This window comes from Clytia hemisphaerica, unplaced genomic scaffold (assembly GCF_902728285.1).
Source record: "Clytia hemisphaerica strain Z4C2 unplaced genomic scaffold, Clytia hemisphaerica genome assembly, whole genome shotgun sequence".
NCBI classification, from domain to species: Eukaryota; Metazoa; Cnidaria; class Hydrozoa; order Leptothecata; family Clytiidae; genus Clytia; species Clytia hemisphaerica.
In genome coordinates, this window is record NW_027103414.1 from 662,638 (window position 1) to 933,823 (window position 271,186).

At 36.2% G+C, this 271,186-nt stretch overlaps 10 protein-coding genes, 3 long non-coding RNA genes and 1 pseudogene across 20 annotated transcripts; 9 read left to right on the forward strand and 5 right to left on the reverse strand.

Moving 5' to 3' along the window:
* Positions 1–7,673: 7,673 nt before the first annotated feature.
* On the reverse strand, positions 7,674–10,545 carry LOC136797451 (uncharacterized). The gene is made up of 2 exons (XM_067054026.1): positions 10,264–10,545; positions 7,674–9,979 (listed from the first exon to the last, which is right to left on the reverse strand). Exons 1-2 carry the CDS (start codon positions 10,543–10,545, stop codon positions 7,970–7,972), a joined length of 2,292 nt encoding a protein of 763 aa, XP_066910127.1. The 3' UTR covers positions 7,674–7,969.
* Positions 10,546–15,780: 5,235 nt separating this feature from the next.
* Positions 15,781–25,995, forward strand: LOC136797501 (uncharacterized). Its single transcript, XM_067054078.1, has 7 exons — positions 15,781–15,947; positions 16,309–16,408; positions 17,329–18,091; positions 19,495–19,595; positions 20,430–20,582; positions 21,473–21,706; positions 23,270–25,995. The coding sequence occupies exons 1-7, from the start codon at positions 15,793–15,795 to the stop codon at positions 23,576–23,578; spliced, it is 1,815 nt and encodes a 604-aa protein (XP_066910179.1). The 5' UTR covers positions 15,781–15,792; the 3' UTR covers positions 23,579–25,995.
* Positions 25,996–31,088: 5,093 nt separating this feature from the next.
* Positions 31,089–36,462, reverse strand: LOC136797504 (uncharacterized). Its single transcript, XR_010845259.1, has 2 exons — positions 36,248–36,462; positions 31,089–31,549 (listed from the first exon to the last, which is right to left on the reverse strand). It is a non-coding gene; the product is annotated as an uncharacterized lncRNA (long non-coding RNA).
* Positions 36,463–51,268: 14,806 nt separating this feature from the next.
* Positions 51,269–72,809, forward strand: LOC136797506 (mitochondrial glycine transporter-like). 7 transcript variants are annotated; one of them, XM_067054086.1, is made up of 8 exons: positions 68,412–68,516; positions 68,913–69,107; positions 69,268–69,440; positions 69,854–69,932; positions 70,412–70,482; positions 71,684–71,786; positions 71,999–72,164; positions 72,402–72,809. In XM_067054086.1, exons 3-8 carry the CDS (start codon positions 69,280–69,282, stop codon positions 72,692–72,694), a joined length of 873 nt encoding a protein of 290 aa, XP_066910187.1. In that variant the 5' UTR covers positions 68,412–68,516; positions 68,913–69,107; positions 69,268–69,279; the 3' UTR covers positions 72,695–72,809. The 7 variants fall into 7 exon arrangements, with proteins under 7 accessions (XP_066910184.1, XP_066910185.1, XP_066910191.1 ...); XM_067054083.1 differs by lacking the exons at positions 68,412–68,516; positions 68,913–69,107 and adding an exon at positions 51,269–51,470; XM_067054084.1 differs by lacking the exons at positions 68,412–68,516; positions 68,913–69,107 and adding an exon at positions 52,735–52,773.
* Positions 72,810–74,772: 1,963 nt separating this feature from the next.
* On the forward strand, positions 74,773–108,227 carry LOC136797508 (ribonuclease Z, mitochondrial-like). Of its 2 annotated transcripts, none has more exons than XM_067054092.1 (17): positions 74,773–74,837; positions 96,505–96,723; positions 97,331–97,483; positions 97,672–97,725; positions 97,952–98,130; positions 98,595–98,824; positions 99,227–99,435; positions 100,051–100,189; positions 100,839–101,218; positions 101,534–101,672; positions 102,494–102,532; positions 102,901–102,992; positions 103,371–103,425; positions 103,758–103,875; positions 104,912–104,990; positions 105,738–105,885; positions 106,942–108,227. In XM_067054092.1, exons 2-17 carry the CDS (start codon positions 96,557–96,559, stop codon positions 107,575–107,577), a joined length of 2,817 nt encoding a protein of 938 aa, XP_066910193.1. In that variant the 5' UTR covers positions 74,773–74,837; positions 96,505–96,556; the 3' UTR covers positions 107,578–108,227. The 2 variants fall into 2 exon arrangements, with proteins under 2 accessions (XP_066910193.1, XP_066910192.1); XM_067054091.1 differs by lacking the exon at positions 74,773–74,837 and adding an exon at positions 95,941–96,056.
* Positions 108,228–112,604: 4,377 nt separating this feature from the next.
* LOC136797453 (myosin heavy chain, clone 203-like) lies at positions 112,605–158,163 on the forward strand. Its single transcript, XM_067054028.1, has 22 exons — positions 112,605–112,757; positions 120,105–120,459; positions 120,962–121,124; positions 121,458–121,532; positions 121,774–121,849; positions 122,071–122,114; positions 122,458–122,577; positions 122,778–122,832; positions 122,954–122,982; positions 123,186–123,638; positions 124,162–124,216; positions 127,850–127,926; positions 130,223–130,348; positions 150,671–150,748; positions 151,419–151,559; positions 152,169–152,262; positions 152,713–152,850; positions 153,724–153,862; positions 154,551–154,607; positions 155,496–155,567; positions 157,647–157,736; positions 158,100–158,163. Exons 2-22 carry the CDS (start codon positions 120,107–120,109, stop codon positions 158,161–158,163), a joined length of 2,499 nt encoding a protein of 832 aa, XP_066910129.1. The 5' UTR covers positions 112,605–112,757; positions 120,105–120,106.
* On the forward strand, positions 124,652–126,658 carry LOC136797509 (uncharacterized). The gene is made up of 3 exons (XR_010845260.1): positions 124,652–125,272; positions 125,892–126,006; positions 126,228–126,658. It is a non-coding gene; the product is annotated as an uncharacterized lncRNA (long non-coding RNA).
* Positions 158,164–161,836: 3,673 nt separating the features above from the next.
* LOC136797520 (osteocalcin 2-like) lies at positions 161,837–181,891 on the forward strand. The gene is made up of 5 exons (XM_067054102.1): positions 161,837–161,942; positions 179,121–179,503; positions 179,895–180,080; positions 180,617–180,823; positions 181,447–181,891. Exons 2-5 carry the CDS (start codon positions 179,185–179,187, stop codon positions 181,515–181,517), a joined length of 783 nt encoding a protein of 260 aa, XP_066910203.1. The 5' UTR covers positions 161,837–161,942; positions 179,121–179,184; the 3' UTR covers positions 181,518–181,891.
* LOC136797515 (uncharacterized) lies at positions 164,419–167,781 on the forward strand. Its single transcript, XR_010845263.1, has 3 exons — positions 164,419–164,793; positions 166,128–166,223; positions 166,942–167,781. It is a non-coding gene; the product is annotated as an uncharacterized lncRNA (long non-coding RNA).
* A 2,357-nt stretch (positions 181,892–184,248) lies between the features above and the next one.
* Positions 184,249–190,269, reverse strand: LOC136797516 (intraflagellar transport protein 20 homolog). Its single transcript, XM_067054098.1, has 2 exons — positions 190,096–190,269; positions 184,249–184,595 (listed from the first exon to the last, which is right to left on the reverse strand). The coding sequence occupies exons 1-2, from the start codon at positions 190,232–190,234 to the stop codon at positions 184,342–184,344; spliced, it is 393 nt and encodes a 130-aa protein (XP_066910199.1). The 5' UTR covers positions 190,235–190,269; the 3' UTR covers positions 184,249–184,341.
* A 12,477-nt stretch (positions 190,270–202,746) lies between these two features.
* Positions 202,747–213,635, forward strand: LOC136797517 (protein FAM199X-A-like). Its single transcript, XM_067054099.1, has 9 exons — positions 202,747–202,993; positions 207,321–207,377; positions 208,296–208,459; positions 208,813–208,909; positions 210,908–211,059; positions 211,538–211,612; positions 212,139–212,185; positions 212,421–212,540; positions 213,478–213,635. Exons 1-9 carry the CDS (start codon positions 202,851–202,853, stop codon positions 213,553–213,555), a joined length of 933 nt encoding a protein of 310 aa, XP_066910200.1. The 5' UTR covers positions 202,747–202,850; the 3' UTR covers positions 213,556–213,635.
* A 10,966-nt stretch (positions 213,636–224,601) lies between these two features.
* Positions 224,602–249,526, forward strand: LOC136797519 (leucine-rich repeat protein SHOC-2-like). The gene is made up of 21 exons (XM_067054101.1): positions 224,602–224,878; positions 225,210–225,325; positions 225,608–225,673; positions 225,868–225,897; positions 226,149–226,272; positions 227,050–227,111; positions 227,529–227,624; positions 228,448–228,505; positions 228,821–228,883; positions 229,541–229,649; positions 230,421–230,514; positions 231,195–231,299; positions 232,303–232,371; positions 232,766–232,811; positions 233,618–233,683; positions 234,705–234,763; positions 235,071–235,158; positions 235,555–235,624; positions 246,575–246,642; positions 247,479–247,648; positions 249,078–249,526. The coding sequence occupies exons 1-21, from the start codon at positions 224,731–224,733 to the stop codon at positions 249,120–249,122; spliced, it is 1,752 nt and encodes a 583-aa protein (XP_066910202.1). The 5' UTR covers positions 224,602–224,730; the 3' UTR covers positions 249,123–249,526.
* LOC136797518 (restin homolog) lies at positions 238,690–244,247 on the reverse strand. The gene is made up of 5 exons (XM_067054100.1): positions 242,431–244,247; positions 242,108–242,171; positions 241,427–241,525; positions 240,865–240,933; positions 238,690–240,541 (listed from the first exon to the last, which is right to left on the reverse strand). Exons 1-5 carry the CDS (start codon positions 244,137–244,139, stop codon positions 239,096–239,098), a joined length of 3,387 nt encoding a protein of 1,128 aa, XP_066910201.1. The 5' UTR covers positions 244,140–244,247; the 3' UTR covers positions 238,690–239,095.
* Positions 249,527–262,145: 12,619 nt separating the features above from the next.
* LOC136797454 (uncharacterized) lies at positions 262,146–264,519 on the reverse strand (annotated as a pseudogene).
* Between the last annotated feature and the right edge of the window lie 6,667 nt (positions 264,520–271,186).

The window sequence follows — 271,186 nt, forward strand, 5'->3', positions numbered from 1 at the left end:
GTTCGTTTTTTTTAGGTCGCTCGATTTTTTTAGTTTAAGCACTTGTTATACATTTTTGGAAAGCTAAGGGGTAGGTGAATCAAAATAACTAGGGTGCCAATTTTTTTTTGGACATTTTGGTGTAATTTTTGGACGGTATCAGGTTATGACGGTATCAGGCAAAAATCATAGGATGAAAATTTAATGAAAATTTTAGCTTAAGAAAACGGAGACCTTGGAAAGCTCTCAAAAAAATAAAATTAGATTAGAGATACTCTCGGGTACTTAATAGCCGTCCCCCCCCCCCGCTAATTAATTTTTCGAAAATTTTCCACCCAGGACATTCTTATTCCAACCCCCCCCGCTTATTAATTTTTGGGAAAATTTTTTTGAAAGTTCCCTTTTTTTGTCCTAATTCAGCTGTATTAGCCTCCTTTTCAAAAGTTTTCCACCCAGGACATTTTTATTCCAACCCCCCCGCTTATTAAGTTTTGAGATTTTTTCCAACCCCCCGCTTATTCCAACCCCCCCGGCTATTAGGTACCCGAGAGTATACTCAGATATTAACCCTTAAAACAGTGTTTTTTCAGCCAGAAACAGCTGTTTTGTCCAGTTTTTGCACTTTTGGAAGCTCAATATTTCTGTATATACTGAAAGTTTTGATCTACAGAAGTTGCGACTTTGATGTGACTTTGAAGAACTCTATTACGTGGTATAGGTCTTTTATTAATTTGAAGACCCCCCCCCCCCAAAAAAAAAAAAAAAAATTATGAATTTTCAGGCCTTGCAATTTTGCATGGAAAAGCAAAAAATAGAAAATTACTTTTTTAGACCCGGTTAAGGGTCCGAAGGTCGAAAGTCGGGCGGCACCCTCCGTCAGCTCGCAACCCTGGTACATACCCCCCTCGGGCAGAATTCATTCCTCCATTTCTTTTATTACAAAGAAAGATTAAATGGATTAATAAGGTGAAAACGCTGACTTTTTCATATATAAAGGTCAGTGGGGTAAAAAAACGACAAATCACGCTTGGCATGGGTGTTATACCCAGGGGGAGTACTACCCTTGCCAACTGACGACAGGGCTGCTCCACAGAATTTCGGAAATCGGGCAAAATCCCTTCGGTATTTCAGAATGCTGAAATTGTTTCGGTATCGGAAATCCATTAATTTCTAGTTCGGAATTTCGGTATTATAAATTTTTGATCCCCCTCTTTGAATTTGATGAAAAATTAGTCAAAAGGAGGAAAAATACCCAAAAGAATCGGTATCGGAATTGTAACTATTTTTTTACGGAATTTCGGAAATTTTAGCAAAATCCGTACGCCCCCCCCCCCACCCCCATAGCATAACCCATTTTGCACTAGTACCTAAAGTCTAATCTAAAGCTTTTTTCACATGTACGTAAAATTTTACTTAAAAGCCCGGGGGGGGGTACTAGGGTTGGCGAATGAGGGGTATGTGCGGACAGGACCTCCGAAAACTGACCCTTAGAGAGACTGATTTTTGCTGAAAAGGTGACCCTTAGTAGAGAGACTTTATTACGATTTTTTCTGTGGAAATCAAAAAATTTCCTAAAAATCTTGAATTTTCCGACTCTTAGATGGAGAGACTTAATTTAAAACTTTCTGATTTTTCCGACCCTTAAAGAGACTTTGAAAGGTGAAAAACCGACCCTTACCGTCCGCACATACCCATCATCCATTTTTGCCTTAGTACCCCCCCCCCCGGCTTAACCTTGAAGAGTGGGGAATTTCCCTAAGCTTACGTAGTGTTTTAAGGCCTTATGTAGAGTTTGTTTACGTTGAAAAAGTTTGAACAGCGAAGGAAAAGTCACGTAAGACCCTCTTAATCAACAAAAACTCTACATAATGTTGGGGAGATTCTCAAAAGACAGCCTTTACAAACGAATTTCCTTAAGCTTAAAGTTAAGGTCTAAAGTAAAATTTTACGTGCATGTGAAAAAAGCTTAAGGGGCGGCACATCCAACCTTGTCCCCATGACGATTTGCATTTTATATAGGATGTAGCAAATTCGATTCGAAACGACCATCAAAATTATAAAAAGTGAGAATCAGGCCCTGGGCTGGCACATGCCGTACCCTTCATTTGCCTAAGTACCCCCCCCCGGCCATCCAAGCAAGGGTGAAAAAGTTCGTAATATTTTTAACCGCCCTTGTTCGCCCCTTAATTGTTTATAGTTGTCTCGCCTACACAAAATCTTTCAAGACGACAAAAGAGCTATTCAATTAGTTATCGAGACAAACCTCTGAGTATTTTCACATTTTGAGCCAGAATTATTTTGAGTTGAGTTGTCATGATTTTTTTGTGGTGTTTTTTGTGTGTTTTGCCCACAAAACAAAGATCTTGGGTAACAGTATACCTTTCCTTTTTTTCTCTCTGTTTGTTATTTTGTTATTTCACACGCGTAAAGATATTTCCTTCAAGCTGTCAAGAACAAGACACCACCATGATGGCATGGTACATGATGGATGGCATATGACAATCTTCAGATCAGATCTTGGACAGGAATCACATGACTTTTTCAGCTTTTTTATACAACTTTGCTGATGAATGATGATGGATGGCCAGTCAGGGAATTCCCTTCTATACTTCAAAGTAATTGCGTTAGTTTTCATTTCTCTTTAAAGGGTATATATAGATGATCATGATAAAAAGTTTCCCTTTTACAGTAAAGGGAAACCATTCAGGATCCTGCCACTCTATAAGCCAGCAAAAACAGGACCCTGCCGACGCACCGGACTTAACAAACACCAGGACATGTTCATTAAAAAAGGCAAGTTTTTGAGGTTTCTGTGACATTTGATGTCTATGTTACAAGATTATCCATTTTAGTGGTTTACCATTTCTTATCAAAGGTCAGATTATTCTGATGGTTAAGGTGAAATGTTCTTCTTGGATAATTTGGTAACAGAATTTTTTCCCCTTTAAAAGAACAAAAGATATGTTAGTTTGAACTTTTTACAGTGCTGGATAATGATGTAACACCAACTTTTTCAGTTAAGCTGGATAATGATTTCTAGATCTACTAAGCAGCTTAACCTATAGATATCTTGAGTTATAGAACTTATTTAGGGTATAATAGATATCATTTTGACACGAAAAGTTTGTTGAAATACCCACTGGATAATGATGTAACACAGCTTAAAGGTCACAATATGCTGTTTCATAATATCCAGATATTGATATCAAAAAACATTTCACTTGAGTTAAAACCTGATGTTTTTATTGTACCTAATGTTTTTAAATTAATTAGCAGAGTAAGGAGACTGTTTGGTATGAATTGGATAATAATGTAACATTTTCAAAAGCTACCTTGAAAAAGCTTGCATAATTAACTGTCATTCATACCTCTTCACATGTCTCACCATATCTATAATACTTTTAAAAGCTCAAAGGTTTCCTTCAGAGAGAAGTTTTTAAAAGTAGAAACCTTAAGTTTCGCAAAAGAAAAGGTACAAAAAATTGATATAATAGGCACTTTTTGGATAATTTTGTAACGTGATGGGTGATGGGTGATTTTTGATTAGCAAGAGGAACGCGATATGATAAAACTTCGTTAAATTTTTACTTTTATCACTAGCTGCTTGTTACTTTGTTATCCAAATAGTACTAATTTAAGAATGGGCTTTCAGAATTTATAGTACAATTTATAATTCTCTAATGTTATTCATAATTTTATATTACTAGTATATATTTCGTAACGTTTTCTCACCGTAGTCTTTGAGTGGAAGTTCTGTTTTCTTTTATCTATGTTATCATGTTATCCAGACCATGTCCCATTAATAAAAATCAAAAATTTGAAAGCACTTATATCTGTTTAATATTTGTATATGCTTTAAATGATAGCAAACCTAAATTTCTAGTTTTTGCAACCAAAAGTGCTAGTAATGATAGGTGACAGTTTTGTTACAAATTATCCAAAAAGCCCTAATTAATGAAAATGTTAGCGTCATTTAGGGATTTCAATATCTTATATTCCTTGTTTATTATATAATGTTCAAGTTTTGACTTTCTATGTTCTATAATATTGAAGTTATTGAAAGATTATGATTTTCTGACTATGTTACTTCATTATCCCATATCTTTGTTACCATTCAACAAAACCTGTCCGAATAACAACAGGTGATAGTTAACATACTAAGCTTTGAAAATTTAAATCAATTTTCATGCATTCTTCAAAAAGTCATTTTCCAGGTCAAGGTGAATTAAAAAGTTACATTATTATCCATTCTTGGTAAACTAACAACAAAAAGTGAAATTTTGTCCTTTCAGGGGCTTTGTTACCATGTTACCTAATTATCCAGCAAATTTCATAGACTTTGAGACAATATTTATTGATTTATTAACAAAAAACGATTTTTCCAACTTTTTGACATGTCACAGGACTTGCCTTTTTTAATGAACATGTCCACCAGACACGCGAAAGTCTGGTGTAAAATAATGAGAATTTTTTTTACCACTGGACAATTTCTACACCGGATTTAAAGGAAGTCAGATGTCCGTTGTCGGAGAAGGATATTTTTTCCCACCGGCACCGGACAATCAAAATACCGGACATGACCAGTCCGGTGCGTCCTGTGTTTCTTAATTTTTTGTTTCATATATGTCGTCTGGCGTCCGAAAATTCCCTGTAATGTATACCGTAGGATCGTGTAATATCGACACGCGTCTTCAAATTTCGACATAGCTGTAGGTTGGTCTTCGAAATAAAAAATCAAACATAAACAAATACATAAGGTACCAAAGTTATTAATCAATCACTAAATTGTACTCTCCCTATCACGTCACAGATTGTTAATATAAGTCATGTAATATGAGAAATGTGAAGTGTTATTACTTATATTTGAAAAGAAAACTTTAACGATGTAGTAATCACTAAAAAGCTAATTAGCATGTTTTCAACGAAGATGCCCAAATCACAACAACATTTTGCACGCGAGGAATTTTTTAGTAGACCTTTTTACCGTTAGCCGAAGATAATTAAAAGAACCCGGTTTCCTTATGAATTTGAAAAGGGACCAGGTGTGCCAGGTCGGTGCCTAGAAGTTTAACGCAGCTTCTTAGCACCTAGAGCACGTGCTTACAATAAACAATAAGGACGGGGAAACCAGGTCGACTAAGCGCGCAAATTATTTTTATAGACCTTTTCTCAAAGAGGACGTCCTGTTGAATAATTATGTAGTCCAGCCATAAAAACAATGATAGAGCCATGCATAATAACTGTATCATGCATATTGTAATAATTATGCATGGTTTTATCATTGTTTTTCTGCTGGACTACATAATTATTCAACAGGGTGGCCTCTTTGAAAAAAGGTCTACAGTATTGTGTGACTTGAAGCGTAATAAAGTTGTAAAATTTTAATGATGGACACGAGAAAGTTACAACGAAGTTTGCATGCGTTTCATGTGTTGTGTGAAACTGCTTATAATTTGGCTGTTTTTTTTATCGAAAGGATTGCAATGTGTAGGTGTAGCGTAAGGATACTTTTTGCCACCCGACATTTAGTCTGGTGCGTCAAAAACTAAGTGACACTTGTAAACTTAAGTTTCTTACCATTTTCCATCGAAAACAACCAAAAACATTGCAACCGTGAGTGGTCCTAAATCCGACAGCCCTGCCTAAATCCGATGGGGTCTTTCAAAGATACAAACTAAAATAAAAACAAACCTTTCGTTGCAACGCAACAAAGATACCAAAGTGTCAACTAAACTGAAATTCAGTCAGGGCCTCTTTGGTCTTTTATAACATTAATTCGGATAGAATAAAAACATACCTGATCAACACAACAAAACCTTCTTTCTTGCGTTTACTCTTTCCTTCCCAACAACTTTTGTTTTTGGTTATGTAGGTTTTAAAATCCACAAGTAATCAGGGGGGTCGGTAGTAAAATCTCAGACATATATGAGTAGTAAAAGGATTTTTAAGAATCTTTTCATACCACAACCCAGACTCTTGGAAGAGGTATTTAACTACCCTGGTAGTAAAGTTTTTGGGACAATTTGTCATGGAGACCACCTTTTTTCTGGTTGCTTTTCAGACTGACTTTACAAAAAAAGCTAAAAAATGATTACTTCTGTGACACATTTTTCACTTAGTGCAAAAATTAATGTTTTGCCCTTAGAATTAAAGTCTTTTTTATATTGACAAAAAATTTCGAGAATTTATTGTTTGTAGCAAACAACTTTCCAACAGAAAACTGTTTTCAAAAATATAAAAATTTTCAGATTTTTTTAGAAAAGTCACCCAAAAAATTAAAAGAATTACAAAAATAGCTAAAATTTTACCAGTTTTAACTACCCAGGTAGTAAAATCTTTTCAACATTTAACACATAGATATCACCCATTTTAGTATTTAACTACCCTGGGGAGCAAAAATTTTTTCTCGATTTTTCTTCACACCACCACCGTGGTAAACGTCAATATGTCTGAGATTTTCCTACTGACCCCCCCTGAAGTAATGAACCTCTTATAGCTTTATCTGAATAAATCTGGTTGAAAACCTTCTGTCAGGTTTTATTCCGCACATTTTTTATCCACGTGGTGAACCGGTTTCCCCGATTTCCCAATAATAAAAAATTGGAACTTTCCTGTGGGAGCGATTGGGCGTACCGCTATCGCAAAATATTTTTCGTGAAAATTTATCGTATTCTAACGCTAATATAACCTAGATAGGAAACAAATATTAAATTTGATTCTTTTTTTGTTTCTATTTCTAAATTTCACGATAAAAAGAACTATTTACAGATTATTTTCTTTAACGGGCGTTGAATTGACATATTTAATGATGTCATAATCAATGCCGTGCATATTTTGTTAACATCCTTTTCATTGGATAAATACCACTGAAATATACAAGACAATTAAACATACATTTATTGCCCGCTAACACGGCTTAGCTAAGCGCACCTCTCTTGTTCACTATCTATTAGAATTGAAGCGGGTAAAGATTACCGCGCTGGCTGATAGCGGACAAAGGTTATTTGAAGATATTTTCAGTTATAATCCAAGGTAGGTAGAACAAACTAAACATAGTATAAAAAGGGGGTATTTTTTGGTGATCTATACAATGATTGGTATTTTTTTTAAATTCTATGTTTAGATTTTTCTACCCAGCCCCGTTGCTATATACGCGCGCCCTGTTGCTAAGACAATTGCTTGAAATCAAAAGTGAAACCAAAATGATTTAGCGCACACTGCTGTTTGCGTAATATCGATACAGTGAACAGTGAAAGGAGGTCCTGACTGGAGAGATTTGATACATTGAACCAATTGAACCAAATAACAATAGTTGCTTTTTATCTTTTTAACATAATTCTTTATTGCAATAATGTCATAAAACAAAAGTATAACAGCATATCATAAATAAGTAATTATTTATACAATTCACACTTTTTAAAATTACATTCATTGACATCTTGGCATTATATCATAGTGGGCAACACCCCTCCAACCCCCACCTGAAAAAGGTCACCCCCACCTACATAGGGTTACCCCCACCTGAAATCTCATATCAGCCCAACCCCCACCTTTTTCAGCAACCTCGCCGGTAGAAAGGGGGGCTATATACACCATACTCCAACTCATATGCGCAAAACGGCGCAATCGAATCACACCTTCGAATTTGGAGGTCTTGTTCCTTTTAGGAACATTAAAGGGGAACGGCACCGATTTTCAAAACTGATATCTTGGCTTCTAATGGCTATATAAGATTTATTTTCATCAATCTAGACAGTTAAAATCCTTTTCTGAGAAAAAAAATCAGTACTCAAATATCCTTGTTTAAAGCTCTTTTTTCTATAGCGCGTTCAAAAAGAGAGAAATGGAACTACTACGTCATAAACGGCAAAAGAGGAACTTCTTTGATAAACAATTAAGAAAGAGTGGTTTATGTTATTGAGTAATATTATACACCATACATATATATTAAAAATACTGAAGATACAACTATGAAAAAAATGTACAAAATTTAACAAAATCTAGACCTGCTTTTTCTGACAACTTCCTCCTTATCTGGTTTAGGTTCTGTAGCGATATTTTTTGGTGGCTTAGGCAGGTTTGGGAGAGGGTATTTCTCACGAGTTTCCCGTAGATAAAAAACCTCTTCGAGAATGTTGCTTATGTAGCTTTTGTCCTTCGCTTCTTTGATTGGTTTAGATACCCAACTTTGAGTGATACGAGTGAATGTGATCTTGTTACGTTTTTTGCCAGATTTGGTTTCAGCTTGCTGTAGACCAACAGATGAATTATGATCTAAAACTGCAAGTTGTGATCGAGCAACCATAACCTCGTATGAAAAGTGCAGACGTTTCGGACAATATTTATTATACAAGGAATGAAATACTTCTAAATTTCCTGTGTGGTTAAATTCGGTAAGATATGGAAAATCTTTTAAAAGTTTAGGATCAGCAACAATTTTCTTGAGTGCAACAAATGCTGACGAATCTTTTTTCAGCCATTTACGTCCAAGGCGTTTCCCATGCTCACATGATTTATAATGCTTGTTTCCTTTGAACGTATGTTTATTGGTGATGTGCTCCAGAATACTGAGCCACTTTTCCTTTAAGATTTCAACATTTCCACCGCACGTTTTACAACACCACCAAAAATGGTTGATAATCGATTTTACCCACAACAACAACTCGGCATTTTTCTTAGCTTTAGCTGCTTTCATCAGCCGTTTTTTTATGCTCTTACAAAAATGCCAAATGTCGAATTGGTGAGGAATGTCTTTACATTCTGTTCTCATGAACTTTCTTACTTGTGTATGGCGGTCAGTAGTGAGGCTTAGAATTTTGATTCCGTACTCTTTGAGGCGTCTCAGTAAATCTTTAAGTCCAAAAAGCTCCATTCGATTGGAATTTCCTGCTATACGGCAATGTGAAACGTTAAAGTCTACAATTTGACCATCAGCAGAGTTCATTATCGTGTAAGTACCGTACTTAGCGCTGTAGCCGGGAGAATCGCATCTTCCATCTCCGTTAACGTGAATCGGACCGTTCTCAATAATCTCAGCGATGATTATTTCTCTGAATGTAGTGTAGACGTGATGAATAGCAGGTAGGAGATAAGCTTTCTGCATTTTGTAAAACGATCTCTCACTAATAAAGGCTACCTTGGCGATTCCCATCATCTCACTTATTCGACGATAAGTAGCACCTGAACAGAGAACTGATGCTGCCATAAGAATGTTCCCTTCAGCCATTCCTCTCACATCTGGTTGTGACTCCCATTTGGTTTCGTGATTATTCACACAAAGCTTTGTAACGATTATCTTAGTTCCTCGAGTGACACATTTCGTTATCGAGGCAATTTGGTGGCATAGAGAACAAAATGAAAGAAGTTGTGCTAGACAAGACCAGTAAACGATGAACTTTGTGTCTTTGTTGGGCAAGCCGATCGACTCCTCACTCTCTACATCACTATCTGAATCAGTGTCTGTGGGATCGGGTTCGAATGTCAGATCTGATGGGTCGTCCTCTTCTTCATCAGAGCTACTATCGACTACGTCCATCGGTTCCTTGTCATCACTACTTTCAATTTTAAACGTGACCATCACATCAGGTGGAAATGTTATTTCTGTATTTGTCTCTTTTACCTTTGTGTCTGTCTTTTTCTTCTCAAATTTCACTTTCAATGGTCCTGGGAAATCAATGTTATGAGTTCTCTCTTTATCCTGTGAGTGATTGGGTTGGTCATGGTATTGTGTTCCCCGAGATGTCACTTTTTTGAAGGGTGTCCCAGCTGATATGGACTTGTCTACCATGACAGGTGCCTTTGAAACAGGTTCGATATTTTCGGTGCTGGTTGGCTCGACATTTCTCTCTTCGTAAACTTTTTCAATAAATTGTCGTTTATTTGCGCGCTCAGACCTTGCTTTTGACATTGGCCTTGACTTAGGTTCTTTCGAGAAGCAAAAAATGGTTGGCACTGCATCTTCCTTCAATTTTCGTTTCGATGGTATTCCCATAAGTTCAGCCTGTAAAAGTAAAAAAGCAAATTAAGCCAAAGTTGTTGTTAACACCCCTGTTTCATATGTGCTCAAAATCTTATAAGTCTAATCCAAACCATCCAAGTGACCTTATTGAGCCAGAATTTAGTGGATACTATCCCAAGTGAGTGAAAACACTACACCAAGGCACTGAGACAGGGGTGCTAAAGATATTTCAGCTGTGGGGGATTTCTCACAAATGCGGGCTAGCTACGGCTATTAAGAGAGAAGGATCCCATTGGGATAAGGAAAGAGAAAAAACAAGCATTTACCTGGAGGTCTCGTTCGAAACAGGAGCTCTCAAAATGTTCTGAACAAAGCACAAGACTCTTTGGTAATTTTCCTTCCCTTCGTATATTTCGTTCCCATTGCTCTCGAAGGCTTGCATTCTTAGGAAGAGAGTGAAAACTGAGGGTTTTCTTTATTTGTTTGGTTGCGTCGTTTTTTGGTTCACTTTGAGTCTTGTCGTCATTCTTTTCGTGTTGCTTCTTCTTTTCCTTTGCTTTCTCCTCACCACGGTTGGTACAACCATAAGCACCGCAACTTGAAACCATTTTACTTTTACTGCTTCTACAATTAAATTCTTCACAAAATGATTTTTCTTCTCTCTTAAAATCGTAAAATCCTTCTACTGTAAAACGAGAGATGAGAGAGCCGTTTTGCTTATCATCTCATTATAACATTTGTTTAATCTGCCTTTTGCCTTTTATGACGTAAAATTCTGCGCTCGACCTAGTTTCCTGAATGTACAAAAGTGGGTCTTTTCAAAGCTTAATAAACGCAGAGATTGTTATGACTTTTAGAAAAAAAGAGAAAGTTTTGTGAAGAGATTTTTTTGGGATGTGATTTTTTAATGTGAAGCTTCATGAATTTTAATTCTTTAAAATTAGTGCCGTTCCCCTTTAAAGATCCCAGTTAAAAGTCCTGAGGACTACAAACTGGAAAGGAAAAGACTGGAGAAAAACTGAACTCTTTTTAACCTTCAGAACTTATGACAGTCATTTGTTTATATTTTTATCTAGTATAACTATAGTATGTGGAAAGTTGAAAAAGACAAAAAAGTACAAAATCAAACGAAGTTAAATACAGAAAACTTGACAACCCCCACCTGAAAAATGTTACCCCCACCTACATAGGGTTACCCCCACCTGAAATTTCTCATCAACCCAACCCCCACCTATTTTTAAAAATCTGAAAATCCTCAACCCCCCCCCCTGAATCCAGGGGGGGTGCCCACTATGTATATATAGCAATCTTGTTAAGTAGATGTTTTGTTTTGAGAGTTCTTGCAATAGTTTATCGTTCAACTTGGAGAAGGATTTGGAAAGTTTGTAAACATAGAATTTTTTTCATAACAATTATTTGGGGGGGGGGTCGGAATTAGGCAGGGCTGTCAGATTTAGGACCACTCACGGCACTTCCCAAAACCAGAGACCAAAACAAATTATCTTCCAAGATTATGGCGCGCTTTTGGATCTATTGTTAAGGCCACGGTTTGTGTAAACCGCAGGTTACAGGTTACAGGTTAAAGGTCAGTGATGACAGGTTGACTCTAATCAATGTCATTGCAGAGGAAAATGTTTGGAAAACACAAAGAATTATCAAAAACATAATTCTCAAGCAATTTCATCCATATAAAACAATTTCAAACATCAAAATCTAACCATGTGCTTTTATCGATCTTTCGCAGTTTCCGCCGTGTATAACGCAGACCAGAAAATATTTGATACCATATTATACGTATAACAGGTATATTACATATTGTAAGGTTTATAATGTTATATGATGGTTACATATAATAAAACACATCACTCTAAAACTACCTTAACTCAGAGAACTCACAAGCTTCTGATTGGTGTAATTTTATATCCAGCCATATTGTTATCATCACATTCGGTATGCTAAATATTTTTCTCTTGTAAGACATATTTTGTGATTCTGTCAATATTGTTGTCAAAAATTGTCATTAAGTCATTAAAATAACAATTGAATGATTAACTAGTTTCATCCTTCTAAAACCACTCTCTTAGGGACCTCACAAGCTTCTGATTGGTGTCGTTTTATATCCATTCACACTATCAACATCACATTCTGTATTATAAATATTTTTCGTGTTTTTGTCTTTTCTTGTATCAGATTTTATGATTCTGTTAATATTTTTGTCAAAAATTGTAATTTAAAGACATTAAAATAACGAAAGCATCCACCGAAGGGGGACTTCAAAATATCTGTTCTGAAGGCACGTTCCAGCTGGATATGGCGGTCTGTTCTTAGCGAACTAAAGAAAAAAGTCTGCTGGAAAAAAGTGGTCTGTTCTACTGAAGATTGGGACCAGCTGGAAAAATATGGTCTGTTCTACTGAAGATTTGGACCAGATGGAAAAATATGATCTGCTCTACTGAATATTGGGACCAGCCGGAAAAATATGATCTGTTCTTATGAGAAAAATAGTTTGATATCTTATATTTATAAAAATAAGGTGTCTAAGAATTTCCTATCTGTTCTGAGGGAATTTCAAAAAAGTCCTGAATGTGGTTGCCTGGAGTGGCAGCTGAAAATTCTCCATCTGTTCTACAAAACATCTGGAAATAGTGGATCTGTTCGAACTGTTAGCTGGAAATTAAGTTTCTGTTCTTAAAAGTCCTTCAATGTCAAGCTGGAATTTAGCGATCTGTTCTTATTAGATTTTGTCAGCCCTGGTAGATAAGAACAGTTAACTCGCGTAAAATCAATCGCCTCGTAATTTCGTATCTGTTCTGAAAGTTTTTTTTACCTCCTAGCTGGAAAAATATAACTGTTCTGAAGTAAAAATTTCTCCCTTGGAAAACGAGGAACTGTTCTTAATTTTGTGGAAATCCTTCCAGCTGGCAAATCAGAACAGATATTTGCAAATTTTAGGTCGGTGGCTGCTTCTGAAATAATAACTGAATAATTAATTAGTTCCATCCTTCTAAAACCACTCTCTTAGACTCTCTTAGGGACCTTGCAAGCTTCTGTTTGGTGCCATTTTTTATCCATTCACACCATCCACATCACATTTTGCATGATAAATATTTTTCGTGCTTTTGTCTTGTTAGGCATCATATTTTATGATCTTGTCATTATTTTTGTAAGTAAGTGTCACTAGGTTGTTATTCTATTCAATTGTCATTTTATAATATCTAAATAACATGTATTACTTTTTTGTAATTTAATGCGTTATGTATCGATATTATGTTATGTATATGTTATGATCTTATTATCTTATTTCCGGTCTGTGTCCTGTGACCTGTAACCTGCGACCTGTAACATGCGGTTTACACCGCAGGCCATCGTTAAGGCCATCTAAAATGGGGGAAAGAGTTGCGGAAAGACAGAGGCACTCGCTGCTTCGAGGGTGGTAACGCCAAAACGCCCAATATGATCTTCCAACAGAAGGCAAGTTAGTTTTCGCACTCCACCGCAGCGCACAACGAAGTGTGTTTCAATGAATATCATCAGGGTTCGAATTATAAATTTTAGGCCCCCACCCCCACCTCTTTACGTCAAATCAAAGTGGAAAAATTATCAAAAAATCTATGAAACTCTAAATTTTCTCCTTCACTTTCATCGTTGTTTCGTCAGCCATCTTTAATCTCGCTACGGCTTGCTCAGTTTACATTTTAAAAATAATTGAGATAATTTCTAAACTTTTTTTGCAAAGTTGCGGGAATTGATTATCTCTGTAATCATAATCAACAGAATACCGGGACTGTCTAAACAAAAGGAACACAAGACATAAACATTGGGCTGTTTGTTTTTGTTAAATTGTTCTATAAAACAGCGAAGTAAAATATAAAAGGAGGACAAGAAATATGGAAAGTAACATTTGTCACAAACAAATGTCTCAAAAATCAATATTTCTTGTGAAACTTCTTAGCGTCACAGACTCTAACCCCCAACCCTTTCGTGTCAATTTGACGTTAGTCGTGGGAAGAATCTATATGTGAGTGACCCCTTATACGAATCCTTGTTTATCAGAATTTAAAAAGTTTACCCCGCATGCAGCCTGAGAAGTACTAGGAAAATCAGGAAAGGTGCATAGGCAAGTGTACCATCCCGTGTCCACGGTGTTTTTATATTTTGAAAAAGCTTTCCGAACTTTGCATTATCTTTTCGGTCAGCGAAGAAGAGTTTGGTACACTACAGGCTAACAGGCAAGAGAACTTCACCCATGAAGCAGATCGAACACAATCGAAGCTAAAATTCAATCGAAAAGAATCAACAATCAATCTAAAATCGAACATATTCAACAATCGATCGAATCAATTGAACATAATTGACGATCAATTGAATCATTCAAATGTATTTGACGTTCAATTGAATCCAGGGCTCGAATTATAGCTTCGCACTTCGCAAAATGCGAAGTGAATTTTAGATTTAGCGACCCAAAAAGATTTCCCAACTCAAAAATGCGAAGTTAAAAAATTATAAGAAAACGCCTATTTTGCTACACACATTTGTTTATCTATTGCTTTATAAACTTGCCACTTCGCTACTTTATTCATTCGTCTATCTATTGCTTTATCAACTTGTCAATTTGCTACTTCATTCACTCGTTTATCCATTGCTTTATCTAAAACTCGTTACTTCAAAACTTCACTATACTTTGCTTTGTATATAATCTCTTACTTCAAATCTAACTTCGCTTTTCTCGAGAAATGAATTGAAGATACTTTCGCATTTTCTTCCAAACAACATCGCAAAATACTAAAAATGTTTCGCAAACAGTGAAAAATTTAGCCTGCGGCGCTCCTCTGTTACCTCGCTTCGCTCGGAAAAATAGCGAAGCTCCTGAAATTTATAATTCGAACCCTGGAATCAATCAAATTTATTTGATTGTCAATTACACCAATCGAAATTTATTCAAACGCAATCGAATACAATCAAATATTACACAGGAATCGGCCGTTCGATTGAGATTTGATTGCGTTTGACAGTCAAATAGTAATTTTTTTTCGAAGTTGTTTGACTGACACTGCCTGGATAATGGTAGAAACATGAAATTTGACAAGTGGCTAGATGCGGCGCAGAACACTCAGCGTACGTAGCGCGTGGTGCGTGCGCCTCAGGTGTGGCTATAAAGGGGTGCAAAGGAAAACCCCCACACCCAGCAGGCAGTGGACCCACACACCTACTTTAATTCCTGTGGGTGGGTGGGTACCGTAGAATCGTCTAATATCGTTTTAGTTCAATTTGATAAACTGATAACAAGTTATGGGTACCATTATCCACAAATTTGGAAAAATTCAATGTTACTTCACTATATCCAACTTTTGGCAAGCATATCATCATTTAAAGCATGCTGTCGCTGTAACAAAGTTATCCAAGCCCTATGTCTTAGACTAACCAATGTTTGAATGGGTTTTATGTACAAACCTTATTTGATGGGTTATTGGATAACTAAAAAATGTCACAAAAACCTTGAAAATTGGACATTTTATTAATGAAAATGTCCTATCCTTTTATTTGCTTTGCTCATTTTTTTAAGGGTTTAAAAATTTATTTATTTCTCAATGGACATCGTGACCGACACAAAAATTTTCAGTCAGTCAAATGGTTTTTCTAGCTTATAAGGAGCCCTGAAGTTATTATTTATGTAATTCCAATTTTGGTCAGTCAGAAAGATTCGAATTACAGAGGGTATTTTATACTACTTTTCAGCTGAAGGGACCAATTATATTATTATCCGCCCTTATGAAAGCAAATTTAGAATCTTTTTGAATGAAAAGCTCTATACATAGACAGTAACTTTCCATTTTTCATTAAAAAAGGCTAATATTATGCAATCTTACGGACATGATTCCAAAGCGAATCTTTTGAAAAGTAATGCTTCAGCAACAGACGATGATGAAGAAGAAGTTTATTATAAAAAAGATGGATATCAATCAGCCTCTGCTCCAGATGAATTTCCAATACGTGGTCCAGTAAAGATAGAGTAAGGCTTTGTGTTTGTTTCTTTTATTTGGTCCATCTCTGCTGTATTAAATCTTAATTTAAAATTGAATTAAAAACTTTTTGACTCTGGTTGTGGTCTTTTTAAATGCAACCTGTTGTGGTCTTCAAAATAATATCTACTATATTATTTTAAGGAGTGATGACCAAGCTGTCTAAGGTGCCACAAAAAGGGGGTTCTTGTTTCGAGTATCTACTCTTTACGATGTTACATTAAATTTATAGATAGCCAAGTCAGATGGCTGTAGACCCTGTGACAATAATTGACTGCCTTTTACTAGGCTATCCATGTAAATTATCTATCTGTCTGTCTATACAATCAAATTCAAATACTTTTTTTACAGATGCCGTCAAAGCTTTACAGATTGCTCCAACGTCTTTAAAGCTTTCATTGGGTCAGCTGTTATTGGATTACCATTTGCTGTATCTCAAGCTGGCATTGGGGTAAAGCTTTTAATAACAAAGTGGATTTTCATGACACTGAAATTATATTTTCACCACTTCTCAGTATTCCACAGGCTTTAGAGGGAGTAGGATTTCCATATGACCAGATTCTGCAGCCCTTTGAGTCTTTTCTGTCTGCTACCCAAATGTCGAGAGAACCAGGTTTTTCCAACATATTAAATTTACAAAATTGTTAAAGGGATAATCAGATGGGTTGAATCATTTGGCCTATAGTAAACCTTCTATGGTCCTGAGTAAAACCTCTAAATATGTATCTTTGTCTAATTATAGCCATAGGTCAAATTATAGCCATCAACAATAAAAAAAGCTAGGATTTGGTGTAATTCCAAGGTTGTCAGTGCAAAGTTTACATTGCCATGTTTCTGGACTAAATGTACATAATATGTACATAATATGATTATATACCTGTATATACTGCTCTACCACCCAAATCTCCTGAGTGAATATAGTTGGACAGAAATTCTTATTTCTTCACATATATTTCTTGGGAACTATTGATTTCTACTGGAAAAGCATTTCTTGCAAGCTTGCTTCATATTTTTGTATTTTAAACAGTTGCCAAGTTTCAAAATTCTGAATGCATGACAAGATGCAAGCAAAGCGACCGCAGAATTGAACTTAGGATTTTAGGAGGCAGAGCCTCTTGAGAAAATTTTTCAACATTGATTGGATGGGAAATTGCAAACACACATCTAATACTTAACTTTTTTTTATCATCAGTCAATCATTTTCCTCACGTTATTTTTTGTAGTTTGTCGTTTTTGCATGACTTTGAGTGTAATTCCAAATGAATTTGTGAAAATGCAAGATGCAGGCGTACAGCGGGACAGAAGGCCGATCTGTGTATGTGTCTCACAGACACTTGGTAACTATGTTATTTATTTTATTTTATTTTATAGCTGACCATTATTGGTATTGCAATCATAGGAGTCATCACTGATCATTGCTGTAATAAAATCGTCAAATGTAAACAAATGGTCATCGCAAACATACAGCAAGAACGACAAACACAAGGTGTTGATGCACAATCTATTGACGAAGAAAGTAAAGCGCTTGGACGGACATTATCCTTTGGTCAAATTGGGAAAGCATGTTTAGGGAAACCTGGTGTGCTCATTGTCAATACTTCCATTATGGTAACTCAGTTTGGTTTCACCATTGGTTATTTTATCTTTATGGGAAACACACTTAGATCTATACTCAAATATTGGCTGGTCCCAGATGCTATACCTTTTCATAATACAACTCTGCCAACGAATTCAACTCCACAAACAACTTTTTCACCTAATTTAACTACCACCATGCTACCAATTGCCACTTCACTGAATGTATCCACACCAACAACTACACCAAGTAACTTGACCAACTTCTACCCAACCGTCGATTTAGGAGTCGTCAATTCGACAACCATTTTAGATTTCTTACATCACCACATCACCAATCTTCACCATGTCGTTACCACAGCTGTTAAAAATCCATGGAGTCCTTCAAACTTGATTAAGAATTCAACAGTGACTTTTGGTGTCTTGATTTTGTTCCCATTACCGCTTTTAATTGGAATTGCTTTTGTCAGAAACTTACGTAAACTTGGACCAATCAGCGTAATTGCAAATATCTCAGTTACTGGAGGTGCAGCGGCTACAGTCATCTATATGTTTGCAAGTAAGTTTTGTGGCTTTAGTAAAAGAATCTACAGTTGACCCACTCTAATTCGATCTTCAAGGAACAAAGAATTTTCTTCGAATTAAAGAAATATTCGTATTACAGAGAGTAATTTAAACCACTTTCAAGCTGAAAGAACCAATAATTTAGTTCGAATTATAGAAAGATTCGAATAATGGAGGTTCGAATTAGAGAGAGTTGACTGTATATTTGTTATTTTCTTCTATCGTCTGCTCAAAAATACTTCAAATAGTGATAACAGCATGAAATTTGGCACAGATGACCCTAAGAAGCTCTAAAACTTATTTTCAAACAGTAACACTATAAATTTTGCCACCTGGCCAACTGCCAGAAAGGTTTATGATGACACCATCAAAAAAACTTTCAACCTTCACAACGTTTGATAGGAACATTTTCAAGCGGGGGGTCGGTAGTAAAATCTCAGACATAATGACGTTTACTACGGCGGTGGTGTGACGAAAAATCGAAAAAAAATTGTACTATCCAGGGTAGTTTAATACCGAAATGGGTGGTATCTATGTGTTAAATGTTGAAAAAATTTTACTACCTGGGTAGTTAAAACTGGTAAAATTAGCAAATTTTAGCACTAAGTGAAAAATGTGTCACAGGGTAGTAAAATACCTCTTCGAAGAGTCTATGTGGTGGTATGTAAAAATTCGTAAAAATCCTTTTACTACTCATATATGTCTGAGATTTTACTACCGGCCCCCCTCCTGTTTCAAGGCATGTTTTTTACCTCAATTTTCATCAGAACTTCGTGATCTTTTCGCTGGGACTACCAGGTTTTAAATATTCTCAAAAAATATATTTTTGCTAAGCCACCTGATGACGTCTTCAGGAAGGTGGCAAGGTGATAAAATTTGGTGTTACTGTTTGAAATTAAGTTTTAGACCCTCTTAGGATCATCTGTGCCAAGTTTCATACTTTTATCACCATCTAAAGTATTCTTTACAGTTTTATGTGCTAACAGACCTCACTATATAGTTGTATACATGATTTGTAATTCATTCAAGATCTGTAAACAAAATTTTTGTTTCCTTCTGACCTACTTATGACTATTTAAAAAATGGTCCTTAAGGCCGGTCTCCACTTGCGCGCGCTTCGATCGCACTTTTTCGAGCAAAGCTTCCACGCTATTGGTCAAAAGAAGAATGAAGCAACTCCATTGGCGCGAACTGACGTAACGGTTAAAAAAAGTTGAAATGTGTTCAACTTTTTTTTCAAGCGCGCGCTACATTTTTATGACGTAATCTTTTTTCCAAGCAAAAAGGATTGAAGCCAAAAAGTGCGATTGCAGCGCGCGCAAGTGGAGACCGGCCTTTAGTCTCCAACAACTTTACTGAGAATTGTTGTCAAGTTTATTTTTGTTTCTTTCTGTACAGAAATGCCCGACCTTCGAGCTTCAGATCTGCATTGGTTCAAGTTTTCCACCTTTCCTGTATTCTTTGGCCAAGTGACCAGTGCTTTTGAAGGGATTGGCACGGTAAGCTTTTTTAACTCTGTGTCCGGAAAAATTTTGTTAGCTTTTGTCTATAAACAACTGATAGACCTTTTCATAAATTACGTCACGAACATCACTTGCCTCGTTTTGAAATTATTGCCATGGTGATCAACTAAATTAACTCTTATTAAACTACTTCCTATTCATAAAAGAATCTATTTAATGTCTCAAGAGACATAATCACCATGATAATCGTTTGAATACGAGGCAAGTGATGTTTGTGACGTAATTTATGAAAAGGTCTATTGTTTTTACATGTATAGAATTTTTCTTATACAAAATTGTATTTCGACCTTTTTTGGATAAAATAATTATCCAAAAACTTTATTTAGGAAGATAAAGGATATTGTGAATTTTTTACTATTTTCCCTAAAATCACCTGGAGATGGTATACCTTAGTACCCATCCGGAGGGGGGGGGGGCACTCGATTCAAAAACGACCGTGAGTGTGGTCCAAAATTAGGCCTTGGGAATCGAGAAAATTTAGCCAAATTTGAGTAAGTCTGGGTGAAAAACCGATCCTTACGGAGTATTTTCTTAAAAGTTTTTAAAGGCTTTATACGGTCAGAGTGCAATTTCTTTATCTTTGTTCATTTCAAGCCTTACAATGCACTTTTGAAAACTTGGAAAAAGGACCCTTAAGGGCCGCACGTACGGTAGGTAGTTTACCTTGAGTGCCCCCCCCCCCCGGGTACCCAGCACCCACCAGTCAAGATAAAAGCGAAGACCCAGAACCGATATTATCTTATAACGTAAGATTCAAGTGATCATCAGCCAATGTTGTTTTTCTCATGCAAGTTTTCTCTAATCTTTCAGGTGATTCCGATTGAAGGAAGTATGGCCGAGAATCGTTCCAAATATCCTGCTTTTCTGCACATATCACTTGTTTTCTTGTGTTTTATCCTCAGTGGTTTCGGTATTACTGGTTATCTGCGCTTCGGTGAAAAGACTTGCCAGATTGTCACACAGGTAATTTACGAATCATCAAGTTATAAGTTCTATGGTTCTAGATACTATAAGCTCTGTGATTCTATTTATGAAATCATAAGGTCTATGGTTCTAGATTGCGTATTTTTGTGCATTCGAAGATAGAGAGAAAATTAGTTTTCCTCGCTCTTGCCCTTCTTAACGGATTAGCGCTTTCGGTGGTCCTGCTTGCAAGGTCGAAACAGAACTAAAACACCAATCCATAACAAAAATAACTGTGCATTTTCTTTTCTGGGGGGGGGGCTGGGAAAGAGAGAAGTTACTTTTATGTCTTTGATTATTAGAATCTTGGTAGATTTCTCCATTCTTGGCCAAATGCAGCGATTCATTTTGTTTTGTTTTGTTTTGTTTTGGCCGTTAACGAAATATAGATCGACCTTAATTTCACTCCCCTAAATTCATAATATTCTTAACTGCCATGGAAAACTCCAACTCCAACACCTCCAACGCTATTTGAAAGTTATTGACGATATGCACTTTTCTTGAGATTTCTATTTCTATTTGGTTGAGTTGCAGGTGACTTTGAGACCTATTTTTGCAACTATATACGCTTTCAATGACCGCCTAGTCAGCACTTTGGACTGACTACCCAATTCCCCTCACATGGCATGGGTTGACCCGGGTGAAGGTTCATTCACTTGCCAAGTGAACCGCTGCGAGTGGGAATTGAACCTCAGTCTCCTGTGCAGCAACCAAGGTCAATGACCACTATACCACAACGAGACGTATGCCTTTTTTCTTCCCTTCACTTTTTTGGAATGATACAATTAAATTCATATTGATTTACTCTGTTTATGAACGAAACGCGTTTTTTTTTGCACCTTGATTGGAGTCAAATATACGAATATCGCATTTCATTATTTTCATCATAGAACTTACGTGGAGATATGGCAATCATCTTACAGATATTTCTTTTCATTGGCGTTTTGTTTACCTACCCTTTACAAATCTATCCCAACATTCAAATTGTTGAACATTTATTCGTCAAATTCCGTCGGTGGAGAATCGGTCGTCAGCGGAGGTACGAGGTTATGCGCCGCGCGGCCGAAAATGAATCACTTCTCGATAGTACAGAAGATAAACCAATCGAAGTCAAAAACGTAAAGGTATCAAGCTTTTCTTCTTTGTAGTACTGGAAGAATTCTAATTTCGGCAAACGCCCGTGCGTGTGAATTTACAATATACGGGTCCCACACTGGGGCCTTGGGGCATTTTGACCATCGCGAATTAACCATTGACAACTTTAGAGGTAAAGAAACCATCACGATTTTGGGAAAAACTTCAAATTAATTTTAGACTAGTAAACTAGTCGGTAATTACTTATAACCTTATAATAAAACTGTCAATCAAATAATGTAAACATTAATTAAATATTCAGCGCGCGTGAGAGAAAAGGAAAATAACCGACTAGAAGCTACGTCCAACGCCTTTTTTTCTTCACCTAAAATCGTAAGGAGAGACATACAGATTTCTGTATGTCTGACCCGTGCGGGATTGCATTTATTTTTCTTTCTGTTTATTGCGTTTTTAGAAATCAGATCAAATCAAATCAAATCATTAGAAATGCTCATTTATTTATATGTTCCCATGTTCAATGTTACTATGAAATATAATTTAGTCAAAAAAGTTGAATGGATTCTCAAAAACCTAAAAAAAGTTGTAAAATTTAAACAACGTTTTTTGAGGGAAGTAGCTTCTACTTTAATCGGATTAATTTTCGCGAGATTAAATTTCGCGATTTCGCGAATTTTTGCCATTTTCGCGAAATTAAAACTCGCGAAAATGCGTGAGATTCCTGACTCGCGAAATTTAATCCACCAAAAAACTTTTAAAATCGTATTTTCGGGGGAGAAACTAGTTCCAAGTCTCCATTTATGGCAAAAAAATGCTATTTTTCAGCTGTTTTCTGGCTTATTCGCGAAATTAAATCCATGCGAAAATTTTCAAAACTCTGTCTCGCGAAATTAAATCCAGAAAATTTCGCGATTTTTTTAGCTCGCGAAATTTAATCTCGCGAAATTTAATCCGGTTAAAGCACCCCTTCGATTCTTTTTATTTGAAGCTTGATTTTTTGTATATGGGTCTGTTTTCAACGACTAGTTTACTAGTCTAAATTAATTTCAGTCTCGATTAAAATTGCGTTAGAATAGAATTAGTACTAGTTTGGTTTTGTTTTGAGGCTTGTTGAGATAGATTACATCTATCAACCCTCAAAACGTGAGAAGAATGGTTTTACCAGAACGTCATGGCGTATTTATGTAACCTTTGTGGTCGATATATTCACTTGTCTCAACGATTGCTGTTGCACTTTCTTGATTTTGACTTACTTGACTTATCGGCGTAACTCTCTGATGATCCCTACGCTATTTGTTGTGTCAGTCCAGATGAGATGGAGTTTATATAAGATACTTTAGTAATTGATCATTTGAAGTAATAATAATGACGCGTTCTTTAGAAAAAGTAACAAAATTTTTTTATTACTGGTTAACGACCAACCAAATCAAATAAGAGCTTTTAAAAACTCCATCTCGTCCCTGTCAGTCAGCCTCTTTTACACATCCCTCCCTTCGCAACTATCTCAGCCTTTGGAATTGGAAGATCAAATTTGATCGCTTCTTTGTTTTATTTACAATGAATTAACAAATGTCAATATACTTTCATCTTTTTAGCTCAAGAAATGGGAAGGAAACATCATTCGTGCTGTTCTCGTCGCCTTCACGGCCGCCTGTGCGCTCGCGTTTCGCTCCCAGTTCGCTTACATCGCTGCTCTAACTGGATCCATTGGCTCGTCATTATTATCCTATATCCTACCATGTATGTTTGATTTGGCGCTTCGTAAACGTAAGATGTCAACTGGTGCCAAAATTGTTAATATTTTCTTGATTGTGTTTGGTGTGGTACTTGGTTTAATGGGTATGGTTGTAACGCTAATGGAGATCGCAGAATCCTTTGAGAAAGGACATCAAGTTCATTGTTAATCTCATTCCCTTTGTGATGGGAGGTGTACCTAACTGATACTTTAATGGGATAAAATTTCGCGGGGATTAAATTTCGCGGATTTCGTGAAAATCCGCGAAATTAAGTCCCAATGGAAATTTGGAAGGGCCTCATCCGCGAAATATTTATAAACAAAACTCAAAATATGTCAAATAAATACTATTTGAATGGTTACTTGCATCAAAGAGGTGCATATAATGTGTATTTCAATAACCAATATGCATGATTTGATAGTGAAAGTCACAAAATCGAGAAAATATTGTCTCCCAATAGTGCCACCCGCGAAATTAAGTCCCCGCGAAATTTTTGAATTTCGCGGATAGGCCCAACCGCGAAATTTAATCCCCGCGAAAGTTTATCCCATTAAAGTACACCAAGATATTATGAGCGCTAGATCGACATTATGTTCACGATCCTGTCATTTGAGGGTGTCATCGACGTTTCTAAGGCCATGTTCAAACGTTAACAGTTTCGCATCACTCCGGTATGGTGTTTGTTACGGTTAGGGAGTGTTCATACTCTTTTCGGAACGTTTCAGAGCAATGAAACGGAACAGTCCCGTTCCAATGAAAAAAATAGCGAGTTTATGTATTTGCTCTTTTGAGGACGGTGGAGATTGACTGAAGCGGTTTGGAATAACCCGCACTTCTGACCCGCAAAAATTGAGGACAGTAAAAGTGCTGATTTACCCTCGTTCTCAGTTAATCAGGATCTAATCAAATTAGAACCTTACCGTCTCCGTCACAGAAAAATACACATACATAAGAGTTTATGTACTGGAGCAAAACCGCCCTAGATCTGGCTTTGTAACGTCTTCTTTTTTTTTTAACGCTTCGAAATTTGACTTTCACACAGTGGGTGGGGACGTTTCGTTTCGGAACGATGTGGAATCACAACGTTTGATCATGGCCTAATGTAATAAAACATTTGAACCTGGCCAGACAAGCTTAATTGTAAACATCACTTAAAAAGAGTTTTACGAAGTCTATGGAAAGAGGTTTAACAAGAATATTTCAGTTATTCTTCCTGTTCGGGCTTTTCCAGGAAAGATTTTGATATAGGGAGTGGATGGCAGGGATTTTCAGATAAAAAAAGCACTCGGAAATCCAGTCAATTTTTTAAAGTGCTACGGAAATTCCACTCAATTTTTTATTCAAACCCTTTGAGATTCCATAGAATTTTTCAAAATGATCGGAAGTTCCAGATTTGTTTGTATTGGAAATCCAGTAGGGTCAATTGCTTTTGTATTGAATGAAAATCCAGGAAATCCGCCGTCCTCCAACCTCCTGTACAGACATAAACTGGAAGAGCCCATTTGGAAACCTTTGTGCTCCCGAAGCTTGAAAACGAAACAGATATCAGTTTAGACATATACATTGATATTCTTTGATTCTGGTCACTGCAATTTGAGCTAAAAAATTTCCCCTCTCGTAATATTATAGGCATTATATATCTATAGAATTAATTCATATCTTGAAAACTGAAAATTTTTGGTAGAGAGATTCATTTCGTTTAGATTTAACTTCGTAAAGTTTGCAATTTGTAATTTATTTCCTAATATATTTTAATGACATGTACCGATGTAAGTGCCTTGAATTTATCATTTTTATCTAACTATTAACAAGTATTTTTTACGGGACAGACTTTTCCTGCTTTAGAACCTTAGAAAGGTTGAAGATTTCTCTCAGGCCCCTAGCCCCCTTCGGGTTTTAAACTAAAAGGTTTGGAAGATGGTATTTCTGACGTAGGCATCTATATTAGCCAATAAAATTATGACAAAAAATGAAAGATAACGTTTTTTTAGATTCTTTATATGTGATATGTTTTTAGTCAATTCTTTTTATGTTAATTTTTTTATATCGAATTTTTATTTTTTTAGATTGGATGTGTATGTTTTAGTGCATTTTTGAATTTTCTTGATTTTGTATCTATATCCCAGCTGGCACACAACGTTGTTTCAACGTTTATTTAGCGTTCACAACGTCCATATATAACGTTAGATGAACGTTGAAACAACGTTCTGTGCCAGCTGGGATGAATTTTGTTATTGTTTTTGTTAAATTACTTGTTTTTTACGTATTCAAATATTTGGACCCTTTGTAATATACCTTATCGGCCAAAACTTAGTCGACCTTAAGTTTAGTCGACCCTAATTTTAGTCACCTCGTCAAAATTTAGTCACTAAGGGCCGACTAATAATAAAATTTTAGTCGGCCCAAATTTTAGTCACCAAGCCAAAAATTAGTCACTTAGGGCCGACTAAGTTTTGACCGATAAGGTAAGTAATACAGCGTGTCCCAAAAAAATTGGACAAGCTTTTGTATAATGTACAATCCTCAAAATTCATCATCTGAACTGGGCATTGAAGATTGAAATTCTATGTTCAATTAAAGGTTTTGTTTTTAAATACCGTAAACGGCCATAACTTGCAACACGGACTTAACTTGCAACAGCTTTGTTTATTTACGTTTTCTCCACGTTGATTGCTTCGTTTTCTTTCATTTTTTCAGGGAATGTTCAAAATGGTAAACTACACGTTAATCAAGAAAAACAAGCCCGATTGAATAATTTGTTGCGAAGATGAAGATGAAAAAGTGAAAATAATTAGGTCACTCCAATAAACCCCCACGCTTGGGCGATTGACGTTCTTTTACGATGCGATTTCTAGAAAGTTCGAAAGAAGAAAGACGAGGCCTTGCTGGGTCGAAATCCGCAGCTAGTACAGTTTTTTGTTCTTCCGTATTCTTCGATTGAAGTTGCTAGATTACATTTCACAACGAAGAGACGTTTCGATGCATAAATTGGATAATTACCAATGCTTACATGTTAAATCAATCAACCATTGTATCTGAAGGATCTCAGCTGAAGTTCTGCCTCCTAATGTCCCATACGAAAACTAATCATGTTAATAACAAGACTGGTGTCATAAAAGTGCCTCAAAAGAAATCAATAAAATCATTCGTCGTTAAACTGTAATCATCAATTGTACGATCAGGGGGTCAAGGATTGTTCAAGTGCCTTTCTTTTATAAGAACAATTTAATTGAAATAAGTTCCACAATTCGTTGGATTTACGGAAAAATAATGACTAAAAGATAGGACGGATAAAAAAAAGCAACCCTTCAGGAATGAGGAGTAAATATCAGAGCCAATTTTGTAAGAGTATAAGAAATGCAAGAATAGGATACGAGCTTCAGAAAAGAAAAACACACCCTGTGCGTGCTAATTTTGAATTTTTCTTAAGAACTTTTTTAATCAAAAGTGATTATTTTTCCGTCGAACCTGTTCCGTATTTAGTTAAGATACAGGGGTGTAAAAGAAAGTATATGTAACACTGTATATGGACGTTTCGTCGATCGATATAGATTGTGAGACAGGGGTGTGCAAAGTCAACGTCAAATGAGCGTTATGAGTATTCTGATGAATATTCCGGTATCTCGTCAATGGGAACCAGAGAAGGAGTAGCGTATTAGATAATCATTTCTCAGTCTAAGAGTTGTCACTCTATGCGAACGCAGAACTCCAGGCAGACAGTGACGGGATACATGGTAAAAAGTAAATATCTGTTTTCTTCTCGAATTTTTACAAATCTCCTATATATAAATACGGTAAATCATGTCATGCCGAAACACCTGCCTCAAAGCCCCGGTGGATTTTTTCCCACAACGGGGTCAATAATTTCTATCAAAATCTTTATGGGGATAGGAATGCTATTGTTCAAAGCTTTAAATAATACACAATGAAGATGGTTTTGGAGTGCAATTTTTTACATTGGATGGATTTCGAATGGGGATGAAATCAAAATCAATTTTTTCCAAGTGGGCATTTGGGTATTTCTTCCAACGGGGACGATTTTTTTTGTATCTATTCAACGATTCAATGCAATAGTTAGATTCTGTAATATACAATGCTGGACAAAAGGTTTATAGACTTCTGCAATATTTGCAAAATACTTCAATATCGATCAAAAACAAGTTCCCAAGAGGCTCTTTCAAGTCTTTCAAAGTCACCCACTGCAGTCGCAGTCTAACCGCAAGGGCAAACCACAAGGGCTTGATTAACTGGCTTACACCAGTATCAAAACGCTGATTTTTTGCTTGTGGTTCCCTCAAAAGCAATTCAAAAGCAATGCAACAACTTCAAAAGTGTTTTTCTTAACTTCCATCCCCTTTCAGACACATTGAAGAGTCATTTTGCTCTATTTCTCATCATTTTTCACTGAAATTTCATTTGTCTACAACCTTTTGTCCGGCATTGTATTATACGTAAGATCGAAATCACTCTCTCTCCTCTCGCACCCCGGAAGTAAAGTTCAATAGCAAAACGATGAATGAATTTGGCATACTATGACGTGGATCGGGGATTCCAACGGTAGAAGACGAAAGACTTGAAACAAATAATATATTACTTAAACCGTTATTTAAACGTATAAGCTTTCCCGAGCCTATAATCTTCCTTGATTGTCTTCATTTTGTGTTTTATCACGACCAAAAAAATGTGTCAAACTTTAACTTTGAAAGAGCAAGGTGGTTTTTTTTGTGGAAACACGCAAATAGTGATACCCAATAATATTCGCTAAAGATTCTTCCCGGGAAAGTTTTTACGTTTTTAGTGTTCTATCCCTATGAAAGTATATATTATATATGATTGAATCTCTCCAGTCAAAAACATCTAGTACTATATTTCGATAAAAACTTTCCATTTTGTTAAGGGAAGACTTTTTGCCTTACAAATTTGGCGAATTCGGCAACATTTTTCACTCAAAAATTTTCATGGAAATCCATCTATACGCTATTTCCAAATTTTGAGTCCAATAAGATGGTAAACCACAATAAGGTACGGATGATGGTCCTTGATTTGTTACCGTGCGTAACCTGCTGTCGTAATCCCAACTTTTAATTCAATATTTTATTTCGTTTTCATCTCAGCATACTTTAATTTGATTAATTTTCGCGAGCTGTAATTTTGCGAGGCAAAAGATTCGTTTTTTTTGAATTGTTATATTCACAAATCGGCGATTGCAAAACAAAAGTTCTGCGAGTATTGAATTTCGCAACTCGGTTTTCTCTCGAAATTTAGCAAGATTTTATTTTCGTGAATGAAAGGCAAACATTTGCAAAAAGCGAAAAAATAAATTCGCGAAAATTAATCCAATTAAAGTAGACTTTATTTTGGTTTAATTGAGATAGGGGTGTAGAAGAATCATTCAACTCGTCGAAGGTACGAAATCCCAGATCTTCGTTACACAAAGCCTCTCCGCTTAGTAATGCCCCCGTCTTTCTATCGCTGTTTTTGCAAATGTTCCCTTATCGTCATAAAAAAGCCAAACCAATTATGAATTTGCATGTGTGAGAAATAATCGTAATTCACAAACTGATACGTCTTTGTCTACAACAACGCACTCCCTCGTTGCGCCATTTTTAATTATGCTATTAAAATTTGTTGAAATCAAATTTTTTTCATGTGATAGAGTTGGCGCGTGTTCAGTATGTTGTTGTTATGAAATTAGCACCGTTGCAAGTTGTGGACTTTGAAGAAAATTTTTTGGTCATCTTTGGATTAACGACGTTTTCGATTGAAGTTTCTGTTTGGATCAATGTATTGTAATCTAAAAAGGAATAAGGTAGAAGCTTATTTTGTGAAAGTTTCATTGCTATAACTTTTCTAGGTTAAAAGATATAGCATCGTTTAGTCAAAAAACGCTGTTTTTCGTTGCAAGTTATGGCCGTTTACGGTAAGAGTGATATCAATTTTAATTCACAAGCTTTTTCACATTGGATTGACACGTATGTGGAGCAAGATTGGTCAGAAAGAGGAAAAGAAAAACATTTTTTTGCTTATATCAGTATAATATAACAAAAGGCACACACTGCCCTTATATGAAATATGTGTCTGGTATGAAACGGGAACAGTTATGTAAAATAAAACCTTTAATAAATATTCTATTCTCAAGTTTTTGAGATTAAATTATTAAGTATACTACAATTAATTAAATTTAGCATAAAATATAAGGATTTTACTTAAAAATGTGTCCGTTTTTTCGGGACACAATGTTTTTGGGATTTTTTTTCCTGATTTATTTCAGTCTACTCTCCATTTGAACGTTCAGGACCAAGTTTTATGACAAAGTTCTACAGTTTAGATTGTAAGTAAGTTGAGTCCCTTGTTTTAGGTTTATTTAGACTTTTGTTTAAGTTTCGCAATTTGTTTCATATGTTTTATTTCTATAATATTGATTCAGAAAATAAATTAATTTTACATTATTTAACTTTAGACTTTGTGTTTTCCTTCATGTGTGCCTTCAGTAACGGTATTTGTTATTTGTCACTGCATCACTGCATCAAGATTTGTCAATATTTCTTCATTCATCAAATAGGCTATTCCAGAACAAATTTGAATATGGGGTAGGGGTTGGAGGATATCACATATTTTGGAAATTTACCCCCGGATATGAATTTTGGCCCCCGGACAACGGATCTCACCCCCGGACAAGCATCATTGACCCCCCGGACATTCAAAATCACCCCTAATCAGAGCAAGTTTGCCCCTAAAACGCATTAAAACAAGGCAAATTTTGCAGATTACAAAATATCCAATATATCCTCCAACCCCTATCTACAAAAGTTTTGTGGAAGAGCCCAATAAATGTTTCCGATGAAAACGAAAAGGTTTTTGATTTCTGAAAAGAGTCCATTTCAATCTTGTTCTGTTACAGCATAACTCTCATCATCACTCTTTCTTAAATCTGTTCTATTTACGAAAAGTCTCGATCACTAAGGGTCGAAAAAATAGAACAATTACAACTTTTTCTCCTTAAAAATAGAAATTTGGTCAAATGAGTCCCAATGGTTTAGCCTTCTTGAAATATTCTTAAGTAGTAGTACAGTAGTGATTCTTGAATCTTAAAAGGAGAGCAATAAGTTTTAGAATTTACAGTCAAAGCATACTTGTAATTTAGAAAAGAACAAGAGCCACAAAGATGTGGTTAAATATTTCCTCCAATAGCTCAGAGCATAGATTGTAGTCGCAGTCGAACCCCACAGATTATCCTAAAGCCCCAACTTAGTAACTTAAATTTATTAAAGCCTTTATATTAAGCAATATCCGATGCAAAACAAAATTTAACCATATTCCTGCTAAAAATTGTCTTTATTTCATAGACATGTTCACAGATGATATAAGTCTAAAAACTTGTTAAAAAATTGCATGCATTTACACCATCTACGTATTCTTTAGAATTATGTGTGATAATGTGTTGGCAAATGATAACCATTTTGACACAAAGAAAAATGTATTTTATTCAACTAATATTGTTTTTTACCTTCATTAAGGAAATAAAATCTTAGACAAAATCTTTTGCAAGTTGATATTATTCTAAGACTCATCTGAGTAAGAAAGTGCCAAAATATCTTGAGACTGTCTACTAAGGGACTAATATGGAAATATGGCAATATGAATTTGGGAGATATCGATAGGAGATATGTTGTACACATTAGTTTCATATGAAAAACTTCCTTGTCATCAATATTTTAAACCACCATATTATACCATCCACAAGTAAAAAGTTACTTAAAAATGGATCTCCTTCTTTACAGATTTTAGATTTCCAGTGCATAACATCTGTTACATTAGTATTTATGTGATAATATACCAAATTGTCAACCTTGAAATTGTCACATTTAGTTACAGTATTGCTGAATATTTACAACACTTTCCAGCAAACTTTTTTGTGAAATTTGTGTCTTGATAAACTAAACTCCATGACATTTTATCATTGACCATTAAATCACATCTTGGAACAATAGAGTTCCTTGGTTTAATTATTGCAAGAATGTTTATCTTTGTTCATATTCTCATTGTGTGCAACATTATCATTACATCATTGCCAGCAAGTTACATTGTATTGTCAGCTTTAGAGGTCGTCAAACTTTGTTGAATTTGTAATCCTGGCACCTGAATGTGAAAGGAAAGAAAAATTCAAAATTTCATAATGGGAAATAATCTCTTTACAGTAATCAATGCCAAATGTGTGGTCATTCGCTGAAATCTCCCAAAAAAAAAGGCTTTAAAAGGGTGGGACTCTGCTTGATGGTTTGACTTTGAGCTATGTTTGCCATGCATATAAACTGAGCCATTAAAGAAGTTTACGGGAACGTACAAAAAGGACCACAGGGTACGTACAATAAGGTACACTGGGAACATACAATAAGGTTCACGGGGAACATACAATAAGGTTCACGGGGAACATACAATAAGGTTCACGGGGAACATACAATAAGGTTCACGGGGAACATACAATAAGGTTCACGGGGAACATACAATAAGGTTCACAGGGAACGTACAATAAGGTACAAGGGGAACGTACAATAAGGTACAAGGGGAACGTACAATAAGGTACAAGGGGAACGTACAATAAGGTACAAGGGGAACGTACAATAAGGTACAAGGGGAACGTACAATAAGGTACACGAGGAACGTACAACAAGGTACACGAGGAACGTACAATAAGGTACACTGGGAACGTACAATAAGTTCACGGGGAACATACAATAAGCTTACTACTTACTTACTGCACGGTTTAACGTCCGTTGTTCCCAGCAGCTGGGGTTGGACGCAATAAGGTTCACGGGAAACATACAATAAGGTATACTGGGAACGTACAATAAGGTACGCTGGTAACATACAATAAGGTAGACGGGAACATAAAATAAGGTTCACGGGGAACGCACAATAAGGTACACAGGGAACCTACAGGGAACCTACAATAAGGTATATACACAGGGAACATACAATAAGGTACTGGGGAACGTACAATAAGGTACATGGGGTACGTACAATAATGTATACGGGGAACGGCACAATAAGGTACCGTAAACGGCCATAACTTGCAACACGGACTTAACTTGCAACAGCTTTGTTTATTTACGTTTTCTCCACGTTGATTGCTTCGTTTTCTTTCATTTTTTCAGGGAATGTTCAAAATGGTAAACTACACGTTAATCAAGAAAAACAAGCCCGATTGAATAATTTGTTGCGAAGATGAAGATGAAAAAGTGAAAATAATTAGGTCACTCCAATAAACCCCCACGCTTGGGCGATTGACGTTCTTTTACGATGCGATTTCTAGAAAGTTCGAAAGAAGAAAGACGAGGCCTTGCTGGGTCGAAATCCGCAGCTAGTACAGTTTTTTTGTTCTTCCGTATTCTTCGATTGAAGTTGCTAGATTACATTTCACAACGAAGAGACGTTTCGATGCATAAATTGGATAATTACCAATGCTTACATGTTAAATCAATCAACCATTGTATCTGAAGGATCTCAGCTGAAGTTCTGCCTCCTAATGTCCCATACGAAAACTAATCATGTTAATAACAAGACTGGTGTCATAAAAGTGCCTCAAAAGAAATCAATAAAATCATTCGTCGTTAAACTGTAATCATCAATTGTACGATCAGGGGGTCAAGGATTGTTCAAGTGCCTTTCTTTTATAAGAACAATTTAATTGAAATAAGTTCCACAATTCGTTGGATTTACGGAAAAATAATGACTAAAAGATAGGACGGATAAAAAAAAGCAACCCTTCAGGAATGAGGAGTAAATATCAGAGCCAATTTTGTAAGAGTATAAGAAATGCAAGAATAGGATACGAGCTTCAGAAAAGAAAAACACACCCTGTGCGTGCTAATTTTGAATTTTTCTTAAGAACTTTTTTAATCAAAAGTGATTATTTTTCCGTCGAACCTGTTCCGTATTTAGTTAAGATACAGGGGTGTAAAAGAAAGTATATGTAACACTGTATATGGACGTTTCGTCGATCGATATAGATTGTGAGACAGGGGTGTGCAAAGTCAACGTCAAATGAGCGTTATGAGTATTCTGATGAATATTCCGGTATCTCGTCAATGGGAACCAGAGAAGGAGTAGCGTATTAGATAATCATTTCTCAGTCTAAGAGTTGTCACTCTATGCGAACGCAGAACTCCAGGCAGACAGTGACGGGATACATGGTAAAAAGTAAATATCTGTTTTCTTCTCGAATTTTTACAAATCTCCTATATATAAATACGGTAAATCATGTCATGCCGAAACACCTGCCTCAAAGCCCCGGTGGATTTTTTCCCACAACGGGGTCAATAATTTCTATCAAAATCTTTATGGGGATAGGAATGCTATTGTTCAAAGCTTTAAATAATACACAATGAAGATGGTTTTGGAGTGCAATTTTTTACATTGGATGGATTTCGAATGGGGATGAAATCAAAATCAATTTTTTCCAAGTGGGCATTTGGGTATTTCTTCCAACGGGGACGATTTTTTTTGTATCTATTCAACGATTCAATGCAATAGTTAGATTCTGTAATATACAATGCTGGACAAAAGGTTTATAGACTTCTGCAATATTTGCAAAATACTTCAATATCGATCAAAAACAAGTTCCCAAGAGGCTCTTTCAAGTCTTTCAAAGTCACCCACTGCAGTCGCAGTCTAACCGCAAGGGCAAACCACAAGGGCTTGATTAACTGGCTTACACCAGTATCAAAACGCTGATTTTTTGCTTGTGGTTCCCTCAAAAGCAATTCAAAAGCAATGCAACAACTTCAAAAGTGTTTTTCTTAACTTCCATCCCCTTTCAGACACATTGAAGAGTCATTTTGCTCTATTTCTCATCATTTTTCACTGAAATTTCATTTGTCTACAACCTTTTGTCCGGCATTGTATTATACGTAAGATCGAAATCACTCTCTCTCCTCTCGCACCCCGGAAGTAAAGTTCAATAGCAAAACGATGAATGAATTTGGCATACTATGACGTGGATCGGGGATTCCAACGGTAGAAGACGAAAGACTTGAAACAAATAATATATTACTTAAACCGTTATTTAAACGTATAAGCTTTCCCGAGCCTATAATCTTCCTTGATTGTCTTCATTTTGTGTTTTATCACGACCAAAAAAATGTGTCAAACTTTAACTTTGAAAGAGCAAGGTGGTTTTTTTTGTGGAAACACGCAAATAGTGATACCCAATAATATTCGCTAAAGATTCTTCCCGGGAAAGTTTTTACGTTTTTAGTGTTCTATCCCTATGAAAGTATATATTATATATGATTGAATCTCTCCAGTCAAAAACATCTAGTACTATATTTCGATAAAAACTTTCCATTTTGTTAAGGGAAGACTTTTTGCCTTACAAATTTGGCGAATTCGGCAACATTTTTCACTCAAAAATTTTCATGGAAATCCATCTATACGCTATTTCCAAATTTTGAGTCCAATAAGATGGTAAACCACAATAAGGTACGGATGATGGTCCTTGATTTGTTACCGTGCGTAACCTGCTGTCGTAATCCCAACTTTTAATTCAATATTTTATTTCGTTTTCATCTCAGCATACTTTAATTTGATTAATTTTCGCGAGCTGTAATTTTGCGAGGCAAAAGATTCGTTTTTTTTGAATTGTTATATTCACAAATCGGCGATTGCAAAACAAAAGTTCTGCGAGTATTGAATTTCGCAACTCGGTTTTCTCTCGAAATTTAGCAAGATTTTATTTTCGTGAATGAAAGGCAAACATTTGCAAAAAGCGAAAAAATAAATTCGCGAAAATTAATCCAATTAAAGTAGACTTTATTTTGGTTTAATTGAGATAGGGGTGTAGAAGAATCATTCAACTCGTCGAAGGTACGAAATCCCAGATCTTCGTTACACAAAGCCTCTCCGCTTAGTAATGCCCCCGTCTTTCTATCGCTGTTTTTGCAAATGTTCCCTTATCGTCATAAAAAAGCCAAACCAATTATGAATTTGCATGTGTGAGAAATAATCGTAATTCACAAACTGATACGTCTTTTGTCTACAACAACGCACTCCCTCGTTGCGCCATTTTTTAATTATGCTATTAAAATTTGTTGAAATCAAATTTTTTTCATGTGATAGAGTTGGCGCGTGTTCAGTATGTTGTTGTTATGAAATTAGCACCGTTGCAAGTTGTGGACTTTGAAGAAAATTTTTTGGTCATCTTTGGATTAACGACGTTTTCGATTGAAGTTTCTGTTTGGATCAATGTATTGTAATCTAAAAAGGAATAAGGTAGAAGCTTATTTTGTGAAAGTTTCATTGCTATAACTTTTCTAGGTTAAAAGATATAGCATCGTTTAGTCAAAAAACGCTGTTTTTCGTTGCAAGTTATGGCCGTTTACGGTACCCAGAAACACACAAAAAGGACAAACGGAGAGCGTACAAAAGGTACCTTGAAAGCATTCAAAAAGGACCATGGGAAGTGTACAAAAAGGACCACACAAAACGTACCAGGACCATGCCGACGCACCGGACTTAACGAACACCGGACTTATTTTGTCCGGTGTAGCGAAAGGATACTTTTTGCCACCGGACAAATACACCAGTCAGTACGGTGCGTCGGCAGGGTCCTAACGTACCAAAGGATCCCAGAGAGCGCACACAAAAGATACAAGGGAGGGGAGCATACAAAAAGGTAAACAGGGAGTAAAAGCATCTATTATGATGATCTAGTTTTCTTTTTAGCATCTGGCATCAAGGCTAAAAATGGGGCACTGAGAAGAGTGCAAGCTTTTCCAAGTTTTGACCATTAATATCTAGACAATATATACACAATATATACATGAAATTTATGCTCACCTTCTTCTCAAGTCAAGATAGGAATGGATTGGATTTCCATGTGTTTCAGCTTCTTTCTCCACCCTTCTTCTTCTCCTTATGGGAAAAATAAATTCAGCACACACGAGAGAAACTCAGGCAGTCCTCTGAGCTTTACACACAATCATTTGTTTTATGAAAAGCCCAAAAAGCTGGTAAAAACCCCTGCCATATTTTGATAGAAGGATACTATTTTCTTCCCCACTAAATCTTCGCGACTATTTTTAGTCACGTGACTGAAGAGCCTAGTCATAATGTGCAGCACGAATAAAGAAAACATTAACATCGAAAATGGGCTCTTCCAGAAAAAGTCCGTACATGGGGGGTGGAGGATATAATGTCCAGGGGGTTCATGACTCGCTTTGTCCATGGGGTAGAAAACAATTGTCCAAGGGGTAGATATCATTTGTCCAGGGGGTAAATACCATTTGTCCAAGGGTATATTTTTTGCTGTCCATGGGTTGAATTAGACTAATTTGTCCTAGGGGTGTTGGGTGATATGTCCATGGGGAGAACATGAGGACATGGTTGTCCATGGGGAGACCTCTGGAGACCTTAGACCCGAGGACATGTTGCAGAGGACATGTTGTCCATGGGGGAGAGAACATATGTGTTGTCCATGGGGGAGACCTGACTGTTGGAGAGAATGTCCATGGGTCGGTCGTGTCATTTGTCCAGGGGTTGGAGAAGGGTCCTTGTCCTTGTTTGTCCATGGGGGAGAAATCAGGATGTTTTGTCCATGGGTATTGATAATATTGATAACGTATTATTATTATTATTATTATTACCTTATTACCTTAATGTCAGAAATTTTAGCGACCAGAAAAGTTCGCAAGTTAGACCATTCACAAATTTTTTCGTATTTAGTGGGATCTTAATTTCGCGATTCAACAGTATTACTTAAATTAATAAACCTTTTTTCTTTGAAAATACAAAGAATAACTACCTCTTTTCCTTTGGAAATACAAAGAAAGTTTACTTTATTTACCTTGGAAAATACAAAGAATAACTACCTCTTTTCCTTTGGAAATACAAAGAATATTTACTCTATTTACCTTGGAAATACAAAGAATAACTACCTTTTTCCTTTGGAAATACAAAGAATGTTTACTCTATTTACCTTGGAAAATACAAAGAATAACTACCTCTTTTCCTTTGGAAATACAAAGAATGTTTACTCTATTTACCTTGGAAAATACAAAGAATAACTACCTCTTTTCCTTTGGAACTACAAAGAATGTTTACTCTATTTACCTTGGAAAATACAAAGAATAACTACCTCTTTTCCTTTGGAACTACAAAGAATGTTTACTCTATTTACCTTGGAAAATACAAAGAATAACTACCTCTTTTCCTTTGGAACTACAAAGAATGTTTACTTTATTTACCTTAGAAAATACAAAGAATAACCACCTTTTTCCTTTGGAAATACAAAGAATGTTCACTCTATTTACCTTGGAAAATACAAAGAATAACTACCTCTTTTCCTTTGGAAATACAAAGAATATTTACTTTATTTACCTTGGAAAATACAAATAATAACTACCTCTTTTCCTTCGGAAATACAAAGAATGTTTACTTTAGTTATCTTGGAAAATACAAAGAATAACTACCTCATTTCCTTTGGAAATACACAGAATGTTTACTTTATTTACCTTTTCCTTTGAAAATACAAAGAATGTTTACTTTATTTACCTTGGAAAAAAACAAAGAATAACTACCTCTTTTCCTTTAAAAATACAAAGAATGTTTACTTTATTTACCTTGGAAGATACAAAGAATAACTACATCATTTTCCTTTGAAAATACAAAGAACCCTACGTTATTTTCCTTTGAAAATACAAAGAATAACTACTCATTTTCCTTGGAAAATACAAAGAATTCTAACCCTTCTAACCCTCCGGGCTTTTTACTTCACTGCCAAGAATGAAAAAAGGGGGACCCGAAACCCCGGACAAATGCAAAATTTACCCCACGGACATGGCTTTTTTACCCCGCGGACATCAACTTTTTACCCCCCGGACACAGCAAAATGACCCCCCCGGACAACACGCTTTACTCTATGGACTTCGGTAAATTCGTATACCCCGGACAAAGGTGCTTACCCCCCGGACTAAATATCCTCCACCCCTATTATCCTCCTCTATCTTCAAATTCCAGGTTCAACCCCTGGAGAAACACTCCACTGGACATCATACTCTTTACCCCCCCTCCGGACATGTTTCTCTCTACCCCCCGGACATGTTACTCTTTACCCCCCGGACATGTTACTCCTTACCCTCCGGACATGTTACTTTTTACCTCCTGGATATTCTACTCTTCTCATCTTTGCTCTTAACCTCTGGATATTATTAACATGCTCAGTATAGGAAAAGGGGAGACGACTAGGAAACAAGTAAAACGATTAATTGAAGGTAAAGTCTTTATAAGTATTGGCCAAAAATGATGATGAATATGCAATGCCACTGGGCCGGGGGTTACCTTACCTCAAAAGAAGGGTACGGAGTGACGCCTTTAACGGGTGCCTTTTTGGATCTTTAAAACCCCGCTAAAAAAAACACAAAATCTAATTCCAGTCCCCTAAGGATTGTGAACAGCTGAAATTCCATATCGTGACCCTCAAAACCCTTCTAGTATAACAGTTCCAAAAAGGGTCACGAAGTTCACGAAAATTCGGGTCTTTCCTCGATTTCAGTCCCTTTAATGATCCGTTTTGGTCCCTTTAAGGACCCGACTACCAATAGTCGGGCAGCACATTTCCATTAGCCCGCAAAGCTAGTCCCCCGGATGCAATAGTCTCAATATTTTCTAAAACACCCATGTCTCATAACAACACGCTTTTTATTTAAAAATAGCTTCAATAAGAATATTAGGGTGAGAATCGGCCAAATCCAAGGGTAACCTATTATGAGATCAGATCGTGATTGCTTTCTGTCCACCATGCTCAAGCTATCTGTCCATTTCGTAAGGGCAACATGGCAACATTACACAGTAGAGACTCCAAGTACGCAGGTGCCGTATCAGAAAAATTTTAGTTTTAATGATTTTAGTTAATGATTCCTGTCATAGAATTTTTCGCGAGGGGGACTATTTTCCTCTAATGGTGAATTTTCAAGTACATATACAGACATTTTGAAGTAAAAATGACCGTATATTTTATTTCAATGAAATAAACGAATAAATCGTCTATAATTTTCAAATGTACCTGGTATATGTAAAAGGAGTGAACCCTTTAAGACTTTGTGTCCCCGACGAGTGTCCCCAGGGCAAAAATGCTAAAAATATCGATGTCCCCCAATTTTGATGAAATTGCTAACATATAACACCATTACATGGCATAGAATTGAATGGCAATACTGATTTTTGTGTATTTGGGACCAATGAGAGCTAAAATTAGGGGTTTTTTGGCCCAATTTAGGGCTTTTGGGGCAAAAAAAATGACTCAAAAATCAAGTTTCTCCAATTTTATTGAAACTTGCCATTTTTATTCAATTTTTCATGTAGAATACAAAAATCAAACTCAAAATTCTTCAAAAGCCCTGAAAATCCCTCAAAAAGGGCGTTTTAGGCCCAATTTAGGTATTTTGGGGCAAAAAAATGACCCAGGCCTGGCCATGAATGGCGTGAGAAGGCACGCGCACGCGCTGGCACACGCTTAAAATGATTTACGAGTGTGAAAATAATAGCACGCGCGTAGGAAGGAAGAGATAACAACAAAGTAGGTAAACTATAAATAGCTTATATTGGCTTCTCTCTTGTGATTCCCTTTTTCGTGTCCCATCCAGACTTTCCACAAATCTCTCTTCTCTTTCATTTGATAGTTTTTCTTTCACTTTTGACGTCATAGGTTTTTATCATACAGATTCGTGAAAGGCTTCTCTTTTCTCTTTTATTTGATGGTTTTTCTTTTACTTTTGTCGTCATAGTCTTTTATACAGATTATGTCTGATCTTTCTTTGTGTATGCAAGAAAGAAAAATATTTTACTTTGTGTTTACACAAGCATTGCATAATAAATTAGTTTAAGAGTGGTTGGAGACTAGAGTATTTTTACATGAACTCGTTATTATATTTATAACATCCCTGTCTCAGTGATTCGGCCCTAGCGTTGTTTTAACGTTCATCTAATGTTCTATGGACGTTATGAACGTTAGATGGACGTTGATACAACGTTGTGTGCCAGCTGGGGTGATTATATAAAGTACAAGTGTGAAAATTCAAGAACATTATGAATTAGTGTATCTTAGCTTTTTGTCATTTAAGGCCGTGATACACTTGTCAATATTAAATCAAGACACCGCTTTTCTTGTTTTTAAACTCTCTTTGAGTGAATCAAGATCCCAGGTTAGTATAGCCTGGGAATCCATGCTATGATTTCTTCTTGATATACTGATGGCGAAATGAATAGCAAGCAAGGCTTGGCCTGTTGATTTTAATTTCACTCTTCAAATTTTGTTTTGGTTTCTCTGTTCAAACTGACTCGGAAAAAAGCGTGATTTTTTATTGTTTATTTATTATTCTTTAGTGAGTGAGTCCTGTGCTTTTTCAACTGTAAAAATGTGAGTCACGCGTCGTATGTACAGTAGATTAAAAAACATACGACGGGTCTCCTGTCTAAGGTTAGTAGGACCCGCACCTTAATTTCCTAAATTCTATAATAATGTTCAGAATATTTTGTTTGAAAATGAATGTTTAGAACAAATGTTTCATTTTCAAGGATTAAAATTCACCAAGAAGAATTCTCTTGACCTCTTTACCACCCTGTTTACTTGAGTTCGGTTGGAGTAAAGTAACCCCAATTTTGGGTTCAGGGCTCAATATAGCGAGCCAGAACATAGGGAAAAGCGAGGGCGAGATTACACGCTATTTTTGTAAGAATGGTGTTTTTACATTTTATTATGAATATTCTTAACTTTTTTGAAAAATTATCTTAAAATAATCTTAAGGCATTCTTAGGGAATTTTCAAGTCAAATAATAAAATCCAACCTCAAATAATAAAATACGAAAGAGGGTTTATGGCAATTTCCGTAAATAATACTATTTCAGTGTGTTACAAAACCCAAAAACTCTTGAAATGTTAGTGTAAATTAGGAGCAGAGTTAGACTCGAAGAAAGTTTAAAATAGAGATTTTGGGCTAGCACAAAGAAATTCATGATGGCGCTATTCTTAGGATATTTTCAATCTTTCAGCCAATTTCATCATGAATACTTTTATAACATACAGTATATGCTTGTAAAAGAAAAAAAAGCGTGTAGACAGACAATATACGTCCTAAATCGGGGGTCATTTCTGGGAAATTTTGACAGATCGAATCGAATCAGATTATGAGAAGTAAAATAAAATGATATTCTTATTACCCCTATCTGTAGCGATTTCCTTCACAATATTGAAGAGGCCCAGATGTGATTTACATGTCTCCTCCCTCCTCTTATTCAAGAAGACGTTTTAAAACAAAAGAATATATTCAGTTTATTATGTAATAAAGAGATTACTGACATTTCTTTGGTGTTAATATGAACAGCTGCGTTTTCAGTGTGATGTACGCTTTCAATAGAAGCAAAAGAAATAGAGAAAAAAACAGATTAAAATTTTCCCACGGTTGTAAAGTTACGTATCCATTGTTTTAGAAAATAATTTTGACACTTTTTAAAATAGTTTTATAAATTATTTTATAGCAAGAGGGGGAATTCCCTGCATATAAAAGAGTGAAAGACAGAAAAGTTGAAATTTGAGATGAACTTCAAATAAATGAACTTTCTCAAAACATGCATGACTTAACCATTACCTAATGAGGGGCTCCTAGGTCAGTTCCCCAGAAATTTTAGACTGCCTGGTTGTCAAATCCCCCCTCTGAAAATGAAAAAATCCTTTCCTACCCCTTTTGCACTTTCCCTCCCCAGATAAGTTGAAATTTTTTCTCTCCCCCTTTTCACAATTCCGAGCAATTAATTTTTACACACCTTTGAACACCAAAATGTACTTCTTTAGAAAATAAATTTTTAATCTAAATAAAAATCCTAGTTTAAATGTTATAAAAGATCGAAAGAATGTCAAATGATAAAATAACGAGAGAAATATCAGCCATAATGCAAAAGTGAAACGACTTTAGCAATTTCACTTTTCTGCTAAAAGGTTGAAAAGTTCTTTCCCCCAGAAAAATTTTGTTACCCCTTTTTAAAATCCCCCATGGATTTCCATTTTTTCTTTTGCCCCCCCCCCCCTTTTTGGAAACTTTTTGAAAAACTCACAGTAAGCGAGGAGTAAATGACTACACATTTTTTTATAAGCATTACATAAATCAAGATGAGCCTCGTGATTCTTAATTTTTCACGAATTTGATCCCTAAAAAATTCTTAAGTTTCGAAGACTGGAAAATAAAAAAGTGTATTTAACTAGGTTTGCCTGGAGGTTTGCCATAGAATTCATCGAATTTCTCTCAAAACTAAGATTTTTCCTGCAGTATATAGTACTCCCGCACAGGAACGACAATTTGAAACTTTCTGAACAGAACCATATTTCGGTCAAAATTTGAGGCTGAGCATAATTCTACGGCTGTACTTATCACAAATTTTCACCTTCGCTGATTATGCTGATGCCACTCGCCAAAATGAGCTCTACATACATACACGCTTTTTTTTTTATAAGAATGGTGTTTTTTTCATTTCATCATGGATATTCTCAACTTTTTGGCGAAAATCATTCAAAAGTATTCTTACGGTATTCTTAGGTTAAGATCGAAATTGGCAATCTACAGGTTAAAATGCATGAAAAATGGCATTCTTAAGTTCAGTTGTTAAATTCCATGATGGTGATATTCTTAGCATATTCTTAATTTTTTGGCCATTTTCATCATGGACATTCTTATAAAGTGTATTCTTATAAAAAAAAAAGCGTGTAATAAAATACGATCGATAGGAAAAAAGAATGCATTCATTTCTGAAAGCAGAGCTACTCAGCTTTATGTGGTTAAAAATTTACTTCGGACAGTTTTTTCGATCAAGAGAGTAGTACACAAGGGTGTGATTTTTAGGACATCGTGGAAATTCTCCCAAAATAAAAACGGAAGAAAGGTTAGAGAAATTGGCGAACTTGAATACACGTTTTTTTTTTATAAGAACAAACTATATAAAAACATAAGGCTTCGAGGCCCAAAAATTTAAGAACATTCTAGGGACATTCTAAGGCTTTGGAGACTTAAAAACATGCATTTTCTTAAGAAATTACATCAAAATGCTCAAAAAATGCTGAAAATATGAACATTTTAAGAACATTTTTAGGCTTCAAATCCAAAAAACTAAGAACATCCGAAGGCTTCGAAAATATTTGACGTTCTTATAAAAAAAAAAAACGTGTACATTTCGTCGTTTTTGCATAGTCAACAGAAAAAGCTTATTTTCTCTATTTTCTCCCCTCCATCTCCTAAAAACTTATTTCTAAAAAGAAATGTAAAAACGGTTTCAAAAACATGAAAGATACCGCCGGGGAAATTTTCAAAGAAATTGGTGTATTGAAAAGAGAGAGATTAAAAGAGATTAAAACCTTGTAAACACACACAAAGAAATAGAGGAGTTTTGCAACACAATCGTATAAATAGTATTACTTAATAATGGAATTAAACAGCGTGAAGTTTTTTGTAAACAAAAAGAAGCTAAAGCTTGTTTAAAAAAAGTAAGAACATTTTTCAGTCAATGATAGCTTTTTGTGACGATAGAAAATGGTTAGTGTGAACACCTTATCCGTAATGATTTTCGAGACGATAGAAAACCTATCGAACGAATTTTTGTAGCAGATGTTGATTGAGGTGTTGAGACGTCACGTTCCAGCTGTTAGTGTGAACACCCTATCCGCTATGATTTTCGAGACGATAATTATTTTTTTAGGTGAAAACATTGCTATGAGTTCTTTTTCGTTATATCGTCATATAATGTGAGCACAGTAAACAAAGGGAGCTCGTAGCGTTCCATGCCGAAAGGTGTTCACATCATAGCGGATAGGTTTTTGTACTGTTTCGAAAAGCTATCTGGTATAGTGTGAACCATAGTCTCAGAAGGTGTCGCTGTAGCCCTGTAGCAAAAAGGCGAAAAAAAGCTGTTTAAACAAGAAAGTTCAATATCCCTCTTCTCTCTCTTTTTAAACTTTCTTGGTTTAAACTTCTCAGCCCGAAGATTTTTGTGACAAAAATCAAATTAAACCAAGATTAAACTATATTACACGTTTTTTTTTTATTAGAACACTTAAAATTTGGCTGAGCCTGGATGTGCTTATTTTTTTAGCAATTTTCAGCCTTAAATGTTCTTAAATGCGTTCTTAATTTTTCAGACTACTCTAAATCGACAAGATTGAATGCCCAAGGGGTGACTGTCCAGGGGTTGAAACTAAAGAGTATCCAGGGCATTTATTTGTGTGGGTAGTGTTAATCAAGTGATAGTTTGAAGGACTAAATTATTTGAAGGAAAAAATAATTTATGTCTCTTTAAAGGCCAAGAGGGGTTGAGGATGTCTTGTCCATGGGGGGAGATACCGTTGTCCAGGGGGCAAAAATTTAGTATTTTCCATAGGGTAAACAGCATTGTCCAGGGGGCTAAATATAACATGTCCATGGGTAAAAATGCAAATGTCCATGGGGTAAATTTGCACTTTGTCCATGGGGTGAGCAAAAAAAACAATATATCCTCCACCCCCCATGTACGGATTTTTTCTGGAAGAGCCCAATGGAAGAAAAGACGGAAAAAGGCCGTTTTAACAAATATTCCCCTATAGTAGGGAAATATTTAAAAATAATCAATCTCAAACCCCCGGGTCCCGGGGGGGGTACTATCCTTGTCGACCGACGGGGGTGCTCCGCTGAGGTTCGAAAAATGGACCCTACGTGGGACTCGAAATTTGCGAAAAAAATGACCCTGAATGGGACTGAAATTCCAAAAATTTCTCAAATTTTCTACTTTTTCCCCAAATTTTCCAAAAATAGGCACCCTACGAGGGACTGATTTTTCTATTTTGGTGTTTTTACGACCCTACCTGGGACTCGTGGAGGTTAAAAAAGGTACCCTGACCAGCGGAGCATCCCCGTAACCCATCTTGCCCTAGTACCCCCCCCCCCCGGGTCTCAAACAAAGGAAACAAAAACTGATGCTTTCAAATTTCAAAGACCTGCCTCAATAATGTCTAGTTTAGGGCGGTGAGGAGGTGGCGTCGATGATGGGCGTAACAAAAGAAAGGGCGGTATGTGGCAGTTTTTTGCTTCCATTTTTAAAATTTCTCAGAAATTTGGAGATAGCCAGTAAGGCTCTTTTGGATACGATCCTCCTTCGGCAAACGTCTATCAATCTAACAGCCTCCGTCTTTAAGTTGATTGAGCGTGGTACGTCCAATGATAATCCCACACTGAATTTTATAAGGCAACAAGTAAGAGACATGACAAAATCAAAACCACATGACAACACGTGGGTTTGTTTTGGTTTTGTCAAACTTGTCAAACATCTGCTGAGCTGTTTTATTTTGTTATCATTTCATTGACAGAGAGTTCCTATCAGGAAAGTATTTAGTATTTCATTTGATTAGCTAAAATTCTTTCTATATGAAGGAGCCTTTTTGTCTGTTTGTTGTTTTGAATTCTAACATTTTGTTATGAAAGTTTGACTGTTTGATGTTTGACTGGCGGTCTGACTGAAATTTATTTATTTGGTGGGCTGGCAGTTTGGTCAATAGGGTCTTTTCTTTGTTGCGTTTAATTTAAAATGATGTATTTTTTCATTCCACCGTAAAAGTAGTAAAATAACTTGCATCAGTTGAGGGAAACTTGCTTGCATATACCCATCAAATGCCTGACCAACCAAAGCAGAAAAATTTCAAAACAAATGAACTATACAGCTCCGCTCGCAGCTCTACTCTACGTGGGGGGCGTACGATCTGGCGGTACTCGGGATAAGGCCTAGTTTAGGGCCGGGAAGCGGTAAAAACGATAAAAAGTATTCGGGAAACGGTATTTTGAAAGAGCCATGGTGACGGTAAAACACCTGATTTTTCGTCCGGGATGAGGTAATTCTCATAAAAAACAACGGTATTTCGGTAAAGTCATAAAATTTAAAATTTACATAAAATTTTCGGACTATAAAAAAAGCTTGTCACAGGAGTCAGCAAAAAGGTAAAAAAAACGTGAAAAACTCCCCCTCCCCCCAAAAAAAGGCTTTTTGAGGCTTTTTAATATACAGGGAGGAGAACGTTGAGTTTGTAAAGTTGAGCTAGAATGTCTGTCTGTCACCTCAAAACTTTGGGGTAGGCTGGAGTCTTCAAAAATGAACGAATTCGGCTGATTGCAGTTTTAACCTTTATCCAGCAAAAAAAAAAATAGGTTTGGTAGAGCAATCAAGATAAACTCGAAACTCCTTTCATGAAACTGTGCAATTTTTGAACATTTTTGAACATTTTCAAAAGCGTGCTTTAACTTTAACTCAATGAATAATGATTCAAATTGAAAACAGGACCCACCAAGTTTTAGTACCACATTAACATAAAAAAGTCTTTCTATTCGAAACATTGCCACCTTGACATAACCAAACGTCCGGACTTTTTTCTGGGACACCCGGTACATTTTTTACTTTAGAAAGGTAGTTTATCTCTGTAAATTTTTGCAATCAAAAGAAAATATGAAAATAATGATCTATCTCATACACATTCTATTCCATTTTGCCGAATTTTTGACTTCTAGTCTTTAAAATTTTATGGGAAAAATAGCGGGACCGGTATTTTCGTAAATTTTGGACGGGATAACGGTAATTTTCAAAAAAATGGCCGGGATGGCGGTAATTCAAAACCTCGTACGCCCCCACCTCTACCATTATCGTTTTGATTTAACTTTTTATTTTAAATGACCAGCCAGGTCATTCATTTGGAGGGCTATGCATGTTAGCCACTGATGCAAGTTACCCGATCTCACAGTACAGTAGCTAGTGATACATATGCACTTTGGTGAAAAATTCAGAACACAGACAGGAGGCAGGACACAGGATACAGAAGGCAGGAGACAGGACACATGAGACACAAGACACAGGAGACAAGATGCAGGTCATACAAACTACAAATCAGAAAATTGTAACATAATTGTAACCTATAACCTATATTTCGTAAGTCTCACTCTACTGAGTATACACTCATTAATATTGTCGAACGTATCCGAAACTATCTTGACAATGGTGAATTTGCCTGTGGTGTATTTGTCAATGGTGAATTTGCCTGTGGTGTATTTGTCAATGCTACAAAAGCTTACAACACAGTTGATCACAAAATTTTACTTGTAAAACTCGATCACTACGGAGTCAGAGGCAGTGTCAATGACTGGTTCCGATCTTACCTCACAAACCGCTCCCAGTATGTTTCTCTTGCAGGCTCAAATTCCCTTTTAAAACCTATTAATCATGGAGTTCCTCAGGGTTCAATCTAGGGCAGTCAGGACCTCCTTTCACTTCATTAATATTACGCAAACGGCAGTGTGCGCTAAATTATTTTGCTTTCGCTTTTGATTTCAAGCAAATGTCTTAGCAACAGGGCGCGCGTACATAGCAACGGGGCTGGGTAGAAACATCTAAACATAGAATTCAAAAAAAATACAAATCATCGTATAGAGCATTAAAAAATACTCCCTTTCTATGTTTAGTTTGTTCTACCTTGGATTATAACTGAATATATCTTCAAATAACCTTTGTCCGCTATCAGCCCGCATGGTAATCTTTGCTCGCTTCAATTATTAGATAATGAATAAGAGAGGTGCGCTTAACTAAGCCTAGCCTGGGAATCCTAACCTGAGATCAGATTGTGAATGTTTTCTGCACACCACGCTGAAGCTCTAAAGGGATGTGTGAAAACAAACAATCTGACGAATATGCAATCTCGAAATCGTAAGGACCACGTTCGTCTAAAAGGACTGGGAATGACAACAAAGTTGCGCGATTGTGTTTATGAATAGCAGTTAGGAACATTTGGGGAGTTCCTGTACGCGGCCGCAATCAAAAAAATCATAACGTCACTCAATAAAAAATGGCGTTCGTGTCTTTTCACACTTTTTTTAGCCTAGACGATGTAGCAAACATAGTAAGTATAAGCACACTGTGCTTTTAATTGGCTGACAATTTCTTTTGCGTCGGAAAAACTTTTTCAAACTTTCAGCAATGATTGATCAAACTGTTACAATGAAAATTATCCAGCGCATTTTTTATCTTCTTACCTTCTTCATCTTTAATGAAGCACTTGAAGTTTACTGAAAGTAAGCACATAAGATATTCTTATAATTAATGATATTCATTTAAACACACTTCGTTATGCGCTGCGGTGGAGTGCATGACGTAACTGGCGCGGCAACTAACTCGTCTTCTGTTGGAAGATCATATTGGGCGTTTTGGCGTTACCACCCTCGACGCAGCGAGCGCCTTAGTCTTTCCGCAACTCTTTCCACCATTTTAGATGGCCTTAACAATAGATCCAAAAGGGCGCCATAATCTTGGAAGATAATTTGTTTTGGTCTCCGACTTTGGGAAGTAGCAATGTTTTTGGTTGTTTTCGATGGAAAATGGTAAGAAACTTAAGTTTAAAAGTGTCATTTAGTTTTTGCTGGCTTATAGAATGGCAGGATCCTGGATGGTTTCCCTAACTGAATAGGGCGCCGTATTAGTTTTTATTTTTCCGGCGCACAACAAGTGCCTTTAGAGGGATAAAATAAAATAATCAAATTTAATATTTGTTTCCTATGTACATTATATTAGCGTTAGAATACAGTAAATTTTCACCAAAAATATTTCCTAATGACGGTACGCCCAATCGCGCCCATGGGAAAGTTCCAATTTTTAATTATCAGGAAATCGGGGAAGCCGGTTCACCACAAGGATAAAAACCCTACGGATTAAAACCCGACAGAAGGTTTTCAACCAGATTTATTCAGATAAAGCTATAAAAGGTTCATTACTTGTGGATTTTAAAACCTACAGAAGCAAAAACGAAAGTTGTTGGGAAGGAAAGAGTAAACGCAAGACAAAAGGTTTGGTTGTGTTGATCAGGTATGTTTTTATTCTATCCAAACTAATGTTATAAAAGACCCTGACTGGTCTTGGGTCCTCTGCTGTTCTTGTTGTATATAAACGATCTTCACCGCTGTATAAGAACCTCTGAAACATATCATTATCCTCGATACTCATTTACTAAACTTTTCAAAAACTGTATGGAGTCTTTGTGGGAGGGTTAATGCTGATCTCAGAGTCTTAGTCAGTTGGCTTAATGCCAACAAAATTTCCTTGAATGCTAGCAAAACTGAGCTGTTATTTTTCGTTCCCCTTGGAGACAAATGGGCTGTATTCCAAGAAGTAAGCTTTGCGGGAAAATTCTATCACCAAGTAAGAGTGTGAATATTTGGTCGTTCACCTTGACTATCATCTAAACTGGAAGGTTTCATACTTCTTTCGTTCCTGTAAATTGAGAAGGGCAAATGGGGCAATATCCAAACTTTGTCACTATGTTCCAATTCACATCCTTCTAAACATTTATCATGCAATTTTTGCCTCCAACTTCTGCCACTCCCCTGTTTGCTGAGCTTGAATTACTCAAAATCTTTCATCAGGTTACTTTTAATGAATGTCTTATTTATTCAAAAATACTTCCAGGGTGATCTTCCGTCTGATGTCCTATCAACACTTAATTTGGATAAAATTGATCACAAAAATGGCACCAGGGGCAAAGCTATTAAAACTGCTAAAACTTTCAACGGTCAAAACCACAAACTTTGGACTTAACTCTTTCTCTCGTCTTTCGTCAAAACAATGGAATGAGTTACTATTACTAATAAATCATCCTGACACTGATTTTCACAACCTTGATACTGATGAACTAAAATCTTTAGCTACGAAATTCTATTTAGACAAATACAAAGCTGAAGAGGAATAATCTTGTGTTTTTTTGTTCGAATGTGTGTGTGTGAACTTAGTGTGTTTTCCCAGAGTGGGAGGGGGTGGGTGGTGTAACAGGAAGAACTTTTCAAATAAAGCTACTCAAAGAAATTGTCATAAAATAAAAGTAAAAATATTTCTTATATTCATTATTTTGTTGTTACTATTAATATTATGATAATCGTTTATTCATTTTTTATTATTATTATTTCTTTTTTCTTTAGTTCTGTAACAATCTTTCAGTTTCTTCTAGGTTCCCCATTGTATTAGAGAAATCTATTTTTTTTGTAAGGGGCTATCCTGCTGCGTTACAGCAAAAATATATTCAATTCAATTCAATAATTCACAATGTTTCTAAAAATATTATGGAAATGTTATACCGTCAACTGCGCTAACTTGGGACTATCTGACAAAACAACGAGAATTTTTGAATTTTTTCTCAGAAATAAAATCAGTTAAAATTCATAAAAAATACATCAAATGTGGGTTTTCGAGGTATATCCCAGCCCTTCATAGACTTTATCCAGTCTAGAACCCAAAATCTAAGGAAAATTCTGGTAAAAGCAAATTAAAATAATTTTGATGAAGATTTTAAACCCTGTCAACCCTTCAGTTTCAAAATTTATACGTCTTATTACTGAAAAATGCTCTTAATCATGAACGAATGCCAATTTTTAAATTTTTGATACAGTAGGTTGATTTTTGACGTTTTTGAGCTCGAAAAGTAAAAAATTCTAATTGAATAAAAAAGTTGCTTTCAGAAAGTGCTCGAAAAAGCATAACTTTTGGTCTAATGAATCCGGTAGATGTCTCAGGATGTTTTCTATGAAAACAAATGTTTTGATATAAATCATGTTGAAATGAATGAAAGTTTGATCATGTCTGAATTGGCACCTAACATGCATACAATTACAATACTATTTCTTTGCAGTTTTCCTTTGAGCCCCTTGCAAGATAATACCAATAAGGGTAAAAAGTCAAAATTTGAACTTGTGCTATAATAAGCTACAATTATTTTTAAGAGTCATAATATAACAAAATTTATTTCAACAACTATTTTCTCCATTTTTTGACAGCAAATAAAAAGATTAAGAATTAAATTAACAGTCATTATTGCTATTAGAAGATTTCTAAACATTTGATGGGCGAAGTAGTGGAGACTAAGGTCATTGACACCGTTAGACGAAGCACAATCATAGAATCTATTGTCAAAGAGGAGATCATCCACAATGCTGCTGGCAAAGAATCTGATGAAGACGAAAGCAGTGATGCCAGGGTGAGACATTTATTTACTTTTATTTAAAAGGTATTTTGTTAATCAACAAATGTGTCTTTTTTCTTTCGGTTATCACTACCAAAAGTTGTTTCTATTTAGAACATTACTTTTTGAAGTGGTTTCACTTCTTTGATTAAGGAAATTGCCAACTTTGCCTGCCCAGTGTTCAACAGACCTGCTTTGCTAGGGAAATGCTGGAACTATGAACTTAGCCATATGTGTAATCAGCACTTGATAAAATGCTGTGGTAAAAGTGTCAACGTAAATATCTAAAACTAGTAACCATACTTGGGAGGTTTTCATCTTCTCCTCGTAGAGTGCTCGAAGGTTAATAAATAGAGCTGTAGTATCATTATAAGAGTTGACTGAAATTAGTCAATTCTTACTTATTATAACACTAACACTAACCATTACTCTGATACAAGAGTGTGGGTGATATGCCGGACAATGTGGTGTGTGGTGGCACTCATATCCCGTTCTACGCTTGCGACGAGCACTGTGCTCTCCCGCGTAGTCCGAGTGTCATCACTATGCATCATGGTATCTGTGTGTCGCGTGCACAGAACCAGCAATGTCTGGATAGCGCTAAGAATTCCTACTTGAAAAAGGAGGAATTCCTACGTCGTAAGGCGTAGGACCCATTCCCCAATGGGGAGGGCTCATATCATCATAACACTAACCATAAACATCTCTTAAAATCTTCAAATTGTTAAATTTTTGGGAATCTAAACATTGAAAATAGATGGGCTTTCTTCTACATTTTTATGTTTAGAATTTTCGAGTCTTATAAGTTTTATGTTTTCTTTGAAAATAAAGATCCGAAGTTCCCCATTTATGAAAGTGGATCCTATTTCAAAGTTCGAAACCAGCATAATTCTTTAGATAAAAGTTATTTAGATGCAACTTCAGTTTGTAATATTATTATTCATGCTGACGTAATTTGGATTGAATTTTATTGGAAGCTACAGTTCATTTCAATTTTTCTGCTTCCCTTAAAGTCACAATCCCAAAATTTTACCTAACTTCAAAGCAGTGTGCTAACATTATAATTAGAGTCGGATCAGTTCTTATACCTTTCTTATAAAAAAAACAACAGTTTTTTTCACTACACTAAGATAAAAATCTTTTTGCGACGGTAAAGGTATTTCGCAATTTATAATGAATATAAGAGTTAATGTTATAGAGAAGGTTTTGTAGAAGCATCCAACGTTTGATATAGTTTGCAAAGATTGTTGATGATAACTTAGTTCGCTCTACAAACTATTGGTAGTTTTGTGTGATGCCCTGTTGCTCCTTAGAATGGGTATGTATTTCTTCAAGTTTATAAAGTTAATATAATTATATGGAATTCATTAAAATACTGCTCAGCTCAAATCAGCTTTTACATTAAACTTATAGTTTCCATATTCGATACATTCATCATCCATCCCACTGTTTCATGCGTTTTGGAGTTTACTTGACAAGTTTTTGTATCTTTTGAGTTCAATTCAAAATTCCATTGTAATTTTTATTTGAATCTTATTCCAGTTGTCTAATTGCAAACTTTTCAATCTTTCAAAATTTCAGTCTCTATCAATTTACTACTCATACCATCACGCTTGTTCAAGTTCATCAAGAAACAATACTTTTCATTTTTGTTTTTACCGAAAATAAAAACCAAAGAGTACACCCTAGACCATATAACACATCATTCTAACCACTTTTATTTCAAATGATAAATTACAACAATCAAATAAGTGTAAAAGAGCTTGCTTTCTTTTTCGTGCATATTGCTAATCCCTACCCTTTGCTTGTCCTTGAATTTGTTACATTCCAGAAATTCGCACATGTCTCCTTCACATGGAAGCTCAGTAGATCTGTTTACCTGCCTATTTCTTACAGAATGGTCATTCTGGAATTTCCCAACGTTTCGTATTCAAATAATAAATTGAATCTTGTTGCACACAAATGACGGATTTGTACCTAATTATACATTTTGTACGCTTTAATAGGTTATTTCCTTCACGTGTTGTGAAAGTCTGTTTATTGCTTGGGAATTCTGATACGTGTAAGTAACATGATTTTTTCACATGACAGAGATGACCTCCTTTATCAAACCCAATATCCACCTATTTTAGGTTTATTTCTAATTCAGTATTTTCTTTCTTAAAAGCTCTGCTTCCAGTTTGGAGCTATCATATTAATATGCTTGCTTCACATGATGTGTTGTTATATAGAGGCAACGTCATTTAGCGTGACCGCCCAAGACCGCCAATATCCGCCCCTAATTTGGTACTTCCTTCTCGTGTAACTTGACTAAGTTGATCTAAAGCGCGTCTTTGACACGGAATTCTAATATACAAACCACGTTGTTTCGCAAGAGAGAATTTCAATGTTTATCCAAAATAGCTCCTCTGTCTTACCCAGCATCCACCTTTCTATTATCATGATTCATTTTATCACATGGTTTATCGTTCTTTAGAGGCAACCTTTAGTGGGGGCATCTATCCTGCCTGTCATCCATATTTAATTTGGTATTTCCTTCATGTGAAACTTGGCTAAGTAAGTCTAACGCGCTTCTTTAACATGGAATTATCATATACATACAACGCTTGGTTCAATGTTTATCCAAAATAGCTCCTCTGTCATGCCAAATATCCACCTTTTTAATATCATGATTGATCGCTTCTTTAACCTACATGTCAATAAAATCAATCTTCAAGACGTTTCTAGCTTCATATCGTGATAACAACGTCATGCTTGCTACACATGGTATTATAGCTCTTTAAAGGCAACCCCCTTGTCATGCCTATCATCTACCTCTAATTGGGTATTTCCTTCACGTGTAACTTGACTAAGTCGATCTAAAGCGTGTCTTTAACACCGAATTCTAATATAAACACCATGCTTGTTTCACATGAGACAATTTCAACGGTTATCCAAAAAAGCTCATTTGACCCATTTTGCCCAATTTCCACCATTTTAATATCATGATTGATCGCTTCTTTAACCTGCATGTAAATTAAGTTAATCTTCAAGACGTTTCTAGCCTCGTATCGTGATAACAACGTCATGCTTGCTACATATGGCATTATAGCTCTTTAAAGGCAACCCCCTTGTCATGCCTATCATCCACCTCTAATTGGGTATTTCCTTCACGTGCAACTTGACTAAGTCGATCTAACGTGGAATTCTAATATACACCGCACGCTTTTTTCACATGAGAGAATTTCAAAAAATGCTTCTCTGTCTTGCCCACCATCAGTGTCCGACTTTAATTGGGTATTTCCCTCGCGTGCTTATTTATGAAGTCGTTTGCCGTCAGATCCATGCACATGTGCGTTAAGTGTAAACAGCCTGTTGAGTATAGAATATGCTAAAGGGAATAGGGTTAGAAAATCTCAATTCCCTTAGGCTGGGGAGGAGACTTCTTTCGTCCGCTTAAACTCAGGAATCTGCTAGATTTAATTTAAAGTTCACCTTTTTCATGCGTCTTATTCGACTAATCACAATGGGCCATTCCATTTTATGACCATACAGGGGGTGGACGAACATTCCAAGGGGTAATCCGAGAAGATTTTCCAGGGGGTCTAAAGAAGTGTTTTTCATTTTTCCAGGGGGTGAAAAGTTATTCTTGAATTTCCAGGGGGTGAACAACTGATTTTAGTTTGTCCACCCTCACTTTAAGACATGAAAATAATTTTTTCCAAGTGTTCTTTTGCAAATTTTGCCATTTTCCAGGGGGTATCTACACTTTTCCAAGAAATTTTTTTTCACTTGAAAAGATTCGTCCACCCCCCTGTATGGAAATTTTATGGAACAGCCCAATACCAAACTTAATCCCTTCAGTAACCATCTAATTATAGAATTCTTAAATTCAGTTACTTTTTAATCAAGTCTGTTTTGGTGTACGTTATATAATAATCGATGTTATATCCATAAGTCACCTTTTTTGCACGAAATTGAGGCATGATTGCTACATGTTTATCACGTGGTATGTTTGTTTACAAACAATATAGTAACAGCTGTAATCTGAAGAATTTGAATGAACTCCACCGTTAATTATCTTGCTCAATTATAAGGAGTTAAAAAAATACTTTTCTAAAATTCTCCCAATTAAGTACTCGTGGTTTAAAGAAAATATTTTTCATTTTTTTCAAAACCAATATGATATAGCATGCTATTTCTAGTTGTTAGGAATCGTTCGTTCGTTCGTTCGTTCGTTCGTTCGTTCGTTCGTTCGTTCGTTCGTTCGTTCGTTCGTTCGTTTCGTTCGTTCGTTCGTTCGTTCGTTCGTTCGTTCGTTCGTTCGTTCGTTCGTTCGTTCGTTCGTTCGTTCGTTCGTTCGTTCGTTCGTTCGTTCGTTCGTTCGTTCGTTCGTTCGTTCGTTCGTTCGTTCGTTCGTTCGTTCGTTCGTTCGTTCGTTCGTTCGTTCGTTCGTTCGTTCGTTCGTTCGTTCGTTCGTTCGTTCGTTCGTTCGTTCGTTCGTTCGTTCGTTCGTTCGTTCGTTCGTTCGTTCGTTCGTTCGTTCGTTCGTTCGTTCGTTCGTTCGTTCGTTCGTTCGTTCGTTCGTTCGTTCGTTCGTTCGTTCGTTCGTTCGTTCGTTCGTTCGTTCGTTCGTTCGTTCGTTCGTTCGTTCGTTCGTTCGTTCGTTCGTTCGTTCGTTTCGTTCGTTCGTTCGTTCGTTCGTTCGTTCGTTCGTTCGTTCGTTCGTTCGTTCGTTCGTTCGTTCGTTCGTTCGTTCGTTCGTTCGTTCGTTCGTTCGTTCGTCCGTCCGTCCGTCCGTCCGTCCGTCCGTCCGTCCGTCCGTCCGTCCGTCCGTCCGTCCGTCCGTCCGTCCGTCCGTCCGTCCGTCCGTCCGTCCGTCCGTCCGTCCGTCCGTCCGTCCGTCCGTCCGTCCGTCCGTCCGTCCGTCCGTCCGTCCGTCCGTTCGTTCGTTCGTTCGTTCGTTCGTTCCTAATTTTTTTGTTAGCCCACTCTTTTGAGTGTCTTAGTTCAAATTTCATCATTTTTTTCTTTTCGATTTGGCACCTTCCTACGTTGAAAAACATGTGAAAAATGATGTCGTAATAATTTTGTAAGAATTTTCAAGAGAAAATGAAAGATCGCTTAGTTATGATATCAGATGAACAGCTGTGAAAGTTTCATGAATCTAGACCCGTGTTGCTCAAACCTCCGGATACTTCGCGTTCAAGCATCAATTAATTTCTTCTTTATGCCCACGATTATATCACACGTTCGTACCGCAGTGCTTTTTCTTATGGCGTCACAATATTGCCCTGAGAATTTAGTACTTATATAGATAGATCTTGCTTACCAGAAATTTGAATAAAAGAGATCTCTATTTAGATACCTTTTTACCAGTCATATCTTCATTTTGAAAAAGAGCACAATGTAAGTTATTTGAATTATAAATTTCATAAATTTGTGATTTGAAACTTTCGAGCCTTTAGAATTATGGGTTAGAGTTATGGGTTTCTGTATATGGGCTAGAGTTAAGGGTCAGTTATGTGCCATATCGTTTGGAGAAAAAAGGTAAAAACAATTCGTTTTGCATCTCCTTATGTTTAGCAGAGTTTGTATAGGTCGGTCTCCACTTGCACTTTTTCGAGCAAAGCTACCACGAAAAATGAAGTAATTCATTCCATTGGCGCGATCTGACGTAACGGTTGAAAAAAGTTGAAATGTGTTAAATCGAGCGCGTGCTACATTTTAATGACGTAATCTTTTTTCCAAGCAAAAACGATTGAAGCCAAAAGGTGCGATCGCAGCGCGCGCAATTAGTGGAGACTGGCCTTATGTATGTTCCATTTTCCTTCTTCAAAGATTTTAAAAATGAGAAGGTGTGAATCATTTATTAAATAAAAACTACACTCCTTTGCTAGCGAGTCAGAGAGTTTTTGATATTAGGCCAATTTACGTTACTATGTTATGTAAACTTTGAAAAATTCAATAATCAACTTATGTACAATTCCCAAACATTAAATGACAAAGCACAGGTCGAAGAATAATATCCAGGCCGGCTGTCTGTCTGACGGTCTCCCTGAGTCCCTTTAAATGTTCCTACAAACAAGAAACTTATTCAAATGGTTGACAGTATCTACGAGTGAGCACTATGGTCTTTGTTTCTGTTCTCAAAGTTTTTATAAAAACACTCCATACCATTTATAGTTATGACTTAATACCATTCTTACATACTAAGTGTATACTGGTACTTTCCCCAGTGAATTTTTGATTAAGTTTGTATTTTGTTACTATGGGTTTTTCCCATTTGTACACACATATAAGATATTAGCTTCACTGATTAAAAAAACCGGTTTTGATTTTTCCTCAACATTTCAAAGTTCATTTACAATAAATGGCTGGTTCAATGCTACATATTCAGTTCATTCATATATTTATCTATTCACTATTATCATATAATTGTTACCGAGCTTTGACGTAACACTAGGAATTCCTCCTCTGATTATATAATTTTCTTCTGCTTTGAATTATGACCTAGGGCAAGTTTTTAACGAGCAAGAAGTGAGCCTTTTATTATTGACATCAGTCAGTGGAGATCAGCGTGATCACAAGCTCGCCCGCCCTCCCGCCCACCCGCCCACCCGCGCCACTAACGGAGCTGGCAGGGTCTTACGTTCTTCGCAAAGAAAAGTTTAATTTAATTTAGCCTTTAAAAGTCTAATCTCTTGATACACGTTTTTTTTTATAAGGAACACGTTTATAAGGAACTCGAGGCTGAAAATGGTTCACAAAATAAGGAATTGTTAAGGAACTGCTCAGGCTGAGAATAAGAAAACGAGTTCCAATTTTTGCGAATCCAAACTGAGCAGCTATGTAAATAAGGAACTCGATAAGGAACTTTGAGGCTGAAATTCTCTGTAAAAATAAGGAACTCCAGGCTCAGAGCAAAGTTAAGGTTCCTTATAAAAAAAAAAACGTGTAGAAACAGTCTAAAAGTAGGGCCATTGGTATATAATCGAAATTGGCTCCTGACGGGGTAAACCATGTTTGTGGCTTCTAATTTGCCACGGTTTGGTATTTTAACATTTTGAAATTGCTATGTTCACACTATTTAGAAGCGTGATTGGTTAATCATGCTGACGTATTACCGGTCTATTTCTCCCCTATAGAGTTGTGGCTCCTTAACCCGAACCCGCTTGGGGAACGCAAAATTGTTCGAGTTAAGGAAATTTCGTGCTATGTGAAGATTTATGAGGCATTGTTAACGGAAGGGACCTTAAAACTTGTTCGATTTTAAGTCATTCGAGTTTGTAGAGGTTCGAGCTCACTGTAGTAGCAGCAATCAAGCCATGACAAGTCGACACCATTTGTTTTGAAACACTTGAGCAAGTCTTTGTCAATCTTATACGGATTTTTAAGTTGAAAACTGTTTTCTTGCTGAGCGCTTTCTTTTTATCATATCACATGACGCTCAAAGTTTAACAACGAATGTCTAAAAGTGACATGTCTCGAAGAATTACGGAAATATCTGAAATTTTTGCTTTAGATCAAAGCTCTGTCAAACTATTTCTATACTCACTTAGATCAGCATTAGTACGTGTTAATTTTCTTTACAGTTTTCTAACACAATCTTTAAGAATCATTAAGCTGTCATAAACATATTGTCATTGTCTTTGATGTACGTGTTAGGTGTCACGAACACAACCTCAGCTACCTGAACATTGATCTAAATTTTGTTAAGACGGTATTTTGAAATTAAAAGAAATACGGTGGGGACTAGCCTGTATCAACCTAACTTTTTTCCTACCGTATGTCGCACTTCCCGTTCTTTTTCCGGCGAAGAAAAGTTTGGTACAGGCTAAGCGACAACGTGGCAACAAATTCCCGATTCTTGAAATAGTCTGGGCAATTTAGGGTTGAAATGAGTTCATTAGGTCCCTATGAGTGAAAAACTGTCGAGTGCCACTTTTCTCACATTGGGCACTTTCCATAATGGCGGAATTTCGCCGTGGGAAGAAAAGTTTGCTGAAATACTTTGAGCGTTCATTTAGTCAATCAGAAAAACCCCAATCAAACACACCAAAGTATAAACCAGCTAGATTTTCCGTGGTGTGTCTCCACTGGTTATATTTTCGTTCAATGTCGTCATTCAGAAAAGTCCCATTTACAATGTTTTTATATATAAAAGTCACGAGTTTAAAACAGAGAATGGTAAAAATTTATAATACTTCGCTGACTTAATATTTCTGGCTTAAGATTTTAATATGTACTCTACTCACTGATAAAATTGAAATAAAGTTGTGGTTTAGATAGTGCTATTGGAGTTATGGACAAACTGAATTGAAAATCTTTTTACGATAATTTGGATTCTATATATCGGTCAAATTTAGTCAAATCAACTTTTGAATAGAATCAATCACTGGCCTTCTCACTATCATACAGTTGACGCTCACTAATTCGATTTTCAAAGAGGAAACTGATTTTCATCGAATAATGGAACGTTTCGAAAATTAGAACATCGAACTAGAGAGCGTTAGCTGTATTTTGCAGAATAATCAAGAAATAAGAGAGAGAGAAAAACTTCAAAGAAACAACTGACTTGGCCTTCTATATGTAAAGGGCTTCACTTACATCCTAATGATTTGATTACCATATTGTGGAGTCTTGGGAATGTCAGTTTATGTTGTCGTCTTGAAAGGATCATCTCTACCAGTACCTCCAACAAGCACGTAAGTTAAAAACTCTAGTGGCGGATGTGAGGGGGTCTTAAAATTTTTATGAGGAGTATAAGAATTAGTTTAGACGACCGACATTCTCCCCTGTCTACCTTATTGGAACTAATTTTCGCGGGAATTAATTTTAGCGTTTTTTGCGGTTTTTCGTCAAAATCGCGAAAATTTGATCCCGCGAAAAATTTTGAGAGTTAAAAACCGCGAAAATTAATTCCCGCGAAATACAATTTTTTCCAATTTTATCGAAAAATTTGAAAAATCCCTAGGAAAATGAAAGAAATTTGTCCAAAAAAGGGCAAAACCGCAAAAATTAAAACCCGCGAAAATTCCCGAATGGAAAAAAACCCGAAAATTAAAACCCGCGAAATGCAATTTTTCGGATATTTTTTTTAGAACGCGAAAATTAGTTCCCGCAAAAATTAGTTCCAATAAGGTATTCTAATTGTTAGAGTAGGCAGAAAGAGGGCACAAAGTTGGTTGTTAAAACCTTTGCTCGGAAAGGTTTGAAAGAAGACATTGCATTGACATCAAAAGAGGGCTATGCATCGACTTTAGACAGCCCACTTTATCTATGCATCGACTTTAGACAGCCCACTTTATGCCCTCTTTAATTCACAATTAGAATAGGCAGGGCAAAAAGTGGGCCGTCTAAACTAGAGCTAAGATCATGTTCAGACGTTACAATTCCGTACCGCTCCGAAACGAAATGAAGCCATTCTATTGGTTACATTCAAGTTTTACGTCACGTCACTTCTAACCAATAGAATGGCTTCATTTCGTTTCGGAGCGAAACAGAACCGTCACGTGCGAACATGGTCTAAATAAAAGAAACACTCTCCACCAGAAATTTTTGACCCACCTCAGATACACCACTGACCTTTGAAAAAAGTAATTACCAAAATATCAAAACTGTTGACAACATTTTTTGAAATACTTTTTAGTCGTAATGTCACAGTTTGGGTCTCATGGTCCTCATCTCCTTCGAGCGAAAATGGCAATTTCAAAGTTATTGTGGATAGGGCCTTACAAGACTTTGCCGTCCTATTCAAACACCCCTGTCTCACAGCCCCGGTGGAACTTTTTTCCACGATGGGGGTAAAAGTTTCTATTGAAATCCCAATTGGGTTGGAAATTCTATTGTTCCAAGGTTAAAAAATTCAATGGGGCTGGTTTGAAATCCGAATGGGGATGAAATCAAAGTGAATTTTCCAGTGGGGATGAAATTTCAGGGTGTTTTTCCTACCGAGGAAAATTTTCCAGTTGGGCTGGGGTTCCCGGGGGTTCTGTAACACAGGGGTGTTATTCAAGGTCTTGATATTTGGAATTTGACAAAAAATGTGTCTCGAATAATTAACATTTCAAAATCCATCTTCACCTCTTTGCAATGAATTTACACACACAAAAAAAACAAAAAAAACATGCAATATTTTTTCTAGTGCCTCTTCATTCTATGCCGTCTTCTTTTCATATACCACACCAGTTCAAATTCACATGGAAATAATTGTATATCTTTTTTTGATTTTCTGTTTCCTCAAAATTCTTAAAACAGATGGTTGATTTCGCATCGAAATTCAATTCTCAATTTTTTCAGGAAAAGAGTTTCTCTGCGGAGAAGAGTTTTATATTCCTTATTTTCAAGCAATCTCGAAATTTAACGCCTCGCTCTCCCTCATTTGCCTCCTTGCTCTTCTCTAGAGCTATAAAAAAAACAGGTAGAATCCCATTTCTATGATAAAGCTTCTCTGACTTAAAGTAGCACTACTACTTTTAGTCTAGTTAGCTTTAGTGTTGAAGTTTTCAGGTAAGCACAAGATTATTTGATATACGTAGGATGGATAACAAAAATGAGGATACCTTTTGTTTTGTGTTTTCAGAATTGAGAATCCTTTCGTATAGATACAGTACCTTTTTTAAAGGACGTTATTTTCTAAAACTTATTGCTACAAAATTCATACACAGTTCGATTTTTTTTTACCGTAACTATCTTTTAGAGAAATTCTTAGTCGAAATAAGTTGAATTATTTTTAAATGTCGTAGCTGAGTAATTCCTGAGTTGAATCACACACCAATACAATTTAGAAATGTTTATCATCTCCAAGCAGACTTTTTTACTCTTTTTTATTTCCTGGCTCTACAGAGATATTAAAGATGAGATGCGTAAGCTGTTTTTGCCTGAAAATTAATCGCCTCCTATTATTTAGATTTCTCACTTTTGGTTTTATCCTTGAAAACTCATAAATAGAACATACAGTCACCTCTCTCTAATTCGAACCTCTACAATTCTGTAATCTCTGTAACTTGAACTAAAATACCGGGCTCTTTAGTTGCGAAAATAGACCTCAAAGCCTCCTGCAACTCAACCAAATAAAGATTGGAAGGTGGTATAAAATACTCTCTGTAGTTCGAATATCTCTCTAATTTGAAGCAAAATCAAAATCGAATTAGAGAGAGCCAATTATACGCCTATGCACGGAGATAAATTATCCAACCGGGATACCTTGTGTTTTTCTAATCGACTCCAACTCATTATCAAGCGCGCCACGTATTATCTCCATTCGTCAAGTATTGTATTTATTTAACCTAATTCAACTGCACTGATGACAAATTAATGCATGTACCTACTTGATTAATGTTGTCAATAGCACATAAGTTATTTTGATCTCATCCAAACGTGTTTTACTCTCCTTTGTATAACCGGTTTTACCGGCATTGACATTTGTAAACGTCTAAACATTTTTTAGCGAATCAATTTGTCCTCGTCCAGCCTCATCTGTTGGAAAATATTATATAAAATTGATCACTTCTCACCCGTTATTTTCATTATTATTAAAATCTAGGTCATATCATTTTATATTTATACAAGATTTATACAAGCCGGTGACTAAGAACTAATGATGATGCCTCAGAGTTCACCCCCTGTTTCCAAATTTATAGGCTGAACGAGTGTCTTTTAGCCTGAGTGTCGCAGCTGGGGGTCTGGCGATCTGTGGTCGTTGAATGTTGCCGTTGTCGCCATCTCCTCATTGTCCTTCGATTTAGGCCTGAGAAGACCTAAATCGGAATAGAAAAACAGCGAACCATCCCTATACAGCTCACGGTCGACTATCGGTGTCTCCGACTCTCCAAACTCATTAAGCCCTGTATTTCGTTTTAAGATATCTAAGAAGGTGTTTCTACTATGGACCAGGAGGGCACCAGAAAAGGCAGAGAGATACCTTAAGGGAAGAAATTTTCGCGGGAACAAAATTTAGCGGTTTTTGCAGATTTTGCCTAAAACTTTTACAAAATCGTCAATCCGCGAAATTAAATTCCCGCGAAATTTAATTTATTTCACGCATTCCCCCAAATTTGTACTATTTCAAGCCTTAAAACAGGTTTTTTGCTTAATTAATAACGCTTTTGGCCAAAAATATCATGCAACCGCGAAATTAAATTCCCGCGAATTTTTCGAAAATCGATGAACCGCGAAATTAAATTCCCGCGAAAAAAAAAATAATTTGACCAACTGCGAAATTAAATTCCGCGAAAATTTCTTCCCTTAAGGTAGTAGTCACAGATGAGACCTCCTCAAAGAAATTCCCCTTGTGGGAAATATTTTCATCTTATTCATATTATTCACGTACGTTTGCTAATGAACTGTCTTCCCCCCTCCTTTGAGGGAAGTAAATTTTAAGGTACTAATTTTTGCGGTGCGAGGGAATGAAATTCGCATTTTTGGGTATAGTTTTGATAAATTTAGCTTTTAACTTTCTCAAACAAAATTCTGATTACTCAAAGTGCTTTTTTGTTCAAACTAAATATGATTAGCAAATTGAACAAGGTGTTAATTAGTAGTTGTGGGCCCTAGTAGGGGCATCTATATACACATTTTTCTATATGTGAACAAGCTAAAATAACATTTTAATATTTAAAATTTAAAAACAGTTAAGCGATATATTTCGGAGGTTGCGGACTCTAAAACACCTAATTTCTTAGGAAAATGGACAAGAATAAACTAAAAAATAAAGAAAATGAGAAGATGTTAGGAATAATTTTAGGTTTAATACTCAAAAAGTTAAGAACATCCGAAAACTTTGAATGTTCTTATAAAAAACGTGTAGTCCTTCACTCTTCTACCAAAGCCATTTACCTTACCGAGCAGATTCTGATACTTCAATGAAGGCAATTGCACCATAAGAGAATCTGCCTAGAATAGCGGAAGAGGCTTCGATCTTTTTCAACCACATTTGAGAGATGAATATTTTAAATAAGATTTTGAGCGCGGTGACTGGCTAAAGCAAACCATTCTCACCGAAATAGTAGGGGCCACTATGTCGCGAAAAAGCTTCCCGTGTACAGCAGCAATGATTGAATATTGTTCCTTGAATGTAGAAGATCAAAATTTAAGAGGTGGGACCAGGCGTGACCACCCTTTGCTATGGAAACTGACGTCATTGGTTACTATGGCAACCAAAATAAAAAGTCGTTAAAATTGAAAAATTTTTGTTCCATTCGAAAGAGCATGAAAAACTTATAAAGAAAAAGGTCACAACCTATATCTGAAAACGAATATATCAGGAGATATTAAGGAAATAAGCCAAAATGACGTCCTGAAAAGATGACGTTATCGAAAAATAAAATTGCCAAAATTCAAAAAATTTAGTTTTTTTGGAAAGAATACCTTCCAGTAAACATAAAGTATTTTAACGAAAAAGTCTGAAAATCCTTTTTAAGAAGTCTATTAGCCAAAATTGATATTTTAAAATTTTGCCTGTAATGTGCTAGCTGCTGCGCGTAACCTTCGACAGGCAAAAATTGAAAATCTCAATTTTGGCCAAGAGACTTTTTGACAAATTTTCAAACGTTTTCGTAATAATGACTTTCGCAGAATGGATGATCTGTTGTTTTTTTTCGGGACTTTCTGCTTAAAAATGTAACAGGAATATCAATAGACCTTATCGGAGTTTTTGATTTTTCTAAAGAAGTGATGCAATGTGGGATTGTTTCGGGAGTATTACAATAGAAATCTGTTAGGAATTCCTCGAGGGAATTCTATTGTAATACTCTCGAAACAATCCCACAATGCATAGCTTTTTTAGAAAAATCAAAACCTCCGATAAGATCTATTATCTGTATCCGGGCAACTCTTTATAATGGACTTCACGGCCCTGACGGTTCACGGCGCTCTAAATCGCCACGTCACGGTTACACAGCAGGTTAAGTTTAGGTAGCAATTAACAATAGACGATATCGGCTTAAAACTTGAAAACTCAGATTTGACCCCCGAGAATTCCCCACAATGCTTTGTGCGGAAAAAAGTTCACGGTGAAATTTTTTCCGCACAAAGCATTGTGGGGAATCCTCGGGGGTCAAATCTAAGTTTTTATGTGACGCCGATATCGTTTATTATCAACACCCTGACCTCATCAACACCCTGATCATCATGACTCAATTAGCTATTATCTGATTTACGGTTCCGGCTAGCCACTTGTTAATCACTCTCATTATTATAAAGAGCACGTGATTCGCACGTGCTCCCCAAAAGGCTAATTAATAAATTACTGTTACATTTTCCTGCACTTTAACCCCTGACTGTTCATTCTTCTCACGTTGAAAGTGCTATAAATTCTGGTACTTTTCCTCTGAGAACTTCAGTCACTGATTTTCAATAGTTTCATCTCACTTGGAGAAGAATTTAGAACTTACACATTATATATTTAACAGTATCTTCATCTTTGTTTTGATTTCAAACTTCTACTCCATCTTAACTTCAAGCTGATCTTTATTTCTCGGTAAGAGTCACTGTTTATTAACTTTTCTTCGACCTCGTTTCCAGGGTGTTTTCACCGATGATACGCTGGGAACGAGGTCGACTTTTTTTTGTTTACCCCTGTCTCGGTTTCTTACAATGTCAAATTGTTAGATTGTTCTTTTTCAGGGGGGTTGTAGCGAGTGAGCTGGTTTTTTGTTTTGTCTTGGATTCAACCCTCGAAAGAAATGTCTTCCCACAAAACTGTTTCAACGTTCATCTAACGTTATATGGATGTCGTGGGCGTTAGATAAACGTCGAAACAACGTTGTGTGTCAGCTCGGATATTACGAGTGGTATCAAAAACGGAGATGTTGCGTAAACCTTTCGCACCTTTACACCTATATTCATACAATCTATAGATAGCATAACTGTAGACATTAGCTTTGTGAAGAATGAATTTTTCATTTTTTGACACTTTTCTTTGTATATTATTTGAATAAAAGCTGTCAATGTAACGGGAGCCTAGTGGAAATGATTCTAAATTTTTTATTGTGAGAAAGTGTAAATTTTGAAAACAAATGCGATGCTAACGGATTATTTTACTATGATTTTACTATTTCCATTGAAACTGAAAAATCAGCCAAACATCACATGCTTCGGTTATTCTTCAAAAATTTATCAATAAAAAACACTAAATTTTTAACTTTACTACTCTTTGTCCCCATTCTACTTATTCAGAAGATTTTTAGACGGAAATTAACGATTTGATACATTGCTTCGTCGCTTTTTTGCGATCAGCCAATCAAAATACAGCTTGTAGAAAAGGCCTAAAGCTTACTGGGTCATGAGAACGACATCAATTTTAATATTTTCCTATACCCTCATGTGATAAAATGAAGACATTTGTTTGTTTCTTATTTTGGAATTCGATTCTCCATTTTTTTTCGCTATATTATCCAATGAATATTTCACTTTAGCTTCAGTTTAAGAATTTGATTTATGAGTGCTGTAGTTGTATATCTAAACTTTATATTTGTTGGATTTCTAGAAGGTACTGATTTGATTTTCTTTTTTTGAAAATTTGGACCTCGAATTTCTGCAGATTTAGTACAACGTATGTATAGTGCATATGATAGTACCATAGTACATATGATAGTACTTTACTTTTTACTGCCCTCTTTTGCGTTGTAGAATTTCTCATTGGGAATTGCGACTTTAACTTTGATTTTGAATAAATCAATCCTTCCATACATCTTCAGTAAAAGATTAAAATAACAGAAGCTGCTTTTGGTTCATTTTTTCAATTTATTTTTCTAAACGTTTCGGTCTGAACAGAGTACCAACATCAGTAAAAATTTCAAAAATGAACCCAAAGTAACTTTGATTTTTAATATTGTAGATTATTTATTGTCTCAAATTTCTGAAATAGGCAAGAAAAACTGTTTGATTTACTTAAACTGCAACACGAGGCTCTGTCCTCATTCCCAATGTCTCTATAGTTACCATATGGATTGCCAAGAGGTCACAGAAAATCTCATTCCGTGGGTTAATAAAATGCAGAAGTTAGCTCGTCCAGGTCTTTTTTGAAAAAAAACAAGGAAATAAGTCAAACATTTTGAAATGATCATTTTTTTCCTCTTTTGGTTTTTGGATTCAACTTTATTTCCTTTTTAAGATTTTTTTTTCTACCTTGTGGTTTAATTTTTCTTAAAATAAACATTTTTACAAATTAGCAAGAATGTTGGGCACAGCTAGGGGTATATCAATATCATTAATTGCCTCCCATACGAAAATTTAATCAGGATTATCCTCTAACCGATTGAACTCTTTGAATAGACAGACTTTTTAATTAGTTCTTTTCTATTGACAACTGTTTTTTTCTTCAAACTTTTTTGATTAATATTTCATCATTTCAAATTTCAAATCGACAGTTCAAAGCTTAGCTTCCCAACCAATATATTTTTTCCTCGTACGAACATAGATAACTTTTTGTAAGAATTTTCATAAAATCTTTTTCCTATCTATGATTTGATTGATTTAAGCCTTCAGTCTCAGAGTCATTCATGTCAAATTCTACTACATAAATTTTTTCACTGAATTTCTCACAAAAAATCTTTAAGATGTCTTAAGAGGCTCAAGCAAAAATAGGACCCTTCCTTTTTTCCACAGTTTCTTATAAATTTCTAATTCTTATAAAAATCTTCACTTGTTAGCAACGAATATCTCAGAAAAAAAGAAAATTTTATTTTTTTCGTATTCAGGTTAATGGAAACTTGTTTGACAGGGCTATCATAGTTATCACATGAGTTTTAAAAACGTTCCTCTATAATGAAAAGAAAATCAATGTACCATGATAAATTATTCATTAACTGTCCATAGACCTCGTCAAACCGGTTTTTTAAACAAAATGCTTATCACTGATTGGTTCGTTTGTGTTAAGCTCATCTTTGATTGGTCGTCTCTATTGTTTTGTATTGACCGTTTTCAAGCACGTGGTTACTTTTCCGGGACGCTTTAAAAGGCAGTTGTCAACCCTCATTCCACAGTCAAACTCACAGTTTCTTATAGCTCCTTTGCTACTACTAAACTTTACTCTAAGAGAAATTCCTTAGAAACTCTTTATCTCGACATATCTAACAGGTAGAAATCTCTATTTTCTCATTATTTCGTTTTCATATCATTTTTTTGTTGAGGTTTTTTTGTGTGTGAAATAAGTTTCTTCTCGTTGTAGCGTCTTTTCTATTCTCAGTCTTCTTCTTATGCAAAGTGAAAGCGTCTTTTTCTACTGTTGCGTGACCATTTTATCTATTATATGTGTTCAATTTCAGTATGTACTTTTTTTGGCACAATAAAATGTCACCTTCAACAAAATCTTAACCAAAGAAAATCAAAAATTTGAACGTTTTCATCATTACCATAATCACACACAAACACACAATTTAGAAGTAGAAAGAAATTCAAAAAAAAAAATCACGATTTTAACAATTTTCACTAAAACTTTCTTTTTTTCTTTTCTCTTTTTTGATCCTTGTGTAGGGACTATAGGTTTGAATTTCGAGAATCAAGCTCGCTCGCCTGCTCGCTCACAACTTTAACACTCTAAGGACTCACTCACTCGGTTTTATCAGCACACTGTGTGGACACACTCACCCAAACAATGGATTCAATATGGCAGACGCCTGCATTCAAACCAACCAACAAAAACCAGAGTGTCCTTAAATTATCTGAAAGGTATACAGTAGAGTCCAGGACCCGGACTCGAACCCAGGTCCCTAAACCTGGGACCCAACTCCCAATTTTTAATTATTATTTCATTCTTCAGGGTGTCTCGTTTATAATGGCTTCCTCTTACTTAAATCTAACTAAATCCTCATATTTCTCATTTCTTCAGAGACCAAATCCAATGGAATCGTTCATCGCAGGATCCACAAGCGGAGCAATCTCATGCTTTTTGTTCCAACCTTTGGACTTGATCAAAACTAAGCTCCAAGCGCAAGTTTCAACTGCTACTTCACTTCAACAAGCTATTGTCGACGGTAGACTAGCTCCTAAACATAATTACAGGTACCTTTGCTATATTACTCTTTATAAGATTTTTAAAGGGATCAACAGGGCTCAAATGTTTAAAATTTATGTCATTTTTACCCCAAAATAACAGGAGGCAAAAACTCAAAGTTCACTGTTTTATCGGAAACAAACTTACTTGTTCCTTCAGAAAATATTTAATTTGATCAGGAAGAATTTGCCAAACTTTAAGTTTTTCTCTTCCTTTTCATTTTTACTATCATTCTACTATCGATTGTTCATTTTGATGATAGTAAGAAAAGTAGTAGCAAAAATAATACTGTTAAATTATTCAAAAATTTGAAATTTTGTCTATTCCCATTGGAAACACACGTTCTGTAGGTAGCTTGAAATTGTAAATTTGAAGAGTGGAAAATCTAATTTTTTTTATTTTCTTTTTCCCTTTTTTTTAGTCAAAGTTCTGTTGCCTCTTTGCTCACCCAAGTTGTTCGTGAAGACAAAGTGCTTGGACTATGGAAAGGTTTAACACCTGTAAGTATTGCTCCTTGTTATGATCAAGTGTAAGAAAATATAGAACTGTGTTGTGGAGCAAGCATTATTCAAAAAAGGTTTTCTATACCAGCCAAGACAGCTCGTTTTGCCGTGATGTTTGAAATATCTTTAGCGCTATTTTTTCACCAAATATTTTTTCCGCTAAAGCCTTTCAAAAACGTCAATTTCTCTTTATCATGCTCACGATGAAGTTTTTAATCTTCGAAAGGAGCTTCATTCTGATAAGCAAGATTCTTATCAATAGTTTATTGCGAACCTCTTTCTTACTAAGTAAATTCAATTTTCCTAGAAACCAAAAGTGATTCTTTTTCAGAACGTGACAAGAAATTGAAAACCCTAATAATACTGTTTTCTGTTAGCAGCAATACAAATTCCTTAAATTACTCTCAGATATTACTGTGGGATCGAATGACTCAACGAATGACTGGAATTCTAATTTTTCTTATTTTCTTTTTTAGTCGCTGTACAGAACTGTGCCAGGCGTAGGGATGTATTTCTGTACACTACACACAATGAAAAGTGTTTTAGAGTAAGTAATAGTAATAACTATGATCCCTTTACGTCCATTCATATTCATTACTGAGCTGTTAGGTTATGTAAATCACTTAAAGACGCATTTTATCTTTTATAAGAATTTTGAACCGCAGTCAAAATGTAATCTGTTGTGATCTGTTTTTACATAATAGTGACTTTGCAAGGGAAGGACTAGCGAGCACCTCTCTAAAAACCGGGATTTTTCATCTCGTTTCTTAGTGAGTTCCACTTTGACGATATTCGAAAAATAGAAGCCTTTTAAGTGCTTTGACGCAAATTCGATTTTTTCGCTACTGCAGGAGCTTCGAAAGTTAAAAGTGACGTCAAAAAATCGAATGTTTAGAGCCCGAAAACCCGGGCTCAAAACATTCGAAAAAGTCGCAAAGTGGAATAGACAAAAAAGTCGCAAAGTGGAATAGACGTTAATTGCGTAAAAAAACGCGAGTGACGTCTAGTATAGGCCAGGGAAGGACTGTTTCATTCAACACGCTTTGGTGATTTCAGCTTAATAATTTTTTTTGAATGCTTACTATAAAAATACTTGGTTACGCATACATTGTAATTAAAGAAACCTCGTTTATAGCGAGAAAAAAAAATTTAAATTCTCATGCTGAAAATGTCATTAAAAATTATTTAAAAAAGCATAACAACCCTCAGATAAGCCTCTCGCCAAACCGGTTTGACAACATTACAATGTCATCTTTACTATTTCAAAAAAAAAACGAAACGAAATTTCATAATGATGTTTTAATCGCCTTACTATTAAGCAACTAATTTTCTCAAGGGGTCTATGAGTAATTAACTTTTTTTGAATATCTAATGGTCTGACAGCCAGCCCTTCCGTTGCAAAGTCACCATTATGTAAAAACAAATCACAACAGATTAGATTGAATATTTCGAGGCCTTAGTTACCTATGAAAGGATAATACCTTTCCGTAAACAACCCTAGTGCAAAAGGAAATTGTAACTAAAAACTGATTAAGTTCGAAATGTTTTGTCAAACTCTCATGCAAGTTTTTGTGACTTATAAACATTCACATTGAAGCAAAACAAAAACTGTTAGGCTAAGAAACCTTCTCTTTCGAGTGTGTTGTACTAAGCATTGGTCTAAGATAAATACACTTGAGAGTTTGTCTTAGCCTAACCATGAAAGAATCTGTTTATTTAATCTCAACGTTTTTCTTCTTATTTTACAGTGAAGAACCAACCTTCTATCAGAACTTAATGCTTGGATTCACAGCTCGCGCATGCGTAGGAACAGCTGTTTTACCTATGACCGTCGTCAAAGCACGCTATGAGGTAATTATTGATTGATTGATTGATTGATTGATTGATTGATTGATTGATTGATTGATTGATTGATTGATTGATTGATTGATTGATTGATTGATTGATTGATGACGTAGCCTAAGATTTTGTCTAGTTTTTTTTCCAAGAGATAATTTGAAACATGTACATTCTCATGAAGCTTACAGTGTGTTCTTACAAAGTTTTCTCTCCTTCTTTTTCAGAGCGGAAAATACAAATACAAAACCGTATCTGACGGATTACGTACCATCTGGCGTGCAGAAGGACTCCGTGGTCTATTCAGCGGATGTACAGCAACTATTTTACGGGATGCACCGTATTCCGGAATCTACCTCATGTTTTATTCACAAGGAAAGAAAACTATGAAAGGTAAATGATTATTTTTTGACATGATTGGGAGGTTGGGGAGTTTGACGTACAGTATCTTATCTTCTGTTTAAATTCTATGCGTTAGGTGAAAGTGAAACGAGCAGCACTTATATAAACAATAATATCAGCTTCATACCCATTTCAACAATTTTTGAAACGCTAGCGGACACTATCCAAGAAAAAATTGTCTTCTTTTTTGTTGCTTTTACTCATCCTTCTTTTCTCTTTTATCCACAGATTTCGCGTCTATCGATGAAAAGGATACAAAAGTTCATTTCATCTGCGGTATAAACGCGGGATTGATGGCATCATTGGTCACACATCCTTTTGACGTCATCAAAACACAAATGCAACTCTACCCAGAAAAATACCGCGGTACTCAACACTGTATCAAAGTGATTTTCTCACAATATGGATTTGCTGGTTTTATGCGTGGACTCACGCCCCGCTGCGTGCGTAGGACACTGATCTCTGCTTTATCTTGGACCGTTTTTGAGGAGATTATGAAACGACTAAAATTAAGGATCTAAAAAAAAAGAAAAATATATATTTTCTTAAAAACCTTTTTTGATATGACAAAATGATGTAAATATATGTAAATAAATTTTAGTTATTTTTGCAAAAAGAGATATATTCAGAAATTTATGGCTTATATATTATTATTACTTCACAAAACAAAATACAATTACTATTATTTTTTTTACATTGTCGCTATGAATGTTATAAATAGAATTTATTATTGTTGTAGCCCTGTAAAATTAGGTCGTTTAAAAGTATCTTTAGCGTTTTGACTTAATTTTACTAGAGATAAGGATTTTTTGCTGTGGAAAAGCGTTTTCGTAGTAAAATGAAAATGTTTTCAAAAAGGAGATGATCTGGTCAGATATTTGGCTCTTGTTTTTTCCCTTGTGTATTATTGAACATGTAAAATTATGATATATATAAAATCAAGAAGAATTATTTTCACAAAATGTAAATAGGTTGATGTAAATAACAATAAAATGTATGATAGATAGAAATCGTTAGAGAAGAAATATGATTTGTATTTTAGATTGAAACAATTTGTTTATCTTATATTTATATTTTTCAAAACACTGCTCCAAATTTCTACACCTCAAGTAAAGCAGACACTGTTGTACAGACAATTGTACACTATTTTTCTCTTATAAGAACAACGAGGCTCAAAATTGTCAAAAAATAAGAACAATGCTGAGCCTAGAATTATCCAATTTCAAGCAATTAAAGGGTCAAAGTCGTAAAACTTGAGTATAAATTCTAAAATACTTCGATTTCACCCGAAAGTCACGAATGTATTCAAAGAAAAGTCGTTTACGTCTCAATTATGGAACCCTTACAGAGACACAATTGCTTCTTAATATACCCTTTAATGGTTTTTATACATTTTAAAAGGAACTCTCGACGATGTGAAAAAGGACCGTCCGGTTCTATAACTTTGCCACCCCTTCTGTTGAATCGATTTCACCGGGGGGGGAGTACTTGGGCAAAAAAGGATATGGGGATATGCTGCTGGTCAGTGTACCTTTTTTCACCTCCATGAGTCTCAAGAGCAGCCACCGGCTAGGATATATGAAATATCTGTTCTTGAGGTCCCTTTCTCCTGGAAAAAACTATCTGTTCTGTATCCTGGGCTCTCCTGGATTATATCATCTGCTCTGGAAAATAATGGGACTCCTGGAAAATATATATCTGTTCCCTAGAAATATTATGCTCCTGGAAAAATATAACAGCTATTCTCTAAGAAAGTTAAAATGCTCCTAGAAAATGAGACCTTTTAAGAAAATTATGAAGCTCTCTGGAAAAAAAATCTGGCATCTGGCTGTGTTTTTCACAATTTAGCTCATGGATTTTTTGAACAGATTGTCCGCTGGAAAATTGTATGTGTTTTTCCTTAAAAATGTGCTCCTGGATTTTAGGAACAGATGTTTTTAAGGCGACCCCTGGATTTTACCTGGGTGTTTTGAGGAAAGTCTCTCCTAGATTTATCCATAAAATTTACTTTCCTGGAAAAAAAGAACAGATATTTCAAAAAAATCTGCCGGCGGCTGCTCTTGGAGTCTGTTGAGTCCCAGGAAGGGTCGCAAAAACACCAAAATATATATAAAAATCAGTCCCTCGTAGGGTACCTTTCGACGGGCTTCTTTCGACCTTTTTTGCGTAATTCGGAAAAATTTTGTCCCATTTACTTTAGGATCACTTTTTTCAAAAAAACGAGTCCAAACGAGCGATTTCAAATTCATTGCATAAGCCATAAGCATAGCTAGCTCGAGCTTTTACAAATTTTCGTAAAAACGGTTGAATGAACAATGAAAGTGAAACCTGAAAGCCGAATTTTCTTGCACCACCATTGCACCGATGGAAGGGTTTTTATCTCCCTAATATCATATTTACCTCTCTAGTATTTCAAAAAGTATACCCCGAATTTAGACTATTATTAAGACTAGATACTTTACACACTTTATTATTAGTTCGACCTAAGATCTTTTGTTTGTTGATGCTATTATTTTTGGGAGAAATGATATTTTCTTTAAGTCTATATACAGTGAGCGAGCGCAAAAGTTTCAAACTTTTTGCATGTGCAACTAGATACATTCGACATTCTCAACTGTCAGCTGCCCATACGATTCCTTCTGCTGTGAAAACCAAGAATATATAGTAAGGTGATACTTTCTATACCCGTGGGTCCTCTGATCCCGCGAGGAAGCTTCCTTCCAAAAATTTCGTACCCTGAGATTTTTTTTAGGCTATATTATATCTAACTAAGTGATAAGTATTTGTGAAGATTTGTGAATGGACAGAATTCTGTCGTGTTTTGTTGGCGCAATCGGTTAGGGATTGGGTTTGTAAATGCAAGGTTGCTTGCATTTGGTAGTTCGAGCTGAGGTGGGAGACCCTGGGGGGCACTGACCTTGACAACCGACAGGGACGTGCCGCTGGAGTTTCAAAAGTCGATCCTGTCAGAAATGAAATTTGATGAAAAATAGACCCTGTCAGTCAGGGAAATCCCTCAATTGCGGTATACCGCAATTGCGGTAGTGGAATTTTCATCGGAGAATCATTTTACCGCAATTGCGGTATCTATTTTCCATTTCAAATAAGTACCGCAATTGCGGTATAACGAACTTTTCATATACCGCAATTGCGGTAAAATAAATACTTAAAACTTGTTATAATACATCAGAACACTTCATTTCCATCATAATAACATAACAATGAAGCGGAGAAGTTGTGCATCAGAAAGTGACTTTTCAAAAGAGTGTAAGTGTATTGTTCACGACAAAACGGTATCATCAGAAAAGGCATGGCATATTGAGACCTCGCGAGTGTTCCGGCCCGTCATTATAGACGAGTTGAAAAAACAAAACCTGCTACCAGAGAGGGCAAATTTCTTGTGCGCTACATGTTACGGGCGATACGGCAAACGACTTTGCCCTATATCCTCTGCGTTCACCCGAACAGACAAGTCCGTCGAACCACTTTCAAATTTCATCCCACCAATAAACCCACCCACTGAACAAGCGTTGAATTCGACTTCACCAACAGTCCAACCTATCGAAACCCCAGATGGTTCATACCCAATTAGTTCCTCAAATTTTCAATTCGTGATGCACTTTTGCAAATGATCAATGTTTTGATGAATCACTCGTCAGACAACCTCTTGGAAGGAAACGAATCTCTCTGGTCGTCGTTACTATATCTTTTGGGAAATAAGATTCTCAATAAAGCAATATACGAAGACGGTATGTTAATATCAAAACTCTACAAGAATTCTAAATTTTTAACAGAACAAAATGTCGAACAGTATATTTTAGATAGAAACAGATTTCTCGTGTTATTCTTGTGTGGTGCCACCGGACTGAACGTTCTCGACGCGTCAGCACGGCAAAAATTTGCATTTGTGAATACAATTGAATGTATTTATCATTTAAGAAATCTGACACTTGTACTGCCATTTTCTTTCATTGAAAACTTACTCCAGTCAGCCATTTCAGGCTCAAAAGTCGTTTCTGTTGTCAATGGAAAAACAACCCCTGGAGGAAGCTATCCCACTTATCGAAGTTGGATTAATGAGAAAGGTGCAATACCACTTCAAATCATGGGTCGACCAATTGATCTCTACTTTGATAACATTGGAAAATATAATAAAAAACTATCGTATTAGTATTCACAAAACTAAAACAGCTGACGTGATTACAACCGGCATTCAAATTTCTTTAAAAACCGATGACAATGACCTTCAAAGAAGACCTGACTTAAAACCGATTCGATTATTCGACGTGAAGAATTCCCACAAGGCAATGAATGCGGAAATCGAAAAAGCTTCTTCAAATTTTCAAAAGTTTCGGTATGAATTCGTGAAATCTATCTTCGACTTGATCGACGTTGGTGATAGATATGACAAAAGCATTGACGATAATATTAAGGTAACTAAGCTTTTCAATATAGGCCGAAATCTTTTTACATTGCGTTACTATTTTTGTCACCATTTTGTTACGATTCTCCTTTTGTTACGCTGTGAAATTTTTATTTCATTTTTTCCCAGAAAATGGACACGAAGCGTGAATGTCTTGATTGTGGAAAAACATACGTCAACCTTAAACGTAAATGTACATGCGGAAGTGAGAACATCGTAAAACCCTCAAACAGCAAATCTCCGAAAGTTAAATTGTCAGCCGACATAAACAGCTTTGTAACGTCGAAAAATAACGAAAACAATCCCGAAATCAAAATGGTCGATTCGATTATGTTGAACCCCAACAGCTACAAAAATATAGAATCGATACTTTCAGAATTGAAAATCATTGCTGGTATATATTTAAATTCTTTTAGTTCTAATTCATTTTGACGAAATAAAGGGGCTTCTTTGTATACATCAGATTCCGTGATTTTTGCTTCCCAATGGTTTTCCCGAATGTTTTTTTCTACCGGTTCATCTAAACGTGTTTAATATGTCCAGCCTAAAAGATAGCTATTATCGATTCACTTGTTATCTTTAATTTTTTTTCAGGAATCGGCAAACAACGAGAATGGGTTTTTTTGGGTTGTGATGGACCTCCGTATTGTCTCTCTGAGCGGATTATATCGAAGAACACAAAGTTTGATTTTGCTGCAATGACCCCTGGCCTAGGACATCTGCACATGAATCAACAAAAAACCATTTTAAAGATACTCGACGAAATAATCTTGGAGCCACTTGCCAAAGATGTCCTTAACTTCAATTCGCAGGCGGCTTATCAAGTTTTTGTTGATTCAAAAGATACGCATAAATCTTGGCAAGCTATTCAAGTACTCTTGGTCGGGACACCCTAGAGCTCGTTCGTCTATTCAAATCAACCAACCCTGCAGCTAAAACCCCGATTGGTTTCCTAAATTGGATAAGTTACAACGAAAACGTAACATTAAAGATGATCGGAAATCTCATCCTGACATATGTACTAGCCATCTATTTATTCAAGGCAGGCGTTCGCAGCAACGACGTTATATTGATCAACGCCGCGAGATACAAATTTGATGATCTATTTTATGCCTTCCCTCATCCTATCTACAGGGAAGTTGAATATTGTGACCTGAAAAACCGCGTCAATTATAAGCCAGAAGTACGAAAGGTTCGAGATGAAAATATGTCTTTCAGTGAGAGTAAAAACAAGCTCAAAAGTCAAGGCGGTGACTTTATATTGGAGGGAAAAGTTAAAAGACAGAAACTACTTGCCCCAAATGGTCCAGTAAAAGCAGACACGTGGAAAACTTTGGCTCGTTGTCTTGACGAGTTTGAAGAAATTTACTCAACTTCAAACAAATTTTTGAATATCAAATCGTCAGAGGAAAAATCTCTTGACCTTAAATCGGAAATCTCTATTTGGCAGTCTGTTCTGAGATCCTCAAAGTTTCTGGTCGCAGAAAATTTTTCGAACTCTCCTAAGAATATTTTTGGTGAAATCCTTTCTGAGGAGCTTGTGAATCTTCCTGACAATGCAATGAAAAAGAGGCTCGAAGTCTGGAAAATGATTGAGAAGTCCACAGACATGAACATTTGCAATGCTAAAGTCGATTTCATTAAAGTCAATCCTCACAAAGATTTGGTAAATTTGTTATATATTAATGATTAGTCTAGCCGTTACATTTTTCCCGAAGTTTTATTATTTTTGATCATCTTCTTTTTTTGTAATTGAAATAGTTTAACATTACACCCCTTTCTCACAGACCCACTGGGAACCCTCCCAATCGAAAAATTAGCCAAAATATTGTTCCCGGTGAAACAATATCAATTTTTGTCTTTAAAATAATGAAAATAATCAAATCAATTCCGGGTCTGTGAGAAGGGGGTGTAACATTTTAATGTCTTAAATATACTCAACCAATAGTGTTTTGAACATTTTTAAAATATATTAATACAATTTCATGTAGTCGCAAACGATAGTGGCTAACGATTCAAACTCAACTGAAATTCAAACATTGTATCAAAATTAAAGTAGCCATGTTAACATTAACAATAACAAGAAAGTTCAATTCTTGAACTACTTTTTCTTACTCGGCTTCGTTTTCTTCTTTTTCGTGGGGGACGCGGGTGGTGGTCTAGGTGTATGCATCGGGCATGTCCAAGTTACACTCTTAACTGCCCTTGGCATAGTAATACCGGAGCATTTCATGTGGTGCCACACTTCACATTTTGGATATTGGCATCCGATCCATTTTGAATCCCAATCTTGATCTCGTTTAGAGTTTTCAATGATACCACATAGCTGACAAACATTCATCTTTCGCTTTCTTGCTCGTGAAGGCGAAGAAGCTTCAAGCTCTTGGAGTGTAGGCTCGTCGTACATGTTCTTTGTTGTTTGATTATAGTCAGCGTTGAAAAGATGTTTGTTTGTTGCGTAGCGAATGATTTGGGGTGGTCTGTTCGGAAAATGTCTATGATGTTCGATCAAAGTATCATCGTCTGTTCTGAACTTTAAATCCCGCATCTTAGAAATAAGTCCATTAATATGGTTGCTTCGTGATTTAGCAGCCTCGAAACTATTCTCACATCTTTTTTGGTATCGTTTCCCTCTCACTTTATCTTTGGGCGTCGAAGCCTGGATTTCTTGTTGGTGTTGAGTTAGTTTGCGTTTTTTGGATGTCACGCATGTTCCGTCTTCTTTGTAAACATTGAAATCGTCGAGCGACGGAATTTGCTCTTTAGTTATCGAAGAAGTAGGTCGGTCTTTAGTTATCGAAGAAGTAGGTCGGTCTTTAGTTATCGAAGAAGTAGGTCGGTCTTTAGTTATCGAAGAAGTAGGTCGGTTAATGATTGAAGATATTGGTGATGCTGTCGATACCAAAATTTCTGAATCTTCATCATAAAAAGGAATTTGCGTGTCTGCATGAGTAGGTGTTAATAAAAAATTTTCTGAATAGTTTATCGATTTTAAAGGCGTTGAAGTATGTTCGTTTGTATCAAAAAGTGATGTTTGCGTGTTCGAGAATTGCTCTATTATATCTGTGATATCTTCAAATTGACTCATTTTATGTTCTATTCACGCTGAAACGAAATAAGTAATGAGTTTTAAGAATATTAATTTATCAAAATCAGACGCAAACGATTCTATCATTGATTGTATAAAAAGTTTTATCCTACTGACTAATAATTAATTGAGAAGCAATAATAACTAGGGTAAAAAGGCACAAAGTTAATTTTAGACAATATCGTGATATCAACCCAGATTTTTTTTCATTTAACAAAATTATGTTTAGATCGTAAAATATAACATTTTAGTAACAAATTCTTTCAATGTCTTGTTTAGGGATGTTGCACTCGAAAAGCTTTTTGATTTCCTCCAAGTCTTTGATTTTATAGGTAAATTCATATTTACAATCCAAAACAGCACCGCCACCATTTTTATCATACGGACGACCTTGCTCAAACTTACCAGTGTAGTTTTTTAGCCTGTGCACATTGTTCAAATAAATACACCTGAAGTCTTTGCCTAGACTGTGGAGCTTTAGCATACGAAAGGCGCGACAGAGATTCGCCGGGACTCTACCGACGGTTTTTCGTTCTTTTTTTGTCTTAACTAGGACAGCATAAGGGTCGTATTTGTTGTCGTTCTCCTTGTAAAGAAGCATTTCCTCATTATCATTAGGTCTAATTTTGAAAACGTGATAGCCACTTACAAACCAGTGTATTTCGGCCTTTTTTTCCATTTTTTAATCGAAAACTACAATAGAAAGAAAGACAATGTAAAGGACCCTGTCGCAATTAGTGACCTGACCTTATCAATCAACATAAAAGCTCCCTCTCAATGTAATTTAAATAGACCTTAACAAACATTCGAACACATTCGAAAAAAAACAACATTCGAACGAAAAGATTCCTTTCCTTGTCAAAATAAAAATAAAAACAGATAGAGCTAGAAGGGAAAACATGGAAAATGTGAAACAGTATTTTTAACTTTCAAAAGAACTTTTTTGAGATTATTTCAAAAAGAACCTGGCAGCGCTTTATCATTTGAAAGAGAGAGAGGTAACATCGTTTTAACCCATTATACCCAGAGAAAGAGTGGAAAGACTATGAATTTAATTTCTTGTTAACTTTCAACAAGATCTCCCAACCGTCATCCGTTCATTTTTAATTTACAACAGATTAGATAAAAACTTGATCAAACATGCCATAGTATTAATCATTTCCCATTTTTCATTGTAACCAGCCCACCAATCTTTTCCACTTTTCTGTGTTCTTTACTTCCCAAAAGTTTATTTAAAAATGGGTCGTATCGATAATTTTATAGTTATTTATACCACAGGGAAGATTCACTTTAAATAGGCATTGGAATCAGTTTGTTCCTTTAAATAGACGTTCGAATCAGTTTGTCCTTTTAAATAGACGTTCGCTTTAAATAGGCATTGGAATCAGTTTGTTCCTTTAAATAGACGTTCGAATCAGTTTGTCCCTTTAAATAGACGTTCGAATTAAATAGACGTTCGAATCAGTTTGTCCCTTTAAATAGACGTTCGAATCAGTTTGTCCCTTTAAATAGACGTTCGAATTAAATAGACATTCGAATCAGTTTATCCCTTTAAATAGACGTTCGAATCAGTTTGTCTCTTTTAAAAGACATTCACGAATCACGGTGTCCCGCCCTTTTGAAAAAACGTTCAAACGAGTCTGTCGTAATAAATAGTTATTTGAAATGTAAGTTCGAGTTGAAAAATGTTCGCTACCGCAATTGCGGTATAAGTAGATAATTGACGTCAAACCTACCGCAATTGCAGTAGATAAAAACCCAAAACTTTTTTTGGACTTCTTTTATGTTACATAGGGTCACAGATTGGCTTATAAAAAAAAAATGCATAGATAGATTTTTTTTTCCGTAGATGAAATTCTAGACGAATAAATTATCTTCCTTAAGTTGTAATTTTTGTTAGGCGATGACCGTTTGTTTTCGTCGACCAGCACTATACGTTTTTGTTACAACCTTTTTCAGGCTAAACAGAAAATTCCACTACCGCAATTGCGGTATACCGCAATTGAGGGATTTCCCTGACTGCCTGTGTCAGAAGAAAAATTTGATGAAAAACCTACCCTGTCAGATTCTACTGTGAAAAACCTATACCCTGTCAGATTCTACCCTGAAAAACCTACCCTGTCTGATTCTATGTTAAAAACCTACTCTTTATCCAGACGATCTCAATCGAACGGAATCGACGATCGAACCAGTCTAACCAAATCGAACGCAATCGACCGATTGAAATTCGATTGTCGAAGCCAATCGAATTTCCAATCGAATATTACCGCAATTTTCAGATTCGATTGATGTTCGATTGCGTTTGATTGATGTTCGATTGCGTACGATTGCGTTCGATCGTCGATTCATTGACCCCCGGATTGTTCATCGCATAATTTCTACGGGAAATCGAAAGTAATTTCATTCGGCTTGTGATGTTTGAGAGTTTGGATGTTGGGAAGCTGCAAGATTAAAGCCAGACGATCTCAATCGAACGGAATCGACGATCGAACCAGTCAAACAACAATCGAACCAATTGAATATTACCCAGAATTTTGACGTTCGATTGAGATTCGATTGCGTTCAACAATCGAATTTCAATCGGTCGATTGCGTTCGATTTCGTTCGATTGGTTCGATTGGTTCGATCGTGGATTCCGTTCGATTGAGATCGTCTGGCTTTATACACGTTTTTCGTTTTTCGTAAAGTATAACGTGAGATCAACATTTCCAGGCTAAAAACTACAGCATTGCATAAACATTAAACCTCAATACCTGGAAAACCGACCAAAAGAATCGACGACGAGAGTTATGAAATTACAAAGTATATAAACATATCTTTAAGGTTGTTGTTTAAGGTCAAAATCATCACTCTCTACTTCCACAAAATGTGTTTCAAAGCTAGAAAGGTCATACAATATTATAGATGTACAAGAACAAATAGAACGCTAAAGTTTCAAAAAACGTAATAATGAACGTAGATAAATTTCAGATATCCATTTCCAGGATTACTGTAGGATCACATATAGTCAGGGAGCAGAGCGCCAAAAAAAATAAATAACAATCCGGACAATTTGAAACTTTCAGGGATTGTTTATTAGGTCTAAGACGTTTCAAAAATGTTTACTTGCCTTTCTGAAATTACTTGAGGCGCCTTGTAGGACAAAATGTTGACAAAAAGATAATTCCCGGGGGGGGGGCCAAAAATGACCCCACCAATATCTCCGAATAGAACGTCGTTATGGATCTCAAATTTTGAATAACAGTTAATAGTTAACATAAAAATCAATTGGTTGATGTTTTAGAATGGCTAAGGAACTTTAGATGTGTATTTTACAGACCAGAATATCCTCAAAATATGTAAGTTTTTGAACAAATAAATTAATGATCATTTGATTACATTACATATGAGAATGGTGATCTTTCTTTGAACTCTTATCTTAGATCAAAAATTATCATAAATAGCAGCAATAACCCTAAATAAAAGTGTGTATTTTAAGGACAAGAATCGACTTAGAGAATAGAATCAATGGGATTGAAAAAACGTCGTCTCTAAAGAAAAAATATATTACCATAAAGTTGGTGAACAAAAAAATACTAACGTTTTAAGTGACCATATGTCTAAATATTGGAAATAGACTACAAAGATATCAAATATACTATTGTTCGTTCTCAAACTCGGAGGAGTCATCTTCACTCGTACTAGCATCGGTTTCACTGTAAATCATGTTTTCCATTTCAATCGCAAAATCTATTTCATAATCGTTATCATTTTCACTATCATTCTCTTCTTCATCACATTTGTTCTTGCATCAATTTTTACAGCCACAAAGGTCAGTGCATTTGAGGTTGTGCGAGCAGCAAATACAAACATTCGTCTCACACATATTCTTTTTGCAATTGCATGAAATCAGATCAACCAGCTCTTTTGGAATGGGATTTCTTAACATCCATTGAATTTCTAAAACACCATCTTCCAAAATCCATCCGTACACTTTGTCAGGCTGGGGGATCACAGGAAAGGTCTCCAATGATCTTCGGATGATTGCAGTTACGTAATTAACCCGCTTCAAATGACAAAGAAGGACGTCACGTGTGGGTGGCAATTTCTGGGGTTCGGGTGTTTTCTTTTTGTTGCAAAACTTCAAGTATCGAGCTTCATCAGTGTTTTTGCAGGTCTTCATGCCGTAGAGCTCACAAACAAATCGCTCTATAACAGTGAAATGCTTCGAATCCAAGACAAAACGATCACCAAGCGAAGCAAACGTTTCTTGAAATTCTTCTGATTTTGATGTGATGTTGTATATGCTTTCTTTTTACCAAGGCCATGAAATGCACTCGTGTAATCATTTCCAGTAAATGCGTGTAGTGCTGGAAGTGCCGAACATAACTTTTCACCAAGTTCCTGCTGCATCGAGTTGATTTGTAAGATCCTTCTTTTCTTGCAACAGGTCATCTCTACGTACAATTTGATATTTCTGATTTTCGATACAAAATAAAGGGCGTAAATGGCAATATCGCTGTCAACTGTTTTGATGCAGATAGATTCATTTTCCTTGACAGCATGATTTGCACATAAAAAGACTTTTGTGTCTGCTTCTTCTTGATTTGTGGCGAGATCAACGACTTCTTCTGAGCGAATCCTTCCTTCTGAAGCAGACAGTTTGTGAAAATGGTTTCCGTGATTGACAAAAAGTGTAGATGTTTTGAAGTACTTCGCATACTTGTTGTTTGACGACCACTCCTTGAAAAGAAAATTGATAAGGTTGGTCTTGTTAGCACCATCTCGTAAGAATTTGGACCACTGTTTTGGACGAGGTTGATCAGGTCTTTCGATACATACTTTGATACTTCCAGATTCTTTTCGTCGTTGGCGTTCATACAATTTGATTGAACCAGTCGTGTATTGATCGGTAACAAAGTATACAACTTTGTTTTGAAGGATACGTATAAGAATATATTCCGCAACGTCACCAAAAGTTGCCAAGGGTACTGACGTCATTTGTTGGAGAAGAACCATACCATCCCAAATCGCGCAGTCAAAGATAGGGTCTGACGTTGGTGGTGACACAGCATTCTCGATAGCATCTGAGAAAGAAAACAATAAATTTAATGCCAAAATTAAAAAGCTTATTAAATTCAAAATATCACGGCAAGAGCAATTTTTACTTCGAACCCAGGAATGAAGATAAGACTGTAGATTAGTAGACCTCATGAAATGGTTTTTCTATATTTACCTAATAGTTTATGTTTACACGTCTTCACGAGACCACCATCAGGGAGACCAATAGACCAAGGTACTGGACTGAGAGAGTGTGCCAAGACATATTCCAAGGGTACAGATTCTCTTGACTTTGCAAGGATCAGTAATCTTCCAAAAAGACTTCTTTCCGCAGCGATTGTTGCAAACTTTTCTTTTGATTTGACTAGTTTCTTCACAGCCATGTCTTTGAAGGTTTGAAGTTTATTACGTGTGATAGGAGAATAGAAGGAGCCGTCCTGTGAGTGGAAGCGTTCGTTCCAAAATGTCATCATGTTGACATATCCAATGTTGACTGCATCAAGTAACATCCACAAGACGTCTTCTGAAGCTTCAACACCAGATGAAATATTGATAAGGGTATCTCGTGATTCAAATACGTTACCCCATGACTGTAGTGTCTGAATTTCTGTCAGAATTAAAAAAAAAAACATTAAAACATTCGAATTGCTTTGGTATCTTTCATCAAACTATCATGCATCAGTGTTTTGATTCGAGGAATTGAATTAAGAATTAAAGTCGAAGGTTTTTTTATATGCTTAGTATTTTTATGTTGAATAGGATGACAATTAAACTCTTACATGAATTCTTCGTGTATCTTAGGATGTGTCTTTGGCAATTGTAACATCTCGGCCAAATAGAGGGACAGATACCGTGCGTAATTCTGATGGTCATATGCGAAAAACCAAGGAAGCATCTTTGTAATGGCTTCAAGATTGAGCTCCCAAAGGCCAAGTCTTGTTGAACGTATAAACGCAAATAGTATCTCAACCATTTCAAGAAATGAGCACCATAGCTCAGCTGTTGGTCCCATCTCATTTTGAAGCACATTCCTGTGTTCTGCCAAAACTTCTTCGAATTCTGGATGATTTGTCATTAGAGCTGAGAAATTCTCAAACGTCACCTGATAAACAGAATTTTTATCGTTCAGTCATCTTACGATACTAAATTTAAAGAGTTAAAACTGGTTAACAAAAGCAAATACGAGGGTATAAAATATGTATAAAATTATGAATCATCTCACCTCCTCGATCAAATTCTTGAATTCAACTGACTCTGTCAACTGTGAAAGGTTTGGACGATCGTCATTTTCAGAAAGCCAGTTTAGATGACGTGAAAACGAGTTGTAGAGGTATTTCAATGCTCGCATGGCATTGTTGTAATATTTTCCTGATAGGAGTCTGTCTGTGCGGCATTCCTCTATTTAAAAGAAGTAAAGTGAAAATTGATTTATATCACGAGTTTAGAAAACTTAATAGTTAAAGATGTAAGACATTAATGCATACTTAAGGACATTCAATTAAATTCATAAGCCCCTCTATGAGAGATAAGTTTTCTTACCAAAAAGACCAGTTTCGTTTTCCAATGACAGATATGAAGGTACATTCTATGTGAAATCCCCCCATTCTCAACACGATGAACTTCTTTAGATCTAAGTAAGCTGGGTTTTGAAGGATTTCAACAGCTTTGGCATAGATTGCTTGGTCGACCACGATGTCTGTTTCTTTCAATCCAAGATATTCAGCCTTCGCTTTCGATTGTAGGAGGAGCTCCAAAACTGTGTCTAACTTTGTTGGTGATTGGTCGATGGCTGGTAAGTATGTCACCGTCTGCAGTGGTTCTTGGCTTCCTTCTTCGTGTAAAAGATAATTGAAGCCTGTCCAGTTCGGTATTGTTGTGGGGTTCTTTTCGCTACACAACGTCCAAATAAAATCCAAGTATTCAGATCGGGATATGTCAGGACATTCGTTGATTTGAACATCTTTCAAGTCACCTGGACTAACTCTTTTAGAAGACGTATAGCGAGCAATTTGATTAGGCAAGGATGAAAATGACCTTTTTCTGCTAGGTTTTTCATTGCGTACAAACCCAACATTTGGAATGCCAGTACCAGTCGATTCTTGAACAGCGATACCATTGGTGCAATGCATTGACGTACCAGTAAGTGTTTCAGGATTGATATCGTTATTGTCCCAAATGAAGGTTAGAAACCTAAAAAGAAGATGTATTTTTTTTTGATTTTGTTGTTGTATAATGAAAAAAATAAACAGATCCTGTGCAAAGTGGGTTTTTTTAGGTAGAAACAATTCAATTTTGAAGAAAATAGAAATTTATAAGAAAGTGAAAGTTAAACCTTTGCATAAAAGTAAGCTTGTTCTAGAAAATACCTCATTGCTTCGAGAACAGATGGGCAGTAGCTTCTTGTTTCTTGGTTTTCAACCTCGTCCTTTGCAAGTGTTGTTTCAACAAACAAGGTTTCATCGTAGGAGATTCCATGACCAAACTTGTTGAGCCAGTTGATCAGCCTCTTTGAACCAGTCCGACGTTTAGTACAAAGGGAAAAGAGGACATGTTTTGATGTTTTGTGTTTGGCATTTGTTACGTTGTAAATTATGTCTTGGCCAATAGAATTAATGATAGCTTTCCGTCTTTTGGAGCATCGATCTTTTCTTGCACAAAGTAGAATGTTGTGGTAAGTTTTGGTAGTTTGGTTTTCCTACGTAAAAGGCTAGCAGCTTTTGGTGGCCAACCATGATACGTTTTTGGAGCATGCTTCACTTCCTTTCGCAAGATACGTGCAGCAGTTTTAACAGTTTCCTCCTTTTTTGACAATTCTTTCTTATTTTCAATCTCGCATTGCATTTTAGTTATTTGACGTCTGTAGTGATCTATCATCTCACCAACGCACCACGAGCTTCGATAAAAAAAGTGTTTTCCATATGCTGGTTCCCAAATCGCTACATCACCTTTGAAATGTTCCACAATTTTATCGGCAAGAGGTCGTGAGTCCTTTAAGTTTTTCCTACTTTCAATGTTGTACATATCCAATGCATCTGATTTCGTTACAATCTCCTTGGTATGTAATTTTTCATCAACCCATTCACAAAGATCGAGAAAAGACTCATTTTCCGCATCAATTAAAGTGTGATCATTCCTTGTGTAATCTCGATAGCAAGATTTGTGATATTGGATTTCAAATGTCACGATGTTGTTCCAGTCCTTCCCTGCCAGATCAGCCATGAGACGAGGCTTGTCTTGTTTTTGGTCCGACGTGTTTTTCAGTCTTTCTGCACTGTACTGCGTCACACATTTTTTCAATTTTTCATAGCCACTGTTTGATGGTGAAGTTTTATCCTTCCGACATATGGCGCATTCATTGGGTGCGATGGTTTTACGAGTCTTAGAATCTAAAAAAAATACATTGGTTTAACACCATACCCATAGAGCTATCCAGCAGATTTTGATTTAACTGACGGGTGTGATCTTGTGGACGTAATGTCAAGATCATGAAATAGCAAACGAATGCCCGGGAGATGATATTTCTAATGATTCGCGCCAGATATATTGACGGTATAAACTTTCCCTTATCCCCTAACCAAGATAGTTCTTAAGCCTATGAAAAGCTTATCAAGTTTTTTGTTTCAGATTATCAAGTTTTGTTTCAGACTGAAACAAAACATAATAATCTCATATTTTTTTCCAGTAATTTTAAATTCGGAACAATTTTTAGGTTACAACATACCCGAGTTTTCTTTTGGACGATGTGATTTTCTGGGTTCAATAGACAGTCGTGCTCGCTTTTCTTTAGCCTTTTCTTCCAGCTCTGCCTGCTCTTTATCTCTCACGATTTTATGGAGGGCCTTTTTATTGGTGTAGCGGTCAAGACATTTTTGATGAAACTTCACATTTTTCATTGCATCGCGATGCTCGAGAATTTCAATCACAAGCGTGTCATCTCGAGTTTTACTAAAGAAATGAAATTACAAGGGCTGTAAAACAAGGCTATGTATCTACTGGTTGTGCCTATAGAGTATCATAGGAACCTTAGTTTCATAACTTGTATAGATCATGCTTTACTTACAAGTGAGTAACGAGTAAAACACCAAGTTTTTTCTCAGTGTGGATAGGGTCTTAAATAATAAAATAATAGGGGTTTCTGCCTAAGACTAGTAAATCTTTTTTTAGAATAGATGGAGCTTTAAGTACAAAAATGATAGGGTTTCTTCAGAGAACTGGTAATTTTTTCTTAGTGTAGAAGGGGCCTTAAGTAAAAAAATGACAGGGTTTTTCCCAAGAAAGAGCCAGTAATTATTGTCATAGTGTAGATGGGGCCTTAATCAAAAAAATTGACAGACAGAATCAGAAATAGCAAATTCTTTTTAAATGTAGATAGAGCCTTATGTGAAAAAATGACAGGGTTTTCTCTAAGGGCGATAAGAGGGTAGTTTTTTTTCTCAGTGTAAATAGGACCTTATGGAAAAAAAGTGATAGCAATTCTCCCAGGAGCCATTTTAACCTCTCTTCATAGTAAAAAATGGTCTTAAAACTGGAAAAGCAGTCCTTAGATATTAAGGTCTGAGCCTCATTAAGCAGAAAACACTTACAAGGGTGACCTATCTACTCCAGAGTCTAGACGCAGAAGCAAAGATATGTGTGAAGACTGGACCCTGCCAATTCATAGGCTTTTACACAGGGCTCTTAAGACCAACATTAACCCAGAAAGGCTGGGGTGAAATGAAAATTGGAAATAAGCTGAGAGAAAAAATTTTTACCTTGCATTTAATGCTGTTGCAAATGATTTCTCTTTAAACTGTCTGTAAGGTTCTTTTTTGTATAAATTAGAATGAAATGGACAAAGTTCCTGAAGTTCATTGGTTTCTTCTGCTCCTTCTTCATCCATTTTGAAATTTAAACCGAGATTTAGACAGAAATAACACATACGCAACTCATGTTTCGAAAAAACACATGGCCTTTCGTCTCACCAAAAAAAAAATTCTTTCGCGGGTTTTTTTTCTTCGAATGTTTACATATCACGTATATAATTATGACGAAAGTAAAAAACGGGGGTCTAAATAGCTTAAGCTTTTAAAAAGAAAGTTAAAAAATTCTATTAATATTTGAAACTTAACAATAGAATTGTAAAACTTTAGAATTAAGTAGATAGATAATGAAATAAAATAGTTACTTTGTGTAGTAAAAATAAGTCTATTGTTTATTTTTTTATTGTGTTAAACCCCCTGACAAAATTTTCCCATATCGCGAGATAATTTTAAAACTTTCAACAACATGAAGAAAGATGGCGGATTGATAACAATGTTTTGATAACAAGAAAAAGAAGAATGTTTTGAAAGATTATAAGGTCTGCAAGTAAATTCGTGATGGCAAGTAAAGTGTTTTGGAATCTGTGAAGTGTAAGCTTTCTTTTCATGTAGGTTTCAAATTGTCCCAAGAAAATACAACTTTTTGTGTTTTTTTTTGGTGCTCTGCTCCCTGACTAATAAGATTCCGATTCGTGCCCGCTCTAGAATTACTGGCGCTTTTCTGGAATCATTCCGCTAGTTTTCCCGGGCATACCGGCAGATAAAAAGTGAATTAATCCAAGCTGGCAAATCATAAAACGCAAAACAGAAGTAATGTTTTGATTATTTTTATAATCGGCCAACTTGTTTCATTGTTTTCAACTAGTTGGAACTAACTATCATCTGTTTTCAAGTGGCAAGTGGAATGTTATAGCAGGAATCAGATCTTATGTGATCCTACGGTAAAATTCTCAAAATCAGAACTGATGAAGTCTAGGTTTGAAAGGACTATTTTGCAAGTATAAGCTTTAAAACGACGCTTTTACAAAGAGGACGAGAGGATGTCAATGAGACTAATACAGAAGAGTCAAGAGTATTGTTCTGTTCTACAGCTGTTCTAAGCCTACAGCGGAATGTCTCAACATAGGGAAGAAACAAAACATAACAGTTGAAATAAAAAGATGTTATGTCTATTTGTTATGTATGCGAACGGTATTATATTTAGTAGCGCATGCGTATAGGATTGTATATAGTATATTGAAGGAGCTAGAATATTCCAAGATGGCGTCATGAAAGCACATGCTTTTACTCTTTTTTCTGAACATAACGTGCTAGAGCAGGATTTTCGCTGCTATTCTTCTTCTACTGCCATACGATCCAGATTGGATGTTTTTATTTCTTCGAGATGGCAAAAGCAATTGATATCTCTGCACCAAAAGGCTTCAATATCCATGGTGACCCTACGAATCTGGGTGCCAACTGGAAAAAATGGAAACTAAGTTTTGAGGTTTACCTTATTGCTGCTGGTATCAATGATGACAATCAAAAGAAAGCTTTGTTATTACATTGCGCTGGTGAAGCCATGATAGAACTGCATAACACTTCAGAATAGAAAAAAAAAAAAAAAAAAGATAACCCAACGATACGTTACATCACAGTTGAAGATTCATCCTCTGATGATGAATTCGTATTAGCGATTGACAACCCATCGCATTCCGCAAATAAACGTCATCGTATCTTTCCAATCAAAATGAATAACATTACAGTTGAAATGTTGATTGATAGTGGAAGCGATTTAAACATTATCAGTCAAGAAACTCTAACCAAAATGGACTTTGAACCCAAACGTTTTCCATACAAGGGGCAAGCTAAATCGTTTAATGCTCCAATTCCATTTAAAGAATGTTGTTATGTAAAAATCAGGGCAGGGAACTCAGAAACAAATGCCCGATTTATCATCAATCCTCACCCATCCGTTACTATCCTTGGATATGACTCGTCAATTGAATTGAACCTACTTCGTGTCAGACCTGATCCAGTTGCAACAACTACCACTACAGAAAGAGTTAATAAAATTACTGCTAATTCTTCAAAGATGAATGACATTATTACCGAATATAGTGATCGATTTCAAGGCTTGGGTAAATTAAAAGGTGTTTCATTGAACATTAAGACTGACCCATCTATTCAACCAGTTGCACAGAAACCTCGACGGCTTCCAATATTAATGCGAAAGGAAGTGGACACAGAACTAGACCGTCTTCTCGAGTTAGGTGTAATTGAACCAGTATCAGATCCACCATCATGGGTCAATCCAATCGTACCTGTCCCAAAGCCGAACTCTAGCAATATACGTTTGTGTGTGGACATGAGAGCTGCTAACACTGCTATCATACGGGAACCGTATCAAATCCCAACTCTTGATGAATTATTGCACGAATTCAACGGCTGTAAACTGTTCACCAAACTTGATCTAAACAAAGGTTATCATCAAATCGAACTAGATAAAGCGAGCAGAGAACTTACAGCATTTGCTACTCATCGTGGTATATTTCGGTACACTCGGCTTCTTTTCGGAATGTCATCTGCAGCAGAGATCTACCAACGTGAAATTGAATTAGCACTCACTGGTCTCCCAGGAGTTAAAAACATTTCAGATGACATTATTATTGGCGGCAGAACTGAAGAAGAGCTAATTTCAAGAACAGAGGCAGTATTCGCAAGACTGCGCACCAAAAATCTTACAGTTAACCCAAAAAAGTGTAACTTTCTAAAAACAGAACTGCTTTACATGGGACACATATTATCCCAATTTGGTGTATCACCAGATAAAGAAAAAGTTCGATCCATCGTTAACCTCCTACCTCCAACAAACATAAAAAAACTTCGAAGCTTCTTGGGGATGATTACGTACTGTTCCAAATTTCTCCCAAATTTTGCTACCGTCACCGAGCCACTGAGAAATCTACTAAAAAAGGACGTTCTATGGGAATGGACCTCCGTTCATCAAAGAACATTCGACAGTTTGAAGGAACTTTTACTTGACAGTGAAACACTTGCTTACTTTGATGTGAATGCAGAGACAGAAATATCAACTGATGCTTCTTGTGTTGGTCTTGGTGCAGTCCTCATGCAGAAACAGAAGAATGGGACATGGAGACCAGTCAGCTATGCAAGTAGATCATTATCACCAGTGGAGAGAAGATATAGCCCACTAGAACGTGAATGTCTTGCAGTTATTTATGCCCTCAAACGTTTTCGATTATACCTCTACGGACTTTATTTTACTATTAAAACTGATCACAAACCACTGGTACCCATTTTCTCATCCCCAATGAAATCAATCACACCCCGCATTGAAAATCTTGTTATCAAAGCCATGCCATACAATTTCAAAAATGGTATATCAGCCGGGTAAATTCAATGGAGCTGATTATTTATCCCGATCTAATCATGATAAACATATAACTGTTAAACGTAATGTGACAGAGGATTTTGTTAATTATGTGTATGAACATACCTTACCACAATCTGTTTCAGCTGAAACCATTGCTCACGAGCAACACAGGGACCCAGACATCAAAAGTATCATAGATTTCATCACTAACGATAAAATGTCACCAAAATGCCAGTACTTCACTATGCGTCACAGTTTCTCCATTGTCAACAACGTTGTCATGTTCAATGACAGAATCTTCATTCCAAAAACCTTAAGGCAACACATCATTCAAATCGCTCACAAGGGCCACCAGGGTATCGTTTCTACCAAGCAAAGATAGCGTGTTAAGACATGGTGGCCAGGAATGGGTCCTGATGTTGAAGAATTTATCAAATCATGCCATGGATGCCAAGTAGTTTGACCGCTACCCAAACCAACTCAGCTGGCAACAACAAAAATTCCAGATGAATCGTGGTTACTGCTCAGATGTGATCTTGTTGGACCGTTCCCAACAGGTGAAGACCTTCTCGTTTGTGTAGATTATTATTCAAAATACCCAGAAGTGGAATTACTTCACAACGTTTCGTCAAAGTCCATTGCTACGAAATTAAGAAAATTGTTTTGTAGATATGGTGCACCGAATTGTGTTGTTACCGACAACGGTTCTCAATTTCGGAAACACATAATGTCGGCCGTGGCAATCAAACTTGATCTCAAAATATTCAACCCTTCTCTCATCGCTCGCTGTAAATATTTCATCATTGTTTTGTCAGCCATCTTTATTTTTGCTACGACTCGCATAGTTTACATTAAAAAAATGGAGATCATTTTTAAACTTTTTCACCAATAATCCCAGAATTTTGTATCTCCATAATATAAAGTAACAGAAAAAACCAGCTGTCTGCAAAAATTTGTGGGCCACGCTAGCCTTTACTAGACAACATGCTTTTTTCTACGCAATTAAAAGAAAACGAGATGAACAAGCTAGATGCTGAATGGACCTACCTGATAATGAAAGTTAGATAGCAATGCGAGGGGGAAAAATGATTCCGAAAAAAATCAGTCAGAAAATATATAGTGTTGAGGGAATATGCATAACACAATAAATTCATCATTGATTGTTGATGGGGGGACAGGGAAGGGTTGTAGGGAAAAATAAATGGAAAGTTCTGGTCGCAAAAATCAGTTTTATTGACAATTGAATCATGCTTGATGGTGAGCATTGTTATCAATAATGTTTTTGTGTAAAAAACATAGAAATGAATATAAGGAAAAAATCCAATGAAAATCTGCAAACACGGCGATTTCCGGCATTTTCAACCGGAAAAAATTTTTTCTCAAAAACCGAACTCAGCCATGTTTTGGGCATTGTTAATACGCATCTTTGAGCAAATAACCAATGATAAAACCTTGAGAAAATGCCAAAAAACCAGTTTTTCCAGCATATTTCCGGCATTTTCGGCCGAAAAAAAATGTTTTTTGAAAATCAGGCTTCGCCACATTTTAGGTATTGTCATTTTGCATCATTGTGCAAAAAATCAGAAAAAAGTAATGACAGGATTTTGTTTTTAGACAGTTTTTGGCCCAAATTTGCCCAAATATATTTTTTTTCGAAAATCAGGCCCCGTCACATTTTAGGCATTGCCATTTTGCATCATTGTGCAAAAAATCAAAAAAAAAATCAGTCAACATTGAGAAAATCAATGAAATTGGACCAGCAATTTTATTTTATTTTAAACAATATATTTCGAATACTTGTGATTCATCTTCAGGTTCTAAAATATAAAATAGTAAAACAGTTAAAACCATTTAGTAAAAATACATATTTTCCATTACACGCATACATACAACCTACTCTGATCAAAGAACTAATGTAACTAAAAAATCAAAATCAAAATTCACTAAATCAAAAGTGAATTCCACTACAAATTCCCCTAAGGCAATAAAATCTATTACATCTTTATTGTAAGAGTTCTACTTTTGTATTCATCTTTGGTATTCAGTTTTGGTTTTACTTTATTAATCCACAGTGCCTCAAGGGACATTAAGCATTGTTCAGATTTAATTGTGCGATCTAGAATCATTACATTTTCCATCAAAATTTCACAATTGCAATTTTGAAAATGGCTTCCCACTGGAGTGTTTACGTTGTGGTGCTCTTTGATCCTGGTAATTAAGTGCCTGGCAGTCTGCCTGACATAGCTCGATTCACATCGAGAACATTTAATTTGATACACTACCATGCTCTTGAGCTCCATTTCAACTTTTGCTTTTAAAGAAGGAGGAAACATTGAGGAAACATTGAGAAAAGCTATATTTTCTTATTTGGTTAAAGGGAATTTCCCCAAAATACAAAAATCCGTTTTTTAAGGCAAATAAGAATTTTCCGGGAAAAACCACTTCAGGCATTCTTTAGAGAATCTTGCCCTCCATCTTTGTACAAAAAATCAGAAAAAAGTAATGACAGGATTTTGCACGAAGTCCAAAAAACCCTATTTTTAGGCAGTTTTTGACCCAAATTTGCCCAAGCCAAATATTTATTTTTTTTGAAAATCGGGCTCCGTCACATTTTGGGCATTACCATTTTGCATCATTGTGCCAAAAATCAGGAAAAACTAATGAGCCAATCTCGAGAAAAGTTGGTAACGAACTAACGAACTAACGGACGATCAGAGGTTAATTTATAGGACCTCCAGGGGTAGGTCCATAAATCCTGGTTTCTAGTGAGGTGCTCGCTAGGGCCGCGCGAGCTGTGTCAAACAAAGAGAACCCGAGGCATAATCAATGGGCCGTTTGTTATGGTTTTCAAAGCAGTTGAAGGGATTAAAAACAAACATGGCAAAGTAACATTTGGCATGGAATGAACTTCTCTAAAATTGATTTTTTTTGTGAAAATTTCTTTGCAATGAAAGAACGTCAACAAATTATACCCCTACCCCCCAAACGTTCATTTGATGTTTTCCATGGCAAGTCTGAGTTTGGAAGGCTCCCTTTAAGTAAATGTGAAAATAATCTATAAATTTCAGATCAATATCGAGAATAAATACAAAAGAAACATTTATGTAATCTTCAAGATGTTTTATTGATTATAGTATGGTTTTTATGATATGTTAAGGTACACTTCATTTTTTAACTTTGCAGTTTGGGCTATATCATTGTCACAGCTTTTTCATGTTGTTCAATTAATAATTATGTTTACATCAATGTTTTATTTATAATTATGTGTTCTACTTGGAATAAAACCTTCAGTTTGTAATTTAAATAAAGGATTGAGAACATACCTCCTGAAGGAGTAGTATATAAGTATATTATTTGTTTCAGGAATCAAAACTTTCACAAAGAAAACACAATAAGAACTAACTTTTGCTTAGTTATGTTTTTCTTCAAGCTTTTCAAGACTTTTTTGAGGGCAGTCAGGTGAAAATCTTTCTACCTTTACAAGGATTCCAGAGACAAACAATATATTTTTGATCCCTGAGTGCAAATTTCTTAGCTTTGGGATCACTAATGGTTTGTAAGGGTGTGATTAGAATCTCTAACAGTCTCTAATGATCCATTTTCAGAAAGTTATTGGAAGTTCAGAGACAATTAATAGACAAGACACTCTCAACCACAATGGGAAAAGGCAAAAGATTTTTCAAACATAAAAACAAAAAGAAAGAAAGAGATTTCAATCAAAATGAGCGCATCCAACGACCAAGCAAGAATGTATACTTCCAGGTTATTTGGTCGGGAACAGATGGTCATCCTCCTTGTCTGTTCTTGTTTACAGATTCAAAAAGGTTAGTTTATATATTAACTGACTGGATGGTCTTTTTAGTATCATCTCCTTGTAAAATTTGTAACTTGGATCATTTTTGATTTATTTTCTTGATATAAGGTGAGACCAATTTGATTTTGTTTTACGGGCCCGACAATCCTGAAATTCAAAAAAATAAAATAAAAATAAAATTGATTTTGGTGCTGCATTTTTATTTTCATTGCTTTACAGACTGCCAAATTTTTAAAATTTTGGTAGTTTTTCCAAGGTTTTGAGAATTTCATGTTAAATTTTTCAATTCACCCATGCATTCGAGCTTTTTGTGTCTTTATTTTCTTTTTTGCCTTTTGTAAAGATGTAGTAGTTTTTGCTGCCTCTTTGAGAGTTTTTATAGGTAAAATTCTACTTTTATTTTTATTTTTTTGCCAACTGACCGACCCTCTTTTTTGGGTAGCAGACCCGTAAAACAACAAATTAAATTGGCCTTGCCCTAATTGTTTATTAATATTTTTATGTTCTAGGACATCTTTTACAATCTAGAAATAAATTAGCTCTCACTTCCGCATTATTTTGTCAAACAGTGAAAAATAATACGGCTATATTTAATTTTCCCTTAACGTTTTTAATAGATACATTTTCAATTGCACTGAGGGGACACAACGGCTTTTCACCCAAAATCGGGTCAAGATTGGAAAACTTGATACTTTTTTCTTCACACAACATCAATGGTCACATCTTGGTGGTTTTCCTGGCTTTGCAATGACATTGCGTGATTCTACAAAGTAATAGTCTTTGATAATTTATATGTGAATATGTACATTTTGGCAAGATTCAAAAAACCAAAACTGCTTTTACAGTTTCAAAATTAAAAATATCCCCATCTTTTCATGAAAATCGAACTTCTTTGTTGGTAATCTTACATATCAGAAGCAACCCAAATTTTTACTTTTTTTTCTTTTCTTTTTTACAGTGCTGCAAACTTAGGCCAACTACTAGCAACACAGAAACCTCAAGACGTCAAAAAGTAAGTTTGTAGTCATTGTAGTCTTTTATTGAGAAATATTATTATATTTAAACATTTTGTCTTAGTAATCTAAGGAACTTTTGTTTATTTATTATGTTGTTTTAATAACACAATTTCTTAAGTTTCTATGTGCCCTAAGGCACATTGGAGACTGCTGTGCGTTTAAGTATTTAAGAGCTGGGTGAAAGATATGTTGATCTTTGTTTCAAAATTAATCTAATTCCAGAAAGCTGACTGTTAATGTGTATGGTCCAGATGGGATTCAAAATGTACTTGCTGCTGCACATGGTTTCATGAAGTTTGACAAATCTGGAATGTGTCTGGAAACTCACGAATTCGGAAAGAATAAAGTTGGAAAGATTTATGAAGATATTGAGCTAGCAGTTCAACCAATCCCTATTTTTGGTCGGATATTTTTGCTTTTTTATTGAATTTGTCTCCAGAATGTATTTATGATAATAACAGTCCACCTTTAGGTGATTATTCCAGTTTTGCCAAGAACCTTTTGACTCCCAAGAAGTGAAAACACTAATAAATTCATATTTCCTGAGGATTTACTTATCAGCACTTATAGCGCTTATCTTCAGCATTTGCCCCTGGAAAATTCTATTATTGCAGAGGTTCACTCCTGCTTTTGGTGAATCAAGGTTGACAGCCATGACATTGTGACAATATTTGTTTTAGTGTTTGTCCACGTTTCTTCTACATTGTATTCTTGATGTGCACCACTGCAATGACTTTTTGTTTTGCCCAATACGTCACTTTTTCTATGGTTTAAAAAGTGACGTATTAGGTGGAAAATTTTAAAAGTTTTCAGAAGACTGCAGTGGTGCAAATCATAAATTTAACGATTAAATCTGTTTCAACAGGTAGTGCACCTGTGTCAGCATCTGGTATGTCATTCTCAAGACATCGTCTACTGGAACCGCTAATGCCATCTCTGACCCATGCTCCTCCAGCATTATGCTTTGGTATTCATCTCAAACCATTACCAGGAAAGTTTGATCCTGTCCGAGCTAATGAGCTTGGTGTTCCTTCTGGACCCTTGCGTGGTCAACTGCAAGCGGGAATAGAAGTAACCCTTGATAATGGTACAGTGGTAATGAATAACATAATTTCTTCCGTCTGCGTGCTTGACAAGTTTTATACAAATAGTTTAAGATAAATTTTATTCATTCAAATTCTCAAATACTACTGGTAGTTTTACACCTAATCATTGATGATTAGATAAGCCCATTCTGATTATGACTATACTAAATTTAAAACATAATTTCCAAAATAGTATATAAAAATGTATTAAAGCTCCACTCATTCTCTATCAAAATTGATAGAAATTTTAGTAGATCTGTGTCTTACTAAAAATTTGAATGGAAAAGTATACGCCTTGTTATTTTGTTAGTATTGGGAGTAAAAGTTGAGATCCAAAGTTATCTTACATGATCAATTTTACTTGCTGGCATAATATCAATTATTTCATTTTTTTGTGTTTTATTTTCCATAGGTTAAAAAATCAGATGTGTGTGATCCTGACATCCCTGGAACTCATATCTTGATTGTAGATTGTCCTTCCATATCATTCATTGATAGTCTGACCACTAATAACATACTTCAAAAATACACAGTCAAAGGGGAACAACAAGCTGGCCTGGTATTACATTTGTCTCCACAAACTGTTTGTGATAACCCAAAATATGTTAAATGGATAAAGAAGTAAGAGTTGGGAAGATTGTAATTCTTGATTAAGATGTTTGCTTGCTTGCGGTTAGCTTGACACAAGCTACTCTGTACCAGAGTGTATCTCAGTTTATCGCTTTGTAGTACACTCTGCGCATTGTCTGTTTGATAAAAAAAATCCTGTACGAAGACCTCTGCGATTAAGTATGATTTATAAATAGCAACACTTCTCTCGTCGTCTCCCCTCTCTCACCAACACTCAATCGCAGTGGTCGGTTTGTAAAATCCTAAATGAGAAAAGACAATGACAACAGGCCCTCTACGAAAATTAATTTTGAAATTAGTCATAGATACTAGGTCTGTTTACAGACAGCGTGTGTACAGACAAGACACGAGCTTGACAGAGTAAAAACATAATCTCGAAATTAACCAATCAGAACCTTTCTTTAAAACATTTTGTCATGGCTGTTGTATTATCATCTAAGGATCTCAGCCCTTGGAAAAGGCAAAAAAAATATTAAAAAAATACTAGAATTTTTCCTCCTTCAAAGAAAGCTTTGTGATCCCTTGCAATGCTACCTGCACCTATAAATTTGTTAGTATGGGACTTTTTAATTGACTTTTTTTGCTTCTTTTTCACCCATAATTTAGGTTTCAACTTGAAACGCGACACACGTTTGCCAACAATATTCCACACAACATACCAGTGTTCAGAGGACAGTATTCATTGCAAGCCATGTTGAATGTGGTGGATCAAAACATTTTCCCTTTGATCGAACAGAACGTCAAGGTAAAGAAAATGAATTGTCAGTTGTTACGTTAGCTTGTGTATGAAAGAAACTTAGATCTAAGAAAGTTTGCGACCACAGTCATGGGCGATCCAAAGGCTCCCTTTAACTCTCTTTAACTCTCTAACTGTCTACCCAAAAACAGGGAAGGGCGCCACTCCTTTACCTGGATTTCTTTAGTTGCTGGGCATCAAGCAGAGAGATATCAAGTACCATTTTTGAGATCTTTGGTATGACCCGGCTGAGGATCGAACTCACAACTTAACGCACCGTAGCTGGATGCTCTACCTTCATGCTACAGCCGACTTAGATCTAAAAAGAATAGATTTAACTAAAAATCAATAGAAGATTAAAATAAAAAACACCATTATTTCAATCCATACACATTTCAACTCAGATCATGTTCAACCTTTGGGTCAGGTCTTGCCTAAGACTCGTACTTCGTACTTCGTTGTTGCTTCTCTGCTTGATGCGCAGCAATTAAGAAGAGAATCAGTGGTAAGTGTCGAGTAGAGAGAAAGAGTGGTGTCCTCCTTTACCTTCGGCTTCGAAAAGATAGCTATCAAAAGAGGAGCCTTCAGATCACCTCCGAATGCAGTTGCAGACTTACTTACTTACATATAATATAGTTATTTTAATTATTTCTTTCAGCCAGAGATTGGTAAGACAGATATTTTATACAACTTGACCAAAATCCAACTGCGAGGAATTTCAAGTAACTCAACAGAATGTTTCGATCACTCTTCGTCATTCAAGGAGGATAAGATCGAAAAACTACAAGAAGTAGCTCAAACTGCACTTGACACATTTAAAAATCAATCAAAGGAGACTGAGTACGAACTTAAAAATGATGAAGGCAGGAAACGTCAAGTCAAAGAGAACGGTGCAGAGAGCAGTGTTACAGAGAACAAGAAATTGCATTTGGATGCCACCTCAAAGACGAAGTCATATCCACAAGTATTATTCTTGGGTACTGGAGCCGCCATTCCATCAAAATACAGGAATGTGTCTGCAACGTTGCTTTTCCTCAGGTTCGATCTACACTGACATAGTTTCAATGCTGAAGCTTTTTGAAATATTTCTTACTTATTAACGTTTGCTTGGAAACTCTATACACTAAAGTCAAATCATTTGTTCTGGAATAACTTTTGATTTCTTATTTTTAGGCAGGGGCTATTAGTAAATTTTAAATCAGATATTTTGGAAACAGCATAATTAAAAATAAAATATATTCCGTTGTTGAGGAAGATTTTAAGCTATAAATGCTGTAAAGACTGTCCTTTTATTCGTTGTAAAGAAATTACACTTTATGCCACTAACAATTTTCTCATATTTGTTTCCCTCAGTGAAAACAACGGAGTTCTTCTCGATTGCGGTGAGGACACATATGGACAACTCTTTCGTCACTATGGCAACAAGATCGAAAACGTATTGAAGAGGATCAAAATGATCTTGATCTCACACTTGCACGCTGATCACCATCTGGTATTCACAGTAATCTTTTATAACCTACAGTGACCGGTTAGCTCAGTCGGTAGAGCATTCGATTTACAATGCAAGGGTTGTGGGTTCGATCCCCGGTCATCCCTAACTCGGTGGAATAAGTAACTTAGATTGGGTAATCTAATCTAGGCGATAAGTAGTCACTAAGAGCTGAGAGTACGTGTGGCGCTCCACCTCAGCATTCGACCTCCCATTTCTAGCGCAAATATAAAAGAGGATAGACTCCCTCACTCTGCCGGCTCCGTCGACAGCCACTCAATGAATATACTTACTTTACAGTGGCATTTGATTGTTTATTTGTGATTTTTTATCAGTTTAACTCCCTATAAGACTCTGGTCATTATTCTTGATATGGCATGTGTCGCTTAGAATTTTAAGCAGGTATTTTTCGAGTGTTTCTGTATAATTGCAGGCATATTTCCAGGGGTTTTCTGCTATCGGATAACGGTAGCAGAAACTGAATCTTTAATTGAGTTTTGGATGTTAGAATTTGGATTTTCCATGAATACGAAAATTATAGAAATGCATGTCAGCATCCGTTGTGAGCTTAAAACTAGTGTTTTTAAACAAAGAAGGCTGTTTTCAACACCGTAACTTTAGTGGTGATTTCAAGGTGGGAAAAGTAAGATGAACCAGGCGCTAAAAAGTATGCTCTTTTTTAGTTTCAAAAAAAAGTGAAATGTCTTCCACCGTAGTGCATGATTATGGGTGCTTTTATTTCACTTCTCATTTTGAAAGTTAGAGAATTTGATTTAGATTTTACAATCCAATTATATTCTCTTCAATTCTCTGTTTTGTTGTAGGGCTTGTTCACATTACTGAGCAGAATCAGTGCTTTGAAGGTAAAACAGTTTTTTTATTGGCTTCACACTAAAGTCTTATCTCTCTCTTATCTGAAACTCTTTTATTCGAATCTTTCTGTAATTCGAAATGAAACATTTGGAAAGTGCTTTGAATTACTCTCTGTAGTTCTAGTTTCTCTCTAGTTCGAGAAAATCTTCGATCCCTTGAAGATCGAATTAGAGAGAGCCAACAGTATTTTTTGTTTGTCTTATCCAACACTAATGAGCTTAGCATAGCTTAACATTAGACTCGAACGGTTTCCAAATGCCCCTATATTTGGTAGACTTGACTGTAAACTTTATTTCAAGCAAAGAAGTCGAGGCTCGGCATTTTCAAACCATCCCATTTCAATTATTCCACTTTACAGTCAACAGATCAAAGCGTGGTTGTTGTAGCACCTTACTATTATCGCAACTGGTTCATGAGTTATGCTGAAACAAGTCAACCCTTGCATTGCCAGTAAGCTTCTTGCAATTATCAACAACGAACTTACTCTAATCTAATTAATTTTCGCGGTTCGCAGGATTTATTTTCGCGAATCAAATAGTCCGTTGGAAATGGCCTTGAAAACGCATTTTCGTCGAAAATTTCAAATTTACACTTTTTTAATAAAATGACTAGTAATATTCGTGTAATAAGGTATATCATACAGCTAAGCAAGGTGTTACCAATCGATCTGATACACATATATTTGTTATTTTTCCAAAAATGATGGTAGTGGGTGAAAATGAATAGCTCTAAAAATGTTAAGCTCCATTTTGTCTTCAATTATGCCTTCTTGGTATTTTTATAGGAATATATAATATAATATGGAACGTATTTATTATTATTTTTAAGGTTCGTCTCGTGTCGATCTACTCTAGATGGTTCATGGCTAACTAAAGAGATATTCGTAAGTTCAAGTATCTCAGTCTCAAGGACAGGCCTTATCACGGAGGGGTAGGAGGAAAACCTCCGCCAGTCACCTATTTTCTAATAAGATGACTTATTCAGTAATTGCACGTTTTCAAAATACCTATTTATTTATTCTAAACTTAACACATAATTTCTTTTTAAATTATTTTGAGCGCTATACTCTGTTTACCAAACAAACATGAAAGCTAACTTGTACCGAATTCTTCTTCGTGGAAAAATCGCCCATGAGTGTTCCGCCCATTTACTGATGTTTTTTAGGTCAGAGATGACAATAGTTTTAAATCTCATATCACTTATTTTACCTTCCAGGTGAAATCGATCAAGGTGGACCATCCAGCTTCGGCTCACGGATTTTTAGTAAAAGACAAGAAGCATTCGGTTGTTTATTCTGGGGATACCAAACCCTGTCAACGTTTAATCCAAGAAGGTTTCAAATTGTTCTCTTTTTCATTTGTATTCCTGTTCATAACGTCTAATTTTGTTGTTAACCTTTGAGCTGAAACTGTATTGACGGGGATAAGATTAGTAAACCCTGTCAACGGCTAATCCAAGAGGGTTCCCAATTTTTTTGCTTTATAACTTGGATTCCCGTTCATAATGCCTAACTTTGTTTTTTAGACCTTTGCACTGAAAACTGTATTGACTGGGATCAAATTCGAAGATACCATCAGGGTGTCTATGGGAGCTTGAAAACCTTTAAAACCTTGAAAGTGAATGTAATTTGAAAAAATTCCTTGAAAACCTTAAAAATGCATGATTGTGACAGTACAGTTGTCTTGTTTTGTTTCGGTCTATGCTAAAGCTCTAAAAATTTCCATTGTTTTCAGACCAAAAACTGGAGATAACATCTACTATTAAGTCAATTTTAGTTCTGAAAAACCTTAAAAATACCCAATAAATGGTCCAAAAAACCTTGAAAAAACACTAAAATTTTTCCAAAAAAAGCTTGAAAACCTTGCAAATGGTGACAAAAATTTCGTACACACCCGACCATAGAGCTAAGTGTTTGTCATTAGTTTGGTGCCCAGTATAACTGGGCCAATATTTAACTTAATTCGACTTTTGTTGACTGTAAATCAATTCCCTCGTGGTATTTAAAGTTTTTGTTCTTAAATAAGAGTGATATCGTTATATATACTCACCAGTTTTAATTCACATTCACAAGCTTTTTGATGTTGAATTAACACGGATGTGGAGCAAGATTGGCCTTTGCTATATCAGCACAATGTAACAATAGGAAGACACTGTTCTGAAACATGTATTTGAAATGAAATGGGAACACTTACGTATAAATAAAACCTTTAACCATGTTACACAGTCCTTTTAAAGAATCACAAGGGTCATCACGATTTACGTGATTCCTATAAAAACTGTGTAGATGATCTCTGAAACTGGTTACTTATAAAATACAAAGTTCTCTAAGGATTAAACTCCCGAAATTCCCTTCTTTTTTCTTGGTCCAGGTCAGAATTGCACAATGTTGATCCATGAAGCTACACTTGAAGATGAAATGTTTGAAGATGCTCTCACAAGAAAACACAGGTCTGTGAAGGGTCCATCCAAAAGGATCCATTATTTTCGGTATCAATACATGTTTTGATACAAGTTACGTGTTTTAAAGAATGTCAGGCTGAGATTTCGGGTTCAAAGCAAACTTGTTGTTTGATTCTCACCATTCTCAACCTGAGCCGAAGTATTCTGCTGTTATAAAGAATAGCTTGTATCGTAAATAAACCAGGATAGAGTCTACCGTCAATAATATGTCAACCATTTCGCTAAAAGCTGTCGAATTGACATCAAATGCCCAAAGTCAGTGTATTACATAATCTATTATATGCAAAGACTTGAACTCATTCAAGCCTGTTAAGCTAGAAGCATACCCTTGTGAATAGGTGTATTTTCATAAAACTTTCTGTTACAGTACAACAAGTCAAGCACTTGTTAAGCTAGAAGCCATTTCCCTTGTGGATAGGTGTATTTTCATAATCTTTCTGTTACAGTACAATAAGTCACATCGCTTGTTAGGCTAGAAGCCCTATAGGTATATTTTCATAATGAAGCTTTCTGTTACAGTACAATAAGTCAAGCACTTGTTAGGCTAGAAGCCCTATAGGTATATTTTCATAATGAAGCTTTCTGTTACAGTACAATAAGTCAAGCACTTGTTAGGCTAGAAGCCCTATAGGTATATTTTCATAATGAAGCTTTCTGTTACAGTACAATAAGTCAAGCACTTGTTAGGCTAGAAGCCCTATAGGTATATTTTCATAATGAAGCTTTCTGTTACAGTACAACAAGTCAAGCACTAGATGTTGCTCATCAAATGAAAGCCAAGAACTTGGTGATGACTCATTTCAGTCAACGTTATCCACGCATCCCAAAGCTAAAGAACACACCCATCACTAGCCATTGTGCTATTGCTTTCGACCACATGGAGGTTTGTTCAGATCAATAGGTTGTCTTACTTTGAATTTAATTTGGTGATTGCAGAATATTTTGACAAGAAATTTTTATTGAATTAAGTAATTCATGATATGCACAGTTGCAATGTCTTCCACGTACCGAACAGCTGATTGGTTGAAAGTGACGTATTGAATGATTTTACGTCACTATCAACCAATCAGCTATTGGATCCGTGATGTAATGTTAGTGGACATTGCAATAGTGCATATCATGAATAGTTATCGCATGATACCGAGTACAATATTGAATATATTTTTAGTCAAGCATTTAGATGAGGGAAATATAGAAAATTCTAAACATATATATATGTGAAGAAATAAGAATTTCTGTCCAACTATATTCACTCAGGAGATTTGGGTGGCAGAGCAGCATATGCATTTCGTCCTTATTAGGACTCGTCAGCACTGCATACTGCACCCTGGCTGGCAAGATCGATTTAGCCAGCATCTCTAAACCACAAAATCACTTGTGGTTCAAACTGAGAGAAATAGTGGACAGAAGGGAAATTCCCTGCGGAATTCTATATTGACTCCTTTGGAGCCAAGCTTTACCGTCTCAAGAGGGAGGAAAGCCTCAACACTGCATGAGAGGAGATAAAGAATATATATGTGAAGAAATAAGAATTTCTGTCCAACTATATTCACTCAGGAGATTTGGGTGGCAGAGCAGCATATGCATTTCGTCCTTATTATATATAGGTATTGCGCGAGTGAAAGTGTGATAACTGGTTTATCGTCAACTTGAAAAATATTAACAAACTTTTGTACATTTTCTCTCCAATCAGATTGCTCATTTTTTTCATGTTGACGATAAGCTTAAAAAATAATTTCAAGTCCTAAAATATCACAAGTTTGGAAATGCATAAAACGGATAATTTCTCCATTAAGGTAGACTTTTTTCTAGATACTTTTTCCAGTGTAAGAAAACAACCTAGTCGATTTCAGTACGTGGTCAACTTAAAGTGTACTTGGGATATCTGGTATTGTTTTCTTGTTATTATTCTTGACTATTTGGTTTTTTGTTGTTGTAGCTCTCTCTAGAGGACGTTCCAAAATTTCAACATTACATCCCGAAGATTGTTCAAATGTTCGATCTACGAGAGAAAGATGAGACAGAAGAAGACGAGAAAGAGAAGATGAATAACGAAGAAGAGAAGAAGAACAACGAAGAAGAGAAGAAGAATAACGAAGAAGAGAGAACGAAAAATACACAGAGTAACGAGCGACAGAACGGTCGAAGGGCGAATAATGATGATAGTGATCGCAAGAAAAACGAGTTTGATGGGCGGCGAGCGGGCGGTTCGGGTACTAAAAATGATCAAATGAATAATTGTACAGATGAGAAGACGAAAAGTGATTCTAATGAGAAAGATGATAGTATTATAAATGTTGGACTTGATAAAAAGGCTGTCAGTGTTGATCAAAATACGGACCCAGTGAAAACGACGGATGATAAAGAAGACGATAACTATGATGCTACAGATATGTGTAAAAATGATGACGAAAATGTTAATAAATCTTCAGATGATACTGATTGTAAAAGTGATAAAAATATTGAAACAGTTTCCATGGATGTCGAGGTGGACTGTAAAAAACAAGAAACGGAAAACGTTAATAAACACTTGGATGATGTTAAATCAGATTGCAAAGCCACGAAAGAAGAATGAACGAAAGAAGAGTAAAGAGTAACAGCAAGAACATGCAAACTTCGAATCAGAAAATCACCGTTGGGTAAAAATTTCGCCGGTAAAAATAAAACAACTCGATCCCATGTAAGCTCAAATTTTAATGCAACCAGCATAAATAATAGATGAAACGATTGTTCTGGTTTATCTTTCATGGCCCGATGCTGTTTGGTTGGTAACCTGTCATCATAATATTGTCAAAATGTAGATTTGATACAGTGTAGTCTCTTTAAACTTTTACAATTCGAATGTCTCCTCTACAAATTGGTTGGTCCCTTCAGGCAACAATGTCTCATAATAAACCTTACTCCATAACTCTAAATTTATATAACTCGAATAAATTTGTGTTCCCCGTGTGTGTTCAAGTTGTAGAGACTTCAATGTAGTTGTATTCGACATTTAATGCTTGTCTTTCTTCCCTCTGTTCTACTATATTTGTGTTTCTTAATCAATGCCGTTGAAGAATTTTCATACTTTTTCCCCTATGACATAAATACTCTTTTGAATTATTTTTAGCCCTGGTGTTTGTTGTTCTGTATGTTTTGTAATAGAAAATTTGATTTAGAAACGTTTTTCATATATTTTCTAGAATTTTTTAAAAAGTCAAAGAGGACAATATATTTTACCAATAGATTCCAACCCCCCCCCACCGCGCTTATTAAGTTTTGAGATCTTTTCCAACCCCCTGTTTATTCCAACCCCCCCGGCTATTAGGTACCCGAGAGTAATACGATTGATTAGCTCGGTTACTGAGGCAGTGGTGTTTTACCACTTTATCATGGTGGCCTAGAAGTGTTTAGAACTCACCTAACAATTTATTTCTCATTCTTTTTCTTTACAGATAAAACTAAAAACACAATAAATAAAATGCAAATGAAACAACAAAATTAATATACAAATCGACATTTGTGGTTGGACTGACCAAAGAAATTTGAATACGAAAGTATGGCGAACACAAAGACAGAGAAGAACACTGGAGATGGTGATGACAATAAAAATATGACGAGTCAGAAAAAACACCTGGAAAAAGTCAAATATCTTTATGAAAGTAAGTGACTTTGTGTTACGGACTATATACAGTTGAGTATGGTCAGAACTGCTTTCTTTCAGAAAACCCGTCGAAAATGTTCTTTCGATTCATGATAGTATGAGCATAGAAATGAGAAATAACAATTTGCATATTATCAACTTCTCAAAGCCTTTTAAAGTTCGTGAAACGTTCTTAGTCTTCAGAACCTTTGTATTTTGCCGTACTAAAGCTAGGGCTACACTGATAGTTTTTTCAGGCGGCTGCAATGCAATTAGCGTTGCGTTGCAAGCGCGCGAGAAATTGCAAAATGTAGCACGTAAATTTTTTCTGCAATTGCTCTGCAACGCAATAAAAATATTGCAGAACAAATTGCAAGTGTCTGCAACAAAATCAGTTTGAACTGATTTTGTTGCAGAAGAATCTGCAATCTTTTTGACGATGTATCTGACATTCCAATCTTATTACGTCATTCGAACGTCGGACATTCGAAAATCTAATGTTTTTGATAAAATCGAATGTTTTGTAATTCGAATGTATTGTAATTCGAATGTTTTGTATTTCGAATGTTTTGTAATTCGAATGTTTTTTTGACGTTTTTCCTGGGTCCTTTTTTTAGATGGCTAGACAGCAACAATTTTCAGGCGGCTGCAATGCAACAATTGCATTGCAGTCGCCTGAAAAAACTATTAGTGTAGCCTTAGCTTAATGGTTCTCTTTCTTTATTTTCAGAATGGCGTCAAAATCGTAAATTATACGAAGAACAGTTGAAGACAGGGAAAGATAGTAAGTTGAAACAGTTTCCTTTCTTTGCTTTGGATGAATCTGGCAAGGTCTTCTGACATTTTTTGTCTCTACATTTTTTGTTTCTACATTTTCTGGTGGGAAACGTTGATCAATTGGTCAATTTCCGCCATTTTATCTCTATCGTTCAAGCACACTTCTTCGAAATTTGAAAAAATGGGGAACGCCAATCAGATTTTCAAGGCAAGAAGATTTCCTTAAAATTATCTGTTTTTTCCCTCAGCAGATGAAAACAGACCGATATTTCTAGTGGATGACGTTATAAATAGTTAATAATCTATTTTCAAATAGATGATATTGCATATATTTACATTCCTTTTTTCAGATGGAATATATTTTTGCAAAACCAAACAACGCCACAAGAACTTTCTAGGTAAGCTGAAAACTCATTTTTACTCATACTGTACATATGGAGAGTTTTCCCACATATATTAGTTGAGATCAAAGGGCTAGATACGTTTCTTTGAAAGTATTCCCAGCAATAAACGGATAAAGCTATAAACAAAACTGAGTTTCATGCCGATTGATTAATCTATCATTTTTGTTGTTTTCAACAAAGTCATTGAATAAGGGATGGTACTTTATCGGAATTTCAACATAATTGCACTTTTTTTTTCATAGATTTCACACCGTTAAACGTTAAAGAGTACATAAGGGACTGGGAACTAGAAAATGACTGAGACTGGTTCGTGGTACAAAGGAATATTTTGGGATATTATACATAGGGTTGTTTATAACACACTGTATACTGCCATAGTCAACTTATAGATTACAACGTCTTGCTTGTACAATAAACCTCTATAAACCTATAAATTTACATAGAATTCTAAAATTTTGAAGTTTATTGTCTTTTTTTAACGATATTTCGAGTTCTCCTTTGAAATCATCTTCTGGTCATAGAAAGTTAACTTTGGTTAGAGATTGTTTTAACAATGTCTCTTACAGTACTAGATTTTTAAAATTTTATTTTTGTACACAAACATATTTCTTTTCATATTATTATGTATTATCATAGTATTACGCTCAAGGTGTTGTATATTATATTATTATAGTTAGACGATTTTTGCCATAGCCTAGAAACTAATACACTGCTCTATAGATTAGGTTGAGTCTCCCTCTCTCGATAAATTTAACAATATCTTGATGTATGGGAATTTGCCCCCTATTTACAATGAAATTCTAACCCGTTTTTCTTTTGGGTAGGTATTTATTCTCGTTGTTAAAAATGAAATCATCTTGACTTTAAATCACAAACGATAGACCTTTTCATAAATAACATTATTAACTCCCGGCGGATTTTATTATAACTGTTTTTCATAGAAAAAAATAATAATTTAATGTCTCAAGGGATATGATCACCATGGAAACTTTTTGAATACGAGGCGAGTGATTTTCGTGACATATTTCATGAAAAGGTCTATTGATTTTATATTTTGGTTTTTCGATTTTAGACAAAATGGTATTTCCCGAACAAATTAATAATGAAGGTCTTACCCTGCCCTGTGGATTTTGTCGTTGGATTAATAAATACCTATTTTAACATTAGTAGGAGCTCCTCTTATGCTGTGTGTATAGATATTACCGTAACAGGCTACAACATATATTATTGAGTAAGTTAAATTTCCCTAAGAGATGTGTTTTATTTATTTGTTTAAACAATTTTTTTGCAAAAACGAAATAAAGATAGATTTTTATGATGAAATAATTATGTTTTATTGAAATATTTTAACATCCAATATCCTCCTTAAGTTTTAAGATTTTAAGCCTTTAAATTCCTAAAGGATATGCGCTTTTACATATCCATGATTTAAAACCCTAGCTCCGATATATCTTTGCTGAGTCCTGTCCTTATTCTCACAGTGCGAATTCAAAATTTAATGTTAAACAGGAAAAACCATAGACACTTCAAGGAATTTTCTCGCCGTTCGATCAACTGACACCGCGACTTCTCATATCTATCGCTGCCGTAGGAGAGAGGGGGGTACTTGGGCAAAATTGGTCTCTGGTATGTGTGAGCCATAAGGGTCCCTTCGTCGAAATTCAGTTTCTCAAAGCACTAAAGGATCGATTTTCGAACTTTGGCTTGGACATACCCGTCACCTTCGCAAACCTAGTACCGTCGGGCTATCTCTTTATGTCCATCACGGGTCCATCAACTATTCCCTGAAAAATGAAAAAGCTCTACTTTCCCCTTTCTTAAACCAAAAGATGGTTTAGGTAGGTATTGTTCTTGAGAAAAAAAAACAAAGCTTTAGGGGCAGGGTTAGACTCTAGCAGGATTCGTCGTTTGAAAATTCTACCAATAATGTATGCAACGAAAATCGTAGAATCAAATAGGAGTGAATTCGTAAATTCTTTCTTTCATTTGTTATGAAGTTCAAAATTGTTTGTGACCCTAACGTCATAGGTGTAGCGAGATACCCTGCAAAATTTATGGATGAGAGAGCGGTTTTTACGACACTGTAATTATTGTCTTTGTTATATCAAAAGATATGTATGTCATAAACGTCTGCACTCCCTCATAAATTTTGCAGGGTATCTCGCTACGCCTATGAACGTTTTCCTGGGGCTCACACCCCGAGCCATAAGGGTACCTTTTCTCATTCCTCAAAAGTCTCTCAAAGGGGTACAAATTCAAAAGTTAGTCTCTGAAAGGGTCCCAAAATCACAAAAATCAAAAATTTCTCTCTCAAAGGGTCACGATTTCCAAGAATTTTGACCAAAATTTGGTGAAAATCAAACCAAAATTTGGAAAAAATGGACCAAAATTTAGGAAAAAGTCTATCAAAGGGTCCCAAAATCACCAAAATTTTGTCTCTCAAAGGGTCGATTTTCGATTTTCGGCTCGGACATACCCGTCACTTCGCAAACCTAGTACCCCCCCCCGGGGGGCTCACATGACACATGCGTAGGATGTTGGCTCTTTTTAGGCTTCTATAAACTCATCTAAAAAGTTTCTTATATCCCGGGGGTCCGGAGACGCACTCGCTCCTGAAAACTAAACCGGGAAGCACCGGCCTATAAGAGCCTGCAAGTCACATTTCCATGGTTGACAAAAAATAACAACATTTCTGTGTTGCTCTGATTTGTTTATATCTTGGTTACACATCCCGTAATAAATTATATATAGTTTTTCAATTTCACCAATCCAAAGTGTGACCACAAGATCATTCGATATAGCTAAGACGCCATGTGTTTTGAGAGCGATTGAGAGAAAATCAACAAAAATGAACAAGAATGCTCATTTTTATGTTTCATCAAGTCTCGAATCTATTATAATTGGTGTCCTTGGATTTATCTTGCTCCTGTAAGCTCTTGCTAACTAAAATCTGTAAGTATCATCTTTTCTAACACTTTCCATGTTTATAATAATTATATATATCGCAAAATAAACACTTACAAAAGATATTATATACTTACTATTTTTACCCCTGCTTTTTAAACAGCGTCTTCTGTGGTCGTTATATCAGGTGGAGACAAAACGCCCTCATCGTAAGATTCTTGGGTCTTATTGTGTGTTCCTTTCAGGCTAGCTCTAAAGCTCTAAAACAGCATTTAATAACATGAAAACCAGAATATGATTATTCAATGGGAATCAAAACTATAAAGTGCACTTACAAACATCAATATGTCAGATCTAACAAAATTAATAACGACACTGTCATCATTGACAATAAAACAAACGATTTTCTGTCAAGAGCATTGTAAACATTCCAACAACTTTTATCGAAATGATCTATCACAGCTACGTCTACCATTTTTAGCGCGGTCCGAGGATTGATGAGCCGACACAAGTGTTTCAACCGGTATTCCAACGAAGCCATATTTTGGTTTGTACAGAAATTTTGCCTGCTCAAATCCAAACAACAAAATGGTCAATCTCACTAAAGCAAAACATTGCGGCGACGGCATTTCCCTGGATAAAAATTCTGGTCATGTGACCATCCGTGATTTTAGACCAATGAAAACGCTTCATTTCCCCGGATTAAAGTTATGTCTACACTAACACGCGGGAACTAGCTAGAAAAAGAGAAAAAACCGGGGTCAAATTAAATTTTTTTCTCTTCTTGCGGCAAACATAAAAGACTTTAAGAGCCCATTTATTTAAGAAAGGGGTGTTATATCATAAATAAATTATGTAAGTAAGTGATATTTTAAGTAAGAAGTTCATTAACAATTTTATTTTGAAGTTTGTTTTTAAAAACAAAACCCCCGTGCTAGATGATAATCTCATTTTCTTAACTTATGAACCCATTTAGAAGTCTTTGTAATACAGATCATTTGGCAGTGTAGTTGCAGCCTATACAAGAATTGGAATCTAAAGTCTGAAGTCGTAACTCCTTGCCAGTGACCCCGCAGAGAAATTTTTAGTTGGCAGACACTGACTTAAGGTTGGTTTGGAAATCGTTTTATTTTGAAATGTAATCTTCACTTTAGATGAATACTTTTAATTATTGGTCAGCCCAAGCTGAGCTTTCAAATCGGCTTTTTCCATTCGCTGCGTCCGTGTTCAAAAAGGTGTTTCCCCGATTTTTCCGATTTATTCCCGATTTGACTTTGGGTTTCTTTTTGGAAAACCGGGATACTGCTCGCGTTAGCTACGCAAATAAAAGAAACACATAACTTCATCAAGAGGTTTGCGCATAATAATAAAAGAACACTATAATTAAAAAAAAGAAAGTGAAAAATGTTTTTTTTTTTATATATATTCAATAAATTGAAAGAAGCTATTGAATTGTAAATAAATAGAGAGTGTAAAAGAAAGTTTTTTAAGATTGGTTTTGAGGCGTAGTGTGGCGTAGCATAGACTTAGAATCGTCATAACTTTTGATTGAGTTATCGAAACTGGACGGAATTTCCTAAGCAGCTCCCTCAATATAAAATATGCCTTATTCATTTACATTATACTAGGTTCAACACGCCATTTAAATCAATTTGAATCAATTGACTATTCTTTTCAAGTGATTACTAGACAGCTAACCGTGCCCGGGGAGGCATTTAGGCAAAGTTCAGAAAGTTGGGCACGGGGACGTGCCGCTTGTCAGGGTTCCTAATTAATAGGCTCTGAAGATATCTGACAGGTTCCCAAATTTACTAATTTTCAAGATGTGTATCTGACATGGTCGATTTTTAGGGTGGAAAACAGAAAATCTTTCAAATTTTTGTCTACTTTTATTTTCAGGGCTAAAATGGGAAAAAATATCAATTTTTTGTTCTGACAGGGTCCTAATTTTGCCTAAAATTCATATCTGACAGGGTCCACTTTTCAAACTCCAGCGGCACGTCCCAGTCGGCCGTCACATTCAACTATAAACGAGGGGCGGCCTTGACTGGAGAAAAAATAAATAAATCAACATAAAAATACCAAAAATGAACAAAAGTGACGAAAGCCTCAGTGAACATATTATAAAGCGGCCGCCTCGGATACTTTCTAAGTGAATAAAGAACAGATTTAAGACATTCTAACGAAAAGATTTATGTGAAATTCCAAGGATGAAATAATCTATCACATTTGGACAAATTCAACTTTGTGTTAAACTTTTTTTTGTCTGAAGTTCAACCAAAATGAGCTTTTCAACCTCTTTGGTTTTAACATCCAATTAGGTCTCTTGATTGTACTTCCTTCTAATCGTTTTAACCCTTTTAAGCTTATTGGGCTGACCTTCCAGCGCAGCTGGTTTATTTGGATTCATGAAAGGTTCAAGGTTTGTTTACTTTTTATTTCAAATTATTTCATTGATTTATTGAGCTGCAATAGCTGATTGAAAAACGAAGATTTTTGATAGTTATCAGCGTGGGCTTGGCCGCCATTTAGAATTTTGATTTTTTTTCTCCTGTACTTGGCAATTTAGAGTTTGTTCGTAATACGCGATTTGGCTTACGCGTAACACTTGTGCCGAAATACTCGCAGAACACCCGCAATCTGTCAATCATTTTCTCAAGCGAAGAGTACTCAAAGCGATTCTACCTTTACGATAGTGCTGCGGATCATCAGTGGATAGTATTCAATTATCATTATCCCTTTTTTATTTTCCTTCCTAGAACTTTTGCAAGTTGTTTTTTTCGAGAAATCAGGGAAATCAGGGATTTTTCGTCCCAATTTTCCAAATTCAGGAAATTTTGCCATGTCGCTTTTACAAAATCTGAATTTTTTTTCAGGAAATCAGAAAATTTTTGGAAATGCAGGAGATGCGGGAGAAAATCCTGAAAATGCGGGAGATTATAGGCTGAATTTTTTTCCAGCGGGAGAAAACGTTGGCATGACAGCTATGCACATACTGAATTTGAAAGATCTTCTATGTGGCGTTTTTTTTGCAAACTTAAAAAAACTAATTTTTGTCCCGCTTTTGCAGGACTTTAGCCCAGGCGTACCCAATCGATGAAATCGATACGGGAAATCAATCGATATTAATCGATAGTGATCGATAACTAATCGATAAACAATCGATAGCCAATCGATACTAAGACTTTACGTTCTTATCGATTGGATTCGATTGTTATCGATTGCTATCGATTAATCGCTGATTGCTTTCGATTGTTATCGATTAATATCGATTTCTTTATATTCGCTAAAAACGCAACCCTACCCGTAGTAACTAAAAGGTGAAACGTCGGAGAAACGGGTGGAAACGATACAGAAACGGGTGGAAACGATACAGAAACGGGTGGAAACGATACGGAAACGGGTGGAAACGATACGGAAACGGGTGGAAACGACACGGAAACAGGTGGAAACGACACGGAAACGATATGGAAACGGGTGGAAACCAGTGGGAACGATACGGAAATTTATGTAACGCTAGCCCAGCTTTAAGATACATCTCCGTCTATCACAGGCTTCGCATAACCGTAAGAGTATACGGATACAGGTTATCTATGAAAAAGTCGTTGCAGTGCAAATCTTTCGCAAATTTAAAAACCCACATTCCCGTGGAAATAATTGATGTTTTTTGTTTTTTTGGGACCCTTGGGGCATGAGCTACCCGTTGACCACAAAAATTCCAAAATTCTTGAATTGACCGTTGACAACATTAGAACGGGACCCAATGACGTCACAAGTTTGGGAAAAACTTCAAAATGCGATATCTCGAGTTTGAAAAGGAGTTGGGAGGTCGTTGACCCCTCATTGGATCAAGAATTTTAATGGAAAATAAGTTAGGAGGGGTAAGAGTGGGTATATAGAGACTTTCGAAATTAAATATATTCAAATTGAGGCATCTTAGGTCCGATGACGTCATCAAAAACTCAGAAATCATCATGAGCATATAGTTGGTCAATGAAGAAATAGTTACAGTAGAGTGAAAAGTTTATTACACATTCAATGACATCATTTAGAGCCCAAATGACGTAACAAAACATAAAATTTGTCATATCTTTAGTTTTAAACCATTTTAAGTGGTAATTTTTCGTTCTTTGGGATTAATTCAGTCTATAGTTTCCCCTTTACTATCAAAAGCGCTTATGATGCGTTTGATGAGTTCATGAAAAATTTCTCAAATTTTGCCAAGGGGTTGATTCGAGTATGAAAGAGGGATTTCGTGCAGTATTTGGTCTTCTAAGGAGTGTCATGTCGACCTCAAATTCGTAAATACAGCAAGCAACATTTTTTAATATATTTTCCATTCTTACACACTGATGAGATATTGACGCTTTCAATTTGGCGTTTTACTGCTCAAGTCAATAAGTTCCCGTTTTTGATTAAAATTAAATTGAAATCGCTTTCAAACTTACTGAAGAAACTCTCACAATTGAAGATTTATTATTTACTATTTATTTACTATTTCTGGTGAAGAAGTCCCATTCTATCTCTTATTCCATTTGAAGCATAAAAAGATATTTACGATATGATATGTACTCCCGTGGTTGATGAAAACTTATTCGAATTCCCCTTAAAAATAAAGTTTGAGAGCATCAACAATACCATCTTTATCATCCTAAGGGCTTTGCTAAACCGGCGTTTGCGACGACGGGAACCGACTAATGATACAACAGAAGCTTTGTTCACTGTTGGTCGTTTACCCGTTTCCAATCGTTTCTCCCCATTTCTATGTCGTTTTTTCCCGTTTCCAGGGCGATTCCCCACGTTTCCATATCGTTTCCAACCGTTTCTCTGACGTTTCACATTTTAGTTATTACGAACCCTACCGTGGTTTTTCTAATTTAACGCGTGGCAATAAATAATTATTTTCGACGCTACGCATGAAAAACTAGAGAACAATTATATAATTACGATATTCAAGTGTTTTAAGTACGCGTTAAAGGCTTGTGTAATATATTACATATAGATCGTATAATGTATTAACAAGCATTAGCTGATTTGGAGGAGGCAGAGGAGGATGACGAAGATCCCTTTAATTTGTGTTTTTGAAAGAAAGAAGTTTATCAAAAATAAAACTTTCCTGTCTAATTTTTCTTGTCCAAGGCTTGATCACGCGTAATAATTAGGAGTGAAATTAATTATGCAGAATTTTGGCTACGCGTTAATAATTAGAGTAAGATTAATTAAGATTTTTCGCCAAAAACAGGGTACGCGTTAAATTAGACTACGCGTTAAATTAGAAAAACCACGGTACATGGTATTTGGCCATTCCTATTCCCCTGTGCATTAATCCGATTAATACAGTGATTTGTTTGTGTGATTCTACCCAAGCCCTGGTCGCCAAGAGGGTTAGAATTGCGGGAAACTCGGCCATCGAGATAGTTATTCGGTCGGTGGATAGTCGTCCACCGACCAGTGGAAAATTGGTCGTCAGAATAGTCATCCGGCCGTCGAATAACGGGTGCACCAAAAAAAAGTATACAGGTTTGTCGAGATATTGTGAGCTTTAGGATTTATATTTTTTGTTCATTATTTTTTTATTGTATAGAGGATGCTCTAACTTGAATTTTGAGCTATTATACATTAAATTTGAAAAAGTAGTTCGAAAGTTATTTTCAAAAAACTGACTTTTTTTCCATGTCGAAATTTCAAAAAATCATTAAAAACAGCAATCACGCTATAAATAAGACAAAATGACAAAAACACAATTTCATTGTCTTTTTGATTCTGTTTTCTACTATCTTATATTTTGCCAACGGTTTGTCCATCGTATTTACACGTCATGAATATTTCCAACACCAGCAAACTTAATGCAGACCTAAGTTCTTTGAGCAACTAGTTGAGGAATGGTGATTTATTTTTTCAAAAATTTTCTCACGTAGCACACCACACCTCTCTTGGAGATTTCCAAAAAAATTTTCAGCTTTACCAAAAATATTTTTCCACATGGGAATAGCTTGTTTTACCATATTCTTAAATTCCATAACGAGTTTTGATGAACACAGTTGCATTTTTTGGTATTTTTATGTGTAAAGAAGGTAAGTGCCAAGAGAAAAGTTTGCTCGCTGTTTTTGATGATTTTTTGAAATTTCGACATTAAAAAAAAGTCAGTTTTTTTAAAAATAATTTTCTAATTACTTTTTCAAACCTAATGTATGATAGCTCAAAATTCAAGTTAGAGCATCCTCTATGCGATAAAAAAAAAATGAACAAGAAATTTAAATCCGGAAGCTTGCAATATCTCAAAAAAGTTGTATACTTTTTTTTGGTGCACCCCGTACTTTATTGCATGAAAATTTCGCGGTTTCGCGGTCGAGTTCAGAAAACCGCAAAATTAAAATGCCGCGAAAAACGATTTTGGAGCTCAACCGTGAAATTAAAATGCCGGGAAATGTGATTTTTTGGGTCAACTGAAAAAAAAACCCTAAAAGTCTTTTTTGCAAAAAAATGCAATAATCAAGACAAAATTCTCTTGGACTGCGAAATTAAATTCCCGCGAAACTTCAGAATTTTGAGCTGTGAACCGCGAAATTAAATTCCGCGAAAATTTCTTCCTTTAAAGTACGCTACGATATTATCGTGAGATACACTCTGATACACAGAGTAGCGATCATACATACAGAAAATTAGCACAATCGATCGCAATAGATCTTGATCGATAACAATCGAATTCAATAGCCATTGATTGAATGATAAAATCGAGTTAATAATCGAGTTTAATCGATGAAAATCGATACCAATCAGTACCAATCGATAATAGAATTTTACGCTCCTATCGATTGGCCATCGATTAGTAATCGATCGATCATCGATTACGAACGACTTTTATTGATTGACATCGATTAAATCGACAATCGATGTTATCGATTGGGTACGCCTGGTTTAGCAACAAAGTCCAAACATGCTTTTCCCGTAATTTTTATATGAAGAGTTAGGTCTATACTGCCTTTTGTCAAGTCTGTCGGTCCTATTCAGTCAGGGAAACCATCCAGGATCCTGCCATTCTATAAGCCAGCAAAAACTAAATGACACTTGTAAACTTAAGTTAAATGCTGATGTAGGCAAACTTTGAAAAACCTTTTTTTCAAAATAATCCCTTCAGAAATTTGCATCTTTGGTTCAAATTTCATTTCCTAGCATAAGTAAAGCTAGAGTAAAGTAGTAGTAGAGTAAACATTAGCATTTTTCAGTTTTTCCTTTATATCTTTTTTTTGGCTGTAAAGAATTATTAGAAAGGATTTACTACTGGACAATGTCTTGTAGTAGCTGTATGACCCTTCATGGCAGGATAATTTTCACTGAAAAGGTTTTTTGAAAGTTTTCATTGGTTATATCTTACTAATTTCTTATTTATTTTAGAAATGGAGCTGGATTATGATACAGTGCTAGACATTGCTCTAGGAGGACCAGAAATTGGACCGCTTAATTTAATAACACTCCATGGGCTACTCAGAGAACTTTTCACTAAAAGTGGAATTTCCAAAGACCAAATTTTGATTGAAGAAGAGGATCCAGTATTTAGCAATGCATTCAAATTTATTCAATCTAAAGTTCATAAACGTCCAAGAACTGCTGGTGGTGGTTACGACAAACTTCGATCAAGAGTCTCAGTCATAGTTGGTGATTATGCCAAAAGCCCCATAGGGTTACAAAAACAAGTCGATGAGGAGAAACCTCCCAAGATTTTACCAGCTGACATCGAAGATAGGCTAAAGTGAGTATTTGTTTGTTTTGTCTATACTTTTGTTGGGATAAATTTTTGTGGGGATTAAATTTTTGTCATTAAGATTTTGGTGTCACCGCAAAATTAAGTCCCAATGGAAATGTAGAAAGGCCTTATTCGCAAAATATTTTTGAGAAAAACTCAAAAAATGTCAAATAGCTACTTTTAAAATGTTTACTGGCATCAAAGAAGCGCTTTTGATGCGTATTTGGACAACCAACAATTTATCCCATTAAAATAGTAGTTATTGGTGTTTGAACTGTGAATCAAAAATTTCATTTTGTTACTTTCTTACTGTGTCAAATCTTGTCTCTTGCAGTTTCACGTTAGCTTGAGTTTATCAATGTTGATGATACATTTCAAGATCCATTGTACAGAAGGCACCTCCCTTTTTGGGTTTTCTGGAAGGTATAATACTCCTTTAAAGAAAGAGAGCTATGTTTAAACTATAACAAGATCTTGATTTTTATCTAGCTTTTATCTTTAATTTTAGGTTTATCGAGTCGGAGCTTAAGATTGTGAAAAACTTCCCATCAGTTGATGAGCTAAGGTCTTGGGCTTCAGAGAAAACAAGTCCTGATACAATAGTGACAGATCTTTGGCATTTCGTGAGTCTGAATCATCGAATGAATGGAGCTGAAGAAGGCATACAGAAAGTAATTACTTCAAATTTTATAATCCTTGTTTAAATTTTGCATCTTTTATCACAACAAAAAATAAAAACAGGCACACTTTCTGAGTTTCGCACCAATACTGCACTAAGATGAAATTTCAGGTATTTTTGTTTTGATATTACTTGATATTGATGCTTTTAAGTAAAATACAGCTCCTCTCTGCAAATTGTTCAGTTGAGACTTCATCTTCAAGTATATATATTTATTATTTTTATAATGTATAGCAATGTGCCCTCCCGGTTATTACCATAATGGCTTTATGGCAACTCCTGAACTTGGGCACAGGATGTACGGTTATATTTATTATTTTTACAGTTAACAGAACTGGTTGATAAATTGATACCAGAGTTGAAGAAAGTTTCAGATGACCAATCAAAATGTCAAGGACAGGTTAACACAAATTATTTTTCATAGTATTATTATTATAATCTGCATAAACGATGATAGAAACATTGATGATCAGTCTATCCAAGACTCCTGCTTTAACATACCAACGATAATACCTAAAAGAAGCAGAAAGTTTTTTCAAAATATTTTAAACTATATAAACCCATCATTAAGCAGAATATCGTAAATGACTTTGATTCCTTGGTCACCCGTTATTTTTTTATGATACAAATCTTTATTTTAGATTGACGACCTTTACAGCCAACTGAAGGCAATTTCTGACCGTGCCAATCATCTAAATGTCAGGATTGACGCTGCCAGTGAGTTACACAGAAAGCTCTTCAATCAGATAAGAATATGGGATTGCTATTACCATGTGAAATTATAACCTAGATATTGTCTTTATTGAAGAGTGAAACCAAAACTGATCCTTTAGATAAATATCGTATGACTCAAACATTAAACTGGTTCATTGATTTTTCAAGTTTGTCAAATAGATAATGAAACAGACTTTTCACTCATTGTATTTTATATTAAACAGGTGACAAGGCTGTTGAGAAAGTTGCGGAACTGAAAAAGGAAATTGTGAGTTCATTGTAATTAATTCTAATTCTTTAAACATATCGAGACTAATTTATATTATACTAAAAAATATTAGGAAAACTTTCTATGAAGCGCTTCAAATAAACTCATTGAGTGCAAAACTCCAAAAAGTTTCAATGAGCTCATCCGAAGGCTTAGTTTAGTAAAAATTCTTGCAGGTTTTTTTGTCCTTTTTTTTTTTTTTTTTTGTTTATTAAGGGAAAATCTGACCTCGTTAAAGTGGGGGTTCAGACTTTCCTTGAATAGAGTTCTCCGAGTTCTCCGAGTTCTTATCCCAACAAAAGACAATTGTTTTTTAACACTATGTTTGGTTACTTGTTTTTAGAATGATATTAACGAGAAACTTGGAGACTGTGCTTCATTGAATGATTTGGAAGATTTTGTTTTGAGTGATGTTTTTGTTCAAGAAAAAGACAAAGCAAGAGCCATTGCCGACCAAATTAACGTATGTATTGAAAATTCATTTCCACAAGATCTTGAATAATGCTTAAACTTGACTACATCTCAACAGTTGCCAACTTCAATTTGATAACTTATATTATTGGGATGTAACTTCATTCCATTCTGTGAAGGAAAAAGATTGGCAACATCAAATAAAAATTGATACTATTTTGATATTATCTTAATGTTTTGTTGTAATTTCAGGAAGAAATGAAGACTAAAGCCCCTTTAAGCTTGCTAAGTGCAATGCCAGATAACAGTAAGTAAACCGTCAATCTTTTAGACAAATTACAATTAGTTTTAATTCATGTTTTCATAATTTAAACTTTTTCTCAGCAATGATTAAGTCCATAAGTTATAATTTTTTTTTCATTCTTTAGGTGACTTAAAACGCATGAATGAAGAAATGGTAATCAAATTTTCTCTTTCTTTAATTCGGAGCAATCATACCAGATCATACACATCAATTAACTCTCAATTAATATTTTCGTTTTAGCTTTTGACACTTGCCCCCAATTTTTACCCCATTTTATCTTTAAGTGAGACATAACAAACTATTAAAAAAACATTGGTCAAGCTATTTAAAAACTTTCCTATTGTTAACTTTCACAGATGAGGCTGAAGGATCAAATGGATCAGCTTCCACGTAAAGAAGATCTGGAAACTCTTGACATCTACGTTAAATGGCCACAACTTGAAAACGCCATAACTAGCACGCCATTTAATAGCCGCCCTTCAACAAGCCAGCAGCCCGAACAAGGAAGCCATAGTCCTGTAAACAGCCGCCCATCAAGTAGCAGACAATCTACACCCGCAGTTGTAACATCTGAAGCCTATCAAACATCACCTCGCCCACCCAGTAGTAAACAAACAGAAAAAGACCGCCCTGACAGTAGCTCGTCAAACCGTTCTTACCGTTCACACAGGAATAGTCGTCCTTCATCAAGTTCAAATCAAAAACAACAGGAATACCAACCAAGTGATGACGTCATCAAACGATTAAATGAGTTAGGGATGCTGAATGAACGACATAATGCTTTAATGGATGCTTTAGATAGAACAAGAGTAAGTTTTGCAACAGTGATGCCTACGCGTTTTTGCCTAAAACGTTGACAAAATCTGAGCCTCTAGGTATTATTAGCTTTGTGGGTTTTAAGGGATTTAAGCCTAAAAATTTTCTTAAATTACCCTTGCTTTTAAGATTGTGAAAGTATTTTGGTCTAATTTCTTAAATTTATACGTTTCAGAGTCTACAGTGCTTAAAGTTTTCTTAGAATGTTCTTAAATTTTTGTCTTCGAAGCCTTATGTTTTTATATGCTTTGTTTTTTTATAAAAATTATTTACTTAGTTAGTGGTGGATTGTATGAGTCTTAAAACAATTGTGTTACTGTATGCAAAGTCAACTTAGAAAAACCTTTTTTTGGAACACCGAAAAAAAGGCAAATGGAACTAAAGTCTAAATTTAGTAAAACTCTACAAAAGCGTGGTATTACTTTCTGTACTTTTGCATTTAAGACTCTAGCATTGGGAAAATAAATTTGTATTTTCGAAATATAGCAATAGACTTTTAAATACTTTACTTTTCAGGAACAATTGGCCTTGAAAGCTGATAAATCGGACTTAGATGGACTTCTTAACAATGGTGAGTTTTAGACCGCCTATAGAAAAATTATTTTATGCCCATGCATAAGTAAATTGCGTGCTGTAAGAATTATTTAATTTGAACAAAACATTTTCAGCAAAAGTTTTTCTGTCTCTTAAAAAACATAATAGCTTATCAAATATTCTAAATAGTCTGATTTAATGATTTTTGAACCGGGTCTTCTTTTTTCAATTTTTCAAAAATCTCGAATCTTCTAGATTATTCTCCTTTGAAATATCTTTTCAATGATGTATAGCTTTTCAATATATGCTGAGAAATTAAAAAAATCAAAAAAGTACTTTTGAGACAGACTTTTGATATACTCGCTCAAATTTTTCAATCTTCCAAACTGCAGACTCCTATCTCCTAAACTAATGTTTAAAAATTATTTGTCTTGTAAATGTGTGTGTCTGTCATCAACTGAAATGTCTCCTGTTGAACACCCCTTCCCCAGTGGGAATTCTTTACCCAGTTTGGCGTAGAGGCAGGGGCGGTGCGACACCCCTGCAAAACATGCACTCGCAGGGTATGCTCCGGAGTCTTTTTTGTCGCAGCTTGTTTTTAGCCTACCCGGAGTTGTTTTTCCGGATCATTCGTTAGTGTCATTAGATTTATTTTACTGACTTAAAGTCCGCGGTAAATATAAGAAAACTGTTTATCAAGTCGCGTTACAAGAAGCGTGAATTCGAGTCTGTATTTTAGATTTTGTGTACAAAAGAGTTTTGCAGGCCTGCACCCTGCAAAGTTTTGCAGAAAGACCTGGATGAGGTCAAAATGCAGGGTTTGCCCGGGATTTGATGGCTGTTAGTGTCAAAACGTTAAAAGTCAAGACTCGTCAAATGGCTTCAGATGCTTGGAGAAGAAAAAACAGAATAGACAGTCCTGATTTTATCTATTTTGTCGCAAATTCTGTAGAATTTGAAGCCTGCACATTTTCGATCTTCTCCAAATTCGTCATCTGAGGGCTCCCATCAAGGTCATCTATCTCAATGTTTGTTTTTCTTCTTATGGTTATCTTCTGAAATCCATTGCAACAAGGAAAGTCAAATCTGTAAGGTATGTGGTATTTTTTTCTATTATTTTTTATGCCTGCATGTTATCAATTATAATCTGATAAGTGCAGGAAAAACTGCTTCCCTTCCCCCTCTTTCTCTACTTTTATCTGGCCTACTATGACCTGTCATAATTTTTGGTAATCCTGGGTAATCAACAAAACCACTTGTTGTGTGTGGTGAGTGAGTGAGTGGTGAGTGAGTGGCCAATCATGAAATATTTATAAGATATTTGATCAATCAGGGTACGTAGCTACTGTTTGTTTGGCCAATCACTCTGGCTAAGAAAAGGTTGACGACAGGAGATGAATTTGTGGCAATTTTAGAGGCAAAGGGACAACTAACCTACTGTGGTTTTATTTTGAAATAAGAGAAAAAAAATAACATTGAAAATTTTGTGATTCTGAGGACCTTGACACCCTAATGTTTTTAATATGTTTTGGCCGGTTAAAAAAGTTTTCTGGGGAGAGAAAGAGCTGGGTGGGTTTTTCGCACACTATTTTGAGGTACACAAACAGATTGTATTTGACTATGTTTAGTTTGCGGGCCAGCACCTGCCAGTCAAGTACTGGTCATAAAAACTGCACGACAATCTTAAAAATGATTTCTCTATTTTGTTTTAGTTCTCTTCCAAATGGAAATTGCCTGTACAGTTCCATTTCTCTCCATCTTGTGGGCAAAAATTCTTTGATGGATACACTTTGATGTCTTGCACGTGTGCAGAACTTTTCCTGAATTGTAAGTATTATTCTCAGAACCAAAAAAACCCATACAAGAAGTTAAGTAGACAGACTCATGAAGCATAGCGGTTGGCGGTTACCAGCAGTCAACCGGTTATTATATAAGAATAATATCATTGGTTGTCCAGTTGTCGTTTGACTTAAATTTTGTTGTTTTGTGTTTTTAATGTAGGTGTAGCTTGCAAAGATCCTAATTCTCTCTTCATTATATACTTTCAGGTTAGTTGCCATCATACTGTCTAGTAGCCCCTAGATCAATGGATTATTTTGCACCTTCACGTGGTTGGTACTAAATCTTTGTAAACACTGACTAAGTCTGCTAATAAGATGAGTGGAACCATATTTAACTTTAAGGAAACAACAGAATGGAATAATTCAATCAAAATGATGATGTGTACCTAACATTTAGTTTCTTGCAAGTTTTTGGATTCAAAATTTTTCCTGTAAACTGGATATCAATATTCCTCATGTAAATCATCTCAGGAAAGTACATCTTGATTTGATTTTGACATGAAATGAATTTGGATGCATAATGTATATATAAAGTATAAAATTTATAACACAACAACTGAATTTTGATACCAAACATAACCATGCTGCATTATGTACATAATGAATAAATGATGAATGAGTTTCTGATGACATATGGTTTGATTTCTAGTTTTGGATACTTTAATGCATCACATTAATCAATTTTCTAATGAAATACTCTTTTCTTGAGCAGCCTGAATAAAATAGTTTTGCTCTTTTTCTCTAAATTTTCATTTGAAATGGCAAAAGGCTATTATTATTAATCTGCTTGAAATCATTTAGTCACATTTTGGCAGCAATAAGATGAATAAATTTGACATAATAAGAATCAAAATTATATTAAAAAATTTTAGACAGTTTGGTAAATATTATTATTATTGTTAATGCTATTATCACGATCAGATAAAGATTTTTGTATAATTTATAATCTTTTGTGTGCTATTGTATTATTTTGCTATCATTTTTCACTTTTTTGTGTAAAGTTCAAAAAGTTCTTTAAAAATTCATGATAGTTATGATTTTTGTCATTGATATAATGAATTGCCTATGTTTTACACCTCCTTTCTCTTTCCTTCATTTTTTCCATATTTTAGAGGCCACTCTTTTTTTAGTTTTTAAAACTCTTTAACCCAGCTTCATTTTGTGTTTAAATGAAATGAATTTTAATTCTTTATCTCTGGTTCATGGTACATTGGGCATAAAAAGGTGGCTGTTTTAGCCAATCTAGAGGGTCGAAATTCAAAAATTTTCTAGCCCGTCGGGCCCAACCATGGTGGGCCCTCCTTAGACACTATATATAGCTGAATCACTATATATAGCTGAATCTTTTTTGCAGGGTATCCTAAAAATCCTAGATACGCCCCTGAGAGGACAAGAGCTATTCTATTGTTCAAAGCTAAGAGATTATCCATGAAGAATTTTAAAAAGTTAAAAAGATTTTGTCAATTAGGATGAGACTTACACGTAATTTTCCAATTAAAAAGAAATTTTTCCCATTGGTGGCATGGGTTCAAACGGGTCTTTCATTTATGATATTCATAATGTGATATTTTCTACGGACACACCCTAGTTTTGCTAGTACCCAGCTGGCACACAACGTTGTTTCAACGTTCATCTAACGTTAAATGGACGTTGTGAACGTTAGATGAACGTTAAAACAACGTTGTGTGCCTGCTGGGTAGTGGCAAATTTAAGCTGAAAAGAAATTGTTAGAAATTAGCAACTACTGGCAAAAACCTGGCTGTTTCCGTAGAAAACATTAAGTGTAAAAAATCGAACCCTGTTTTAATTATCTTTGTTTTCCATTTCAGCAATCTTGGATGATTTGTTGAGTCAGATAAGGAATTTGAAAGAGAATCTCAGTGGACTACAACATTGGAGAGATGTGGTAAGTTAACATGTGGATTTTTTTGCTGTTATTTCGAAACCCCCCTTTAAAGAAATTAATCCTGTTATGCTGAAGTGGTTTGCACTTGATAGCAAAGAAGAGTAGCCACATATATAAGTGAATGCACTAGTTGTAGTAAAACACGTCCTGAATTGTTGCTTCTCTCATCTAGAGATCAAAATTTCAATGCTATCATTTAATAATTTATATTCAAGAATTCAAATGTTCGAGGAAACTTTTACTTTTTGGACCTACCTCTGGGTGCCCCGGTGGAGGTCCTATGAATTAACCTCTGTCTGTTCGTCCGTTCGTTCGTTCGTTCGTTCGTTCGTCTGTTACCAGCTTTTCTCGAGATTGGCCCATTAGTTTTTTCTGATTTTTTGCACAAAGATGCAAAATGGCAATGGCCAAAATGTGACGGAGCCCGATTTTCGAAAAAAAATCATTTCCGGCCGAAAATGCCGGAAATATGCCGGAAATATGCCGGTTTTTTGGCATTTTCTCAAGATTTCATCATTAGTTTTTTCTGATTTTTTGCACAAAGATGCGTATTAGCAATGTCCAAAACTTGGCCGAGTCCGATTTTTGAGAAAAAATTTTTTCCGGCCGGAAATGCCGGAAATATGCCGGAAATCGCCGTTTTTCTGGATTTTCATTGGACTTTTTCCATATAATTGGTTGTTTTTTTCATTCAAAAACATTATTAATAGCAATGCCCACCATCAAGCATGTTTCAATTTTCAATAAAATAGATTTTTGAAGCCAGAACTTTCTAAAAATCGCCGGGACAGCCGATTTTCGCCGGAAAAACGGTATTTCTTGAATTTCTTGAGCTGTACTTTATATTCTTTCATGAAATTTTGCACAATGATGCCAAATGTCAATACCTAAATTGTGACGGAGCCCGATTTTCGAAAAACATCTTTTTCCGGCCGAAAATGCCGGAAATATGCCGGAAAAACTGTTTTTTTGGCATTTTCTCGAGATTTTATCATTAGTTTTTTCTGATTTTTTGCTCAAAGATGCGTGTTAACAATGCCCTAAACATGGCCGAGTCCGATTTTTCAGAAATTTTTTTTTTCCGGTGGAAAATGCCTGAAATATGCCGGAAATCGCCGTTTTTCTAGATTTTCATTGGACTTTTTCCTTATAATTGGTTGTTTTTTCATTCAAAAACATTATTAATAGCAATGCCAACCATCGAGCATGTTTCAATTTTCAATAAAATAGATTTTTGAAGCCGGAACTATTTTAAAAGTTGCTGGAACAACCTATTTTCGCCGGAAAGACAGTATTTCTTGAATTTCTCATGCTGTACTTTTTATTTGTTTATGAAATTTTGCACACTGATACAAAATGACAATACCTAAAATGTGACGGAGCCCGATTTTCGAAAAACATTTTTTCCGGCCGAAAATGCCGGAAATATGCCGGAAAAACCGGTTTCTTGGCATTTTCTCGAGATTTCATCATTAGTTTTTTCTGATTTTTTGCACAAAGATGCGTAATAGTAATGCCCAAAACATGGCCGAGTTTGATTTTTTAGAAAAATTCTTTTCTGGCCAGAAATATACCGGAAATCGCCGTTTTTGCAGATTTTCATTGGATTTTTTCCTTATATTTCTATCTTTTTCACACAAAAACATTATTGATAACAATGCTAACCATCAAGCATGATTTTTTCGACCAGAACTTTCTATTTATTTTTTCCCTACAACCCTCCCCTCTCCCTCCATCAACAATCAATGATGAATTTATTGCGTTATGCATTTTCGCTAAATGCTATATTTTCTGACTGATTTTTTTCATTTTTCTCCTCGCATTGCTATCTAACTTTCATCATCAGGTAGGTCCATTCAGCATCTAGCTTGTTTACTTATCATGAAGGTTATATGAGATAGATTATGGAATGAAAATAAAGATCTCCCTTTCTACCCGCACTGCTGGGAAAAATAAGTGGATGGATAGTATTATGGACCTTTTCTTAATGTTAATTTTTGTTTTTTTCACTACAGTTGGAAGAAGAACCCAATAGTTGATTGGTTGTAAGTGACATAAAATCAGCTAATACGTCACTTACAACCAATCAGCTGTTCGGTCCGTGGAAGATATTGCAATGGTGCATATCATGAATTTTTCTTTTCTTCACTACAACAGTTGGAAGAAGAACCCAATAGTTGATTGGTTGTAAGTGGCATAAAATCAGTTAATACGTCACTTACATCCAATCAGCTGTTGGGTCCGTGGAAGATATTACAATGGTGCATATCATGAATTTTTGTTTTCTTCACTACAGTTGGAAGAAGAACGATTACCAGAGTTTCGAAATTTGATGAAAATGATGGAAGAGCAAATATCCAATATTTTGAAATTGATAGAAGATCAAGAAAGAGATGGAAAAGCTAAACAACGATCAATCGACGTAAGTCAAGAAGTTTTTCTTTCATAAAAAGGATGAAGTAGTTTAGAACTATACAACTTCATTAACACTGATTTTAAAACTTCTAGATTCAAAAGTTACGTTAATGTAGAAAGACCGTCGTAAAAGTTTCGTTACTTTTAACATGTTTCATAAATACTAAATTGACTGAACTCTTTCACTTTACCCACCTCTTACCCCTTTCCTTGTGCTCTTCTTCAACCTTTCGATTTTCAAGACCCTTTCTAGCAGATCTATCATCAAGTCGAAATCTGGTCGAGTAGCCAAAGGAGAGGCTCCACCGAAATGTGCGCTCGCTTTTTGATGTGAAAGAGACAAAGCTGAACTCTTTCACTTTACCCACCTCTTACCCCTCTCCTTGTGCTCTTCTTCAACCTTTCGATTTTCAAGACCCTTTCTAGCAGATCTATCATCAAGTCGAAATCTGGTCGAGTAGCCAAAGGAGAGGCTCCACCGAAATGTGCGCTCGCTTTTTGATGTGAAAGAGACAAAGCTGAACTCTTTCACTTTACCCACCTCTTACCCCTCTCCTTGTGCTCTTCTTCAACCTTTCGATTTTCAAGACCCTTTCTAGCAGATCTATCATCAAGTCGAAATCTGGTCGAGTAGCCAAAGGAGAGGCTCCACCGAAATGTGCGCTCGCTTTTTGATGTGAAAGAGACAAAGCTGAACTCTTTCACTTTACCCACCTCTTACCCCTCTCCTTGTGCTCTTCTTCAACCTTTCGATTTTCAAGACCCTTTCTAGCAGATCTATCATCAAGTCGAAATCTGGTCGAGTAGCCAAAGGAGAGGCTCCACCGAAATGTGCGCTCGCTTTTTGATGTGAAAGAGACAAAGCTGAACTCTTTCACTTTACCCACCTCTTACCCCTCTCCTTGTGCTCTTCTTCAACCTTTCGATTTTCAAGACCCTTTCTAGCAGATCTATCATCAAGTCGAAATCTGGTCGAGTAGCCAAAGGAGAGGCTCCACCGAAATGTGCGCTCGCTTTTTGATGTGAAAGAGACAAAGCTGAACTCTTTCACTTTACCCACCTCTTACCCCTCTCCTTGTGCTCTTCTTCAACCTTTCGATTTTCAAGACCCTTTCTAGCAGATCTATCATCAAGTCGAAATCTGGTCGAGTAGCCAAAGGAGAGGCTCCACCGAAATGTGCGCTCGCTTTTTGATGTGAAAGAGACAAAGCTGAACTCTTTCACTTTACCCACCTCTTACCCCTCTCCTTGTGCTCTTCTTCAACCTTTCGATTTTCAAGACCCTTTCTAGCAGATCTATCATCAAGTCGAAATCTGGTCGAGTAGCCAAAGGAGAGGCTCCACCGAAATGTGCGCTCGCTTTTTGATGTGAAAGAGACAAAGCTGAACTCTTTCACTTTACCCACCTCTTACCCCTCTCCTTGTGCTCTTCTTCAACCTTTCGATTTTCAAGACCCTTTCTAGCAGATCTATCATCAAGTCGAAATCTGGTCGAGTAGCCAAAGGAGAGGCTCCACCGAAATGTGCGCTCGCTTTTTGATGTGAAAGAGACAAAGCTGAACTCTTTCACTTTACCCACCTCTTACCCCTCTCCTTGTGCTCTTCTTCAACCTTTCGATTTTCAAGACCCTTTCTAGCAGATCTATCATCAAGTCGAAATCTGGTCGAGTAGCCAAAGGAGAGGCTCCACCGAAATGTGCGCTCGCTTTTTGATGTGAAAGAGACAAAGCTGAACTCTTTCACTTTACCCACCTCTTACCCCTCTCCTTGTGCTCTTCTTCAACCTTTCGATTTTCAAGACCCTTTCTAGCAGATCTATCATCAAGTCGAAATCTGGTCGAGTAGCCAAAGGAGAGGCTCCACCGAAATGTGCGCTCGCTTTTTGATGTGAAAGAGACAAAGCTGAACTCTTTCACTTTACCCACCTCTTACCCCTCTCCTTGTGCTCTTCTTCAACCTTTCGATTTTCAAGACCCTTTCTAGCAGATCTATCATCAAGTCGAAATCTGGTCGAGTAGCCAAAGGAGAGGCTCCACCGAAATGTGCGCTCGCTTTTTGATGTGAAAGAGACAAAGCTGAACTCTTTCACTTTACCCACCTCTTACCCCTCTCCTTGTGCTCTTCTTCAACCTTTCGATTTTCAAGACCCTTTCTAGCAGATCTATCATCAAGTCGAAATCTGGTCGAGTAGCCAAAGGAGAGGCTCCACCGAAATGTGCGCTCGCTTTTTGATGTGAAAGAGACAAAGCTGAACTCTTTCACTTTACCCACCTCTTACCCCTCTCCTTGTGCTCTTCTTCAACCTTTCGATTTTCAAGACCCTTTCTAGCAGATCTATCATCAAGTCGAAATCTGGTCGAGTAGCCAAAGGAGAGGCTCCACCGAAATGTGCGCTCGCTTTTTGATGTGAAAGAGACAAAGCTGAACTCTTTCACTTTACCCACCTCTTACCCCTCTCCTTGTGCTCTTCTTCAACCTTTCGATTTTCAAGACCCTTTCTAGCAGATCTATCATCAAGTCGAAATCTGGTCGAGTAGCCAAAGGAGAGGCTCCACCGAAATGTGCGCTCGCTTTTTGATGTGAAAGAGACAAAGCTGAACTCTTTCACTTTACCCACCTCTTACCCCTCTCCTTGTGCTCTTCTTCAACCTTTCGATTTTCAAGACCCTTTCTAGCAGATCTATCATCAAGTCGAAATCTGGTCGAGTAGCCAAAGGAGAGGCTCCACCGAAATGTGCGCTCGCTTTTTGATGTGAAAGAGACAAAGCTGAACTCTTTCACTTTACCCACCTCTTACCCCTCTCCTTGTGCTCTTCTTCAACCTTTCGATTTTCAAGACCCTTTCTAGCAGATCTATCATCAAGTCGAAATCTGGTCGAGTAGCCAAAGGAGAGGCTCCACCGAAATGTGCGCTCGCTTTTTGATGTGAAAGAGACAAAGCTGAACTCTTTCACTTTACCCACCTCTTACCCCTCTCCTTGTGCTCTTCTTCAACCTTTCGATTTTCAAGACCCTTTCTAGCAGATCTATCATCAAGTCGAAATCTGGTCGAGTAGCCAAAGGAGAGGCTCCACCGAAATGTGCGCTCGCTTTTTGATGTGAAAGAGACAAAGCTGAACTCTTTCACTTTACCCACCTCTTACCCCTCTCCTTGTGCTCTTCTTCAACCTTTCGATTTTCAAGACCCTTTCTAGCAGATCTATCATCAAGTCGAAATCTGGTCGAGTAGCCAAAGGAGAGGCTCCACCGAAATGTGCGCTCGCTTTTTGATGTGAAAGAGACAAAGCTGAACTCTTTCACTTTACCCACCTCTTACCCCTCTCCTTGTGCTCTTCTTCAACCTTTCGATTTTCAAGACCCTTTCTAGCAGATCTATCATCAAGTCGAAATCTGGTCGAGTAGCCAAAGGAGAGGCTCCACCGAAATGTGCGCTCGCTTTTTGATGTGAAAGAGACAAAGCTGAACTCTTTCACTTTACCCACCTCTTACCCCTCTCCTTGTGCTCTTCTTCAACCTTTCGATTTTCAAGACCCTTTCTAGCAGATCTATCATCAAGTCGAAATCTGGTCGAGTAGCCAAAGGAGAGGCTCCACCGAAATGTGCGCTCGCTTTTTGATGTGAAAGAGACAAAGCTGAACTCTTTCACTTTACCCACCTCTTACCCCTCTCCTTGTGCTCTTCTTCAACCTTTCGATTTTCAAGACCCTTTCTAGCAGATCTATCATCAAGTCGAAATCTGGTCGAGTAGCCAAAGGAGAGGCTCCACCGAAATGTGCGCTCGCTTTTTGATGTGAAAGAGACAAAGCTGAACTCTTTCACTTTACCCACCTCTTACCCCTCTCCTTGTGCTCTTCTTCAACCTTTCGATTTTCAAGACCCTTTCTAGCAGATCTATCATCAAGTCGAAATCTGGTCGAGTAGCCAAAGGAGAGGCTCCACCGAAATGTGCGCTCGCTTTTTGATGTGAAAGAGACAAAGCTGAACTCTTTCACTTTACCCACCTCTTACCCCTCTCCTTGTGCTCTTCTTCAACCTTTCGATTTTCAAGACCCTTTCTAGCAGATCTATCATCAAGTCGAAATCTGGTCGAGTAGCCAAAGGAGAGGCTCCACCGAAATGTGCGCTCGCTTTTTGATGTGAAAGAGACAAAGCTGAACTCTTTCACTTTACCCACCTCTTACCCCTCTCCTTGTGCTCTTCTTCAACCTTTCGATTTTCAAGACCCTTTCTAGCAGATCTATCATCAAGTCGAAATCTGGTCGAGTAGCCAAAGGAGAGGCTCCACCGAAATGTGCGCTCGCTTTTTGATGTGAAAGAGACAAAGCTGAACTCTTTCACTTTACCCACCTCTTACCCCTCTCCTTGTGCTCTTCTTCAACCTTTCGATTTTCAAGACCCTTTCTAGCAGATCTATCATCAAGTCGAAATCTGGTCGAGTAGCCAAAGGAGAGGCTCCACCGAAATGTGCGCTCGCTTTTTGATGTGAAAGAGACAAAGCTGAACTCTTTCACTTTACCCACCTCTTACCCCTCTCCTTGTGCTCTTCTTCAACCTTTCGATTTTCAAGACCCTTTCTAGCAGATCTATCATCAAGTCGAAATCTGGTCGAGTAGCCAAAGGAGAGGCTCCACCGAAATGTGCGCTCGCTTTTTGATGTGAAAGAGACAAAGCTGAACTCTTTCACTTTACCCACCTCTTACCCCTCTCCTTGTGCTCTTCTTCAACCTTTCGATTTTCAAGACCCTTTCTAGCAGATCTATCATCAAGTCGAAATCTGGTCGAGTAGCCAAAGGAGAGGCTCCACCGAAATGTGCGCTCGCTTTTTGATGTGAAAGAGACAAAGCTGAACTCTTTCACTTTACCCACCTCTTACCCCTCTCCTTGTGCTCTTCTTCAACCTTTCGATTTTCAAGACCCTTTCTAGCAGATCTATCATCAAGTCGAAATCTGGTCGAGTAGCCAAAGGAGAGGCTCCACCGAAATGTGCGCTCGCTTTTTGATGTGAAAGAGACAAAGCTGAACTCTTTCACTTTACCCACCTCTTACCCCTCTCCTTGTGCTCTTCTTCAACCTTTCGATTTTCAAGACCCTTTCTAGCAGATCTATCATCAAGTCGAAATCTGGTCGAGTAGCCAAAGGAGAGGCTCCACCGAAATGTGCGCTCGCTTTTTGATGTGAAAGAGACAAAGCTGAACTCTTTCACTTTACCCACCTCTTACCCCTCTCCTTGTGCTCTTCTTCAACCTTTCGATTTTCAAGACCCTTTCTAGCAGATCTATCATCAAGTCGAAATCTGGTCGAGTAGCCAAAGGAGAGGCTCCACCGAAATGTGCGCTCGCTTTTTGATGTGAAAGAGACAAAGCTGAACTCTTTCACTTTACCCACCTCTTACCCCTCTCCTTGTGCTCTTCTTCAACCTTTCGATTTTCAAGACCCTTTCTAGCAGATCTATCATCAAGTCGAAATCTGGTCGAGTAGCCAAAGGAGAGGCTCCACCGAAATGTGCGCTCGCTTTTTGATGTGAAAGAGACAAAGCTGAACTCTTTCACTTTACCCACCTCTTACCCCTCTCCTTGTGCTCTTCTTCAACCTTTCGATTTTCAAGACCCTTTCTAGCAGATCTATCATCAAGTCGAAATCTGGTCGAGTAGCCAAAGGAGAGGCTCCACCGAAATGTGCGCTCGCTTTTTGATGTGAAAGAGACAAAGCTGAACTCTTTCACTTTACCCACCTCTTACCCCTCTCCTTGTGCTCTTCTTCAACCTTTCGATTTTCAAGACCCTTTCTAGCAGATCTATCATCAAGTCGAAATCTGGTCGAGTAGCCAAAGGAGAGGCTCCACCGAAATGTGCGCTCGCTTTTTGATGTGAAAGAGACAAAGCTGAACTCTTTCACTTTACCCACCTCTTACCCCTCTCCTTGTGCTCTTCTTCAACCTTTCGATTTTCAAGACCCTTTCTAGCAGATCTATCATCAAGTCGAAATCTGGTCGAGTAGCCAAAGGAGAGGCTCCACCGAAATGTGCGCTCGCTTTTTGATGTGAAAGAGACAAAGCTGAACTCTTTCACTTTACCCACCTCTTACCCCTCTCCTTGTGCTCTTCTTCAACCTTTCGATTTTCAAGACCCTTTCTAGCAGATCTATCATCAAGTCGAAATCTGGTCGAGTAGCCAAAGGAGAGGCTCCACCGAAATGTGCGCTCGCTTTTTGATGTGAAAGAGACAAAGCTGAACTCTTTCACTTTACCCACCTCTTACCCCTCTCCTTGTGCTCTTCTTCAACCTTTCGATTTTCAAGACCCTTTCTAGCAGATCTATCATCAAGTCGAAATCTGGTCGAGTAGCCAAAGGAGAGGCTCCACCGAAATGTGCGCTCGCTTTTTGATGTGAAAGAGACAAAGCTGAACTCTTTCACTTTACCCACCTCTTACCCCTCTCCTTGTGCTCTTCTTCAACCTTTCGATTTTCAAGACCCTTTCTAGCAGATCTATCATCAAGTCGAAATCTGGTCGAGTAGCCAAAGGAGAGGCTCCACCGAAATGTGCGCTCGCTTTTTGATGTGAAAGAGACAAAGCTGAACTCTTTCACTTTACCCACCTCTTACCCCTCTCCTTGTGCTCTTCTTCAACCTTTCGATTTTCAAGACCCTTTCTAGCAGATCTATCATCAAGTCGAAATCTGGTCGAGTAGCCAAAGGAGAGGCTCCACCGAAATGTGCGCTCGCTTTTTGATGTGAAAGAGACAAAGCTGAACTCTTTCACTTTACCCACCTCTTACCCCTCTCCTTGTGCTCTTCTTCAACCTTTCGATTTTCAAGACCCTTTCTAGCAGATCTATCATCAAGTCGAAATCTGGTCGAGTAGCCAAAGGAGAGGCTCCACCGAAATGTGCGCTCGCTTTTTGATGTGAAAGAGACAAAGCTGAACTCTTTCACTTTACCCACCTCTTACCCCTCTCCTTGTGCTCTTCTTCAACCTTTCGATTTTCAAGACCCTTTCTAGCAGATCTATCATCAAGTCGAAATCTGGTCGAGTAGCCAAAGGAGAGGCTCCACCGAAATGTGCGCTCGCTTTTTGATGTGAAAGAGACAAAGCTGAACTCTTTCACTTTACCCACCTCTTACCCCTCTCCTTGTGCTCTTCTTCAACCTTTCGATTTTCAAGACCCTTTCTAGCAGATCTATCATCAAGTCGAAATCTGGTCGAGTAGCCAAAGGAGAGGCTCCACCGAAATGTGCGCTCGCTTTTTGATGTGAAAGAGACAAAGCTGAACTCTTTCACTTTACCCACCTCTTACCCCTCTCCTTGTGCTCTTCTTCAACCTTTCGATTTTCAAGACCCTTTCTAGCAGATCTATCATCAAGTCGAAATCTGGTCGAGTAGCCAAAGGAGAGGCTCCACCGAAATGTGCGCTCGCTTTTTGATGTGAAAGAGACAAAGCTGAACTCTTTCACTTTACCCACCTCTTACCCCTCTCCTTGTGCTCTTCTTCAACCTTTCGATTTTCAAGACCCTTTCTAGCAGATCTATCATCAAGTCGAAATCTGGTCGAGTAGCCAAAGGAGAGGCTCCACCGAAATGTGCGCTCGCTTTTTGATGTGAAAGAGACAAAGCTGAACTCTTTCACTTTACCCACCTCTTACCCCTCTCCTTGTGCTCTTCTTCAACCTTTCGATTTTCAAGACCCTTTCTAGCAGATCTATCATCAAGTCGAAATCTGGTCGAGTAGCCAAAGGAGAGGCTCCACCGAAATGTGCGCTCGCTTTTTGATGTGAAAGAGACAAAGCTGAACTCTTTCACTTTACCCACCTCTTACCCCTCTCCTTGTGCTCTTCTTCAACCTTTCGATTTTCAAGACCCTTTCTAGCAGATCTATCATCAAGTCGAAATCTGGTCGAGTAGCCAAAGGAGAGGCTCCACCGAAATGTGCGCTCGCTTTTTGATGTGAAAGAGACAAAGCTGAACTCTTTCACTTTACCCACCTCTTACCCCTCTCCTTGTGCTCTTCTTCAACCTTTCGATTTTCAAGACCCTTTCTAGCAGATCTATCATCAAGTCGAAATCTGGTCGAGTAGCCAAAGGAGAGGCTCCACCGAAATGTGCGCTCGCTTTTTGATGTGAAAGAGACAAAGCTGAACTCTTTCACTTTACCCACCTCTTACCCCTCTCCTTGTGCTCTTCTTCAACCTTTCGATTTTCAAGACCCTTTCTAGCAGATCTATCATCAAGTCGAAATCTGGTCGAGTAGCCAAAGGAGAGGCTCCACCGAAATGTGCGCTCGCTTTTTGATGTGAAAGAGACAAAGCTGAACTCTTTCACTTTACCCACCTCTTACCCCTCTCCTTGTGCTCTTCTTCAACCTTTCGATTTTCAAGACCCTTTCTAGCAGATCTATCATCAAGTCGAAATCTGGTCGAGTAGCCAAAGGAGAGGCTCCACCGAAATGTGCGCTCGCTTTTTGATGTGAAAGAGACAAAGCTGAACTCTTTCACTTTACCCACCTCTTACCCCTCTCCTTGTGCTCTTCTTCAACCTTTCGATTTTCAAGACCCTTTCTAGCAGATCTATCATCAAGTCGAAATCTGGTCGAGTAGCCAAAGGAGAGGCTCCACCGAAATGTGCGCTCGCTTTTTGATGTGAAAGAGACAAAGCTGAACTCTTTCACTTTACCCACCTCTTACCCCTCTCCTTGTGCTCTTCTTCAACCTTTCGATTTTCAAGACCCTTTCTAGCAGATCTATCATCAAGTCGAAATCTGGTCGAGTAGCCAAAGGAGAGGCTCCACCGAAATGTGCGCTCGCTTTTTGATGTGAAAGAGACAAAGCTGAACTCTTTCACTTTACCCACCTCTTACCCCTCTCCTTGTGCTCTTCTTCAACCTTTCGATTTTCAAGACCCTTTCTAGCAGATCTATCATCAAGTCGAAATCTGGTCGAGTAGCCAAAGGAGAGGCTCCACCGAAATGTGCGCTCGCTTTTTGATGTGAAAGAGACAAAGCTGAACTCTTTCACTTTACCCACCTCTTACCCCTCTCCTTGTGCTCTTCTTCAACCTTTCGATTTTCAAGACCCTTTCTAGCAGATCTATCATCAAGTCGAAATCTGGTCGAGTAGCCAAAGGAGAGGCTCCACCGAAATGTGCGCTCGCTTTTTGATGTGAAAGAGACAAAGCTGAACTCTTTCACTTTACCCACCTCTTACCCCTCTCCTTGTGCTCTTCTTCAACCTTTCGATTTTCAAGACCCTTTCTAGCAGATCTATCATCAAGTCGAAATCTGGTCGAGTAGCCAAAGGAGAGGCTCCACCGAAATGTGCGCTCGCTTTTTGATGTGAAAGAGACAAAGCTGAACTCTTTCACTTTACCCACCTCTTACCCCTCTCCTTGTGCTCTTCTTCAACCTTTCGATTTTCAAGACCCTTTCTAGCAGATCTATCATCAAGTCGAAATCTGGTCGAGTAGCCAAAGGAGAGGCTCCACCGAAATGTGCGCTCGCTTTTTGATGTGAAAGAGACAAAGCTGAACTCTTTCACTTTACCCACCTCTTACCCCTCTCCTTGTGCTCTTCTTCAACCTTTCGATTTTCAAGACCCTTTCTAGCAGATCTATCATCAAGTCGAAATCTGGTCGAGTAGCCAAAGGAGAGGCTCCACCGAAATGTGCGCTCGCTTTTTGATGTGAAAGAGACAAAGCTGAACTCTTTCACTTTACCCACCTCTTACCCCTCTCCTTGTGCTCTTCTTCAACCTTTCGATTTTCAAGACCCTTTCTAGCAGATCTATCATCAAGTCGAAATCTGGTCGAGTAGCCAAAGGAGAGGCTCCACCGAAATGTGCGCTCGCTTTTTGATGTGAAAGAGACAAAGCTGAACTCTTTCACTTTACCCACCTCTTACCCCTCTCCTTGTGCTCTTCTTCAACCTTTCGATTTTCAAGACCCTTTCTAGCAGATCTATCATCAAGTCGAAATCTGGTCGAGTAGCCAAAGGAGAGGCTCCACCGAAATGTGCGCTCGCTTTTTGATGTGAAAGAGACAAAGCTGAACTCTTTCACTTTACCCACCTCTTACCCCTCTCCTTGTGCTCTTCTTCAACCTTTCGATTTTCAAGACCCTTTCTAGCAGATCTATCATCAAGTCGAAATCTGGTCGAGTAGCCAAAGGAGAGGCTCCACCGAAATGTGCGCTCGCTTTTTGATGTGAAAGAGACAAAGCTGAACTCTTTCACTTTACCCACCTCTTACCCCTCTCCTTGTGCTCTTCTTCAACCTTTCGATTTTCAAGACCCTTTCTAGCAGATCTATCATCAAGTCGAAATCTGGTCGAGTAGCCAAAGGAGAGGCTCCACCGAAATGTGCGCTCGCTTTTTGATGTGAAAGAGACAAAGCTGAACTCTTTCACTTTACCCACCTCTTACCCCTCTCCTTGTGCTCTTCTTCAACCTTTCGATTTTCAAGACCCTTTCTAGCAGATCTATCATCAAGTCGAAATCTGGTCGAGTAGCCAAAGGAGAGGCTCCACCGAAATGTGCGCTCGCTTTTTGATGTGAAAGAGACAAAGCTGAACTCTTTCACTTTACCCACCTCTTACCCCTCTCCTTGTGCTCTTCTTCAACCTTTCGATTTTCAAGACCCTTTCTAGCAGATCTATCATCAAGTCGAAATCTGGTCGAGTAGCCAAAGGAGAGGCTCCACCGAAATGTGCGCTCGCTTTTTGATGTGAAAGAGACAAAGCTGAACTCTTTCACTTTACCCACCTCTTACCCCTCTCCTTGTGCTCTTCTTCAACCTTTCGATTTTCAAGACCCTTTCTAGCAGATCTATCATCAAGTCGAAATCTGGTCGAGTAGCCAAAGGAGAGGCTCCACCGAAATGTGCGCTCGCTTTTTGATGTGAAAGAGACAAAGCTGAACTCTTTCACTTTACCCACCTCTTACCCCTCTCCTTGTGCTCTTCTTCAACCTTTCGATTTTCAAGACCCTTTCTAGCAGATCTATCATCAAGTCGAAATCTGGTCGAGTAGCCAAAGGAGAGGCTCCACCGAAATGTGCGCTCGCTTTTTGATGTGAAAGAGACAAAGCTGAACTCTTTCACTTTACCCACCTCTTACCCCTCTCCTTGTGCTCTTCTTCAACCTTTCGATTTTCAAGACCCTTTCTAGCAGATCTATCATCAAGTCGAAATCTGGTCGAGTAGCCAAAGGAGAGGCTCCACCGAAATGTGCGCTCGCTTTTTGATGTGAAAGAGACAAAGCTGAACTCTTTCACTTTACCCACCTCTTACCCCTCTCCTTGTGCTCTTCTTCAACCTTTCGATTTTCAAGACCCTTTCTAGCAGATCTATCATCAAGTCGAAATCTGGTCGAGTAGCCAAAGGAGAGGCTCCACCGAAATGTGCGCTCGCTTTTTGATGTGAAAGAGACAAAGCTGAACTCTTTCACTTTACCCACCTCTTACCCCTCTCCTTGTGCTCTTCTTCAACCTTTCGATTTTCAAGACCCTTTCTAGCAGATCTATCATCAAGTCGAAATCTGGTCGAGTAGCCAAAGGAGAGGCTCCACCGAAATGTGCGCTCGCTTTTTGATGTGAAAGAGACAAAGCTGAACTCTTTCACTTTACCCACCTCTTACCCCTCTCCTTGTGCTCTTCTTCAACCTTTCGATTTTCAAGACCCTTTCTAGCAGATCTATCATCAAGTCGAAATCTGGTCGAGTAGCCAAAGGAGAGGCTCCACCGAAATGTGCGCTCGCTTTTTGATGTGAAAGAGACAAAGCTGAACTCTTTCACTTTACCCACCTCTTACCCCTCTCCTTGTGCTCTTCTTCAACCTTTCGATTTTCAAGACCCTTTCTAGCAGATCTATCATCAAGTCGAAATCTGGTCGAGTAGCCAAAGGAGAGGCTCCACCGAAATGTGCGCTCGCTTTTTGATGTGAAAGAGACAAAGCTGAACTCTTTCACTTTACCCACCTCTTACCCCTCTCCTTGTGCTCTTCTTCAACCTTTCGATTTTCAAGACCCTTTCTAGCAGATCTATCATCAAGTCGAAATCTGGTCGAGTAGCCAAAGGAGAGGCTCCACCGAAATGTGCGCTCGCTTTTTGATGTGAAAGAGACAAAGCTGAACTCTTTCACTTTACCCACCTCTTACCCCTCTCCTTGTGCTCTTCTTCAACCTTTCGATTTTCAAGACCCTTTCTAGCAGATCTATCATCAAGTCGAAATCTGGTCGAGTAGCCAAAGGAGAGGCTCCACCGAAATGTGCGCTCGCTTTTTGATGTGAAAGAGACAAAGCTGAACTCTTTCACTTTACCCACCTCTTACCCCTCTCCTTGTGCTCTTCTTCAACCTTTCGATTTTCAAGACCCTTTCTAGCAGATCTATCATCAAGTCGAAATCTGGTCGAGTAGCCAAAGGAGAGGCTCCACCGAAATGTGCGCTCGCTTTTTGATGTGAAAGAGACAAAGCTGAACTCTTTCACTTTACCCACCTCTTACCCCTCTCCTTGTGCTCTTCTTCAACCTTTCGATTTTCAAGACCCTTTCTAGCAGATCTATCATCAAGTCGAAATCTGGTCGAGTAGCCAAAGGAGAGGCTCCACCGAAATGTGCGCTCGCTTTTTGATGTGAAAGAGACAAAGCTGAACTCTTTCACTTTACCCACCTCTTACCCCTCTCCTTGTGCTCTTCTTCAACCTTTCGATTTTCAAGACCCTTTCTAGCAGATCTATCATCAAGTCGAAATCTGGTCGAGTAGCCAAAGGAGAGGCTCCACCGAAATGTGCGCTCGCTTTTGATGTGAAAGAGACAAAGCTGAACTCTTTCACTTTACCCACCTCTTACCCCTCTCCTTGTGCTCTTCTTCAACCTTTCGATTTTCAAGACCCTTTCTAGCAGATCTATCATCAAGTCGAAATCTGGTCGAGTAGCCAAAGGAGAGGCTCCACCGAAATGTGCGCTCGCTTTTTGATGTGAAAGAGACAAAGCTGAACTCTTTCACTTTACCCACCTCTTACCCCTCTCCTTGTGCTCTTCTTCAACCTTTCGATTTTCAAGACCCTTTCTAGCAGATCTATCATCAAGTCGAAATCTGGTCGAGTAGCCAAAGGAGAGGCTCCACCGAAATGTGCGCTCGCTTTTTGATGTGAAAGAGACAAAGCTGAACTCTTTCACTTTACCCACCTCTTACCCCTCTCCTTGTGCTCTTCTTCAACCTTTCGATTTTCAAGACCCTTTCTAGCAGATCTATCATCAAGTCGAAATCTGGTCGAGTAGCCAAAGGAGAGGCTCCACTGAAATGTGCGCTCGCTTTTTGATATGAAAGAGACAAAGCTGAACTCTTTCACTTTACCCACCTCTTACCCCTCTCCTTGTGCTCTTCTTCAACCTTTCGATTTTCAAGACCCTTTCTAGCAGATCTATCATCAAGTCGAAATCTGGTCGAGTAGCCAAAGGAGAGGCTCCACCGAAATGTGCGCTCGCTTTTTGATGTGAAAGAGACAAAGCTGAACTCTTTCACTTTACCCACCTCTTACCCCTCTCCTTGTGCTCTTCTTCAACCTTTCGATTTTCAAGACCCTTTCTAGCAGATCTATCATCAAGTCGAAATCTGGTCGAGTAGCCAAAGGAGAGGCTCCACCGAAATGTGCGCTCGCTTTTTGATGTGAAAGAGACAAGGCTGAACTCTTTCACTTTACCCAACTCTTACCCCTCTCCTTGTGCTCTTCTTCAACCTTTCGATTTTCAAGACCCTTTCTAGCAGATCTATCATCAAGTCGAAATCTGGTCGAGTAGCCAAAGGAGAGGCTCCACCGAAATGTGCGCTCGCTTTTTGATGTGAAAGAGACAAAGCTGAACTCTTTCACTTTACCCACCTCTTACCCCTCTCCTTGTGCTCTTCTTCAACCTTTCGATTTTCAAGACCCTTTCTAGCAGATCTATCATCAAGTCGAAATCTGGTCGAGTAGCCAAAGGAGAGGCTCCACCGAAATGTGCGCTCGCTTTTTGATGTGAAAGAGACAAAGCTGAACTCTTTCACTTTACCCACCTCTTACCCCTCTCCTTGTGCTCTTCTTCTTCACCTTTCGATTTTCAAGACCCTTTCTAGCAGATCTATCATCAAGTCGAAATCTGGTCGAGTAGCCAAAGGAGAGGCTCCACCGAAATGTGCGCTCGCTTTTTGATGTGAAAGAGACAAAGCTGAACTCTTTCACTTTACCCCACCTCTTACCCCTCTCCTTGTGCTCTTCTTCAACCTTTCGATTTTCAAGACCCTTTCTAGCAGATCTATCATCAAGTCGAAATCTGGTCGAGTAGCCAAAGGAGAGGCTCCACCGAAATGTGCGCTCGCTTTTTGATGTGAAAGAGACAAAGCTGAACTCTTTCACTTTACCCACCTCTTACCCCTCTCCTTGTGCTCTTCTTCAACCTTTCGATTTTCAAGACCCTTTCTAGCAGATCTATCATCAAGTCGAAATCTGGTCGAGTAGCCAAGGAGAGGCTCCACCGAAATGTGCGCTCGCTTTTTGATGTGAAAGAGACAAAGCTGAACTCTTTCACTTTACCACCTCTTACCCCTCCCTTGTGCTCTTCTTCAACCTTTCGATTTTCAAGACCCTTTCTAGCAGATCTATCATCAAGTCGAAATCTGGTCGAGTAGCCAAAGGAGAGGCTCCACCGAAATGTGCGCTCGCTTTTTGATGTGAAAGAGACAAAGCTGAACTCTTTCACTTTACCCACCTCTTACCCCCCTCCTTGTGCTCTTCTTCAACATTTCGATTTTCAAGACCCTTTCTAGCAGATCTATCATCAAGTCGAAATCTGGTCGAGTAGCCAAAGGAGAGGCTCCACCGAAATGTGCGCTCGCTTTTTGATGTGAAAGAGACAAAGCTGAACTCTTTCACTTTACCCACCTCTTACCCCTCTCCTTGTGCTCTTCTTCAACCTTTCGATTTTCAAGACCCTTTCTAGCAGATCTATCATCAAGTCGAAATCTGGTCGAGTAGCCAAAGGAGAGGCTCCACCGAAATGTGCGCTCGCTTTTTGATGTGAAAGAGACAAAGCTGAACTCTTTCACTTTACCCCACCTCTTACCCCTCTCCTTGTGCTCTTCTTCAACCTTTCGATTTTCAAGACCCTTTCTAGCAGATCTATCATCAAATCGAAATCTGGTCGAGTAGCCAAAGGAGAGGCTCCACCGAAATGTGCGCTCGCTTTTTGATGTGAAAGAGACAAAGCTGAACTCTTTCACTTTACCCACCTCTTACCCCTCTCCTTGTGCTCTTCTTCAATCATTTTCGATATTCAGACCCTTTCTAGCAGATCTATCATCAAGTCGAAATCTGGTCGAGTAGCCAAAGGAGAGGCTCCACCGAAATTTGCGCTCGCTTTTTTTGTGAAAGAGACAAAGCTGAACTCTTTCACTTTACCCACCTCTTACCCTCCCCTCTCCTTGTGCTCTTCTTCAACCTTTCGATTTTCAAGACCCTTTCTAGCAGATCTATCATCAAGTCGAAATCTGGTCGAGTAGCCAAAGGAGAGGCTCCACCGAAATGTGCGCTCGCTTTTTGATGTGAAAGAGACAAAGCTGAACTCTTTCACTTTACCCACCTCTTACCCTTCTCCCTGTGCTCTTCTTCAACCTTTCGATTTTCAAGACCCTTTCTAGCAGATCTATCATCAAGTCGAAATCTGGTCGAGTAGCCAAAGGAGAGGCTCCACCGAAATGTGCGCTCGCTTTTTGATGTGAAAGAGACAAAGCTGAACTCTTTCACTCTACCCACCTCTTACCCCTCTCCTTGTGCTCTTCTTCAACCTTTCGATATTCAAGACCCTTTCTAGCAGATCTATCATCAAGTCAAAATCTGGTCGAGTAGCCAAAGGAGAGGCTCCACCGAAATGTGCGCTTTCTTTTTGATGTGAAAGAGACAAAGCTGAACTCTTTCACTCTACCCACCTCTTACCCCTCTCCTTGTGCTCTTCTTCAACCTTTCGATTTTCAAGACCCTTTCTAGCAGATCTATCATCAAGTCGAAATCTGGTCGAGTAGCCAAAGGAGAGGCTCCACCGAAATGTGCGCTCGCTTTTTGATGTGAAAGAGACAAAGCTGAACTCTTTCACTTTACCCAACTCTACCTCTCTCCCCTCTCCTTGTGCTCTTCTTCAACCTTTCGATTTTCAAGACCTTTCTAGCAGATCTATCATCAAGTCGAAATCTGGTCGAGTAGCCAAAGGAGAGGCTCCACCGAAATGTGCGCTCGCTTTTTGATGTGAAAGAGTCAAAGCTGAACTCTTTCACTTTACCCACCTCTTACCCCTCTCCTTGTGCTCTTCTTCAACCTTTCGATATTCAAGTCCCTTTCTAGCAGATCTATCATCAAATCGAAATCTGGTCGAGTAGCCAAAGGAGAGGCTCCACCGAAATGTGCGCTCGGTGGTCAGTGTGATTCAGACGTCTAGTAGATGATTTTCGAAGGTACAGTAGAGTTTAATTTATAAGATTAAAAATATTTCAAATTAATTTCAAGTCACTTACCCCAAAATTTTTTCTTAATGATTCAGGTGTTGCTAATGCATGTAATTTTTCCATTCTTTTGTTTTTTGTCTGTGTTTGCTCCTACTATAAAGTTTTTTGTATTAACAATGTTCGTGGTTTGAAGAAAGTTGTGTTTTAAATGTTCGTGATTGTCGTTCTCAGCGCTCTCATCTTTTATTTGTTTTGATTCTAATGTTTTGTTGCAACTTTTCTAGATTGAATAGTTAATGTTGTTCAAAAAGTATTTGACGTCAGTTTGATAATATCAAAACATTTTACGTCAATTTCAAGCATTTCATTTGTAAACGTCAAAATTCCATTTAGCTTTTTTTTTTCTTTTCTTTTTTGGATAATGAATATATTATCTTAACTTATACAATAATGAAAGCCGGAGGCATTCCCGGTACGCTATAAAACAATTCTAATAAACTTCTTTTATAAAATCGGTAGTTTGGGAAATTTAATAAATGAATAAAAATTTAAAAATTGATTTTGGAAATTGCTTTAGCAATTTCAATGTCATTTGATTCAGTGAGGTTTTGGTCTCTCAATGACCGTGATCCTCTAACACACATGATGATAACAATTGTTCAAGGCAAATGAAATCTTTCGATTTATCCAATTTGTTGCGATGTTGTAGTTAATTCCACGCTTTTCAGCAATCATTTGGCTGAGTCTCTGATAAAATTTTCTAAATTTGCGTCCTTTACCTCCATTTGAACAGAATCTGAACTGAATCACACGCTCATTGTATGCCCTCTTATTCTCTTTTTTGTTAATTTCGTGAGCTTTCTCGATATTCATATTTCCATAACGTCCGGCTAATGGGTTAAACACCCTTATATCAAAAAATGCCTTCTGATATGGAATCCAGAAATCCCTAGCACTCACATCCAATCTTGCTTCATTTGACTTTATAGAGCATTTCGACATCTCTTCACCAGTGATCGTCTGAAGCGGAGGTTCAATTCGTACGTCCTTACAGATCTCAGTCAGAAGATCGGCAGTGATGTTTCTTAAGATGTTATGACGCAATGTAACAAAACCCCCTTTCTTACAGGATAAGGCATGCTGAAGATCGAATCGTGCACCACATGAACATGTTTCAGGAAGTCACCTTAGCGGTTTCCCGTAGCGTATCTTGATGAGATCCCAACACACGCCTTTGTCGAGTTGGTAACCCTCCTCTTTGAGTGGGAGAGTCGAGAGCCAGATTGATGCTCCTTTCGTCGAGTTAATTTCGTGTAAGCGTTGCTGCGTTGTTGTCATGTTCTCGAACACATGATCTGCTTTCGTCCGATGGTTTTCTCTGCGACACGCCTTGATGTTGTTCTTTATTTTTCGCTGTTCGTTTTGATCCAGATTATATGATCGTTCTTGGTTGGCTATGTTGTTAGCCAGACTTTGTGTCATCTCGATTGAGTTTTTGAACTCGTTCTTGGCTTCCTCAGCAAAGATAGGTATTCCCAACCCACCCATGCTTGTTGGGAGAGAAAATAGCTTTCGTTCGTTGGCTGTAGGCTGGATACCACCAGTGATGTTTGGTATGAATTCTGTTGTAATGATGTTGTCAAGCTGGTGTAGAAAATCGTCAATGCCATCTATTGTTCGCTTAAAGTACGTGATTTTATGCTTGTAGCTATTTATAAAGCATGCATAAGCTTTATGTGGAGCGAGCTTTGCAATGTTAGGGATTCCATTTTGCTTACGTAATTTTCAAGTTTTTATCTTTTCACACCGGATATTTTAATCATTAAAATTTTTAAAACCTTTTCAAACTCCAGTAGTGCAGTCTAAATGCGCCAAAAGTCATAAACATTGTGCACAAGGGCGTAAAAGCATGAAACTTTGCACAATGGTAGTTTAGGGGTCAAAAATGGATTTAAATCTCAGACCCAAAAAATTGGCACCTGTTTGTGTATTTTACAGACCAGAATAGGTTTCCAGGCTTAAATGAAAATTTTTTTCTCCAAAGTATGTCATGTTACATACTGTTGGAAAGCATGTTTCATGCCCGTTCAGAAAAACATTACAACCCATATCTGAAAATCAAGCCAATTAAAGTTATTGGGGAAGGTTGTTTGAAAAATGACCGAAAATGACGTAATTGCTGATGTCAGCAAAAACTCCAGGACCACCCAAACGTGTTTATTTTTGTGAAATTCAATAGAGTACCTCTAAGGTACTAAATACTATTGGTTAGATCAGCTGCAAGCTTATTTTACAATAGTTTTTTTGAGTATTGTTAGGTTGACAAATTTTGCCTTAGTAATGCTCTACCATGGGCATGCCCGGTGCAAACCCTTTAGCCTAAGGCTTTCGACCGGTCATGAAAACGCCATATTCTATGTCAAGTGAGGTTAACTCTCAAGCAAAGCTATCCATTTGGTCATTGAAAGATCCTCTATTGAATTTCACAAAAATAAACGTGTCTGCGTGGTCCTGGAATTTTTGCTGACGTCAGCAATTATGTCATTTTCGGTCATTTTTCAAACAACCTTCCCCAATAACTTTTATTGGCTTCATTTTCAGATATAGGTTGTAATGTTTTTCTGAACGGGCATGAAACATGCTTTCCAACGGTATGTAACATGACATACTTTGGAGAAAAAGATTTTCATTTTAGCCTGGAAACCTATTCTGGTCTGTAAAATACACAAACAGGTGTCAATTTTTTGGGTCTGAGATTTAAATCCATTTTTGACCCCTAAACTACCATTGTGCAAAGTTTCATGCTTTTACGCCTTTGTGCACAATATTTGCACAACTAGACCGTACTACAGCATTGTGTATGTCAAGTAGTAACAAATATTTTCTTTCGATTTGTTCATTAGTAAAACTTTACACACGGCTTCTCAAAAGTAGTGTTCAAAGATTTTTCGTCCTAAAGGACATCATTATACAAAATTATATTATCCCGTATCAATAATGGTATTATCATATCACACCTATATTACTGTATTACATGCATTATAAACGACTCCAGTGTAAGCCAGTTATAGAAAGAAAGAAGAAGAAAAGTTTTTGAAAATAGTCAATTTGTCATCATTTCTACTTTGAAGAAGAGTTGGACAAAAAGATATTTTCGTCGGGGGAAAATATTCGTCACTTGCTGGTAGTTGGTAAACGCATTAAGGCCGGGGAAAATTTTGGTCGGGGAAAATATTCGTCACTTGTCCAAAATTTCGTCACTTGTCTCCGACGAAGTTTCCCCGATAAGGGTATCTCTTGATGGGCCTTAAGGCTAAATATCTAAGATTTAGTTATCATCGGCCGATTGTTAAGGTTTAAAAATTAACTTTTTTGAAATAGAAATGAGACACGCCTCTGCTATGCTGACAAAGCAGAATGAACAGAAGAATTTATCAAATTTGTGCTTGTGCGGCGCTGAAACTGTTCGTCTTTAAAGTTGTGTTTATCTTCCACCCAGATAGTGTAATTTTCATCCGATACGCTAAAGCTCTGAAGGTCGGGAAAATTTTCAACATCTGGAAGATTTACATTACGGAATTTTGCGAGACCGCGTCAAGAATTTTGCAGCAGGAGGTCTGGTAAACCAGCCCTCGTTTTCGGGAATTGGTGGATCCAACCGAAATATTTTTAGGATTACGGGCAAGGGCTGTTGAACCCGACTGGGGATGCGGCACATCAAAGGCCGACTATCATTCCTCTCTGATGGGAAATTGGCCCGCTGCTTTAAAGCTTTAGCGTGGGCGGTCGTCAATCCGCCATCGGAATATCAGATAAAAGTCGTGTAAGCAAATGGTAGGAAATACGATAAATGATGTCCTTCGATTTCATTTTTTAGTCACTATACACTTACATTGAAAGACTCGAAGAAAACAAGTTGGAACGTGATGACCCTGCTTTCCTTGAGCTCGCCAAGGTTTGTTGATTGACTTGGTTTTTTTCACATTTATATTCTGTTTAAGTGACCCATAAATTAAATTCCCATTAAAATGTCGTTTTGTTGATTCGCGAACATTTTCGACGAGACACATTTTTTAGATTTTCTTGGTCAGCTTTTGCTTATTAAAAAACAGGCTTTTAGCTTTTGTTACCTTTTAACTTTCGCGAAAATTAAATCCCATGAAATAAATCGATTATGCTGGTTCGCGAGATTAAATTCCATTAAAACACGCAAATTTTCTCGAGTGACCTGAACTTGAACGTTTCAATAAAAAACGTTACGTTAAAATACATACATCTTTGATACGCTTTCTTTATCAAAACCCATTCTGGACTATTCAAGACGTGGTTTCCACAGGGTGTTTTCACGTTGGGTACAAAGTTATTCTTTTTTAGCGATCTGGCTACGGTGCGCAAGGTTGTGGGTTCAAACCCAGCTGGTTTATTCCAAAGATTCCCAAAAATGGTACTTGATGCCTTTCTGCTTGATGCTCAGCAGAAGGATCAAGGGTAAGTGGAGCAATCCAGGGAGAAAGAGTGGCGCCCTCCCCTACCTATCGAAAGAGGAGCCTTCGGGTCGTCTCCGAATGCGGTCGCAGACTTACTTACTTTTTATTGATTTTTCTTCATTTTCTTTTTTCCAACAGAACCTGTTATTGAAGAAGAAAGACTCAGTGGATGGAACACTACCTCCAATAGCTGATGATTCTTCTCCAACAGATATTGCAGATGAACTGAACAGTTTCAAAAAATCGTTGCAAGAATTGAATGAAGCACTATCCACTAACGTAAGTGGGTGTTTTTTTATGAGAAGCAGGAAAAAGAAAATGTTCTTCAATTGTTTTTACATGATTTGTTGTCTATTTTTCGTTGCTTGCTTGAGACCTTATTTAGCAGTTTCTCAGAATGCTAGGGCAGCCCTTTTGATGATGTTTTACATACACACTCAATCTAAAGGTCGCGGCTCCGTAAGAGGATATCCTCAGGCTTGCGGATCCCTTTGTTGATTTCAATCCAATTTTTCAAAGAATATGCAAGGAGCTTTTGAGCGAGGTGATTGGCTAAAGAAAAACAATGGTCAATCCTTTAGACTTTTTTTGGAGAAGTTTGTCAGATCTATTTTCTGCTTCTCTTTGGAGCAGAGTATGTCGATTGTAGAATACCAGATGTGTTTTAATATTTCTACTACCTTATACGCCGGCCCTTGTAAGCGTAAGGGATCGAAATTAAATTAGGGCCGGGCTAAAAATGGAAAGAAAATTGAACTTTGGCGTAATAAGTGCCGGGCGGGCGTTTAATGAGGGCCGGCGTAAAGTGTTGCTTAGAATTGTCCATACAGCCATTAGTTGACTCCTCGACAATTCTCATCATATTGATTGTTGTTATATTCCCTACAGGACAAGAAACACGATAAAGAAATGGCCATTCTTCAAAACGATTTGGAAGATAAATTAGATCGAAGTGAACTTCAACCTTTGCGTGAATATTTAGGTATGTTTCGAAATCGTTTTTTCGTTGATAGTCCGATAATTTATTGTTTTTATAGGTAATATTTCCATTGTTTAACTGTGACTCAACTAGCATTGTTATCCTATGAGCGGGACTTTTTATGACATATCTGTTTTTCGTCTGCTCAGACGTTCGTCTTACATTCGAATGATTTTAAATCCCGGAAACCTGGCGACAAAGCTCAAAAAACTGATACTGGCTTATGATTACAAAGGAATTAAATGAATGAATTGATAGAGTCAGAAAGGAAAATTTACATAACTACTTCAACTCAAAATCCTTCCGTGTCACGGCTAGGCTCAAATAGTGGCAATTTTCAAAATTTAGTAAAATTTAATTGATAATGCTGAATAATGGTAAATTGGCTGTGTAAAATCATTTTTCATATACAATCACTGATACTTAAGCATATATCCATTCATTCCCTCATAGAAAACCGTTACAATGTGTTGTCGCAGCAACAACAAGAAGGGGTGGATGACCACCATCAATGTAACAACGCCAAACACCGCCCAACTCCGCCACAGTCTGGTAAACAAAGACCTAATATGAAAACATCTACACCAAATGGTACATTATACTATATTTAGTAGACTATGTTCTAGTAGACTATGTTCTAGGCGTGTTGAGAAAAATCAAAAACTTAAGGAGCGATGACCAAGTGGTCAAGGCGTCAGCGTCTTAAACCAGAGATTCGCGGTTCGAAATACGACTTCTTTCAATGTTCCGTTCAGTTCATAAATAGCCGAGCCGGCTGGCCATGGACCCCGTGAAAACAATCGAAAGACTGTCTAAAAGCCCTAGATTACTGGGCTATCCACGTAAAATATCGACTCTATCTAAAAACTCGTATTACAACTACAAACTTAAGCCTTTTTGCTACCATGTGGAGACGCAACGAAATGATATGAAAACGATGTCGTAGTTTTCAAACGGTAGTACAAAAGACTGCACACAATCGAATTAACTTTAAGGCCGGTCTCCACTTGCGCGCGCTGTGATCGCACCTTTTGTCTTCTACCCTTTTTGCTTGGAAAAAAAGATAACGTTGTAAAAATGTAGCGCGCGCTCGAAAAAAAAAATTTTTAACCGTTACGTCAGATCGCGCCAATGTAATTGTTTCATTTTTCTTTGGACCAATAGCGTGGAAGCTTTGCTCGAAAAATTGTGATCGCAGTGCGCGCAAGTGAAGATCGGCCTTTAGAATAAACATTGTGTCTGAAAGACTAAGAACAATGTTCATCAGCCTCATTGGTGATGTAAAAGTAACTTTATCAATAATTTAAATTCCATCTAAACTGATCTACTGATCTTGAAAACCAAGCTTTAAGCTGAATGAAACCGAAGCGCAAGGCTTTGAATCCCCCTGAATTTCCGGTATAAATCTGACTTTTTAGAATATTACGCATCGATTGATAGTCGATTTTATTTCATTCTTAACAGGTTTCAACGTTTCTCACCCTATCAACCAACATAATATCCCACAGGAAACGATGAGTTCAGTGGACGGCTTAGGGTGTAGTCATCCGCATTACGGGAATGGTTTTGTTCCGCATTCCGGACAAGGTGCTGTTGTTCGGACGTAAGTTTGCTTGAGTTTGATTTGAATTATAGATTGGAAATATATCAATACAGTAAATCTCGACTACCCTATATCTCGATTTAAACTCTTATGTCCTTAGGTTTCTACGTGTGTTAATTCTTAACGCTAAATTCGAACACAGACTTTTATAAACTCTGTACTAAACTATACCCGCCATCTCTGATCGGATTTCCTTGGAAGTACCCGTAAAGAAGCCATTACAATGTTAAAATTTAAACTGCCATCACAAGTATTCAAGAAAAAGTAGATCTAGCGCTCTCGTTGCATTTGTACCGCTGTTGTGCTACCATTAGGGTACCACTTTTCAAAAAACTCCGATCAAAGATTCTTATTGGAAGGGATCGAGAAACTACTTCCAGGGTTTATATAAAGGAGGGACTTCAAACCTCTGAACCAGAGTCCCAACCGCTAATCTAAGAGATCTCTTCGGATAAAAAAGTGCAGCTCTCCTTTTGTACTCGATTCGGACTTTCTTACAATTTTCAGTGTACAAAATTCAAAGTTTTCTTCTCAGCAATATACAAAAAAAGGCTTTTTCGTCTCCGAATTCAACAAAATTCTGTCAAAACTAAACTTGTCTAACTTGTTGTTTAAAGTCGATTTCTGAGACAAAAAAAAGTTGCTTTGACTACTTAAATTTACAGTAAAATGTCATCTTGTTTTCCAGACAAATGAAGTTCAATTGTTTATCTTGTGATCGTCCATTGACCATGCAAACCAACAGGTTAGATGTACATGGTGTCCCTAATTAAAGTATCGAGTCGAAACACAACTATGAGTAGAAAGTTTTATGTGCGTGTTCACAAAATTGTATTTTAAGCTCTCCCTCTTTTTTCTTTGCCATTTCGATTAATTTATACGTTGTAACTACCTTTTGTAATAAGCCTGTGTGATGGAGAACGTTCTTATATTTTAGCGATAACACACACAAACTTTTCTACTCAATCGCATGTTCAAACTCGATACTTTAATTAGGGACACCCTGTACTCGATGTCGATCTCAATAAACCTTTTCATAAATTACATCACGATCATCACTTGCCTCGTTTTGAAATTATTGCCATGGTGATTTACTCCCAGCTGATTTTACTATACATAAAGAAATCATTTAATGTCTCAAGGGACATAATCACTATATGGTAATTGTTTGAATACGAGGCAAGTGATGTTCGTGGCGTAATTTATTAAAAGGTCTATATTTTGGGCACATTTATTTAAAATTTTCGGATGATTTTGGATGTGTTATGTGACTTGTTGAGCTTTATGCCTTAAAATATTATTATTTTTACCATTTTGTGAGTTTTCGGGCAATTTGGGGGTTTCAGAGTCTGTATAGCTCTGCATAGCTTTCAAATCTTGTTCTTATTTTTTTGCCATCGAAGCCTTATGCTCCTGCTTAGTTTGTTCTTATAAAAAACATGTACCAGGAATCAACCGTGCCCTGAAAACGCAGGCTTTGTTTCTTTAGACATGAAAAAAATATTTGCTTATATTAATTATAGAAATACAAATTATTTGAGGTATCCCCTTCCCCTAGTGATTAGAATTCCTTTAAAAGTTTTGAACGTACGTGTCTATTTTTTTAACCATAAAACATTAATTTACTTTTCAGTGCATTTCAAACAGTCAGAGGACGCCCTTTGAACGCTTACGAATTGGATCAACTTCGCGTTTTACAAAAAATGTGAGTGCTATTGATATGTTTATCGACATTGTATGTAATATGATGTCCCCGAGAGGATTCCCTGATCACACCATCACGCAAAAGAAACCTCCTATCTAACCAAAAAACTTCTGTAAACGTTCCCATCATAGATCACGCCATTACGTCAAAAAAAAGGCTCAATCACGCCTCTTTATTACCTAAATTTAACTAACTAATGCTAGCAAAGTGCGGCTTTGTTGAAAATCTTTTACTTACATTCTATCCTTTTCTGTCATTCATAAAATTATATTCCCGCTAAAATTAACTACCTTAAAGAAGGTTGTTGTTTCAAATTTGCCAGAGAGTGATGACCACTAACCCTATAAACCCTGTTACACCATCAAAGAAGCCATTGCAGTGATAAAACGTAAAACCTAGCATCCAATGGCGCTACTTCACCAAAAAGTTCGCTTTGCTTGGTTTGAGCATAGAGGTAATAAAAGTTAGATGGAGTAACAACTTTTCTGTAATAGCCAGAGAAGTCATAAAACTCTTTAGAAATTTCTTTCAAATCGGCCTCCTTTGATTACCAATCCTTGATAGCAAAAATCAGTCAAGATATAGATTATAAGAACTAAAGTAAAGTTATTCTGTCCAACTAAACCTCGTATTTTTAGGTAAATTTTTTTCGAGTAATAATTTCTTTATAGTTTTAAAAGAAGTTTTTATTTTATCGGGAAACGTTCGAAAGGTAAACTTCTTCAAATTTTTCGAATTCTTTGATGTTTGTGGAAGGTTCTTTGCTATAAATATCTTTAGATCTAAAATAGCAGCTGCCTCAAAACTTTGATAGAATATAGTTGAAAGATTGGCATTAGTAAATATGTAAAAATTAACAAAATTTGCCGAGGATTCCCTGAGCAGCGAACATTTCAAATTCGATGTTCTGTGCTTATTCTTGCAAGGTTTTCTTATGTTTTATCAACAAAACTGTCATCACAAAATAAACCAATTAAAAATGTATCGTTATTTTATTCAAATTCTCTTCGACTCAAGTATTACCATGAGCGAAAGCAAAATTAATGGCCTTTTCCCAAAGCAACAAAGCAACAGTTTGCTATCAACGATACATTACAATAAAATAGTAGGAGTGGTATCTCCATCTCTTTTTATTACCTCCATGGTATGAGCAAGGATTTATTATACACTGGATATACAAGTAACAGATTTTTGCCGATTTCTCGTGTACTAGCTATGTCCGCAGTAATGATATTATTGTTCACTCTCCTTCCCTCATTAAATGATTTTTCGAAGCATTTTTATTGCATTTCTTATCGAAAATCACTCATCCAATTCCCAAAAGAGACTTAAAACTTTCCTGTGAGAGTCAGATTCTTCCACTTAATTGCTAATTACAAGTCGTTATGACGTTTCAAGCTGTTTAAAAGATGCAAAAGACGTGTTGTGTATAAGAAATTTTATGTTGACACCGGGAAGTTTCAAACTTCAACCTCAAAAAAACCACCTTGCCACCACGTGCCTCCAAAGGACTTTCATACCACAGTGGAGCCAAGACACTCAAGTCTTATGTATGTTAATTTCAGTTCTTCTGGGGACAGTCTTGGAAAGATATTTCCAATTGAAAATTTCGTGTCATTATAAGCATTTTGTCTGAATTTCTGGTCTAATGATGTTTTTCTCACATTAGATTTTACAGATGTATCCTGCTAGCCCTACTTTCAAACTTTTTTTCTGCAAATGTACAAAAAGAAAGAGCTAGAGAACTTTTATAAAATAAGACTGATAAACATTTTTTTAAATCAGACATCTTCGAGCCGCCATGACAGTTGTCCTTTGCGGACAAAGCTAGAACATCAATTGTTTTTGAAACAATGAAAATACAATGATCGCTCTCCACCGTTTTATGAGTCGTTTATCCAGTGTATAATAAATCTTTGGTATGAGAAACTGCCTCCAGGGTTTATAAAAAGCTCATTGAGGATGATAGCAGTCCTTAAAAGACTTAAAAGATCTGGCAACAAAAAATAAAATATTTATTTCATATCAATGTCAGACGTTGCTCACAAAGCGTTTAAAACTTGACGACTTTATTTACAGATTGAAAGGTGACAAGACACATAGTGAACTGACGAGACCAGTCGGTGGTAAACACACTAAATCGTTGAAAAACAAAAAAGCCAGAACTGGGTAAGTCTAATCATTGGGTAGGCCGACGTTTTTTAAACGTTCATCTAACGTTATGTGTATATTATAGTGAAATTATGTATGTGTGTTTTTCTTCGACGGCGATGGTTAGCTTTTGACTTGTCTTGATATACATACATAAACTCGTGAAGGTTGTTTTAACGTTTTTCGACCATACTCTAATATCTTCAGATTGGGAAATATTACTGTAAACTACAATGATTTAATTGAACGTTGGATACACATATCAAAACTTGTATTGAGTTTAACTTTATAATGTATTGTCACATTTCTTTGACCATGTCTCTGTGCTAGAAGTTCTGTGCTGTACTTTTTAATTTTGTTTTTTTCCTCTTGAAATTTCAGCTCAAGCAAAAGTCACCAGCCTGTGTTAGAATATGGATATGACGTTGACGACTTTGTAGAGTAAGTCATTTCTATTTGATAGAAGTTACTATGATGATCAAAGTGTTTAACACGCTATAACTCGATTCTAGTGACCTTCCTAAGCAAAATTATCTGGAGAAGTTATCACTACCCAGCTGGCACACAAAGTTGTTTCAACGTTCATCTAACGTTATATGGACGTTGTGAACATTAGATAAACGTTGAAACAGCGTTGTGTACCGGCTGGGTATTCTCATAAGACCCTGACGAAGGTTGTGAATTTAGTGATCCGTAACCTAAAGTTGTTGTACCGGCTAAGAACTTGCCTACTAACCGTAACCTTTTTCCTCTATTTTTTGAATCTCAGCTCCTATACTGCTATATTCATGTGTTCTTTATCCAGTTCATTCTTCTCTAACTCGATCTTCAGGGGAACGTTTTTGAATTTGTTCTTCGAAATAGAGAAAGATTCGCATTACAGAGAGTAATCTAAACCACTTTTCAGCTAAGAGGACCATTATTTTAGTTTGAATTAGAGAAAGATTCGAATAAATAGAGGTTCAAATTATAGTGAGTTGACTGTATGACCTAAAAACTGGAAATCTCTATTAGCAAAAATCTATTTTTGTTTTGATCAACTTAAAGGGTATATGCTTTTTATCTAATTATGCAGTTTATTTTTAATACTTTTTCGTGTCCAATTTTTCAGTGGTGAAGTTGACATCGAGGGTATTGATGGGAGATTGTACAAAGGACTCATCTCGCAAAAGGTAATCTTTAAGACCAATCGCCGTATTACTTCGAATAAACGCCCCCTCGAATAAGTGCCACTCCTTCAAGGAAAAATTCTTAATTATCGCCCCTTCCCTCAATTAAACGCCCCCTTCGAATATACGGCTTCCCTCTAGGAGGGTTGTTTATTTGAAACAGGTGTCAATAATTTATATGTTGTTATACGAAAAAGTACTCTGCTGGGCTTATTCGAATTCGAAAAATTTGATTTCCTGATCTAGTGCATATTCAACAAGTAATCCATGATATGCACCATTGCACTGTCTTCCAAGAACCCAACAGCTCATTGGTTGAAAGTAACGTGTTGACTGACTTTACGTTACTTACAACCAATCAGCTGTTGAGTCCGTGATGTAGTGTCAGAAGACATTGCAGGACATTGCAGTGGTGCATATCATGAATACACTATTCTCAACCAACACATTTTTTCCTTAGGATTTGAAACGTCACTTACGTAGAAAATCAGCCAACGCTGAACTACGGACTGTGACACCCGGCTCCAAGACGCCGCACCGGCCTGTGTCCGGTAAAAGTGTGGACCTCGCAAGCTCCTACAATACCAGTGGATTGGGAACGACTCATGGATCATTTGATATTCAAATTAATCATTGAAAATGTTGAGATGTGGATTTTCGGCATGTATTCTATGATACTTTAGTTATTATCTAATCAGGCAGGGATGAATGAATGGATGATTGAATGAATGAATGGATGAGCTATCAAAGAGTGAATGAACGAACCAAAGAGTGAATGAATAAATAAAGTGAGCGAATGAATAAATTATCGAAGCCCATTAAAACAATAACATTGTCTTCGGGTTTTTAGTCTTTCAGGGTAGGGTAAGGGGTAAATTAATACAATATTTTTAATAACAATATATTCTATATACTTTAAGTACTAAATTATTTTTAAATAGAACTCTTTTTAATACACTATAAAGTTTTTAAGTGGACATGGTTTTTGTTTGATTTGTAAATTACGTTTTTGTGTACTTTAGGCGTACTAACTTTTGCGAGCATAAACTTTCGCAAATTGCCCTTTCAAGAATTTTCTGCTTCTGTTTCTGCTCGCGAAAGTTTGTACGCCTAAAGTACTTTCTCCATAAAAACTCTATATCTCGATTGAATGTAGTAGGTCTTTAACTTTTTTTCCAACAGATGTCGAAGAGCCAGTGGAACCTGTTGGAACCTTAAACCAACTATAAGAATGGATCAAAATATCCAATGAAAATTTAATTTCTGAAATTTTATCCTTATTGTAAAGCCTTCACTGAATTCTAAATCAATTTGGGAATTCTCACTAGATCTTATTCGAATTGTAAGGTACCTTATCGGCCCTTATTACGCCACAAGCCCAAAAATAACGCCAATAAGGGCCGGTGTAAAAATGGCCGATAAGGTATAGAATTCGAAATCATTGACATTTAGCTCTTTGAAATTCGTTCTCAAAAATAATGTGCTTTTGTATTTAAAAAATATTATATTCGTAATCGAATAAAACTTATTTTAATTCATCCTTTTCTGTAACATATATATATTTTATGTTGATTTTTATTTATCTTACATACATTTTCTGAATATTGGCAGATACTCGAAAAAAGGCTTTAATTTTCTCCGAATCTGGGACTGTGTAGTTTTGGGTTATATCAGCTTTTCTAATTGATACATTAAAAACGATTTTTCTTTAATTTGTAATTGTATATTTTTAACAATACCAAAAATTCTGTATAAATATAAATCACAAAAATATTAGAAAATATGAAAAATGTTATATTTAATTATTTCAACCCCATAAATAATCTACGATAAAGAGTCTGTAAACTATCGGTTACACTTTGAATTCGATTTTCTCAGTACCCCCGGGATACGTACACAGATTTATAAAACCCGAAGGGCTAGATGTCGTGCTTTAAGCCATCGCTGGCAAAAAAATTGAACATCGCAAGAATTGTAGTTTCAATTGTTTTCGAGAATCCACGAAGCTTGTGATCGGTCAAGTGCTGAAATTCTATTTTAATGTCACGTGACCTAGGTAAGATTTCCTACCGAACCACGGCACACTTTTCAGCAAAAGCACGACATCTAGCCCTTCTGGATACGATAAATCTGTGGATACGTACCGAGTAGCTTGTTTTGACCAACCATACTTTACATTCCATTTATTCATATTTTTCAGACCAATACAAACTATAACGAAAAAAGATGAAAAAATATTTATGGATCTTGTCAACAAATATTGGATATATATGATTACATAGTTATGGACTGTTCAACGTATGAGGTTAAAAGCAGTACCTGATTTTCAAGTGAATAGAATGTGCACCATGTGTTTTTTGGTGTGGAAATACTATTGGAATGTTGGAATCGAGTGAAGACGTTTTGGTTTGAAGTTAACAATGTAAAATGGGTTTTCAAGAAAATAATTTGACCCCGTTGTTGAGGATAATGATTTTTCGAAGTATCTAACCCTATCCTACTTTATTAGTAAAGATCCTGGTTAAAGGATATCGTATTTTTTACTTGAAAAGACACTTTACCCCCTGGATATCTGCTCCCTTGTAGATATTTAACCCCTTGGATATCCACTTTTGAACAAAAATCGTTAACCCCCTGATTATACGATATCCTCAACAAGAGGGGGCACGGACTATTTCTGGAAAAGCCCAATATGACATGACTACTGGACCTGGTAGCTAAATCAAATAATTGCAATGCTATTACAAACGTAAAAGTATTTTCCAAATGAAAAATGAGTGACGATTTCATCACAGCATACTATATTTAAAGCATTGATGGCATATACAAAATGATTATCTGACGACTTGACCAACGTCTATTATCTTTCAACTTGTGTTAGAAGATATGATGAGAAAAACATACTTTCCAAATCTATTGTGTGTCCGGAAAATTGATCACAATGAACTGCATAAAAGTTGAAAATGATGGATTTATCCAATTTTCGCATAATTGACTATTCAGAGAGCTATTGGATTTGTGATGTTGAAACCGTTGAAATCTGTTGAAATCGAAGGTAAGCTTATTGTTTTCTCTCATTTTATTTAAAGTTGAAAAGCAAGGAGTGACCTGGTTTGAATCGCAGACCTCTACAAAGCAGAAGGTGGTATATACCCGGGGGGGGGCACTCAATCTAAAAACGACCATACGTTCGGCCCAAAATTTGGGTTCTAAAATCGGACCCTTACAGTGCAGTGAATTTCCATGAAAAATCATACCCTTACAGTGCACTTTTTTTTAATTTCTCCCCCGTAAGGGCGAAAATTTTTGCAATTTTCCGAGAAAATGTGGAATTTTTCCTCCAAAATTGGCCAATTTTGTGCCAATTTTACCAAAAAATTGACCTTTTATCACAATTTCCTACCCTTACAGTGCAGTTCAGTGCAGTTTTGTAATTTCCTACCCTTACAGTGCACTAGCTGGACTATGAAAAACCTACCCTTAAGGGCCGAACGTCTGGTAGGTCATTTGCCTTGAGAGCCCCCCCCGGGGGTATATAAGGAGCACGAATCCGTTAGTGGATGCCAACAGTATACGATTAATGCCATTTTTCTTTGGTCATTAGGACAGAAAAAGTAGAGTTTTATTGACCAAAGAAAAATAGCATTGATAAGGTATAGCCGAAAGCTAAAGGCGAATCTCCTACGTAGGTTTTGAAGCCACTTATTTCCTACGTAGGTTGCGCGGCCTACATGGTTTTTATACAAATGCTAGGTGGAAAGTAACATCTACCGGCAGAATTCGAAAAGAGTAAAACGTGAAAATAAGGAAAGTGCTGGATCCATCCGAAATACGGTGCACATTTTAGGGCTTTTCATAGTTCGTTCCCCCCTTTCTTAAGGGGGGGATGACACCTTCCGAAAGAATAAAGAAGGGGGGGATCAAAAATTTTTATGAAAAGGGGGGTAGCGAGGAAGGGGGATAGTTTAAGAAGGGGGGCTTACGTGTACTCGATGGTTTTGACATGTAGTAGCCCTGTAAGAGAATAGTCTTTTTGACTAGCAAGACAACAAAAACATACTGTCAAAATTTATAATGCCTCTAGCCTTGCAACTCATCGCAAATTATTTTGATAAAGAAAATTTTAAGAAAAAAATCTGACCTATAAATAACAAGATTGGGCGTGGTCGACTAAAATTATTTACATTAGGTCAAATTTCTAGGTGATCAATTGATAAAAATCTACATTTTTTTTTTAAAAGAACTCTTCTCAAGGAGAGGATTTTGAAATTTTCAAATGTTGTTTGTATTTTAACTTTTGAGGTTTTCTATTTCCCCCCTCCTCCTTTCTTCCCCTTCGTTTCAAGATAAGAAGAAAGCGTTTCAATTTTCCTCAAAACATCCGTTTAAGTTAAACAACCTCTGGTGACTTTTTTGTTACAGACAAAACTTTTTCAAGAATATGCTTGAAGTATAATCAAAAAGAGGTTGCTTTTTTATGACTGGAGGGGGTTCATCTAAAGAATCCTACATTTACTAAAAATAGTCAAAAACAACGACAAATTTCATATATAAAGAACGACAAATTTCGCCGTCCAAAACTCCGACCGAAAGTGACTGTACCACCCCTACGAATTCATCCCTCTTTGTTTATCACGGGAATTAACTACATAAGGTTTAAAGAACGACAAATTACGCATGCGTGTTACAATGCAGGATTTTTTAGAGGAATAGACTGCTGAGTACCTCGTTGCAACCTTGTACCCGGAACCACTTTGCACCACTTTTTTATAGTTTACTGATGGATGTACAACATTTCGTGAGCGCTATCAGGATCAAAAAAGAGTGAACTAAGGTTCGATTTTGACGACGTTGTTACAAGATGAAAGTGATAAATTTCTTATAAGAGATGTCATTGTTCTAGACTTTTAGGGTTTAAATAAAATAGTAAGATACATCATTCAAATATTCTTAACTTTTTAAGTTTTATGCCTAAAAATGTTCTTAATAACATGTTCTTTTTTTGACCATTTTCTTAAGATAGGGTGTTTTTGAATCCACAAAGCCTTTAAATGTTTTTAACATTTTGGCAAGCGAAGCCTTATGCTCTTATATAGTTGGCCCAGCAGCGCAGCGTAGTGGGCCTTTCATCTGCACAGTGCCCGTTTGTTAGTAGACTAGAGTCTACTTCTGGCTGAACTTTGCTTTTTGATAATTTTTTATGACGCTGAGTCCAGTCAAGTAGACTAGGATCATTTGGCGAGGTCGCCATTTTGAAAAAAAAAAATTAAAAATCCAAATAACAATAAAACTACTTGGAGTTGAAGGATATAATAAAAAATGAGAAACAAACACGGTTAACAGATTTGTAATGCCTTATTCTCAAATAAAAATATTGCTTCATACTGTTTTTACCTTCCAAAAACAACTAAAATCTGGCGGACTGTTTTACAGTCCGCCTAGGCAAAAGCATATTACCATATACTACCGGGCCACTTATCAGCGCCAAAAAGTCCATAAAAAAGCTCTAAGTGGACCCCGGGCTAGTTTGTTAGTTACGCAAAGCAATTAGGCGGTGTTCCGCGAGAGTACATATATTTTCCAGGCTAAACTCAGCGCTATAATGTAGAGGGATCGACAGGGATCGTCTGTCGGCTAGCATACAATTATCTATCCTCTAGCAAAGCCGAGCAAAGCCATATGTTGATATATGGCTGAAGACCGTATCTTGTTATTGTCTGTATTTCGTATAGTCCTACCTACATAGACTATCTTCAACTCAACTCAACGTGGAGTGTTGGTTCAACTTCAACGTGATCTCTTTCATTCAGTCTTTTTCTCTCAAAGACTGAGAATTAAAGAGTTCAAGAAGTAAAGAGGATAAATCAAGATTTTACTGTCACTGACTGCTGCTGCCATTCGTAAAGGTAAATCTCTATTGTGTGTGCTCCAGTAGTATCATAAGAATATTGCTATTGGCCTTTAGCAACAAGACACTCTGCGAAATACAAACAATCTGCAAGGTTAATTCTCAAATTAAGGGCTAGGTAGGAGGGGTAAGAATCAGGCAATTCCACTTACAAAAAATGCAGCGCAGATCACTATCAGGTTGTTTGGCGTCGGCTTTGACCAGACAATTTCAATCGAACAAACGCAATCGACCGATTGAAATTCGATTGTCGAATTTTCAGATTGATGTTCGATTGCGTTCGATTGCGTTCGTTTCGATCGTCGATTCATTGACCCCCGGATTGTTCATCGCATAATTTCTACGGGAAATCGAAAGTAATTTCATTGGGCTTGTGATGTTTGAGAGCTTGGATGTTGGGAAGCTGCAAGAATAAAGCCAGCCGATCTCAATCGGATACGGATGGAATCAACGATCGAACCAGTCGAACAACAATCGAACCAATCGAATATTACCAAGAATTTTGACGTTCAATTGAAATCGGTTGATTGCGTTCGATTTGGTTCGATTGGTTCGATCGTCGATTCCGTTCGATTGAGATCGTCTCGCTTTGACTTTGAAAACAGATATTCTATCTATTACTTCCGTCTGCCAATAATAGGTCGGTCAGTCGATACTCAATCGAACAGAACCGATGATCTAACCAGATAGAACCCAAGCGAACGATTAAAATTTTATTGTTGAACGCAATTGAATCTCAATAGAATATTAGGCCGATGGTATTTAATGCTATGTTTACCGTAAGCCGCCCGCATGTCAAAAAACTGCCGCGCCAAGTTGCCATTATTTTGTTATTTTGGCGCTTCATCAAGATTTTGAAAGATCAAAACAAACGGTCCGGCAAATATCCGGTTAAAAACGAACCCGTACGGACCTACCATCTCTTTAAAAGTGCGCTTCTTTGATTTTTATAATTATGGAGATGATTTTTTTTGCTCGCAACTTATTGAGAATTTTCTCCCTAAAATAATGAATAATGAAAACTTGGTCGCATCGAATTCGATTGGGTTCGATTGCATTCGATTCAATCACTCGAACGAAAATCTCAATCAAACGAATCAAATATTACCTAGAATTTGGTCGTTGGATTGAGATTCGATTGCGTTCGACAATCAAATTTCAATTATGTTCAATTAAAATCGTCTGGTCGAAATGGAGAAAAAATTTTTACTTGAGGTAGCAAAAACTTGAAATTCACCAATTTCAGTTCTAACCAAAATTGATTCTTGATGTCAATCATTAAAAAAAGGTAATAGAAAGGCAAGAATCATATTTGTTTTTCTTTTTGTACAGTTTTGGACCATCATCATCCATATACATCAAGACTGTTATCGTACATCATATCCAGACTGATTGGTTCCCACTGATTGATTGATACTCAATCTTAAGGTGAGTTTGAATTTGATTTTCTTCAGGATTTATCATTAAAAGGCTTGGTAACCTAATGACTTTAAGTGAAAAATCAAGTTGTGTATTACATTTACTGCAAAATCTTTGTGAGGTTGGGGGAAGCGTGGTAAAGAGCTGATAAAATATGAAAATTGGCTAAAAGATTCTTTCCACGGTCCTTAGTAAGCCCTCCAAATATTTTTGAGAAATAACATTCCAAATTCAAGATATGACAATTAGAAATCTCAGTTTTTCGTACCTCACACGTACCTCATGTTGAAATTCTATTGTTTTCCAGCAGAAATTAAAAATGACCTAAATATTTCGACTTTGAAAAACAAGTAGCATGTAAAATTTGGAGGTTTTGCTAAGGACTATGGAAGGAATCTTTGGGCTGAATTTTATTTTTTATCTGGTTATCCCTTTAAGGTAGCTGCCCTGGAAATGAGATTTTCACTTGTATTTGTAAAACATCATGATCAGATTTCATCTCGGGTTCTTTATGTTGTGCGAAAAAATTGTGACCTATACATGCTTGCATGCCGCAATTTTCAACTAAAAGCAAGTATCTTCCTAACAGGTGGACATAATTATGAAAGTCTTCCAGAACTTGGAACAAGCTTACGCTGCACTTGAGCTTTACGATTTATGAACATGGTAGTATACTCCAGTTGAACGCGACTGTTTGGGTAATTTCGTTTTTGTTTTTATTTTTCAGGGTTCATCAAGTCCACATCATTCAGTGTATATAGCTACTCTGGTCAATGGGCTCTTCCAGAAAAAAACCATTCATGGGGGTGGAGGATATATTGTCCAGGGGTATTGAAAAAACCCTGAAAAACTGCCATGTCCATGGGGTGAATCTGCGATGTCCAGGGGTAAATATTTGTGTCCAGGGGGTCAAATTGATGCTTGTCCAGGGGTAAAACACGTGTCCAGGGGGTGAAAAATCGAAATGTCCAGGGGTAGATCACAGAAAAAATAATATATCCTCCACCCCCCATGAACGAATTTTTTCTGGAAAAGCCCAATCTGGATTTACATTAGATAGCTTGGTTATACAAAGCTAACTTGGATTTACACAGTTAACTCAGATTTAAAGGGTTCCCCTCGATTCACTTGGCTCACCAGAATACACTTGGAATACTTTCTTTTACTCAATTGATACTACTCGGCTCACTTGATATTACTTAGCTCACTTGATATTACTCGGCTCACTTGATATTACTCGGCTAACTTGATAATACTCGGCTCACTTGATACTACTCAGCTAACTTGATATTACTCAGCTAACTTGATATTACTCGGCTAACTTGATATTACTCAGCTAACTTGACACTACTCAGCTAACTTGATATTACTCGGCTAACTTGATAGTATTCGGCTCACTTGATTCAATTAACTTGTGTTTCATTTGGGTAACTCAGATTTCCGAGGCTAAACCGGAATTTATGATTTTTTTTGACATTTCATTGTTTAGCACTTACTTGCTCAGCTTTTTTAACTTGTTAAAAAACAATAGGCTATTAAAATAAATATACATTATATTTGAAACTGACGTATTTATCATTTTTTTACATTCCCCTTTTCAAAACATGATATCAATCGAAGCATCCCGTAGTTCAATCGGCAACTTTAACGGGACAAGGCAATATGATCTCCGCTCAATTTATCGTCATTTAGTAGTCAACTCTTCTATTTCAAGCAAAACTTCAAAACTTTCTTTGTCTGTGGTCATGGTAGAACTCTCCATATCAGACAACTTGTGAAATAATGAGAATCAATTTTGCAAACGAAGGGTACAATTTTCCCTTCAAAAAAAAGGGGGGGGGTGGGGTGAAATAGTGAAGGGAGATTTTTTTAGTACCATTAAAAAGTGACAATGTCTAGATATATTACATGTTAAAAACTGCTATTGATATTTACATATTCAGGAACTCTTGCTCCTTACACAACCTCTTGGGAATGCAAATTGGGTCGTCCAGTTGTTTGATCATCGATCCCTACAATGTGAAAAAAAACAGTAGACTCCCGGTTATTCGAAGCTCCAAGGGGGATAAGAATTTACTTCGAATAACTGAAAAATTCGTTTTAAGATTAATCAATCAATTCATTTTAATCAATCTACTGTAAGTCATAAGATAAAACAAAAGCGGAAATTATAGAAAAATCAATTTTGCGGATTATTTTTCAAATTAACCCTGTAGCAAGTATCCTTGTATTTTGTCTCTATTACAGATTTTTTTAGCTGGGCCTTCACGTCCTTGGGCGCCTTGTTTTAATAAAAAACGTGTATCGAGTCAAGTCCTTAAAACTGGTTTAATATTAGAGTTACATCAGCCAATCCTGGCTTCTTCTGAGGGTTTATATCGAGCTTCATAATCTCATAAGATATGTTTTTCTTATGAAAAAACGTGTAGAGAGGGTATAAGGTCAAGATCTTTTCAATCCAGAAAACTATACTGACCGTGACAGTTTTGATTTAATACTTAACCTCGAAGATTTGCATTCTGTCTCGATTTCATGAACTTTGGTTGCAGTTGATTTTGTAACTTCTATAAGATGAACTTAAATCAAATCTACTTCATTCTTGTAATATCGTTGTGATTATTGATTGTACCGGCTCGATGGCAATAAGGCAGATGAGATGGAGTTTTTATAAGATACTTTAATAATTGGTCAATGACGCGTTTTTTAGAAAAAATTAACAAAATTGTTTTATTACTGGTTAACGACCAACCAAATCAAATGAGAGCTTGTAAAAACTCCATTTCGTCCCCAATAAGGATGAATGGAAGAATCTGCAAGGCTTTAGACAATGCTATTGTCTGTTAGAGGAAAAGTAAACGCGGGAAAATATATATGTGCAGATTTTGTTCTTCATGAAAGCTGTTGGGATTTCGTGAACTTTTTAAACAGGACACATACAAATTTATAATGGAAAATAACTTTTCCATTTTCACTAGTATGAAATTTTCTATTCTATTAGAACGGTTCCCCGTTTTGTGGAGGCAAAAAACTGAGCACTTATTTTAGTCATAGGCGTAGCGAGATACCCTGCAAAATTTATGAGGGAGTGCAGACGTTTATGACATATTCATTATCTTTTGATAAAACAAAGACAATAATTACAGTGTCGTAAAAACCGCTCTCATCCATAAATTGTGAAGGGTATCTCGCTACGCCTATGAATTTAGAAATTTCTTTTTTCTGCGTATGTTGTCATATATTTCACATAAAGATCACAGCTCGATAGATATTTTCTCCTTGAAAACTTGGCTTCTGGTACTCAGGGTAGTAAATTTTAAGTTAATAAACACCTCCGCCACTGTTAACTCCGCCCCGATCTAAACTCCGTTTTTAAATTTATCCCGTTTCCTGAATTATACCGTGACATTTAGTGACATTGTGTAGACGATAGGATCATTTAACAAGGCTTATGCTTGCTGTGCTTAAATTCGCGTTAGAGAATTTTATCCATTTTGATTACTGGACTCGTTTATAATGCGTGTAATGATATAGGCGTTACTCTTGTCTCCCGAATAGACAGGGGGGTCCGAATAAGCAGGGAGGTAGGAAAATTTTCTACATTCTAATAAGCGGGGTGGATGGAATAAGAGGGGCGGGTAATTTGAAGACATAATTTTTTTTAACTGATATCAATTTCAACAACAAAAGTGAAACTTTAACAAATGAACACGTAGGGGTAAAATAAGACTATTTATACTAACAAAAAGGAAAATTTTAACAAGTTTAAGGTCTATCTACACTGTAATAAAAAATTTGATTATTCAAATTAATTAGCGGGGGGGGGCGTCTATTCGGGAGACAAGAGTATATGATAATACGATTATTGTTACGGGATTTAGTTTGTATAAACTAAAATTGTTCCCTCCATTACTTTTTGCTTTATTTCTACTATGTCTGAATCATCGATTTAAAAAGCCCAAGGGGCTAAATGTCATGCTTTAAGCCATCGCAGGCAAAAAAAAATGAATATCGGAAACAATATTGTTGCTATTGTTTTCAAAAACCCGCGAAGCTTCTGATTGGTCAAACGCTGAAATTCTATTGTAATGTCACGCGACTTAGGTAGAATTTCCTACCTAACCACGGCACACTTTTCAGCAAAAGCTTTGCATCTAGCCCTTCGGGCTTTATAAATCTATGGTCTGAATTAATCGTATAGCTACTTTTTGATAAATAACGAGATTGCTCACGGGAATTTTTTGACCCACATTCCCCGCGATCGTGATCAATCGCCCGCGCGTGTACGCTCTGTGAATTCTGTCTGCTGTTGGCTGTATATGGTGGGTACTGTATGCAAGAAAAAGCTCCTCTCCTCAGTCTTTTGAGACTTTAAGGAGATTGGAGTGTCCTAGCCCCCCAGATGGAAATTCTAATTTTACAGGCACTTGCAGGGTTTACAGCCCGTTTGCAGCAGTCCCACTAAAGAGTCCTGTAAATTCCCTGAGAATCGGCGATCGGCTCCCGCATGTTGGAAATGATCTAAAATCATTTGTTATATAAAATTATACAGGTCATGGCAAATAAAGTTATGGTATGTTTTATCATTGTTCGCATTAACTGCATTTTGAGTGGCCGAGTGGATAAGGCGGGTGAGCTGGTAATCTTGTGAAAGTCATTTTCGAGAGTTCGAATCCTATACGGTGCGTTGGAGTTTGTGTTATTTTGTCAGCATTGACCAAACATTTTCTGGTTTTATGAGCTTATTTTTTTAAGAAACAAAAATTTTCTAAGTGGTGTCACCTCAGTGCAGTTTGACTCAAGTACAGTATTTCGAAATAGATCAGGTTGGTTTAGCGGGTGGAGAGTCAAGAGTCAAGAGTCGTGACTTCCCCTTCTCTTGAAAATCCAGTCTTCCAAAACTTTTAACTAAAAAAATGCATAAAAATCGACTTTCGTCTTTTTTTATTATTATCACTTTTTTTCAGAACCACAAGTGAAAAGAAAGGCAGCTGAAAAATGATTGACAGGTCTAAAAAATGATTGACATGTGCGGGTTTGCTCACGCGGGTTAAAAATTTTCGTGAGCAATCTCGTTATTTATCAGAATGTGTATAGCTTGCTAGACTACCATTTTGATTGGTTTGTCGGTTTTCAAATGAATGTAACATAGACGTCTTTTTATAAGAATAAACTATGTAAGAACACAAGGTTTCGATGGCCAATATGTTAAGAACAAGTTAAGAACATTTTAAGGCTATGTGGACTATGAAAAACACCCGTTTTCTTAGAAAAATGGGTAAAAATGGTCTCAAAATGGTGAAAATAAGAACATTTTAAGGTGGTAGTCTACCGAGAAATGGAAAATCATCGAAAAAATTGTCGAATTTTGGTTTTTGGGTGTTTTGAGATCCTTAGGTCTTTCTGAACATCTCCTGGAAATTTCAGAGAGATATCTTTATTTTTCAGGTCGCAGTGAGCATTTTTGTCCTGCTGGGTGCTTGAAAAATCGCCCTAGCAACGGAAAAAATCCCGTTGCTAAGGACTTATTTTTTCAATCTCGGCCGAAACATAGCAATGTGATACGCCAAAAGAAAGCTCTTTTTACGCCCTTTTCGAGCGTCAAAATATTATTTTCCGTGGCATTACGTCATCCTTAAAATTAAAGATGGTAGCTTCAGTAGTGTAACACATCAAAACAAGCTGAAAAGCAAGCTGTTACCATGATTCTGCAGATTTCTTGGCAGGTTTTAGATCAAAACTTAATTTCTTTGATGGAAATGATTTGTTTAAATGAAGAATAGACTCTACAGAAGCCATAAAGTTGCTGTACATTGGTTATGTTGCTGGATTTCTACGAAAAACATTTAAGTTGCCGCCATTTTGTTTTGAGGAGCATATAGGCGGTGAGAGGCGGTGTGTGCTTTTTGGTGGCTCACATAATGTTTTGTAGTGGATTTAAATGCAACTGAGACATTTCCAAGCACAACATGATGTAACAGAGATGGAAATGTGCATTATAATGAACTGGACCTAACTTCTGGAGACGCACATTCTCATCTGACACCCGCCACTCATAACAGCCTTCCTTCGGTCAAGAAGCCAGCTCATTGCTCATTGTCATCTAGTCTATGTGAATAAAAATATGCACACAAAAAGTTTTCATGCCTACAGAGAGTTATGCTGGACTTTCAATGAACATTTTGACACACTTATGTGGCTGTTTTCACCCAAATTTGATGTTATCGCAAGATTACCGCAAACTTTGCTATGTATACATGACTTTAGCGCAACATGTGTTTTGTTGATTTTTGGATATTTTATCAATTTTTGTGAAATGTTTTACTTTAACTTTTGAAACCTGACTGGTTGGATGAGTATTCAGTGAAGAAATTTTTTGAAAAGAGCTTTTCAACTTAAAAATAATACCCATTTTTGCAGACTTTTGCCTTTTTCTTTGATTTTCTCAAAACGCGTTTCCCCCGGGGGTTTGCATTCACCTTGTCAGAAATATCTTAGGATTGAGAGTAGCTACAGACTTGAAATTTTCAGGGAAGTTTCCTTACATGATTGTGTATTGAATGAATGGATTAAAAAGTTTTAAAATTGGTTTCCTGATTTTTAATCTCAAAAAAGCGTTTTTTTCAGTTTCTTACCCCCTGGAAAAAAATTTCAATTTTTTTTTTCACTCATTCCAGACCTTTTCTAAATATTAGTCATTTAAAAAAAAAACTAACTTCATAGGTCAAGCCGACTATTCAGAAAACCTGACACAAGCAAAATAAAGTATTTTACCCCCTGGCTGATTTTACCCCCGTCTTTGGTTATTTTTAGAATTTTTTTTTATTTTTAGAAATGTTAATAGTTGATATACATTTCCTGAAAATTTCATTTTGAAATGTAAAGAAGTTCTTGAGTTATTGCAAAAAATGTGATTTTTTGACTTTTGAAATCTGGCGGTAGACTACCACCTTAAGAACATTTTTAGGCTTGAAACACAAAAAGTTAAGAACATCCGAAGGCTTCAAAAATTGTGGATGTTCTTATAAAAAACGTGTAAGTTTGTAGCACTTCGATGTTATTGGAATTTCTATGGGGAAATACACCCACGGTTTATGCAAACATTGAAATATTATAAAAAATTTCTTAAAAGTCTATCTCTAATGAATTTTCTAAATAAAAGGGGACTTGAATTTTTAGTTACCCTCTACTTTTGTTTAAATGTTTTTTGGAAGATGGTGGTAATTTTTGTTGTTTGGGTTTTTGTTTGCAAAAATTCCATGGTAACTCGAAGTTAACTGAGAATTTTCGATGTCGTTGGGACGAAGTGAATATTTTATGAATCAATTTATTTGTGATATATTAAAATATTCAGTTTAATTTGAATTATAGAAAATTGTTGCGAATGTTTTTTTTATTTAAATTCTTTATAAATTGGTTTGGGAAAGTGAGACACGATTGATGATGTCATCATTTAACCTTGATGATGAATCTTGTTACAGAATTAAATTTTTTTCATGGTGCAATTTTTTTTCAGCAAATGGCGAAATACAAAATTTGATGGAATTTTTTTTTACAAGTTTTTTTATTAGTGTTGAAATCTCATAGAATACGAAAATATTTAGTTACATGGCTTGATTTAATTTGACTTCTTGTATTATTTTTTCATTTTGAGAATTTCAATGAATCTGACGCGATCCTATAATTATTTGGAGGATGTTTGATATGTATGTTTCAAGTGACACTAGACAGAGGTTCTTTTGGAAAAAAAAATCAATTTGCATAAAGAAAATTCTATCTACTGACACTTCTTTCTTCCACTACAGTTAAGGTTTCCGTAACTCAAACGGCCATGGGGAAAAGAAAGCCGTTTGAGTTATGGAGACACTCGGGTAGTAGAGGTTCGAGTTATGGAGACACTTGGGTAGTAGAGGCTTGAGTTATGGAGACACTCGGGTAGTAGAGGTTCGAGTTATGGAGACACTCGGGTAGTAGAGGTTCGAGTTATGGAGACACTCGGGTTAGAGGCGAGTTATGGAGACACTCGGTAGTAGAGGTTCGAGTTATGGGACACTCGGGTAGAGAGGTTCGAGTTATGGAGACACTCGGGTAGTAGAGGTTCGAGTTATGGAGACACTCGGGTAGTAGAGGTTCGAGTTATGGAGACACTCGGGTAGTAGAGGTTCGAGTTATGGAGACACTCGGGTAGTAGAGGTTCGAGTTATGGAGACCTCGGGTTAGTAGAGGTTCGAGTTATGGAGACACTCGGGTAGTAGAGGTTCGAGTTATGGAGACACTCGGGTAGTAGAGGTTCGAGTTATGGAGACACCGGGTAAGAGGTTCGAGTTATGGAGACACTCGGTAGTAGAGGTTCGGTTAGGGAGACACTCGGGTATAAGGCTCGAGTTGGAGACACTCGGGTAGTAGAGGCTCGAGTTATGGAGACACTCGGGTAGTAGAGGTTCGAGTTATGGAGACACTCGGGTAGTAGAGGTTCGAGTTATGGAAATATTCCAGTAGTAGAGGTTCGAGTTATGGAGACACTCGGGTAGTAGAGGTTCGAGTTATGGAGACACTCGGGTAGTAGAGGCTCGAGTTATGGAGACACTCGGGTAGTAGAGGTTCGAGTTATGGAGACACTCGGGTAGTAGAGGCTCGAGTTATGGAAATATTCCAGTAGTAGAGGTTCGAGAGGTTCGTTTAGAAGTAGCTATGTGAGGGAACAGTCTCTTTGGCAGGACATAAAAAAGATAGTGTCAGAGTTTATAATGCCGGTTGAAGTTTCAAAATTTGATGTCAATGCAACTTGTGACACAATTCCTAAAAATATGTTGACACTCCTTCTCACAGACTCGGTGGGATTTTTTTAGCCGGTAAGGGTAAAAACAACAGACCAAAAATCGAAATACCGGCATTATACTTACTTTCATAACGTTTTCCTTCATAACGTTAGATGAACGTTGAAACAACGTTGTATCAACTAGAAGTTCTGTCTGCTTCTTGAGTGTTAACTTTCTGAATTTTAAGCCTAAAAATTTTCTTAACCAAATGTTCTCATTCTCACTATTTTCAGTATTTTAGTTCTATTACTTAAAATATTGATTCTACAAAGTCTAAAAAAATTCTTGACCTTATTTTCTTATTGTTACTTTGTTCTTATAAAAAATTTTTAACGATTTAAAAGTTATTGAGTCCTCAAATTTTATAGCGTATAGGGGCGTCCTTTAATCTTTTCAGTTTTGTCCTTTTGACAGGCAAAACATGAATGCAAGAAGTTTCTGGAGCTTAAAGGATGTAAAATTTAGCTGAAAAGAAGAAATATGTGGCCCTAAAAATTTTTAAACTGGAAAGCTCTGGGACCAAAGGGTTTATTATCTCGCTTTAAAATTGGAAAAAAAAAACTTAAGTAAGATAAAAGGAAAGTATTTTTTTGTTGAGACGGTCTATACACCCTGTCTCACAGCCCCAGTGGGGATAAAAATCTCAGTGGGGATAAAAATCCCTATTGAAATCTCAATGGGGATAGAAATTCTATTGTTCCAAGGTTAAAAAATCCAGTATGGATAGTTTTGGAGTACAATTTTTAAACATTAAATTTCGAATGGGGATAAAATCAGAGTCAATTTCCCAGTGGGGCTGAAATTCTAGGATAAAATCATAGCCAAATTTTCCAGTGGGGATGGGTCCCAGCGGGTCTGTGACACACGGGTGTGTCTATATTTCACATTGAGGTCAAAATGTCAAACCACTGTAAGTAAATCATGTAACACACAGTGTTCTTTTAAACAAAATAAAGCAAACTCGATATTGCTCCATTGCTACACAACTGAAGATTTTCGCATGAAGGTGAAAATTTGGAATATGAAGAAAAAAGCAAAACAAAAGCAAAAACACAATAAGAAATATAAGATGAATGGAGTTCGTCTTCAGGTTCATGTTAGTGTGTTGACACTAACATTCTTTCTCTTACTTGTAAGAAACTTTGTTTTGTTTTGCTTCAGGATTAAATGTAAGGTAAAAAAGGTTAAGAGAAAGCTTAGGAAAGATCTCCCCTAAAATACCAGGATTGACCTTCACAAGGGTAGAGCTTAAGCAAGGAACTTGGCTTAAGTTAAATCGCTCATTCTTTTAAAGTTCATGTTTAGTCTCTGAGAGAAGAAGATTTTCAAAGTCATAATCTTCTAATTTCCTATAAACAAAGACTTTGTGTATGAAAAAAAATGAATAATTTAAATAAATATCACTAGAGAGAGAGAATGAAAAATAAAGAATCAAAATTGAGAGAAAACCAAACAGCGAAAAAAATGTGGGCTTTAGTTTTTTTTTGTCTTCTTCGTGTTTGACAAAAAATGAAAATTGAGCTTCATACATAGTTTTATAATGGTAGCTTTATAACTTGTCACTGTTTCACTGTTTCTAGTGGATTAGTGCAATGTCCTACTAACTTGCGGTTGGCGTGATTCAATTTTCATTTGCGTGATAGCGTGATTCAATTGTGTTTCGGCAGGTTGGCTTCATCAAGATTTGGGCTATTTATCACTATTTTTTGCACGATTAACAAATTAGACAGCAAATTTCACAGCCCCGGTGAAATTTTTTTTCTCAGTTGGGATAAAAATTCCTATTGAAATCCCAATTGAAATCCCAACTGGGATAGAAATTCTATTGTTCCAAGGTTTAAAAAATCCAGTGGGGATGGCTTTGGAGTGCCATTTAAAAAAATCAAATTTCGAGAGGGGATGAAATCAAAGTCAATTTACCAGTGGGCTGAAATTCCAAGGTATATTCCCACCGGGGACGAATTTTTAGCCAAATTTTCCAGTTGGGCTGGGGTCCCAGCGGATCTGTGACACAGGGGTGTTTTAGTGGATTAGTGCAATGTTCTACTAGCGGTTTGCGTGATAGCGCGATTCAATTTTTCATTTTCGTGATTAGCGTGGTTCAATTATGTTTCGGCAGGGTAGCATGATTTGGGCTATTTATCACTATTTTTTGCATGATTAACAAATTAACAGATCTCGGTGTTTTTCGGAATCATGATGTGAAGAAAGATTTGACGTGATAAGGGGGGTTGTCTCATCCCAGCTGGCACACAACGTTGTTTTAACGTTCAAATAACGTTATTGGTATCTGGACGTTGTTTTGACGTTGTGTGCCGACTGGGATTGACTAGTTAGTATACGATTGGAGACATTCGCAATAAAACTGTTTTTGTTCGTTGCCACAGTTTAGATTTAAGAGAAATCCGAAAACTAAGCCTGTACCATAGTTATTTTCTTTTTCGGCTTAAATTTTTTTTTTTATAAGTATTGATTTGATCTAGATCATGGTATTTTTTGTTCATACGATTTAGTCCTTTCAAAAAGTTTTTTCGTAAAATTCCCTTACCATTTTGTTTTTATTTTGATTCATAAATTCTTTAAAAAAACATCAATTCTTTATTCAGCATAATCCCGTCCGCTTATCAATTGTTTTCCTTCTGAATTTTCTGAATGAATTTTTATTCAAAAATATTAAATTTAAAATTTAATCATATCAATCGAAATTGAAATGATTTGATTCTATCGATTCCATAGAACGGCATTAAATATACATATCAAAACTTAGATTGTTTGCTTATTTTTGGGGTTTTCGGGGTATCAATCTCAAATATGTATTTTATCTCCCCTTTTTTGTAAATATTGAATAATTTACACTTTTGACGAAAAAGAAGTTATCAATTGAAACATTTTTGTGATTTTTATAGCAAGTAAATTTTTCTTAGTATCCTCTACAGCTTCTACTTCGTTTACGCTTAACGCTGATCTAACACAATTTAGACGTTAGACATCGAAGCTTACTCTTAGGTGCCAAATAAACGGGGGGGGTTCGAATAAACGGGGGGTTTCGAAAAAATTTTCAAATCAAATAAACGGGGGGGACCTAATTACCGGGGGGGTTGGAAAATGGACTTTTAAAAACCCTAAAAAGGGTCAAAATGGACTAAATTTAGGCTTTTTAGAGTAAAACAAGAAACTTTCCTTTTGGGAGTTGGGAATTTTTTCAAAAATTAATAAACGGGAGGGTCCTGATAACGTCCGGGGGGGGGGGTTTGAAAAAAATCGAAAAATTAACAAGCGGGGGGGCCCGTTTATTTGGCACCTAAGAGTAAATGTTTATAAGAGTGCTCAACCAAGGGAGCATTTCGTATCATTAAGAAAAAAGCAACTACTGCATTATCTTCAGTAGTAGACGTTTAATAGACGTCGACTTACTGTGTTGTGCCTAGGTGGGAGAACTCATCTTCGTATTTGAATATTGAAAATTTTGGGCATTTTACCGTTTTTCCAGAATTTAAATTTCGGGCGAGAATTGCGATTTCAGCACTTCCACTTTACTTCATTAGATATTTCGATTTCGATTTTAAAAGGGATTCAGTGGCTTCTAGGCTATACTACTAGCCTTACTGGAACATCTTTGACCTTTTGAATCCTGAGATCCTAAGGTCCTAAGGTGCTAAATCTCAAGTTAAAACTCAGAGTTAAAACTCTACGTTCCAATAGTGAATTCGAGCGCTTAAAAATAATTTATAATGTTTAAAACCCCTCCCATTTTTATCAAATACTATGCACTTTATTGTAGCACCCAGATACAGAAATCTTCATCCAACACGCTAAAGCTCTGATGGTCGGGAAAATTTTTAACATCTGGAAGGTCTCCAGGCTATTTTTGTCGATCTTTTTAGAGTTACATACTAACCGTGATACTGCTTTAAGCGTCAAGTCACTACTCAACTGTTTGATTTTGATTATTCACACCTGTTTTTACAGCGTAGCATCCCAGCTGGCACACAACGTTGTTTCAACGTTGTTTCAACGTTCATCTAACGTTATATGGACGTTGTGAACGTTAAATAAACGTTGAAACAACGTTGCTCTATTCTCACTCCAGATACTCAATATAGAAGGATTGCACAAACTCTGGAAAAGAGTTGACAAAAAAAAAACAATAAAAAATGAAGTTCTACCCAGTCATAGCCGCCATTTTGGTATTATTGTCATCATCAAGTTATGGCCAATCCACATCAAGCATCGAGCCATCGTCAACTGCTTCACCAGCGGAAGCCTCTCAAAGTCAGTCTGTTACCCCTTCAGTATCCCCCTCGGTCAGTGAGTCAGTAGGCGGGAGCGAAGCTACCTCCTCAATGTCAATGTCAGAATCAATGTCACCGTCTCAATCAGTTGATGGAAGTAGCCAATCAGTTGATGGAGGATCTGTATCTCAATCCGCTTCTGCTTCAAATTCACAAGATATGCAATCATCCTCCAGTCAAGGTACACCCTTTTACACTTTTTCTTCTACGAAAGTCTCAAAATATGTCGGGTTGCCCTTTGCTTTCAAAGATCGACTTAATGTTTGTTAATACACAATCTGAGAATATTTTTTCCTTTTTGGAGGGTTGTCTATAAACCTTTCTTTTAAGCAAGAAAAAGTGAAGCCTCAAGATTTATGCCGCATTCAGAATGACGGATTAAGTCTATATTCTTTGTTTTCGTGTAGCATAGTTTTCATGACTGGTGATGGGTTTTCTTTCAATCTGGTGTTTGTCTGAAAACCACGCGAGACACGCGTTTTGGATGGGAAATGAGTGGCATTATTTCCCATCCAAGACTTTCAACTCTAGCCCTTTCGGGGCTTTAAATTCAATGTTATTTCCTGTTTTAGCTGGTGCGATGGCGTCGAGCAGTATGTCTGTATCCGCATCAGCCAGTGCAGGTGGTGCAGAAGAATCTAGCAGTGTCTCTGCTTCGCAATCCCACATGGAGAGTTCAGCAACAGTAAGCGCTTCCATCGATCCAACACAATCATCAAATTCTATTGATGTTGTTCAAACTTCTGCTGTGGCTGAAGGTATGTAAAACATCATTATTGTGCGAAACATCGATGAATAATAATTTTCAGTAGTAGAGAGTCTGCGACCGCAGTCGGAGGCGGCCCGAAGGCTCCTCTTTTGATAAATGTCTACCCAAAAGCAGGCGAGGGAGCCACTCTTGCTCCACTTACCCTTGATCCTTCACTTGATTGCTGAGCATCAAGCTGAGAGGCATCAAGCACCATTTTTGTACTAAGTACGAAGTCTTTTGTATGACCCGGCCGGGGATGGAACGAACGACTTGCGGTAGCCGTCGCACGGTAGCCGGATGCTCACTGTACTACGACTTCACTGAACTTTTGATTCGGGATCCCTCTTGAATGGGTTATTCCAGAAAATTATTGTGCCCCCTAGATGACCCCTTTTGATTTTCGTTTCAATTTTTAAGGACCTCCCTGGAGGATTTTTGTTTATTGTTAAGAGGCCAGAGGAGCTGATTTTTATCAGAATCAATTTCTGTTATTTGTGACAATAATTTCCCAGTTCAAATTTTCGTGATTTTAATATCTTTCAGGAACTTTTACCAAATGGACAATGGACTGTGAAAACAAATGTTGTGATCACGCCGAAGACGGTGGATGGAAATCCTCTGCAGATACCATGAAATTGAACCTTACTCGCACATGCGCAGTATCCAAATGCACACCTGATAAATACAACTCTACACTACAATACGAAGAAACTTGTAAAGAAGCCTGCGATGAAACATGCAACAGTGCAGGTGAGTTTTCTTCTTAATTGACCATCCCTGTGTCGCACCATTTTAAAAGAGGACACTGTTTTGTCGTTTTTTCCCTTTTCTGCACTAAGATTCTTGTCACTTTTCCGGAATCTTTCCGCTATTTTCATCCGGATAACCGGCATTAGATTAGAAAGGGTTTGTTTCTAATGGTACGGAAAATCTTGTGTTTACTCACGAAACTGCCTAACTTTCCGAAGTCCTGGTCTTTTTCCGCTAGTAAAGTGGCAAAGGAATCTCAATGCGGAAATGGGAAACTTATAAAAAATGGTAATGGTATGTAGTTTTGAAATCCTAATTGGAATCCAAACTGGCTAACAGACCTTTTGGTATAGTGGTGAATTTCTTAACCCTATTCATACCAAGGTTTTAAGGACGATTCAAAACTAGGGGGTTCTTAAAAAATTCACCTTAATAACGCAAAACATCAAAACAATATCCATTTAACATCCCAGCTTTGAAACATTGACTACCAAATAAAGTCCTATCTATGCCCCAGATTATTTTCAATTTACAAAATTTGAATTTCATGTTCTTTTAAAATTGTTCTTATGAAAAAAACCACCGAGTACTTAATCATGTAATTGTTCTTTTGTTCTTTTCAGCGTTATTGAAGATCTCTTCGATGTCACTGATCATCTTATCATTCGCCATGTTCAAGAATATTCTCATGTAAAAAGAGCACCAAATGTAAATAAAATGTCACGAAATATACGTAACTGGTAAAAAGATATTCTTTTGGGTGATGGTGGAACGTAATTAAACTGTGTGGTGGAGGCTAATTTGGAGACTGTGTGCCCCATGCGTTTCATGTGATAATGTCGTGTAAAAGACGTAAAATCATCTTACGAGAATGATATGGCAAAACTGCGTCTGCGTCTAATCTTAATAAGTTTACGGTGGTAAGAACTCTGGAATAGTTCCGTCGAAAAAGATTAATTATGGAATGAAGGTACGACGAAAAAAGATTTTAAATAGTTTTAGTAGTTTTTAATTAGTTTGTGGTAGTTTTTATAGTACGCACTTTATTTTACGTTTATAGTTTATTTACACCCCGGATATAACGGACTGAAACTCGATGGGGATTGATATTCCCATATTTTTAATGACTGGGGATTTAAATTCTTTTGTTTTCAAGTTAGAAAATTCAGTGGGGATGGAAAAAATAGCAAAATATTTTGCAGTGAGGATTGGTCTAATTTGAAAAATTGGAGGACAATTTTCCACCGGGGACGATATTATGGCCAATTTTTCTAGTGGGAAGGGGTCCCGTGGGTCTGTGAGAAGGGGGTGTTTTTTTGTTGGAAATATTGACTGAAAAGCTTTCTTGGTCCTAATATAGAACTTATTTTCAATCCATTTCTTTTGAACGAAGTGTGAAAATATTCAGTCAATTCCGATATTCATTTATTTATGTTTTTATCTTATACTATTCTCTAATACACATTTCAAAATACAAAAGGCTGCTCCATGATTATGTGTTTACTTTAATCCTGTTCATATATCCATGTGAATGGGTGGAAAAAAGAAAGTTGAAAACCCGTCTACACCCGGTGTTAACGAGCTCCTAGCTAATGTTTCAAAATAGGTGGTACATAAAAGTTGGTATGGACAAAGACTGAGCAAAAGCAGTTAAAAAATTAAGGTTCGAATTCAAAAAACGACCTTTCCAGAATTATTTTCCCCTTTCCGCTTGAAGTAGAATTTATTTTATTAGATCTAAAATTTTGTAATTTAAGGTATTTTGACGTTTAGAGAGAGAGGTATTGTTGTATCATGTCTTATAAAAAATATAATTCTTTGATTGTTTTAACTTTTTTTCTCTTATTAATCAAGATGACCCAACGGCTCATACTCTTCCCCTAAGTAGGCACTCAGCCAAACGTACTGAATATAGTCAAATTTTCCATTTTAACTTTTGTTTTTCAGACAACTTGGTATATGTTTTTTATAAATGATCAAATTGTGATAATCAAAACTCTAGTAAAGTAACTAAAAGAGTTTTTCGACCCGTCAGTCTTTAGGGTTAAACGATTTGCAGGTTTTACTCGGGTCTATGGAAGGATTCTTATATAACGCTCAAAATCTAAAACTATCTGATAATCTTTCTAAACAGAAGAATCTGTCTCATTCCCACTAAATCTGAAAGAAACCTCAAAATTACACCTGACCAAATATCGAGATCAAGTTTACACGCGGGTACGAAATAGCCAAGAATAAGTGGGCAGGGGGGGGGAGAGGTTTAAAAAATTTCAAAATTTTTGAAAAGGAGGCTTAGTACAGCAGAAATAGGGCAAAAGAGGGAGCTTTCAAAAACTGTTTAACAAAAATTAATAAGCGGGGGGGGGTCAGAATAAATCAAAAACTAATTAGCGGAGGAACGCTTATTAGGTACCCGGGAGTATGGTGGATATCCAAGCTTTAAAACAATTTCTTATAAATTTGATGTTTCTTCCATACACAACTTGGTCTAACAAGATGTTTCTAAACTACGGTTTGGCACATTTTAGCTTTGCGCAATGCGCTGCTTTCTGATATTGGAATGCAAATAGGCTTTAGGAAGACGAAGCGGTAAACTAGAAACATCGAAAATATGAAGAAGTTTACAGCCTGGATATCTTCAACAGCAACTTTAATTATAACAATACAAAATTAATTGACACTTTAAGAATAATACTTTTTTAACTTAAAAATCAATGTTTAAAAAAACTGTACACAATGTACAAATTAAATAGTAAAAATTTGACATAGACTTTTTTATAATAAATGCCATCCCCTATGAAATACCACTTTTAAAAGTAAGCTTAGATTTGGTTTTCCATCATCTTTCCACTAAAAGAATTTTTATAAAAACGATTAATAACAAACATTTGTTCCTTTTATTCCCTAAGGGGTTTTTCTCAAACTTGAAGAATCTGCAGAAAGACCTAGAAAGACTGATTACGAAAAAAAGGGAACCAATATTGCAAAATTGTACGTCAATTCACTAAGAATTTTCTGGGTGAATCACCCATTAAAATCTTATTTTTTGTCTCTAGGTCGACCTTTAGTTAGGATAGAGGTTGATAGGAAAAATCGTAGCAGGTCATCTTCCACGTCAAAATACCTTAAAGGAAGAAATTTTGGCCGGAATTTAATTTGGCGGATGGCCAAAAAAGTTTTTTCAGAGGGAATTTAATTTGGCGGTCGCTTAAAAATTTAACCTTAAGATGGCGTCAAAACAGCGAAAAAATAGCAAAAACACCTTAAAAGAGATCATATTTTCAAAATGTTTAATTTGGCGGGAATTTAATTTGGCGGATGGCGGAAAAAAGAAATTTTGGCGGGAACTTAATTTGGCGGATTTCAGTCAAATCCGCCAAATCCGCCAAATTTTCTTTCCGCCAAAATTTCTTCTTTTAAGGTAGTCTCTCTCTAAAATGTTCCAATTATGTTCGAGCTTTCCATTTAAAAGGACACATACCACAGTATAAATATAGTTTCCCAAAAGATAGTCCGTTTTACTTTTGCATCATGAATTGTTCGATAAAATCATTCTGTTCAGCCTCTTGTTTCAATAATAATTCATACTGAAGTCGAAATCGCTCTAATTGTGTTTGTTTCTCTGCAATAAGAGCTCTCAACTGTTGCTGTTGGGCTTCTCTCTGTTTAGTCATCGATTTGAGTGAATTTCGTGCTCCTATCGCTTTCATTTTTTCCTTCTCGACTCCTTTTGCTAAACCATCAACAACTGATATAAAACCACCCACAATACCTAAGGATGGAAAAGTTATTAAAAGAGATACACATTTTTTCTTGGCGATTTGCGCTAAAACTGTACCGTGTTGCTAAAGCTTAAACCCTGAAATTTTCAAATTTCTTTCACTATCTTATCTTTAAAAAGTAAATGCTATTTAGAGAATAATACCATGGTACCGTAACTCAGTCCAATGTCGACATCCCTCATCTAATTCCGACACCCTTTTTATCAGCTGAAATTGATAAAAGGTCAAAGCTGTTTTTCTTTGCTTAGTGGTCAGAGAGGAATAATCCTTTTTCAATCAGTGATTCAAGCTTTCATATTATTCATGTCTCTTAAAGAAGGGTGTCGGAATTAGAAGAGGGATGTCGAGATTAGACCAACTTACAGTAATGGATAGCCCTTGGCCCAAAAAGTTTAAATATAGTGGTCAAAGCAAATTCTTTCAGAAAAGGAGCTGGAATGCTAAGCAATACTACACAGGAAAAAAATTTCGATTTCCAAGGTTGGAAATTCAATATTTTTGGGTTGGAAATTTTGGTTTTATAATTGAAGGTTGGAAATTTGAGCGATTACCTTAAGCTGATTTGGAAAACGTAAATTACCCATAGGTTTTGTAGAATAAACCAATGCCCTTGAAAAATCAAGTGAAAAAAACCCATGTAGAAATGACAATTTTCCAAGGCTGGTTGGAAAACATGACTTTTTGGGTGGGAAATTTTTATTTTCCAAACAGTTTGGGAATTGAAAAATAGGTCAAAATCGATGTCAAATACATATTTAGTAAATTTGATACCTCAAGTTGAAAAAACTAGACTTTTTGGGTCGGAAATTTGTTTTCTCCCAAACAGTTTGGAAATCGTTAAAAATCCATGTGGAAATTACATTTTTCTAAGATTGAGCCCTTTCTTGGAAACTAGACTTTTTGGGTTGGAAATTTGTGTTTCTCCAAACAGTTTGGAAAACGTTAAAAATCCATGTGGAAATTACGTTTTTCTAACCATTTTCTGCGCATGTCCTTGGGAAAACCACAAGCGATTTTTCGCTCAAAACTGTTTTGATATATAGCTAACCTAGATATTAGGCTATAATGTGAGCAGTCAAGCTGTAAGTTTCCGTCAGGTGAGGCGTCTCTTCGGAGCGGCCTCGGTCAATCGCAGTGAGTTCGCACAGTGAAGCCAATAGGGTACTTGTGTCATAGTTTCAAATAGCGCCCTGCTGAGCTGTGTGAGTGATCTAAGATCAACCACGTATCTGTGCGAACAATAACGAGAGATTGACCGGGAGCCATCGAGCCTAGGCTAGCGAGTGACTGTTCACAAAAACAAAAACCTTGTTTAAGATCTCTTTTCCACATCTCTGCCATCACTTTTTGGATTTTGGCTTTTTTCAACGTGAATTTTAAAAAATTCCAACCTTGTTAAATTTGGATTTTGGTTTTTTTCAACCTGGATTTACGAAAATTCCAACCTTGTTAAATTTGGATTTTGGCTTTTTTCAACGTGAATTTTAAAAGATTCCAACCTTGTTAAATTTGGATTTTGGCTTTTTCAACCTCGATTTTCGAAAATTCCAACCTTGTTTAAGCCTGGATTTTGGCTTTTTTCAACCTGAATTTAAAAAAATTCCAACCTAACTCGAACTGAAAGAGCAGTTCTAAAGGAATGGCTGGATAAAGCAAATAATCTGAACCTAGACGATACTGAATGGGTACATCGCGTTCGGGGAAACTCAAAAAACGAAATAAGATACAAATTTGAAGGTCTCAAATTAGTTATCAAAGATAACGTAGACATTTTTTTGGTATCTGAAACTAAGATTGACGAATCATTTCCTGAAAATCATTTCATTATTGAAAACTACTCGCGTCCATATCGCTTGGACAGGGACAAACAGGGAGGAGGTCTTCTACTCTACGTACGTCAAGGCATTCCTTCTAAACTCGTATTAAAAGACAAGAATTATGAAGCTATATTCATCGAGGTCAATCTGAAGAAGCAAAAATGGCTACTGGGTTGCTCTTATAATCCGCATGTAGACAATATAAATTCACATTTAGAGCTTTTACAAAATAGCCTTGATTCTATAGGAGATCATGACCGACTTTTACTACTGGGGGATTTCAATTGTGAAATCGACAAACATAAAATGCCTGAGTTTCTTGCTAGCAGGGAGCTTTCTAGCTTGATAATGAACTACGTGCTTCAAAAAACGCAGAAAATCCAAAATGCATTGATCTGCGCTAACAAATTACCAAAGAAGTTTTCAGGGCTCTTCCTCTGTATCTAATAGCCTATCGGACTTTCACAACATCACAATAAGCGTCTTAAAACCACTTTTGAAAAGTGTCACCTAAAGCCATTTAAATATAGATGCTAAAAAATCTTAACGAAGATCTTTTCAAAAATCATTTAACACAAGTACTTGAGTCAAATCGCAACTTTGAAAACATAAATGAAAAGTGTAGTAAATCTTCTAAACGCTGAAGCACCGATAAAAACTAAAATACTAAGAGTGGGTAATGATAAACCTTGCATGACAAAATCACTACGAAAGGCCATGATGCATCGATCTCGACTTAATAACATTAAACGAAAAGACCCTCTAACATTAACAATATAATTACAACCAACAGCGAAACCGATGCTTATATCTCCTGAGAAACACTAAAGAAGATTTATTGAATCTCTGGATGAAAAGCAAATCACTGACAATAAAAGATTTTGGAAAACTGTGCGCCCTTTTTCTCTAATAAAGGACCAATAAGTGAGAAAAATAACCTTAGTCGAAAATGATGAACTGATTAAAGATGATAAAGAAATTGGAAAAATGTTTAATGAGTTCTTCATAAATATCACTGAAAAATTAGATCTCAATCAACCACCAACAGAACCAGTGCCTCTCAATGAACTTTCGGATAATATTCTTCAAAATGAAATAATGCTTTTTAGAAACCACCCTAGTATACTCAAAAATAAAGAAAAGGTATCAAACATGAAACTCCTTCAAGTTTAAAGAAAACACCACCGAAGACGAAGTAGAGAAGAAAATAATTAGTAACCTTAAGACAAATAAGTCTCAAGCGGAAAATGATATACCAGCGAAATAATTAAAAAAAATACTCACTTATTTGCAAGCTGCTTCTCTATAAGCATAAATGACTCCTTCAGCTCAGGTATTTTTCCCAACATTTCCAAGTTCGCGACAGTCACCCCAGTCTACAAGAAAAATTCTAAAAACGATAAAAGTAACTATAGACCAATAAGTATACTGCCGGTAATATCCAAAATTTACGAAAGAGTATATCACAATCAAATATCAGAATACTTTGAGCACTACTTTGATGAACAACAATGTGGTTTCAGGAAAGGATATTCCACTCAAACCTCTCTTCTCCCAATGGAAGAGCTCTGGAAGCTAGCCAATGACAAAAAAGATGTTTTTGGGGCACTGCTCATCGACCTTTCTAAGGCCACAAATTACTTGTAGCAAAGATCAGTGCATACGAGTTCGATGACCTTTCCACTGGGTTAGTCAAGAGTTATCTAGAAAATAGGCAACAAAGGACAAAAGTAGGCAACGAACTGAGTAACTGGATCAAGATCAAGGATGGTGTTCCCCAGGGATCAATCATTGGCCCTCTGTTTTTCAATATTTATATCTGTGACCTCTTTTTCATCATTGAGGATACTAAGGTTGCGAATTATGCGGACGATACGACACCCTATGTTAGTGCTCCTACCTGGATTGAAGTAAGTGGTAAACTAAGCTCTATAGCAGAAAAAATCTTCACATGGCTTTCGATTAATCAAATGGTTGGTAATGCTGACAAATGTCAGCTAATAGTTAACATCATTGACGACTCGCTCTATCTAAATATTAGAGAAGAAACTGTTTTCAATACCAAAACGTCAAAGATTCTTGGAGTAACCTCGATAATCTTTTGACGTTTGAATCGCATAGAAAATCTTTGCAAGAAAGCTAGTTTGAAAATAAACCGCCTTAGCCAGAATGAGCACATATCTCACTTTAGAAAAAAAGAAACGCTTGATGAATGCTTTCATTAAATGCCACTTCAATTACTGTCCTCTCATTGGATGTTTCAAGCAGAGCTCTAGAGGATAAAATCAAACAATCTACATAAAGATGCTTGAGAATCGTTTACTCAGACTACACTCATCATTCGATATCTGTTGAAACTTGACAACGGTTCCACCTTCCATCAACGAGCAATTCAATCCTTATCCACAGAGCTATTTAAATCAAAACTCAATGAATCAGAAAGTAAGATATTTCTCAAAAACCAATGTAAGATCAAAACGAGAAAAAGGAATTCCTTTCGTAGTAGAGTAGTTGAAAGTGAAATGAATGGAAAATCGTCTTTAGCTTTCCTGGGACCTAAAATCTGGGCTACCCTTCCCGATGACTTTAAAAAACTTAAAAACCTAGATGAATTTAAAAAAGAAATCAAGCAATGGAGGCCCACTACTTGTCCTTGCCGAAACTGTCGCACTTTTATCCATGGCGTTGGTTTCATTGATTGAATTTAAATTAATTTGTAAATAATAGTTGATCTTGAGTATCAACATTCTAGATAGATTTGTAATTAATAGTTGATATTGATTAGCCTCGAGCTAAGTACACATTGTACTACTTTGCATCAACTTTAAAGAAAAGAAACATAAACATAAACATAAACATTGGATTTTGGCTTTTTCAACCCCGATTTTCGAAAATTCCAACCTTGTTTAAGCTTGGATTTTGGCTTTTTTTCCAACTGAATTTTAAAAAATCCCAACCTTGTTAAATTTGGATTTTGGCTTTTTTCAATCTGGATTTACGAAAATTCCAACCTTGTTAAATTTGGATTTTGGCTTTTTTCAACCTGGATTTACGAAAATTCCAAGCCATGGAAAATGCAAAATTTTCAACCTTGGAGAATGTCCCACATTTTCAGGTTGGATTTTCCATTGGATTTTATCTTTTTTCCAACTAAGAAAACTTGAAATTTCCAACCTTGGAAATCGAAAATTTTTTCCTGTGCTAGGCCTGACCCAAAAAATGGTGTAATCAAAGATTTTTAGAATGAAGATAACCTCATGGTACCAAGTAAAGCCTCTTTTCGAATTTCAACGTAAGAACAAGTTAAGAACAATTCCTTTTTAACGATTTCGCAATTATCAGCCGTTAGTAGGCAAGAAACAATGGGAAACATACTATCCACTCTGCGAGCAGGGCTAAGACCGTCAAGAGCATTCAATATAGTAGCAAATAGTAATAGAGAAATTTTTGCGCTGTGATTACACGCATCCTTTTTTCAAGGATCAATCCAAACTCAGATTGAAATTTTCAACTAGAGGTTATAAAGATATTCAAGTATCCTCCACATGAAGTTATTTTGAACATTTTACAGCTATTTTGTTCATTTAGCAAGATTTCGAAACACATGGATGGAAAGTTTCTACCACATAATAACATAAAAATCAATAAGAATTTCTGGTGACAACCATCTTACCTTGAAACTCGGATATTTTCTCAACAAAATCTTTACATTCTGTTTTGAGTTCATGAGTCTGTTGGTTCACTTCAGGCTCCAATACACAGAGTTTTGAGACATCATTGAAAAAGATACCATTTGTATTTGTTAAAGTCATATTTTTAATTTTCAGTGTTCTAAAAAAATGAAACACTTTGGTGATTCCTTGCAATTTAGATTCTTAAAACTTACCGAGAGGTGTTGGTTGAACTGAAGCTGTTTGATCTAATTGTTTTAACCCTATTCGGCCTAGGGGGCTGTTTCTGTTCGGAGGTCAAATTATCGGTAGTAGCTCCTCAAATAATAGAGTTTTTGCCATGAAATTTTCTGTAAATTCCTAACTTTTATTTAGCTTCAAAATAAATAAAAAATTGACACCTAAAAATTTTCACACCTTGAGCATGATGACATTTCTGACAGTGGGGTGTCATAAAAATTGACACTTTTCCAATACAAATTTATTTTTTATGTCAAATATATCCTTTAAACCGTAATTTATTGAATATTTAGGATAAAATGAGGTTTTTAAACTCAGACAACTTTTTTCTAAAGCCTTTGTTAGAATACAATAGCTATTTATAAGAACAAAGGAAATTTTCAGTTTTTGCTCACTTTGGGCATGATGAGTGACGTCATCAAAAAATTTTTTTGTCAAAAGTTACCTTGTGTAACAAGGATCTTATGTGCCAAATTTCATCCAAAAAGACCCACTAGATCAAAAGTTAAGGGGTGGTACAGGAAAAGCCCCCCCCCCTAGGTTTGAACCGCCCCTAAAAGCCTAGGTTGAATAGGGTTAACATATAAAATAATTTGTGTGTTCAAAAGAGACTCTTACCACTTACTGTAGGGATATCAAGATATCTTGATACATCATAATTCAAAAAGCTAAATGCAAATGGCAATTACCAAAGGTTTATGATCGGAAAAAAATTCTTGAAATTTTTTTAAAGCTATGGATGCTTCACAGCAAAATCACAACAAAAGCTGGTAACTTAAGTTAAAGAACAAGCAACGCTAAATATTTCAATATGACAGAGTATTCGTTTCAATTCTTACTCAACCAGGGGGGTCAAGCAGTTAGTACAAGACACTATGCAGGTTAGCACCGTGGTGGTGTGCCATGTGTATTAGATGAAATCACTTCTTCTTTTTCAAAAAAATGTCTTTTCATTTCTTCCTTGAAGTGTTAGCAAGCCATTACAAAAAGAATTTGATAAAAGTCTGCAGTCAAAATGAAGATTTCTGAAATATCTTGACTCAATACAAAAGCTTGAATTTTCAATTTTTGCAGCATTTCGGTGCCATTTCATATGCCATTTCTGGGCTAAATTGTCAACCTCAAATGTCTCTAAAAAAGTGCTATTTTAGCGGAACCAAAATCTCAATATCTCGGGAACCGCTTATCATTAGGAAGTGTATGACCCCTCATTTTTTTTCTTTTTTGAAGCTCTACAAGATGAACTAGGTTTAATTGCCACCAGAATAGTTTCAATTTGACCCTGGAATGGCTGCAAAGGCTGTACTCAATACAATCGTATTCAACATTCAATAATATGATCAAAGGTAATCGAAAAGTAATTGAAATGATTGAACAAATCGAAAATGGTTGAAGAAAATGCCATAATCTGGAGTCGAGTGAGTATTCAATCACCGATAAAATCGATTAGGTGGTCACTGAAGGACCCTGCCGACACACCGGACTGTCAGGTGTATTTGTCCGGTGGCAAAAAGTATCCTTTCGCTACACCGGAGGCAATAAGTCCGGTGTCAGTCCGGTGTTGCATACAAGGAATTTTGGACGCCGGACATTTATGAAACAAAAAATTAAGAAACACCGGACGCACCGGACTGGTCATGTCCGGTGTAGAGATGGTGATATGTCACATGTTCGACAATCCATTTGTTCGACAACTCACTTGTTCGACAAATTCGTAAAATTGTCGAACAAGTGGGTTGTCGAACAAATGGGCGCCCACTTGATTGACAACCCACTTGATCGACAACCCACTTGTTCGACAATCTATAGTTGTTCGACACCCACTTGTTCGACGCCCACTTGTTCGACATTAATTGTCGAACAAGTGGGCATCGAACAAGTGATTCTTCACATAATCGACAGCCCAGTTGTTCGACATTGTAGATGGTCGACAGTTTGTATATTACCCTGTACCAAAGTGTATTTCACATAAAATCGTAGCCTATGGTTTGCCCTTATCTGGCTCCCAGATGCAGAAATTTTTTTCCGGCACTGTAAAGCTCTGAAGGGAGGCCCGTATATTCGAGTTAGAAAAGTTCGAGTTAGCAATTTTCGAGTTAGCTAAATTATGACGTCATAAAAATGTAAATTATGACGTATACTCAATTCTAACTGAATTTTTCTTTTCCAAAAAAGATTTTTCGAGTTAGAATTAACTGGAATCTTTTTTTTCGCAAAAGAAATTTTCGAGTTGGCTAACTCGGATTTTTTTTCACAAAACCTTTTTTTGAGTTAGTTAACTAGGAATTTATTCTTCGCGCACAAGTTTTCGAGTTAGCTATCTTGGGAAAGACTTTCACATCTGAAAGGTTTAGATTACGGAATTTTGCAAGACCGCGTAAAGGATTTTGCAGCGAGGAGTCTGGTAACCCAGCAACCTCGTTCCCTGCGTATTATTAGCTTTTTATATGCTTACTGATAGCACACCCCCTTCTCACAGCCCCACTGGGAACCCCTCCCACTGGAAAAATTGTCCAAAATATCGTCCCCGGTGGGAAATTAACCAAATCAAATAATGTCAGATCTTTTGTTTTATGACGTTTTGTTTTAAGAAATTCCCCCCACTGAGGTCCTATAAATTAACCTTTGTCCGTCCGTCCATTTGTTCGTCCGTCTACTGTTACCAGCTTTTCTCGAGATTGGCTCATTAGTTTTTTTCTGATTTTTGGCAAAAATATGCTAAATGGCAATGCCCAAAATGTGACAGAGCCCAATTTTCGGAAATATGCCGGAAAAACCGTTTTTTTTTGGCATTTTCTCGAGATTTCATCATTAGTTTTTTCTGATTTTTTGCACAAAGATGCGTATTAAGAAAACATTGCCGAGTCCGATTTTTGAGAAAAATTCTTTTCCGGTCGAAAATGCCGGAAATCTGCCGGAAATCGCCATTTTTGCAGATATTGATCACACTTTTTCCCTATATTTCGTTGTTTTTTTCATAGAAAAATATTATCAATGGCAATGCCTACCATCAATCATGGTTCAATTGTCAATTAAACTGATTTTTGAATCTGGAACTTTCTAAAAATCGCCGGAACAGCCGATTTTCGCCGGAAAAACGGTATTTCTTGAATTTCTCGAGCTGCACTTATATTTTTTCACGAAATTGATGCAAAATGGCAATATCCGGTATAAGATATTATAGAAGTCGNTATCTATCTATCTATCTATCTATCATCTAGCTGATTTTCGTTGTACAGACTCTATGTGTCGATTGAGTTTTAGATTTCCTACTGGGTCCCATACTATTGATGCATATTCGATTATGGGTCGTACAAAGGTTTTGTAGCATTGGAGTTTAACTTCCTTGTCACACATTCGAAGATTTCGTTGCAAAAAATGTCGACAGTTATGAGCCTTTGCAGACGTTGTTGTGATATGTTTGTTGAATGTTAATTTGCTATCCAAGATCACTCCTAGATATTTAGCTGATTTTACCAATTCGAGATTGTAGCCATGGATTGAATATGTTTCGGTGATATGTCACATGTTCGACAACCCATTTGTTAGACAACTCACTTGTTCGACAAATTCGTAAAATTGTCGAACAAGTGGGTTGTCGAACAAATGGGCGCCCACTTGATCGACAACCCACTTGATCGACAACCCACTTGTTCGACAATCAATAGTTGTTCGACACCCACTTGTTCGACGCCCACTTGTTCGACATTAATTGTCGAACAAGTGGGCGTCGAACAAGTGCTCGTTCACATAATCGACAGCCCAGTTGTTCGACATTGTAGATGGTCGACAGTTTGTATATTACCCTGTACCAAAGTGTATTTCACATAAAATCGTAGCCTATGGTTTACCCTTATCTGGCTCCCAGATGCAGAAATTTTCTTCCGACACGGTAAAGCTCTGAAGGGAGGCCCGTATATTCGAGTTAGAAAAGTTCGAGTTAGCAATTTTCGAGTTAGCTAAATTATGACGTCATAAAAATTTAAATTATGACGTATACTCAATTCTAACTGGATTTTTCTTTTCCAAAAAAAATTTTCGAGTTAGAATTACCTGGAATCTTTTTTTTCGCAAAAATTTTTTTCGAGTTGGCTAACTCGGATTTTTTTTCACAAAACCTTTTTTTGAGTTAGTTAACTAGGAATTTATTTTTTGCGCACAAGTTTTCGAGTTAGCTATCTTGGGAAAGATTTTCACATCTGAAAGGTTTAGATTACGGAATTTTGCAAGACCACGTAAAGGATTTTGCAGTGAGGAGTCTGGTAACCCAGCAACCTCGTTCCCAGCGTATTATCAGCTTTTTATATGCTTACTGATAGCACACCCCCTTCTCACAGCCACAGCCCCACTGGGAACCCCTCCCACTGGAAAAATTGTCCAAAATATCGTCCCCGGTGGGAAATTTACCGCGATTTTTTTTCCCCATTGAAAATAATCAAATAATGTCAGATCTTTTGCTTTATGACGTTTTGTTTTAAGTAAGAAATTCCCCCACTGAGGTCCTATAAATTAACCTTTGTCCGTCCGCCGTCCGTTCGTTCCCGTCTGCTGTTACCAGCTTTTCTCGAGATTGGCTCATTAGTTTTTTCTGACTTTTGGCAAAAATATGCAAACTCGGGTAAGTTATGGCATGTCTCAAAAACTGAAAATTACCATAATTTTTAGATCGCATTAGTCGACAGAGAATTACCAAACAAATGACTGAACATGAAGGGTACTACGACGAAATTTCTAACCTGATGTGTAACCTAATTGTTTTCTCACAGATTTTCGCGAAAAATCGCAAAAACTGATTATTACGTCATAATCGATGACGTCATAAAAACTAAAAATTGAATTTCTCAATAATTGTTTATCCAATTGCCTTCAAACTTTCACCAAAGATGCATCTCACTAAAGTCGATCATTAGAAAAAAAATTCTTTTTGAAATTTTAATGACGTCAGCAGAAATAAGTAAAAAACGAAAAATCTTATTTTTTGCTGTCGTAATCGGAATTTCGAAAAATTTGTTTTTCCAAATGATCGACCTTAGTAGGATACATCTTTGGTGAAAGTTTGAAGAAGCTTGGATAAACAATCCTTGAGAAATTCAATTTTTAGTTTTGATGACGTCATCGATTATGACGTAATTATCAGTTTTTGCGGTTTTTCGCGAGAATTAGTGAAAAAACAATTAGGTTACATATCACGTTAGAAACTACATCATAGTAGCCTTCATGTTCAGTCATTTGTTTGGTCGATTTCTGTCGGCTAATGCAATCTAAAAATTATGGTAATTTTAAGACATGCCATAACTTACCCGAGAAATGGCAATGCCCAAAATGTGACAGAGCCCAATTTTCGGAAAATTTTTTTTCCAGCCGAAAATACCGGAAATATGCCGGAAAAACCGTTTTTTTGGCATTTTCTCGAGATTTCATCATTAGTTTTTTTCTGATTTTTTGCACAAAGATGCGCAAAACATTGCCGAGTACATTGCCGAGTACGATTTTTGAGAAAAACTTTTTTCCGGCCGAAAATACCGGAAATAGCTGTTTTTACAAATTTTCATCGGACTTTTGCCTTATTTATATTTTGTTGTTTTTTTTCACACAAAAACATTATTTATAACAATACCCAATGTCAAGCATGGTACAATTATCAATTGATTTTTGAAGCCGGAACTTTCTAAAAATCGCCGGAACAGCCGATTTTCGCCGGAAAAAAACGGTATTTCTTGAATTTCTCGAGTTGTACTTTTATTTTTTCACGAAATTGATGCAAAATGGCAATATCCGGTATAAGATATTATAGAAGTCGCTGTGCATAAAACATACTATATCATATGATGTATGATACCCTGATAGCGTTATATTGTAAGATAATATGACTAAATTATTGCGTGTGGATTACGGTGTTACAATTCTATGATGTTACATACTATTTTTTGATGTTGCAAACTATTTTCTTAAAAAAAAACTTTTTGCGCAATCATGCAATTATTATTATAGCAAAATAAGAAAACCCAAATAGGAAAACTTCACTCTTTTTCTTGTCAACGGTCGCTGCAGCGAACGAAGCGAAGCGACCTTTCAAATCCGTGCCTGTCTGAAGTTGAGTCCAGTGCTTTAGCATGTTACAGTTTTGAAGATATTGCACTGCAGTGTAATTCTGTAACGTCAGAACTTTTGTTTAGGATGCTTTTTTTTAATAAGTTTCCCCACTGAGGGGGAAACTTGCATCTATCAACACGACAGGGTATTCTTAGTCAATTAGATTAGACTAATGTAAATAAAACCTGGGATACACGGGGATGAGGTTGGTAACCTAGGGATTGGTAGGTCCAACCGTAATATTTTTAGCTTTACGCTCAAGCTTAGTTGCACCCGTTGCACATAAAAAGTTGACTATCACTCATTCCTCTCCGATGGGAAATTGGCCAGTGCATACACGAGAGGATTGGAAGAGTTAATAAAACCGTTTTACGAAAAATCAGACTTTTTCCGAGTTATGACCTCATATCTTGAATTTTGGAATTGGACATTTCATAACTACAAGCGTTAATGCGTCTAGCGTTAAAACTCTACACTTCGAACCTCCTTTAGAGCACTTACAAGTAGATTGCGTGGTTTTAAAACTTTCTGGGGAATTTCTCTTTTTTCTCAAATACTATGAAATAGTATAGATATGAAAATCTTTTGGAGGCACGCGGTGGCACGGTGGTTTTGGCGAGGTGGAAGTTTGAAATTTTCTGGTGTCAACATTCAATTTCTTCTACATAGCATGTTTGTCATATTTTTATCATAGTTTGAAACGTCATAACGACATATCATTAGCAATTTATTTGATGCATTTGACTCTCTTGAGAGAACTTTAGGTCTCATTTGAGAATCGTATAATTGTGTTTTGATGAAAAATGCAATAAATAATTTTACGAAAGATGATTAGTGAAGGGAGGAGGGTGAACAATAATGTCATTACTGCGGACAAGGCTAGTACAGGGTGTCCCTAATTAAAGTATCGAGTTTGAACATGCGATTGAGTAGAAAAGTTTGTGTGTGTTATCGCTAAAATATAAGAACGTTCTCCATCACACAGGCTTATTACAAAAGGTAGTTACAACGTATAAATTAATCGTAATGACAAAGAAAAAAGAGGGAGAGCTTAAAATACAATTTTCTGAACACGCACATAAAACTTTCTACTCATAGTTGTGTTTCGACTCGATACTTTAATTAGGGACACCCTGTACATGAGAAATCGATGAAAAACCAGCTTGTGGTGTACACATTTTTTTTTATAAGCAACTCCATTTTTTGGGTCAGGCCTAAAGTTGCTAAGGGTTTTTTGAAATCCAGGCCCAAAGTTGCTTGTATGGTTGCTTAAAAAATTTCAAGCTTAAAATGGTTGAAAAGCACATTTTTGCACTTTTCAACAATTTTTCAATTTTGAATGGGCAGTAGAGGCATTTTTCAAAGTTTTTGAAGGCTTTCTTTCAAAGTCGTGTCAAAGTTATTTTTTATTGCTGAGGAAAAAAGTTGCTAATTTGGATTTGAGGCCTCAGGGTTGCTAAGCAAGTTGCTTATTTTTTGGGCCATTTTGAGGCCTGGTCCCTTAGCAACTCGGTTGCTTATTAAAAAAATGTGTATCCACAGTCCTATCTATGATAAATCCATGTAACTATAAATATTCCGGCAATGGCGGTTACAGAAGGTACTCAATCTTTGTTTCTTTTGTTATTATTCCTTTTATGGGAGTAATTGCTCTCCATTAAAAACACTGAGTACCTTCTGTAACCGCCGTTGGATTCCGACACTAACTAACCATCAAGAATATATCGAGAATCGGTAAACAGGCCGTTTATAAAAACGACCAATAAAGATTGTGCTTGGATCAGAAAGAGAAAAAATTAACTTTATTCTTTATAATGGCTCTGAAAATGATATCTTAATCGCTTATCTTAACATTAATTCTCTAAGAAACAAAAGAAAAGATTTGAAAATGTTAATATTACCTCATCTACTATCAGAGTCAAAATATTATGAGAATTTTGGTCGTTTTTCGAAATTTGAAGTTCAGACGAGAGAGTCAATTTTGGGCTAAAACCTCTACTCGTCTATTCCTTTTTTAGAGCACTTACGAATCGTTTGTAGTTTTGAAACTTCCTGGGGAACTTTCCTTTTTTCTCAAATATTATGACCATGATTGTAGATATTTTATGCACAAAGTTTGACTCCTCTTTTCCCGAATCTAAACTTCTTTTAAAGGATTTAAAAAGCCAATCAGACTCGATTTTTCAAAAAATAGCAGAGGTCTTTTACTATGGAAAAAACCATCTTCTCAGTAATAACCTGATCTCGCCAGGAATGGAATGCTTAACTCTTTCAATACCGTCCAGCCTAATTTCGTTTATTTTGGAACGATACTTTCGGCTGCTGGTAATTTTTATTGAGGACCTAATTTAAAAAAGTTGAAAAGATAGCATTTGAAATTAAAGTTTGAACATCGCCACTTTGAAAAAAACCCTGAAAAATTACGAGGAGTTAACGTTGGAATTAACCCTTTAAGTGCCGATGACTTAATAACTCGTCATTTCGAACCTTGAAAAATTTTCTTTGAAGAGCTTGATAAAAAATCCATCAACATGCTTTAAGTCAAAAGAAGATAGGTGCATTGATTTTATTTTAACAGATCGGCTTCTTTGTTTCAAAAATAGTGGGTCCTTTGAAACAGGAATCAGTTACTACCACCGCTACCACCATTTGATTTACAGCATAGACCATAAACTTCTAGTCGCGGGTGTTTTGTCAAAAAGATTTTACAGCTGGTAGAGTTTGGTGGTCTTTGTTCCAAACTCTACCACCGCTATATTTTCCGTAAACTGCCATAAAGTCTGTAAACTCTGCGCTTATAATTTCTCGGCTTTTACTATCCCTAACGGACGATAGCATCGTCTAGCGGGAGAGTTGACAGCTATATGACATATCGGGGGTGGGGGATATAGTGCCTGGGGGTACTGGGTGTTTGAGGGTTTTTGAATGTTTGTCCGGGGATTATACTTGCTGTCCGCCTGGGGTCAAAAGTCTTAATGTTGTTTGGGGTAAATTTCCAAACATTTTTTATATTCTCCACCCCCTCCTCCGAAAGCAGCCGTAAATATCTGTTCTAAGAAAAACTAGAAATTTGTCTACCTGGAAATTATTGATCTGTTCTTACATAAAATCTGGCCGATTTTTTGGAAATTTGTTATCTGTTCTAAAAGCCCCGCATCACTAGCCTTTACTTTTCTGTGATCTGTTCTGACAGGTTTCCACCTGGAAATTAGCGGGATCTGTTCTAAACATCAAAAATTTCTAGCTGGCAAGTGGAACAGATATTCTCAAAAAAACTAATTTTCATGCCTGTTCTAGGATTGAAAATATTTCCAGCTGGCAAATAAGAACAGATATTTACAGGAAATTTATTTTATGAACTCTGTTTTTTTTTCTCATAAAATTGCATCCGTTCTTTTGGTTGGAAAAACGCGATCTGTTCTGAGTAGAAGACTGGTGCCCTTGGAATCGGGGTATCTGTTCTAAGATCGAAAAATCCTTCCAGCTGGCAAATAAGAACAGATAGGTATTTACGATTTTTTGTCGTTGGCTGCTTCTGCCCCTCCCTCATATTCGATTTTTTTTTCTGGAAAAGCCCTTTATTTGTGATCGCAAAAAAATAAATACACGAAGTTCGAAAGAACAACCACAGAGATATGTAGATATCTGTAAGTTCAGGGTCCCGGTTTGCCGAATTTCAAAGTCCTGGTTTGCAGAATTCAGAGCTGTTCAGAGTCCCACTTCAGTGTCCCGAATTGTGGGTCCCAACTTAGAGTCCTGGTTCGCCGATAATTTCAGAGTCCCACCCCAAAGGTCCCGGTTTGCAAAATTTTAGGCCCCCCACCTCATGGTCCCACTTTTCAGAATCCAACTTCAGGGTTCCGGGACCCACCCACAGTTCATTTTTTATGTTGTTTTATTTTAACGAGTTTTGAAAATTAGCTGTAGCATAGAAATTCAGACATAGTAGACATAGAGCAAGAAGTAATGGAGGGAAAAATTTTAGTCGTCTAGAAACCTTTGGGAAAAATATCTAGGGGTCTTGTTCGGAAGCAATGTTTGCTTTGATTTCATAATCGATTTGATTGGTTTAGAAAAACAATCGAGACGCACATAATCGGTTGAACAAGGTTGAAACACATAAAAGGAGATATCAGTACACATAACAAATTCCTCTCCCAAGAAATTATTCTCCATTTTCCATATTTCAATTATAATTTTTTCCCGCTCAAAAAAAAGTTGATTTTGTTTTTGAGAGTTTGTTGATGCTAATCTCGTCTCGTGTGGCTTTATTTACGTTACTGATTGAAGCATCAAAAAGCTGATGATACGAGGATACGTGTTGTTGCTTGATCAAGAATTAATTTAATTTAATCTATACCCTTCGTGCTCTTAACGGAATAGCACCCCCGTCCGATAAACTCTTTTCTTTAGAAGTAGACCCTTTGTTTTCTCGCTACGCAAGTTTCTGCGTAAGTAGCCGGGGATTCTATAAGGCCGGAATACTGGATTCTTCCCAGTCGTTTATACAAACTAAATCCCGTAAATCATAATATAATATAACATATATACTTACGGTATTACACACGTAAACGACTCCAGTCTATGTAGTCTCGATTTCCAGACCATTATTCTTATTACGCAAAATAGGGCGGCAATTCTACTACATGTATGTCTGCCATAAAAAGCCGCGCTAGAGAGTGTTTTGAATAATTTTCCTCTTTTCATCTTTTGACGAGCGCACTTCTCTTTTGCAGTACTGTTCACCTTTCAGTGTTTGATAATTAGGTGGAGCTGATTATTGACCTGGAATTTTTTAATTTATAAGTCTAGCTCTAGACTACAGGAGCCCCCCCCCAGCGGTCTGCGTGATGGCGTGATTGGGACTTTTTTCTTGCGTGATGGCGTGATTAGAGATTTCTTTTGGCGTGATGGCATGATCAAGATTTTGGCGTGATGGCATGATCAAGATTTTGGCGTGATGTGTGATGGGGCAAAAATTTAAGGCGTGATTTGGGCTATTTTTCGCTATTTTTTGCGTGATGACAGATTTTAGCGATTTTCGTGATGCGTGATGGAGAAAATTTTTTTGCGTGATGGCGTGATTAGGGGTGCCGCTGGGGGGGGGGGGGGCTCCTACAGTCTATGCTTTTTGAGAAAAATGAAATCCGAGTTGATTGCTAGCTCGAAAATCTTTTTGGGAAAATGGAAAAGCGAGTAACAGTTAAGTGACGTCATAACTTTCACTTCATCATAATTTAGCTAGCTCGAAAATTGCTAACTCGAAAATTTCTAACTCGAATTTTGGTAACTCGATAATTCCGGGCCTAGGTTTTCCGGGCCTCGTTTCATTTTTGTTGTTTTATTTTGTCGAACAACTGGTCCGTCGAACTGATGCGCTGTCGAACAACTGATCGCTTAGTTGTTCGACAGACCACTTGTTCGACAAATGAGTGTCGAACAAGTGGGTGTCTAACAACCATACAGTCGAACAAGTGGATGTCGAACAAGTAACTGTCGAACAACTAAGCGATCAGTTGTTCGACAGCGCATCAGTTCGACATTTTTTAGGATTTGTCGAACAAATGCACCGTCGAACAAGTATACTGTCGAACAAGTGGGATTTCCCCTATGTTTCTTCAGTTTTTTTGTGTTTATTTGTAAATCGCAGGACTTTACATTTGTCAGCATTAAACTCCATGGACCAGTCCTTTTCCCATCCTGTAGATGACTGATGTTGTTTTTTCTGAAAGCTAGATTTCCTAGTGTGACTAACTGCCTGGGTGCAAGTTACCCGATATCTCACGGTAGTTTCTGGATAAACAGATAAAACGAGCCCTAAGGAGGCTTGTTTGCAATCAGGGGTTTGTATAAGTGTAGTGAGAACTTGTTGAACTGAGGTTAGACATCACATCTGGCACTCTAGCTAAGTCCTGCTAAGAGAGGAAGGGGCTCCGCAAAGAGCTATCAAAGAAAAAAATGAATCGATTTGAGTCCACTGGCAACAAACAACACAACAGCACAACAAACAAAGAAAAGAAAAATGTAGAAAGACAGACGAAAGGAAACATGATTCAAAACAAGAAACACCATAAATATGTAGAATATGCAACTCAACACGTCTCAACTGTCAACACACATAATGCAGCAACTCTTACCAGTCTACTCAAGTGCTCATAGTTAGTGCCAGCATCTTTGTTTATACTGCACATGCTGCGGGCGGACTTTATCCGCCCAAATAAAAAAGGGCGGAAGAAATTTCCCGCGCGTTCTGTTAAATACCAAAGACACGTGGGCTGGTGCATATGTTTTCCCCGAAACAACCTAACGCATGTTTGTCTAGAAACTTAGCTTACGAATCCAATCTAAAAAGCCTGGGCATGAAGTAGTTTGCCGTAAAGTATTGAAATCGTAACCCAAGAGTGTTTTTATCATCCAAGATGGCATGCGAGCAGGGAAGGACTATATATTGAGTAGATTTTGCCCATGTGCTTTGCTAGAATTTGATTATTTTAAAGTGTCTATACAGAATTTAAACAAAATGACTATGTTAGCTGGCTCTCCATTGCTGGCACAGGCAGATCACAGGTAATTGCTCTTTTTAATTTTTCCAAAAACTCAAAATTTATGATTGTTTTGAGATGTTCAGACTTGAAATATTCAAAAATGACTTTCCTTCGTTTACTTGAAGAATTCCAATAACAATAGTATTAGCAGTGGGTGTTAAAAATTCATGCAGTTGGGCTGGTGGGTACTCTGTACCAGAGTGTATCTCACATTTACCGTGAAGTATCATTTATAAATACAACACTTCTCTCGTTGTCTCCCCCCTCTATCTCACCTACATGAGAAACAACAATGACAACAGACCATCTACCATGAATTTCGAAATAAGCTGTAGATATGGGGTTTGTGTTGTTTTTGAAAAAGTTTCTGGGTTTTTGAAATGGTTAAAAACACATGTGAAGGTATGCGAAGGTATGTACACTGCAACTTTGTATAAAATGCTGCGCCAACAAACCTTGGTTAGGGGTCACTCACAACATATCGATTCTTCCCACGACTAACGTCAAATTGACGCTAAGGGGTGGGGAGTTCGAGTCTGTGACGCTAAGAAATTTCACCAGAAATATCGATTTTTGAGACTTTCATTCCATGACTAATGTTTATACTTTCCATATTTCTTTTCCTCCTTTTATATACCTAAGTACCAGTCAGGTGTTTAAGATAAATACGGCAATTATTGCTCTTTTTGGCAATTATTGATCTTTTCAACGATGAAATGCTGAATCAGCAGAAAAATAAAAAAAGCAAGTAAATGAAAATTGCCGTTTTCGGCAATTATTGCTGTTTTTGGAAAGAAAAGTTGATTTTATTATTGAACACATGGTATTTGACACCCTCGCGATAAGTAGGCCCACTGTGCCTCGTTTAGTTTTGTTTTCAACTGGTTTTTGTTGGAAGTGCTGATAGCAAAATCGAGTCATATGTAAACAAACTTACAACCGGGGTTTTGTTATCTCTTTCTGGCTGTGTTTCGGCATCTTTACATGTTATTTTTAGAACTTTTCATGTAATTGAGCAACGAAAAATTAAAAAAATCACTTAAAAATCGGAAAAACCTTTTTCTCGATGTAATTTTACAATCATCAGACACCTCTGACATTTCTGCCCTTAAAGGACAACACATTTTGCTGATCCAGCATTTCATCGTTGAAAAAATTACCGTTTTCGGAAATAATTGCCGAAAAGAGCAGTAATTGCCAGTCAGGAGTAATACCTTAAACAAAGCGTATACCTTGTTTAGGATGTACCTTAAACAAGGTACATGCATATACCTTGTTTAAGGTATGTATGTAATGTAATAGTTTATTTCAAGTTGACGAACAGGTAGCAACAAAGGCTAATAAAAGTCAACGCTACTTTACAATTTGTAAGGTGATTACAGTTGAGGCACAAGGGCCTCTAAACCGTTCTTGTACAAAAAATCTTTTTAAAATATAATTTTTCACGAGGGCTTCCTCGTACCCTCCATTTAAAATCGTCCTTCGATCTGGCTTTATTCATCTCGTCTGCTCTCTTTTTCCACTCTTTGATTTGTTCCCTCTCCATTTTTGTCAAGTCGTCGGTGATACTTAATTTCACGTACGTCTCGTGTTGTTTCAATTCAGTCAATTCTTCATGAATCTGTATTGTTATGACGTCTTTGAATACAACTTGATTGGGCGCATAACCTTAGATTCTTTTCCAACACGAGAGACGTAGGTGGGTTGAGTCTTTAATTACGTCCATCAAAGTCAGTAACGAATCGATATCTTCTTTATTTTCATTTTATTTACCCCATGGATATGATATTTGCGTCTGTCGATAGTTTCCTTTGGTCCTCAATTTGTTCGTCGATTTTTTCCTCGGGTAGTAGCTGTTTCATGCTATTTACGCTTAATTGATCATTGTTTTTAGTCGCTTCAGCAAAACTTTTCTTACGTGGTTCTGTTGTGGTTTGAATTTTTGCAGTCTTGTTATTCAAGTCTCTTCTATCTTGGATGTTAGTTTTTTTTCTGCGTTGGGAAAACTGGCTCTGTATTAGATGGTAATTTGATTTTCCTTGATGTATTCTGATATCTTGCCTGTAATTTTGATCATTGTGTTTAGACTTTTTCACCTCACTTTTGACTTTTTTATACTTTCGCACGATTTTTCTTTATAACTGTGCGGAAGCTTTTTCTTTCCACTTGATTAGGAACTTTCTAACCGAGTTCTTTGCCGGAGCAACAGTTATACACACGTTTTTTCGGTACCTTTATTTAAAAACATATTTAACTGGTATGGTGGTAGTCCAGTGCAGGCATAATGTAGCGTTCGTTGGCATTTATGACATTGAATTCTCATTTTTTCATCGTCTTTTATACAATATGCTCGGTACATCGATTGTTGTCACTCGCATCTTCATCAGGGATCAGGATCTTGCCAGGTGATGTCGTTTTTGGTTGAAATTTGGCTATTTTTTCCATATTTTTAAAATTTTATTGAAAATTCTTCATTTTGAAAAATAAACGAAGAGCACAACCTTTCTGTTTGACGTCAAATTTATTATAGTGATGATCTTCAGGTAGGGGTACCTTGGTTAAGATATTTTTTAAGATTTCCTGAAAAACATCGATTTTAAATGTGTTATAGGAAAAAGGGCATGTTGAATTTTAGCACATAGGAAAGAGGAGTCTTTGATTGACCAAGTAGTGAAAAAATTATCAAAATCTACAGACGGAATCTTTTTTCATCTTTGTTTTATCTTTGGAACTAGATTTGGAACCATAAATTCAGGGGAAGAAGACACGAAGCAAAGAAGAATAGTTAATAATACCTTAAACAAGGTGTATACCTTATTTAGGATGTACCTTAAACAAGGTACATGCATATACCTTGTTTAAGGTAGGGGTACCTTGTTCAAGGTATTTTTAAAGATTTCTTGAAAAAACGTCTGGTACCATTTTAAATTGTTTTGTATTTTTTGTGTAAAGCTCTTTCTACACCCTTTAAAAAAGCCAATTTCGTTTCATGTAGACTGGACTTTAAGGTTGTTTTAAAATTGAAGATTGTGATCAATTCCGGCTATGGAATTTTCTAAAAATCACCATGGGAATTCAGTTTCTCGTGCTCTTTCCAATGGTATAGACGAGAGAGTGCCCTTTTTCCTAGTTTGGAAAATATTCCCACTACTTCCTAAATAGGAAGTATCAAACAATAGAAATTTGGAATTCTTACTTGAACAAGGTATACGCCTTGTTTAAGGTATTACTCCTGACTGATTGCTGTTATCTTAAACACCCAACTGAGTACCGTCAACTGCTCTAACTTGGGACTATCTGACAAAACATGGGACGGCAATTCGGCCCCCATTTCACCAAACCTCCAAAGTCATTTGATTTGATTTAATGAACGACGTATTAAAAAATACACAATTTCTCTTTCGCACCGAGTAGGCTTTTAAATTGAAATATGAAAAAAATCCGTAGTGGGACACACGCAAGTGTCTGTGCACTCTAAGAGGAACGAAGAAGTATGATTGATAAACTTGGTGGAGTTATCAAAACAAATTTTGTTGTCAAAAAGATTTAACAGTAAGTGAAAATACAGACCAGATATCAACCAGTCCCAAGTTAGAGCAGTTGATGGTATTCGTTCGGTTCGTTATTTTATAGAACAATATTAACCAAAACGAATGGCCCGATGTTTATGTCTCAAGTTCCTTTTGTTTAGACGGTCCGCGAGGCCCTTGAATTTTGCCGATGGTTGGTCTTTTGTTGATGCTATTCTGTTGATTATGATTACGAAGATAATTAGTCCCAGCAACTTTCCGAAAAAAGTTTTGAATTTATCTCCATTATTTTTAAAATGTAAACTGAGCAAGCCATAGCAAAATTAAAGATGGCTGATGAAGCAATGATGAAAGTGAATGAGAAAATTTAGAGTCTATCAATTTTTGATGATCTTTGATGTTAAGAGTTGGGGATGGGGGGGTTTTCAAATTAGCGTCTATTTGACGTTAGTCGCGGGAAGAATCGATATGTGAGTGACCCCTTAAAGGTTTTTAAATAAGATAAGAATGATATCGTTTACTTACTCATCAATTTCAATTCGCAAAAAAACTTTTTCACATTGGATTGACACAGATAGATTTGGAGCAATTAAATAGAAATAGAAACAGAAAAAGCAAAAATATGATTCTAAAATAGACCTTTTCGCCGGTGTTATACCCTTTATGTCCCCCCATATGTTTTGTCTGGTTTGGTGAAGTGTTCTAGAAATTATGGAATTTTTGTATTTTTGAGATGCCATAACTTACTTGAGTACAATGAAAAATATTTATGAAAATGGTTACAGAAGTCATAACATTTTTGATTTTTTCACATTTCAGCCTACTTGGTTTCACAGAGGATTTTTCAAGTTATTTCGACCAAGCAGCAGATTCTTTGTAAGTTGAAGACTTCATTTAAAACAATGAAATCTCCTATTTATCTAAAATCCTATCTTTATTTGAATTTGATTGACAAAAATGTAGCTAAGATGGCTACTCTGATACACTCAGTCAGGTGTAGTACATGTTTTTTACAAATGTCTAGTCCTATAACAGGCTCGCATTATGCTTAGCATTCTATTGTATTGAAACAATAGAGCAATTGTTTGGGTACCAAAAACTGAGCCTGCTTATACTTATAAACGTTGTGCTTATAAAAAACATGTACCTTAAATTAGGTATCCATGTACCTTGGTTAAGGTAGGGGTATTTGTTTAAGGTATTTTTAAATTTTTTTTGAAAAAGCGTTAAAGTTTGGCACCAAAAATGGATAACATTGAATTATAATTCACCCTTTACAGTAATTGACTGGATTGGCTAAAAATCACCAATGGAAACTGATTTTCGATGGTAAAGACTAGAGAGCGCCCGCTTTCCTAGTTAGGGAATTTTCATTTACCTTAAAGGAAGAAATTTTGGCGGAAAGAAAATTTGGCGGATTTGGCCAGAATCCGCCAAATTAAGTTCCCGCCAAAATTTCTTTTTTCCGCCATCCGCCAAATTAAATTCCCGCCAGATTAAACTTTTTGAAAATATGATCTCTTTTAAGGTGTTTTTGCATTTTTTTTGCTGTTTTTACGCCATTTTAAGGATAAATTTTTCAGCAAACGCCAAATTAAATTCCCGCCAAATTTAGTTTTTCCGTCCGCCCGCCAAATTAAATTCCCTATAAAAAACTTTTTCGGCCATCCGCCAAATTAAATTCCCGCCAAAATTTCATCCTTTAAGGTAACATGGTAATGGTAAAAAAATGATTGATCTAAACCTTATCCATAGAAATTGCCGCAACTGTAATTTTCTTCAATCAATTTTCAGATTGATAAACACACAAAATTGGTTTGATACTCTACTGGATGAAAGAAATGAATTTTGTTCAACTTCCTCCTCTGCATGTCCCTCTGTCACAAGCGAGTTATGCGATTTCGACGCGTTGATGAATGATAGTTTTACACAAGAATCACAAGAACATATACAACCAGGTAAGTTGAGTATAGTACAATTTTTCATGTAGTTTAATTTGTAGAGACTAGACAGCCTGAATTATTAAAAATTATGGTAAAAATAGTGATTTTTGTGGGAAAAGTGTTCTTTTCTGCCTTTAGCAGACACTTTTATCTATTTTTCTAGAATCTGGTTGTTTTCCCTCTGTAGATTGAAATACATCTAGTTGAACTTTCAAAAATAGATTTCAAGCGGTCTCTTAGCTAGCCTTAAAAAACAGATTTCTTTAACCTTTATTCTTAATATGGATATTTTGTATATCCTTTGAGTAAGCAGTGCTTCAAAGCTGATATGTGTTTCTTTTATCAAAAAACTTTTCGTTTTCTTTTAGCTGCTGAACCCGACTCCATTTTATGTTTATCACCATCAAAATCAAATTTTCATTCCAAGAAAAATAAAAAGAATACACCAAATAGGACAACTAAATGGTAAGTTAGCTCTTCTAGTTTTTCCAGTCCAAGCTGGTCCAGGTTATGGTATTTTTTTCAAGGAAGCATACACTATTTTTGGCACTGACATTCAGACTTGATGCTGCTTCAATCAAGAAAGCGTAGAGTAATTAAGACTGGCTGATGAAATCTTTCTAGAAAATTAATAAATTGGACCCTTATTCTGAATAGATGTTAGTCTCTTGATATTAAAATATTTTAAAATTTATTTTCTCTATAAACTTCAACATCGACATTATTATGCAAGCCAAACGCGGAACAGTCTGTAGTGGATGTTTTTCTTTTTTAATAAAGATTTATATTTGAGCCATGGTCTGCTTTGGTGTTACTTTGGAAAGCCCCTTTTCTGTGATATTAGATTTTGCCATTATGAGATTTATGTAAACAAATTCTTATTTGACTATTAGTTGATGACTTTTGGACCTACCCCGGTGGAGGTCCTAATAGAGACTTTCCGCAGTCACAACGAGAACGGCAACGGCAAAACTTGTGAAATAATATATAGGTGTGAAAAAATAGAGAAGTTGCCGTTGTAGCTAATTTTTGTTTCCCCACTTTCTTTTCACAACGACAATGTTTAAAAAGTAAACAATAATATTTCTGTCTATAAAAGAAGATATGGTCTCCAACGATTGCTTCCTAAACTCTTCTGCCTGTGCCACCTCTCTATCTTGCGTTTCTTTCTTTTGGTCCTTTTCCTCTGATGCTTTTGTTTCAGTCTTTAAATTGTTGAATTATATCAGCCAATCCTTGGTCTTCCTCTGTTTCTTCTGGAACATCGATGCCAGATGCTTTCTCTTGTCTACTTCTCTTTGCTTTAAACTGTTTCTCCAAATGATTATAACGGTCTCTCAAGGATCGATCGTTAACTTTGAAATATATATACTCCAGTTGGTTTAAGCTTTCCGCCATTGCCTTCCAAACGTTTCCTCTTTCTGGACTGCCCTTTTTGTATTTCCAAGGTTCGAAGAGATGCATTTCTCTGGTGTAAGCTGTATCGTGTTCAGATGACCAGTGCATGCTAAAAAGAATGGAAAACTTATTTAGAAATATGTTTTATTACTATGGAAAAAACCTCTAAGGCTAAAAAACAAGACAGCAAGATAAAGTTCAAAATCTGGTAGAAAAATTATTTTTCCAGCAAAATATTATAATGTTTTAAAAAGTCATGAAACGCAAAAATAAGTTTCAGAATTGTATAAAGATTCAAAATTTATACTTACTTTTTGTTCGACAACGGGAAAATAAGTGATATGACGTCGGGCACAAGAAGAGACAAAAAGAAATTGGGGTTTACTCAGAGATTTGACAAGTTTGACAGCTCAAAGGTGTGAATTTGATGTTTTCACGTTCTCGTTGTCATACTCGTTGTGATTGCGGAAAGTGCCTATTAATTAACCTCTGTCTGTACGTTACCAACTTTTCTCGAGATTGGACTCTTTCATTCTTTATGATTTTCTGCACAAAGATACATAACTATAAACCCTCGAATGTGACGGAGCTCTATTTTCAAAAAAAAACATTTTGGTTAAATTTCAGCTAAAAAAAGGGTTTTTTGGACTTTGTGAAATATCGGATCATTGTTTTTTCTGATTTTTTGCATGAAAGTAGGTAAAAGATGGCTCAAGCAGATTTTTGTAAAAAAAGAAATTTTCAGCTCAAAAAATGCATCTTTATCTATAAGAATCACTATTAAATAAGCATACATCAATGTTCTTAACCAAATTTTTTTATGGGATAGATGTTTTTTTTTGCTCACAAAGTCTTGATTATGAAAGAATATTTCAAGATCATGAAATTTTTGTTTTCTAAACGTTTTTTATAAGAAATAAATCACTAATTTTAATAGATCGTCACTATTTGTGTTCTGAATGATTGTTTAACGGTCATGCTCGCGTAGATATCAATTATATATGTGTTAAATGCATAACCAGGTAGGTCCATTAAAGTATCACTTGTTAACTCTTTTTTTAACAGGAGCTCACTGTCGACAAAAGAAAAAACAGCAACACTGCAAGATTTGATGGAAACCGTCTCTCAAAAATTAGGATTACGAGAACAATTAGAAATAATCAAAATAATCGACCCCAATGCAAGATTGAATCCCACGGACACTGAATTTTTCATAGGTACTTTCTTTGCCAGATTTTACTGACTGTCCTTTTTAAATTTCAAGGGGTTTTCTAGAATTTTTTGCCTACCAGCAACCCAATTTAGAGATATTTTATTATAGTTGACATGTAACTCTCGAGACACATTGACATGGAGACCTCCCATTTCTCAGAACTTAAGGAAAGTGAAAAATCCTTAAAAAGATTGAATAAAATCGTAAGATCTATTCTAGTACCAATATAATCATGAGGGGAGACTGCCCCCACTGTTGTAATAAGATCTCAAGATCTTTGGGTATATCAATACGCCACTAAACGTCATGATGTCTGAGATTCTAGTTTTGACCCTCCCCCCCTGAATGAAATCTTCTTCAATATAATATTCTTCAAAATTATGAAATACTTCTCCTGCTTATAGTTCTATTTACACAAGTACAGTGTTGTTTTATTTCATGGTCTTTGAATCAAAATATGATATTTTTGTTTTCATTATCAGATTTTGACTTGATGGATGATAGAAAATACGACTTGGTACAACTGTACGTTGAAAAAGAACTTAGGAGATACGAATGTGAGTTATTGAATTTACTCTCGAATACCGTTGTTCTGCATAAGATTCAACTTCTGGCACAAAGATTTCACTGGTTTTTCCAGGATTTTTCTGCTATTTTCCCCGGGATAACCGGCTTGATATAGAAAATTTTTTACTTGATGAATGGAAAATCTTGCGTCTACTTACGAAACTGCCTCGCTAGAAGAGTGGCAGTGAATACTTATGTAAAACTGGTATAACTAGTATAGAAATGTTGCTTTTCTAATGCAAAACTGTGGTATAACTAATATGGAAATGTTGCTTTTATAAGCATTTGAGTATATGAAAAGCTTTAACTAACCTCCATATATAATAACTGCATTGAAAGTTAAGCAATCTTGGCTAGGAAACCTCCTGGAAGTAGTCTCTGTAAGAGTCACTTTTCACTCGAATTTAGTCTAGGTACATAACAGCTTCATCATGTACATTATTTGCCATCTATTGGTTCAAATCAACTCTCTAGAGCACGAAAGCATTAACATGTATTATTTTGATTCATTTGTAGTATCAAAAACGAAAGAGAAGAAATCATCGCATAAAACTACTGATACGGTAAGTTGTGCCTTTTTCCTACCTCTTGTGTTATACATAGACAAAAACAAAAAAAGTAGATTGTCCCTCCTATTTCAAAATTTGAAGAATCCGGATTAATTCGTTGATTAAACGTTAAGTTCCGTCTGACAATACAATATTATACAGTTGCCTAAATCAGGGAAACAAGTAGGGTCGTTTAAGTTGAAGGGGGAGTCTCTACATTCCAAATAAATTACAATTCTTGTTCTTTAAGATATTGAAGCAAAAAAGAACGATTGAGAAACGCAAAGAAATCATTAAGAAAACAGAAAAACTGAAGGCTTTTCGACAAATACAAAAGGAAAGACGAAGTGGACTTTTCTCACGCGAACAGGTATGATCTATCTTAGCATGTTTCACTTTAGTTCCCTTCTACGTCATATTTGCTCCGTTACGAGCGTAAAACTTCCTCTCTTCTACTCAAGAGTAAGGCCTGATAGCCTGGAGCTGTCTATTGTGTAAACACAAACATTGATTTCAAAGCCCGGAAGGAGATAGAAACGGAACTCTTGGATGAGAAATGAAGCCACTTATTTCCCATCGAATAAGCTTGACTCGTGTGGTTTTCGTGCAATTGCTAGACTAGTAAACTAGTCGTTGAAAACAGACCCATATACAAAAAATTCAAGCTCCAAATAAAAAGAATCGAAGAGGTGAGGTTGCGTGTCTTTTCTGAATTTCAACGACTAGAAAGCTTCTTCCCTCAAAAAACGTTTAATTTTACAACCTTTTTTAGGTTTTTGAGAATCCATCCAACTTTTTTGACTAAATGATATTTCATAGTAACATTAAACATGGGAACATATAAATAAATGAGCATTTCCAAAAATGCAATAAACAGAACGAAAAATAAATGCAAGAATCCCGCACGGGTCAGACATACAGAAATCTGTATGTCTCTCCTTACGAATTTAGGGGAAGAAAAAAGGCGTTGGAAGAAGCTTCTAGTCCGTTATTTTCCTTTTCTCGCATGCACGCTGAATATTTAATTAGTGTTTACATTATTTGATTGACAGTTTTATTATAAGTAATAACCGACTAGTTTACTAGTCTATGCAATTGCCAGATTGAAAGGAAAACCTATCGCCACGAAAGATATGTCACGCAAAAAAGGAAGAGCTAAAAAAATCAATCCATAATTCTAAAGGGGGTGCAAATCTTAAGGCTTCACTTTTTCTTGTTTGAGAAAGGTTTAATTTAATGTACCGAAATGATTATTACGGGAGATTCTAGCGCCGTATTACCCCGTCATTTCTATTTTGTTTTTTCAGGTGATTGCTATGGCATCTTTCACGGTAACCGAAACCGAATCCCTCTCAGATGAAGAGGAAATCGATATTTTGAGTTGATATAGTTTTTTATGGCAACAAACTTTTTATACAAATCATTTATATATGGTACTCAAAAGAAAACAGAATTTGAATTAAAAGTTACTGTCTCTTTTTTCGTATCCTTAGAATCCTTTTTTTTTTATTCCCGATACGATCATTCGATTGGCATAAAGCAAAATCTTTACAGCACCTATTATTTTTAGATTTCATGTTCAGGTAACTTAAGGGAACTTATTTTCGCATTAACTAATCTCTCGAAAAATACTAGAAAAATGAAAGAATTTCGATGCATTAGTTATTCGCAGGATGGACAGCCAGATCAGCTACCTTAAGGGAACTTATTTTGGTGGGAACTAATTTTGGCGGGCAGCAAATATCCTAAAAAAATTTAATTTTGGCGAATAGTGAATATTTTTAATTTGCGTAAATCTGTTCTATTTTGCCTTATTTTGAGCGATCTTGATGAATTTCAGGGGTTATTTAGGCAAGGAAACAAAAAATTTAATTTTGGCGGGAACTTATTTTGGCGAGTGAGGAAAATATTTAATTTTGGCGGGAACTAATTTTGGCGAATTTCGTCTAAATTCGCCAAATCCGCCAAAATTAGCTCCCGCCAAAATAAGTTCCCTTAAGCTACTTTTCCATTTGTGCCACTTTTCTAATGGGGAGTTTCTGCTCTTATACTCTAATGTTCCCCCATTCGATTTTCTTTTGTAATATAAATTCATTTTTCCGTGAAATCATGTACAGTTAAAACATTCTTAATAGTTCCGAAACCCTTTTCCTTTCCTCGTTAGTTCAAACCGAGTGCAAATACTTTGGTGTCTAAGAAAACTTGTGAAAGGACCAGAAAAAGAATTTTGCGAGATTTCTCACTTCGACTTTAGAAGAAAAGATAATTTTATTGTCATCTTCTGAAATTTTTTGAGACGCCTTTTTACAGGAAGTAACGTTCGAAGTGTTTAATCAAATGTTTTCAAACTTTTTTAGATTTATATATTTTTTAGACTTTCGTTTATAAATTTGTTATTCGATAGTATGTGCTTTCACAAGTTTTATCAATTCAGTGAACAGTTCTTGTTGTCCTTTTTTGGAGATATTGTTTGTTCAATTATTTCCGCGAGGTTCATTATGATTTTTTTTCATTGCAAAAATATATTCCAGAGAAGTTCCAAAAAAAGCCAAAGAGAGCTTAATTACAATTAAGAGCCTAAAGAAGTACTTTTAAAGAAAACCACATGCTTTATGGGGCTTTATTTATAAATATCAATGGGCTCATAAAACTTTCATAAATTTCCAGCCAGGTAAAAATCGCGAAATTTGCAAACATTTTAAATAAGGGTCTACTTACATTGAAAATCGGTAATTGGGGCGTAAAGAGCGTAATGTCAAGTGTGACGACAATCTGCGTCATTTTCCATTGTAAGTTTGAGTGTAGACAGGGCTTTATCTTTGATAGACACCGCAGAAAGTTCGGATCAAAACATTTCTACTTTTTGAAACAAAATGGAAGACATCTTTATGTCAATTTCAGATTTCGTGATTGAAAATCCAAAGGAGCTATCAGGTTTGAAACTAAAGAGTAGGATCTTTGTGTGCAAATATCAAGAGATTACTCGTTTCATTTCTAGTTTCCCTTTTGATGGAGTGATTAGATCTATCTTGTTGTTGTTTTTTGTTTTCACATAGCTGCTTAGCTGGTATGGATAGCTAATTTGATTGTTTCCTACCCTTTTGTTTTGGGGGATATTGATTTCATATTATATGCATGAAATAGGTTTGTAAGAGTATATGTAGGGAGAACAAACATTTATGTTGTTAACTGCTGAAATATATAGATATATAGATAAGGAAGATTGTAATGTAAGGAAGTCTGGATAGCTTTTCACAGAAAACAGTGACATTTCATGAAACAAACAAGCCAAGCAAGGGCATAGTGTGCACCCCCCCCCCCCCCACTCTGCAGGGGGGGGTTTGGATTTTTGGGTCCAAAACAGCCAGGTGGGAGTCTGAAATTTTGGACTTTCAGGTGGGGGAAATAGGTTGAGGTGGGACTAGAAATCTTTAGGTGGGACTAGAAATCTTTAGGTGGGACTCTAATGGAAATCTTGAAAGAAAAATTATTTTAAATTTTAGATTTTTACATCAGTTAGGGAAACCATCCAGGATCCTGCCATTCTATAAGCCAGCAAAAACTAAATGCCACTTGTAAACTTAAGTTTCTTACTATTTTCCATCAATAACAACCAAAAGCATTGCTACTTCCCAAAGCTGGAGACCAAAACAAATTATCTTCCAAGATTATGACGCCCTTTTGGATCTATTGTTATGGCCATCTAAAATGGTGGAAAGAGTTGTGGAAAGACAGGGGCGCCCGCTAGCTTAGAGGGTTGTAACGCCAAAACGCCCAATATGATCTTCTAACAAAAAGCGAGTTAGTTACCGCGCGAGTTACGTCATACACTCCACCGCAGCGCACAACGAACGGTGTTTTAGTGAACATCAATAATTATAAGAATATCTTATGTGCTTAAATTCAGTAAACTTTGAGTGCTTCATTGAATATTAAGAAGATGAGAAGATAAAAAATGCGCTGGATAATTTCCATTGTAACAGTTTGGTCAATTATTGCTGAAAGTTTGAAAAAAATTTTCCGATGCAAAAAACTTCAGCCAATTAAAAGCACAGTGTGCTTATATTTACTATGTTTGCTGCATCGTCTAGGCTAAAAAAAGTGCGAAAAGACACGAACGTCATTTTCTAATGAGTGTTGTTATGATTTTTTAGATCGCGGTCGCGTACAGGAACTCGCCAAATGTTCCTAACTTTACATATTTGTCTTTGAATCCTGTAATCTGTTTTTCATTGAAAATTCCCCTAACTTTTTATTGGAATTTTCATTCCAAACTGCCCGAAGTGCCAACTGTTTGCCAATCAAATATGCAAAAAAGTTGGCCTTCATAAGGCAAAAATTATGCTTTAAACGAGTCATTCGAAAGTTCGAAAGAGTCTGCAAAGCCAATTAAAATCATTCTATTCTTCATGTACGTTAGTTCCCTATTTTAGGTGGGACTTGGAAAGTCAACTATCAGGTGGGAGTTTCTCAAGTGCTGGGACCTGAAATTTTAGGTGGGACCTTGACCCCCCCTGCACACTATGAAGGGGGGGCGACCGTCCACACTTTAGATAGATACCGCCGTGAAGTCGGGTAACTTGCATCAGTGGAGGCAAACATGCATAGCCATCAAATGACTGACCAATCAAAGCAGCAAAATTTCAAAAAAAATGAACTACGTAGCTCTACTCTACCATTTTTGTTTTGATTTAAGTTTGTATTTTAATGACCAGACAGGTCATAGACCTTTTTTCAAAGAGGCCACCCTGTTGAATAATTATGTAGTCCAGCAGAAAAACAATGATAAAACCATGCATAATTATTACAATATGCTTGATACAGTACACTATCATTGTTTTATGGCTAGACTACACAGTTACATCAATATGCCTTCTTACCTGTCTTTAAAAATATTTATCAATAAAAGTAATCAAGGAAAAGGACGCAAAAAAAAAAGACACAAGTGTGAGAACAGAGTAATCAAACTCGTTAGAAAAAGTACCATTAAAAGTCATAAAAAATCAACCTGAATAATTGCAATCGAAATTCCAGAGAACTTCATAATTCCCCAAACAACATTACATTACTATGTCAAACTCCCATCACATACATTTTACAATTACGTCAGAGTAGACTACGCTCGCCACCGAAGAGGTTTATTTGGAAAGGGTAATTATATTTATTGTTCGCTTCCTTTTTAAAGATTCGCCGGGTTGGAAAAGTATAAATTTCTTTGTACATATTTTACCTACCCCAAATATTTAGGAGGCTGAGTTGTAAACGAATCGTCAAGTTGAAACAAACAATAAATATATCAAGGTCTGTTTTATTTACCCCCTGGTGACTTAACAAAAGAGACTTAACTCGATGTTACAATCCAATTATTGAAAGTTTGTCTCTGCCTTTTTATAATGAGCGAGACATACGTTCTCTGATTACGCAATTTTCATATTGACATTTTCGAGGCATTTTGATGTAACTGCTACATAATTATTCAACAGGACGTCCTCTTTGAAAAAAGGTCTATTCATTTGAGGGCTATGCATGTTTGCCTTCACTGATGCAAGTTAGCCAACTTCACGGTAGTCGTCCGTACGCACCAAAAACCAAAGGGTGGGGGAGGGGATGTCTTGTCAAAAGTGTATGCTTGACTGTGCTTGACCCAAATCTGGGATGTTAACGTAATCTGTTCTAGCCTAGAAATCTTTGAATGTTCCCATCATTTTTTTGGATGTGATTGAAAATGATTCAAGACATATAAAGTACAGAATTTTCCAGGTGATTGTGCTCATACAATAGGTTTAATAGACCTTTTCGCCTTTCCATCCGCCATATTGAATTGTATGCAAAAATTATGGTGGCTGAATTGCTGTGGTGAAATTCCCTTAGAAAGTAATGCAAAGCATATGGAAAAAGGAAGTATTAATATAAAACTTACATGCATAATTGGCATTGTATTAAAGTGTAATCTTGTAGAAGAAAGATTAAATTTCCTTCTCTTGAAAACTAAAAATAATTATATTCTCTCATCTCTTAGAACAAGCACTTCAAAAAACCATAACATTAGACATAAACTCAAGCTGAAAAATCACCGCGAAGGTACAAAAATAGTTCTTATTCGGCTGACGGTAAATTATTCTCCTGGGAATAGAAAGAACCAGAAGGATGGTGTGAAGTGAAGCTCTGACGACTTTCGATTTGTAACACAGCAGAAGCACGTTGTCTTTTTATAGAACGGCGCGGGAAAAATTTGATATGTGATTGGTCAGATCACCGGGGCAAAGAAATCTAGTCTAGCTTCTGGGTAATATTTGATTGGTTCGATTGTTGTTCGACTGGTTCGATCGTCGATTCTGTTCGCTTGAGATCGTCTGGCTTTATTCTTGCAGCTTCCCAACATCCAAGCTCTCAAACATCACAAGCCGAATGAAATTACTTTCGATTTCCCGTAGAAATTATGCGATGAACAATCCGGGGGTCAATGAATCGTTGATCGAACGCAATCGAACACAATCGAATATTAATCGAATCTGAAAATTGCGGTAATATTAGATTGAGATTCGATTGCGTTCGTCAATCGAATTTCAATCGGTCGATTGTGTTTGATTTGGTTTGACTGGTTCGATCGTCGATTCTGTTCGATTGAGATCGTCTGGAAATCAAAAATTGATCTGAACCCGCTGAATGTTTGACGTCATAATTACTGCATTCAGTTTGCGTATTTTGAAAGTTTAATGTGTGTACTCCGTCTTGGTGGAATTATTTAATGTCATGAAAACAGAATATGCAATTAGTTTAGTTATAAACTTATTTCTTTTTTTATGATTTTTGTTGGCGAAAACGTTTAGAACATCCCAGACTTAGTCAAAAATTGCAAGAAAGTGAATTGGCGAATCAGAAACTTCTCTATTGTTTATTAACCGTATTAATTATTCGTAAAATATCCCTTTAAAAATGGCGCCTTTTGCATAAACAAAGATGGCGGTTCGACAAAAAACCGCGATAAAAAAGCTCAATTTTAAGCGTTTTAGAGCTGTTTTCTTCCTAAAAATACAGTCCTACAGCAATGTTTTTAATCTGAAAGTTTATATCGCTACTTTGGCCGCAATCTTTACTGTTATGTTTTTATTTTTCTTTGCATTTTACAGAACGTAGAATCTCTTAGAATCCAGAGTAGCAGTGTGAGTGTCCTGGGTGTCGATTTGTTAGGTTTTTTACATGTTTTTGAAGAGAAAGTGAACGCGAGAGATCAATCTCTCGCTATTAGATTTACATAAAGCATTCGTAAGGTAATTGGCCAACAATGGAAAGAGCAAACAAACCATTAGCTCAGCGAGAGGAGAATACACTCTCCGTTCTCTTTCTATCCTTTAAAAAAATAAAGGGAAGCTCACAATTTAAAGTCTCTCCGGTGAAGCGTTTGGCAGACCTTTTATATCAACTAAACAGAAGTAAAAAATATATCACTCTCTCAATCACGAACTGAAAGGTTTGCAAGGATCAAAGAAGAGAGCTTGAAAGGGGGTTTTGTTCCCAATCAACGTGATTTTGCGAAATATTAATGATAGCATAGTTCTTTATTTCAAAGCAACTGGTCATACCAATTACTCTCATAAATTGATCAAGCTTTTCTACCAAATTAAGCTAGGTTATAAAAATGATGCATATCGACTTATATGGGGCTGTTTCATCAATACCCGTGGACTCATCGGTCGAAACATAACTTATGATTTTTATATGGAGCATTTTAGTGGATATTTAAGTTTTTTGAAGATCATTACAAGGAAATTTGAATGAAAAGAACACTATAAGGATTGCAAAAGCTTTAAATATTACACGGGCAATTGTGAATAGCTTTGAGAAAGGTCTACTTATTGAATCAAAGATTTGATTTGAATGTTTTGATTTTGATATGTTTTACCGTGGTTACACTTACTAAGATAAAAAAGCCGCGGCTAAATGAGATAATTGCGCATAATTGTTTAGTGAGTGAGTTCGCTGCTCCGATAATTATTACAAATATTTCACAGCTTTTTTCGACCAATCAGGTTGTATTATAGCGAGCAGAACGGTGGGATGTTCTAAACGTTTTCGCCAACAAAAATCATAAAAAAAGAAATAAGTTTATACCTAAACTAATATGCAATGTCTTTTAAGAATAAATTTCTAAAAGGCTTTTGTTGTTCTGTAAATATTTCAGAAAAAAACAACATCAGTCATCTACAGGTTGTATTTGCAAGGATGAGAGTTACCTGAATCAAGTTCAAGTTTGCAACAGTGTAGCAAAATGTTAATTCTTCTTTCAGAAAAAAGACTATAATATGTTTACCTTTATTCTTGCAGCTTCCCAACATCCAAGCTCTCAAACATCACAAGCTGAATAAAATTACTTTCGATTTCCCGTGTAGAAATTATGCGAAGTCCCAGAATCCCGTGATTTTGTCGGTCGGTACGAATTTTTCTTTAAAATAGGCATTTAAAAGAGGCCCGAGTTACAAAAACTTCAGTTACAAAAACCTGAGTTACAAAAACCCGAGTTACGACGAATGTGACGTCATAAGTCTCAAATTATGACGTCGTAAGGGAACTTCTTAACTCGAAAAAGTTTTTTACTGTTGTTTTGTAACTCGAAATATTTTTTTTAATTTTATTTTAGAGTTACCTAACTCGAAAATAAATCTTAAATATCATTTTTCGAGTTATGTAACTTGAAATTGTAGTACATTATTTGAACTTTCGAGTTATCTTCAGGTGAAACCAAGTCGTCCAAAAATTCTAGAATTCATATTATTAATAAATATACACCCTTTCTTTCGAGGAGAATCAATAGATCCGATTAGAATAGAAACTTATTTTAAAGCGGAAATGATAGAAACAGCGACAAAAGATCTAATTTATAAAACAATAATTATAATTAAATAAAAGAGCAGACGTCATAAACATGATTTTGAACAATCAGAGGAATATTTTAAGCAATTATTTTAGCAATTACAATTCATTATATTATTTTGTACATTGTGCAATCGAGAATCTTTTCAACGAAATATGTATTGTGTTTTTTATAAGAACATACTAAAAATTCGAAGCTTTCGGGTCTTTAGCTTTTCTAGTTGAGCCTTGAAACTTTCTTAAAATGTTCCTATTTCACTATTAGCATTAGGTGAGTATTTTCTGTAATTTTCTCAGAAATTAGGTGTTTTTGAGTCCATAAGGTCTAGAATGTCAAGAAATGTTCTTAACTTATTGTTATAATTTTAGCCCTCGGTCAAAACCTTCTGTTCTCGAATGGTTTGTTCTTAAAGAATGTGTGAAAAACCTAAAGAAACTACAAGTTCTACCGAAGTTTTTAGTTTTTAGCGAAAGGTCAATGACTTTGAATTTAACAGAATACAAGATGTATTTCGACTTCACCCCATAAAACCTTCAGAAATTCCCATTAAAATAGAAGATTGTTTACTGTCCCCTTTCATTTTTATTCCCTTCCTCTCTTATTTTAGTTTTATAGATCGAAAACCCCATTCGTAAACAAAAAGAAAAAGAGCGCTTTTTAGAATTTTTGGCCAACTTGGTTGCGCTTCAACATAACTCGTAATATTTTTTTATAAATTTCGTTTTATGTAAAGGTGTTTTGGGCATTTTCGCAATACCCTTTGCAGGATAAGCAAGTCCCCTAGATAAAGTCTAAGGATAATCCTGTAAAGTTTTGGTAAATGGTGTTTTTGTAGCATTTATAATAGGTTGAGTAAACACATCATTAATTAATTAAAAAGATGTCTGGTACTTAAATTGCCATTTAGATGCGGTCATCAGTTGAAGTCTACTAAGGTTTTTGGCCCGCTATCGTTTATAGTAAACGATATCTTCAATAACCTTTTAAAATGGTAGTGGGCCATGCTGTATAAAGTACAATAGGATATCCTATAATACTTTTAAGCATCCTCATTATGGCATTATATAGTAATTATTAAATAATGTAAATGTCATACCTGTAAGGATACCTCAAAGGATCTTGATTACAGAATGACATTTTAGTAGTGAAGTAGTTAGTATTTTATCTTCAGTATTGGTAGCTGATAGATAGGTGTTTACAGTGTGGTGGCTAAAAAATATTTCAAGTTACAAAACAATAGTAAAAATCTTTTTCGAGTAAAGAAGTTCCCTTATGACGTCATAATTTGAGACTTATGACGTCACATTCGTCGTAACTCAGGTTTTTGTAACTCGAGTTTTTGTAACTCGGGTTTTCCGGGCCTCCATTATAAAAGCTTATCTTTTACCATAATCATTCTTCTCAAAATCTCAAAATAAGTGTCTTGGAAAATTGGAAATCTTGCAATCCTGTTCTGCCTTTGAGATTGGCCTTTTTGTCATATGAAAACATTGACTATTCCTCTACATGAAAAAAGGACAATCTCAATCTCAAAGATGACCACCACAGTAAAACTCTAAATTTCATAAGGTATTAAATTTTGAGATTAAACCTTAAGTCATGTGAGGGACAAAATAATGAACTTTCATTTGTCGCGTCATATCCAATTGTTGTATATCACGGTCTATTGTCAACAATTGTCCAATCCCGTAAGCGATTAAAGTGCCGTCAGTAATAATCTGAGAAGAGAACAATGAAATTATGACATCACACAAATAAATTACGCTAGGAAAATTCGCGAGGACAACACGCGGTCTTAACATTTTTCCCTCGCAAGTTTTGGGGAAAACCATTGAAGTACTCTATATTTTACGTATGCGAAAGTGGATAAAAGATTTACAAAATAGAAAAGTTTCGTTTTGGGGTAAAGAATCAGTATTGTGAATTTAAGCGAGTTTCTATTTTGCAATTTTTCTACAGAGCCAAATAAAGATTTTTTCTATTGTTCTTGATCGATTGCTTCGAAGGATAAGTTCCGTAGGTATGAGGCTATCGAGACATAATGTGACGAATTTGCGGGAAAACGAAATTTAACATTGTTCTAGGCTGCCCAAGACAATTAAATAAAACTTGAAAACTTAAAATGAGACAAAATGACCGATTGAGAAGGTACAGCAGCCAGAATATCTACCAATCAAATTTTGTCATTCAATTCCTGAGACAGCGCTTCAATTTTTAAGGCCTTGTTTATATGCGAAAGTAAAATAATTCCGCACATGTAAATGGGTCAGTGTTGAGGTTCGACGAAATTTCCGGGAAATAGCCTATCCGGCGGTGCGTGGATCTAGGTGGGTTTCGTCTCCCCCGTAGATCTTTTTCTTGGGAAGTTGATCTTCAGATTTGTTAGTTTGGCTCAAATTTTTTCATCTATGGCTCAAATTTATGCAATTTCTCATACTTTAGGTGTACAAACTTTTGCAAGCAGAAACGTTCGCGGTTTTCGCAAATTTTGGTACTTTTCGCGAAAGTAAATGTCTTTAAAAATTCTAGTAAGGGTCATTCGCGAAAGTTTATGCTCGCAAAAAATTCTTGACAAAATAGAAAATCTGTAAAACTTCAAACTTTGAATAAAATGTAACTTTTATGGCAATTTTTTAGCCTGCTAAATGACTAATAAGTCAAAGGACAAATGTTTCAAGCCAATCCAAGAAGTATTTGTCCCTCGAAGCCATTTTTTCATGTGAAAATTCTTAATTTTACGTCTTGTTTTGCGAAAGTTTATGCATGCAAAAAATATTTTTTGAATTTCACAATTTTTCGTCCTCGTAAATGTCCTCATAAAAATTTGTACGCCTAAAGTAGTTTTTGAAAATGTTAATTTCATTTAAAGCACCGGGTTATTTTTTCATGAATCCCTTTTGGAGTTTTGCAGCACATTTTTTTGCTTGGGAGTCAAGTAAACGATATAGCGCTTTCGCAGCATTTAATCTTTGATACTTATTCCGGCAGGGTGCTAGTGTGACTAACTGAGGGCTGTTGCAGGCTGCATCATTTGAAAATTTTAGGTGTGTGGTCAATGACACTCCTAAAATCTTAATTTAGTAATTTAGGCGTGTGATAAGGAGTGCTATGCACAACTTTCAGTTGTGAAACTTACTTTATGGGGTGTGATTGATCGCACTCCTCAAGACATTTTTTGTGTGTGTGGAGGTGTGCGCCTGCTATCGCACGCCTCAAATGGTGCAGCCTGCTGTTGGCATTGAAAGTGTCTATAAAATTGCAAAAATGAGCCTCAAATCCAAATAGAAATATAAATAGCTAACAATCTTTATTGTAACTTTGTGTTATTCTGACATATCTACCGTCATACCAATTATCTATTTTATTATTTATGAATAAAACCTTCTGAGTAAGCTGTTTAAATCACTCTAGCAAGTATCTGGTCTGAGCGTAGTACTTTGTAGTGCTATGACAGAATTAGACAATGTTTGTCGGCATTACCAAGTTTAGGATACATTCCCACACTATTTTCTGGTCATTAGCTTGAAAAAGTATATAAACCTTGTTTTGCTCCTAGAAAAAAGATGGATTAAAAGATTGTACCTTCATTTACATCACAAAAAGCAAATGTAGCACAAATTGAGTGCCATTCAAATTTATTCTTTCTAATGAGAATTCCTTGGTGGTAGGTTTCAAAACAAACTTCAAGATGTCGAAAAACCGGCTCTCCTCCCAGAACACACAACAAGATGATGAATTTAGTTTGTTAGAATCCTCCATCAATCAAATGAGTGTAGAAGAATATAATGAACCCCATTCTCCAAGCAAAAATCCAGAAGTCAGAGGCGCTTTTATTGGTATGTCTTTTATCATCTGAGAAGTAAAACTTTGCAATGTTGATGCCCTATTCAGTATTATAATAAAATACAGCAGGTAATTTCTTTTGTGTTTAAGGCGATTTTGAAACCCAAATGAGACAATTTTTTGTATATATTAATACAAAACAAAAGACATTTGCAAATAAAATGCACTACTTAGAATTATAATGTTGAGAAAACCTGCTCTGTTCTATTTTTTATTTTTTTTGATTATTTAACGTTCATGCTCACGTAGATATCAATTATATATGTGTTAAATGCATAACCAGGTAGGTCCATAAAAGTATCACTTGTTTTTTTTTGCTTTTAGACACAAAAGAAGGACGTAATGAAAGTGGTGCCAAACAAGTTATGATAGAGGTTCAGCCAGACACGTGGAAGAAAACAAAAAGACACCCTTCAAAAATCAAAAAAGAAAATAATGATGTAAAGGCTCAGGGAAATCCTGATTAATGACATACTAATTTTCCTGTTCAACAGCAATATACAAATTTTTATTCTATCGATTAGACTTTTAATATCTCGTTTAGTTTTTTTATTTCTCTCCCACTTTCTAACTCATAAGGTCATAAGGAGAATATAAAGAATACAACAAGTCCAGTCCCAGTTTTCCAGAGGTCTAGAAATAGTTAAATAAATGCAATTTTTCCTTATTATTTCTTTCTATTCCTACTTTTACTCTGAAAGTTTTTATCGCTGCTTTTTTAGGTTGTGAAAGGATTTGAAAAATGTAGGAAGGAAGGAGGAAAAGTCTTGAATTTAAGCAAGCTTGGGGTAAGTGATTTGTGTCATTATATTGTTTTCTTCAAAAACTGTAAGAGTTCTTTTGACCAAGCTACTCCAGAAATGTTCATGTTAATTATTTTGAGACCTGAGTTATGTCTTAATGAAACTAGACTCGATGGTTTCTCCAAATCTTTCTTTTCCTTTTTACAATCTTCTGAGAAATTCTTTTTTGTCTTGTTTAGATTCCAAATGTACCTAAAGATATCAGAGAAGTATGTAGCCATATTTTTCTTATAATATTTTGCCTCATTTTTATAAGATAATCTGTTGTTTTTCTGGCATAAACTTTTGTGCCTTCTTTGAACTTCATCTCAATTTGTTGTTGTTCAACACTGACCTATTTCTCGAGGATGATACTGACAGACCTGTGTGATGTGTGATACTGTATTTAGCAGGAAAGGAGACTTATGCCTTTAACTATTCTACTCAATGAAATTGAAATTTGTCATTTTGTTTTTTACAGCTTCCATACTTGACAGACTTGATATTATATGGAAATCGCATCGTCACTCTTCCAGTAGATATTGGATACTTGGTTCATTTGGAGAAACTCGCATTGAGTGAGAATTCTTTATTTACCCTACCAAGTGAGTATGACTGTAATTAACATGATGTATAAATAACTAATAACTGTGGCATAATCAAGAGACTAGGTTTGACAAAAGGATTTTTCTAAGCAATTTTTCATGGTTGTATACCGGCCAAAATACTAAATCCAAAATTGAGTTTTCAAAACTAAATCTAGAATAGAAAATATTTTCTAGCTAAATTTAACTTTTTTGTTGTTTACAAGCAAAAATAACAGATACTATATAATATCCTCTGAACCCCCACCAGGGCTTTCCCCTGAACCCACTTGTTAACTTTTAAAGCTTAATCAATGTACAGCTTCGCTGAGGTGCTCTTTCAATCTAAATTTACAAAAAAACTTTTATGAAAATTGAGGTATAAAACATGCCTTCAAAATGTTCCTATCAAAAGTTATGATGACGTCATCATAACACTTTCTGGGCAAAACTTTTGAATTTAGTGTTTCATACATGAATCCCTGTCAGAATTTGATGCTCCTTCTGATGGTTGGGCCTAAACATCATTAGAAAGCTTAAAACGTATTTTTATCCTGGCATTTTTGTATACTAGTAGACCTCAGTATCAGAAAAACCTCTGTTTGACATCACCCAAGTAAAACCAAATCATCACCTTTACACCCCTTTTATTTTGGTGCATGTATTCTGTATGAAAAAAAGGCGTGCAAAAATTAAGGTAATCTATGCAATGTTTTCATATACTTGTTTTTATTCGATTTGAAATATTACGTTTAACACATAAATATTACAGGTTTTTAATTTTCTTTCTTTTATTAGATGAAATTGTACATTGCAGGAAGTTAACCTTTCTTGATCTGAGGCATAATAAATTTAAAGAGGTAAGTGATCACCAACTTTCTTCCTTGGTGCTGTATGAGACCCTATCAGTCCGTGCTCTTCTCAAAAAGACTAAGACCATCTGGTGTGGTTTTTGTTACAGATAGGAAATGTTCATCCTCATTTCAGAACGTTTCGGAGCAGGAAAACGGAGCAGTTCCGTTCCGATGAAAATAGTGATGCGAAACCGTTTCGATCTGTTTTGCTTTGTGACGTCTCCTTTTTTGACGTTCACACAGTGTTTCGGAACCGTTTTGTTTCAGAGCGAAACGAAACGTAGCGTTTGAACGTGGTCTTATAGTTTTGGATTTGTCATCATATGTATTTTTATTTGAACAAAAGGTATAATACTTTTTGAAGTTTGATGTAACATTTAAACTTTTGTTATGATATCAAAATCAATTTCCTTCATATTTTAGGTCCCTCCTGTCTTGTACCAATTAACATCATTGAAGCAATTGTTTTTACGGTTCAACCGACTTTGTAGTATTGGTTCTGAAATTGGACAACTAACAGTAAGTCTTTTAAATGCTAGGTCATAAGCCGAAACTTAACTTTTTTTAAATATGTTTTGCTTTGTTTTGCTGCAACTTCAAGACATTTTAATTGAGTTTTAGACTTTAGTAAAAGAAAAATACCTTTTTTTACAAAACGAAAAATAGTGCCAAAAAATTCAATCTTTTTTCTTCTAAACCATTAAAAAGTCTTCAAAGGTATGGTTTTATTTGTCTTTGGTACGGTTTTTTTTAATTAGCAGTTTACAGAGAAATTCCTAAAGCCTAAAAAGTACATTTAAATTACAATTAAGGCCCAACAAACAGCAAATTTCGCCAATCAAAAGTATGAAAAAAATTACAATTTGCCTGTCTAAAAATTCCTAAAGTCTAAAAAGTACATTTAAATTACAATTAAGGCCCAACAAACAGCAAATTTCGCCAATCAAAAGTATGAAAAAAATTACAATTTGCCTGTTTAAAAATTCCTAAAGCCTAAAAAGTACAATTAAATTACAATTAAGGCCCAACAAACAGCAAATTTCGCCAATCAAAAGTATGAAAAAAATTACAATTTGCCTGTTTAAAAATTCCTAAAGCCTAAAAAGTACAATTAAATTACAATTAAGGCCCAACAAACAGCAAATTTCGCCAATCAAAAGTATGAAAAAAATTACAATTTGCCTGTCTAAAAATCGTTTTCCTCCCGCCTTCATATTCATACTAATCAATACACTGGGCTTGCTAACAATTCGCCGGCCTAAAATTTCGAATTTGCTGGAGCTAATTCTTAAGTTGTAGCCTATCAAAAAAACCTGCCTATTTTTATTTTCTCCTTTTGCAGCAATTGACAATGTTGAATCTTAGGGAGAATCGTTTGACAAACCTACCCATGACCATTGGTTTGTATACCTTTTATTTGCTACCTAAGTTTGGGAATGTTAGAAATTAAAATAAATGAGTTTTGATGGTTTTTGTCAGGGAAAAAGCAATTTAAAAGCAAGAAAATCAATTTAAAGAAAAAAAGCAAGAAATTTAATAGCAATGAATAAAGGACTGTTCAATCTTGTCTGAACTTCTTCTTGGGAGAGACATTAGATCTTGCATTGTTTAAAAATAGTATGTTATTATTTGCATATCCAAAGCTTGTTCAGATTTTCCATTCTTGGAGACTGATTTTAGTGACAATCTTAATCTTACATTTCTATTATTTTTAGGGAAATTGAAATATTTGAGCACATTAGATGTCGCGCACAACCATCTGCAACATTTACCCGACAGTAAGAAGTGATATTAATTGTACTTCAAATCTAAACTGATTGAATGTTTGAACAATCCTTTCTGGGCCTGGTTGTTTAAAGTGGATCAGTGACAAATAGATTATTTCTTCATCAAATTTTGATTACCTCCAACTAGTGCAGAACTGACGGCTGTTCAAAAAAGATTAAGCTTAATTAATGTGGATTTTTAAAATTGCAACACAAAAAAGTCACTGCATTAAAGTGTAAATTCGAATTACTTAACATTTTTTTCGAACGTTTCAAAAACATTTTAAAATCATCCCCATTATTAGCATCTGGATAGCTTAAACATATTGACGTTACTTTATCGCTTCAAAAACACCCTTGATTTTACATTTTTCACAAGAGCAATCCTACGCTTGTGTTTTCTATGCCGCCATTTAAAGGAAATGTTTATACATTTTCATTACCAGTCTTTTCAAAAGGAAATCGCAATGAAAAAGGTTATTATGATCTTAGTATGAATGTTAGTAATGATTCTGTTTTCCTTATTTTGAATAAGGAAATGGGGTACCTAACTCAATTCTAACGCAATTTCTCAAGGGGACCTAAATTGCTGGGGGCACCATGCTCAATGGGGGCACCTGAAAAGTGGGCTGAAACCGTGGTAATGATTCTGTTTTTCTTATTTTGAAGGTATCGGTGAATGCAGACAACTGACCACCCTTCATCTTCAGCACAATGAATTAAAGGAACTACCAAACTCTATTGGAAACCTCAAAAGTCTATCCAGGCTGGGCCTAAGGTATAGTTAAAAATAAGTCTTTAAGTAATTTATACGGTACATAGAATTTTTACTATTATGCTTTAACGATGTAACCTTCATTTAACAGAGAAATTCCACATCATCGCGAATAAAGTCGATCTTTTGAATTCCAGAACAGAATTAATTTCTAAATGCTGTCATTTGAATAAATTCATCATTGACAATTATAAAGCGACCCCTTCAAACTAATAATTGCCGTAATTTTACCTTTTTATTGTTTTTGTATCTCTCAATAGCATTTTTAATCACTGTCTTTGAGCTTTTTACATTTTTACATCTTTACAGAGGAATTTTATATACCTGATGATCGCATTAAGCTTGAAACTGGCAGTAGTGTGTTTTTAAATTTTTAAACAAATTGAAATATATATTAACCTTCATTTATGATATGTATCATTTCAATTTCATCCTCATTACATTACTGATTCAACAGCTGATTTAGTTGCATATAACGTTTTGTCTAATTTTTCGTCACTTGAACTTATCAGCTGTTAAGTTTATGTTGTAATGTCTGGAGACTGTTGTAATGTCTGGAGACATTACAATGGTGTATATATTGCAACCTCATATGGAACTCGGCAGAAACTCATTTTAAAATATTGTTTGAGCATAAAGTCATGAACTTGTGAAATCCCCTCTTTTCGAACCAACTAAATGCCAAGACTAATTATTTTAAATTGCACTATTTTGTATTTGTCTATGATTTTGGCAAAAGCGTTTTGAATCAACAAATCATTATTTATCTTCTAGGTATAATGGCTTATTAGAATTACCCAAGTCAATATATCACTGTGCTCAACTTGAAGAAATCAACTTTGAAGGAAACAAACTGAAGCAGTTACCGGTAAGATTACACAAGCTATAAGATTGCCCCTTTGTCTATTGTGTTGAATTTAAAAAAAAATTAAGGCTAGGTCAGGTTGTGTAGTCAGGTGCAGTGGTCTAATCACTGTGTCGCCAAGCAAGCAGCCCAGGTTTCTGGAGGTGTCATATGTTGTCTAACCCTCTTAAAAACACCTGCAAAGCTACAAACCTTCAACTCACCAGAAAGTGATAACAATCCTTGTTTGATTAGCGAGTTTATGCATTTGCACTTTTGAGGACGGTAGAGTGGCTGAAGCGATTTGGAATAACCCGCAGCTCTGACCCTAATTTTAAGGACAGGAAAAGGTGCTGATTTACCGTCGTCCTCAGTTGGTCAGGATCTAGTCAAATTAGAACCTTACCGTCTCCATCGCAGGAAAAGACACATCCATAAACTCTGCATTCATGATATTCAGGACTTAACCGGAAAGACCCCGGTTTTTGCCAGTAGTGACAAATTTTATACAACTTTTAGTTTAAATTTGCCACTACTGGCAAAAACCAGGGTATTTCCGTAGAAAACATTACGTCATGAATATCATGAATTAATTTAAGTACCAATACTATAAAAGGGTGATATTTTTCTTGCGCCTCTACAAACAAAGATGCATTGTGGTACCAAAAAACTAAATCAATCGAACTTATTTCTTTACTTTTTAGTCTGGCTTTTTACTGGCCTGTAAGAATTGTTCTTCAATCACACTATCGCGAAATAATTTCGAAGTTTTTCCATCGGACGGTCCAAATCAATTCTCTGGTACTTTTGTAAGTGAACTATTTGTTGTATTTCAATAGTAGGTAGCACCGATATCTTATGTAAAACACTAGATAGAGCTACTCCGTCCCTAGCTGAAGCAAAATAATCTTTGATACCATGGTCTACTATAGTTCGGTGCCGGCAATTTGATCGATTATACCTATCTTTCGCCTCGTTCCTTCGCGCCATTCAGTTTTTTTTTTGCTTTGTTGAACAAATTGCCGGTACCGAACTGTGACCTACTTTCAGCAAAGATGGCGCATTATTTGCTTCACCTGCCGTTGCTTGGGAAATACAGAGTAGCTCTATCTAGTGTGTTATATATGATATCTATGGTAGGTAGTAGGTAGTTAATCTGATGATTAAACAAGGCGTGAAACTGACGGTAATGTATGTCATTTTCAACAAATGAAAATATATGTATCGAGTTTCTACCTGGCACTGTTTCAACGTTTGTTTTCATCAATGGTAGTATTTCGGTAGAAAGTTTTTATGTATATTCACAAAGCGTATGCTTTCTTGGACAAGGTTTTCCACTCCTGTTTCAAGACTCAAATTGCGACATAGTTTGACAGGACCTAGAGACTCAAAAGGATTACCAAATTAAAACAAGCTCCTTTACAATTCCTTTTACTTTATTTTTTATTCTAATTTCTTTGTCAATTATATCTCATTTTGTTGAGAATATCGTTATCATTAAATAAGGTCCTGCCAAAATTAACATGTCTCACAAAAATCGAATCATAAAAGACACAGGGGCCTCAGTGACAGCGTGATGATATTTTAAACATTAGTTGATAAAACGAAGGACCTAAATGCAAATGGGGTGGGCAGTGTCTTGTTGGTGTTTAAAATAATTTTTGTGCTTTTAACAATAAAACCCACTCAAAATTCGCCCTTAATTGAAAAATGCAGGCTGGTGGCAAACGTTTAGCAGATTATTTTGATTGACAAGATATGTTTTAAAAGCCAGCAATAAAATTATCAAAAACTTTTTTGTCCTTTTTCAAGACACTGAACATGGAGCACAATCAGTTGGTTCAAATTCCTTACGGAGCTTTCTCGAAAGCTGAATATTTAGTAAGTTGTTGATATACTCTTCTCTGTCATATCTCTTTAGAATGTCTGCTGAGCTCTCGCTTTTTCAGTAGTAGCAGTGTTGACTTTAATTAGCATTTGTTGCTACGTTTGTCAACTTTGAAATCTTAACTTTTTTTACACTTTCAAAATTAGAATAAGGCAGTGGCTAGTGGTTCAGGGATATTGTCTACCCAGCTCATTGAAAGATCTTTACAGTCCTTTACAGCCATTCTGTGGGGCTTTACAGAAACAAGTTCATTTTACTTCTCTAGTTCTCTTATTGGATGCAAATTATGTTGTAAATACCTTTGATTTCTATTAAAGTTTAGTTATACCCCCTGTACCAGGAAGCAACATTATATATTTCATTTTTCTGATACTTCTTCTTCTTCAGACGAAGTTGATACTTAAAGACAACCAGATAAAGAAACTACCCCTAGGTAAGGAATTAAATTATAAAGGTGAAGGTTTTTCACCATGTATCCCTAACACCCTGTCTGGAAGTGCTTGCTATTCGAACACAGTCCATTGCGGTGCAAGTCTGTGATCGAAACCTTCACACTACCAATCGGTAGAATGTCAGTGAGAACGATAAACTCATTATAGTATATTAACTTGAAAGGAATCTTGATCATCAAGTTTACTGTCAACTGCCAAACAGTAGCTATTTTATGTATGTGTGTTTTTCTGTGACGGAGGCGGTTAGCTCTGATTTATCTAATTCCTGATTGACTGAGGACGACGGTAAATCAGTGTACTTTTACCGTCCTCGATATTGCGGGTCAATACTACGGGTTTTTCCAAATCGCTTTACCGTCCTCAAAAGAGCAAATACATAAACTCGGCATTTTAAGAGGGTGTTTTACATTTTTACACGTGCAAATATTTTGTCGACTAACTTCTGCAAAGCAATATGATCAAAAATTGCTGACAGTTCCTCATCTTCTGTTACTTCTTCCTTTGCAATGCAAACAAAATAAACAAATTAACAAAATAAGTTTGGGTTTATCGACCCACTGATATTTTAGAAGTTTATCGTGGCTTGGAACACGAGATTTACGTTTGGCTACGTTTCGAAAGATTTTTTTCCCATTATAGGGCAACATTCACTATCTGTCCTAACGCCTCCTGGTCTAACCAAATTGATTATCAACGTGTAATTTCTTACAAGGTGTGCTACCAATGCAGTACAGGTAAATTATCTCTACAATCACTCTGATTCAAGCTTCTTATTTTTATTTTCCAGATTTTGGAAGCTGGTCAAGTTTAGATGAATTAAATTTGGGAACCAATCAGTTAGATGTTTTACTTGGTAAAGAACTTTTTGCTGTTCTATATAGCTATCAATGCTTAGCCCCGTAGCCAGCTTTTTTAGGAAAATCTTTCCTTCGTGAACGACATTTTTATGCTGCCAAGTAAGTTTCCGCAAAAACTCTTTTTCATACGAGGAACACGTCACTAAGTCGGAGTGCAGACTATTTTTAGCTTTCGAATTGGCGTTACTTTGTAGCCTCAATGTAAAGATAGTCGACACTTTTTACAAAAGCCATCTCACGCTTGTGTTTTCGATACCTTCATCGAAATAAATTCATTACCAGTCTCCGCTCCGCTAAGGGTTGTTAGCTCTTTTGTATTACGTGGACTGATAAAAGGAATCCTTGCTATTTTCTATTTTGGATTTTAGACTGCTTTTGACTCTACTCTGCTTATTCATAATAATGTTCTTGGGTCTCTCTTAGATCTTTCTCATCTCCAAAGGTATTCATTGTAAAGTTTTTCATGTTACAGTACGTAACTTCCGCCATTATGGAAGCAAACGTTCGAATCTGTAGAAGCGATCACTTACACAAATTTATCATTTGCTTCCATGATGGCGGAAATTAACTAGCTTAACAAAATATGAAAAATCTTTAAAAAGTAACTTATTATATCGTTTGTCCACATCTCTGGGATAGTCTGGTCTGTATAATATATACAACTCTTCATGATTATTATCTGTGGTCGCATGCCCAAACCTTCCGTTCGTGTAGTAGTTGGTGGATTCCAACACACTAGCAATGTGGAGATGGATTTCTCCCAATTCATCGTCTCTGACCAGTCAGTAGGCAAGAATTCACTTCCAGCTCTAATGAGTGGCAATTGAGTCATCGGGTTCCACATGGACCCGTAGCTCAATGGTAGAGCAAATGCCCGCGAATGGCATGGTTGTGAGTTCGAGTCTCGCCGGACCCATTGGTTTCCCAACGGTTCTGGTGGCTTGTCAGAAGACAACACAAGAGCGACTGTATTCACTTCATTGATATGCAACTCTATTTTCCGAACGTTTTTTTCAGATGATATCAAATGGCTGGTGAACCTGGAAGTACTGGTGCTCAGCAATAACCAATTGAAGGTTAATTGATTAATTAGTAACGAACATTATAATGGTTTGAACTGGTTCTTGGGCCATGTTAACGAAGACACTTTTTGCTTTGTCTTTGCGTAGATTTCTTATGTTTTCCCTCCTGAACCATTGTTCATCGTTGTTTGGCCGCCTTTAACAAATTTAATTCTACCAGATGGCACCAGGAGTCACGGTGGCGTAATTACCAGGTCACTAGAAGTACAAACCTTTAAATTATTGTTCAAGGCACCGTAGCCTAGTTTCACAAGACATGAAGAGAAGCTAAAATGTTATTCCAATTTTTTTTCTCCCATAGAGGATACCACGCTCCATAGGCAACTTACGAAAACTGAGGGTGTTGGATTTAGACGAGAACCTCATCGAATGTCTGCCCACCGAAATCGGTATGCCTTTACTTTAGTCCTAATTTAAACGGCCGAATTTCTAACGTTTATTCGCCAAGAAATCATAAGGTTAACATCTTCAGAAGGCGTCGCATTGATTTTTGGACGGTCCGATTTCAGTCAGTCGAATTTTGAATTTCGTCAATACCGTCTAGGGAAGACAAGGCAGATAGCTGGCTGTCTTATATCTTATTAACCAGAGCTTTTTGTCTCCTTTGTTTTTTCTGTTACTGTATATCAAAAGCTATGGCGCTATGAAGTACTGTATTTCCGATATTTTTGTGTTCGCGTGACAAAATCGTTCAATTTTTTGTTTAAAAAACTATTCAAGCAAACGGGAAAACATATTACGATTGATTACTTTTGAAAACAACCCCTCCTCATTTTTTCATGCAGAATACTTGAAGAGTTTGGAGAAATTATTCCTACAGACGAATCGATTGACTACGCTACCAAAAACCATTGGGTAAGAGAGTATTTTATTTTTCAGTTTATGTTTGAAGTATGCCAACGTGCGCTTTTTACCTTTTTTTTATCTCTTCGTGTTTCGGCCCGCTTCGGTCTGTGTCTCGCTAGGAATTATTTTCTATGACTAAATTAATGAAAAACATGCGACTAGGATTTCCTTTTGAAAAACGAAAGATACCATTGCATTGAGGTGGGTAAAGTATCGTCACTTTGTCGAAGCAGCTTGCATGCTAAAATAGAAAAAAACTCCCCCGCAGAGTCTTCAAGAAAATGGGAGAAAATGTCTCAGATGACCCTACAGCTCTTTTTGGACCTACCTCCGGGTACCCCGGTGGAGGTCCTTTAAATTAACCCATGTCCGTTCGTTCGTCCGTCTGTTGCCAGCTTTTCTCGGGATTGGCTCATTAGTTTTTTCTGATTTTTTGCACAATGATGCAAAATGGCAATACCCAAAATGTGACGGAGCCCGATTTTCTGGAGAAAAAAATTTTCCGGCCGAAAATGCCGGAAATATCCCGGAAAAAATGGTTTTTTGATACTTTCTCGAGATTTTATCATTAGTTTTTTCTGATTTTTTGCTCAAAGATGGGTATTAACAATGCCCAAAACATGGCCGAGTCCGATTTTTGAGAACAATTTTTTTCCGGCCGAAAATGCCGGAAATATGCCGGAAATTGCCGTTTTTCTGGATTTTCATTGGACTTTTTCCTTATAATTGGTTATTTTTTCATTCAAAAACATTATTAATAGCAATGCCCACCATCAAGCATGTTTCAATTTTCAATAAAATTGATTTTTGAAGCCGGAACTATTCAAAAATCGCCGAAACAACCTATTTTCGCCGGAAAGACAGTATTTCTTGAATTTCTCGAGCTGTACTTTATATTTTTTATGAAATTTTACACACTGATGCCAAATGACAATACCTAAAAAGTAACGGAGCCCGATTTTCGAAAAACATTTTTTTTCGGCCGAAAATACCGAAAATATGCCGGAAAAACCGGTTTTTTTGACATTTTCTCGAATTTTCATCTTTATTTTTCTCTGATTTTTTGCAGAATGATGCGTATTCGCAATGCTCAAAACATGACCGAGTTCGATTTTTGAGAAAATGTTTTTTCCGGCCAAAAAAGCGTTTTTGCTGATTTTCATTGGATTGTTTCGTTTCATGTCTTTGTTTTTTTCAAACAAAAACATCATTTATAAGAATGTCCACCATCAAGCATGGTTCAATTTTCAATGAAACTGATTTTGGTACAGGAACTTTCTAAAAATCGCCAGAACAGCCAAGAATCGCCGGATTCCATGATTTTCTCGAGTTGTTCTCGTATTATTCTGCATTTTCATACTATTGCTCTCATTTTTCAATTGTCTTATTACATCAATCTTCAGGTAGGTCCATTCAGCATGTAGCTTGTTCGCTTTAAAATTTATTTCTTTTTTTTATTAGTCTTTCAGATCAGGTTGCTAAGTTGCAAGATTTCCGCCATTATGAAATGAAACATTCAATTTCCATAAGGAATCACCTCTTCAGATTCGAATGCTTTGTTCCATAATGGCGGACTTCCCTCTGTATTATATAACATTGAAAAAGCTCTAAACAAGAACATTTGAAGGTAGAGGTGTTCAAATTCAGTGAACAGTGAACTTCATTCCAATATACCTTTTCATAAATTATGTCACAAACATCACTTGCCTCGTATTCAAACAATTACCATGGTGATTATATCCCTTGAGACATTAAATGATTTTTTTCTGAATAGAAAGTAGTTTTAATAAATTCCGCTGGGAGTTAATCACCATGGCAATAATTTCAAAACAAGGCAAGTGATATTCGTGACGTAATTTATGAAAAGGTCAATTCGGTAAAAATCTGATCAGCAGAAGGCTGAATCTGATTTCACCTATGATGGTCGAATCTACACTCAGATAAGTGAATTTACAAATGTCATCAGACAGAACCTCGTAGCTCGTTTGAGGGAAGAAATTTTCGCGGAAGAAGTTTTCGCGGAATTTAATTTCGCGAATTGGGGCGTAATTCGCGAAATTAAATTCCGTGAAACACACCAAAATTGTTAAATCGCGAAATTAAATACCGCGAAATTCGATTTTTTTTCTTTTTCATTTATTTTGTTGTTTTTGACCAGGTGTTACCAAAAAAGATGGACACAATTGATTTTTAAGCATTATAACGTGTATTTTTTATCAAATATAAACAAATATAGACAACTCCGTGATGCTTAAAAGTTAATCTAAGTTGATAACTTCTTCTCAATCGCGAAATTAAATTCCGCAAAATTTGCCATTTTGAAACTCTGATTCGCGAAATTAAATTCCGCGAAAATTTCTTCCCTTAAGGTAGTTATTGATTAGGTGGACTTGCTATAGTTTATACTCTTTGTTCAAATATGTTTATGAAAACTGTCAAAAATATACAAAACAATGCTAGACCTAATTTACAAGTTCAATATTCAAAAACTAATCGTAAAAACAGTACATAGTTTTTTGTGTAAGAATATTTTTTATAAGAATCACTTGGCTCAAAAGGCTTTGAAAAATTTTGCAATGTAGAATTAAGAATAATTTATTCAATATTTACTGACTGAGGTATTTCAACCAAAGTCTGCTTTTCAAATTTAAGAATTACTCAAGAATATTTGAAGGCTCAAAATTGAAAAGTTAAGTATAACCGACTTTCATTTCGTTTCATGTAATTCCTATAAGAAATTCGAATTTCTATTTTACGGAATCCTTCTATAATTCAACGTAGTTCCCGTGAAGAATCCGAACAAATTAGATACCATAGTATTATACCATATGGGCCCGAACACACGTTTTCTTTTTATAAGAACAAACTATATAAGAACATAAGGCTTCGCTTGCCAAAATGATAAGAGCAAGTTAGGAACATTTCAAGGCTTTGCGATCCTATTTCTTACGATATTGCACAAAAATAATAAAGAATTTTAAATTTTCTTATGAAAAAAATGTGTAGCGAGTATCAACTGTATAGTAATATGAGCAAATTAGACTCTGAGCTCGAATTAGCGAAAATAAACTGTGTAGAATTAAAGTAGATGGATCTCGTTGAAGTCAATGTTCGATAAAAATAATGCTTACGCTATGAAATAAAGGGGTGAGAAGCACCAAGAAATAATCTACTAAAAGCATATTATAAAATAAGCTTAAAAAACGGACCTAAAATTGAAATTTTGACGTAGTTTTTTCTACTTATGCTAGGCTCATGAAATTTTGCAAATTATTATCTTCAATCCATTAGCAAACTTAGAAAATTTCATTCGTATTATAACTTGTTTATTCGTATGTAAATCGAATCGGTATATAAAGTAAACAACAAAAATAATTTTAGAGTTAAAATATAAGTAAAAGTGAGATGGCCTAAAATCACTTTCTCAACATAGCACTGTTGCAAAGACCATCTTGGTCGTAAAAAATGCTAAAAGTTCAATTATTTCTTGAGATGCAAGACAACATATCCGTTAATGGAATAGTGTAAATCATCCAACTGTAAATGTTCATTCCCCGGGACGCTTAATTTCTTCTCCTCATCTTGAGCATGGAGGATGTAAACATTCCGATATTCCATCGGATAAAAGATGGCGACAAACAGACAACTACCGTACCGATCGAAATAACTAGCCACGTGATGTGAATGTTTGCACCATTTCTCTTTTCGGACAACCTTCTCATAATCTTCAATCGTTTGGTAAACTTTCACTGATATCATTTTGACCACGATAAGCGAAGAGACTATTTTGACATACCGGTTTAACACCTGCCCGCATTCCATCCCGTAAAACGTCATCTGGAGTAACCGTTGATTCCAGGCTCCGCAGTATATTGATTTCCGGTATTCTGTTATTGCTTCTTTCAGATCTTTCAAATAACCACACCCTTCGTCTTTCGACACGTATATCTCATCGGCGAATTTGATCCACCTTCGAACCTCGTCTTTTTGTTCATATTGTATTTGCCCCAAAAATTTATCTCCGACCTCGTACCCTCTGACGGCTGGTTCGCTTAACGTTAGATGTAACTTACTGATCCTCTCAGCGAAGATTTTCAAATTCAGAATCTCCCTTGCTAAGTCTCTGCGGGCCGTTTCATTTTTCTTGTCAACGTTCTTAATCTCTGCCAGCAGACCCTGATATTTCTCGTTCTCGATCTCTCCGTAAAGGTCCTCTGCAGTAGGCTTTGTTTTAAAGTCTTTCCACTCGACCTCCAAAGAATCGATTTTCTTGCATTGTGTTTGAATGACGTCACTTTGTACTCGCAACAACTCTGATTGGTCTTTCGTTAAATCGGACAACTCGCCCACCTTTTTGTCAAGTTTGACTCGCTCATTATCCAGCTCGTGACATTTTTTCGTATTCGCTGCAATCAAATCTCGTTCTTTTTTCATCGTCTCGAATTTTTGTTCAAAATCTTTCGTTACGTTCTCCAACCGAGTGCCGAAAACTTTTTGCTCGAAAATCAATTTCGTCTCATAGTCCGTTTCTTGATCCTTCAATTTCTTCTCGAAACCTTTTTCTAAGTTTTCAACCCTTAAATCGAAACCTCTCTGTAGAGTCGTAAATTTAGTCTCGAAAGCATTCTGAAAGGTCGCAAACTTTGCTTCGTAGCTTCTTTCCAAAGTCTTTAATTTGGCTTCGAAACCTTTTTCGAGATTTTCAATCACTTCATCGATCTTTTCGAACTTTCGCTCGCTGTTAGTGCTTTCTCTTTGCAAAGCTTCGATCTCCCTCCCTCGTGTATCCATCAGATGTTTCGCCTCTTCCCTCTTTGTGTCTAAAACACTGACCAGAACGTTGGTTTCCTTGACAACATTCAACAACAAATTTTGATGGTTTGTTTCGTTCTCTATGTTGTGTTTCGACAAATGTCTTCGCTCCATCTAAAAATTAATTCATAAGTTCAAGTTTTCATGCTAGTTAAATGGTTTATTAATGGGTAAAACATGGTTTTTAAGGGTGTTTGACCTTAGAAAAAAAGATAAATCCACAAAAAAGTGTGGATCCATGGACCCCTGCCCCCCGTAGACGAGGCCCATAAATTAACCAAATTTTTTACAGTTTACTTACACTCAAGTTAAATTGTCGTCAGCGGAAATCCCTACACTGGGAAAATCTCAATCAGGAGTGAAACTGATATTGTTAGTTTTACTCAAATGTCTCTAATGTTTTGAATTAGCTTGTAGATTGAAAATGGTAGACTTACTGTTTGTGAGCATCCAAGGTCAAAGTGTTGACAATTGACTTCCAAATAATCACAAATCTTCTCATGAGCCTTGTTAAAAATGACAACAATTGAATTAGATACATGACCAGATATAAGACCTCCAGATATTCCGAGAAAAGCTTTCGTGTATATGGCTGACTCTCGCTAATTTGAATTTCTATTTGACAGTGGAGTCTCCATAACTCGAAAACGCACGGGAAATACAAGTTTGTTTGAGTTAAGGAAATTTCGAGTTATGGAGTAAGGTTTATAAAGCATTGTTAACTGAAGGGACGAGAAAAACTGTTCGAGTTAAGGAGACATTCGAGTAATAGAGTTTCGAGTTATAGAGTTTCTACTGTAAAATCTTTCCGTGATTTTAACTAACTCACAATCACCGTCCTTTTGAAACCTCCCTCAAATACTTTTATTATCAGAATTTTCCCCATAATTCGAACATAAAGGTTAGGCGGACAGTGTTTATGTCCTTATAAGGAGTATGGCCAAATAAGAGAAACACTCTCCATCATCAATTCCTCCCTGACATTTGACTGCCTTTTACCTGATAATTCTGTATGGATCCAATCCAATCACAACTTTTTTGTGAACATTTCACTTGGAGACGTTGGATGATCTTATCTGTTGATTTCACCCATGTTTTCTAGAATTGAAATGATAACAATAAGCCAAGCATTTTGTATTTATATCAGCTAGTTGGTTGCAAGTGACGTATTAGGTACAAATGGAAACAGAAGTTTTTTTTTGCATCAAGTCATTGAAGTGAAATCTAGCGAGACATTTTTGGGACGAAAAAGTTTGTTTTCTGATCTCTCGTATTGGGGTAGTGATCATGAGATACAAAGATGAGGAAAAGAAACAATCTTGGTATATAGTTTTCCTTGGCCTGTACCAAACTCTATTTCAGAGAAAAGAAACACGCAGTAGCGTTTGTTTTGGTTAGGCACCACTCCGTGTCGGGGCTTTGGAGACATTTTCTAGCAATTTTTTTTCTCGGAATGGATTAATGGTGTACTTTTAGCATGCACACGCTACTAAATTGATTATTCTTTATCCACCTCACCTCAATGCAATGGTATCTTTCGTTTTTCAAAAGAGAACTCCTACACATCTGTTTTTCGATTATATTGTATTAGAAAGCTTGCTCTCAGCATGACACAAATAATTGTCTCGCCGTAGCAGACCGAAAAGGACGCCCGTGGTAGTTTGGGTTGGTACAGCTTACCTCCTTGTTGTTGTATGTCTCTTTACAAGCGATACACGTGAACAAATCCAAATGTCTCCCTTGCCTGTAAAATCAAAATATTTGAAGAAAACTTTTATTAGTGATTGGTGAAACTGTCTCTATATCCAAATATTTTGCCAAATATTGCAAAATTTACCAAGTTGTTATAATATAATGTCACTTAACTTCAGCATCTCAACTATATCAATTGAAGGGACTTGCTTTCAGAGCTACTGCATAGAAACTCGTACTGAGAAAAGGTGGAAGTTCCGAAAAAAAAGCCTCGCTTGAATTTTTTTACGGGAGCCGAAAAATGACCTCACCTTTCTTCTTCTTCTTTCTCGTATTGAATTGAGCAATCTTTACACAAGAGTTGTGCGCAACATGGTAGCTCAGTAGCGTGTCGCACTATTGCTTCACAAAGCGGACATTGGAAGGACTCTTTATCGTCACCGGCAATTTCGAACTGAAACCCGATCGGTTTCGAAATCGGGAAATTTTTTTCTTTTTCAGGTAGAACCGGAATTGAGCTTTTCCCTGTAGATTGAATTTCGGCCACTGGATAAGAAGATTCTGATTTTATTAGATTGGAAAACGGTTTATTTTCGGGCTTAAATCCACTGGTCGTCGGATTCATATCGGATTGATATCCTAGACGATGCACGTTGCCACTATCAGTTTGTTTTGGTTTCACCTCTGATTGCAATATGCCTTGTGTTGGGGTTTCCTCTATAGATAAACTGACTTGAGTCTGGCTTTTCCAAGATGGTACTATACATTGACTTATAGATTTCGTATCTGTGCACGTTTTGGGTACAACGATACCCTCTGGTGTATGTTTTATAAAAATCTGGTTGTTTCTTTCGATATCGTCTTTAACGCCGTCAGGGTTTTTATCGGTCAAAATTTTCGTTGGCTGTGGGGTCGTCTCTGAAGCTGCCTTGGTATATAATTGTGTTGTCGCTACCGTGTGCTCAACTGACAGGTTTTTGTCAGACTTTGGGGTTTCCGTGTGTTTGACGAGAGGGTTTTCCTCGGAACTTCCGTAAGTTGATTCGACCATTGTTTGTAAAGCTTGATTCGTGACGGTGCTACTCGGCGGTGTTGTTTGACTAGTACTTGTTGCTTTGATCTGGAAAGATTGGTTCACCACAGGAGACTGGGTTTCAATCATTGAAAAAGTGTTTGACGTCTGAGATTGAGTTGGTTGATTGGTGTCAGATGGTTGGGGTTGTGTCAGTCTCTTGTTGGGCTGTTCTTTTTCTTGCGGTGTTTGTGAGTTCACGTCAGTTTGAGAGATCGCCGAGAGAGAACTCTTTTCACTGCATCCACGGTCAATGTTTGAATCTGCAGATTGTGTGTGATCAACTGTGCTTTGGTCATGTGATTCTGCAGTCTGGGGACTAGGGTTCGGGGAACTCTTATTGGTGAAATGTGTTGTGGCAACCATGGAAACCAAGTTACCATCTTTCCTTTCGAATTGTTGGAACGTCGTCGATGAACTCTTATTTTCCTTGTCTGTATATGGAAAGCTCACTGGATTTACCTTTGCTGCATCATCTTGTTTCAATGGATTCATTTCAACTGTTTCGCTCGATTTTACGGAAGCACTCTCATTAGGATTGCGATTCACCGAACTACTCTTATTGGATTCTTCAACACCTTTAGACTTCCGTTCGCTCATCGGTTTTTCTTCTCTAGCCTCGTTTTGACTGCTTATTGTTTCAACTGTCCACGTCTGATCCGCCATGTTGGATTTCGGATCCGTAGATTCTTTCAACTGTCCTTCCTCTATTGCTGCCGTTACTCCGCTCGATACCGTTGACTCTCTCAGTGATGTTGTTTCTGCTTCATGTTTGCCAGAAGGCTTTTGCTTCACTGCGTCACCATTTTCTTGTACTCCGGTTGGTTGTTGTGGAGTTGATTCTTGTGTTTCTCCTGTTGTTTTTTCTGCCGTTGTAGAGTTTTGAGAAGGTTGACTGTTCACGACTCTTGTCTCTTCACAATGAGCATTATGTATCAAATGCTCCATTTTTTCGTGATTGTATCTATATCTTGCAAAAGAATTTCATAAATTTTCTTGCCCTTGACATATCTCTATAATTAAAAGATGGAATAATTTGATTAGATTTTGAAATCAAGTATTTTTTTTAAACTTGTTGAATTCATAGTACTGTATGGCTGGAAACTTTATCGATGGAATCCAGGTTTTTGTTGTATTGCGCATGCTCATTCCTGGAGTACTTCATCTCTTTGTTGTGATAACAAGGCTGAAACCATTACAATTTGTAGCCGGGATAAAAACTTAAAACATACGTGCATGATGGGTTATCTTGTTTCTTATAACTAATATCTTAATTTCTTCACGACGCTTGTCATTATTTCTGTCATTTTCTTTCATTTTTATGACGAGATTTATCTCATTAATTTACGAACAACGAAGGTCTTTATAAGCCTTCATTTTCATCTAGTAAGCAACCCTTTAAGCAGTTCCAAGAACTCAATTTTATCCTTTTTAACATTTCCTCTTTTGGAGACGTTTCCTCTTTTGTGTTATCTTTAAAGTTTATTAAAAATCGAGGTCGAGATCCTTGGTTCTTTGATGACTCTGTTGGTCGTTAAATGTTGAGACAAACGATTTTATTACTTTTTCTAAAGAACGCGTCATCCCTATTGTTTAAAAATAACCAATCAGTTAAGCATCTTGTAAAAACTCCAAGGCATCTCTAAAAATCGAGGTAGAGATCCTTGGTTCTAGGGAAAACATTGGTACAGTCTACTTTCCAATTACGGACACCATCGGTCAGTGAGGTTGTCTGTAAACAGACCCGAAGTCTAAGTATTCATACTAGGTACTAGGCTTCGATACATTAGACATTCTGAAACAGAGTGCCAGTGATAAAGATGAGCCATATGATGAAGAAGTGCCCATTTTTTGAAAAATTGACTTTATCTTTAATTTTCTAATGAACACGTTTTGCTTTTTAACATCCATATAAAACGTCTTATACCCATCATTCATCATTACGATTAAATCATGGGTACTAACCACTGAGCTTTACATAGAAGACCCTGGACGCATTTTCTCAATTCTGGGCACCCTAAAATGGTAGCAGTGGTGTAATGCATCGAGAGCGCCAGATCTCTACTTGTGATATAGCGCCGTTTGACCTTAGGCATTAACAAATTACATCGACTCTATCTACTGTCCATAACACAAATATCCTCACCGCACTAATTGATCTATTAAAACTAGTCTACTGGCCTAGAAACCCTTTCTTTAACTCCTTTTTAGCCCGTGCTGTCAAAGCTTAAGAGAGTTTTCTGAACTATAGCTTGTCCAACCTCACCAACTGCGCCAACAAGAAAAGGTCTTTGCCCAAAAAAAACACCTTGAATCCAACACAGCACTGTTTAATGATCTACCAATTTATAACGTCTGTTTGTTAAAAGTTCACTACTAAGCAGAGAGTCGAAAATTTATAAAGTAGAGTAGTAGAAAGAGTGTATAATTATGTCAGGTATGTAAAAGAAAGATTATTTTTTAAAGTGTATTAGTAAATTCGTATTATGCAGTATTATGCTCTTTTGTGTAAAGGTTTTATAAGAGAGTTAGATTATAATCTATTGAAAAGTGAGTCATGTATTTACTTCATCATATCAGTTTGTTTTAAGCATTTTATTGAAGCGTTCAAGCTTGCATCGTAAAGCTAGTCCACCGCTCAGAATGAATTAAAAAGGTTTGACCCAAAATGTATATTCTTTAAAGTCAAATGTGTAATAATGTGTACTAGCTTGAAAGCTAGTCAAGCTATTTGATCCTGACCGAGAGAAACGGACCTGTACTACACCAGGACCTGTCACTAGTAGTAGTTTTTCTTACGACTGTCTTTTTCTCCTTACTTTTGAAAGAGAAGTAAACATACCTAATAAGAAGTAATTGACTCATTGCCATTGTCTTGACAACCAAAAAATGTTAATTATTGAAACGTTATGAGAAAACCACACAAGGGCACCCCTTTCAATCATTCTCCGAATTCTGGTTTGTTTGATAGAATCTCTGACCGCAACTCAACTGAGTGCACAGCATAAACACCACTCAAAACCTTCTCCAAACTGACACAAGCCTCTACAAACACACCTTGTGGTAAAGTGTGCGTTGCGTCGCTCAGCAACCTTGCCATACGACACAATCAGCATATAAAGAACAGTCTATCTTAGATCAAGTCGTAACCTCAAAGACAGGTGTCTGTGTAGTGCCAGTCCTCTTTATAACGAACACCCATCAACCCTTAGCGGGGCTGTTGGCTTTTAAGGTGACTGGTGATAAATTTGCAAGGAAAATTCTTTTCAGCGAAGGAAGGTATCGAAAACATTTGTAGGAACACTCTTATGAAAAATGTAACATACCCTTGCATTCTGCTCAATTTTCTCCCTAAACTATTTTTTTTTCTTTAATTTTGTTAGGCATTTAAGCAATTTGGTGTATTTGAGCGTGGCTGAAAATGATATCACGTACCTACCCTCAGAAATTGGTAAGCGGTCAATTTATCTGTAATATTATGCGAGCTGGTCCGGTAAAGTGAGTCAGGATAAGCCTTCGAACACTACCTTTTCTGTTTTAAGCAAACTTATTGGTCAAAAAACTGTTGCAATGTAACGTCTTGCCGCAATTAATAATCCCGCAAGGGCTGGGCCAAGAAAATTCTCCTCGGGTGAATTGCCACTTTTGAATTTCCACTTAGAAAGCCCCCTTCGTTGATGAATAGGGTGAGCTTTTCGGGAAACCTTCACGCCAGACTTCCCAATTCTTATTTTGTTTATGGTTAAAAAAGGTAAATATTAACTTAGCTCTATTTTAAACGGCTGATTTTCTACCATACCTATTCTACAGGGTGTCTACGGGGCCTTGAAAACCTTGAAAGTGAGGGTAATGTGAAAGAATTCCTTTGAAACCTTAAAAAAGCATAATTGTCAAGTATAGATGTCTTGTTTCGGCTTTGGTCCTCACTGAAGTTTTGGTCGATGCTAAAGCTCCAAAAGTTTTCTTCCTCGCATCGCTCGCAATCATTTTTTATGGACCAAATGCTGGTAATAGCCTCTCACGCGCCTCATCAAGAACGGTGATATCGTACTATTTAAATTGATTTGAGTTCTAAAAAACCTTGAAAATACCCAATAAATGGTCCAAAAAACCTTGAAGAATCGCTAAAATTTTGCCAAAAAAAGCTGGCATTTAAAATTATTGCTTGAAAAGATCGAAAGAAGTCAAAAGAGGACAATGCATTGTCTTCGGACAGCCAACTGTATAAAGTGGGACGTCCAAACCAGAGCGAACATATTTTTTAATGAACTATTAATCTACTTTCAGGTACACTGGGCAGCCTGGGTCATCTTTACCTAAACCACAACCCAAACCTCCACGCGTTACCCTTCGAACTTGTCTTATGTCAATCTTTGGAGATCATGAATATTGACGGATGTCCGTTATCCACACTACCCGAAGAAATTGTTGCTAATGGACCATCTATTGTTATACAGGTATTATGAGTTACATTAATTGTGTTTCCCCCGGAAAAGAAAGTTCATTTTTTGTAGATTGCACTCTTTGTTTCCAGGGAAGTTTGTTCCAGATTCCCTTTCGATATTTGCCAAAAAATAATTTGTGGTGCCTTTTCGATAAGGTCTTCAATGCGGTATATATGGTTGCACCACATGCCTTGGATCTCAAAGGGCTCTCCTTTGTTACAGTGGAGTCTCTTTAAATCGAACCTTTATAACTCAAATGTCACTTTAACTCGAACGAAAGTCTTCTCGTTCCTTCAGTTAACACTGCCTTATAAACTTTACTTCATAACTCGGAATTTCCTTAACCCGAACAAATTTTTGTTCCCCATGTGTTTTTGAGTTATGAAGATTCAACTGTATTAAGGTGCCTTCGCCTGTCTGTTACAAAATCAATTATTTGTATGAGAGTTAGCCAATTTACTCTTGTCTCCCGAATAGATGTCCCCCCCCGCTAATTGGTAAGAGAAAAAAATCCATCCCCCCCCCCCGCTAATTAAATTCGAATAATTCAGTATTTTATTACAGTGTAGATAGACCTTAAACATGTTAAAATTTTCCTTTTTGTTAGTATTGGTTCTTATTTTACGTGTTCATTTGTTAAAGTTTCTTTGTTGTTGAAATTGATATCAGTTAAAAAAATTCTGTCTTTTAATTCCCCCCCCCCCCCGCTTATTAGAATTTAGAAAATTTTCCTACCCCCCTGCTTATTCGGACCCCCCTGCTTATTCGGACCCCCCGTCTATTCGGGAGACAAGAGTAGCAACTTAACAATATTATGAAACCTCCGTTGGTCTAATCTTCAATTAGCGTCATAGCATGGAGGTATAAGGAAAAACAGGAGTTTAATTTGTCGCTAATTGATCGTTAAAGTCTTTTGATTTCTGGATTGCCAAGTTTACAGGCCTTTTTTTAGTCCAAATAATTTCTTACACCGATGTCAGAAACAATGGATCTCGTCTCATCTAATTTCTAAAAACTGAAATACGCCAATAAGATTTCACCAAATGACAAAAAAGCTCATTAAAAATACACGATATATGAGGTTATGGTCTCATGGTTTTATCGTAGGGCAAGCTTGGGTATAATAACATACTTCTCCTGTTTTTCTTTGTACCTCCATGACCATAGTTACGTAATGCAAGAGGTCATTTCAGTGGTGCATATCTTAAATATATCAGTTTTGTTTTATTTCGGAACTATTTACGATATGCACTGTTGCAATGATTCTGAGTTCATATCATAGACCCGAAAGCTGATTGGTCGTAAGTGATGTAAGATCAGTCAAAACGTCACTTGCAACCAATCAGCTGTTGGGTCCGTGATGTAATGTCAGAAGACGTTGAAGAGATACCTGAATATAGTTAGCTCTTGTTTGACATCTTTTCATTTCGTTTCGTTACAGTATTTGCGCCTGGAAGGCCCGTATACTGGCATGACCGGGTCTTAAGCCCTCTCTACACCTCACACATATCTAAACCTGGCGCAAGTCCCAGTCTACACGTAATTTAGATGGAATCATCTCAATGAAAGAAAATAGACAGATGTTACCAAATGAAGCCCTGAGATTCACTGGTTTTTATATGGATTAAGTTAGTGTTTTAATGAAATACTTATCCTCCTTGAGGATGTCGATACAGTACTATGAATCACGGCAACATCCACTCTTTTGGTGACCAACATCCAGTAGGATTGTCTTTTGGTGACCAACATCCAGTAGTATTGTCTTTTGGTGACCAGCATCCAGTAGTATTGTCTTTTGGTGACCAACATCCAGTAGTATTGTCTTTTGGTGACCAACATCCAGTAGTATTGTCTTTTGGTGACCAACATCCAGTAGGATTGCCTTTTGGTGACCAACATCCAGTAGTATTGTCTTTTGGCCACCAACATCCAGTAGGATTGCCTTTTGGTGACCAACATCCAGTAGCATTGTCTTTTGGTGACCGACATCCAGTAGGATTGCCTTTTGGTAAGAAAAGCCTAATTTATGCATTCCCCTTCAATGACCACATCCTTCAAATCATCAACACACCATGCAACCTTTTTTTATGAATATTTTTTACACCTTTTATGTTTTATATCACCAATCAGCTTTCCACAACTTTTAATCATTTTTATATCCCACCCACAGATATCATATATAAAATACTACAGGTGGTCTTACCTTTCCCAGGTCATGGCAGGTGAAGCAAAATAAAGCGTTATTTGTTATGAAAGTTGACCTTGTTTTCACTTTTGATACTACCGCTACTTCAAAAATTTCATAGCTCGCGCAAGCAAAAATTGTGACGTTATTAAACTAAAGATGGCGCATCATTTTGCTTCAGTTAGGGACGGAGAAGCTACATCTGGTATTTTATATAATTTATCTGTGACTCTGCCCTACAAATGGCATATTATTCTCAATCTATTTGCATCCGAATAAAATTTGTCAAAGGAGAATTCTCGTGTGAGTTAAAAACAACAAACTTTAAACTAGATTTACACTATGTTGCTTTTGGTTTCGTCTCCAATCCTTTAATGAATTCTGGTGAGTTTTAGCCCTTTTAACCCTAATTGTGTAATGTATTATAAAGTTTTACTGGAGAAAAGTATCAGTATTTTTTTCAGAAATTATTTTACGTTTATTTTTCTGTAAATTATTTTTCTATAACCTCTTAAAATTCTGTAGTAATTTTATTGTTTTTATTTTATTTTTTAATTTTGGTATTTAGTTGGTATTCTGGAATTTTCTGTTTTATCTTTTTCTGTTTCTTTTCTAAAACCTAAAACTTAACAAGATTTTGGATATATTCGACTCTCTCCAATTCGATTCTTCAAAATTATTTCAGCGAGCGAGCAAAGGATTTGTTATAAAATTTAATGCAAAGAGTCACATTGAAAGCATTTATGAGAAAGGAAGTATATATCGTAATATCTCTCGCTTTTTGTATTAAAATTTTTTTTTTTGTTACCAAAATTTTCTGTTGTTTTTGTATTGCCGAATATTTTTAAAGTTTTTGTTTTAGCACTTGTCATAATTAGTAAATAACTTATCACGTGTTATTTGGACTATTTTTCTGTTTTTTATACAACATTTTGTGAATAACAATTTATGCTATTTTTACATTATTGCTTTCTTTGTTTTGTTTTCATGTTTGTGTATTACTTTTATTGTGTAGTATAAATTTGTACTGTAGAGATTTCATATTTGGGGCATTTTCTTATACCCGCCTTCTTTTACTGAGTTTCCTCGCCTATTCAACCTTTTTGGCAATTTAGTGTCTTGAAACCATTGAAATTTGCTTCAACTTTCTAACTCAAATAATTTGATTAACTTCGAATTTCATACTTTTTTAACGCGAGGATTGATTGATTGATTGATTGATTGATTGATTGATTGATTGATTGATTGATTGATTGATTGATTGATTGATTGATTGATTGATTGATTGATTGATTGATTGATTGATTGATTGATTGATTGATTGATGATTGATTGATTGATTGATTGATTGATTGATTGATTGATTGAGTTGGTTGGTCAATCTTAGCTCAATTATAACATTACAGTATTTTAACAAATGTTCTTTTATTTTATTGATGTTTGTTAATAACCAACAATGTGCTTTTTTAACGCAAATTTTTGTTGTTTTTGTAACTAGCATCACTCTAAGGCTTATTATTTTGCACTCGTCAGCAAAAAGAAAAAGAGAAATTAAGGATAGATTTGTTGTCTTGTATTTTTTGAACCACGACGCCCTGCCTGGATTACTCTATTTTTAAGAGTCACTCAGCAAAACTTTGTTCGAACTTTTGGAATATTTTCATAAGTATAAATATACCTTTTCATAAATTACGTCACGAACATTACTTGCCTCGTTTTGAAGTTATTGCCATGGTGATTAACTCCCAGCGGATTTTATTAGAACTACTTTCTATAAAACTAGCAGTTAGCTGAAGCTATAAATGCCCCGAAACCGCCGGAGTTAAACATTTATTGCCAGCCATTATAATTTGATAAGTAACATTTAGTTACGACGATAAAAGCTTTTTAAAACAACATTATGTTCTAAAGTTGAAATTAGATGTAAAGTCCTTTTCTTGGCTGTCATCCTTAAAGTCCGGCAGTAGGACGTGACAACTGAGGAGTATATTCTGACTCAACCTCAAGATTACTTTGGAATAATTAGGTTTGAGAAGAACGTTTCACAATATACGCAATCAGGGTAAACTTAGGTAGGATTTGTAGGACAAATTTTTCTGGAAAATAAACATTTCTTTTTTGGCCCAGCGCGGTTAGCGTAAGGGCCTTTCATTTGCACTGTGCCCGCTGTAAGTAACTCGCATGGTAGACGGAGCTCGTTTCATTATTTGAGGAAAACAAAGATTACAGGCTAATCATCAATTCTTTGCCGCGGAAAGTCATGTGATATACTTTTCAACCAATCATTATGGTTTAACTCACTAAAAGAATTTATTCAGCGATAAGACAATGTTAATCTTTAGTAAGTGTGATCTAATTCTGCTCAAACTTTATGGAACTAATGGATTCTGTCTTGATTACATCTTTGACGTTTGACTGCTTCACACACACGTTTTTTTACCAGTTGTAGCTATCCATATCATTATTGATGCTGAAAGTAGTTTTTCCTGCTGATCCTGTGGGTATTTATTACAAATAGTGCAAATACAAACATCCACATCATTTGGTGCTGACTGTAGTTTCTTGCTCAATCGCGAATAGGACCCTGCCGACGCACCGGACTGTCCGGTGTATTTGTCCGGTGGCAAAAAGTATCCTTTCGCTACACCGGATGCAATAAGTCCGGTGTTGCAAACAGGGAATTTTGAACGCCGGACATTTATGAAACAAAAAATTAAGAAACACCGGACGCACCGGACTGGTCACGTCGGGTGTTTTGATTGTCCGGTGGGAAAAATATCCTTCTCCGACACCGGACATCCGACTTCCTTAAGTCCGGTGTAGAAATTGTCCGGTGGTAAAAAAAATTCTCATTTTACACCGGACTTTCGCGTGTCCGGTGTTCGTTAAGTCCGGTGCGTCGGCAGGGTCCTTCGCGAATCTGCTCCCTGCTATCATCATATACCATATACATTTCTTTCAAAAGGTAATTAATTAAATCATTGAGACATTTTTTTAATATAGGCGACTATCAAAAATATGTTCTGTTTGTGTCAGCCGACCGACCAAGAAATTGGCAGACAAAGATTCCAAGTCTGACAAGTCGGAAAATTGTTGCAATTTTTCATCGAGCGAGCGAATAAATACTAAAAACTATACTTTGAAATCACCTAATTTACTACGGTCATCCTCTACATCATTTACGGTCCAGTTACAACAATCACACCACCATCTTCAAGACTTCGCTGGTCGCAAATGAATAATAAAGAAATGGTGGCTTCAAATTGAAATTGAAACCGTGCACACCAGTAAGGGGCCGTCGACAAACGACTTTCCTTTTTTTTAACGGCCTGAGGCCGTTAAGGTTCAGACCCCCTCCCCCCCAACGTCTTAGCGGCCAAGAAAATTCTCCAAAAGTAAATACTTTCACTGGTCCATGGCCGCCATGTTCCTTCGATTCGTAATCCTCAAAGTTCTTCTTTTCGCACGGAAAAAACATGTGGTTTTGAGCCGTGACCTTTCAATTTTGAAACTCCAAGCCCCGCAGCAAGTCAGGGCGGGATGGGTGGAGCAAGGAGTCAACTGAGGCGGAGGGAAAAATTGCCGACTTTCGTCACGTGACCGGTCATTTTTCTCGTCGAAGCATTAATTGGTGACCGGGAATAAGGTGAATGTTGTGTGGTTGCTTTGGTCTTAGCTTTCTTCACATGTTTCTACTTTTTGGACTGATGAAATTTGTAAGTGAGACTTTCCTTTTTTTTAAACTTTTTTAACGGCATTGCAGTGACCCCCTCCCACCCCTTACGGCCAGAAGCCGTTAAAAAAAAGGAAATGCGTTTGTCGACGGCCCCTAAACTGGAATACAAATACCATTTTAGAAAAATGGACGGTTTCCACATCCATACAAATCTTTCGCCCGCGGGCACTGCTTGGGGCCATCCATATAGTACGTACGCAGTGAAGGGGGAGAGGGGGTTTAGCAAAAGCGTACATCTATTGTTTAAATGACATCATTTCTATTGTTCTCTGCGTACAAGGGAGGAGGGGTATCAAATTTTTGGAAAATCTTTGCGTACGTACGTACTATATGGACGGCCCCCTTACTACCGTGAGTGGTCCTAAATCCGACAGCCCTGCCTAACTCTGACCCCCCAAATAACTGCTATGAAAAAAAATTCTATGGTTACAAAGATTCCCTCTCCAAGTTGAACAATAAACTATATTGCAAGAACTCATGAAACAAAACATCTAACAAGATGACTAAAATGTCAAGATGTCAATTAATGTGATAAAAAAAGTGTGAGTTGTAATAATAATTACCTCTATTTATTCTGAATCCGTTGCTCGTGTTTAAAACATTAACAATTTTGTAATAAAAAATTATGTTTTGTATAAGAAGCAATTAATGTTTTGATTCAATTAGTTCAATGTATCAAATTTTTCAGGTTAATTGATACTTTGGTATCTTCGTGCGTCACAGCGAAAGGTTTGTTTTTATTTTAGTTTGTATCTTTGAAAGACCCCATCGGATTTAGGCAGGGCTGTCGGATTTAGGACCACTCACGGTATTTAAGCAAGTTTGAGAGCTTACAGAAACCAGTCCTTCGTTTCACTCTGTATGTAATCATGAAAATAAAAACAATAACAAAATGACACTCTTGTGCGCTCGTAAAAAAAGTAATGGCTGTGATTTTGACGCGAACGGAACATATTTTCGATTGCCGCCATACACCGAAACAATATATTTGGAATGGCTAACAAATAATAGTGTCTATTAAATAGACTGTGCAGCTCCCTTTTAATGTTGTTGCTTGGAGAACATAGCAATGTCGGTCGGACCCCTCCACACCTTTTCCAGTTTTCTGGATTTTTTTTCTGCGTTGTCTTTGCACTCCATCGCTTTTTAAAAGGGAGGTAAACAAACCCAATTTTGCTTGCTTTTCCTTAGGGAAGAGTGGTTTTTGGCCTTTTTGGCCTTTTTCTCAACTTCTATTGGATGGAATTTTTGAAAACTTCAGTATGCTTTTACTACCAGTCAGCAATGCTCAAAGAAAAAATAACAATTTTTACGTTTGCTCTGAAAATAGTTTGTCTTACTTTAGTGTGTGGTTAAAATGACACAGTCTGAGACTAGATGGCATAATGTTTAATCTATTTCTGGTTTAAAACAATGTGTAGTAATATGTATTAAAAAAACCAGATGACCCCTTTTAGCGCTCCCTAAGCGCTGCACCTATAGATTTTTTTTCAAAATAACGCACACCTAAATCCGAGCAAAAGCGGCGCTTATTAGAAAATCAAGAAAAATAAAGCCACCTTGTTATTAGGACATAAAAAAATGAAAAACACATGTTTTTTACTCATATTTACTTTCATCAATTCGTTTAACAAACGATTAAATTTTTCTACTGAAACATAATCTTATAAAATATATTCCATTTTTTTCTAGTGCTCACTCGAATATTACTGACAAGAAAGAAATCCATCTTGATTCCAATTCCTTTACAGGAGTTGAATGTTTTTTTACTGCAAGTTGTAATTTAATTGGAGGGGAGTCGAGTAAATTTTTAAATTGAAGAAATTTTTTGTGTATTCAATTTCGTGTGGTTGACAGACACCCAAAACCACAAAAATTTCTTCCCTCTGATCAAAAACAAAAATGGACGGGGTCTTTCTTTTATTTACTGTAATAATTAAAAACTTAAATTGCATTTTAGGGCTGCTAAAATAATTTGAATTTTGTTTTCTCTTTCCGATTTTGATTAAATGTGGATGGGGGGCTCCATTATAAATTAACTTGTGATGAAAAAAAATTTACACCCCCTCCTATCTCGCTCTCTCTCTCTCAAAAGGACAAGGACATGAAAAAAAAATAGGCTCATTAAGTATAAAAGTCACTGAAAAATTATTCCCCTGCCTTTTTAGGGGCTTATAATCTTATCGAGTTATAAATATCGAGTTAGTCTCGAATTATGAAGCGACGCATGCTTCGATTATGACTATTCCAAACTCAATGAATCTGTTTATGAAATAAGTATCGAGTTATTTAACATTTCCAATAAAATAAAGTTACCGAGTACATAACTTGATAGTTAGTGTTTAAATAAGTCCCGAGTACACAACTCGATTTTCTTAACCGATGATAAAACTCCCCTTTTAGGAGAGAAGCATTCATAAGAAATTGACGTGTTTTATATTTTCTTTTTCGTTTTGGAATCAACGCCGAAACCACCGAGCTTCGGTGGAGTGTATACATACTAAACAGCCAAACAGCCAAATCTTACTAAACTTAGCTTACTAAACTTACTAACTCAATCAGCTTACTCGGTTACAATACCGTTTTTAAAATTCATTGAAGTTTCCTGGGAGTTTCCTGTGTCATTTTTTTTGTTCTTCCCTTCGCAAAGTAATCTTTAGGCGAAAAATCATGATATCGATCGAAGCTTATCGTAGTTCGATCGGCAACTTTAATGGAACTAGGCAATTTGACCTTCGTTCAATATATCGAGGTTTTAAGGTTGGCTCGTCACTTCCCAGTAAAGGGCTTTCTAGACTTCTTAAACCCTTCCCTTTTTTTAATAGAATCTTTTTAAAGTAAAAGAAAGTAGATCAGGGTTTTCGAATACCTTAAAGGAAGAAATTTTGGCGGAAAGAAAATTTGGCGGATTTGGCGGATTTGACTGAAATCCGCCAAAATTTCTTTTTTCCGCCATCCGCCAAATTAAATTCCCGCCAAATTAAACATTTTGAAAATATGATCTCTTTAAGTTGTTTTGCTATTTTTTTCGCTGTTTTGACGCCATCTTAAGGTAATTTTAAACGACCGCTAAATTAAATTCCCGCAAATTTAGTTTTTTCGTCCATCCGCCAATAAATTCCCTCTGAAAAATTTTTTGGCCCATCCCCAAATTTTTCCTTTAAGGTAGTGTTTTCAAAATTCGAAATAAACGCTGAAATATGAAATGAAGGTGCGTTTTAGCTCCGAACCAGGTAGAAGAATGTGCATGGTAAAATCATTTTTTATAAAAAGGCTTTTAAGCGAGATGTTTTTCAGGTTGCACTTAACGGAGGAACAGAGATTAATTTTTGTAGACGTTTATTTTTTTCAAGGAGATAAAAAGAGCATTACTAATATAACTGGAATAATTACAAAATACTAATAACTGTAAAATGAAAGATCTATGTTCTACAAATAAAATATTTTTTAAAAAAAAAACTCTATAGCTCATTACAATAAACATTGCCTTACATTCTTATTAAAAAACGTACCTATTGGAAACACCTGAAAACACGGAATTTGACCCATGTGCTGTTATTTCTATTAAAAAACAATATCTGAAATACTACAGATTATTCAGTGCCATCTACAAAACCTCTATAGAAGGGAGGCTGCGTACCAGAAATATACATTTTAACAATATAAATATGAAAAACTATGTTCGAGAGGCCTTGAAGTGTCACGGGAATAGGCCACTTGATGTCAGATTAATATTGTACATTCGATACAATGAAAGACGTCTTATGCTGGGCCGTAATGCCGCCAGGCTACTTGTTGTTGTTTTAAGACTGAGTGTATTAGAAGAGTGGAAAATTAGAAGGAATTTCAAGATCAAGTGAGGGTGTAGCCTTGAGGCGCTTTCAGAGACACATAGCTGTCAACTCTCCCGCATTGCGCGGGAGACTCCCGCATTTCTCGACGCGCGTTTAAACCCTTTATCTAAATCGGAATATTACGGAATTATTTGAAAAGTCATTGTCTAAATTCGCCCGATTTTTCGATCCCGATTTCCCAATAATAATATCCTGATTTCCCGAATTAGAAAGAATCGAATATCACATTTTTATTCCTAATTTCCCGATTCCCTGATTTTTTTCCTGACTGTTTTTTGAATCTGTTTCTACCGCATTCTAGACGCTTCAGGTTGACAGCTATGCACACTGCATATATTAAGTTATTTGATATAATAGAGGCCACTAGTGCGTCTACTCAAATCTATTGTGGTTTGTTGTTTCGGACGTTATTTAATGAGAGAATGATAGTCATAGGTGAAATTTTGCAGTGAATATTAGGCTTTCGCCAAAGTTCAGAGCGCTTTGATTAAAAGAGTTGTTAGCTTTAAGTGAAAATATGCAAAAAAACCATCCACCCGTTTGAATCTCATAAAGTTGATGCAAGCTTTCATAGCGAAAAGTTGTTTCATTTAAATCATCAATATAGATCCATTCGTTATTATCTAATACAGCACATGAAAAGTGGTTTCCTTTATGTCTAACAAGAACCCTCAAGGCATAGTTTTGATCATTTAAGACCAAATTCTTATCATATTTTATCTCATTATCACCTCCAAATTCTACAAGGTAGATTTTAGGAGTAACAAATGACACTAATGCTGTATCTCTAGAAATATTTTCACACCTGCACATTATTGATTTATCAATCGTAATTGGGCTTAAAAGGTTTTGCCATTTATTAAAGTCATCTAAAAGACGCAAGTTTAATTCTGAAACGTAATTTAAAAATGTACTACATTGACGTACCAATTCTTCACCACAGTTAGAGCATGAATCCCTCTAATCTGTAACGTGTCTCAAATAAATCTTTCTCCTGGACTGAAGATTACAAACAGTCTGTCCTGAAAAATTTGAGAAAACTCTGCATTGGCATCACGATTTTCAAAAGTGTACAGTTTGTAATTAAAAATCCCAAACAGGTTGGCGAATGACAGATAAATTTTCCTCATTTTCTCTATCGTCTGTAATGTCTGAAATTTAAAATGATACTGTAAGACCTCAAAGAATCTGTTAACAAATCAAAAAATAAGCTCTGTGTCTCAATTTTGGCAACATAAGAGCCAAACGTAGAATATGCTACTTCCAAAAACGAATCTACTGCACACGTATACACTGATTCTTGCCGTCTACATGAATTCATAAAATGTAGGCTCTATTACCTCTATATTATTGTACATGTAATCATTCTGATCTATGTGTCCTTCTACTAAACCTTCGACTATATTTCTGAGAAATTCCTTCATAAGAAGGCTGATCAATATTTCCTGAAATTTCCTTCATAAGAAGGCTGAAACATTTTCAAGCATGTTACTATCAAATCTTTGACATTTTCAAGATTTTAGATATACCCTCTGTTTTCTTGATTCTTGACTGTGAACTGTCCAAATGATTCGGGATAGCTCGGAAATACCTTCTGTAGGGTTAGTATATATAGTAGTTATTCGACGCCGCAAAGTAAAGTAAGCCGCACGCGTGAACATTTTGAAACCACGGCGGCCCGCCTGAGAAAAAACAACATCAACATCTGAATTTTTTGGCGAGCAAATCCTACGTGAAGCAACAAAAGCCCTTTCGGGCAAAAATCATTTAAGCTCAAGGACATAATCACCACGGAAATGTTTGAATACGAGGAAGAGATGTTCGTGCGTAATTCATGAAAAGTCTATTGTTCTATTCATCTATTTAGGGCAAAATCAAGAAATTTTACAAACTCGTTCCCAGGGCGGCTAATTCTCACTTTTTTAAAATTATGATAGTCATGAGGAAATTATGATGTCAATTGACATTAAAAATATAATCGGAAAAAATAACTCGGGAATTCCAGTCCCCCTTGTCAAGAGCCCGGGGGGGGGGACTCTTCAGGCAAATTGGGTAGAGAACGTGCGTGGTCGGGTCCTTTTTAGGCTCTGTAGATATCTTGATCTGATAGGGTCGACTTTTTGTAATTTTTGACAACTTTCAGGGTGAAGATTAAAAAAAAATTCAATTTTTCGTCTACCTTTTCTGCCTTTTTTATGTTTAGAATTGTGGCCACTTTTAGGGTGAAATGAAATTATTTTATTTGACAGGGTCCAAATTTGCCAAAACTCATATCTGACAAGTCATTTTTCAAACTCCAGCGGACGTCCCCGTGGCCGTCAACGTAGTGCGCGCCCCCCCCCCGGGGGGGGGGTCAAAATTTTGTACACCGCCGGTTTAAATTTCACTTTTTCTTCACGCCCACACGCATATCAAACAGCTTTTGGTCTGTGCTGGCCCCTCAAAAACAATAAATATGGCGGCAATTCCAAAAACCAAGCACGTTTTCCAAAATTTTTGAAAGGTGTTTTTACAGTAGACTGGGCAGACAGAAGATAGGTAATGATCATTAAGGAAAATTGGGGTTTCAGTGATCATGGTAAATTTTCGTTATTATAATTATTTAGCATACTAGCAGAGCGTGGTGGGGCGACATGGAAAAAAAGCTGTTCCATCCATCCAGCAAGGACCTTTTTTTAAACACTATTCCAGGCATAGTCTTCCTGGAAATTTGATATTTGGCCAATAGTTTCGAAAATCTTCCCCAAAACCAAATTTTAGTTTTCAAGTATCTTATCTTAACCCTAGAAAATTTGGTCTGTCGCAGTTATTATAGGGTTTTCGCCTTCCTTCGCCATTCCTTACGCCATCCATCAGTTAGTCACACTAGGAACTCAGGCTTTAGAAAAAACAACATCAGTCATCTACAGGATACATTTCAACAACAGGATGAGATTACCTGAACAAGTTCGCAAGACAATAATAATTAAAAAAAGTTGGAAACAACAATAAAACTGCAGCAGCAAAATCAACCAACTAAAATTTGTCATTCAATTCCGAGACACGTTCGATTTTTAAGGCCTTGTTTATACGCTAAAGTAAAACAATTACGCAATGTAAATGGGTATTTATAAAAAGAGTCAAATTGAACAATAACAAGCTATAGGTAGATTTGGAGGAGAATCTCCTTCTTGATAAATAATATTTTAACTATTCCCATTGACCCATTACAAAGTTCCTTGGTCTGTCCAAAGGTTTCTAGTCAACATTACTCTTGCACCGATGCTTAAAAATACCTTAGGTTCTAAATCCACCCATGTCGTCTGAAGAAAGTTTAGCTGATTCTTTATTACTGTGTCTTGCATTAATTTGTGCCACTGGGACATTTAAGCTCATCAATGCTTCATGGTTATCGGAAGCAACTTTCTCATTTGAAAAAGATAATTTCACAAAGTCTTTTAAATTTAAATTATTAGTCAAATTGGCAGGTGTCCTAGATAAGAACATCTGCCAATCTTCCTCAGTTGAATCACCGTTTCTTAATCTCAATAAGGCAGCTTTGAATTTTACCTGCTCAAAATCATCACCTTTAGATCTTTCATTTACTGTCAGCTTTATCACAGTCGTAAACCTTCTATACATGCAAAAAACCCAATGTACCAATTTCACTTCTAGGTTTCTTATGATACAATACTTCATCTCCAACAGGGGGTAATTGAGCAATGTCTCCTACCAAGATTATAGATATTCCACCAAAAGCTTTGTCTGATTCACCTGTTCCTTGTCTACACCGTTTATCTATCCATCCTAGCATATTTTGACCAACAACAGAATACTCATCAATAATCATATATCTAATTCCACTGAGTCTTTCTTGTAGTCGTAAGAGTGCAGGACCCTTCAAATCGTTTCGGTTTTTTCCTCTTATTGGAAGATTCAATAAAGAATGCAAAAGTCTTACCATTAATATTAAATGCAGCTATTCCAAAGTAGGCTGATACAATACATTTCTCTTTCAGTAAAGCTCTAATGTTATTAATTAAGTAACTTTTTCCACTCCCTGCTAAACCCGGTAATCATCATGAATAGCTGATCTCTCTGATTCATATCATGATCTAATAATATATCAAATGCTTTTCTTTGCGACTCATTAAGGGAGTCTACTTTTAGTTCAAACACTTGTTCAACTGGGTTCTCAGACATTTCGGCTTTTCTTTTGTCAAGCCAAGAAACCATATTTCCAATCTGCTCTTCAGTGTAATTATTTCTACAAGACTGCCAATATTCTAAATCGTTATGAGATGGCTCATCTTGATTAATTTCGTTGTTATTTCGCACATAAATCAGCTAAGTGCATCCATTCTTCACGTTCCCCTTCAACATTCTCTTCAAACTCATCAGTTTCTGACCTTTCAAAATATAATTCAGCATTATTAAATTCTCTTCTCCAATTAGGGACAACACTTTGACCTAAATCAGTTTGCAAAAAACTCATTCCATTTTTGGCAAAACATATCAGTATCATTCTCACTTAAACCATCCCAAGCATCACTAATCCTGGTCCTCCATGGTTTGTATTTTAGCAGTTGGTATTTGCAAATACATAAAAATTAGGTCCTTTTGGATCAAATGATGGTGTTGGGAAGGCTCTAACAATAACTGGCTTCTTACGTTTTTCAAAACATCTTTTTGCACTGAATAGTTTGAAACAAATTGCATAAAATTGCTATCTAAAAACGAATGCATCCACATCCTTCAAGGTTTAGCCCTGTTAGCATAATTATCAACAGTTGAAGCTTCAGTAAGGACATCCTCATTATTGATTTCAACCTTTCGAGATCCGTCAACCGAAACATTAACAACTTGAAAAGATGAACTGACCAGTTTTAATGATAATATATGGTGCATTACCTCTTGTATACTAAAATCTCTTTCCCCGACAGCTCTAATCATTAATTTCTGAATAACAGATCTCATTTTGTTCAGTTCCTTTTAAATTCTCAACAACAGAAACAAAAGCGTCTCGAGCAACATCTGATATTTTTTCTGCCTTTGAGGCATACTTAGCAAGATATTCTAAACATGCATTGTAATCTATAATTGGTTGTATATCGCAATTAGCTCTCCATGATTGCAATTGCAATCTCTGATGCCTGTTTACTCTTGAGTCGTTTCTTTTTAATACAATTTTTGGTCTGTACTGCTTACCATATTTCTTTGAATTCAATTCTTCAAATTCAATATAAGTTTCATTGCAATCCTCAAAAGGAAAATTGAATCTACAATATTGTTCATCATCATTCTTTTTACGTAAGCAATAGGCTGTACTGCACTTAGTATGCCTCTGAACACTATTTACTAAATTTGCATAATCATTGTCAAGCTCATTTTCATGAATGTCTTCAACTTTTTTTTTGCATGGGTGCACTTTCGGTTTTACCCAGCCTTCTTCAGGAGTACAGGGGTTACAAGCTGTCACAATAGAATCAACATATTCAGTAACTTCCCTTTCTGCTGCTTTTCCTTCATTGACTTTAGTTTCAAGCTCAACTCTGACATTATCCTCAAATTCAGAATCTAGTAATTCTTTCTCAGCTATATGTCCTTCTAAAGCCTTTTGAGTAAGAGAGCACAATCCTGGGTCATTTTTAAGTTTTGCTACCCCATGACAGTGGATAGAGCCTCTCATAACAGCATATTCAAATCTGTACCAGTGCCATTCAGCACCTAAGGTCTCATAAAGCCAAAGTTTAACAAAGTTTTCAACTCTGACAGTAAAAAACCAGTCTATCAAATGAGGATTATTAATAATATTTTCTCGCAATGTATCACTTGAGCTATCATTATCATTTGAAAATAATGCATGATATTCTGGCCAATGGAATTCAGCACATGACAGAGTCCAAAAAATTGTTGGAGAACCAACCTGACTAATTGTAGCTTTTAATTCTTCTTTAGCCTGATTCCAGTACGCATTTGTACCTGTTACATTCTTCGCATATCTCATTAGCTTTTTCATGATTGTAGCATGACTACCTTCTCTAACCATATCCTGTAATTCATTAATTGTCAAATTAGCTTCTCCTGGATTTTGCTTCAAGTAAAAACTTCCTTGTCCCAACAGACGTCTACGATAAAGCATATTGTAAGCCCAAAACCCAAATCGAGGATGGGCTGCAAATCTGTATACCCATTTCCCATCTATCATTTCAGCAAATTTTATCAAATGTTTAATCTTTTCAGAAAAAGATTCTGTATCACTTTTAGCAATAGACCTTCTGATGCTTGAATTGGTTGGATCTCCTTTACCATCTGGGAAAAGTGTTGGAAAAGCTAAAGTAGCCAAATACTCTGTAGTGAACTCATTTAAAGGCTCGTTGCCTATCTTAACAGATTCTGGATTCAAAATTGAATCATTAATTATATCTTTTTCTTTCTTAGTTTTTACTTTAATTGGAATAAAACTCCCCATTTCAGTATTGCAATCATAAGTTTTTTCTTCACTATCCTCAGAATTTGGACCAAAATCAGGAAGAATTCCCTCATTATCTAAATCATCATCTTCAACCTCTTCTTGATTGAAGTCTACATTCAATGGCATTTGCAAATAATCATCTTCAGGCAATTTATCAAATCTACTTCTATCAATAGTCACATTTTGGTACCTTGGGTTATTTGGTTCCCCCATACTATTCTTTCCGGTTAGCCACACTAATGCATCAAGAACTTTTTGTCTCCGCACTCTTAGGTCTCTTGATCTGTTATCTTTCCCATCAATTTTAAAAACGATAACTGGTATATCACTGGGATATCTTGGCAAAACATTAGCAATGTGCTGAACATCATGCGGTAAAGTTAGAACATGTCCTTTATAAGCTTTTTGCCCTCCATTTGGCTTAGTATAAACTTGAATAATAGGAAATGCTCTAGCAATAAGCATTTCTTCAACCTGTGTTAAACCTTGCAGTTCCAGTGGAACTTTACTTGGAATCATATCATTTTCAATACTAAATTTCTTTGGCCGAGTTTTATCTCTTTTACATCGTACGCATTCATAATTACTTTTATCATTTGGAGTCTTACAAAGTGGCCAGCCTTCCTTACAAGTGTTGCACTGAAAAGTAGTCATTTCTAATTTTTTGTGAAATTGATCACCCAAAAAGTCGCCATTCTTTTCTGTATTTTGCCTTTTTTTAGCATGATTACGTTCACGCTGCTGAGCCTTTATTTTCTCTTTATTCTTCTCATAATATTCTTTTTGTTTCTCATAATATTCTTTTTGTTTCTCATAATATTCTTTTTGTTTCTCTTTACGCAAATCTTTTGTTTTATCATGATTACGTTCACGCTGCTGAGCCTTTATTTTTTCTTTATTCTTCTCATAATATTCTTTTTATTTTTCTTTACGCAAATCTTTTGTTTTATCATGATTACGCTCACGTTGAGCCTTTATTCTATCTTTATTCTTCTCATAATATTCTTTTTGTTTTTCTTTACGCAAATCTTTAGTTTTGGCGAAATATTCCTGACGCTTTTGTTTTTGCAAATCTTTTGTTTTGGCTAAATATTCCTTACGCTTGTCTTTTGTCTTTTCATAATAGTTTTTTTTATCCTCACAGTTGTTTTTGTAATAATTCTTCCTTTTCAAATTAATATGTTCCTTATTATTTGCATAATATCTTTTATCGATCTCAGGCTTTATCTTCCTCAATTTTTTTGCTTTTGCTTCTTAATGGATAGTCCTTTAAATCATCTTTGCCCATCTTTCTTTCCTCAAAGTGCTAGCTATCTCAAAATGTACAAAATTAGTTTTGATTCAGAAATGTTTTCCTTTATGTAAATGCAAAAAACCATCCATCTTTTTGAATCTCATAAAGTTGACGCAAGCTTTCGCAACAAAATGTTTTTTCATGTAAATCATCAATATAGATCCAATTGTTATCATCTAATACAGCACATGAAAAGTGGGCTCCTTTATGTCTAACAAGACCTCTCAGCACATAGTTTTGATCATTTAAAACCAAATTCTGTCCAAATTCTATATCATAATCACCTCCAAATTCTACAAGGTAGATTGTAGGTGCAACAAATGACACTAGCGATGTATCGTGAGAAATATTCCCACAACTACTGCACATTATTGATTTATCAATCATAACTGGGTTTAAAAGATTTTGCCAATTATAAAAGTCATCTAAAAGATTTAAGTTTAATTCTGAAATGTAATTCAAAAATATACTACATTGACGAATTAATTCTTCACCACAGTTAGGGCATGATCCCTCCATTCTGTAACGTGTCTCAAATAAAGCTTTCTCTTGCTCTGAAAAATTACGAACAATACTTCCTGAAAAAAATCTGAGAAAACTCAGCATCGCAATCACGTTTTTCAAAAGATGTGCAATTTGCAATTAAGAAGTCCCAAACAGGCTGACGAATAATAGACAAGTTTTCTTCATTTTCTCTATTGTCTGTGATGTCTGCATTCAAAATGATACTGTATGACTTCAAACAATTTGTTAACAAATCAAAGAATAAGCTCTTCTGTGTCTCAATTTCAGCAATGTATGGGCCAAACGTAGTATATGCTATTTCCAAAAATGAGTCTACTGCACATGTATACACTGAATCTTGGTGTCTACACAAATTCATAAAATGTAAGTCTCTATTACCTCTATCATTTTTGTACACGTACCTCTCCTGATCTATCTGTTCTTCCTCTGAAGAAAGCTCATCAATAATTTTCTGAGAAATTCCTTCATCAGAAACTGAAGAAGGCTCAATAAATTTCTGAGATATTCCTTCCGAAGAAGGCTCATCATGATTTTTCTTAGACATTTTCATAGATATTTGAATATATATATACCTTTTTCTGTTTTCTTGTTCAGCAAAAAAAGCACAGACAAAACAAAATGCAAGTCATTGTCAAATTTCAACCATCGTGGATGGAATAGCTAGGAAAACCTACCTTCTCTGTCCGTGCATAGCTAGGAAATCAATATATGTAGCAACAAAAGAGATATCGCGCGCGAACATTTTTTAACCACGGCGGCCCGCTCAGAATCGGAAGAAACAACATGAACATGAATCATGAATATTTTTCTGGCGAGCAAGTCCGCTACGTGAAGCAACAAAAGCCCCTGCGGGGCAATTACTAACGCTGTAACGGGAAGGTCTAAATTTCCAAAGTTTAACGTAAAATAAACTTCTCCTAGTACTGGTAAATTGGACTTGTCGGCTGAGCGAGCTGAATGGACAGTCTTTTTTATGTCAATTACCGAACGTTTTACGAAAGCTTGAGACACGACGGACGACGCTGCACCCGTGTGACGATATGACATGGGTGGTGCTTGTAAAATGCGAAAAAGAAAGGAGGCGTGTCACATTCAACTTTCTGTTCTTTAGTCTCCAAACAATCGAACTTGGTTTCACTTGTAACGGACATGCTCGTTTCGAAAAAATTGATGTCAGAAGATTCATTTTCATTGTCTCCATCTGACTCATAGTCAATAGTCACTTGGAACGCTTTAGCCATTTCCATTTTTTCGAATTTCGAGAGAAAACAGCAGTCATTAATGTTGTGTCCTGCATACTGTCGCTTTGCGGCTTTGCATAAGGAACAGGCTTTGTTGGGCTTCGATGAAGATTGTTGTCGTGAAGATTGTTTTTTATTATGGGTACGACTTCCTGAAGAATATTGGTACTTAGATTTCGTGTACTGGATCTGAATTTCTTCTTGTGTGGAGAGTTCAGTAGGAATGGAGTCCATGGATTGGGAGAGTCGAAGTTGGATGTCTTTCAGCGTGTACGATTGGAGATCGTGTGTATAAATTCGAGCAACGTATGCTGGTAAGCGGCTATCGATGAGCTGTAACCACAAGTAAACTGCCAATCTCTCGGTGGTGGGAGACATGATTTTGTCCGTTGTAGGTAAAGCTCCATCGTGGTAGAGACAAGAAGCAACGGTTAGGAGATTGTCCTCTAGGTGAGCAACTATTCTCTGATAAAAGGTTTCATAGCGTTCATCTGGTATACGTGTAATGTTAAACAGACTTAGAAAGTTCGCTTCGGACTGGACGAAGTTGAAATGTTTTCTAATCCTTTGCAGATCCAGGAGAGACTAGTTGAGTGCTTAATGATTTCGTTCCGGATTAAAGACGGTGCAAACTGGGCAATAAGTCCCAACATACATTCTAGCATAATCTTTTTCTGAACAGTGGTCTTACGATTAGGAACATCAGCTGGGTCATCGGATAATCCTCGATTTTGTACGGATTGGGGTGACCATTCTCCCTCAAGGAATGACGAAAAATCGTTGCAAAGGCTAAGGTGGTAAAGCATATTTGATTTCCAGTTGGCAAAGGAGGTGATGGTTTCATTTTCAGTTAACGACCATTGTTTCGGTGGACGGAAATGGTCAGCCATTTTGTCAAGAAGAGGTTGTCTTTATACTCCCAACAATGTCAATAACAATGTTGTGTGTTTTCAATGTCACTTTTAGCATTTATCAATCTTGCACCTGTCACGACGACAAAATAGTAAACGGGAAGATCAAATCGAAGTCCTTGATTGAATGCAACCATATGATAAAAACCTCTTCTTGTAAATATGTTAGTTAACTCTGAAAAATATAAACAATAAACAAATGTCAATATAATGTAAGAATGACACAATGGCGAAAGGTGTTGAACCTTTCAGACATAAATAAAAAAATTCTTGATATGCCAAAAGAAATTTTGCTTAGTGATATCAATGTACACTGTTTCCACTTAAAATAAGGTCTGTGATTTAGGTTCTAGTATTTCTTGTTGGGAAACTGGCCAGGCCTCATTATGACAGGTATACTTGACCATTGACCATTTCTAATTTAATGAACTTGTTCAATTATAGATTAATTCAGCTAATAAAAGAAAGAAAAACAAAGAAAAAACCGAAAGTAGTCCTGATAAAAAGATAAGGATTGTAAGTTAGATATTTGTGTTTTAAGATGTTATTTTGCACGTCATGTTTTACCAGATTTTGTAATCTGCAATATTGTGTCATTTCTTTTTTGAAGAAATTTGAATTAAAGCAAGAGAAACAACAAAGTTGTAATAATCACTTTTGAAGGAAAACTGGGTACTAAAAATCTAATTTTTGTGAGGTTTTTTAAATTAAGTTTCTGAAAATATCTTGCCCTCGTAACCTTATAGAGTATGGATCTTTTATTTAGCTTCAAAATAAAAAAAAATTTGACACCTAAAAAATTTCACACCTTGAGCATTGACATTTCTGACAGTGGGGTGTCATAAAAATTGACACTTTTCCAATACAAATTTATTTTTTATGTCAAAGATCGTTTAAACCGTAATTTATTGAATATTTAGGATAAAATAAGCCTTTTAAACTCAGACATCGTCAGTTTTTGCTCACTTTGGGCATGATGAGTGACGTCATCAAAAAGATTTTTTGTCAAAAGTTACCTTGTGTGACAAGGATCTTATGTGCCAAATTTCATCCAAAAAGACCCACTAGATCAAAAGCTAAGGGGTGGTACAGGAAAAGCCCCCCCCCCTAGGTTCGAACCGCCCCTAAAAGCCTAGGTTGAACAGGGTTAATGTAATAACAGAGAAAAGGGCTAATTACTCTTATTATTCTATTTTGCAGGACGACCGAGTTGATATTTTCTCTCAGGATTTAGTAAGAAATAAAGAAAGGAATGACAGAAAATTTATTTTGGCGAATATTGGGATTCAACTTGGCAAAGCTAATGCAGTTTTTCCAAATTTAATTTGATTTTTAAGTGAAAAATTCCTCCCTTTAAAAAAAAGTTCATGATATAGGTTTATAATTCAAATACTTATACTCTTTCCTTTTTTTTTTAGTTTGACAATCAATATAAAGAAATTGATTCTGATGAAACAGCCTCCCTAACATCATCACCGATCAAATCACTATCGAATACACCAGAAAAGGTAATCATACTTTTTCTTAGTTCTAGCCTTCTTTTATGGACAGTTTTAAGTTTCCTCCTGTGCAAATAAAATCATTCTATTTTTAAGTAATGCTTAATTTACCATTTTTAAGCCATTTCTAATCTAAAATATGGGATTGTTTTGCTATTAGATTTTTGCTACGCCTTCTATTCTTATAAAATGTATGTACATAGCTCAAATTTATGCTAAAGTTAAAGTGCTTAATTCGCTTTTAGAAGAGTCACAAGATCCTTTTGAATCCATGAAGCAAAGCCTAACGGAGCAATACGGAGTGAAAGGTAATATTGGCATATTGCACTCTATTCTTGATGAGAAAATTGGTGTCTGATTTGAGATTTTCTTTTCCATTTCCTGTTTTCTAAAAAAAGAACAAGCTGTCATTGTATCAGAAGGCGAAGGTGATTTTATGTAGTGTTCATCAAACCTGTCAAATATTCTTTACTATAGCTTTATCTATTTCAGATCTATCGGACAAAGACTTTTGTAGCATTGCTTTTTTCATGACCGTTATGAAGCTAATCCTGCCCAAAGAGCCTATTTCAAAGAAATATTTAGTATCAACCATTTCAAAAACGGATTTCAAAACGTCGGTGCACCATTCCACTGATACGATTGGAACACTATTTGGAGGATGGCTAATTGAACAGAAGAAGGTGTTCCACTGGCGAAACAAATAAAGGAATATACAGGTTTTCTACATCGACAAAATTTGGGCATTGAAATCTGGTATATTTAAGCGTCAGAAAGGTAAAAAGTAATGTGATTGAAATACAGTGCTGTGTCCGAAAGAAAGCGGGAAAGAAATATTGATATTAAGTACCTTAGCTGTATTAATTTCGGCGGTTGGCCGAAGGGTAAATTTTGGCGCGTATTTAATTCGGCGGATCGGGAAATTTTAGGAAATCAAAAATTTTAATGGTTTTAACTTAAAAATGCTGATTTTCAATAAAATTTCTATCCTTAAAAGATTTTGTTAAATTTGGCGGGCATTTAATATGGCGGACGGCCAATTTTTTAAATTTTGGCGAAAATTTAATCCCGCCAAAATGAATACACTTAAGGTAATATAGAATTTCAAGCTTAAATGTTAACTTTTTAGTTCCTTCACGTTCAAACGACCAGACTCAGGTCATACCATTGAGAAAAATTAACATGATATATCTATATTTTTCCTTCGACATTTTTTGGAACGTTATTCCTTGAGTCTGTCAACAAAAAATCGAGAAAACCAGTCAAAATTCGCTTCGACATTTATAAATTATATTCTCCTTTTTTACTGTGAGGTTTCTTCAGTTTGTATAAAAATTAGTATTCAAGCTCATTACTTAATATTAATCAAGCCAATTCGTAAAGATTGAATACAATCTTGTTCTTTGTAAAAAGGAAACAGGTGAATAGTTTTTTTAAAAACGAAAAAATGGTTATTTATTAACTTTTCATGTATTTTACCAAATGCTGTTTTATTTTTTTCTAAAAAGTGTGTAAAATTGGTTTCACGAGATCTTTTTTAAAGATTTTTAAGAACGAAAATCTAGCTTAATATTTATTTACTTTTTTGTGTTTTTTTACCACACGTCACTTTGCTTTTATCTAGATAGTCTGTATACTTTTTTGTAGGATATCTTTTAAATATTTATATTGTGTGTATATCTTTTAAATATTTATTGTGTGTATATCTTTTAAAGCTTCTCAAGCTATTTTACCTAAAAGAAAACTGTCTTAGATTTCCAAGCAGCTCGACCTTTTAAAAGTTTTTGGTTGCGACTTTTGATCTAACACGTCCTTTGCGCCTTTCGATTTAACACGCCAGAAAACCAAATT

What these genes read in the sequence shown, in the direction of transcription:
- LOC136797516 (XM_067054098.1), bottom strand. Translation starts at nt 190,234, where the DNA reads ATGACTTTAACAAATACAAATGGTATCTTTTTCAATGATGTCTCAAAA. An exon ending in GAAAATATCCGAGTTTCAAG is followed by an intron (nt 184,596 to 190,095) that starts GTAAGATGGTTG and finishes TTCCATCCTTAG; the next exon opens with GTATTGTGGGTGGTTTTATA.
- LOC136797518 (XM_067054100.1), bottom strand. Translation starts at nt 244,139, where the DNA reads ATGGAGCATTTGATACATAATGCTCATTGTGAAGAGACAAGAGTCGTG. An exon ending in GAGAAAGAAGAAGAAGAAAG is followed by an intron (nt 242,172 to 242,430) that starts GTGAGGTCATTT and finishes TTGATTTTACAG; the next exon opens with GCAAGGGAGACATTTGGATT. An exon ending in ACCTTGGATGCTCACAAACA is followed by an intron (nt 240,542 to 240,864) that starts GTAAGTCTACCA and finishes ATTAATTTTTAG; the next exon opens with ATGGAGCGAAGACATTTGTC.
- LOC136797451 (XM_067054026.1), bottom strand. Translation starts at nt 10,545, where the DNA reads ATGGTTTCAAGTTGCGGTGCTTATGGTTGTACCAACCGTGGTGAGGAG. An exon ending in GTTTCGAACGAGACCTCCAG is followed by an intron (nt 9,980 to 10,263) that starts GTAAATGCTTGT and finishes TTACTTTTACAG; the next exon opens with GCTGAACTTATGGGAATACC.
- LOC136797520 (XM_067054102.1), top strand. Translation starts at nt 179,185, where the DNA reads ATGAAGTTCTACCCAGTCATAGCCGCCATTTTGGTATTATTGTCATCA. An exon ending in GCAATCATCCTCCAGTCAAG is followed by an intron (nt 179,504 to 179,894) that starts GTACACCCTTTT and finishes TTCCTGTTTTAG; the next exon opens with CTGGTGCGATGGCGTCGAGC. An exon ending in AACTTCTGCTGTGGCTGAAG is followed by an intron (nt 180,081 to 180,616) that starts GTATGTAAAACA and finishes AATATCTTTCAG; the next exon opens with GAACTTTTACCAAATGGACA.
- LOC136797453 (XM_067054028.1), top strand. Translation starts at nt 120,107, where the DNA reads ATGGAGCTGGATTATGATACAGTGCTAGACATTGCTCTAGGAGGACCA. An exon ending in AATCAAAATGTCAAGGACAG is followed by an intron (nt 121,533 to 121,773) that starts GTTAACACAAAT and finishes TCTTTATTTTAG; the next exon opens with ATTGACGACCTTTACAGCCA. An exon ending in ATGCTTTAGATAGAACAAGA is followed by an intron (nt 123,639 to 124,161) that starts GTAAGTTTTGCA and finishes TTTACTTTTCAG; the next exon opens with GAACAATTGGCCTTGAAAGC.
- LOC136797506 (XM_067054083.1), top strand. Translation starts at nt 51,336, where the DNA reads ATGGGCGAAGTAGTGGAGACTAAGGTCATTGACACCGTTAGACGAAGC. An exon ending in TCGTCAAAGCACGCTATGAG is followed by an intron (nt 71,787 to 71,998) that starts GTAATTATTGAT and finishes CTTCTTTTTCAG; the next exon opens with AGCGGAAAATACAAATACAA. An exon ending in AGGAAAGAAAACTATGAAAG is followed by an intron (nt 72,165 to 72,401) that starts GTAAATGATTAT and finishes TTTTATCCACAG; the next exon opens with ATTTCGCGTCTATCGATGAA.
- LOC136797508 (XM_067054091.1), top strand. An exon ending in TCAACCAATCCCTATTTTTG is followed by an intron (nt 98,131 to 98,594) that starts GTCGGATATTTT and finishes CTGTTTCAACAG; the next exon opens with GTAGTGCACCTGTGTCAGCA. An exon ending in GCTCTCACAAGAAAACACAG is followed by an intron (nt 104,991 to 105,737) that starts GTCTGTGAAGGG and finishes TTTCTGTTACAG; the next exon opens with TACAACAAGTCAAGCACTAG.
- LOC136797517 (XM_067054099.1), top strand. Translation starts at nt 202,851, where the DNA reads ATGCGAGCAGGGAAGGACTATATATTGAGTAGATTTTGCCCATGTGCT. An exon ending in GACCAAGCAGCAGATTCTTT is followed by an intron (nt 207,378 to 208,295) that starts GTAAGTTGAAGA and finishes ATCAATTTTCAG; the next exon opens with ATTGATAAACACACAAAATT. An exon ending in GGACACTGAATTTTTCATAG is followed by an intron (nt 211,060 to 211,537) that starts GTACTTTCTTTG and finishes TTTCATTATCAG; the next exon opens with ATTTTGACTTGATGGATGAT.
- LOC136797501 (XM_067054078.1), top strand. Translation starts at nt 15,793, where the DNA reads ATGCAATCTTACGGACATGATTCCAAAGCGAATCTTTTGAAAAGTAAT. An exon ending in CGTGGTCCAGTAAAGATAGA is followed by an intron (nt 15,948 to 16,308) that starts GTAAGGCTTTGT and finishes CTTTTTTTACAG; the next exon opens with ATGCCGTCAAAGCTTTACAG. An exon ending in CTTTTGAAGGGATTGGCACG is followed by an intron (nt 19,596 to 20,429) that starts GTAAGCTTTTTT and finishes CTAATCTTTCAG; the next exon opens with GTGATTCCGATTGAAGGAAG.
- LOC136797519 (XM_067054101.1), top strand. Translation starts at nt 224,731, where the DNA reads ATGTCGAAAAACCGGCTCTCCTCCCAGAACACACAACAAGATGATGAA. An exon ending in AAACCTACCCATGACCATTG is followed by an intron (nt 228,506 to 228,820) that starts GTTTGTATACCT and finishes TATTATTTTTAG; the next exon opens with GGAAATTGAAATATTTGAGC. An exon ending in ATCAATTCTCTGGTACTTTT is followed by an intron (nt 231,300 to 232,302) that starts GTAAGTGAACTA and finishes TCCTTTTTCAAG; the next exon opens with ACACTGAACATGGAGCACAA.